General features: G+C 50.7%; 3 protein-coding genes across 9 annotated transcripts; all 3 read right to left on the bottom strand.

The window, feature by feature from the left end:
• Positions 1-60,982: 60,982 nt before the first annotated feature.
• Positions 60,983-81,759, bottom strand: TAS1R2 (taste 1 receptor member 2). Of its 2 annotated transcripts, XM_054487008.1 has the most exons (6): positions 81,578-81,759; positions 79,338-79,638; positions 76,222-76,995; positions 71,363-71,572; positions 63,760-63,883; positions 60,983-62,574 (listed from the first exon to the last, which is right to left on the bottom strand). In XM_054487008.1, exons 1-6 carry the CDS (start codon positions 81,757-81,759, stop codon positions 61,646-61,648), a joined length of 2,520 nt encoding a protein of 839 aa, XP_054342983.1. In that variant the 3' UTR covers positions 60,983-61,645. The 2 variants fall into 2 exon arrangements, with proteins under 2 accessions (XP_054342983.1, XP_054342974.1); XM_054486999.1 differs by lacking the exons at positions 79,338-79,638; positions 81,578-81,759 and adding an exon at positions 77,476-77,510.
• An 11,777-nt stretch (positions 81,760-93,536) lies between these two features.
• Positions 93,537-125,599, bottom strand: ALDH4A1 (aldehyde dehydrogenase 4 family member A1). 5 transcript variants are annotated; one of them, XM_054437995.2, is made up of 15 exons: positions 124,690-125,599; positions 112,135-112,228; positions 111,484-111,576; positions 108,586-108,633; positions 107,588-107,743; positions 105,402-105,551; positions 105,247-105,321; positions 103,825-104,012; positions 101,420-101,493; positions 99,539-99,735; positions 99,331-99,378; positions 98,414-98,566; positions 97,492-97,613; positions 96,563-96,681; positions 93,537-95,063 (listed from the first exon to the last, which is right to left on the bottom strand). In XM_054437995.2, the coding sequence occupies exons 1-15, from the start codon at positions 124,749-124,751 to the stop codon at positions 94,951-94,953; spliced, it is 1,692 nt and encodes a 563-aa protein (XP_054293970.1). In that variant the 5' UTR covers positions 124,752-125,599; the 3' UTR covers positions 93,537-94,950. The 5 variants fall into 5 exon arrangements, with proteins under 5 accessions (XP_054293970.1, XP_054293997.1, XP_054293981.1 ...); XM_054438022.2 differs by lacking the exon at positions 98,414-98,566 and having other exon boundaries at positions 124,690-125,027; XM_054438006.2 differs by lacking the exon at positions 108,586-108,633 and having other exon boundaries at positions 124,690-124,995.
• Positions 125,600-126,506: 907 nt separating this feature from the next.
• On the bottom strand, positions 126,507-178,261 carry IFFO2 (intermediate filament family orphan 2). Of its 2 annotated transcripts, XM_054503868.2 has the most exons (9): positions 177,253-178,261; positions 143,054-143,114; positions 141,672-141,767; positions 140,355-140,495; positions 138,895-139,034; positions 134,224-134,344; positions 133,650-133,742; positions 132,604-132,734; positions 126,507-130,919 (listed from the first exon to the last, which is right to left on the bottom strand). In XM_054503868.2, exons 1-9 carry the CDS (start codon positions 177,915-177,917, stop codon positions 130,814-130,816), a joined length of 1,554 nt encoding a protein of 517 aa, XP_054359843.1. In that variant the 5' UTR covers positions 177,918-178,261; the 3' UTR covers positions 126,507-130,813. The 2 variants fall into 2 exon arrangements, with proteins under 2 accessions (XP_054359843.1, XP_054359853.1); XM_054503878.2 differs by lacking the exon at positions 140,355-140,495 and having other exon boundaries at positions 177,253-178,249.
• Between the last annotated feature and the right edge of the window lie 106,028 nt (positions 178,262-284,289).

Below are 284,289 nucleotides of genomic sequence, written 5' to 3'. Positions count from 1 at the left end.
ATCCCCAGGTACTTAAATGCCTAGTTTTGATGTCTGGCTTCCCTCCTAGTTTGTGAGTTCCCTGAAAGCAGAGTTTAGGTCTTATTCATCTTCATGTCCTACATCTGGCTCTTAGTGAGTGTTTAATAAACATTCATGGAGTAAAAATTAGGAGTGAATTTTAAAAAATGAATTAGAGTAACAGGGACCGACAACTCAAAATCTTTAAGATACAGTGAGTAACATTTAGAGATGGCAGAAAATTACATACATACGATCCCATACAGTGACACTCCAAAAGCCGTATTTCTGCATGTGCATTTATATATTTTGTGCATGGAAGGATATCTGGAAGAGTAACCAGCAGTAATACCAGGGCTGGAGTTAGGCAGAGAGACTCATTTCAATGGTGGGTGAAGGGTTTGTCTCCCTGTCTTGTTTGAATTATTACCAAAAGAATGGAGAATTTGTTGTATATTAAAATCAAAGAAAAGAGTTCTCCTGTAAAGAGTTGATGTGGAAGCCTTCCCTCTCCCCGCTTCAGATCCATCCTACATCTGCAGGGGGCTTGGGAGGCCAACAGGTCCTCTGGGCCTGTCCTCCCTGCCCCTCCCCTGGTCCTCGCTCCCTCTTAGGCTGAGTGTGTGATGGACTGGTGAGCAGGACAGCACTGATGGGGTTGCTTTGGGAAGGGTGGTCAGGCCAAGGGGTGCCTCAGTCACCTGGGAAACAGCAAGGGAAGGAGAAGATCAGTGGGTGTGGATGGAAGGAAGAGAGAAAAGGATGGAGAGGCTTCTGAAAATCACTGAATAGGCATTTAGTGAGCATCTACTGTGTTCTGGGAACTTGCAAGGAACCCAACAGGCCTTATGTTTCAGATGGAGAAACTGAGGCCCAAACATGGGAAGCGGCTTGTCTAGAGGCAGGGCTGGGACTAGAACCCGGGTCTGTCTGCCCTGAGTTCTCCACTGAGAGAGTGGCTCCCAAGGCAGGCCAGGCCTTTCTTACAGACTCCAGGAGATGGGCTGCCGCACCTCTGGCTGCGTGGGCGCTAGCCCGCAACTCCGGAAGGCAGGAGGGAAGCACCTGCCCTTTGTCAGGCTCCTATTACATGCCAGCTCTCCCCAGAACCCTGAAAAGTAGGCACGATTATCTCCATTTTACAGATGAGAAAACTGAGGTTCCAAGTGATGAAGCGACTTGCCCAAGAGTGTTTGGTGAATACCTGCTATGTGTCAGTCCTGCTATGTGCCAAACTAGCCCCCACCTACTGGTCTTGGAGCGATGCCGGGATATCCTAGCTGGTTCGGCAGGTGAGGAAGACAAGGCTCAGAGAGGCTCAGATGAGATTGTGTCACCCAAGGTCACATAGCCAGCACACGTCGGCACTCTCACCCTCACCTAGAGAGAAGAGGACGCTTTCTGGAAAAGGTAGAGTTGGTTGGACAGGGGATACCTGGGTTTGGGTGTGTCTGTATATCCCTCCGCTGACCCTAGACAGTGGGACTCCTACCTCATTTCTGTCCTCCATGCCCCAGTCCTTGCAGCTGTGCCTGCCCCTTCTGGCCCCCTCAACTGTCACGGATTATGCCAGGGACCCTGAGGACAAGGGAACAAACATCTGGATCCTGTTACAGGGCCTAGCTGGAGGTATGGGGGCAGGGGTGCGAAGCCAGTGGAGCAGGGGCTCTAAATGAGATTCAGAATCTCAGCAGGGCCCTAGCATGGGCGGGTGAGGGGCCGAGGGGCCGCAGATCCGGGCTGGGCAGGAAGGCGGGATCAGAGCAGACCAGCAAACCCTTCCTGAGCCGCTGGGGCCAGCAGGAGGCGGGATTATGGAATTAGTTCAGGAGGCAGCTTTGGGCAGGGGCTGGCGATGGTGGCCCCTGGCAATGGCCCAGTCAGGTTGTGTCCACCTCCCAGGGGTCACTGGGCACTGGGAGTTCAGTGGGAATATGATTTGGTTTAGAGGCCAGCCCTTAAGGACAGATCACATCAAATTCAGCCTGAAATTCCAGGCCAGTCAAGGCAGCCCCTCTGTGTAACAAAGTCAACAGGGAGCCTGGGAAGAGCTGTGCAGGGAGCATGGATGGGGGTCCTCACCATGAGGGTGTCCAAGGGGCTTCACTGTTGCTACCCATTATGGCCCAATCTGTGTTGGCAGATTGGGAGGATCAAAAGAAGAAACCCTACGGTGGGCACCACTTTCAAAGCACTTACTGTGCTTGGAGAATATCTGGTGTTCAAGAAAATGCCACAGGGTGAGCATGGTGACTGTCCACTTGACAGATGAGAAAATAGAGGCTTAGAGAGGTTGGTGAAGAAACAACTCCCTGGGAGTAGGTGAAACTCAAGCTGGAACAAGAGAGAGAGAAGGTGGAGAAGGTATTCCAGGCAGAGGACACAGCAGAAGCAAAACCAAGGTGGCAGGACACCCATGCATTGGGTGGGTGCCTTCTGGGGAAACAGAAGGTTCTCTTGGGCAGGGTAAGAATTCAGATTGCACAGTGAGGAGGGAGGTTCAAGACTGTTTCTGAAGTGCTTTGAATGTCAAGGTAAGCGGTTTGGACTTTGTCTTGGAAGCAAGAGGGAGTCATCGAAAGTTCGTAAAGATGGCAGTGCCACGATTAGAGATGGGCTATCAGGAGAGTCATGAGGGCAACTCCCACCAAATGGGTTAAAGAGAGGAGACAGTGAACACAGAGAGGCAGGCGAGCAAGGACTCTGTTCACGGGGCCCTGAACGAATGGGCTACTGCACAAATACGTCATGAAGAGGAAGAAATCAAAGAATAATTCTGATTGAAATTATAGTGGTGTTAGGCCATTCTTGCGTCGCTCTAAAGAAACACCTGAGACTGAGCTGGGCACATGGAATCATGCCTGTAATTCTAGCACTTTGGGAGGCTGAGGCAGGAGAATCACTTGAGGCCAGGAGTTTGAGACCAGCCTGGCCAACACAGTGAAACCCCGCCTCTATCAAAAAAAAAAAAAAAAAAAATTAGCCAGGTGTGGTGGCACATGCATGGAGTCCCAGCTACTCAGGAGGTTGAGGCAGGAGAATTTCTTGAACCCAGGAAGCAGAGGTTGCAGTGAGCCGAGATTGTGCCACTGCACTCCAGCCTGGGTGACAGAATGAGACTCTGTCTCAAAAAAAGAGAAAAATCTGAGACTGGATAATTTATAAAGAAAAGAAGGTTAATTGGCTCATGGTTCTGTAGACGGTACAGAAAGCATGACGCTGGCATCTGCTCAGCTCCTGGGGAGGCCTCAGGAAGCTTTCACTCATAGCAGAAGGTGAAGCGGGAGCAGGCACGTCACCTGGTGAAAGCAGGAGCAAGGGATAGGAGGAGGCACCACACACTTTTAACAACCAGATCTCAGGAGAACTCACTAGTGCAAGGACAGCACCAAGGGGATGGTCCTAAGCCATTCATGAGAAATCCACCCCCATGATTCAATTGCCTCCTACCAGAACTCACCTCTGACACTGGGGGCTACATTTCAATGTGAGATTTGTTGGGGACACAGATCCAAACCATATCAATCGCTTAATGTTTACTGAGAGCTTCCAAGCTTACTGAGTTCCAACATCTACTGAGCCTCATTCTGAGTGGGTGCAGTATCTGCCTCGGAAGCGATGTTAGCATCCCCATTCAATAAACAAGGACGCTGAGATGCAGAGGGACCGCTTGCCAGAAGGCCACGGAGCTAAGAGGCAGCTGAGCTGGGGCGGGGATGGAGGCCTCCTTACTCTCCCAACAGTGCTGTTTCCCCGGACCACACTGTCTCCCCACAAGAGTGAGGTGCCAATAGCCAAAGTGGGGTGGCGAGGTCTAAGTCAAGGGCACTGGTACCTAAAGGGGCAGGGCTGGACACCAAGGCACTGACGCCCAGCTCCCCACATTCCTGAGCCTTCCAGGGCCAAGTCTGCCCTCCAGATGCTTGGACCTAAAGGCACTGGCCATGGGACAAGCCTTACATAAGGCCTATGTGAGACAAACCTCGGATCATGGGACAAGTGGTTACAGATGGCAGCAAGAGGACAGGGGATATTTACTCCCACTCTGTCCTTAATCTAGAAAGACTTCTTAGCCAGAGTGGAACCTCAGGGACAAGAAGTAGACATAGTGCTGTATCATGGTTAAGATCATAGATTTTGGAGTCAGATAGATCTAGGTTTGAATCCAGGCTCTTCCTTGTACCTGCTATGTGACCTTGGGCAAATTATTTAACCTCTCTGAGCCCAATTTCCTTACCTATAAAAAAAGAATGATGATGCCTTCCTCTCAGGATTTTTGTGAGCATTACATAAGGTAATAAATGTAAATCACTTAGCTTCAGGACTGGCACATAGTAGGTACTCAATAAATAATAGTCAGATTAGAGCCTGGGGACTCACCCCCATGACCATGTGACACCATGGGTGATCCCAGTTGGATCTAAGTTCCTTGGGGATCACTGAATTCCTGATAGCATGTGGTGGCGTTGGCACATCCCAAGGCAGGTGTGTGCCCATCCTAGGATGGGGCTGCAGGTATTCCAGGTACCTATATCTGGTCCCAGGCCAGTGCTTCGTGGGGGCTAGGGTGAGGATCAAAATAACCATAGTGGTGGTGGGGGTGGTGACAAGGAGGATGGCAGAGGTGATGAAGTCTTGTGGAGACCTAATCCGAGTCCTTCCCTCACCCCACCCCCACACTTTTAGTAAAAATTTCAACACTGACTGAGCCATTGTTTGCACTGTTTTCAAAGCTTTACATGCATCGGCACATCAATCTTCCCAGTATCCCTGTGAGGTGGCACTGTGCCATCCCCGTTTTTCAGATGAGGAAGCTGAGGCACAAGCAGGCAAAACGGCTTGCCCCAGATCCCACAGCTGTAAGTAGCAGATCCAAGATGCTAACTCAGGTCTGTCTGATTCTGGGGCCCAGACACCTGATCTCCCAGAGCTGCCTCCTCAGCCCAGTATTCAAAAGTTCATGCCAACACTGCTCAGATTTTAAGAGTGGAATTGGCCAAGCGCGGCGGCTTCTGCCTGTAATCCCAGCACTTTTGGAGGCTGAGGCAGGTGGATCACTTGAGGTCAGGAGTTCAAGACCAGCATGACCAATATGGCGAAACCCCGTCTCTACTAAAACTACAAAAATTAGCTGGGTGTGGTGGCATGCTACGTAGTCCCAGCTACTCAGGAGGCTAAGGCAGGAGAATCACTTGAACCTGGGAGGTGGATGTTGCAGTGAGCCAAGATCATGCCACTGCACTCCAGCCTGGGCAAAAGAGTGAGATTCCGTCAAAAAAAAAAAAATGCGGAATTGTAGAGAGTTTTGCAGTATTCTGTGGGTTTCCAGAAAGACAGGCTGGCAGGCTTCGAGGAGAGGGTACTCTTCTCCTGCCTGCCTGTTCGTGAAGCCCATCGGAAAGGCAGAAGGTCTGGTGTTTAAGAAACTGATTGCTGAAGCCAGACAGTTTGGGCTCAAATCTTCCCTTTGCTGTTGACCTCTGCATGTCCCTGGGAAAGTTGCCTAATTTCTCTGTGCCTCTAATTCCTCATCTGGGTAAATGGGGTTCATGATCATGCCTGGATCTCAGAGGTGTTCTGGAGGTTAAAGTTTTAGATGTTTTTTAATGCTTGTAATGTGCCTATAATGTTGCCCAGTAGACAGCAAGCATTCAATAGGGGTGTCCCAGGCTAGGTCTCAGCTATCAGGGCCATGTGGTTCTGGAAGGCAGAGGACACTTGGCTGAAATGGAGCCATCAGGGATTGCAGAGACCCAGGCCATCAGCAAGGGCATTGATGTCTCAAGATCTAAATTTTTCATTCCCACTCTACCTGCCAGGAAGCCCTGCTTGCCTGTTCCCTCTCCTCCACCCCTAGTCCAGGAGGCCACCAAGACCTGAGACTGCCTGAGAGTCCTAGAGAGCCCCAGATGCGAGATTGCGCGCTGATTTGGAGGCCCAAGATGTCAAGCTAGCCCCCAACTAATCTTTGTTCCTGAAGCCAGTGGAGCCCAGCTGCCCAGCCTTGGGGGGACCGCAACCATGACAGAAACTGATTAAGTTGCTCTGCAAGTGTTTGCTGAGTGCCTACTGTGTGCCAGGCACTGCCCTTGGCACTGCCCTTGGCACTGGACATCAGGCTGAAAACAAAGTCTCTGCTCACATAGAGCTCACATCCTAGCAGAGTCAGTGATGAGCAATTAAAAAAAAAATGAATGTGGCCAGGCGCTGTGGCTCACACCTGTAATCCCAGCACTTTGGGAGGCCGAGGCAGGTGGATCACAAGGTCAGGAGATCAAGACCATCCTGGCTAACACGGTGAAACATCATCTCTACTAAAAAAAAAAAAAAATACAAAAAATACAAAAAATTAGCCAGGTGTGGTGGCAGGCACCTGTAGTCCCAGCTACTCAGGAGGCTGAGGCAGGAGAATGGCATGAACCCGGGAGGTGGAGCTTGCAGTGATCCGAGAGTACGCCACTGTACTCCAGCCTGGGGAACAGAGCAAGACTCCGTCTCAAAATAATAATAATAATAATAATAATAAATAAATGAGTGTGAGATTTAATATAATAATTTGAGGAACTGATAAGTATAGTGAAGAGAAACAGAGTGGGTCGAAGGGGTGGAGAGGGAGGAGGGAATCTTGGGAAAAGAAGATTGTAGACATCTGGAAAAACTATTTAAAAAGAACTAACTTTTCTGGTCTTCCACTAAACATTTGCTCAGGAAAGTGAACAGATTCGTGATACATATAAAAACTGGATTCTTGGTAGGAAACTCTTTTGTAGAATCAAGAACCACTTGGTCAAATGCCCTTAAATGATAGCCAGTTATAGGCACGAGCTCAGTCTACCTTGTTAAACCTATGACAGAGCCTCTACCCTTCTAAGCCTCAGTTTCTTCAGCTGTAAAATGGGATCACAAGCCCCCACTGGTGGAGTGGTTAGCCAAGCTCAAGGAGATAGTCTGTGTAGAGCCTTCATACAGCCCCACCCACGCTGGGCAGTCACTGTTCACTAAGCAACATTGTTGAGCGCCTGCTGGATACACTGCAATCCAGAGTCTCAGGACTTCTTCCTTCCCCAGGTCTGCCATCCCCCCTCATGCCCAGGTCTCGGTGCTGCCTGGTGCTGGGCTGGCCCGGCATCCCCAGGCAGGAAAGGGCAGCGGCTTCTTTAAGGCAGGCCCCAGCTGTGCCGCCTGGATATTGGAGCATGGACGAGATTAGGTGGCGGAGGCGCTGGCCGGGCCAGATGCGCCTGAGCGCAGCCTCGTTATGTATTCATGAGCTGTGAGGAAAAGAAATAAAAGGATTCATTATCGTCCAAACTGTTACTAATGACATGTACCTGGAGCCCGAGCACCTCTGGAAATCTAATGCGACACACTCCGAGAGAAAATGTATTCCCAGGCTCGGCGCCGCGGCCGATGGAAAATGTCCCCTCCCCGCCCTTCCTCATTGCCATTCACTCAGGGCGACATTTACAATTCTTCTGCCATTATGTCCGACCAGGGCCTCTGAGCCTCTGTCACGACCTGCACATTAGCTGAAAATTGGAAATTCCACAGCGTCGCCGTGGCTGTGGCCGTGGCCGCGGTGGGCTGGGCCAGAGCAGGGCTCGGAAACAGAGAGGCACAAGGGACTGAGCAAGAGGGGCGCCCAGGGGCAAGGTGAAGAGACAAGGGGAGGAACAGGGCTGCTGGCCTTTAGGGGTCCTGCTGGCTTCGATCTGTCCCCAAGCTGGCCACCCACCATGCCAAGCCCAGCCTTGGGGTGCCCAGGGTGGCGACCCCAACCCCTTTTACCTCTTTACCTGTGTTCTCCCCCCACCCCTATCCTGCTCTGAAAGTCTTCTGCCTCCCACATAGCAATCCCAATCCTTTGCTCCCTTCAAAGACCCAGTAAAAATATTAACAACACAACAAGAGACATCCGTCTGAAGCTTATTTTGCAAGATGAACGTGTCTCAGGTGCATTATAAAAGCATTGTTTCAACTGATCACCACCACCCTGTGAGGTGAGTTCTATTCTGGTCCCCATTTTACAGAGGAGAAAAGCTCAGACTTGCAGAGTAAAGGGACTTGCCCACAGTCACGCAGGGAGAAAGGAACAGAGCTGCGATTTGCCCCCTGGCCGGAGTGATTCTGAGACTTGGGCCTTGTCCTAGCACCACATGGGAACTCCAGGCTCCAGGCTCAGCTCCTGCAAGAAGCCTTCCCAGGCAGGTCTCTGCCTATTGAAGTTAAATCCTTGGGATGGGAGCCTCTGGGCTCCCGTGTGACAAACTATGGGCCTCTGTTTAATACACCTTCCTGGGAAAGACACAGCTGCCCATCCAGACTGCTGTGCCCCAGAAGGCAGGTGCCCATCACCTGAGCCTTCTGTGTCTGCTTGCAATGTTTATCACTCAGTAAGTGCATAGCTAAGTCCTGTGGAGTATACGTCTGTCCCATGTGGCTTCAGAGACAGAGCTGGGATGGAATGGGGCAGCCAGGGAAAGCAGATTTGGGCCTTATCCAAGGAAAAGCTTTTAGTAGAAAGGACAAATAAAAAACAGTATTTCAAATAGAAAATGAATAGTGTATTAGCCATTTTCACGCTGCTATAAAGAAATGCCTGAGACTGGGTAATTTATAAAGAAAGAGGTTTAATTGATTCACAATTCAGCATGGCTGGGGAGGCCTCAGGAAACTTACAATCATGGTGGAAGGTGAAGAGGAAGCAAGACACCTTCTTCACAAGGCGGCAGGAAAAAGAAGAGCAAAGGAGGAACTTCCAAGCACTTATAAAACCATCAGATCTCACGAGCACTCACTCACCATCATGAGAACAGCATAGGAGAATCACCCCCATGATCCAATTGCCTCCCTCCTTTGACAGGTTAGGATTACAAGTTCCCCCTCTTGACATGTGGGGATTACAATTCGAGATGAGATTTGGGTGGGGACACAGGCCAAACCATATCAATTAGCTTTTCAGTGTAAATATATCTCAAATATCATTGATTATTTGAAATTCAAATTAACTGGGTGTCCTGTCTTTTGATTTGCTAAATCTGGTAGTCCAAGCTTAGAGATACCCCAAGCAACCCCACAATGGGCCTGGCTCACCTAGGAGATTTGGGGTCAGTGCCCCAGGCCACTAGATCCTGAACTCTTAGAAACATCAGCCAGAGATTCTATTCCCCAGACTTCCTTGCATCTAGGTGTGGTCACATGACTAAGTTCTGGTCAGCAGAATGTGAGTAAAAGTGATACCAGACCCTTCTGGTTAAAAGGAAAGGACAGGCATTTATCTTGCCCTTTCCCCCTTCCTGCTTGCTGGGTTGCAGAAGAAATGGCAGGAGCTGCAGCAGCTATCTTTGACCCAGAGGTAGAAGCCACATGTTGAGGATGACACAGTTGTCCCTAGTGGGCCTGGACCACTTACCTCTGGAGTGTTATTCAAGGTAAAACAAACAAATAAATAAACAAAAAAGAGCTAATTGTTTAAGCCACTGTATTGTTAGATTTATTTGTTCTAGTAGCTTAGACTGTACCCCTAACTAACACATTATCCCACCAAAATGTCAGCCCCCAGGAAGGTGAGGACTTAATCATTCAATGTGCTAACACCAACACGTGTCACCGAGTAGATCCTCAATAAATGCGTGTTGAACAAATAAATGAATGAATGGCCTAGATGACCTCTGAGAGTAAATAAACAGCTGACTAATTAATTAATTATAATAATTAGCAATTACTGAATGTTCACACTATTTTCTTATAACCATTGACTCCTTCGATCCTCACAACCCTATGATGTAGGAACCATTCACATCCCCACTTTATAAATGAGGACACTAAGGTGACTTGGTCTAGTTTAGAGAGCAGGTGAGTGATGGAGCCAGGGTGCAATCTGGCTCTGGGGCCCTCTCGCTTAACCTTCTCTCCTGCCTCTCTTTAGAAGAAAAGATGAGCCAGTGGGTGAATGAAAGGGCAACTCTATAACTTTGTTTATTCAACAAATCTTTTACTGAGTGTGACATGTACCTGGAGCCTGAGCAACTCTGGAAATCTAATCTAGGGCACTGTTCTAGAAGCTGGGAATTTAGCAATAAACAAGACAAACAAAAATCCATACCTACAGTGCTTATGTCCTAGTCAGGCAGACAAGCAATAAGATAAACAAGCCAACTGGATAGTGTTACTATAGAATTCCGTTTATACGAAGTTCGAGAACAAGCAAAACTAATCTATGGGGATAGAAATCAGGGCAGTGGTTGCCTTCAAAAGGAGGATTGGAGGAAGGGACGCAAGGGGCTCTCTGGGGTCGTGGAAATGTAGTTTATCTTGTTTGGAGAGTTGGTAACACAGAAGTAGTTTTATTTTGAGACAGAGTCTCGCTTTGTTGCCCAGGCTGGAGTGCAGTGGCACCATCTCAGCTCACTGCGACCTCCACCTCCCGGGTTCATGCCTCAGCCTCCCAAGTAGCTGGGATTACAGGTGTCGCTGCCACCACACCCAGCTAATTTTTGTGTTTTTTAGTAGAGATGAGGTTTCACGATGTTGGCCAGGCTGGTCTCAAACTCCTGACCTCAGATGATCCATCTGCCTTGGCCTCCCAAAGTGCTGGGATTACAGACATGAGCCACCATGCCCAGTCGGAGGTAGCTATTTACCAAAACTCATCAAACTTTATATGTAAGGCCTGTGCATCTTACTGTACATATATAAAGTAAACCTCAGTCAAGAATCAGTAAAATCAATATGTATAGAAAATAGACATAATGTCGGGTGGTTCTAAATACTAGGGAGAAAATAAGAAGAAAACCAAGGTAGGGTAGGGGGATTTTACATAGAGTGTCATGGAAGGGAAGGGAATGGAAGGGGAAGGGGAAGGGGAAGGAGGGAGGGAGGGAAAGAGGGAGGAAAAGAGGGAGGGAGGCAGGGAAGGAGGGAGGGAGGGAAAGGGGGAGGGAAAGAAAGAGGGAGGAAGAGAAAGAGGGAGGAAGAGAAGGGGGAGGGAGGGAGGGAGGGGCAAATGAGGGAGTAAAAGCCACGTCTTGTCCAGAAAGGAGCACTCCCTGTGAACAGGGATTCATACTCCCAGAGCTTCAAGCCCTGGGGAACCAGGCTCCTCCAGTGTGGGAGGGGCAGTGGTGGTGTCTATTTGAGAACAGCCTCTTGCATGGAGCCCTGCTAAGTAGTTTGAGGACAAATCCTAAATCCCGGGGTCTAGGAGATAGAAATCACAGGGCAGACAGACCAAGGTGACTACTCTGCTAATTAAAGAAAAGGAGATGTCCCTTAACTCACCCTGCACCCAACCCTAATGACTCTACCAGCACATTTCCCACCCACCCCAGCCTCCCTACCTCCACCAATAACTGGACATCCCAATAAACAGCAGTGGGAATTGGAAATCCATATGAAAAAAAAAAATCTAAACCCTTCCTCACGCCATACACAGAACATCATTCCAGATGGATTCACAGATCTAAATGTGGAAGGTAAAATAGTAAAATTTTACAGTAAAACAGAACATCTCTGTGACCTTGAAGCAGGCAGAAATGTCTTCAACAGCTCTAAAATGTGCTACCCATCAAAGAAAAAATTTTAATTAGGCTATGTTAAAATTAAGAGCTGCTATTCATCAAACAATATCATTAGGAAGGTGAAAATGCAACCTACAGAGAAAAATAAGATATTTGAATATATTTGACAAGGGATTCACATCCATTATATTTCTTTTTTTTTTTTTGAAATGGAGTCTCACACTGTTGTCCGGGCTGGAGTGCAGTGTTGCGATCTCGGCTCACTGCAAGCTCTGCCTCCCAGGTTCACGCCATTCTCCTGCCTCAGCCTCCCGAGTAGCTGGGACTACAGGTGCCCGCCAACATGCCCAGCTAAATTTTTTGTACTTTCAGTAGAGACAGGGGTCTCACTGTGTTAGCCAGGATGGTCTCGATCTACTGACCTCCTGATCTGCCCGCCTCAGCCTCCCAAAGTGCTGGGATTACAGGCGTGAGCCACCGCACCCAGCCCCATTATATATTTTTAAAAGTTTTTCTACTAATAAATGTGAAAAAAATAATCCCATAGAAATATGGTCAAGAGAATGGAACAGACACTTGACAAAAGAAAACACCCAAATGGCTAATTAACATGAAAAGATACTCAATGTCACTAATCATTAAGGAAATGCAAATTAAAACTACATATCAGAAAGAGGACACAGGAGAAGATACTAAGTACTGTTGAGGATGTGGTGGACCTCTTCATGTTCTGCTATTAGGGCGTGAACTGGCATGATTACTTTGGAAAACTGTTTTGCAGTGTCTGTAAAGGTGAACGTGTGCCTTCCCTATGGCTCACCAGTGCCACTCCTAAGTACATATTCAACAGGTGTGCTTATGCCTTTTGCAACAATGCTCGTGGCTATTTATGGAGCCCCAAACCAAAACTCCAGGCCCCTCTTGCTTAATGTTCTCTCCTGTCTCTCTTAGAAGAAATGATGAGCTAATGGGTGAATGAAAGGGCAACTCTATAACTTTATTTATTCAACAAATCTTTTACCGAGTATGACATGTACCTAAAGCCTGAGCACCTCTTGAAATCTATTCTAGGGCACTGTTCTAGAAGCTGGGAATTTAGCAACAAACAAGACAAACAAAAATCCATACCTACAGTGCTTATATCCTAGTCAGGCAGACAGGCAATAAACAAGATCAACAAGTCAAATGGATAGTGTTACTGTAGGACTCCATTTAGAACAAGCAAAACTAATCCATGGGGATAGAAATCAGGGCAGTGGTTGCCTTCAGAAGGAAGGGATATATTCAAATGTCCCTCAAGAATAGAACAAATCAAGAAACTGAGGCTTATTCATGCAATAGAATAGAATACTACAAGACACTGAGAATCAGTGAATGAAGATCAACTAGTCATACACAACAGCACGTAAAGTAGAAGAAGCCACGCACAAAACGGAATGTGTTGTGTGATTCCATGCATAGGAAAGCGGCTATTTTTGAGGGGTGGTGACTGGCAGGAGGGATCGGGGAGGTTTGGGAAACCAGTGATGTTCTATTTCTTGACCTGGATGCTGGCTTCCCAGGTGCACTTACCTGGGGAAAAATTTTCCAGCTGCATGCCTACAATTTGTGCTCTTTTCTGTGCTTAGGATGTACAGCAATACAAAATTTTAGAAAAAGACAACTTTAAAATAAAAATCTGTTGCTTACAGCAGGGGCTCAGCTCACCAGCTCTTGACATCCTGAAGTGACAACTACTTGTCCACCCTTAGTTGCTGAGCTTTTAATGAGAACTGCCTTTCTTTGTGGTTAGGTGTGTGTTTTTCTGAGAATGGCTTTTTCCTCTTTTCTGTGATTTGTGAGAGAAAGATAGAGAAAGGGAGAGACGGAGGGCTGTCAGAAATCTCCTGTAACATAGAGTCAAGACACTTTTGGCCAGAGAGGGATAAATAGGGTTCTCATTCCACATACTCCATGCTTTGGAAATCACAGATCTGATTAAATTTTCCACCCCAAAATTTATGTTGCTTATCCATCAGCATAAAGAGGTACTCAATAAATGAACAAATGCATACAAAAATCAGTGAATGGCTGGCCATGGTGGCTTACACCTGTAATCCCAGCACTGTGGGAGACTGAGGTGGGAGGATCACTTGAGCTCAGGAGTTCGAAACCAACCTGGGCAACATGGTGAAACCTTATCTCTACAAAAAATACAAAAATTAGCCTGGCATCATGGCGAGTGCCTGTAGTCCCAGCTACTTGGGAGGCTGAGGTGGGAGGATCACTTGAACTGAGGAGGAGAAGGTTGCGGTGAGCAGAGATCGCACCACTGCACTCCAGCCTGGGCAACAGAGAGAGATCCTGCCTCAAAAAAAAAAAAAAAAATCATTGAATGAATGAAACAAAGACTCTGTAGCACCTCTGATCCTGGTTACACACCTCTGGTGACGGGTAACTTATCCCCTCTAGGGGAAGCCTGACCTGCCACTGAGGAGCTCCAGTTGGCAAAGGCTGCCCTTAATGGAGCCCTTGTTCTCCTCTCCATCCTCCTCTTCCCATTTCTCCAAACTTCCTTCAGAATAAACCTCCCCCAAGGGACATGGGTCCCAGCTATCCACCCCCAAACACACACACACACACACACAGAGAGAGAGGGGTCCCCTGTTAGAACCAAGGAAGGACGGCAGATCCACTCATGTCTGTGAGTGGGGAAAGGAAGGAAAAGATAATGAATGCACATTGTGCATTCATTCATTCATTCACTTACTCGTTTATTCACTTATCAGGTAACCTCTTGGCTCCCATTCCTGGGCAGATCTTGAGCTAAGCATTAAGACCTGAAAGGAGGCCAGGTACAGTGGTTCACGCCTTTAACCCCAGCACTTGGAAGGCCGAGGTGGGAGTAAAACTTGAGGCCAGAAGTTCAAGACTAGCCTGGGGAAGATAAGTGAGACCCTGTCTCTATAAAACAAAAAAGAAATTAGCCCTGCATGGTTGTGCATGTACCTGTAGTCCCAGCTACTCAGGAGGCTGAGGCAGGAGGACCACTTGAGCCCAGGAGTTGGAGGTTACAGTGAACTATGGTCCTGCCACTGCACTCCAGTCTGGGCAACAGAGCCAGACCCTGTCTCAAAAAAAGGATAACCATGATGAATAAGAAATCACTTTTGCCCTCTAGGAGCTTCCAGTTCGGTGGGGGTCAGGCTGACAGGTAAGAATATCTGTGCAGTACCTGGGCTGCACTTGAATCCAGGTAGGTGGTTGATGGGGAGTGGCAGGACCTGGAGCTGATATTTCTCTCCCGGCATCCCCCCACCCCACGTCTAAAGAGGAAAGGGACTCGTAAACAAATGGTCACTGACCATCCGGATGCTTGCTGGGCTGGCGGCAATAATAGTGCTAATAATAATAGTAGCAGTTTTCCAAGCAACTAATCTTTATGACAACGCTATTATTATCTTCCAGTTTACAGATGAGGAAGCTGCGAGGTTAAGTCACATGGTTCAGGACACGCACTGCTAATGGGAAAGGAAATGAGATTCGAACCTGATTCGTCTGACCTAATGACCAAGGTGCCTCCTTGGAGAGGAGTATGAGGGCATTGAAGGAGGATACCCACTCTGATCTTGGAGGCTAGGGAAGGCTTCCTGGAGGCAGTGGCCCTTGATCTTATTCTTGAACGATGTTTAAAGACTGAATATACAAATGGACAATGGCCAGACCATATATGAAGATAGAACTTTAACCCACAACCCACAGCACCCTGCCCAAGAAACAAACTCCCTCATCTGCAAAAGAAAAAACAACCCAGGAAACCAGCCTGCTGGAAGTCACACATGCTATCTCTAGGGACAATCCAGAAAGCTAAACAATAACTTCTATAATGATAGACCCAAAATGGTCAGGCCCTGATTAATAACTGACAGCTTCCCTAATTTTTGTTCCTGCATCCAACTTACAACCAGACAGAGAAAGCCAAATGTGCACCCCTAAGCAATCACATGGGATGCCCCGCTTCTAGTTAGCCACCTCCAGCCTCCCCATGCCCATGGCCTCCCATCGGGCCACACCCGAGGCTTCTCCTCCTTCACTGCCCCACCGCTCCTCTCTTTGAATCTCTGCCAAAACACAAGTGATGGAGGCTGACTCCCTTGCTACAGCAAGCTCAGAATAAATAGCCTTTGCTTTTCCATTGGGTCGGTCTTCTTTATTTCCACAAGATGTAGGAGTTTGCCAGGTGGCACAGTAAGGGAAGGAAGAAGCCAGAGAGAACGGCATGTGCAAAGGCACAGAGGTGTGAATTAGCCAACCATGGGAAATGGAGAAAATAAGAGATAAGGCCAGTGAGCCAAGAAAACTCCTACTCATCCAACAACACCCAGTTTGAGAAGTCTCCTCTATGCATAGAGAATAATAAGTACCTCTGGGGTCTGCAGGGACCAAGTGAACTTGCTCAGCTGGTACCCACCCAAGACCCCCAGGAGAAGCTTACATCACCAGGTGAGGGTGGTTGGAGATGGGGAGCTCCATTGCCCAGATGCGGGGCCAAGGCCAGTGAGCCCTTCTTATGCTCCTGCCCTGTTTGGGCTGCCCAAGCCTCTGCCTGGCTGTGCACCCCACATCCTGGTGCCCCCTCCCCTCATGCGTCAGCCACGTCTTCTCCACCTTAGCTGCCCTCTGTGACTGTGCTAATAAGTATGGACTGGCAGTGTGTTCTGATTTAATCAAGGCTGGAGACAGGATTCCCCCCGCTGCCACCGCTTGTACTGCCCGGGGCCCAGGATGCTCAGATTAATTCACAGGACGTCACAGACACTGTTCTGCCATGCTTGTCATCTTCCCCAGCCAGGTGTGAGGTTTCCCAAAGCCCTGAACATGAAGCCTCAGCACCTGGGCTTAGAGGCTCCATGCTCCATCCCGTCCTCATATACCTCCCCACCTTAGGGGTACAGGCTGCAAATGAGACACTCCAGCCCAGAGGAGGGGCCTGGGGTGGAAGCCCCATTCAGATGTCTGAATCTGGAATGGGCCATGTGGCACAGGAAGAGAGAGGCTAGCCTGGGATGCAAAAGAAATGGGTTAGATTGTCAGCCCCAGTCTAGAGGACATTAAATCATCCTAAGCTCCCTATTTACCCCCGACCCTCACCCCAATTCCTTCCTCTTTTCATCTTCGACTTAACAAGTGTTGTCTGATCACAGCCTATGGGCCAAGGGCTGGGGATGCTACAGGGAATAAGATACAGTTCCTGGCTGTAGATAGTCAGTGTTCTCTGGGCCTCAGTTTCTCATCTGCAGAACGGGGCACCAGTCCTTCCCTGGATGGCTTCACGGAGCGACTGTGAGGATCCTGGAGGGTCGTTAATGTGGGCATAGTGGGAAAGCAGTTGGTGCAGAGAATAGATGACCCAACACAGAGTCAGGGTGTCTGAGTTCAAGTCCCGGTACAGCCACCGGCAAGCTGAGGGGCTGCAGGCAAATTACTGCTTCTCCCTGAGCCTGTCTTCTCGCTGCAAAGTGGGGAGAGCAGACATAACCTAAATAATATCTATTTGTCAAGCACTTACATGTGCCAGGCACTGTTCCAAGCTCTTTGGAAGATATGAGTTAATTTAAGCTCCACAACCTCCCATTTTGTAGATGAAAGAAACTGAAACACAAGAGGTCAAATAGCAGGCCCAAGGCCACACAGCCAGGCAGTCTGGCTCCAGTACCTGCTCTCCTAAGCCCCTTGCTACGGCGTCTCTCACCACCCATCCATGAGCACCTTGGCCCAATCAAGCATCTCTCCGCCTCCCCAGAGTTCACACAAAACAAACGCCTCTGTAATGCTCTCTCAGAGTCCACGGCAACCAGGTCTCATTTTATTTTTACCTTTCTTGGTATGTGTTTCTGTCTTTTGGTTTGGTTTTAAGAATCAGACAGGAAACTCTATCAGGGCAATTGCTATGCCTCCCCCATCCGGTAGCTCCCTCAAACAGGGGCTGATCTCCCTCATCATTCTGGGGGTTCCCCAGAGTGAGGATAGGAGGGGAGCTCTGGGTCTCATGGCAGTTTTTCCACCTGCCTGTTCTTAATCTCCCCAATTCCCATCAGAGGCCCAGCCCTTCCTGGAGCCATCTGGTCTACCTCCTCAGGGGCACCACCTGCAGGATGATTCTCTCCAGCCGCCTTGGAGAAATGAATATGGTAATACCCTTTCCTAAATTACTGTCATAGTTGGCTAAATGTGAGAAACCTAGAGCTGGGGGCATTGGCAGCTCAAGTGCTAAGAGTTAATTCAATTAGCCAGAGCACAGAAAGCTTGGGCCTGCTGTCCGCCTGCAGCACAGACCAGCAGGCTTCTGGGGGACTTTCCACACCTCTGAAATCTCAGCTCCCCTTCCACACCCCATGTGGCTTTCCCAGTCTTCCCTTATCCAAAACTAAGGCTTGGATTAGGACAAATACCTAATGCACGCAGGGCTTAAAACCTAGATGACGGGTTGATAGGTGAGCAAACCACCATGGCACGTGTATACCTATCTAACAAACCTGCACATTCTGCACATGTATGCCAGAACTTAAAGTAAAATAAATAAAATAAAATAAAACTAAGGCTTGGAAGCATGAATGAGTCCAACTCCAACAGGCCACCTGACATGAAAGGGCCCTGACCCAAGGCCCCTCAGCACATCGTGGCAGCCTCAGGCTTTGAACCCAGGACTTCTGGTTTGAAGTTCTGCTTTTGCATTTGCTGCTCCCCCTGCCTGGAATGCTCTCCCCCAGATTTTTGCCCAGCCCCCTCCTTCTCATCCTTCCCTATCCCATCGTCTCAAGCCCAGGCACACTCCCTCCAGGGCAGCACCCATCCCCCTCCCTGCCTCGCTTTCCAAGTGTGTTGTCTCCCGCGGAGAGGGCCCTGTCTACCTGATCCCCACCTCCCCCCATGTTTAGGCTGCCAGACCCATGAAGCCAGCGCCACGGCCGTCTGCCTCACATCAGTCTAGGTCACAGCTGTGTTGCCAGCACCTGGCATGTGGTTGTCTTCAGTAAATCTCTGTGGAATGAACAAATGGGGGTCCATGAAGACCCCACAGCCTGGAACTTGGGCCTCTTCTTCTGTGGCCATGGCAGGAGGGATGCCAGGGGGACCAGCACTGTGGACCACACCCTTCCCACAGCCCAGCTGTGGCTGCAGTGGCCTCTGATTAGGCCCCGATTCACAGAGAGGCCTTTTGGCCACCAGCTTCCATTAGTTGCATCAGATTTTAGCTGGGAAGCCTGGCTGTTGCCCAAGAAGGTGGTCTCCAGAGAGGCCTGGGCAGGAGTAAGCTTGGGAGAGACTCAGCATCTGGGGTCTCAGCAATGTGACAGTCCAAGCTCTGCGGGAAGGCTGGGGTGGGGTGAGGGATGGGTAGGGGAAGCTAGGGGCAGCGAAGAGTGTTCCCTGAGTGATGCCTCTGACATCCATCACGGGGTCAGGAGCTCACTCAGCCTCCCCCTTCTTCACCCTTACTCTGGATCTGCCACCACCATTCCGTGTGACCTCAGGCCAGTCACTTGCCTTCTCCAGGGCTCACTTCCATGACTGCAAAGGGAGGGGATCCAACATTTTGGGGGCTCCCCCAGCTTAGGGATTCCGAGGTTCCATCTAGCTATGATTCTCACATTCCCTGGATGCTCGGGGGTCTCCACGAACTCCCTGCTTCTTTTCCCCAATCACCCTGGCTCCCTGTGGCTGCAGTTATCTTTCTAGCACAAATCACCCCATGTCTGGTCCCTCTGTCTCTGCTGCCTCATCTCTTGCCACTTGCCACCAAATTCAGCAGTTTCTTTGAAAACCAAACATACACATACCACGCAACGCAGCAGTGGCGCTCCTGGGCATTTATCCCAGAGACAGGAAAGTGGATGTCCTCACAAAACCTGTGCACACAGATTCATAGCAGCTGTATTTGTTGGAATGGCCAAAAGTTGGAAACAACCAAAATGCCCTTCAGCAGGTACACGGTTAGGCACACCCTCGCTCATCCATCCCATGGAATAATACTCAGCAATGAAAAGGAATCAACTATTGATACATGCAGCACCTGGGTGAATCTCTAAAGAGTCATGCTGGGGCTGGGTGTAGTGGCTCTCTCCTATAATCTCAGCACTTTGGGAGGCCAAGGCCGGTAGATCCCTTGAGTTCAGGTGTTTGAAACCAGCCTGGGCAACATGGCAAAACCCCACCTCTACAAAAACAAAAACAAAAAAGGACCTACAAAAATTAGCCAGGCGTGGTGGCACGTGCCTGTAGTCCCAGCTACACTGGAGGCTGAGGTAGAAGGATTACTTAAGCCCAGGAGGGTGAGGCTGTAGTGAGCCAAGATCGCACCCCTGTACTCCAGCCTGGGTAACAGAGCAAGACCCTGTCTCGAAAAAAAGAAAAAAACAAAATCACGCTGGGTAAAAAAAAACAAAGCCAACTCAAAGTCACATGCTGTATGAGTTCAATTCCATAAAGCTATGATGAAATCATAGGTCAACAGATTAGAGACTGCCAGAGGTTAGGGATGGTTGCAGGAGGAAGGGGAGCGTGGTTATGAAGGGGTAGCACAGGGTTCTTTGTGTTCTATATCTTGGGTGTGGTGGTGGTTACACAAATCTACACATGTGATAAAATGGTAGGGAACCGGCTGGGCTCAGTGGCTCATGCCTGTAATCCCAGCACTTTGGGAGGCCAAGGAGGGCAGATCACTTGAGGTCAGGACATCGAGCCCAGCCTGGCCAACATGGCGAAACCCCGTCTCTACTAAAAATTCAAAAATTAGCCAGGCGTGGTGGCACATGCCTGTAGTCTGAGCTACTCGGGAGGCTGAGGGAGGAGAATCACCTGAACCTGGGAGGCAGAGGTTGCAATGGGCCGAGATCACCTCACTGCACTCCAGCCTGAGAAACGGAGCAAGACTCTGTCTCAAAAAAAAAAAAAAAAAAAAAAAGAAAGAAAGAAAAAAAAAAAAAGAAAAAAAGCAGGGAACTATACAATACATTGTCCCAATGTCAACTGCCTGGCTTTGATCTAAACTAGAGCTATGCAAGATGTCACTATTGGGGAAAACTGGGTGAAGAGTACATGGAACCCCTCTGTACTATCTTTGCAAATCCCCGCGAATCCATAGTGATTTCAAAATAAAGATGTTTTTTAAGCAGGATTCAAAAGTCTATACAGCGTGGTTCTAATGATGGGATGATGGTTGTGGGGAAGGTGGAGGCCGCTTTTCCATAATAACACCATGGTAGACTCACATGATCCATGAAAGGCTCTTTACAAGCATCAGCTCATCTTATTCAGACAATCCTCCCATGATGTTGAAAGGGATTCTTATTCCCATCTTACAAAAAAGGAAACTGAGTCTCAGGAAATTGGAGTCTCTGTCCTAGGGGCAGAAGGGAAATTTAAGCCCAAAGTGTCCTACTTTCAACCCCCCCACCTGCCCCTCGCCTCTGTTTTAGTCTCATTTGCCATTGGGTGGTGGTGTTTATTTTCTTCTTTCTACTTCTCTGTATTTCCTCTAACAAGCATGCCTTCCTGTAATAATCAGAAGAAAAAATAAGCAAACACTAGAAAGTGTTCCTTGGTGGATTGCCTGCTTCTTCTGGAGCCTGTGGCACCACAGTCTACAATTTCTGTCCCCTTGACACTCTCCCGGCTGCCCAGGACGGGAGCCGCCTCCAGGGCCTTCTGCCACACACACCCCCACTTGCCCACTGTAGACAGTGGGGTCTGCAGTCAAAGCCCCAGGGCTGCTCACACACACTAGGAGCCCTGGCACAAAACTCTTAACCTGGGAGCCTCAGATTCCTCATGTGCAGAATGGGAATTAGTAATACTTCCCGCTTGTCAAGGTTGTTGTGAAGATCCAATGTAATAAGATGGTAATATTCCACCGATATTTGCTGTGTGCCTACTATGCGAGAGCATTTGATCATTTGCAAAACTGAACGCTGCCTCAAATCCCTCCTGGACCACAGTGAGGTAGGAATTGCTAAGCAAACATCATGGCTGTTATTGTTGTTCTTGTCCCTGCCTAGCTGGCGGCAGCCTTGTACATCCAGACGGGCAGTGGTTCCTTGGGAACCTGGCAGAACCGGGTGGAATCGAGCCTCCCTGGGAATGGCAGCGCCAGAGGAGAGTGGAACATGCCACAGCCCACAAGACCCCGAAAGACCCCACTAGACCCCGCTTTGCCTGCTGGTTTTCCGCACCAAGAATCGATTTTCAAGGGTGTTTCCCAGAAGTGGTCTGGCCTCTCTGGTATCATCATTCACCCCACCCTGGCCGCCAGCCACTCCTCACCAAGCCCTCTCTGCCCTGACCACCTCTTGCAATGGGGGCCCCCATCACAAGTGAGAATGGGGAGCAGCTGGGACAGGAAGCCGCTTCCTGAAAATACCCTGACTTCACCCATGAGGGTCTGAATGCCAGCACCCCCTGCCCACCATGTCCTGGCCTTCACCCCCTGAGGCCCTTGGCAAGACTGGGCCAGGAATGCCACACTGGGGCCAGGGGAGCCTTTCCCAGGCTGGGGCTTAGAGAAGAAGGGTCTAGGCCAAGTGGTCAGAGCTGAGGGTGGGGTACTTCCTGCGTTCCAGGGGGAGACGAAGCCACTGCCAGCTTCCCATGCCCATCCCAGCTTGCAGATGTTCCAGAGAGTGTTCAGAGGAAGTGCAAGGATTAAGACAGGGAGTAGGGGACAGAACAGGAGAGGATCCACCCAGGGAAGGTGAGAGAAGAGCCCTGGAGAGGTCACAGGGATCAGTGGGAGGAGCCTGGGGCAGAGGACACACAGGCTGCCGCTGCTGCTGACCTGCTGCACGACCCTGGGACAGTCACGTCCCACCCTGGACCTCAGTCCATCTGCAATCCAAGGGGGCTAAATGAGACAGTTTGTTTCAAGAATTCACTGAGCACCTCCTGCTGTGGGCCCTGGGCTGGCCCCTGGGGGCAGAGAAGCAAAGGAGACAGGCCTCCTTCCTGCCCTGTGGAGCTGACTGTGGGTGGGAAGGCAGAGAACAAACTATTTTTTCAATAAGGAATGTGAGACGGGAAGTGAAAGGGTGCCAGAGGCAGACCGGGGTTCCAGGGGCTGGGAGGATGGGGCAGGGTCCTCCTGGGGGATCAGGAGGGTTTCCCTGAGGAAGCAAAGACCTGGATACATAGGAATCCACTGGATGTCCCAGACTCAGGGAACAGCATGGCTGGGACTGGGAAGCTGGTATATGCGGAGGACCAAAAGGCCCAGGGGAGCTGGGCCATCATCCCTGCCAGCTACGGTAAGGATTTTGATCTTCTAACAAGAAGCCATGGAAGGGAAGATGGAATAGAGGTGTTTCTGTGCCTGGGGCTGGGGCCTTCAGTCCCTCCCCTTCTCATTTGCAGAGGTGCCTCAGTGGAATCCCAAGGCCTCAAGGAACCCAGTTGGGAACCACTATGGCGGCCCATTTCTAAGGACCCTTCTGGGCTCCATGAGGATTCTAGGCCATCCCCAAGCTGCACTTGGGCCCATGCTAGCATCCCCCAGCCACACTTCGACCAAGCCCCACCCCAACCCGACCCAAGGGAGCAGCTCACCAGGGCCTCGTGCCCAAGAGGCTCCTCACTGACCAGCACCCCCCACCAAGTCTCAGGAAGTAAGGAGGGGGAGAAGTGAGGTCAGCTGGCCCCAAGTAAAGGCTGGTTTCTGCAGATGTATGGCCTTTCCTTCTTCCCTCCTCCTGCTCGGGTCCTTGTCATGTCCAGGTCAGGCGCCACTTCTTGAGGAAAGCTTCCCTGGACCCCTTAGGCAGAGTTGATCCCTCCCTCCCTTGGGCTCCACGCCACTGCAGCCACTGATGGTCTCACCAGTGTGTGAGCTCCCAGAGACAGGGGTGGCATGGCTGCATCTGTGCATTCATTCATTCGTTCATTCAACAGGTGCTGGGAATGCTGTGATGAACAAGGTAGGCCAGCTGCCTGTGCTCAAGGTGCTCACAGTCACCTGTGGCCTAAAATAGTGCCATATTTATCTTTGTACCTCAGGGGCCCTCTCAGGGCCTGGCACCAAGGGCCCCCAGTGAGTCTGCTGAATAAGTGGATCAGAGAACAAGGGTGGACAGAAAGAGAGTTGGGGGGAGGAGGAAGGGGGGAGGAAAAGCCCCCGTAGGGAAGGTTCTGTGGGCCTCACCTTCACCAGGTCTCACCCACATCCTAGGTTGCCCCCAACCTAGGGCAACTTCTCACCCAACTCAAGGACCTCACTTAGCAGCCTTACCAGACACCCTGCTCTACTCCCTAACCCCACTGAAATGTGGCCATATGCTTTCCAGTCCATGTTGGATTTTTCAAAAGGAAAACAAGGAACGGCAAAGAAAGCCAGATGCCAAAGAAAGCACACAGGCATGGCCACAGGTACAGATGCCTTCAGGCAAGTCTGGCTGGACGGCTGAAGGGACGTTGGCCATGGCACTGTTTCAGCATGGTTGGGTGGGTGCTACACCCAGAACACAACAGCATCCCTCAAACCACCACCACCACCAACATCAGTAACAATGTCAGCATCAATACCACCACCACCACCAAAACCAGTAATAACATTAGTACAAACACCACCACCACCACCACCACCACCACCACCACCACCACCAGTAACAATGTCAACACCAATACCACCACCACCACCAAAACCGGTAATAACATTCGTACAAACACCACCACCAGCAACAATGTTGGCACCGATACCAATACTACCACCATCAAAACTAGTAATAATGTTAGCACCAACATCACCAACACTGACACCACTTGTAACCATGTTAGTGCCACCTCCAACACCACCATCAGCATAACATTAATACCAACACCAACACCGCCAAAACCGATAATAATGTTAGCACCAACACCAACATTAACACTACCAGTAATCATGTTAGCACCACCACCACCAAAACCAAAACCAGTAATCACATTAGTACCAACACCACCACCAACACTAACACCACCAGTAATTATGTTAGCACCACCAACACCAACACCAACACCGAAACTACTAAGAACATTAGCACCAACGCCATCACCAACACAAATACCACCTGTAATCATGTTAACACCACCACCACCATCACCAAAACCGGTGATAATGTTAGCACCAACACCATCACCAACACTAACACCACCCGTAGTCACGTTAGCACCACCACCAACAGCACCATTAGCATAACATTAATAGCAACACCACCACCATCAACCCCATAACATTACCACCTCCAATAACAATAAAAAGAACACCCTCAACACGAACACCAATAACTTCAACATTACCAGTAGTGACAATACCCCCAACACCAATAACAACATAACACCTACATCACCAGTAAAACATTAACACTACTAACACCATCACCACCACCACTCCCAATAACAACAACCTCAACACCAACACCAGTAACTTCAACATGATCAATACCAACAACATGATCCCTCTCTAACAACACTACCGACAGCGACATTAACACCAACTCTGTCAGTGTCAACACCACCATCAACAACCCCAACACCAATAGCAAAACATGACCAATACCAACACTACTACCAACTACATCAACACCCCAGCACCATCACCAATACCATATCACTGCCATCAACAACAGCAGCAACAATTATTCCAACAACAGCCACTGCTACTACCGTAACCCACCAGTAACACCTTCTACATTAGTAGCAAACCCGGTAATACCATGAATATCAACAACACTAACCCCCTTCCCAACGCCCCACTGCCACCAGCACTCACTTCGTACCAGGAACTGTGCCATGTATTCTACACACACGATTTCAATGAAGGCTCATCCCAACCCCATTCAGTGTCTCTCTTATTATCTCCAGCTACATAGGAGAATACAGAGGCTCACAAAGTTAGCCACTGTGTATTAGGACAAGATTGCCGGACTCCTGACTCCCAGTCCAGTGCTCTTCCCACTGTATCTATGTCTATCTCCATTGCCTGGACATCCTCCTCCAGCCTGCTCCTCTTGCTCTGTGAAGTTGGGCTGAAATTTTCTCCATGGCACACACAAGCTGTGATGCCTTGGGTGAGTCTCTCCATATGTCAGGGTCTTTCTACCCCCTCCTGCAAAACAAGACGGTACATTATTCTATCCTGAGCGGCAGGCAGACCCTGAGATCGCACATATAAGTCTTCAGGCAGGGTACCCAGGGCACAGAAGGCATGGAGTAAGGGGCAGTTGTTACTGTTATCAGGGTTGGCAAGAAAAAAAAAAGAGTACTCTCATTCTGCCGACCGGGGCTGAAAGCCTGCATTCATTCATTCGATGTTGGTAGCAACAATCACAGCCATAACAGCTTGTGTTTATTGAGGACTCACTGTGTTGCCAGGCATGTCCAAAGTGCAGCACATGAGAAAACTGAGGTTCAAAAATGTTAATGAATTAACGAAGCCGGGAAGTGGCAGAGGTGGGATTTGAACCCAGGCAGCCAGGCTCTGCCTGTGCTCTTAATCATTTGTCTACACCTCCTCCAGCAATATAATTAGCCTCTACTGAGCACCTACTATGTGCTGGTGCTTCTCAGGTATTATCTCTAATCTTCACAACAATCTTGCAGAGCAGATAATACTGACCCTGAAATGAACTTGAACTTGGAGTCCGCCAGGCTCCAAAGTGGGGCTCTCGCTGTGTCACGGGGCCCCCACCTCCCTGTCTCCTGGGCCATGGCACTCTGGATACCCAGGGGAAACCCCGGCACCCTGGGGGCAATGACCTCAGGTCCCCTCCCAGGGCAGGTCTATGTTAAAGGCTATTCAGGCACACAGAGGGTGGCTGATTCCAGGCAGGGCCCTCCTGGCTCCCAGAGCTCTTTGGGATCCAAATGCCACCCCCCAACTATCACAGCCCCAGGGGAGTCCACGGGCCAGGCCGGTTGGTTTTTGGCATCCCCATGAGCAGCTGCCTGGGCAGAAGGGTTTTGTCTTTCCAGGCTGGATGGGAGAACCCTGACTCCCTCCCGAGTTCTTGTTCCCAGGGAAAGACCTTGGCAAGATCCCTGATCCTTCCCTTCCCTGGGACGGATGGCTTCCAGCTGCCTGCCGCCCCCAGCCTGGGAAAATTCCTCCGTGCTCTGCGGGTCCCTGGATCTCTGAAACCTGAGTGGCGCCTCCATGGCCCCACCCAGGACTCCCTTGGCCACCATTTTCCTGTAGAGCCAAGCGCTTTTGTATTCCCAGCAAGACTCCAATTACAGCAATAACAGGAATGGGCGACTTTAACCTGGGACGGGCTTAAAACAAAGACATTCTCCGTCACTGCTCCCCTATGTGTGCCAGGCCCTGTGCTAGGCACCTTACAAATGGCAAATGGGTGCTCCCACATGCCTGTGAGTTTGGCATTTTACAAATAGGGAAACTGAGGCTGGGGCAGGTCTCCATCACTGATTAATGACAGAGCTGTGTAGTAACTCGGGCTGGTCAGAGGTCCATCACACTTTGTCTGTCCAACTCCCTCATTACATAGGTGCGGAAACTGAGGCCCAGAGAAGGGAGTTACCTTCACAAGGGACACTGCCAGGAGTACCGGGCTGGGTGCAGCCCAAGAGGATTTGACTCTCAGGCTTCTTCTCAGTCTCCCCTCTGCCTTCCTTGGGAACGCATCCCTGACCTCCCCTATTGTTCTCTGCCTTGTTGTTCACCTCAATCCCTCCTCCGCTCTGAGAGCAGAGAGGTTTTTAGGTGTCCCGCTCCTGCTTGTGAACACACAGCCACCCGCGATCACTGTCAAAACTAGTCCACACGCATGCCCTGTCTCTAATCTAGCTCCCCGCACCAATCTCATACCCTATGAGTTTCCCAACATGCCCTGCCCTGCCGAGCCTCTGGGCTTTCACAGATGCTGTTCCTGCAGCCTAGCTTGCCCTTCCCCTCACTGCCCGTGCCACCTCTGCACTGTAACTGCCTGCTGACTCTGTCTTGCTTTTGAAGTTCAAGCCCTAGCAGGGCCAGGGCTGGCTCCCCTCCCCTCTGGGGGCCCCCAGGGCCTGCCACCTCTTCTGGAAGAGAAACCAGCATACTAGAGCAGTGGGAAAGCCCAGGCTTTTAGGGACCTCCACTCTTATCACAGCTCTGTCATCCTGACAATGTCAGCAATGCTCAAGGTCTGTGACTGTGACAGAGGTTCCCCAGTCCCCTCCCCACCTCTGTCATCCCCTCCACGAGGGACTGGAAGGATCCTCGGTGCTGAGCTTAGGGAGAGTGACAGCAACAGGTGTTGCCCCTGCCAGTGGGGCCTTTCCCACATGCAGCCGCCAGGTGGGAAGATGGATGGGCCTTCCCGGGCCAGGGCCAAGGAAGGGGGAGCTCATGTCTCCAGAGCTTCACATCCCTGGCTGGAAAGGGCCATAAAATGTTCCAGGGCCAGACACAGGATTTGGGCCATTCTTCAAGTCATGGGGGATCCATTGTTTTGTTTTCTTTTTAAGGAAGAAAAAAGAGAGCGAGAAGGAGGAGGAGGAAAGACCATCTGTAGTGCTACCCCCAACCCTATATCCAGAGGCATGGCCGGGAGACACCAGCAGCTCCCAGAACGGACCCTGGCTCCGTCTTTGACCTGCCCTGCCTCTAGCCAGGTCGGCTGACCTTGGGCCAGGGAGCTCTCTGGGCCTTAGTCACTCATCTGCCAGATGGATTGGACAATGCCCTCCCAGCTCTATTTTCTACAAACCAGGATTTATCAGGAGCAGAGGCAGGATTCCAGTGGAGTTTCTGAAAAGTCTCATCCAAAGCAGAGAAATCAGGCAGAGTGGAGAGAGGGTGAGAACCATTGAGAGGCTTCTCCCTGAGTCTGTGGACAACTTAGTCAGGCCCTTAACTAAATATTCAGGACTTTCCCTCTTGGGACTCGATTTTCCCTGCTGGGATATGAGTATGAAGGTTCCTTTGATTATGGAGAGGAGACTGAGTGCTTACGATGTGCCAGGCACACTGAAGCCCTGTGTTTAGCATAGCAGTGTCTATGCTGAGTAAAGGTGCTGACCTCCTTCCATACAGCGGGTGTGAAAGGGAGGCTAAGGCCTGCCCCAGGGTCATCCAGGAGTGAGCAGCAGGGATTTGCACCCAACATGCTCCCCTGCCTCATCTGGCTGCCCCTGGATGGCCTTCTCCGACCCAAAGAATGCAGAACCTAAGCAATGCTAAAGGCCCTGAGCCAAAGCCAGGAGCCCCCGGGGCAGCTCATGAGGAGGGACCCTTAACCTGGGCCCAGCTTCCAGGGCTGGCCTTCCCGTGGCCACTGTGATGTCCACACTCCAATGTGAAACCAGCAGCCGAGAGGCACAGACTCACCCCAGCCCCTCCCCAATCCCCTCCCCAGTCAGTTCTTGCCCTTCACCCCACTCTGTGCTCCAGGCCATCTCTCCAACCCCTGCCTGGCCTTTTGCTCATTGCTTCAGAATTCGAGTAATCTGGGAGCATGTCCACCAGTCCCATTAGACTGTTATAGCTCCTTGAGGTCAGGACCTATCTTACTGCTTCCTGGAGCCTCCAGAGTGCCCAGCAGAGGGCCCACCAATTACTCATTCATTCAGTAATTATTTATTCAGAACCTACTATGTGTCAGATGTAGGCCCTACTATGTGCCTGTGTGTAGGCCCTGGAATACAACAGGGAATAAGGAGCCACACTCTCCCTCAGGGAGCTTACCTTCTAGAGGGAGAGATGGGCAAAGATGAAGCCGTTCGGGACAGTGCTGAGAGAAAGAAGTGGAGGAAGGATGATAGGGTGGGTGGAGGAGAGGGGCAGGCTCTCTAAGGAGGTGACACTTTTGAATTTTTTTAGAGACAGGGTCTCACTCTCTTGCCCAAGCTCAAGTGCAGTGACACGATCGTAGCTCACTACAGCCTTGAGCTCCTGGGCTCAAGCGATACTCCAACCTCAGCCTCTCAAAGTGCTGGGATCACGGGCAACCACCACCTTGCCCAGCGAGGAGGTGATGTTTAAACTGAGACCTAAAGCATTAGCAGGAGCCAGCCTGGCTCACTGTTTCCTGGGAAATGAGAGAAATTTAGACCAACTTCTTCTACTTATGCATGGGGAAACTGAGACCCAAAGGGATCACACACAGCCATTTAGAAGCTTGACCCCTGTACCTGGACTTGGGTTATTTTCCTCCCCAGGAGCACAGGAGGAGGGAAGGGGAGGGTCTCAGCCTGAGGCACAGCCAGGGGAAGAGGCAGGGGGTAGGGGAAGTGACAGGACTTCTAGCGCTGGGGGAGGGGCTGCCTTCCACCTGCTGGACACAGAGCCCCTCCCCATCCTAGACCCAAGGTTCCCCAAGGCCTGCCTGCCCACCCCACTGACCAGGCTTCAGAAAATTGATTTCCTAACAGCCATCCATCAACCCGGCACCTCCAGCTGTTGGTGTGACACCCGCGTCCCCAGAGCCTAATCCACCCAAGGAAGCTGCTCCCGGAATGCCCTCCCTCACCCCTAAAATGACCTCTGTGATTCCAGGAACTGGTAACTGGAGACCGAAGACAGCACCTCCCCTGTGATTGCTCCTCCCCACCCCCACCCCCCATCACTCTGAAAGGGGTTTTCAACCGCTGCCCCCAGAGGCCCTCTGCAGCCTCACAATACTGGGTCTACTTGAATACCTCTCAGTGACAGGGTGCTTGGCCCCTCCTGGGGCAGCCCTGATGATAACTCAGGTTCCATTGATAGTGGAGCACCTGGGAGTAGTCAACACTGTAGTTAAGCCTCAAGATAATTAGGCAAGGCAATGTTATCCTTCTCATTTGAGAGATGACAACATTGAGGCTCCAAGGTCAAACGTTCTGCCCAAGGACTGGCTCACCCCAAAGGTGTAGGTGTCACCCCTGCCTCCCCAGTTCTCCTTCCTGGTAGTAAACAAGTTCCTTCACCCCATGGCTTCTCCCACCGGCCTTGGTTCCCCTGAAGACCACCTAGGATGTCCCTGGAAGGTCATAGCTGGGAGCAATGGCTTCAAGCCAACTCTGAGCTTCTATTCCTTGGCCCGAGTTCCCCCAGCTTCCACTCACAGGGGAGACTGGACATCCATCTGATCAACTTAGCCCTGACAGCAACCCAAGACCCTAGTATGGCCCACAGATCCCCTTCCAGTGGCAGGAGGGAGGAAAGGAGAAGGAAGGAGGGTGTTAGCCCTGGGATCAGCAGCTCCAGCCTAATTTGCAGCAATTTGCTGTATGATCTTGGGTAATGGAAACTCCTATCTGGGCCTCAGATTCCAAAACGGAAACAGGAATTAAGAGGCTCTATGGAGAAGCTCTTCCCGGAGGAAGGACTGTGGTGTGAAGATGGTGGAGCCCAAGGCCAGTTTCACCCACGTTGAAGACCCTGGGACAACCATGGTGAGATCAGCAAGGGAGGTGGAAGCCCAGAGAGGGGAAGCAACTTGCCTGAGGTCACATAGCCACAAAGTAGAGAGACCTTGAGCCAGAACACAGATTTCCAGGTGGGGCCAAAACCATCCTCTAATCCACAGGCCTTCCTGCAGTTCCCTGGGAGCAGTCAAGACCCCAGAAGGCCTTGTCACCTCCGTGTAAGTCCTTCTGTCACCCCTGAGGGACCTAGTTTGGTAGGGTTGGAGGACAGGAGCTGTGCCCACAGCTGGTAGGAACAGGACCACAAAGGGTTAAGGCTCTGCCCGGGTCTGCTTGATCCCCCTAAGCAGGCAGGACCCCAGGCAGAGTCGGGGCTTGGGTTTCATGCCACCCCCACCCTGGTCTGGCTATAAAATACAATCGTGTCTCGCTGCTGATTGATGGTCTGGGGGAAACCTTGGGGAGATGGGCTGGGGCGAGATCAGATTTTCAAGGGCTCAGCCACTGATATTCTATCTGGGGCCTTCCAGAAGCTGCCACCGGCCCATCTCCATGGGCCCTCCAAATCCTGGAGGAGGCAGGAGTACAGAGGCAGTCAGATCACCCTCCGAGGCCACGCCACAAGGCAGAGGTGCCTGGGCTTACCTCCAGCCCTGAGAGTGGCCTACAGAGTCCCCTCCAGAAATCTCAGGAGACTTGCCTGGGTGGCTGTTCATTCATTCATTCATCCACTCATTCATTTCCCAAATACCTACTAGATTACTTCAGGCAAAGGGGTTCCAGAGGTGAGCCTCGGCCAGAGATAGTCCAGAGACAGCTCCTGGCCTCATGAAGTTTTCCATCTATCAGGCCCAGAAAAGTGCGATTCTGAGACTTCAGGCCCACCCACGGCATCCAGGATTGAGGACCAGACCAAGAGTGAAGTACCAACTGGGGCTTGGGCTCTGTCTCCAGGCAGATCTGAGTTTGAATCCCAACTCTGCCACTTAGGAACTACGTGACCTTGGGCACGTTGCTTAACCTTTCCATGCCTCATCTGTAAAATGGGCAGGTAATAGCATCTACCACTTGGCATTCCGGTGTGGAACAAATGAGGCAATGAATCCAGAGTGCTTAACATCGAGCCTGGCATTGAGTAATTGAGTAATTATAGTTGCCCATTACGATTTTGGATTCTGGGAGACTGTCTGGCACTCTGTGTGAATGAATGAATGAATGAATGAATGAATAAAGCTGGTATGCCAGGCTGTATTTGGTGCTTCCTACAAAATATCTCATTTAACCCCCACCATGATGGGGAAACTGAGGAGGCATTCTCAGAAGCATTCCCTTCTGAAGAGTCCCAGGCCCTCAGTTTTGGCCTCGACTGGAGACTGACCGCTTTCATAATGGAGGTCCCCATCTTTGTTCTCCCAGTCAATCAAGAGTGTGCTGGGGACAGAGGTGGCACCAGTTTGTCTCTGAGACCTCTTCTTGCTCATTTGGCACCAAGCACACAGGAGGCATGAAGGAAAGGGAAGAAAAAAGAAGACAGGAGGGAAATCAGAAAAGGGGACAGGGGCAGGGGTCCCAGCCAACCCAAGGGCCTTGGCTCCAGGTGCCTGCGCTCCAGGCACAGCTCAGAGAGAAACCATGAAAACCATTTCAGGTTCCTCTTTCTGCCCCCGCAGCCATGGACACCCATACCCAGCAGGTGAGTTTAATGTGCAGGCTTGAGGGTCCAGCTACCTGGATTCCAGTCTCACCATCCTCTAACAATGACGTGAGCTTGGGTGAGTCATCTCCCCTCCCTGGGGCTCAGTTTTTCCCCTCTGTGAAATGGGAATAATAATAGTGAGATCCCGCAGACTTTTCCTTGCCTATTCATCCTGGCCCAGCCAGGTCATTTGAGCACAGCCTCCTCGAATGGTCTTTGCAGGAGGAGGAGCCCCGACCAAGCAGCTGGCCCTCAGCCCTGCCCCTCATCTCCCCCTCTTCTCAGTACCCCCAATCCCCAGGCCCCCAGGGTCCTTAATCCACCCCAGAGTGACATGGAGCAAGTGCTGTATCCCAGCGCCCGCCTGCTGCGAGGGGCGGAGGATCACACAGGCGGGGAGAAACCCTAGCTCCGCATGCAGCCTGGGGACCCAGCAGACTGTCAACAGCAGATTAGACCCCACACTGTTCCCAGGATCCAAGAAGGGTGAGGGGGGGGTCTCTCCTCTGAGTCCCTCCCAACTTTCTGCTGGAGGTGAGAGACCCAGGCCCCTGTCCCCAGAGCTTGGAAAGGCAGAACTGTTGTGAGAATTTATTCACTCATGTCACAGAGGCGCAGAGACGGAAAGGGGCTGGCCCAAGGTCACAGAGCAGGCTTGTCCAGAGCCAAGGCCAGATCTCTGGCTTCCTTGCTCCCAGACCTTCCTGCTTCCTGCATCCCAGTCTAACGCCAGTGATTTGCCCTGACTGTGATCTTGACCAGGTCAACAGAGCTTTTCTTCCTCATTAACTTGTCAGCTAACAATGCACTGCCTCGAATACCCTGGCCTGATCCATCTCCCCCTGCCGCAACCTCAGAAAGTCCCAAATCTCTTCAGCCCAGGTGTTCTGTAGACAAGGTTCCACACTGGCCAGCTCTGGGCCCACGGCCATTTCATTTGAAGAGTGAGGGTTCTTGCAGCATAGCTGTGGGAGATTTGCATTAAAATTCGCATTTCTAGCCTCTCTTAAAATAAATGTTCAGGCTGCAGAGTTCCCCATAGTCCCTGCCTGAGCAAAAACCCTGTGTCGCACATTATTCTGGGTATGTCACATATATCAAGTCCTTTAGTCCTTATAACAATGGGAATTCCTATTCCATCAACAAAGAAACCAGACTCAGAGTGAGCTGGCACACAAAGATCGTATTCACAGCCTGGAAATGGCAGAATTGGAACTCAAACCCAAGTCCAGTGACTCCAAAATCTCAGAGCTCCTACTGCTTCTCGTTCAAGGCAATGGGGTTACTGCCTCACAGCCTTGCAAATTGAAGTCTCAAATTCTCTCCAGTTCACATGATTTTCTAGTTGACCTCTCCTTTCCTCCACAAGCCTCGACAATTGGCATGGAGCTGAGCTTAGAGAAGCTTCCTCCCTGAGTCTCTCTCCTTCTGGACTGACTTCCTGGGAAATGTCCTAGGGTCCAGATTCGACCCCACACTTTCCCTTTTTTACCCACATTGTCACCATGATAGTGAGACAAACGCCAAAGGTCTGGCTTTGTGGGCCCACCATGGTCTAACCCAGCCCACCTTCCTCCTTCATCTTTCTCCCTTCTCCTCCTGTCATCCCATGTCCCCAGGAAAATTAAGCCACTCCCCGATCCCACAGCCACTTGCTCTTTCCTACCGCCCTCCCCAGCTCACACCAGACCCCCTGTCAGAAATTCTCTCCCCACTCCATTTCCCCTGGCCCTCAATTGTGTCCTCCCCCATCCCAATCACAGGTGACCTCCTGCTTTCTCTTAGGCATAGATTTTGGAGCCAGACAGATCTGGATTTGAATCCAGCTCTGCCATGTGCCAGATGGGTTACCCTTAGGCAATGCATTGTCCTTGCATTCCTCAACTTCCCCATCTGTAGAATGGGCTTTTTTGATAATTCATCTCATCCTGTCTCCAACTGCTATTAATTCAATGAGGATTCAATGGGATGATGTTTGCAAAGCACCTCCCACATAGTAGGTGCTGCCTGGCTTGCATTAGACCATTGTCAATGTCTCTTCTCTTATGCTGTGCATTTTAAGCACCCTAAAATCAGAATCTTATTTTTGTGCACTTTTTTCTTTGCCCTGGGCATAGTAGGCCACCTGGCACGTAGCAAGAAGTTCATGCTTTGAATATTGCAGGAAGAAACATGAGTCTCAGTGTTTCAGGGCCCAAAGTGTCCTTGGCTCACTGACAATAGCAGGGGTGGGGTCCTAGCCTGTGAGTGTCAGCCAGACAGGCAGGTGGCTAGAGAGGAAATGTCACCTTTGAACTCAAGGCGATCTTGGTCATGTAGTCAGTCAGTCAATCACTAGCTTATTGAGTACCTATGATGTGCTGATGTTGTACTAGGAACTGGGGTTACAGCACTAAACAGAACAGATGAAGTCTTCGCTCTCAGAATGTTTGTATTTTAGGTCAGGGAGACGGATCATAAACTAAAAAGCAAAGAAGCAAGTGAGATGATTTCAGATGTTGCTAAGCACTATGAAGACAGTCCAGCCCAGTGATGTAATTGGAGATCAATGTCAGCAAAGACCAGGCTGAATCGACAGGGAGACAGCCGTGCATAGATGTGGGGAAGAGCAATCCAAGCAGAAGAAAGAACACGTGCAAAGGCCCTGGGGTGGGAACAAGCTTGGTGGGTTCAAGAAAAAGGAAGGAGGGCATTTGTGTCTGACACAACAAGAGGGTGACAAGAATAATGACAAGAGTTGTGGGAGATGAGAACAGAGCAGAGGGAGACAGGGCTGCGTGGGGGCCTATGGGCTGACTGAAAAGCCTAAAGTTTCTTCTAAAATTGGTGGAAGCCACCAGGAGGTGAGTGACACGATCTGATTCCCACTAGCGGAAGCGTCCCTGGCTGCTTTGGGAAGAGTGATTTACCTGGGGTGGGGTGGGGTCAAGGATGGAGGCAGAAACCAGCAAAGAGGCTGTAGGTATCCGAGCAAGAAAAGATTGCAGCCAGGCCGGGCGCGGTGGCTCACGCCTGTAATCCCAGCACTTTGGGAGGCCGAGGTGGGAGGATCCCTTGAGCCCAGGAGTTCAAGACCAGCCTGGGCAATATGGTGAAACCCTGTCTCTACAAAAAATACAAAAATCTGCCAGTCACGGTGGCGCACGCCTGTGGTACGAGTTACTTAGGAAGCTGAGGTGGGAGGATTGCTTGACCCCAGGAGGTCAAGGCTGCAGTGAGCCGTGATAGCGCCACTGCACTCCAGTCTGGCTGATGGAAAGAGACTCTGTCTCAAAACAAACAAACAAACAAGATGGCAGCCAGTTTCAACATGGCGCCCATGGAGACAGAGCCAAGATTTGGGAGATGTGCAGGAGGATGGGAGGAATTAAGGATGACTCCTGTGTCGCCAGCAGGAGCCACTGGATCTGTGAAGAGTTCACAATTTCTAGCCTGCATTCAGTGTCTAGGAAGATTTGCTGCTATGATTATCTGCTGTGTGACTAAGCGAATCACCTCAGTCCTCTGAGGCTCAGTGTCCACGACTGTACAACGGATTCACAACATACACAGAGTGTGCAGTTAGGATCACACATGATCATGGACGTGAAGGGCTTGGTAATCTCTGAAATACTGTAAAATAGAAACTACCAAAGCTATTAACTGTGTATAAAATCAAAAAGCTGTGAGATGTTATTAGTACCCTCATTATTACTATTTCAAAGTTGGAGTTCCCGGCTGGTGAGTGGACATGTGGCACCCTGTGTAAGTAAGCTGGGCCAACGGAGTCTGTGTCCACTGTCCAGTTAAACTCCTTCCCTGAGAAGGAGGGGAGGATGAGGAGCACCCTGGGCAACAGAGGAGGTTCCAGCTTTGGGGTCAGGAGCTTTGGGCCTGTTCCTAACTCAGCCACTGATTCTTGGGTGACCTTGAGCCACTTGATGCTCATCCTTCTCTGGGCCTCAGTTTCCCCTTCTATAAAGCAAGAGGGTAGGGCTAGAGATCCCCAGTGGCTCTTCCAGCTGTGACCCTGTTAAAAGCCAGTTCCCTGGACGGGCGCGATGGCTCATGCCTGTAATCCCAGCACTTTGGGAGGCTGAGGCGGGCGGATCATCTGAGGTCGGGAGTTCGAGACCAGCCTGGTCAACATGGTGAAACCCCATCTCTACTAAAAATACAAAAATTAGCCAGGTGTGGTGGCAGGTGCCTGTAATCCCAGCTACTCAGGAGGCTGAGGCAGGAGGATCCCTTCAACCTGGGAGGTGGAAGTTGCAGTGAGCCGAGATCGATCACGCCATTGCACTCAAGCCTGGGTGACAGAGCAAAACTCCGTCTTTAAAAAAGAAAAGCTTGTTTTTCTCTTCCCACTCTGTCATGCTCAGAAGTTTAGTCTCCCAGCGCCTCCTAGGGAGGGCCAGCTGGCCACACCTGGGGATCGACTACCCAGAGCAGGCTCACCCACAGGCTCTTTCAGACCTTGCCTACTCCCCTCCCCAACCCCAAGTCGCCTCTGCTTGCCTTTCTCTTCCCACTTCCCCACCTCCTGACTCCAGCCCTGCCAGGGTTAATTGGCCCGCAGCTCCCACCCCTGCAGGAAAAGCAGAGAAGGGGGGCCCAGGCTCCCCCGACACCCGCCACAGCTGTCTCCCCACATCCAGGATAACCAGGTCCCAGGAGCACGGGAGGAAGCGGACAACATTCTTGAGGGCCTGATGTCAGGCTGGCTGCTTCCCACTCCCCTCCCCAACCCACCAGCCCCCCATCAGCCCTCCAGACCCCTCCCTCACTCCCCCCTGCCAAGGCAGCTCAGCGGGCACAGAGCCAGCCAGGCCTGGTCATGAATCCTGGCTAGAAAAGCTTCCTACCTTCCTTCTCAGTTTCTTCATCTGCAAAGTGGGGATAATTCCTACTTCAGGGGGGGACAGGATTCAACAAAGCTAATTTGCATATACAAAGTGCAGGGCACATAATAACAGCTAGGTTTTCCACGGCGCAGCTACGCCCTAGGGCCTACATACAAACTCACTTAATCCTAAACCGAGGCACAGAGAGGCTGAGTAGATTGCCTGAGGTCACACAGCACTCACTAAGTGGTAAAGCTAGGATTCAAATCCAGGCCTTTCTGGCTCCAAAGTCCACAGGCTTAATTACACTGTGTCCACTAGATAAGGGGTAGTTTCCTTTGTCCCTATTCCCCCTGTCCTCCACTGCTCCCCACCCCTGTGGTCAACCCAGTGAGGGGAGAGCCCCGGACAAGGTGGGGGTCACACCGTGGCTTTCATCTGTGTCCCTTGAGCTGCTGTTCTGCCTCCTCTCGCTGTGTGGCATCGGGCAAGATGCTGCCCTCTCTGGTCGTGACACACATCTGGGACACCAACATCAGAAGAGGAGGCACTGGCATGGAATGGGCTTTTTTAGGCTTTGATGCATGCAGATAACTAAGCTCCCAGAGCTGCTGGCCATGGGGGAAGGGAGGCTGGCGGCCAGAGATGCATCTGCAGATACATTTTAAACATGCAAATGAGAGGAAAGGAGGGATGTTCAGACATCCCTGTGCAATTCCTCAGAATTGGATCTCAACCCTGATGTCACACATGCCAGCCTGATTACCTCCGAGGATGCCTTCTGCAAGATCAGCACCTGCTTGCTAAAATGAGGATTCAAATGCACTCAGTGTGTCCATCTGTAAAATGGACGCTAAATCAAGAGGCTTGAAGCCATGGGGAAACCAGGGCCTACTTCTAGGGACAGAGACAGCCCAGGGTCATAGAGAAGGTCAGGAGTGGAGCTGGGACTAGAACCAGAGCTTGAGACTAAACACCAAGGTTCCTCTTCCTCTCCCGCCGGTCCCCCACCCCCAGCCCTGGCTCCCACCTCTCACTCTTCCCTCAGCTTGCAAGAAGCACCACCCCTGCACTTACCCCTTTCCTGCATCCTGGAACACTCAGCCTCGGAACCACCTCCCCCTGGTGCCTTCGCCCTACTCCTCCTCTGATGGAAAGCATCCACTTGACATCCAATCATGTGCCACTTTGTTTTATTCCTACCGCATGTGTGTGAATTTTCTATTTTATTCATGACTCCTGAAAATCAAGGGTCGTATTTATTTTTCCCCCAAATTTGCTGACACAAAACACATGCTGCTTGTTTAACCGACAATTGAATTAATCAGTCTTAAGCTTCTCTGTCACCATCACCATCATCAACATCATCAGCATCACTTCACCCTGTCAACTGCCCCTGCATCAGGAAAAGCACCCACAATTGCCATCTTCATCCCCTTCCTCCCAAATGTCACCATCATCATCCCCAGGAATAGTAGCAGCCCTGGGGCCATCACCACCAAGCTATCATCCTAATGATGTCATTCCGCACATGGTCACTCAAAACCTCACGTGGGCCAAGCACTGCACTAAGAGCTCTCCAGATGCACTAAGGCATCTGGGCCAAGCACTGCACTAAGAGCTCTCCAGATGCACTAAGGCATCTTCTCGTTTAATCACCTAGTCCCAGCCATGCCCCAATGGAGTAAGAACTCTTATTGTACCCGCTTTACAGATGGGGAGACTGAGACACTGAAGGTTTCTTGGATGCCTAAAGCGATAGGGGCAGGAGAGGAGCCCAGGTTTGCCTAATTCCAAAGTCCATTTTCTCAAACATGCTTTATACCATCACCCCAAAGCCACAGCAAAATTGCCATTGTTTCCACTGCCAAATAAGCAACCAACATCAGCATGAGTATTTTCATTACCGCCATCATCAACACAGTCACCACCACTGCCAAGAGCTGTCACCGTTAATCTCACCACCATCAGCTCCACCCACCCCACCAGCCACATGAGCATTCTTTACATTTTGCTCATCCAACAGCCCCCAAGCACCATCACGCATCAGAGACAGAAGAGAGACAGAGGAGCAGGCTTGGCCCCTGGCCTCGGACAGCCTATTTCCCCTCCCCTCATCACGACCATTCCTTCCTCTCCCAGCCTCACCACCCTCATTATACAAAGGAAGGCCTGGAGCAGACCCATTCTCTTCCTCATGATTGCGGGGAGGGACATTGTCATGGCCAAAAGATCAGGCCTTTGAGTGGCTGTACTCAGCAAACATTCATCCAATAATTCATTCAATTCATTAAGCATTTATTGGGCATCACTGTATGAGCCCAACGGCTACAGAAGTAAAGAAAACAGAGAGGGCCTACTCGAATGGAATGAGGAGGACAGATGTCAAATAAATCACTACAGGAGGGACGGGGTGCCAAAGAGATGAGTTGATTGTAAAAAGGCGTGAATTGGAACAACCTAGCCTAGTCTGGGAAATCCAGGAGGACTTCCTGGAGGAAGCACCAGCTAAGCTGAGATCCCAGTGCTAAGTGGAAGTGAGCTAGGCAAAGACGAGAATATGCTGGGGCTACTAGGAAGGCATTCTGGTGGCAGACACAGCATGTACAAAAGCCCTGAGCTGGGAAAGACTTCTGCTTTTAGAGCAACCAGAGGGAACCTAATGTGGCTGATGCCACGTGACACGGGAATGAGGAGGTGACCAGAAACTGAGGCAGCCCTGCCAGCCTTATAAGGAGTGCAGCGGGGATGGCGGTGGGGGGCAGGGGGCAGCTCTCGAGAGGATTTGGAAAAATAGCACCCAGCCCTGGAAGAGAGGGCATGGGCAACCCAGCGTGAGGCCCAGAGGAAGGAGCCCAGAGGGCTGATGGGGGCTGATGAAATGTTATGGACGGTGCTGAGCGATTATGCAGAGAGAATCGATTGCTCGGGCTGGTGCCTGCCTGGCACAGAGAAACAAGCACTGAAATGTCAGGCCTGTGATCTGAGAGTACCACCCCGCAGCCGCTGAGCTAGAGAGCCCCCACGGGGGCAGACCAAGATGGGGGTGTGCTAAAAGAAATCCCAATGCCCCCCAAATGGAATCGTTGTCGTGGCAGGGCTGAGGCAGCAGGGATAGGAATGGGGCATCTCGGAAGGTTCTGGTGAGGAGGGGCCGGGTGGACCTGCTTTTCTGGGTTCTTGTGCATGCAGATAGCTCAGCCCCCAGAGACGCAGGCAGGAAGGGAGGGAGGGAGAAAGGCTGGGCTCCGTGCTAGAGAGATGCATCTGCAGATACATTCTAAACGTGCAAATCAGAGAAGAGAAGGGGCACTGGGAGACTTCCAAATGCCAACTCCTTGGGGCACAGTGTAGGGTGGAGGGAGGGCTGGAGGGAAGGCAGGTGGAGGGGGAGCTGAGGGAGGTGGAGGGGGAGCTGAGGGAGATGGAGGAGGAGACCACGGGACCTCAGGTGAGCCTGACCCCCTCCTGGCCATACCCCTGCCCCCAAAGCCACCTCTCTGCAGAACAGACGGGTTCCTGCCTCCCAGCCGAAGAAGGCTGGGTAGGCTGGAGCAACTCCCCAACACAAGTATCCTGAGTGCCTACTATGTGTTATAGGCTTTCCCAGGTCTCAGGGAGTCTACAGGGAGAAAACTGCCGTTAAGAGACTTCAGCGACTTGTGCCAGGCCATATGGGTCACTTAGTGATCAACAAGATCACAACAGCCCTGGCGATGCGACAGGCACTGCACGGAGCCCTCGGGTGCTCCATCCCGTTTCATCCTCACTGCTACCATCAGGTGCTCTAAGAAGCATCATTACCCTCATTTTACAGATGGGGAAACTGAGGCTCTCAGAGAAGCAACTTGACTGAAGTCATCCTGCCAATAAGAGACCAGCTAGAATTCGAGCCCTGAGCTGGGATAGAGGGTCTATGCCTGGAGACCTCACTCCCAAGCTTCGCAGTGGTAAAATAAGTCACCCCAGGCATAAGAAAATAAGCCAGGGAAAGAGCCTGGTTTCGGGTGGGGCCAAGGGGAAGGGAGAAACCAGGGAGAGGGCTTGTTCAACAATACAGAGTTCAAATCACAGCTTCCCAGGCTCCCTGTGCCCTAAATGCGCTGACTCAGGGTGGCTTTTTTATAGAATCCCTGCCACATGCTGGTCCCCTTCTGCAGTCATTGGTCCCCACAGAGCATTCTCCACATTGCATCTGGTGATCTTTCAAGCACGAATCAGATCGGATCCTCTCCTGCTTAAATTCTCTGGGTGATGTCCTGTTGCCCTGAGAATGAAATCCTGAGAGGCCCTGCCCCATCCAGCTCCTGCCCCCTCCCCATCCCTCTGTCTGGAAGATGCTTTCCCCAGAGCCTGCTGCTGCAGCCCCTCCCCCACAGCCTCCCTCCCTGGCCACAAGCAGCCCCAGCCCCTGTCTGTCCAGTCCCCCCGGCCATTCTTCACAGCACTTACCTCACTTACTTCAGTCTTGGCACTTCCTAGGTTTCTCTATTGTGGGAGTTTGGGCTTCATGAGGGTGGAGAGCTGGCCTGTCCTGTTCCCCATGGCACCCCCCGGTGTCACATAGTAGATGCCCAATAAACATTTGTTTAATGGGGAAGGGGTAGTGCCCAACAAGGTCTCTTGCATGCTGTCAGGGCATAGCATGCCTGGGCCGAGCCCCCTTGCCTGGCAGATAGGGAAACTGAGGCTCTGAGGGGCTGACCCCACAGCTAAGGGCAGAGGCCAGTGCTCTGAGGAAGCACTTAGCTCCCAAGCCGGGATTTTCCACTGCCCCAGGAGTCACCGGCTCCCTTCCTTCCTCTCATCCTTACTCCTCTCCCCTGCCTCTCCCCACCCTCGCTCACCGGCACCATCCCTCCCTCCTGCCAGGCTGGCTTGAGGCAAAGGTGATTTGGTGACAGGGCCTGGGGCTGGACTTCGGTTCAAGACCCAGCTCCACCACCTCCTCGCTGACTGACCACAGGCAAGTTCCTCTGCCTCCCCCAGCCTCAGTTGCCTCCTCTGTACAGTGGGGACATCAAGGGGTGTTAGATGAGAGTGTGTGTGAGTGGAAAGGGCCCAGCATGTGCCTGGTGCCCAGGACACTCGCTTAACCCGTGATGAGAGTGGCAGTGCCATCTCCTCCCAGCTCATGAGGACTGGCGCGCCCCTCCCTGATCCAGGCCAGGGTCTCTGCGCACCAGGTCCACCTGCTTCAGCCCTCACCCTCCTAACAAAGAGGTTGGTTGGTCTTTCCAGCCTGTCTACTCACACCCTCCCTACTACTCAAACCATTCATCATTCCTTCTGCTTCCTGTCCCATCTGCCCAGCCAAGAGGTTGTGATTACCACACAAGCACACGCATGTACCAAACACACGTGTGCACGCAAGCACAGATGCCTGTATGTACAGTCACAGACGCACACATCTCCCCACACACAGCTGAGTAGTCGCCCAGAGGGACACGGCGTTGGGGTGCTTAACATGCACCCCCTCGCACACCTGCGTGCACGCACGGGTCTCCGTGGGCACTGAGTACACACGAACCACAGACACTAGCACCTGTGTGCCTGCGCTCACCCACACAAACCGCCCTGCTTTCGGCCCTTGCCTCTCTCCCACACCTGCAGCCTTGCAGACCCCGTGCCGTGGAGGTGACACAGAAACACACACTGGGTGAGTTAACAGTCGGGGCTGGCACTTGGCACCACACTCTGGATAGACGGGAACAGCCTGCATGCGCGCGCCTCTGTGTGTGTGTGTGTGGTGTGTGTGTGTGGGTGTGTGTGTGTGTGTGTCTACCCAAGCGTCCAGCCTTGGGCCTGGAAGAGACGGGACTTCAAGCCCTGCCCAGCACTTCCAAGCAGGGAGCCCCTGGCAGCGGCTCAGCCTCCCTTTACACAGGAATGGGGCCAACAGCACCATCTGCTGTCAGCTTCTGGAAGTGCCCTGCAGAGAGCGCACACCTGCCTCTCAGATCAGCTTTCCAGAAGGACCCGGGCTGTGGCCGCTATCCTGACAACAAGCTGGGCCACAGGGACATCCCCAGTCCCGTGAACTAGAATGAGGCTGGTCATCAGAACCACCGGGAAGATTTGTGCCCAAGTTAGGGACCACTCTCCTTGCGTGGATGGGGAAACAAGCCCAGAGGCAGGGAGTGACGGGGTCCATTGGTTGGCCCAGGGAAGAGGATCATAGCGATTTCATAAATAGAGTTCTTGTTCTCCAGCTCCTCATTTTGGTTCATATCTTGACTGTGTTCCATGTTTTGACAGGCAGGGCACTGATTTAGGGGAGCTGCCCAGGAGGCAGACAGGCTGGGGTGAAGTGGTGGGAGACGCAGGTCCCCTGCCCACACCAGGCCTTGCCCTGGACAGGAAGGCCCGCTGCAGGAATCCTGTTCTCAGCCACACCGAGGTACACGTACCTGACCCCCTGTGAGAAGGGCTGTGGATGGAGATAGGGAGGCCCAGGCAAGAAACAGCAAACAGAACCAGGGATGAGGAAGGCCAGGCCACAGGTGGATGGGGCGGTGCTGAGGTCCTGCTGTGCTGGACTGAATGCAGGTGTGAAGCAGCCTTAGCTTAGAGATGACCTGGTCCAGGTGGGGAAACTGAGGCCCCGGGAGGAGGGGTGATGGACCCAAGGTCACTGGAGCCAACAGCCTGGCTAAGAATTGATCCAGGTCTCCTGGTTCCCAATCCAGAGCTCTTGCCTCCCACGTGGCTGGCTCCTTCCTTCCTTTGGGTTAAGAATTACTCTTTCTAGGAAGGAGGGGCCCTTTTTTCACATCCCTGGCAAAAGTGGCTGAGATAAGCCCTTAAAGAGTCTGAGAAGCCCCCCTCTTAGATCAAGAGGATCTAGGGAGCCTGGAGGTAGAGGAGACCTGGGGACTCTACCAGTTTCCTAAGTTCAACCCTAGGCCAACCCCTATTCCTGCCTCCCTTTTGTTAATGCATAGATATCATGGACTGCTGGGGTTAAGAATTCACAATAATAGTAGTCATGATGCTATGGACTGAATGTTTATGTCCCCCCAAAATGCATCTGTTAAAATACTAATCCCTAATGTGATGGTATTGAGAGGCAGCGTCTTTGGGGATGATTAGGTCATAAGAAGGGAGCCCTCATAAATAGGATTAGTGCCCTTCTTTTTTTTTTTTTTTTTTTTTTGAGATGGAGTATCGCTCTGTCACCCAGGCTGGAGTGCAGTGGTACGATCTCGGCTCACTGCAAGCTCCATCTCCCAGGTTCACGCCATTCTCCTGCCTCAGCCTCCCGATTAGCTGGGACTACAGGCACCCACCACCATGCCCAGCTAAGTTTTTATATTTTTAGTAGAGACGGGGTTTCACCGTGTTAGGATGTTCTCCATCTCCTGACCTCGTGATCTGCTCACCTCGGCCTCCCAAAGTGCTGGGATTACAGGTGTGAGCCACTGTGCCCGTCTCTTTTTTTTTTTTTTTTTTTTTTTTTTTTTTTGAGACAGTGTTTTGCTCTTGTTGCCCAGGCTGGAGTGCAATGGTGCAATCTCAGCTCACCGCAGCCTCCACCTCCCAAGTTCAAGCAATTCTCCTGCCTCAGCCTCCCGAGTAGCTGGGATTACAGGCATGTGCTGCTACACCCTGCTAATTTTGTATTTTTAGTAGAGACAGGGTTTCTCCATGTTGGTCAGGCTGGTCTCAAACTTCCGGCCTCAGGTGATCTGCCTGCCTCGGCCTCCCAAAGTGCTGGGATTACAGGCGTGAGCCACCGAGCCCGGCTGGGATTCATGCCCTTCTAAAAGGGACCCCACAGCATTCTCTCACCCTCTTTCCACCATTTTAGGATATAACAAGTCAACAATCTGCAACCAGAGGAGGGCCCTCACCAGGACCCAACTATGCTGGCACCTTGAACTCAGACTTCCAGCCTCCAGAACTGTAAGAAATAAAGGTCTGTTGTTTATAACCCACTCAATTTATAATATTTTGTTATAGCATCTGGAGCTAAGACACATGATCATAGTAGCTACTGTGTGTTAAGTAGCCTGGAGACATCTCCCTGCAGGGATGGATTATTCTTATCTCATTTACAGCTAGGATAAGCCCAGGGAGGGGCAGTAGCTTACCCAACATCACAGCACCCAAGTGGCTGCAGCAGGATACACCCTGGGACACCAGCTTCAAGTCCAAGGCCCTCCCCACTGCTCCTCACCACTAAATACAGGGCAGGAAGAGCTTGTGTCCTTGAATTTGTTCAGCAGCATCAGTGCCCGACTGCAACAGGGGTACAAAAACACAGAAGTTCATTGAACAAGTATTTAGTGAGCACCTACTATATGCCAAGCTCTGTCCCAAGTGCTGAGGGTACAGCAGAGAATAAAACAGACAAAACTGCCCTCTATTGGCAGGGGCATAGGGGACAGATAAACACAATGAGTTAGCAAACACATATCCTGCCAGATGGTGACATGGGCTGCAGAGTAAAGTGGAGTATGGAGGGAGGATAGGGAGTAGGGGTGACAATATGCAGAGGGGGCCTCAGGAAGGTGTCACTGAGAAGGGAATGGCTGAGCAGAGGCCTGAAGGAGGTGGAGGAACCAGCCAAGTGAGTGTGCTTCTAGCAGAGGAAATGGCCTGTGCAAAGGCCCTGAGGCAGGCCCATGGTTCATGTGTCTGAGAAACAGCAAGGAGGCCAGTGCCGCTGGAACAGAGGGGAAAGTAGATGAGATCAAGGAGGTTACCGGGAGATCAGATAGGGCCTGTGACAAATCTGGCTTTTACCCAGATGAAATGGGAAGCCATTTTGAGAAGAGAGGTAGCAAAATCAGACTTGGGTTTTAAAGGGCACTTTGAAAGTCGTGTGGTTGTATTCATCCGTTTAATATTTTTGCATTGCAGATTAAGTTTTGTATTAGTTTGTTCTCACACAGCTATAAAGAAATGCCTAAGACTGGGTAATTTACAAAGAAAAGAGGTTTAATTGGCTTACATTTCTGCAGGCTGTACAGGAAGTATGGAGGCTTCTGCTCAGCTTCTGGGGAGGCCTCAGGAAACTTACAATCAGGGCGGAAGGTGAAGGGGAAACAGCCTTGTCTTACATGGCTGGAGCAGGAGCAAAAGAGAGACATGGGGGAGGTACTACATACTTTTAAACAATCAGATCTTGTGAGAACTCACTCACTATGCAGTACCAAGGGGAGATGTGGCTAAACCACTCATGAGAACTCCACCCCCATGACCCAACCATCTCCCACCAGGCCCCTCCTCTAACACTGGGGATTACAATTCGACATAAGATTTGGGTGGGGACACAGATCCAAACAATATCAGTGGTTAATAGACTTTACAGGGCCAAGGAAAGAAGCAGGGGGGCTACTGAGGAGCTGCCCAGCACCCAGGGGTGATGAGCTGGAGAGTCAGGATAAGGCTCTCAGGGCGGAAGAGGTGCAAAGTGGTCAGATCTGTGAAATGTTTTTGAAGGTAGACACACACACACACACACTCATACACACACACACACACACACGGGAGAAGCCTGTGAGCCACCCTTAGCTGTAATAGGACCCGACACACCTGACCATCCACACTCTTTCATGCAGTACCCACTGATCAGACTACGTAGGTCAGAGAACACATCAGATAAGATGATGGTGATGCCTGGCAAGGTTGCTCAGGGGGCCCGGTGTGGTTTGTCCACCTCACTCTTGCTCCACAGCAGTGCTTGTGCCACTGCGAGAAACAGCTTAAATCCTCAGCCCTTGTCCAGCCTCTTCATTATGCAAGTGGGGAAACTGAAACACCAAGAAGCAAAGGGACTTGTCGCTCAGGGAGTCAGAACAAAGGCACAGTCTCCTGACTCCCTGTCCAGTGCTCTCTCTCTCGTACCACAAGCCCAAACTTTCCCCTCAGAACTGGGCAACAAGGACACAGGGGCTCGGTCAGGCCTGCACAATCTTTTCTAGAAAAGGGGGTGATAGTGAGGGGCCTTGGCCTCCAGACTTCATCCCCACTTCACTCCATCCCACAGGCTGCTCTGCCCAGCCAGAATATGGGTGAATCCCCTAATGACCCAAATCTGACAAGGAGCACAGTCTGTATGTTGCCAGCATAAGAAAGTACAAAAGAAGAGGCCTTAGCCTTTGGCCCCTAACTGGAGGCTTAATGAAGGCATCCAGCAAGAAAGGGAAGGGTCAGCATTGGTATCTTTGTCAACATCACCACCACCACCATCACCATCACCATTACCAACATCACCACTACCACCATCATTATCGCCACCACCATCACCATCTCCAACATGATAACCATCACTATCACCACCCCAATACAAACAACACCATCATCACTACCAACACCAATACCAACCAACACCAATACCAACACCACCACCATCGCCATTACCAACATCACCACTACCACCATCATTATCACCACCACCATCACCAACACCACTGCTACCACTACCATCAACACTACCACCATCATTACCACACCACCATCACCATCACACCATCATCACCGTCACCAACATGATAACCACCACCACTATCACCACCTCAACACAAACAGCAGCAACACCCTCATCATCTATCAACACCAATACCAACACTCTACCACCAGCACCACCATCATCACCATCATTACCAATATCATCAGGATCTCTAACACCATCACCATCATCATCACCACCAACACCATCAATACCATCAACACCTCTTCACCCTCATCACCACCGTCACTGAGCCAGATCTAGTTTTGGTTGCACTGGGAAAAAAAGAGGACCCCCTGTAGCTAACACTGAAGCCAGAAAGTTTCCCAGAGAGACTGTGCATGGGCTGGGCATCTGCCCTGGGGAGAGCCTAATGGCTATCGGTCGTCAGGCACATGGAGCTGGAATGGCAGGAGATGGGGTTGAGTTAGGACTTGGGAGTAGAGGCAGCAGACAAGAGTCTATCCAGGGCAGCCACCAGGCTGGCTAGGAGAAGGAAGGACTAGGGAGTCTAAGGAGTGAGAAAGCAGCTGGCAGCTGTTCAGATTGAATGTCAAAGAGGGAAAGAGAACAGCCCTACAGGAGCCCGTTTATGAGGTGAAGAGAAGGCCAGGAGTGGGTGGAGTCCAGCAGGCAAGTAAGCATCGCCCAGTTAGTTGAACGAACATCACCATTACACCGCCACAGCATCCCACTCTCTAGCACAGCCATGGCCACCATCACCATGACAACCAGCCTCAACACCAATTTCCCCACAGCTATGGACTCTCTCACATCCCCCAATGACCACCACCACGACTGAAGCAGAGACTGCTGTTGCCCATCAGCAGGCACTGTCCCCTGCTGCCTTCAGAGCTCCCCAGGTTATCTGGGCATAGGGATGCTGTTGTAGGTTGGCTTCCCCTGCAAGCAGACCCTGAGATGGAGATCAGCAGGCAGATGGGCCAGGGGGTGCCCTTGGGGTCAACACACATGTGTAGGGGCAGGAAAAGAAATGGAATTGGGCAAAGGGAGATGCTGGCTTCATGCTGTCTCAGATAAGGTCTTGGCTGACCCTACAAGGAACTGTGAAGACCGGGTGGCCCTTCAGAACTCTGCAGGTTGTGACACTCCTGTGCCATCCAGTCACTGTGTGCAGGCTACCCCTAGGTAGGGAGCATAACCTCGGGTGGGGCAGCTCTCTCCAGCCAAGAGACATTTCTGGAGAAGGTTGAGGACTGTCAGCCAGCAGCCCTCCCAGCAGCTGGAAAAAGATGTCCTTCAGTCCCAAAGGGTATTGGAGTGGAGCATCACAGTGTTCACCCCCGATGTCCACTAAATACCACATTCCCATCTTCCCTTGTAGCAAGATGTGGCCAAGTGGCTGAATTCTGACCAATGACATATGAGAGCAAATTATGTCTGCCACTTCCAAGTCATGCCTGAAAAGAAATAGCCATGTACCCCTCTTCCCACTCTCTCTCCTACTAGTTGGGATGCAGATGTGATGACGGGAGCTGGAACAGCCACCTTGGATCCAGAGATGGATGCTAAGTGTAGAGGGTGGCAGTTACTTATCAGTTCTCAACTACACACCTGCCACCTCCAGACTGTTAAATAGCAGAGAAGTAACTTCTGCTGTGCTTACACATTGGGGGCATCTCTGTTTTATCCAACTCTCCTTTACCCCAGTTGGACAGCCATGACCTCCATCACGGGTTCCCAATCCCCAGTATCGGTCTGTGGCCTGTTAGAAACCGGGCTGTGTGGCAGCAGGTGAGCAGCAAGTGAGCCATTGAGGGAGGCTTCATTTGTATTTACAGCCACTCCCCATCACTCTCATTACCATCTGAGGTCTGCCTCCTTCAGATCAGCAGCAGCATTAGATTCTCATAGGAGGGCGAAACCTATTGAGAACTGTGCATGTGAGGGATGTAGGTTGTATGCTCACTATGAAAATCTAATGCCTGATGATCTGTCACTGTCTCCCATCACCCCCAGATGGGACTGTCTGGTTGCAGGAAAACAAGCTCAAGACTCCCACTGATTCTACATTATGGTGAGTTGTATAATTATTTCACTACATATTACAATGTAATAATAACAGAAATAAAGTGCACAATACATGTAATGCACTTGAATCATCCCAAAACTATCCCACCACTCTGGTCCATGGAAAAATTGTCTTCCATGAAACCAGTTCCTGGTGCCAAAAAGGCTGGGGACTGCAGACTTATATCACTATCCTGCCAACCATGTGACAACTTGTCCACTGTCACCAACACCAAGTGACCACTCCAGGTTCCAATCCTGGCTGTGCCACCTATATGCTCTATGATCTTGGACACAGCACTGTACATTTCTGGGCTTCAGTTTCCTCTTCAGAAAATATGTCACTTCATAATCATGTAATTTTTTATACCTTGGAAGGTTGTCATAAGGATTAAACACAAGATCTACATATGACAGGAAGGAAATGTGTTAACATACAAGCTTTGTCCTCTTTCACACCTTCCCAACCTGTTGTCTGAACTCAGAGCTGTCTCAATGGTGGCTGTTGTCATTGGTACTGCTGTTATATTCCATGTTGTCACAGCATTGTTACAAAGGCCACTGTGCTATCCCCACCTTAACCACTAGAAGAGCCACTTCCATTTTCACTTTAGAGTCAGAAAGACTTGAGTCCCAGTCTCAACTCCATCCATGACTGAATGAATGGCCCAGGACAACTTACTTAACTACCCTGCACTTCAGTTTTCTCCTCTATAAAATGGGGATAATAGCAATGCCCGAGTGGGTGGCTAGGAAGATTAAATGGGATGATGTGTGCGAAATGCTAAACACTGTACCTGTTTCATAGGAAACGCCCAATAAATGGCACCCATTGCCATTGCAGTGGTTGTTCTTTATCTTTGTAGAACACCTTCAGTTTGCCATCATAAGAGAGCCATGACATGGTCCTCCTTGGGTTTGCCATCATAAGAAAGCCATGACATGGTCCTCCGTGGGCTTTGAGATGTTTTCTGCAAGGTGGGAGGCACACCCACTCTCAGGGGCTTTGTGACTTGTGTTCAAAGGACCTGCTGGCACCACAACCAGGCAGCAACCCTGAGGGCTGGGAGGAAGGACTGAGAATGGCGCAGCCCAGAACCCAGAGTTCAGCAAACCTGTCCCCTCCCTGGGAGCCTGTGTGTCCAGGTCACTAGGAGAGGAGCTACAGACACACAAGTCCACTTGAGGAACCCCCAGAAAGGCAGGTCTTGAGGCGACTCCTGAATGTCTGCTCGGGCATGTGGGCTCATGGTTCAGAGCACAGTCGAAGAGTGAGCCTCTGTTGATGGCTCAGTCCTGGGCCAGGGGTCTGGGGTAAGCAATCCAGGCAGCCCCCCTCACAGGTACTGGGAAAGCCTCCTTGGCAAAATTCTCCTTCCAAGCTGGTGTCTGAAACCCACTGTTGCTGATGTGTCAAGCGTGGTGTTCAGGTTTCCTCCTGAGGACTCCTAACTCACCTTTTGTGAATTATTCTGTGCAGTCCTTTTCCTTACAGCAGCGGGGATCAGACAAGCTTGGGGAGGGCCCTGAGTTCCTGGGAAACCAGATCCTGAAGGGGGAAAGAGAACAAACAAGTGTGGGAACATTAATGACAACATTTGAGAAACTCATCATTGTGCCACAATCCAAATCAAACTCTTGACTAAACATTGGAATAATAACCCTCCCCGTCTCCGGGCCCATGTGTTCATCAGAACCCTCCACACATCGGGGGGCCCTCCCTGGGAGAGGACTTAACTCCCTCACCCATCAACACCGGGCTCAAGATCAAGTAACTTGCTTTGGCCAATGAAATGTGAGCATGAGTACATGTGCCACCCCCTGTAGTAGCTTTAAAAGTCACGGTGAGCTTTTGTTGTGACTCTGTTTCCTCTGCTGTGACTGTAGCACTTTTCTAACAGGGCTGCTCCTTCAGCCCAGACCCAGGAAAGAAGACACAAGGCAGAGAGCCACAGCCAGCCCATAGCGGCCATTTAACACAAGAGAGAAATCCATCTTTGTTCCTGTAAACCAGTGAGATTCAGGGGATGTTTGTCACAACAGCACAACCCATCAAACACTGACTAATACAACAGCTAGCATCTATCCAGCATGTGCTTGGGCCAGGCACAGTTCTGAGGACTTGACATGTATTATCTCACTTAATCCTCACGACAACCCAAGTATTAACCCTGTTTTACAGATAAGGTTAGTAACAGATGAATTGCTTAACTGACAGGTTAAGTATTCTGTCCTAGCCTGGGCAATGTGGCAAAACCCCATCTCTATAAAAAAAAAATGCAAAAATTAGTCAGTCATGGTGTCGTGCACCTATAGTCCCAGCTACTTGGGAGGCTGAGGTGGGAGGATCGCTTGAGCTAGAAGGTTGAGACTGCAATGAGCCATGATCATACCACTGCACTTCAGCTTGCTTAACAGAACAAGACCCTGTCTCAAAAAAAAAAATTCTGTCCAAGACAGTAAGTAGCAAATCAGGGATCTAAACCAAATCTATCCACCTTGAGTGAGGCAGGATTATTTTCCCCCATTTCACAGATGGGAAAGCTGAGGCTCTAAGAGACGAAGTCACTTGCCCAAAGCCACGTAGCATCAGTTCTTTCATGTGGTGTGACCCGCAGCACGTCGTATGGGAAGTAAGAACTGAGGTCTTTCCACTTTGAGTTTAATACTTCTCCACCGCCGTTTCTCTTTGCCTTGGCTGGACCTGAGGGCTCCTGGCTGTCCCCAGCCACAGCTGGTGTCAGGAAGCCACCCTCCGAGGGCTCTTCACTCCTCCTCAATGTTCCGAGGGCTCTTCACTCCTCCTCAATGTTCAAGCTTAAGTTTCAGTAGCCCCCGCGCCCATCCTCAGCGGCGCAGGGGGAAGAAGGCAGGGCTGCATCTGCCCAGGTGCTTCAAAGCTTCTTGACACTTGTGAATATCCTCCCGCTGCTGTGCACGAGGGTCTGGTTCACATTAGCACCCCAGGCCCCGCGGTGGTAGGATGTAGGGCTTGGGCTCCATCCAAAAAGTGTCAGACTCCACTGGGGCTGCTCTAACTACTTATCTAACATGGAACATCAAATGGTTTGATCTGCCAATTAGGCTCACCCAGAGCTGCTAACTGGAAGCAGATGGGCCTGTCCATTATTGTATGGAAAACTCGCATTTCCCACTTCCCTGTAGAAGGGGAAGGCAGTGGCCTGGCCTCCTCCTCTCGCCCACCCCACACACCCCACAGATGGCAGTGGGTCTGAGGGTCCCCTAGGGAAGCCCAGGGTGGGAAAGTTGAAGCCCAGGAAAAATGGGCCTTATCTCCTGTCCCTGAGGATGAGTAAGAGTGGTTGCTTCTGGTTATGGAGTGGGCCTGGATGGGCATCTGCACAGGTGGTCCTAAATTCTCAGTGTCTACAAGCTTCTGCCAGGTTTCTCCATCCAGTGTTCATGGGCCTGCCCGGGGAGACGGATATGGTTTGGATCTGTGTCCCCGCCCAAATCTCACGTCGAATTGTAATCCTCAGTGTTGGAAGTGGGGCCTGGTGGGAAGTGACTGGATCATGGGGGTGGATTTCTCATGAATGATTTAGTGCCATCCCCTTGGTGCTGTCCTCGAGATAGTGAGTGAGTTCTCACGAGATCTGGTCATTTAAAAGTGTGTGGCACCTGTCCACTCTCTCTCTCTTGTCCCTCTCCCACCCTATGAGACACCTCGCTACCCCTTTGCCTTCTGCCATGATTGGAAGCTTTCTGAGGGCTCCCCAGAAGCAGAAGCTGCCATGCTTCCTGTTCAGCCTGCAGAACTGTGAACCAATTAAACCTCTTTCCTTTATAAATTACCCAGTCTCAGGTATTTCTTTGTAGCCATGCAAGAATAAACTCACAGAGACCTTTATAAACCAGACCAGCACTGGCCACTAGGCTGGGTCCTAGGCCTGCCCCGAGGCAGGAGCATGGTGGGAATGACTTCAGGGTGTCCCTTCTCACTCTTGGGTGGCACAAACACAGCCATCCAACAGCCTTTTCGGCTAACTGCTGCCCAAACCAGGACCTGCCCACCCCATCTCACTCCCACGGCCAGCCAGTCACCAAGACCACCAATGTGGCCCCAGCACCACAGCCACCACTGGCCAGTGCGAGGCCACCATCCTCACTCACCTGGGCCCAGTGGCAGACTCCAAGGGGTCTCTGTGCCTCCTCCCTCAGACCCCTTGAGCCCATTCCCCACATTGCCATCTCCTCTCTCCAAAATCCCTTCAAGATTCTACCCTAGGAGAAAGTCCAAATTCCTTAGAATCAGCGCAGCTAACAGGCGGGGAGCACCTGTGCACATGCCAGGTATCCCTGCTTCAAGCTTCCCAGCAGCCCTGGGAGGGTGGTGCTGGCATCATACCCCATCGCACAGAAGGGAAGGGCAGCACAGATGGGTGAGGGCCCCCAACCAGAGCTGTACAGCCCAACAGTCTCTCTCTCTCTCCCTACCCCACTTCCTCCCTTCTTCTCTTCTTTCCTCTCAGTTTCTCCCTTCCTCCCTGATACAGTTTTGCTGTGTCCCCACCCAAATCTCATCTTGAATTATAGCCCCCATAATCCCCAAGTGCCATGGGAAGGACCCGGTGAGAGGTAAGTGAATCACAGGGGCAGGTTTTCCCCATGCTGTTCTCAAGATAGTGAATAAGTCTCAAAAGATCTGATGGTTTTATAAAGGGCAGTTCCCCTGCACAGGCTCTCTTGCCTGCCACTATGTAAGACGTGCCTTTGCTCCTCCTTCACCTTCCACCATGATTGTGAGGCTTCCCCTCCTTTATGGAACTGTGAGTCTATTAAACCTCTTTTCTTTATAAATTACCCAGTCTCAGGTATGTCCTTATAGCAGCATGAAAACAGACTAATGCACTCTCTTTCCCTTTTCTCTCTCTTCTTTGTCCTCCTTCCCTTCTTCTCTCTCATCTCTCTCCTCCTCTCTCCTCTCTCTCTCCCCCTCTCCTTCCCTCTCTTTTTTTCCTCTGTTCTCTCCCTTTTCCCTTCTATACCCCTCTCTCCCTTTTCTGCCTCCCCCTCCAACTCCCTCCCTCTCTCCTCTCTGTCTCCCCACTCTCTTTCCCTCTATTTGCCCCTGCCTGCCTCTCCCTGTCTCCCTGTCTTCCCCTCCCCCAGCTCACCCACTTTCTCTCCAGCTCCAGCTCCACTAGCCCCCACTCTTTTTCTGACCTTCCCAGTCTCCCTGCCCTGGGTCCTTGCCCAGCCTGCTCCTCTGTCTGGTGCACCCCTGGTAACACCTCCCTTGCTTGGCTCACAGTGATTCGTTCTTCAGGTCTCTACTTGACGCCTGAATGCTCAGGGAGCCTTCCTCCACCTCCCAAGGCAAGAAGCCCTTTTCTGGGTGTCTCTGTGGCACCATGAGCCACCCCATCACAGAGGATCGCATGGTGTTGTGAGCATCTGCCTGGTGTCCTGAGTCCTCCACTAGAATGTGAGCTGCTTGGGAACGGGGACTATGCTCCTGGGTGTGTACCCTCGGTGCCACACAGGGCCTGACCCTTAGTAGTGCTCAATAGCCATGTGCTAAGTGAATGAATAAGTGAATGAGTGAGTAAATGAATGAATGAGTGAATGAGGTGTTGGCCATCAACACCCTCTCCTTGCTCACAGACTCACTCGGTCCATTACCTTCCCTATTTCCTGGCCTGCTGCAAGTTCTCTTGGCTTCCGACCTCATGATCCATTAAAGTTCTGTTTCACTCATTCATTCACTCATTCTTTCTTTCTTTGTTTCAAACAGCACCTACTGAGCATCATTCTGTGCCAAGTGCTTTTCTAGGTTCTTCAGACACATCTGCAAACAAAATGGACAAAATTTGCTGCCTTCATGGAGTTTACAGTATATTGGGAGAGATAAAGACAAAGAAGTGAACCATATAATGAGTTAGACAGTGGTAAGTATTAAGGAAAAGAGTTAAGAAGGAAGAGAAATAAATGAGGGAGCGAGCCACGTGCCTAAATGGAGAAGAGCATTTCAGGAAGAGAGAACAGCCAGTGCAAAAGCCCTGGGGCAGAAATCATGGCATGTTCAGGGGACGGTGAGGAGGCCAGTGTGGCTGCAGAGGGGTGTAGGAGGCAAGAGGAGGCTGCAGAAAGGTCACAGAGGTAGAGCGGAGCCTGTGGGTCTGACACACACATCAGGACTTTGGATCTTCTGTCCAGTGAGCTGGGGAGCTCTGGAAGGTATGGAGTAAAGAAGGAACATGAACCAATTCAGAGTTTTAAAGGACCACTCCTGACTTGGAGGGCAAGGATAGAGGCAGAGAGGGCAATTAGGAGGCTGTTGCTGGAATCTGGGCTTACCTATGTTTGGGGTATATTTTGAAGGTAGAGCAGATAGTTTTGCTGACAATGTTAACGGAAAAACCAAACTCTGTCAAATATCTTAAAGAGGTGTATTCTGAGCCAATATGAATGACCACAGTCTGGGGACACACAGTCACAAGGAGTCCTGAGAAAGTGTGCCCAAGGCGGTCGGATTACAGTTTGGTTTTATACATTTCAGGGATGCCGGGGTTACAAGCAAAGAGATAAATCAATCCATGGAAGGGATACATTGATTTGGTCCAAAAAGACAATATCTTGAAGTGGGGGCTTACAAGTCATAGATGGATTCAGAGATTCTGTAATCCACAACTGGTGAAAGGAAGAAAACTTTGTCTAAAAAGTTTGAGTTAGCAAAAAGGAATGTTTAAGTTAAGATAAGGATGCTGTAGGCCAGGCGCGATGGTTCACACCTGCAATCCTGGCATTTTGGGAGGCCAAGGTGAGCAGATCACTTGAGGTCAAGAGTTCAAAACCAGCCTGGCCAACATGGTGAAACCCTGTCTCTACAAAAAACGCAAAAATTTAGCCATGCGTGGTGGTGGGTGCCTGTAGTCCCAGTTACTCCAGAGGCTGAGGCAGGATAATTGTTTGAACCTGGGAGGCGGAGGTTGCAGTGAGCTGAGATCATGCCACTGCACTCCAGCCTGGGTGACAGAGCAAGACTCCATCCCAAAAAATAAAAAAATAAGGATGCTGTATCAGAGTCAGTCACACTATGGCCTGTTTAGCAAGATCAATGGCCTGCAGATTGACTTAACCCTTCCTTGCCATGGCTTTCAGCCTTGCTTATAACTTGGTATCTTATTGCCACCAAGAGCCTATTATGTCTGTGTTATGATCTCGATTTTACCATGAATGCTGGTTAGTTGTGCCTAAACCCCAAAATGGAAGGGATGTAACGAGGCATATCTGACTTCCCGTCTCCTAATGACCTAGAACTCTGTTTTTAAGGTTTCTCTGGTCCCCTTGGCCAAGAGGAGGTCCTTACCATAAGGAGTGGAATGGGAGAAAAACAGAGTCAAAGATGACTCAGGTTTCTGGTCTGAGTGATGGAGATGCCACCTGTGAGACCCAACCACACCTTCCTCCTTACCTATGAGGCTCAGCTCCAGCCTCTGCCTTCCCCTTGTCACCCTTTCCTTCCCCCTCTGCAGCCCCAGCCACTGGAGGAAATTCCGGCCCATTTCACCTGGCCTGGAGCCAGGCCGCCCGATTGCAGCCAACTCCCCACAAAGGACACTCCCACCAGGTCAGTGCCAGCCCTGCAAATGGCTCCAGGGATTGCCTTGCCCAGCCAACAAGTGCTCAAGGCTTCAAGCAGCAATGGGCTGTAGGTGACCACAACAGGTGAGAAAAGAGCTGCACAGAGAACACAGCTGACCCTCTCTTGCAGGAAGTCCCAGACCAGAAAGACAGCAGCCAGGTCCCAAGCGTTAGGACCAACAGGTATGAAGCTCAAGAGGCTATGGGAGCAGAGAATCCCCTCTGCCCCGAGGCAGGAAAGGCTTCCCGTGGGAGGAGGCATTTGACCTGGGCCCTGAAGGATAAATACAAGCTTCCCATAGGACGATCAAGAAGGAACACCTTGAGCAAAGGTGTGAAATCAGGAACCATGTTTGGGGACAGCCAGGGGTCCAGTGGGGCCACTGGGAGATGAGGCTGGGAAGATGAGCAAGATTCAGATTTTGTGAGGCTTTCCACACACAAAGGAGGTCAGGCATGACTGTCCAGGAAGTCCTCACTTAATGCTGTCGTGGATAGGTTTTTGGAAACTGCGACTTTAAGCAAAAGAACGTAAAGCAGGTCCTCAAATAACGTTGTTTCATTATAATATATTATAATACGGATGAGAACAAAATATTGGTTTCATTATATGCCTTGTCTTTTTATCTAAAGTCACAGTTTCCAAGAATGTACCAACAGCGTTAATAAGGACTTACTGCCCAGGCACTGGGGAGCCTCAGAAGGTTCCTGAGGCAGGAGGGCTCCTGACTGTGTCAGGTTTAGGTGACATGACTCAGGCGGCCAGAGACTGTGGATTTGGGGAGGATGACAGGGACCAAAGAGAGGAAAGCTCGAAAAGTGGTCAAAGAGAGAGGCTTGCGAATCAGAGCGTCCAAAGGAAAGGACCAGGATGGTGGCCAAAATCAGGTCCTAAGAGCACCGAGGACCTTCAGACCAAAGAAGAGATGACGTGAGGAGAACACAATTGCTGTAACCCCTCCCAAATCCCCCCTTGAGCCCAAATCCTAGCTCGCTCACTTAAGAGCTGGGTGACCCTGGGCAAGTTAATCAGCGTCTCTGAGCTTCAGTTTCCTTTACAGTAGTACAGGGATGCTTTGGGTTGCAGAGGACAGAAAATCCAACTCAAGTTAACTTAAGCAATAAGGGATATTAACCGACTCATGAAATGGAGGGTTTCAGAGGCAGGGCTGCCGTCAGGTGAGATCCAATAGTTCACAAAGAGTTTTAAAGGCTGAGTTTTTCCATCCTTCCTCTTTGCCTTCTGTAAGGTTCAGCTTTCCCCTGAGGCTGACTCGCCTTGTGATCCCACAAGAACTGCCCCCAGCTCTTCGGTCTAGGGCCTTGCAAGTTCCTATACAAAGAAGCTTGGTTCTGCAAAAGTTCTGAGAGTCTCTCTGATTGGACCAACCAAGGTCATGTGCCCAACTCTGAGCCAATCACTGCAGACTGGGAAGAACAGTGCTGATTGGCTTGGCCTAGGTCACTTGCTGCACCCCTTGGAGCCAGGAGATGGCCTCATCTTCCCTGGAACCATATAGGGGCTGCTGGGTAGGGCGGAGGGAAGGGGTGTGGGAGGCACCAGCCTGTGTCCAACAACGTCACTGGTACCCATGGGGCACGGTCATTGTGGGGACTGGAGATGATGTGTGAAAAGTACCTGGCACACAGCAGGTGCTCCTTGAAAGGCAATTCTTTTTGTTGTTGTATGTAAAAGGCATCACGAGAAAAAGGAATTCGATTTTGTGGGGAAGGGAAAGACAAGATCTTGTTCTGTCGCCCAGGCTTCAATGCAGTGGCACAATCACTGTTCACTGTAGCCTTGAACTCCTGCACTCAATAGATCCTCCTGCCTCAGCTTCTTGAGTAGCTGGGACTACAGGCATGCACCACCATGCCCAGCTAATTTTTACTTTTGTAGAGATGGGGTCTTGCTACATTGCCCAGGTTGATCTCAAACTCCTGGCCTCAAGCAATCTTCCCACATTGGCCTCCCAAAGTGCTGAGATTACAGGTGTGAGCTACCACGCTTAGGCTAGGAATTAGATTTAATTCATGGTCCCAAAGGATAAAACTAGTGTCCATAAACTGAAATCCCAGCGAGTAGGGTTTTGATTCAATCTAAGAAGAATTTTTTGACAACTACAGTTGTCCTCGGTGAGGCTCCCATCACTGGAGGGGAACTATAAAGGCTTAAGATCCCAGCCTCAGGGCTGCTTTAGGAGGTGTGGAGCAGAGGCCCTCTGAGGTCAGTGGGATTCCAGGATTCTCTTCTCGCATGGTGGTCCGCGAGGCAGAACCAAGAAATTAGGTGATTATCTCTTTAAAAAAAAAATTAAACCAAGGCATCAGAAGCATACAAGAAAAGAGAATTAATAGCTTAAAACTCCCTGAGCCTCTGACAATCTGGTCCCCAGGGCAAGGGGGACGGGACACAGCCGCACCCAGGGACAGATCATTCACAGTGGCTCCCTGAAGCCTCAGGGCTGGGGTGGGCCTCGGCCCTGGCTCTGGGCTCCTCTGGGAAGTAACTGGAGGGGACAGAAAAAGGACATTCTGGAAAGACCGTGACAGTCTATTCTTGGGGTCTGCACCCAGCAGTCTCCAGCCCACTAGGCCAGGCCAGCGCTGGGGACTGTGGGAAGAGGACCCAGCCACAGAGGAGGCTGGTCACAGTGGCCAGACGGGGCCGGGATGGCATCCCAGGTGACCCAGGAGAGGGGTAAACCAGCATCTGCACAGGATGCTGACAGTAGCCACCCAGAGAAGACAAGGTCCAGACACCCAGGGCCGGGCCCCCCACATCTGGCCCTAGCTGTCCTTCAAAGCTGGGTTCTCACAGTCCGGCCACTCTCAGCCACACGATCCTCCTGGAACTGCCTGGGCTTCCTTCCATCCCGCCTTTCCTCCTGCTGTCCCCACCTGCCCCTCCCCCACACACCCAAACTTCCTGCCTTCCAAACTTCTCTGTCCTTCAAGGCTCTCTCCAAATGCCAGCTTCTCTCAAAGGCTTTCCTGGTCACTGCACCCACCAGTCACCTGCCTAAAATCTGAAGCCCCTGCCATAGCATAGTTCCTTGTCCGGGGAGACGGAGCCTTCCCCCTGTGCACTGTGGTGGGGACAGCTTCCCAGGCAGGGCTGCCTGGATGTTACTCTGTAGAGGACAGTGGCTCCAGGAATGGGCTCTGGGGAGGGGAAGGAGGTGCTCAGACAAGCTGTATGACTCTGAGTAAGCTCCATAAACTCTTTGAGTTCTTCTTCCCCCTGCCTTCCCCCCACCATCTGTAAAATAAGGAACATAATTGCACCCAACCAATAGAGTTTTGTGAGGAATACATGGTAAAGTAGTAAAGTTCTTAGCCAGGGACTTGGCAATAAATGTTAGCTGTTGTCCCCATCAAAGTCAACACAACGGCCCAAAGTCACACAGTTTGGAAGTGGCACTACTGGGATTGAGACTGAGGTCTCTCTGATTCCACATGTTCTGTCTCAGGGGACGTCAAAAAACAGGAAGGAAGTGCATTCATTTCACCCAAGTGAGGTTTATTCACAAGCATTTGGGAAGCACGCTATGCCTGGCGATGCTTTAGAGATAACCCAGGGACCTGGACCCGAGCGCTTCGGGAATAAGGAAAGGAAATGGACACGTGAGACAGCTACCAAATGGAGCCATGACTGCACTATCTGAGCTCACGTGCTGAACGGCAGGCCCCACCCGCCCACACCAACCCTGGCCCAGACCAGCCCAGCCCACCCAGCCCAGTGAACCCAAGGCCTCCCTTGGCCTTGAACATGAGTGATGGGAATGAGCTGCAACCCGCAGGTGCCCACTGCGACTGCCAGATGACAGCTGTAGGCTGCTAAATCAGACTTTGTCCTTGGAGACCAATAGGTCACCTTGGGTGGTTTTTTTTCTAGAAGATGACAGTGCCTGGCATGTAAAATAGGTCAAGGGAAAGCAATGAAGTGTGGATGTCTTAAAACACCCATCACTAAGTGGGTAAAAATGGCCCAGATGCAAAGGACCTCCAAGGAATGCTAAATTATTAACCAGAGCAAGGTGGGAGTAATTGGGGATGGCTTCCCTGCTTCCATCTGGAGTTGAACCAGCCAGGGAAGACCCCTGGCTTCCGCCTCCCAACTCCGTGGCCCTCCCTCCCTCCCAGATGCCACCGGGTGGCACTAGTCCCTCGTCATGGTGTAGCCCTGGATCACGCTGTTGAAGTAGGCAGGCGTGTTGCGCTCCGGGTAGAAGAGGATCATGTAGCACTTGGGGCCGAAGTAGCCCAGACTGATGGCCAGGAGGTTGAGCACAGTGACCAAGAGGTCCACAATGGTGACCAGCACCCCACTGTAGGCAGACATGAAGGTGCAGAGGGAGATGGATGAGGTGAAATAGAAGGTCATGCTAAGGGTGATGAACTTGGCCTCGTTGTAGTTGGTGGGCAGCTCCTTGCCCATGTAGGCGAAGCTGAAACCCACCACTGAGAGCAGCAGGTCCAGGCTGGTGTTGAACAGCAGGCTGTTGCGGTAGTTGGGGTTACAGGAGACAATCATGATCTTGGGGTCATCGGGGTCAGTACGGGTGGTGGGACTGAGGCCCGTGGCCAGCATGCCGATTACCACAATGACCATTTTGAGTACCGTGATAAACGCCATAGAGACATAGGGCCCCTGGTAGCGGACCCAGTAGCTGTAGGCGCGTGGGAAGCGGCTGGCCATCTTGAAGGCACAGATGATCTGAAAAGAGCGCACAGCAATACAGGAGATGCAGATGGTGAAGCAGAGGGGGAAGAGGGCCTGGCGGCAGAGGCAGGTGGAGACCTTGGGCGGCCCCACGTACACCGGGACCACCATGTATGCCACCAGCAGCAGCGTCAGCATCAGGAAGCACATGGGGCCCCCAGCCGAGCGAACCATGGGCGTCTGGAAGTGCCTCCAGAATATCACCAGGATGGCCAGGGTGCTGAGGAAGCCCAGGGCGGCCAGCAGGGCCACAGCGATGGTGGGTGCCTCATGCCATTCCAGGAAGGCCAGCTGCCGCTTGAAGCAGGAGGTCTCACTCTGGTAGGACCACTCGTTACTTGGGCAGGCCTGGCATTCATATTCATCTGCAAAAGCCACAGTGACTCCCATTAGCCAAGCCCATCTTCCAAGCACCTGCATCCTCCCAGCCCTGCACAGGGCCAGGCCCCAGGGATGGAGAGAGAGCACCAAGGGCAACCCTTGCATTCACAGCCAATACTCCTCAAGTCTCATGTGCATTGGCTCATCAAATCCTCACAGCAACTGCATTTCACAGATGAAGAAACCAAGGCTCAGCCAGGTTAAGTAATTTGCCCAAAGCCAGTAAGTTAGAGAGGCAGAATTCAAACCCGGTTCTCCTTGACCCAGAGCCTACCAACTGTAGTTCCTCCCTCCCAAGACCTCACCCTCTGGTGTGAGAGGCATTCAACCACTTACTCAAAGAATGCATTCAATACACATGTTTTTGAGCACCATCCATTGTGGTAGGGACCTGGGGTGGAAGGCCACAGAGAGATGGATAAAACCCAGCCCTCACCTCCCCGCTATTGACTGACTGTGGGAGGAAGGCCAATGGAATAATTCCACAAACTTGTTCACCACCTCCTCTATGTCCTGTGGTCTGCTAGGCACATATTAAATACTTGTATTGGTAAATGTCATCATCCATTTAATTTACATGAAGTCATGAAAAACAATTGAGCTCCAACTCTGAGCTGTGCTAAACACTAATGTGGACAGAGATGACGTTGCCTGCATGTTCCTAGATTTTATGTTCTATAGGGAGAAATGATCATTCTTCTCATCAAGGAAGTCATTCAACAAGCACCCAGTGAGCAACTGTGCTGTGCTTTGAGCTACGCTAGGCACTTGGGAGGCTAGAGGGATAAATGAGATGGTGTCTTCCCTGTCTGCCAGAAACTTTCCTCCTATTGCAAATACCATTCATTCATTCATTCATCCAGTGGGTGTTCCCCAGACTGACTCCCTGGGCCCTGGGCTATGTGTGTGTGGAGTGGGATCAGCTGCAGTCCGGCTTGGGAAAGTGTTGTCCCTTCCCTTCTCCCTCCCTCTCTGAAGCAGCCTGTACAGAGTATTTTGCTCTACACTAGGTATTGGGAAGATACAAGAGGAATCAGATCTGGTCCCTGGCCTTTGGACACTCACACCCCCTGGGGGGGACTCCAGAGACCCTGCCAAGGAGGACAAGCCCTAGAGACTCCAGGGTCGGGGCAGGGGCAGGGCAGGAGTGCTAGGCCTGCGAATCATACCTTCAGTGTGGTTGAGGAAGGTGCCGGGAAGGCAGTCAATGCACTCGAAGCAGCAGACATGGATGCCTACAGGCTTCTTCTTTTGCCCCGACTGGCACCTCTTGGAACACATGGACACAGGGATCTGGAGGGAGGAGTGCAAAAGACCCTGAGTCCTCTTTTCCCACATTCTAGGGGCCTTCTCCCCTCTCCAACCAGCAGGATGTTCAGGGGAGGAAGCCTGGGAGCCCCCTAGGTTTTGGGGTGGAAACTGTAGAAAAGAAAAAAAAAAACCCTCGTGCTTCTAGCAGGGGATAAGGAAAGGAACCACTTTGAAATATGCTCAGAGCATTCTGTTCTCCTTAACAAATGCCTTTCCTCAAGGGAAACTATTTTACCAGAACCCAACTGATGTGAATTTTACCAGAGCTTAACTGACATGGGAAAAGAGAAATTACCAACTCCAGCCCTCTCTAGCCTTCTTGTCTTACCTAAGGAGGTGGGGTGAGAAGCACTTATGAAGGTCACAGTTCTGGGGCACAGGCTTACTGAAAGATTGAGACCTAATCACAGGATTACAGAACACTTCCCCTCTTTCTCACCACCACGTCAATCAAGGGATACAACCGAAATAACTGCAAGGCTGAGACTGCATTTAAGAAGGAATATCTAGGGAAACCCAAAGATAAAATGGGAGACAAAAAAGGACACTGGAGAAAATTTTGGCCTCTGACACCATTGCTATTTATTTATAGCAAATAGTAAGCATAGTTTTAATAAACTTGAAAGGACTGAAATAATAACAAGTATGTTCTCCAACAACAATGTAATGAAATAGAAATCAATAACAGAAGGAAATTTGGGGAGTTCATAGATATGTGGAAATTAAACAACATACCCTTAAATAACAATAGGTCAAAGTAGTATTCACAAGGGAAATTAGAAAATACTTTGAGATTAATGAAAATAAAAACACAACATAACCCCACAAAAAGACAAATGCTGTGTGATTCTACTTATATGAGGTGTCTAAGGTAGTCAAACTCATAGAAACAGAAAGTAGAAGGATGGTTGCCAGAGGCTGGAGGAAGGGAGAAATGTGGAGATGTTCAATGGGAATAGAGTTAGAAATTTGCAAAATAAAAAAGTTCTAGAGGTCTGTTGCACAAAAATGCGAATATACTTAACATTACTGAAATGCATGCTTAAAAATAAACAAATTGGTAAATGTTATATGTCTTTTATCGCAAAAATAAAAAATTTTAATGTACCAGAATTAATGGGGTACAGTGAAAACAATACTTAAGAGGGAAATGTATTATTATAAACACCTGTATTTAAAAAGAAGAAAGATGTTACATCATTAACACTCACTATCTTATCATCAAATCACTAACATTCACTATCTTATCACAGAGTTTACTCTTTCACTCTCAATCTCAGTGTGGTCCGCATGGAAGTTGCTCATCTTGACATTCTGCAGAATATCACGCTGGCCTATGATATTCATGATACTGTGGTAATTGGACCCGGTTAGTAGAAAGTAGCAAGCACTTTTATATCCAAGTAAGATCTATGAATGCCAAAGGATTGGAGATAAACCTCACAAAGATTCAAAACTTGGGGTTGGGGATGCTGTTACATTGGTGATGTTTTTAGAAGGCCAATGGTACAGAGAATGCCAGGACATCCATTCTAAGATAATAGACAAGTCATCCACCCTACACCTGCTACCATGAAAGTATGGAACTTTATAAACCTCTTTAGATTTGGGGGACAACATAAATTGCTCCTGGATATACTGCTGCAACCCATTTATCAGGTGATTCAGAAGGCTTTCAGTTTCAAGGCAGAGGGTAACAGGTGCAGAAAATGACTCTGAGGAAGGCCCTGGCTTCTGTATAAGCAATCCTGCCACTGGGGCCACATGATCGAGGAGTTCTGATGATGTCTGAGTTATCTATGCTTATAAGAATTGGCAAGCCCAAAGAGAAAGATGCAACAATGCCATGCCTTCTACAACAACATGCTACTCACTACTTGAAAGTCAACTTTGGGAGTCCTGCTGGGCCATCATGGAAATTGAGTACCTGACCCCAGGACATCAAGTGACTATCAGATTCACAGAGTCTTATAGAGAGGCAGGAATAAAAACAAGTCTTCATATAAGGGAAATGGTATCCAAGAAGTGCCAGTGGGTCCAAGTAAATTTCTTAAATCCATTATTGTGACTCCTGTATCTATTTCTGTTGTAACAAATGCCTCTCCCTCAAGTCATACCTAAGACCTCATGGAGAGATTCTTTATGGCAAGTAAATAGAGGAGAACATTCAGGAATGATTCACAAGTAGGTTGGTTTGATATATCAATGTGAGCTGACAGTGGACTGCTGCCATACTAAGCTTTTTTCAGGGATACAAAGCTTTTTTCAGGGTGAATCCTGAAGGACAGTAATGATGGGAGATACTGCTTGTTTGTAGAGATGCAAGCAGGACACTTGGTTGTTTGCTTTGTGTGGATGGAGAGATGTCCTGAAGGATGGATATTCCTGAGATCCTGGACGTATGGAATGGCTTGGCTGGTTGTTCAGGAGCCCAGAAGGAGCGAGAGTGGAAGAATGGAGACAAGGTTTCTTGGGGAAAGGTATATGCATGGATCCATGAGAGTGAGCACAAAGCATGAAGATCTCTGTGTCTCATGTTAATGCAAACCAGAGAGCAAACACAGAGTAATGGAAACCAGATTGAAAGGTTGACTTGTCCCAGCCAGGCACTGTGGCTCATGCTTGTAATCTCAGCATTTTGGGAGGCCAAGGTCGGCAGATCAATTGAGGTCAGGAGTTCCAGACCAACCTGGCCAACATGGCGAAACCCTGTCTTTACTAAAAACACAAAAATTAGTCAGGTGTGGTGGTGCTCTTCTGTAATGCCAGCTACTTGGGAAGCTGAGGCAGGAGAATCACTTGATCCCTGGGGGCAGAGGTTGCAATGAGCCAAGATTGTGCCACTGCACTCCAGCCTGGGCGACATAGTGAGACTGTCTCAGAAAAAAAAAAAAGAAGAAGAAGAAGAAGACTGACTTGTCCAGTGGAGGTCAGCTGGCTTTTGTCCTCAGCCACCCCAAGGCCTGCATAGAGTGGCCATGATGTCAGGGATGGAGGCTACAGGTATGAACCAAACAGCTTGAGCTTCCTCTCATCATGGCTGACCTAGCTACTACCATTGCAGAACACCTAACATTCCAGCATCCGAGACCCATGCTGAGCCCTTGACTTGGCACAATTCTTCAAAAAGACCAGCCAACCAACTGCTGAAAGATCTATTACATCAGATCCTTTCCTCTCTGGAAGAAGCAGTGTTTCAACCTCATAAGAATTTTCCTTCCCTGATTTCAGTGCAGCATCACCATCTGAGGGCTTACAGAGTAAATATTTACTAATGCAGGACAACATATCACCTCAGATCAGGAGTCAACTTCATGGTAAAAGGGTGTGACATGGGCATGTGACCACAGGCTCCACTGATCCTTACATATACCACAATACCCAGAAGTATCCTATCTAACCAGGTGATGAGATGGCATACTAAAAGCTCAGCTAAGGTACCATCTTCAGGACCCCCTGCAAGGTGGGGACACTGCCCTTTAAGATGAAGTTTTGAATGAATAGCTTGTGTATAGTGTTGTGGCCTCAACATCTAGAATATGTGTATCCAGCAACCAGAAGGATTGGCTACATGCACCATTATTCTCAGGGACCCATTGCAGCATTGGTTCTTCTCCTCTCTACAATCTTACACTCTGCTGGAATAGAGATTCTGGTCCCCAAAGGGGGAATACTTCCACCAGCAGACACTATAGAGCTCTACGATTACCATGTGGTCATTTTGGGGTCCTCATACCAGTAAATGAGAAGGCCAAGAAAGGAAGAGGTAACTGACCTGGATTCGTGGGTGGAGCTGAGGTGGTTGCTACACAAGTGGAGTAGGAAGGAGTAGGTCTGGCACCCAAGGACTTACCAGGCAACCCTGGGTGCTTCAATCCCAGTGCACCTGCTGGTGGGGATCTGCAGCAGGCACAGCCCAGAAACGCAAGGCAACTAAGGGCCCAGACACCTTGGGGAAGAAGATCTGGATGAGCCCCCAGGCCAGTGACTGAGAGCAGCTAAATGCTGGCTGAGAGTGAAGAAATCCAGAATGGTAAGCGGAAGAGAGAGATGAATATCAGTGGCAACCTTGGGTAGTGGCTAAGTCTGCCAAACTCCCTTTCTGTTAGAGACTGAGCTGGCCGCTGCTCTGAAAAGTCTGTGACTCCTCAGGCTCAAGGAAAACCACTGAGTGTAACAAGAAAAGGACCTCTTTGTGGCCTGCCTCATATTTTCTCTACCCACTGTTTATTCCAGCCATTGCTGCAGTCACCAGTTTCAAGCAAGTGCCACCTGTCAGCACCTGGCCTCGGCTACACAGCTGTGTCTTGTGTTCTGCCCTAAGGCTGCAGTATGAAATGCTCATGGGAGGCCTCTGAAGCTAACACCCCACAGAGCAACCCCTGACCACCAGGCTATGGGAGCTAGTGGATTACTGCCACCCTCCTCCCTCCTCTGGGAGACAGTGCTCTTCGGGAGGTCCCAGTAAGATTGATCTCCAGTTGCTCAGAGTAGTGTGTGGCTTCAGGTTGTTCTCTTGGACCAACTTTCCCTGTTCCTTGTGGAACTCTCCCCAGTCTCCCACTCCTGTTCCCGTCCATGTATCATGTCCTGGAATAAATCTTCTGCACATAAACCCTTGTCTCAGGCTGTGCTTTCTGGGAGACACCCAAGCTAAGACAGTGTTATGGGCTGAACTATATCCTGCTTGAAGTCCTAGTACCCAGGACCCCATAATGTGACCTTATTCAGAAATAGGGTCATTGCAGTTAACATAGTCATATAATTAGTTAAGATGAAGTCATCCTGGAGGAGGGTGGGTCCTTAATCTCATATGAGTGATATTCTCATAAAAGGGATGAATTTGGAGACAGACACATGGAGAACACCACATGAAAGTGAAAGCAGAGATGGGGTGGTGATGTGGGTGTCCCCACCCAAATCTCATGTCCAGTTGTAGTCCCCAACGTTGGAGGTGAGTCTTGGTGGGAGGTGATTGGGAGGTGATTGGATCATGGGGATAGAGTTCTCAAGAATGGTTTAGTACTATCCTCTTGGCACTCTCCTACTGATTGTGAGTGAGTTCTTGTGAGATCTGGTCATTTAAATGTGTGTGATATCTCTTCCTTCACTCTCTCTTGCTGCTCCAGCCATGTGACAAGGTGGCTCCCCCTTTGCCTCCCACCGTGACTGTAAGCTTCCTAAGGCCTCCCCACAAGCTGAGCAGATGCCAGCATCATGCTTCCTGTACAGCCTGCAGAACAGTATGCTCATTCAACCTCTTTTCTCTATAAATTACCCAGTCTCTGGCATTTCTTTGTAACAATTCAAGAGTGGACTAATATCAGTGGTGCATCTGCAGTCAAGGAATACCAAAGAGTGCCAGCAAACCACCAGGAGCTGGGGGAGAGGCCTGGAACAGATTCTACCTCACAGCTCTCAGAAGGAGCCAACCCTGCTGACACCTTGATCTTGTACTTCCAGCCTCCAGAACTGTGAGACAATAAATTTCATCTGTTTAAGCTCCCTACCCACCCCAGTCTGTGATACTTTGTTATGGCAGCTCCAGGAAACTTACACAGACACCACCCTAATTTACTCCACAAAAATCCCCAAGGCACTCAGAAACTCACAGCATCAGGTGCCTCTGCAACTGGGGATAGAGTGCTGTCAGGGATTGGGGGGAAGAGGGTGCAGGCTATCAGCAAAGGAGAATGATGAAGGCTCTTCCAGAAGCTTTTAGATCTCTAGATCCCCTCCCCAACTCTACAAGGCAGGTCTCTATCCCTTTCTACTCCAGCAGAATCCTGATGGTCTACTCTCTAAAGGGGGTAAAATAATGGATCTTTAGATTGACAGATGTCAGACTCAGTTGAAGGCATAGCTACCATACTAAAACAAGAGTATCCAATGACAGGCTGTATTAGTCCACTTTCAAGCTGCTGATAAAGACATACCCAAGACTGGACGATTTACAAAAGAAAGAGGTTTAATGGACTTACAGTTCCACATGGCTGGAGAGGCCTCACAATCATGGCAGAAGGCAAGGAGAAGCAAGTCATGTCTTACACGGATGGCAGCAAGCAGAGAGCGCTTGTGCAGGGAAACTCCCATTTTTAAAACCTTCAGATCTTGTGAGACTTATCCACTATCAGGAGAACAGCACAGGAAAGACCCACCCTCATGATTCAATTATCTCCCACCGGGTCCCTCTCCCAATATGTGAGGATTATGGGAGCTACAAGATGAGATTTGGGTGGGGACACAGAGCCAAGCCATATCACAGGCTTTAGCCTGAATGCTGTGTATAGAGAACCTCCACCACAGACTAGCTGTATGCTGTATATAGAGAACCTCCACCATGGACTAGCTGTGTGGCCTCGGACAGGTCACACAACCTCTCGGTGCCTTCAGTTTCCTAACCTATAAAATGGAGAGAATGGTAGCATTTATCCCCTAGGGTTGATATGAGAATTGAAGTCCTTAGCACCAGGCCTGGCACACACGTGTTCAGTGAGTGTTTATTTTGCAGAGGTCTCTGAACCCCTCTTCCTGGGGAGCTGGAAAGCCCTGAACATGCATAGTTCCCAATCAATGGGGGAAGGACAGGACCCCAGACTGTATACCCACGAATAGAGATCCTACCAGCTATTGATAAAGCAGAGGTCACTAATCCCCAGGACACAGACCAGTACCAGTCTGTGGCCTGTTAGGAACCTGGCCACACAGCAGGAGGTGAGCAGCAGGTGACAGAGAGCAGAGTTTCATCTGTATTTACAACTGCTCCCCATCACTTGATTACCACCTGAGCTCCACCTCCTGTCAGATCAACATCCGCATTAGATTCTCATAGGAGCACAAACCCTATTGTGAACTGTGCATACAAGGGATCTAGGTTGCACACTCCTTATGAGAATCTAATGCCTGATGATCTGTCACTGTCTCCCATCACCCCCAGATGGGATCATCTAGTTGCAGGAAAACAAGCTCAGGGTTTCCATTAATATTACATTAGGGTGAGTTGTACAATTATTTCATTATATATTACAATTATATATTACAATAATAATAGAGATAAAGCGCACAGCATAATGCATTTGAATCATCCAGAAACTATCCTCCTCCCAGTCTGTGGAAAAATTGTCTTCCACGAAACCAGTCCTTGGTGCCAAAAAGGTTGGGGACCACTGCCCCAAGGTTGATGTGAGAATTGAAATGCTTAGCACCAGGTCAGGCACACACATGTTCAGTGAACGTTTTACCTTGCAGAGGCTCCTGAGCCCCTCTTCCTGGGAAACCAGAAAGCCCTGAACAGGCATAGTTCCCAATCAATGGGGAACTACCCACCCACAAATAGACATCCCCCCAGAGATTGATAAAGAATCTCCAGTCTCTGTCAATAATGAAAAGGGCCCTAGCCACTCCAGCATGAGCCCCAGTCCCCGCCCCAGGCCTGCCCACCCACCAGGCCCCCTGGCTGACCGTGTTGTTGATGGTGTGCCAGGAGATGTCTTGGATGTTCTTCAGCTGTCGCTGCAGGGGGTGGTAGGAGGCAATGCTCTGGAAGGGATTCTGGCTCCGGTCCCATTGCCACTGGACAATCTCCAAGTGCAGAGCCACGTCCCCTTGCGGGTCGAAGAAGATTTGGTGGTCCAGGAGAGTGAAGTTGACCTTCCAGATCTCCTCAAGCAGCTGGCGGGGTCAGAGGGAAGGGAAGTGGAGGTAGCATCAGAATCCAAGCCAGAATTTTCCTGGACCTGGGAAAGATTCTACCATTCCATTAGCCTTGATTTTCAACTCTGTAATATGGAGGCAATAAATCTCCAAAAAGGTGGCAATTTAGGAGTCAGTGGCTGAGAGCTCTGCTTTGGAACCAGACACATCTGGGTTCAGGCCTCAGCTCTGCCTCTTGCTGTGAGGCCTTGGGCCTGTTTCTTAACCTCTCTGAACCCGTTTCCTCTTCTGCAAAGTGGGAGCAATAAAAACTCTATCTTCTGGGCTTGGAAGCAAAAAATAAATTCATCTATGTTAGGGACTTAGAGCAGAGCCTGAGACAGGAAACACTCCTACCAAGGTGCTGATAGAATTCCTTTTCCCTGGAAGTCACCTCAGTCATCCCTCTTGAACCCAATACATGAGATGAGGTACAGAGTCCACTGTCTCTGTCACCTGCAAAGGTCAATTGGGGTCTCCCCTGATCCCTGGGTCCTTCCTGACTCCCCAGACCTTAGGGTCAGCTCTCATTCCAGTCTCTCCCCACCTCCCAACCCCCTATCACTCTCAGTAGGCAGCAGCTGGGACAAACTAGAGCACACTTTGAACTGGGCATCCTCCAACCTAAAGTCCAGTGCCAGTTCTGTCCGCAATTTGCTGCGTGACTCTGAGAAAGTTTCTGAACCTTGCTGGGCTAACCCTGAAAGGACTTCCAGCTCAAATATCCCGTGGACCTGGCTCGTAGATTTTCCCTCCATAAATGGTAGTGTCCATTGGGCTATACCTTTAGGGCTCACCTGGCCTCAGGGACTGACACACACAGACAGGTAGCCAAGGGAGTCGGGCCCTGGCCTTCTCCCTTCCCTGCCTAGTGGGTGAGGTCCTGACTCAGAAAGACTCTTTGGAATGTGCACAGGTTGCTAAGCCCAAGGGCAATGGTCCTTTGAGCCAAGAAAGAGGCTCCAACCAGGTGGTTGGCCTGAGGATGAGGATCAGGATGGCGGAGGCCCCCGGGAGTCAGGTTCTGGGTGCCCATGTTGCACCTCTGCAATGACCTGCCCAAGCAGGGTTGAGCACTTGGGACTCGAGGGATCCAAGATATCACCCCCAAGGGGTCAGAAAGCACTGGCCTTGTAATTGTCCTGAGTGGGTGGGAGCCTAGACTATTATTGGCAGGGGCTTGGGCACCTTGGGGTTCCCTCATCAGGTTGAACCCCGTTTCCCCTTCCCCATTTAGCCCCACCCCTACCCCAGCATAAGCTGTACATTTAAGGCAGACTCAAGTCCACCTCTCCAGCCCCACAGTCTCTCCTGAGGCCAGCACTTGGTGTCAGAGAAGAGGAAGAGGAGTACATTCAGCCTCTTCGCTGCCCCAGGTAATTTGCATCATGATTGCACATCCCCTCAATAACTCAGCAGGGCACATATGATTCCTTCCATTTAACAGATGAGAAAATCAAGGCTCAGAGATATTAAATTTGCCTAGGTTTGCATAGCTAGTAGTGGCAGCACTGGGATTCCATTCCAGGTCTGATTGCTAAGCTCTGCCCAGCTCACTGCCACCTGCCTCACAATGTACTAACAGGTGGGCCATATCCGAGATGCCGGAGGGGTGGAGAGAGGTGGAGAGAGGTGGAGAGAGGTGTGTAGGGAAGAGCCAGACCAGTGCCAAGGGCCTCATTTGTGAAATAAAAGGATTGGACCAGAACCTGAGAAGACCTCGCAACCCTGACCCTCCTGATTCAATGACTGGCTGAACATTTTTTTTTTTAAGATGGAGTCTCACTCTGTCGCCCAGGCTGGAGTGCAGAGGTGCGATCTCAGCTCACTACAACCTCCGTCTCCTGGGTTCAAGCAATTCTCCTGGCTCAGCCTCCCGAGCAGCTGGGATTACAGGTGCCCTCCACTATGCCCAGCTAATTTTTTGTTTTTTTAGTAGAGATGGGGTTTCACCATGTTGGCCAGGCTGGTCTCGAACTCCTGACCTCATGATTCATCTGCCTTGGCCTTCCAAAGTGCTGGGATTACAGGTGTGAGCCACCGCACCCGGCCAACCTGCTGAACATTTTTGCTGGGATGGCCACAAATTTGCCAGCCTGGATTTACCCGACCTCCCACTGATCTGACCCCACCACCACCATCACTATGGGCAGCACATCCACCCAGTGTCATCTCCAACTCTTCTCATCGCCCCTGAGGCCTCTCTCTCTGCTTCACCTCTCATGGGGTGCCCATCCCCACTACCCCAGCACTATTTCATCACCATCCCTTACCACCACCCCTGGCCACTCCCTAGCTGGGTGCCTGTCACCTCTTTGAACCTCAGTTTGACCTGTGTATGGGAGAGAAACCGTGTAGTAACAGTATCTGCTCAACAGTGTCTGTCTGGGGGTGACTGAGAATTCATGTAAAGAGGTGAACACAGTGTCTGGCACATAAGTGCCCATTCATTCATTCATCCAATATTCAATGAGAATCAACGCCAAGCCAGACCAGTGCCAGCAACTTGGGATACAGCATTGGAAAGGATTGACAGGGTCCCTGCTCTCACTAGCCTCTGTTTGGGAGGTGTGGGGAATAGCCAATAAACAAACAAAGGATATCAACACAATCACAACTTGGGATATGTGTTATGACAAAAATAAACAGAGTGTCATGGTGTGACCCGGCAAGGAGGGTGGGAGGTAGTAAGGACACCACATACCATTTTGTAGGTTGTGCCCTGCATGAGTGGGTCCACTTAGGACAACTGGGAGGGACAACTGGAGTCCAGCCCATTCACGCCGGAAAGCCATGTCCCTGCCACAGGTCTGCATCCTTCCAAAGCCAAAGAGCATCTTGGTCTAACCTGACTGCACAAAAGGGCATCATTTTCTAATTCTCACAAGGATGCTGTTTATGCCAGCAGAGACCCTGGGTGAAGCCTGCATAGGGTGGGCTGGACTCCCTGCCGCTTGACTGCATCATCCCCAGCCCTAAATTGGCTTTTTGGGCTGTCTCAAGAACGTCATCTCAGTGCTTGGAACGCTCTATGAACTCCTGCTGCCTCTAGACAAAGCCCCCTCTCCTTCAGGGCACTAGATGCCCTCCAGTATCACCTGCAGTTCCCATCACCTCTCAGTCTTCGCCACTCAAGCCCAGTCACGTGGCCAGGCCACCACTCTCCCACTCTCCTCCTGGAAGGTCCAGTGCCTGTTCACTCCCTACTTCAGACCTGCCTTCCCTGACCCTCTCCCACCATGGTGATGCCCCTGCTCCGTGCACAGCTGCAGTTCTGACTTCTTGCTGCACTTGGCACACAGATCTTACTAACCGTCCTCATCTCCTCCTAGGTTGAGGGTCCCCCAGGCCTGGCACATAGTAGGTGCTCAACAAAAGGGATGGGACATCCTGGTTGCTATGATTGGTGCCCTTTGGTCTCTGCTGCTGGGAGAAGGAAAAAGTCAACTGTCTTTCATCACAGCTCCTGCCAGTTGCAGCTGGGAGGATGCCTGGAAGGTGAAGTGGGAAAACCACAGCAGAATGGGCCAGACCTGGGTTCAAAAGCACGGTCCACCACTTACCACTGAGCAATCACGGGCTAGTCGCATTGACTTCCTGCCCCTCAGTTTTTCTACCTGTAGACTATCCTCCAGGAGGGTCATGAGTTAGATGTGATGTATACTAGGCATTCAGTGCCTAGTAGGCACTCAAAGAGGAGTAAAGCACCCATGATAATTATTAATGTAACAGGACATACAGCAATACGCAGTATTTTTACTAACTGGCACCAGAATTCCTTTTAAAGAATAACTGAAATCTTTTAAAAGAAAAGTGTTTAAGGTTGCAAGGTTAGGATCTGAGATTATGGGATAGAGAGGTACGATTAAATAGAATGAGAGAGAGAATTTCTTCAGAGCAAACTAATTTGTTCTGTTAAGGAAGTGAACAGTTCTTTGAGGATGGGAGAGGGATCTAGCAAGTGGGCGAAAGGGGAGAACGAAGAGGGGAGATGGACAGCGTTTAGGGAAGTGGCTAAACAGCAGAGTGGAATGCTGGCCCCAAACTGAAAAAGCCAAGGAACCGTTTAAGAACAGAGATCTCCAATAGCAAAGTAAAAAGTGCGCATCTCTAATGTAAACCCCCCCATTCCTCTGATCCTCAGTAAAACCTTCTATATCCCAGAAAGCTTCGTGGTGGGAGGTCTCTGTGTGTGCCTGTGGATGTGGATGTGTGTGTTAAGCCAGAAGAACAGATTTAAAGTCTATGTCTGAACCAGGGTGATAGAGAACTAGGGTAATGAAGACCCATAAAAGCAATGCAAGGCCTTTAGAGGGTCCCCGGGAAAACACAAGCCCTTCCCAGGCTCTCAACCCTGGAGAGACTGGGGGAGAGGGGGCGCTGTGGTTCCCACTGCCTGTGGGATTTCCTTCTGGTGAATTCCACCTGAATCTCCCAAGAACAGACTACTATCTTGAACGGTGAGTGTTCAATTAATTTAAAAAGCAATTTTGTTTTGGCACCAGGATGGACTAGTGCTATGTGTCTGGAAGAATGGCATACTCGTGCCCTTTCACACCCATTTGCCCAGAACCCCAAGGGAGGAGGATGGAGGTGCCCGGCAGCCTCTATGGCAGCCACCCCCTCACCTGCCAGGGGTAGACCACCCTCTTGGTGCAGGTGCTGTGGTCACAGCCGAGGAGGCTGTGCAGGGCGTGGGCCACGGCGTAGACCGCAGAGTACACGCTGTAGACGACACGCTCCCCAGAGAGCCTGAGAATGGTGTTGAAAGACAAGGTGGCGTTCAGGCAGTTGTCACACTCCTGGTTGCAGGTAGACCTCTGGCTGGTCTTGCCGAGGGGTGGCAGCCCAGCCTGTGGGTCCCGCTCGCGGAACTCACTGAAGCCCGGGATGGGCACGCTCTGGATGGTGATGCCCAGGAAGGTGCCCGTGTGGCGCAGCTCCGTGAGGTTGTGCAGGACCGGATCGATGGCCCAGGACTCGGAGGCGATCCACACGGCGCCCGTGAAGTTCTGGCGCAGCACCTCATTGAAGAAGTCGTACAGGGTCAGGTCGGGCGAGAACACGACCACGACGCGCGCCGTGCTCTGCTGCAGCTTGTCCACAATGGTTACCAGGCGCTGGCGCTCCTCTGACGTCATGTTCTGGTTGGGCTGCAGTGTGGGCAGCGTCTCCTGGAAGGCGATGCAGATGTCGCGCCGGGCCAGGCGCTCGCCAAGCAGCTGGCCATTGTCGCGGCCATAGGTGTCGCTGCTCACCAGCACAATGATCCAGTTCCAGCGGAAGTGCAGCATCAGCTGCACCATGGCCTCGATGTGGTGGTCGGCGCTGGGTGTGGTGCGCAGCAAAGCTGGGAAGCGCACCTTGTCTCTCAGCTCATCGCTGATGGCGCTGTAGGTGATCTGCAAGGGGAAGGGCCGTGGCATGAGTGAGTGCCCCACTGGGTGCTCCGCCCCCACCCCAGGGCTCTATCCACCATCATCATTTGGGAAGCACCTAGTGCAAACCACCCCAGGGGTAGGTGGTTTACACCATCGTCAATCATCATGGTCCCCAGGTAGCCGCATGCAATAAGAACCTACTGTGTGCCAGGCCCTAGGCCAGGTGCCTTATCTCAGCCTCATCATGATTATTGAGCACCTACTGTGTACCACGCCCTGGGCCAAGCCACATACACCATCATCCTCATGGTCATCAGCACGTGGGCTTTTATTGAGAACCACAGCCTGGGCTAGGTGAATGACATAGCCATCATCCCCATCATCTAGAAACTCTTACTGAGCACAGCGCTTTCCTCCTCCCCCTCATCACCATCAGGCTCATCAACTAGCCACATTTCTTCCCTCCACCTCCAGGGCTCCATGGTTTTCTTCCCAACTCACTGGGAGTTCCATCTCCTTTCCTGCTTCCTTCTCTTCTCTATGACCTCTTAATCTTGGAGGACCCTGGGCTCAGGCCTCAGTCCCTGCCTTTTCTCCAGCTGCTCTCCCCCTCCTTGGTGGTTCCATCCAGCCTCACGGCTTTATATCCCATTTCCATGCCAACAACTCCCAGTGGATAGCCCTGGCCTGGACTTCTCTCCTGAACTTCAGATGCATACCACAACTGCCTGCCTGACATCTCAAACTTCACAAATCGAAACCAAACCCTTGTTCTCCTCTGAGCCTGTTCCATGCACGCCCTCCCCCATCTTGGTTGATGATGAATCCATCATTCCAGTGACTCAGGCCAAAAACTCTGGAGTCATCCTTGACTCTTCTTTCACACACAGGTCACACTGGATCCATCAGCAAATCCTCTTGGCTCTACCTTTAAAATGTATCCGTCCAGTGCCTACCAGCTCCCCGCTCCCTCCTGTCCAGCCACCATCATCCCCAGCCTGCACTGCAACATTACCCACCCACCTTTCCCCTATAGTACGCTTAACATGGCAGCCTGGTGACCCTGCTCACACACATCAGGTCACTTTACTCCTCTTCTCAGAACTCCTCAACAGCTCCTAATGTCACCCAGGAAAAGCCAGTCCTTGAATGGCCCCTAAGGGCTCCATCATTTATCTGCACAGCTCTCGCCTGTCTGATTTTATCTCCTTCCCCTCTCCCTCTTGCTCCAGTTCTGCTCATCTAGTTCCGCAAACATACCAGGCACCTCCTGGCCTTGGCACTTGCTAACCCCTCTTCCTGGAATGTTTTTCTCCTCCTAGGTCCCTCATGGCTCCCTCACTCCTTCACCTCCCTCAAGTCTTTGCCCAATTGTCAGTGAGACCCACCTGACCACCCTGTTGAAAACTGCAATCTCCCTCTACCAACTCCTCCTTTCCACTGACATACCAGAGCCCCCCTACCCTGCCCACATTTTTATTTTATTCCTTGCACTTCTCACCTCTAACATCCTGCATCACCTATTGTTTACACTTATTTTCTGTCTCTCTCCACTAGAAGAGAAACTCTATGAGGGTGACGATTTCTATGTTGTTGTCAGCTGTATCCCAGCACCTACAACAGTACCTGGCACATAGTAGGTGCTCAATAAATATCTGTTACATGAATGAAAGAATGAATTCAGTCCTCAGCTAGATGCTTCATGTAAAAGTACTAACATTAAACAGTAACAATCACAGTATTTGTGACTACCTACTGTGTGCCAAGTCTTTTGCTAGCTGATCTTTAATGAATACATAGCCTGTACCAGTACTGCACTTTGCACTTTCAATCATGATTATGATAATAGTTATAATAATAGTAGTAATACAAATCACCCTTTTGTGAGGACCTACTATGAGGCAGACCTTGTGCTAGGCAGCTGTACAAAATAATACTAAGCACTTCAAGTTTTTATTCCTGTGCAAGATGCTTTATAAAACAACATTATTTACTACCTACTGTGTGCCAGAAATTTACACAGGTTGAACACTAATCTTCAGACAGTCCTGGGATGGAACGCTTATCATCCCACTTTACAGGTGAGGAAACTGAGGCCTAGAAGAGTTCAGAGATTTGCCAAAGGCTTCACTGTGGCCAAGACTCGGTGCCAAGTTGCACAACCAGATCTGCCCACTTCCAAAGCCTGAGCCCTTACTCCATAAGCTGGGCTGCCTTCTCAAGATTTGGGCTGATGTCCTGACCCTGCTTCTGGTCCTATCATCACCTCCCATGATTGATGGAGGAAGTGGCTTCTGAGGCCTCTAGACAGCCATTCCTCTGCCCCCCTCCCCAGGTCCTTCTCCAGGGCCCAGGGGCCTCACCTGTGGAAGGAGAAAGAGGGAGAGGAAGTTGGCCACAGTCATGACAGACTCGGAGTTGTCAGGGCCAATGACAGCCACCACACGGGAAACGTAGTCACTGTAGTCCTCTTGGATGGGAAGGAGGTTGTCCTCGTGTGCCAGGAAGTAGAGCACCGGCTGGACATTGTTGGAGACGTAGCACACATCCACCATCTCATAGCCCAGCAGCACACCAGGCAGCAGGCTGCTGTCATTGTTGATCTCCTCCACCGCGAAGCGCATAGCCTGCATGAGGTTGTAGCCTATCACCTTCACTTCATACCTGGAGGGGTCACAGCATCATGAGGTGGAAGCAGATCCAGAATGAGGAAGGAAGGGATAAGAGAACCAACCCACTCCTCCTTCCTGCCACAGGAAAGCCAAGGCATTGACTGAGAAGAGCCACTCCAGAAGACTCAGGCATTTTCACCATGTCATTGTCACCATACCACATCTCTAGGGTCACCATTGCCCATATGGCCACCACTGATACTGTTATCCATGTGGCCATCATCACTACTATCCTTATAACCTCCATCACCACTCTACTGATGTCCACCAATGTGACCATCATTGTCCACTAAAACTTCAATCATCACCATCACCACTATCACCATCATCACCCACTATCCATATTACCAATATCACCACCAGGGCTATCACTGTCACCACAACCTTGTGACCGTCATCACCACCATCATCACCGTCACCACCATCATTATCAGCACCACCATTATCACCGTCATCATCACCACCATCACCACCACGATTTCCGCCATCACCACCACCAACATCATCATCACTACCATCACCAACACCATCAGTAACACCCTCACCACCATCACCATCATCAGCACCATCATAACAGCATCACCATCATCATCACCACCCCCATCACCAATGCCATCACTAACACCATCAGCACCATCATCAGCATCGCTACGATCACCACCATCACCAACACCATCACTAACACCATCACCAGCATCACTACCATCGCCATCATCACCAACACCATCACCACCATCAGCACCATCTTCAGCATCACTATCATCACCACCAACACCATCATCACTACCATCACCATCATCACCAACACTATCATTAAAACCATCACCATTATCACTACCAACACCAACATTACCAACACTATTACCACCACCGCTGCCATCATCATCGCTACCATCACCATCATCACCAACACTATCATTAAAACCATCACCATTATCAATGCAACCATCACCATTATCACTACCAACACCAACATTACCAACACTATTACCACCACCGCTGCCATCATCATCACTACCATCACCATCATCACCACCATTACCACTATCATCATCATCATCACCATCATACTTTTTATCATTGTCATCATCACCAGTATTGCTGTTATCAACATTATCAGCATCACCAACATTACTTTCATCACAACTATCACCATCATTATACTCCCCACCATGATCACAAGCATTAGAAAACCCAGCATTATGCCTGGTGCCATCACCTTCACCATTCTCAAGCCAGCATATAATCTTCTCCAATGTCATAAATGATGCATTTCTTATAGTCAACCCTTAATCATCTTTTGCACTGTCCTACCTTTCTCCTTGTCTCCCACAATACCTTCACCCTCTCTGCAAGAGGTCACTCTTTTTTAGTCCCAGGCTGGCTCCATGTCCTTCATGCTTGCATGCAGATGCACATAGCCCCCACAATCTCCAAGTGATGCTGCCATCCCAAAGGGCTCAGGGAGGTGGTGGGGGAAGAGGAACTTCCCTCTAGGCCCAAAAGCACCCCTACCCACCACAGAACCTGCTACAGAAAAATCACATTCTGCCTCCCAAAGGTTTTCAGAATGGGCTTTGACGTGGACCCACTGGGAGTCCCCCAGTTGCCAAAGTGGGTTGGAGCAGTCTTGATGGCTTCTAAGAGCCCTCTAGGCTCAAACATTCTGTAACTCTATTTTAAAAAAATGGCACTGAGATGACCCAAGTCTCAGTGTTTCAGAGCACAGTCGCCAAAGATTTTGGTAACCCGTATTATATGGGGCCTCCCTGAGGGCTAGGGGCGTGGATCCAGAATAAGTGGGTTGGCAATGAATGGGGAGGAGTGCTCTAAGCCCTTGGTCCTGGCCTGGCTCCCAAGGACCCACAGGCCCAGGCCTGGCCTCCCACCCCATCCCCACTGACACTTCCAGCCCCACACTGGAGACTCACTCCTTGCACATGGGCACCTGCAGGAAGTTAAGGTGAACAATGCCCTTCATGTTGGCATGGAGGGAGAAGAGACCACCCAGGAGGTAATCCCCAGGCAGGTAGAAGTCCGAGTTCTCAGCCGGCTCAGCCAGGACCCATAGGAGGAAGAACAGGGAGCAGATGGTCGTTGCCCTGGGCCCCATGGCTGGGAAGTGATGGTCTCAGGAGGTAGTCCTGCCTCACTGGAGAATTGGCGGCTTGACACTAGGGTATTTGCACAGACATTTACATAGCGATGGTCCTGCCACTGACTGTGGGGCACCTGGAGCAGGTGGAGAGGTTTGGGGTCCCAGGGAGAGGAAAGGATGCTGGAATTATGATGATTCTTTCTTAGAGCATAGAGGGGCTAGGTGGTCTAGGGGAACCCTATTTGGAAGGAGAGAGAGCATCCTGATAACTTGGCCATGCCCTGGCCTTCTGCCACTTGTCCAAAGACAAGTCTTATCTTCCTGACATTTCAAATATTTCAGGAGTAAAGGACATAAGTGCTATCAGGAAACAGAGTACTGTGGCCAAAACAGCCCAAGCTCTAGAGCCCAGCTAAGTCAGGCCAAGCATGTAGTGATGTATAGGTGTGGAGAAAGTGGTAGCCATTGTCAATAAGAACCAGGCATCATGCTGGTGTTTGCAGTTCATCATCTCATATAATGGTTGCAGTAACCAGCACTATTACTAACCCCATTTCAAAGATGAAGAAATGGAGGTACTGAGAAATTGAGAAATCCAGCCCAGGCTGCATGACTAGCAGAGCTGAGATTCAAACCACATGGTCTGACTCCGGGGCTGGGTCCTTCATCGCTACATCACATTACATCACAAAATTACTGCTTTTGATTAAAACAAAACAAAACAAAAAACAGCAGTGGCGAAGAGGATGGGGGAAGGAGTGAGGGAGGGGTGGTCTCACTCCCTCTGAAGGCTGCCATCAGTCAGCCTAGCAACACTCACTCTGGGTCCCCGACCCCTTGGACCCCTCACCAAAGGGCAGGGTTGTTGGCAAAACAGAAAGTTGAAAATTCCTAAATTCAAAGGTGAATACGCCCAAGGAGTCAGAGGTGGGGAGGTGGCTCCAGTGAATTAGGGACCCATTTGAATCAGAGACCCTTGTCCAATTAGTGCTGTTTTGTTCCTTTCCAGCCCTACCAACATGTGGCCGAGCCTTAGGGAACCTGCCACACACCAAGTGGTTGGAATGGGTCTGTCATAGGCACATACCCGGCTGCTGCGCTCCAGGGTTCTGATGGGCAGAGACTTCAAGGTACAAAAAGGTGATCAAAAACCCTGTGCTCGGCTGGGCATGGTGGCTTACGCCTGTAATCCCAGCACTTTGGGAGGCTGAGACAGGAAGATCATCTGAGCTCAAGAGTTTGAGACCACCCTGGGCAACGTTGTGAAACCCAGTCTCTACTAAAAATACAAAAAATTAGCTGGGTGTGGTGGCACACACCTGTAATCCCAGCTACTCGAGAGCCTGAGGCACGAGAATCGAGAATCGTTTGAGCCTAGGAGGCAGAGGTTGCAGTAAGCTGAGATCGTGCCACTGCACTCCAGCTTGGGCTACAGAGTGAGACTCCATCTACAGAGTGAGACTCCATCTCAAAAAAAAAAACAAATAAAAACATGCTGTCTCCTGCCCCACCCCAGCCAAGCCCTGCTCCTCCTTCAGGGCCCAGTCTGAGCTTCTCCTCCTCCTAGGAACCACTCCTGCCCCCAGTTCAAGGGAACCTCCCCCGCTCTGAGCAGCAACAAGCCTCCTGTCTGCATCGTCGCTGGGCACTGGCTACCAGCCTTACATGGTTAACCGGATCCTGCTGCGTGTGTCCACTCTACTTGAGGAACCTTGAAACCACATAACTAGGACCCACCTGGATTTGACATCAGCTGTTTGCTGGATGAGCACGAGCAGGTTACTTAATCTCTCTGAGGCTCTGTTTCTTCCCCACTGAAACAAGGATAACAATTTCAGCCTCATGGACCTGGTGTGGGAATTAAGTTAAATAAAACTGGGGGGTGTGGAGCAGGCTTGGAGAAAGGTGAGTTTGCCAAACTGCGAGGTTGTTTTTTTTTACAACGAAATCAACTGCCGCAGGGGGCACCGTGGGCTCCGTGACCAGCTGAAAGTGCCCCTTTGTGTCCCAAAGCCTCTCGAAGTTACCCTGAAGGATGTTGGATGTCTTTAGCCACTGCAGAGCCAAAGTGGCACCCCCTCCCCTGCCTCTGACTTCTCCTGGGACAGGGTCATCCCGTGGGCCTGTAAGCCAAAAAGGGGAGGCCTCCTGGTGCTGCAGGAAGAGGCAGAACTGGCTATGTGATCTGGGCTTGTCCCTGCCCCTCTCTGGGCCTGTGTAAACCAGTGGATGGGAGGTGGGGACTCATAAAATAAAAGGAAGTGCCCTGTAAGGGGTGTTTGGAGGTGCGGGTTCTGGGCCTGACTCTCCTCTCTCTGGGTCTCAGTTTCCTCATCTCTACAGTGGGGAGCCCCTCTTTGCACTGCCCGTGTCTGCCTCCATGTCAGCTGGCCCAAAACCCCAGCGCTGACCCGCCACCACTGCCCCATGGGTTCTCTCCATGCCCTCCCACTTTCCATGCCACACCCCCGCAGACCCTCATCACCCCCTTTCTGCACCCCTCCATCTGCCCCACACTGACTGTTTAAAACCCCAAACCACAGCTGTCAGCTAATCACTCCTCTGCTCTAATACCCCCCGGGGCTCCCCGTCACCAGCTGGATCAAGTCTGAGCTCCTTGTCCTGGCATTTGAGGCCTCCCCAGCCCGGCCCCAGCTCACTCATCCTCCCTTTCCTGGCCTTTCCAGCCTGGTCTCTCCTGCAGCACATGCCACAAACCACAACCACACTGGCCTCCTTGGGTCTGGGTCCCTGGAGGATCTCCTGGGATAGCATTCTAGGGGCCTCCAAGACCATAGATGCCTGCCCTGCCAAATACCTAGGGGTTTGTGAGTGAGTTGTAACAACAAATAGCGCCTTTCCTGGAGTGTGATTTATTGTTTCTGCTTTTTAGAGACAGGGTCTCACTCTGTCACTGAGGCTGGAATGCAGTGGCATGATCAAAACTCACTGCAGCCTTGACCTTCCGGGCTCAGGTGATCCTCCCACCTCAGCCTCTTGAGTAGCTAGGACTACAGGCACGTGCCACCACACCCAGCTAAGTTTTTAAAATTTTTTGTAGAGATGGGGTCTCTTTATGTTGCTCAGAATGGTCATGAACTCTTGGCCTCAAGCCGTCCTCCCTCCTCTGCCTGCTAAAGTGCTGGGATGACAGGTGTAAATCACCACGCCTGGTGTGCATTAAATCCACCCAGAGTCTATTAACTGCCAGGCATTGTGCCAAGCATTTTATATACATTATCATTTAATTCTTACAACTCCCCTTCAAAGTAGCCATTTTTACTACCATTTTGAAGATGAGGAAACTGAGGCTCAAAGAGGCTAAGCAACTTTCCAGAAGTCACAAAGCTACTAGGTGGTGAAGCCAGAATGTAAATCCAGGCTGCCCAAGCTCTTAGCCCCTGTGCTAAGTGTGTTCTGCCTACAGAGGCTGTCACTGCACCTCCTGCCATGGGGGTTCCAGGATGGCCCTGCCCTCCCTCAACTCAGGTCCCACCCCAGGTGTTGGGGAAGGATTCGTTCCTGGTACAGCCACAAGAAGGCACATATGACTACACATGTCAGTTCTGAATTGGGGAATAAAGAGGCCAGGAGGCACTGGGATGTTCTGGAGACTTCTAGAAAAGCCACATTGTTTGGCAAAGCTTAGGGATGGGGGTATGCCAGAGAGAGAGAGCATCTAAGTTAACTGGGAACCCCAGGATGTAGCCCTGATCCCAGGGCACCCCCTCTCCTGCCGCTGATCACTCCTGGGGCAGGGCCATCCTGTGGGCCTTTAAATCAACAGGGGGAGGCCTCCTGGTGCTGTAGGAAGAGGCAGAATTGGCTGTGTGATCAGGGCCTGTCCCTGTCCCAGTGGATGGGAGGTGGGGACTCATAAAACAAAAGGAAGCACCCTGCGTGAGGTGTTGGGACATGTGGGCTCTGGGCCTGACTCTCCCTTCTCTGGGTCTCAGTTTCCTCATCTATAGAGTGGGGAGGCCCTCTTTGCCCTCTTTGCACTGTCTTCATCTGCCTCCATGTCAGTCGGTCCAAAGCCCCAGTCTCAGGGTTTGGGACCGGGAGGGTGGTAGAGAACAAGAATGGTTAAGCAAGCTGTTAATCCAGTGGGCCCCGGCTGAGCCCACTGTGTGGCAGGGTTTACCATCCGGAGACAGAAACCAGGGCCCGGGTGAGGGCAGTGTACACTGGAAGACACTGGGGAACCAGGCCCATCCGCAGTGTGATGTATTGTGTCAGAGCAGAGAGAGCCTACAGAGACCCACAAAGCCACCCAGTATACAGATAGAGAAACTGAGGCCTGGAGAGGGGCAGTCACCCAAGTCCAGAAAGGCACATTGACTTTCAGGACCAAGTTCTTTCTGGACCAAGTCCAGAAAGGCAGATTTCTTTCAGGAACAAGGGGCCAAGGCTGGGATTTGAGCCCTCTGCTCTAATAAAGTCAATCAAAAGTACATCAAGGACAGTGTGTGATGCCACCTGGACAGAGTAAAGAGGAAGGAAGGCACCAACCAGCCAAGAGCTCCTTGGGGGAGGCAGGGTCTGTGCCGTGAAACATGGGACAATGATGGTGATAGTGAGCACGAGCAATCTACGTTGTTAACGTGATTTGAGTGCTCACTCTCCGCCAGGTGCTGCGCTGAGCCCTTGTCATGCTCCGCCATTCTGTTTTATTCTATTTCTTTTTTTTTTTTTTTTTTTTTGAGATGGAGTCGTGCTCTGTCACCCAGGCTGGAGTGCAGTGGTGCGATCTCAGCTCACTGCAACATCCACCTCCCAGGTTCAAGCGATTTTCATGCCTCAACCTCCTGAGTAGCTGGGATTACAGGCATGTGCCACCACGTCTGGCTGATTTTTGTATTTTTAGGAGAGATGGGGTTTCACCATATTGGTCAGGCTGGTCTCAAACTCCTGACCTCAGGTGATCCACACGCCTTCGCCTCCCAAAGTGCTGGGAATATAGGCGTGAGCCACTGCGCCTGGCCTATTCTACCTTTTAAGGTGCTACTATCTCCTCATTTTGCAGAAGAGGAGATTGAGGTTCAGCGAGGACCAGTAACTTATTCAAAAGCACATAGCAAGTATGTGAATTGGAACAACCCAGCACCGTAATGGGGGCTAATGGGAGTGGTAGAGACGCAGGGGCTCCAACGAGGAAGAAATAATGGGGGTCCCATTGACAGGGAGAGCTTTTTAGAGTGGGCTGCCAGTATGGATAGATGATCTCTCTGAAGACTGAAATCTGAAGGCAAACTGGACGGAGAGTCAAAATCCTGGTCCAGCTCTGCCCCAACTTGCGATGCTGCCCTTGAACAAGTCACTTCCATTCTCTGGGCCTCATCCTACCGTCTGTAAAATGGACTCAGTGCTTCTTAATGGTTTTGAAGTGATCATCCTTTTGAGATTCTGACGAAAGCCCTGCACACCAACACACCCCCAACAAATGCAGCCGCGCACCCACATCCAGGGCATTGCCAGCCCTTGAGGCTCATCTGAGAACTCTGGGCTGAGATGATCTGCAAGGTCCCCTCAAGCCCTGACGTCATCTAGAAGGGGCAAGCGGATGCCATCCAGAGCACTGGCTTCCCTGAGGACAGATGCCTGGGAATGCCTGGGAATGTCACTGGGATTCTCATTCAGTGCCGCACACACAGCACATGCCCCCGCGTGGCTGGACACAGCCATCACCCTCACCTTCTGGTCCAGGGCCTGCGGTCCCCATGCTCATACCTGTATGGCTGCCAAGGTGACCAACAGCCATGACAAACTTATGCAAAGTCCATGGGGGAAGGAGAGAGGGGTGAGCCATGGAAACAGCCAGCCAGGAGCTGCCCATTTGCCTTGGCATCTGCTTCCCCTGAGGTGCACGGAAAGGAAATGGGCATGTCGGCTGGAAGGGACTGCCCTGAACATCCTTCCTCCCCCTGCCCTGTGGTTGGATGGGGGCTGGGGCACAGGGGGAGCCCCCAAGAGGATCCTGACCCTAGGGACTGGGGGATACATCAGCTGCTGCCCCTGCCCCACCCTCTGATCTGTCTCTGTCTCTCTACTTGCATATCTCTCCATTCATCCCTGTCTCCTGCTTCCCCACCCACCATTCTCTCTCCCTCTTTCTCACCAGCACTCCATACTCCAGGACAAAACTGGGCCGCTAGAAACCCACCTCCAGTCTGGCTTATGATGGGGAGGGGGTGGGCATGCAGGGCCACCCCAAGAAAGTTCTGGGAAATGGGCAGTCCCTAAGCCAACCCACTTGGTTCAGAAGCACCTTGGAAGAGGGTTGCTGGGAAGGCCTCAAAGCCAGTTCTCAGAGGGCCCAGCCTCATCGGCACTCCTCACCCAACCCCTCTGAGACAAGAAGTCCAAGGAGTGGAGTGGTGTGGGCTCCTAAAGCTGGGAAGCCAGGGATCGGCTAAGACCTGAGGAAGGGACTCTGCTGTGGTTGGGATACTCTTTCGCACCCAGGAATCCACTCAAGCCTCCTCACCAAACTTTGCTGAGTGACGGTAAGCAGGTTGCCTCTCAAGCAGAAAAAGAGCTGGAGGTCTCAAATGACCACAAGCTCAATAAGAGCCAAAAGGGTAATAGTGACTAAAGCCTAAAGGAAAGGAAGCAGCTTTTCTGGAGCCTCTGCGGTGCTTTCAAACATCACCGCATCTGCTCTCCAGAATTCTGTGAAAGATTTTGTATCGCCATTGTACAGATGAAGAAACCAGAGCTTAAGAGGTTAAGTGGCTTGTCCAAAGTCCCTGGGAATTTACTTTTTTTTTTTTTTAAGAGAAAGGATCTTGCTGTCTTGCTCTGTTGCCCAAGCTGTAGCGCAGTGGCGTGATCATGGCTCACTGTAGCTTCAACCTTCTGGGCTCAAGAGATGTCTTGCCTCAGCCTCTCAAGTAGCTGGGAGCACAGTCACATGCCAGCATTCCTGGCTAATTTTTAAACTTTTCTTTTTCTTTTTTTTTTTTTTTTGGTAGAAGTCGGGTCTCACTACATTGCCCAGGCTGGTCTGAAATTCGTGCCCTCAAGTGATCTCCCTCCTCGGCCTCCCAAAGCACTGGGATTACAGGCAAGAACCACCACGCCCGACCTGAATCCACTTTCATTGCACTCCAGAGCTCTTAATCTTTCCACTGTATTCGTGTAAGCCAAGTGAAATTTAAGGTTATAGCCAAAGGAGCAGATTGTCCAGAACAAGAGAGGTGATCATCCTGCCGTTTGATGTGGTGATCAGACCTCACGTGGGTGCATGACCTTAACAGTACTGGCTCATGTTGACTGACCTGTTCCTGGCCACCAGGCCCGGCACTAAATCTGTTTTCACGTTTCAGATCATTCAATCCTCCTAACAATTGTAAGGGATGAGTACTATCAACATTATGTCCCCATTTGACAGCAGAGTAGACTGAGGCCCAGAGAGGGGATGTGATTCAGCCAAGGTCACACAGCCTGGATCCCAGTTCAGGATGATTCCAGACTCTACTCTCTGGCATCACGAAAGCAGGTCACTAGGTAGACAAAATCCAGAAACTACATCGCACAGAGAGTAGCTGAAGGAATAAAAGATGTTCAGCCTGGGAAGGAAGAGGCTCAGGGAGATCTTAACGGAAAATAAAGGGCTGGGATGAGGACGAGGGAGTGGTTCTGTTCTGTGGGGCTCCTGAGGCCCCAGCCTGGCCCAAGGGACAGGGGACAACGAGCAGGCTTTGACTCCTTGAAGCTTCCCCACCTGTAAAATGGCCTTAGGCACCCTCAAATGGTGATTAAATGAGATAAATATATCAAGCACCTGTTTAGTAAATGATCACCAATAAATGATGCACTCCAGTGCCGATGGCTTTGTGCCTGGCATGGTACTGGCAAGGGACCCTCAATTTTTTTTTAATTTTTATTTTTGAGACGGAGTCTCACTCTGTCACCCAGGCTGGAGTGCAATGTCACAATCTCAGATCACTGCAACCTCTGTCTCCCTGGTTCAAGCGATTCTCCTGCCTCAGCCTCCTGTGTAACTGGGATTACAGGTGCTCACCACCACATCCGGTTAATTTTTGTATTTTTAGTAGACACGGAGTTTCACCGTGTTGGCCAGGCTGGTCTCAAACTCTCGACTTCAAGTGATCCTCCTGCCTCAGCTTCCCAAAGTGCTGCAGTTACAGGCGTGAGCCAGCATGCCCGGCTGGGACCCTCAATTTTAGCCCTAGTAAAAGGCTGGGGTCTATGACTTTCTATGGCTCTTGACTAAGACTCTAATCTGACTCACTGGGGTTCCAGTTCTGGCTCTGCCACTTACTGTGTGGCCTCTTCCGGGCATTTCCCTCGCTAAGCCTCACTCTCCCTCCAGCGATGTCTGCCCCGATGCACATCCTGGAGCAGCTGCCCAACAGAACGTCACCTCCCTCCAACCTCTGTGGACCAGATGCTTGGGGGATGAGGGCAACTGCCTGGGGACATAGGGCTGAGGGAAAGCATGGCAGAGGCATGGAACAGTCTTCTGCTCTACCTTGGGTGCCTGAGGGGCATGTGGTACCTGCTCCATCATCCAAGGGGGTTGGCAGCCCCCCGGACACAGAAGGACAAGGCTGGCTGGTTGTGTTCAGAGCCAGGACAGCAGCAGTGCCTCCTCCCATCCATGCACAGAACACCCAGAAGGATGGATTCCTGTGAGGGACGAGGACAAGAAGTTGCTGGTATGTTCATCAGAAACAAGTTCTTCTCTTGCCCCTGTCCCTTACTAAGCAGGTCTCTCTTCACCTTTTTAAGCCTCAGTCCTCATCTGTGAAATGGGGCTAAAATACCGCCTTGGCCGGTGTGGTCCAAGAGAATTCGTAGGAACAATTGGCCTATTGATGGGTGCTCATTTAAATCTGGCTTCTCCTCTTTCCTGGGAACACACATATCTAGGATGAAGAAGTGTTGAGGTTGAAAATTAAAAGTTCACATTGATTGGGCACCTCACCCTGGCAGGCCATGGGATGCAGCATTTTGTTTTTAAATATTTCATTTGGTTCTCAGCTCCTGGAGGAGTCTGAAGCTGGGAGGTCAAGGCACAGGAACAAGGGGTTAAGGCTGGGATCTGAGCCCAGCGCCTGTCCAGCTCCAGGGCACCGTGCAGTGGTGGTGATGGCCAGGGGCTTGGGAGTCAGAGGTGTGGAACTAAAACCCAGTTTGTTCATTTCCTACTGGCATGTTAGTTACTTAACCCATTGGTGTCAGTTTCCTCCTTTGTAAAACGGGAGTAACAGCACCTACTTTATGAGACTGCCGTGAGGATCCGAGGCCATGATGCCCGAAGCATTTAGCCCAATGCCTGGCACACAGCCTGCGTTCAAACAATGGTGGCTCTTGTTATTTACTAATCTGGCCCCTAAACAGAACACCCAGGAAATAAGACAATGAATGGGGTGGGGATGAACCAGTGAAAATGAAGACTCTCTGGAGAGGGTGGGTCTGCCTCCTGCCACTTCCCCTGACCCCCCCGCCCCCACCCCAAGGAGCTCTGGGTCAGCCTGGTGGCCTGCAGCCAGCACAGGTGGCCCCTCATTTCCTTAGAGGGCATGCTCCACTGGCGGCCCGTGGGACAGTGGTGGCAGGGACATCCGGCCTCAGTCAAATGGTTCACGCTCCAAGCCCTGGCCCTGGCCACAGCAGGGAAATGAAGGGGCTCCTTGGGCCACCGCAAACATAGGGACTTATTGTGGTGACCATGCAAAGAGGCCTCAGGTCCCCGAGCAGGCACTGGGCCCTCAAGAGCCACCAGCCCCAAGTCTAGGGGACGAGGGAGAGGAGAGAGAACAGGGTAAGCAACAGCTTTGAGTCACCCCTAGTCCAAAAGGAGGCACAGGTTGCAGGTTGAGGAAGGTTGGATAAAATAACAGTAGGAGAGGAGGAGCTTGGAAGTCAGGAGCCCAGTGGAGCAGGTGGCGAGGAGCATGGGCCGTGGGCAGCCACAGACCCGGGTGCAAGCCCCAGCCTTCCTCCTAACCAGCTGCATGAGCTTGAGCTAGTTATCCCACCTCTGACCTCTGTGGGTCCTGCCACAGTTACCTGGTAAGGTCACTGCCAAGCCTCTAAGCGACCAGGTAGGTAAAGCATTTAGTAATTAGCCAACTCTGTCTCAGTGCGATCTTGAGCAAGTCACACCAATGGTTCAAACACATTCACAGCCTGCTGGTCCCACGACTATAAATGCAGTTGCCACCCTTCCCTTTTGTGCTCCAGCCTAGGGCACTCTGGGTATTGCCTATTGTCCCTGGAGGTGTCAGTATGGTTTACAAAACAGCCCCTTTTACATCATGGGCAGGTGGCGACAGGCCAGGTCACACGTTTCCACCCCTCCACAAGTCACCTGGCCTGCATGGGCTAGGGCCCACAGACCCGGGCTCAAGCTAACTGGCCACAGTGGCTCCTCTCAGTCATTGTTTGGCCAGCTGAGCGTGTCTTTCCAAGACAGCAGTCATATGTGCCTTCTTGTGGCTGTACCAGGAACGAATCCTTCCCCAACAGACCAGGGTTTACATCTCAGCAATACCATGCCCTCAGGAAGTCCCCTGACCTCTGTACCTAAATTTCCTTCTCTCCAAAATGGGAGGGTGGCAGAATTTCCTCCCAAAGGCTGTTGTAAGGAAACATACAGGGCCTTCAGCACACATATTCATCAGGGTCCTCCAGAGACACAGAACAGGAGCAAGAGAGAGGTTTTAAGAATTGGCTCATGCGATTATGGAGGCTTACTAAGTCCAAAATCTGCATGGCAACCCAGCAGGCTGGAGGCCCAGGGAAGAGCTGCAGTGATTCAGTGCAAGGGTAATCTGCTGGCAGAATTCCTTCCTGCGTGGAGAGCTCATTCTTCACTTTATTAAGACCTTCAGTTGATTAGACCACGCCCACCCACAGGATGAACGGTCACCTGCCTTGCTTTTTACTTTTAAAACTCCACTGATTTAAATGTTAATCTCATCCAAATACACCTTCACAGAAACACCCAGAATGTTTGACCGAATACCTGGGCACCATGCCCAGCCAAATTGACACATAAAATTAACCGTCACACCACAGGATAGTGGTTCTTACAACGAAAATGGGTAACGGGTAACTTTTTATTTTCTTTTCTTTTTTTTCTTTTTTTTTTTTTTTTTTTTTTGAGGCAGAGTCTCATTTTGTCACCCAGGCTGGAGTATAGTGGCGTGATCTCAGCTCACTGCAACCTCTACTTTCCAGGTTCAAGCGATTCTCCTGCCTCAGCCTCCCCAAGTAGCTGGGATTACAGGTGCACGCCACCATGCCTGGTTAATTTTTTTATTTTTAGTAGAGATGGGGTTTCACCATGTTGGCCAGCTGGTCTCAAACTCCAGGCCTCAAGTGATCCACCCGCCTCAGCCTCCCAAAGTGCTGGGATTACAGGCGTGAGCCACCGCACCCGGCCTTACGGGTAATATTTTTGAATCATCACGTGTCTGGCACTATTCTAAGCATGTGTATGTGTTAACTCATTCAATTCTCATGATGCCCCATGGCGGGGAGAGGGGGCGGTTACCCCATCTTATGGATGAAGAGATGGAAGGTCAGAGAGGTTGCATAACTTTGTGCCAATCATCTGGCTGGGAGGCAGTGAGCCAGGATGTGAACCCAGCCCCACCACTTTCAACAGACAATTTCAAACATCAGCACCTACTGTTCCTTCTGTCACACTGAGAGCACTGTGCCCACGACCAGGTGACACATTGGCAATGCCACCAGACTTAAACGATGTTGGCTGCCCCCACCATCCCCTCCAGAAAGACCATCCACCACTTTGATTAAGTAACAGGCATTTTATTGGGTGGCATCTGAGCAAATCCCATTGCCACCTCACAGTGTAGAACCAGTAGAACCAAGAATACTCCAGCCCGTGCCCCCCGCAGCCACCTGCCTTGGCCCCTCATGGGAAATGACACAGATCCTGGAAGGACGCAGAACCCACACCCAGCCCAGGTGGCACCAGCACCCACCCCCATCCATGGGCCAGTGGCACTTGGGGAACGGCCACACCAGCTCCAGGGGGGGTCCCATGCAGGCATCCTGGAGGAAGACCCAACACTTTCACAGTCCCCAAAGAACCATCCTTGAAAGTCATGCTTTACGGATCCCTGACCACTCAGAATCCAAGCAGGAGGCATCTGTGGGAGGAATCGTGGTCACAGACTGGCTGCGTCAAAAAAAGAATGGGCCGGTGAGGGACTGGTCCGCACAGAGCCACTCCCACGCAGAGGAGGATTCTACAGGCAACATCCTCGGCCCACGCTGACGAACCCAAGGCCAGGCCTCTGGGGGCTGGGAGAAGGGAGGGGCAATGTCTGCCTTGGCCTGTGTCACCATGGTACAGTGGTGGCTGAGCTCCTGCAGGGAAATCCCACACCCTGAGACTGGCTCTAGGAGTGGAGGTCTCTACAGGTAGGGCCTGAGGATCCGAGGGAAGGCTGACATAGGACGAAGGCCCATCCAAGGTTTTCCAGAATCACGGCCTAAACCGGCAGGACCATCCCATCCCACACCTTGGCAGGTGGCCTCCAGTGGCCCCCCAACCCCGCCATGTGGTGCAGACCAGGAATCACACAGGCCTCGGCCAAACACAGGCACCTGGAGTAAGGCATGCCGGCATCTAAGGTGTGTGGCTGGGGACAGGGGCCTACTGGCCCAGGTGGGTCTGGGCAAAGATACAGTGAGGAAGGTAGACAGCCCAGACCAGAGAGGGCAAGGCCAGCTGGTACCCCCTGTGCCCCACAGGTCAGTCTGAGTTACACTTTACCCTGGACACCTGGAGGGGCAGGGATCAAGGCCAGGAGCCTCTGTGAGTGGTGAGGTTTGCCAAGGGGCCCAGAATGGCCTCCTTTTCCCCAAAGGATCCCAAGAGCTGCTCCATCTCCTTTCCCCAGGTCCCTGAGCCACTGGGCCCAGTGGAGGGGAGAGGGAGAACCTGCCGGGCACCAGGGTCATACCTCCTACATGGCCGATGGGATAAGGGGTAGTGGCCGTGTTCCTCCCCAGCACGATCTCAAACCAGAGCCTGAGGCATGGGAGAGGCCAGAATACAGTGGTAAGAAGGGAGTCAAGCCCGGATCATAGAAAGGCAGCTGTGCATGAAGAAGGGGTGGAGGGGCTGGAGTGGGGTCTGGGCAGTGAGGTCGGCCACCTGGACGGACAGACAGCTGGACGGTGGAGCCCGAGAGGGGCTCACTGCATGTACGCATAGCTCCAGTCCCTCAGGGGCTTATGTGTTTCCTTGATGACCTGGGGCGACGTCCAGCGCAGGATGTAGTGTGGGCCCCCTGGCTTGTCATTGGTTCCTGCGGAAAAGACACTTCTGTTTTTCTCCGAAAAGACACAACAGCCAGGGCAGAAGGGGAAGGGAGGAGATGATGGAATCAACGGGCCAGCAGTGTGAGCGGCCAGCAGCAGGCCTGCTGCCAAGCTTGGGGCATGCAGAAGAGCCAGAGGGATGGACAGGAGACCCTGCCTCCAGTCTCCAGTCTGTGAGGAGCCTCCATTGTTCTCTCCACGTCGCACCCAGCCTTGCATCCTTGCTGGGATGCGAGGATGTCTAAGAGGCAAGGTGCGGCGTGGAGAGAGCACTGGACTGAGAGGCAGGGACTTGGTATGGTCCTGGGGTGCCGTAAGAAATACATATCTAGCCTTCATCCCTGGTTCCTAGCCAGAACTCCTAAAGCTCTTGGAATTTCCTGAGTGATGGGGGTGAGAGGAGCGTCTTCCGTTATTCATAACAAGCTCCTTCTAATCACACGAGTTTATGCTAATGAGGGCTCTTGCAGGATGGCACTGATTGGCAAAGGAACCAACCCTGTGATTAGAGGCTTGGAACCTTCAGCTCCAGGGAGGGCAGTGGGGCTGGAGGTTGAGTCGACCCCAATGGCCAATGATTGAATCAATCGTGCCTGTGTAATGAAGCCTCCATAAAAACCTAAAAGGACAGGGTCAGGAGAGCTTCCAGATTGGTGAACACATCCACATGCCAAGGGGGTGGCACAGCCCAAACTCCAGGGGGACAGAGGTGCCCATGCTGGGGATCCTTCCAGTCTTTGCCCTATGTGTCTGTGCATCTGGCTGTTCATCTGTATCCTTTAAAATACCCTCTGCAATACATGGGTAATAGTAAGCTCGCTTCCCCTGGGTTCCATGAGCCGTTCTAACAACATATCAAAACTCAAGAAGACATCGTGGGAACTTCTGATGTGTCGCAAAGTCAGACGAGGCGTGGGTAACCTGGGGTCCTAGTACTTGTGATTGGCATCTGAAGTTGGGGGGTCAGTCTTACGCGACTGAGTTGTTAACCTGTGGGGTCTGCACTAACCCCAGGCAGTTAGCATCAAGGTGTAGACACCCAGCCAGCATCCATCAGGAACTGGAGAACTGGTCAGTGTGGGAAACCCCAGCATGCCTGGGTTCAGCCCTGGCTCTGCCACTCAGGAGCAGTCACCTTCGGCAAGCCGTTGCTCCTTCTGAGCCTCAGTTTCCCATTGTGAAGTAGAGGTTGTTGGACTTAAGGGACACTGGCTGTGGTGCAGAAAGTGTGGTTGCTGGAGCCAAAATTACAATCCCACCAGGGCCATGTGGCCTTGAGCCTCAGTTTCCTCCTCTGTAAAATGGGAAGAATAGTCTCTTTGCTCACGAGTTTGCGGAAAGGACCCTGAGCTAGTGCGCTTGCTTGGCCCACAATAAGCGCTTAGTAAATGGTATCCTTCCTACTACTCTGAAGCCCCTCAAGATGTAACATCTAGGGTCTCCCACCAGGAACTCAGCTCCCCTGTGGGAAGGGGGACCCACTCACCAGAGGCTCGGGCCCCCCCGAAGGGCTGCTGGCCCACCACCGAACCAGTGGACTTGTCGTTGATGTAGAAGTTGCCGGCAGCATTCCTCAGCACCTTTGTGGCCTCCAGCACGACGTCCCTACAAAGCAGAGCAGTGGTGACAGAGCAACCAGCTCATCTCCCCTCCAGCCCCAGCTCCAGCCTCAACACCCCTGCTCCAGCTCACGCTAGCTTTCTAGGTTCAGCACGAGGCTGAGTCAGCGATAAGGGATGTTGGCCAGCTGTTGGCTGTGGGCCTTCGGTCAGGTTACCCAGTCTCTGAGCCCAGCTTCCTCCTCTGGGGAGGGGCTTGGCATGCTTCGTCGCAGGGCTACTGCGAAGTTGAAGGGAGTGGCCTGTCCTGGTCCAGTGTTCCTGTCCCTCAGGAGCAGGGGAAACTCCAGCTCCCAGGCCCACACCCTTCCTCCCTCTCCAAGCTCACCTCCACTCTCTCATAGAGGCAGACATGGGGGCAACCAGTGCCATGGAGGAAAGAAGAGGCGAAGCCTCAAGTTTAGCCTCATGTGACCCAGGTTCGAATTCCGCCTCTGTAGCCCCTGGCCTGCCCTGCTTTGTAGCATGGGACAATCACCTCACTCAGTGGGGCAACATCAGATCCTGCAGAGCCAGTCGAAGACACCAATTCCTGGCCCTGCCCCTAGAGGTTCAGATTCACTGGTCCCCAGTGGTGCCCTGGCACCGGCACCACCAGTACTGGCAACAAAGAGCCTGCTGCTGTGGGCCCATGTGGGGAGCCTGGGCTGCCTGTCTGGGCTGAGGGGAGGGGACAGAGAGAAGGTAGGGGCAGCATTATTACTGGGAACCACGTCCAGGAGGTGGGGATGGGGTGAGAGCCGACACGGACAGGACACCCGGAGCACAGCACCAGGGCTGCGACCTGGCCACTCACTTATCCTGGGAGAACACTGCCCCCGTGAGGCCATAGCTGGTGGTGCTGTCAACCAGCTGCAGCGTCTCCTTGTACTTGTCGTCCGGGTAGACGTACACAGTCAGTACAGGCCCGAAGATCTCCTAGGAGAGAGACCCCGGCGTCAGACCCTCCACGGGACCAGGGCCCTGAGCCCTCCCAGTGCCCCTGCTCTGGCTCACTCTCTCCCTAGTCCCTGGGCCTCAGTCTACACTTCAGTGTCTGCAAGAAGGGTCAGGTGCCGCCTCCTCCTGGGTTCCCTCCAGGACAGCAACGTGCCCAGCTCCCTGTCTTGTCCATCCCACCGCAAGCCAGCAAAAGATGCAAACATTTTCTGGCTCTCCCTGCCAAATCCACACCTGGAGAACAAAGGGTCCAGGTCCCAGAGGCTTCCAGCAGCAGCTGGCATGAGAGTTGCCCAGAGATACCATTCCCTCCAGAAGGGTTCATGGTTCCCTCTGCCACCAAGGGGCTGGGGGGAAGATCTTCTCAGGCACACTCCAGCCCTGCACTACCAACTTGGGCAAGTGCCTTGCCCTCAGTTTCTCATCTGTAAAATGGGAACAGTAAAACCCACCCCATCTCAGCCAAGTGCTCAGCCACAGCTGGCCCCACAGTAAAAGTCTATCAGTGTCAGCCATTATGATTGCTGTGATGGCCGTGGTTGCTGTGGGCAGTGGAAATGCTCGGACCCCAGTCAGGGTCAAGGACACAGTCCCGGATTTGGAGTTAGGCAGCCTGAGCTCAAAACCTGGCTCTACTCCCGGTAGGAGGCATTCCCTTTTAGGGTCTCCCTTTAGGGCCTCATCTGTGAAATGGGAGAACGTCTCCAGGAGAACTCTGTGTGTGCTGTGCTCCGGTGGGACTGTCCTCCTCTGGACCCCAGGCTGCCCACCCCAGTCACCTCCTTCATGATGGGCTCCTGCGGGTCCTTGCTCTCCACGATGCAGGGCTCCACAAAGTAGCCCACGGAGTCATCACACTTGCCCCCGGCCAGGATGGTGAGGCTGGGCGAGGAGCGCGCGTGCTCCAGCCACTTCTTGATACGGGCAAAGGACTGGGGTGGGCAGGCAGGAGGGAGGTCTAAGAAGCTGGGAAGGCATCCCTGCGGCAGCCCCCACAACACATTCACCCCGAAACACCTGCACCTGAAGGGCCCAACTCCTGAAACAGGGGCAGGGGCAGGGGATGCCAAGGGCAAAAGCCAGGGTCTGGCTGAACCGCAGCAGAGACAAGGACAGACACGCACACTGTGTGTGTGTGTGTGTGTGTGTGTGCACGCGCGTGTCTGTACACACACAAGTGTACGTGTGTTAGTACTACAGGTGCACTCACATATAAACATAGACACGCGTCAATGAATGCATATATAGGCATATGCATGGTCACACGTCTCTAAGTATGTAGGGATCTGCATGACTTCTCCAGGTACACGCGTGTGGGTGGACTTATTGACATATGCATGTGTGTGCTTATGTGCAAATGGATATATATGTGTTTATATGTAAAGACCTACATGTGCAGCCACACGGAGCCCTATATGAACACATTCACAAACACACATGTACATGCACTCATGCAAATGCTATTAGGAGCTCGCTGAGCCTGGTTCCAGGGTGGCCGCGAGATGAGCTCTTGTCTGGCTACGGCTGATTCTGCCCTTTCTGAAGCTGGAGGTGTATGTGTGGCTGCTGAGCTGCCTTGATCAAAGCAGTGGGGCTGGGTCATGCCCTGGGTCAGGGTACCCCGTATCTCTTCCTCCCTCTCCCACTCACTCCAGGGCTTGCCCCCACCCAGGAACGTCCACTTCCCACCCCGTACCTTGGCATCAATCACTGCAGAGAAGAAGGTCCCAAAATCCTCTGCAGGCTGGAGGCAAGGGAGGCGCCAGAAGATATGAGTCACTGCAGGCCGAGACAAAGGGAGATCCCTCCCCGCACACCCCAGCCCCGGCTGCAGAGGAGCCTCCCGGGGACCCAATCCCATCAGCCCCCCGCTGGGCTGCGGCGGGGGTGACGGTGCCACTCACGTCGCCCACTTTGATCCGACTGTGCTCCTCCAGCAGCCGCCCTTTGATCTGCGGCCACAGCGAGTGTGGCACGTAGAGACGCGAGCAGGCGGAACACTTCTGGCCGCCGTACTCGAAGGCTGAGCGGAGGGTCCCGCTCACCACGCTCTCCACGTCGGCCGAGCGGTGCACGAAGTGGAAGTTCTTTCCGCCGCACTCTACAGGGGCCGGGGGTGGGGAAATGACCAGAGGAGCCGGCTCCCCGAGCTGCCCAGGGGCCCAAAGCACCACCTACGCCATCCACGGCCCGGGACAAACACGAGCACGGAGCAGCCCAGAGCGGGAGGAAGCTCAGAGTGAGCGCTGGCCAACATCCCAGAGACCCACGGGCCAGGCCCATTCTCCCACTCCACAGATAAGGAAACTGAGGCCCAGGGAGGGGTGAAGGGCATCAGAGGTGATCAGGTCCAACAGCCCCATTACACCGATGGGAAAACTGAAACTACCCAACACAACAGCAGAGGACAGATGAGAACCCAAGGCCCCCGAGAGCCAGCCATTCCCAGAAGTGGGCACAGCTTTTTGTGAGGTTGTCCTGAGCCCTCGTCCACGAGGGACATTGGAGCTCACCGTATGTCGGCTGCCAGGGCTGGGCCCCTCCTGCCCACCCGTGCTGGAAACCACTCCCCCGTTTCCCCAGTGGGAGGGAGCTTTAGGCAGGTCACTTCACTCTCCCGGCCTCAGTTTCCTCCCCCTGTGGGAAGCAGCAGCTAACAGCAGCTGAAAGCACTTAACAGCTGCCCAACTCTGGACGAAGTACCCTGCGCTTTGTCCGACCGCAGCCTCACAACAACCTCCCGTTACTATCCCTAATTTCAAGCCAAGAAAACTGAGGCACAGAGGGATGAAGTCACCTGCTCGAGGTTGGAAATTGGTAACCAGCGGCCTCTCTCCCTCAGGGAGGCAGGGAAGGAGGCTCTGAGAGCAGAAAGCCACACAGCTGACCCTGAGGAGTGCTCACCTTCCCTGACACCCCCATCCGAACTCCCACCAGTCCAGGAACAGGGTCCAGACTCCCCGGTGGGCCCCACTTCACGCCAGAGAAACATGCTGAACCACCGGTCCCAGCTCTGCTGGTCATGTGCTGGCTGCAGCTCTCCCTCCCTCTAGGTCTCAGCACATTCCCAAAATGTGCTCCACAAAACACTTGGTCCATGGGGGTCTTTGCAGAAACGGGGTTCCGTGGCCCAATGAGTGTGGGAAACACTGCATGGCAGACCTTGCCCTTGAAGATGTGCCATGTGTATTAGAGCATTCAAGGCTCTGAGAAGTTCTGCACAGGAGGAGTCCATTTTGCTTTAACACCACACATGCCAAATTTCCTTGACCATGAAACTGTTTCTTTGTGGGAAAACTTTAATATGCCAACAAGGTCCAGCCCTGCCTACCTCTCAGCCCGTCTTCTCCTACCAGCCCTCCTCCCTCCCTACTCACGGGCCTTGCTTTGTTTCTTCAACTACAAGTTCATTCCCACTTCAGGTCTCTGCGTTTGCACTTGCCTCTGCTTAGAGCTGCACTGCCCGACACAGCAGCCACCAGCCAAGAGTGGCTACTAAGATTTAACTTAATTAAAATGAAAGAAAACTAGATACGCAGTTCCTCAATCACACAGGCCACCCTTCAAGGGCTCCATGGCCATGTCTGGCTGGTGGCTGCGTATTGGAGAGTGAAGGTACCGGACGCATCCCTCATCACAAAAAGTTCTATTGGGCAGTGCTGGTGCCTGAAATGGTTCGTCCACCTGACTCGTGGCTGGATCCCCTCTACCTCCCTCCTCTTTCATAACAGCCAGGGGAGGGGTCCCTGGGTCCACAGGGGAGGAGGAGGTGAGGGAGGCCTTACCTCCAGCCAGGCGTGGGAAGGTGCGGAACCGGTCCAGGTTCTGGGCCACCTGCTTCCACAGGTGTTTGAAGGTGCTGGAACCATAGGAGAAAGGGCGGGGTTCAGGGAGCCAGGCCAGAGGAAGGGGACGCAAAAGCCCAGGGAGGAGCATTGCAGGGGGCAGCCCAGCAGGAGTGGGAGCCAAGTCCGGGATGGCAGCTGGGAACAGGCTGCGTTCCAAGACTATGGGGAGCAGGCAACGGGGGCTAGGCAGCAAGATGGTACAGAGGAGGTCTACGTTCTGCAGCCAGGAGGACACTCAGGGCTGTGTGATCCTGGGTTCATTACTTAACCTCTCTGAGCCTCGAATTCTGCACCTCATCTGGGAAACAGGGAGAACAATCCTGACCTGGCAGGGTTGTTTTGTGATGAGCTCAAGTGTGAGGCATGTGCTTAAGACATGCTGGGCACACCGCAGGTACCTGGCAGGGAACAGACCCCGCTGTGGTCTGCCAAGGATCCCTGCCAAGCCCAGCGCACAGGCTTGAGAGGCCAAACCGAGGAGAGTCCTGGGAGAGGGAGCTCAGGCTCTGCCCGAAGCTGCCACCCTGGAGGGCCTCGTCTCCTCCCCAGGCTCCAAGTGTGACCAACCTCAGCACCACAAAACAATAAAAATGCTAATCACCCGGGAGCCAGCGACACAGTAGCTAATACTAATTTATGGCCTTCCCACCTTTAAGCCCGCTGCTCATCAGAGCGTGGAGAATGGGGGCCAGGCCCGCTCCACCTGCTGATAGGCGGGGAGCCCAGGGGCCCGTGGCTGGCGGAGCAGGCCTTTTGGAAAACGGCCCTTCTCAGCAGTTCTAACACTGCCACCACCCACTCCCACCCCCAGCAAAGCTGCGGGGAAGGGGGTGGCAGAGCCTGGGGCCTGGAATAGGAGGTAAGAAGGACCCCGAGCTGCAGACCCGGGCCTCTGGCTGCCTCCAGGCATCGCCACCCAGATAACACCCGAAGTGACCAACATGAGATTCATCTTCCCCCGAGCCTGCTCACCCTCCCACATGCCCATCTTAAACATTCTCGCTGACTACCCCCCTCATCCCCACACCCACCCCAACCCCAACTCCAGGACAGGAAACGGCCACTGTGCCTCCCTGCATCCTTCTCACCTGAACCTGCCCCTTCTCCACATCCCCCGCCTCTGCCCGGGTTCAAGCTCCCACCACCCCTCCTTGGAGGTCGACAGTTCCTGGCCAGTCTCCTGCATCAGGTCACAGAGTTCACTGAGAATGAGGGTGCAAACACAGGGGCCCAGAAGAGCCAGCAGGGAAAGAAAACCGGGTGGATCAGGTATGCGGGGAGCCAGAGCGCACCCACCCACCTCCAGCCAGTGGTACCACCAGGAAATGAAAGATCAGAGCATCCAAGTCCAGGGGACCAAGACAGGCCAATATTTGGATTTATCTATGAAACTGTCCCAATTATACAAAGTTGGGCCATCACCGTTAGCAGTCAAAGAAAGTGGAGCCTCTTGCCAGATCCAATTTGGGGGCCATTATTTGCAAACTCTGGCTGACACAGAACTCTGACTCAGCCACTCTCCCTGCTTGAAACCTTCCGTGGCTCCCATCACCTTCAGGATAAAGGCCAGACACCTTTGCAGACTCCCAAGTATCTTATGGTCACCGAACCACTCCCCGCCGCCACCTCCAGCCTGAGAGCCGGGACCTTGTCCCTGGTGTGTGCTCACCACTGAGCCTTAGTGTGAGCTCCAAATTTCCTGCTCAGCCAGTGAGTGCGTGGACGGTCGAGATGAGGTAGTGGCCTGCCTCCCCTACCTCAACTCAAACCATGTCCTGCCCTCACTCTCTTGCCCTATCGCCCCCAAACTCCACACTCCAGCCACACAGGATCCTGCCATGCCCCAGAGCACATGTTTTTGGCTTGACAACATCGTATGTGCTATTCCCTCTCCCAGCATATATATTCTTCTCCTGCCTCTTCCCCTCTGCCTGGCCAACTCCTCTGCTTAGATGTCACCTCCTCCAAGAAGCCTTCCTGACTCCTCCAATTCATTCTGTGCTCCCCTGTGCCCTTTCCAGTAGCAGAGGTAGCACTGAAATCAATATCACCCACAGCTGTAGGGTGCACTTTCAGCCTGCGAAGCTCTTTCCTGTTCATTAACATGTTTAATCCTTGCAATGACTCTGCAAATTAAGGATAATCACTCCCTGTACAGGTGAAGAAATGGAAGCTCAGAGAGGTGAAGTGGCTCACTCATAGCCACACAGCAAGTAAGGGAGTAGGGTCAGTGCACGACCCCTGGGGGTTCATAGCCCCATCCCCAGGCAGACAGCAGGTGAGCAGGGTTGCCTGTGAACGTCCCCTAGCCACCCCAGCCTACACCATCCCCAGAGACTTACGGCACACTGCCTGTGAAGTTGATGCCACAGAGGTGCTCTGAGCTGGTGACAGTGTCCCCAAATAGGGGCCCATCAGCTGGCACAAACTGGATGATGTTGGGGGGCAGGCCAGCCTCCCGAAGGATGCGGTAGACAGCATAGCTGGCCAGCATGGCAGTGTCACTGGGCTTCCATAGGACCACGTTGCCCTGCCCGGGAGGTGTTTCAGTGATGCATGAGGATGGTGCCACCAGCCCCCAACCCCCACCCCATGCCACGCTACAGCATGGTCGTCCCTCACCTGGAACCACCAGACTCTGTGCCAACCAGGACATCCCCTACCCGACCCCACTCCTCCAAGGCGTCTGGCCCTATCTCCAAAAAAAGTCCCTGCCAAGGAGGCCCAGCACGGGCTGATCTGCCCCACGCTTTGGCCAAGGCTCCCTTTCCCCAGAAGCCTGCACCGATCGGTCCTGCCATCACCTGGGCAGGTCTGTTCTTAGTGCTAGAGTCACTGAGTGCTCACCGGGCGCGGCGGGGCAAGTACACACAGGCTCTCTCAGCACATGTCCTGGGTCAGGCATGTGCAGCAGCCAGGCACGTGGCTGCCTGGCTATGCACCATGTTTGTCTGTGCGCAGGTGCATGAGGATGTCCCCATCCATGTCCCTAGTACACACCCCGGCATCAGCATCCAGCGCCCCTGTCTGGGGCTCGGGGTTCCCGATGACTACGTGGACCTCTCCCACCCAGGCTGTCTGGGAGCTGGACTGCGTCTCCCCCATAGGCCTGGGACTTCATCCAGTAACAGCCACCCTCACTCCGATAATGGCAGAGGAGTGACTTGAATACCATCAACCCTGAGAGAGACTACATCCAAATCTTTCTCTGCTCCATCATTTATTTACTAGTCACTCAGTCTTGCCAAGTAAGTCACCGCTGTGTGTCTCAGTTTTGTCATCTGGCAAAGAGGCAGAGTCACAACTCCCTCTCGGAGCTGCTGAGAGGATAAAATGAGATCATCTCCATGCCGTGCTTGACAGCAGCAGGCACATGGTGAGCACTGAAGGTCAGCGGTAATGATCATCAACAGAGCCGCCAACACTCAGCCAGCTCCGGGCCAGCCCTGCCTGCTGCTGGATGTGTCTCATTTGAGCCTCACAACCCAGTCATGGAGGCTTTCCTATTATTTCCACTTTGCAGGTGAGGAAACTGTGCCTCAGAGAAGTTCAGGGATTGCCAGGGTCTCCCAGGCAGAGAGGGACGACGCTGGGATTCAAACTGGGTCTCTGGTCCCAAAGCCTACCTACAGCCCTAAGCTGCCTCCACCTTCTCTGCCTCTCCCCATGACTAGGCTGAGACCCAAGGGGCTCAGGGTGGCCTCTGTCTGTTGGGACCAGGAGGACAACCAGCTGCCGATGTCCCACCTGTGCCCACATCTCACCATCAGGGCCGGTGCCCCCGCCAGGTTGCCGCCGATTGCAGTGAAGTTAAAGGGCGAGATGGCCGCCACGAAGCCCTGGGGAAGGAGGCAGCGGTGAGGTCAGGCCCACAGCGTTGGACTGCCCCGCCTGCTCACCCACTGCCTCCTGCAGGTACCTCCAGACCCCGATACACCGTGCTGTTGGTGCTCGGGGGCATGCTGATGGGCTGCTGCCCCTCCAGCTCCACCGCATACTTGGCATTGAACCGGAAGAAGTCGATGAGTTCCGCTGCAGCGTCAATCTCCGCTTGGATCACGGTCTTACCCTGCAAGGCAGAGGGCCGGGGGTCAGGAGCAGCCAACAGCCTCCCGTCCATCCTTTTCTCACATATGACGCTGTGCCCAAAGCGAGCACTGAGCCGGGCCCCAGGAGGGACCAGGAAACATTTGGAGGGCTGACCAGGTCCCATCCTAGGGGCTAAGGGGGAAAGGATTCTCAAGCCCCTGAGCCAGCACCTCCTACAGCCAGCCCTCTGGGCTGGATGGGATCAGAAGAATTTACTGATCTTCTGCAGCAGGCCAGGTACTTCCCATGCACTGTCTTCATTTCATAGCAACTCTGAATGGTGGTGCATGGCAAAGGATCTATGGTCAAGCCTCAGACTAAATTCAGGATCAGAGCCTTCCAGACAGAAGGGTAGATTAGCATGAGCTGGAGACTGGCCACTGGAAAACCAGGACAGAGACTCGGTGTGTGGGAGGTGGATGGCTCCTTCCCCAGGAATGATGTTCGGCCTTGCTGGTTAGTTTGGGCCAAAAACCAAGAGGTGAGTGACTATGATTCCCTTAAACCATCCATTCTTACTACAGCAAATGTGAGCTGCAGGGAAAAGAACTGTGGACAGCCAAGAACGGGGCTTTTCCAGATTGACGTGGCCCCCCTCTTGGCACCCAAGGTCACTGGCAGGTGCACGACCTATTAGAGACACACAGCCCAAGAAGCTGAGCTAAGATGTGTACCTTGCTTCCTAGAAGTTCCTGAGTCTTAGGACAAATACAGAGAACCTAAACTGATCCTAGAGTGTCTTCCCAGCAATGTGCGGCTCACCGGGAATACGCAGAGCCGACGCCAACCCCAGAGGGCTGCTGAGCCAAAGAAGGCATTTAGCAGGATGAGGGGCTGTCATACCAGCTCCGTGCAGCAGAGGGGGCGCTCACCATGGGGACCGGGAAGCAGGCTGTGGCAAATGCCTGATCCAAAAAGCAGCCTGGGTTCTGGCTCCTGCAATTTACCCTTCAGGAACCCAGGTTAGTTGGCAGCGTAGGGCTCAGGTCCTGGAGGTGGTGAAATAACCCTTTCTCCCTCGACTCCTGTCTCCCACACACTCTGCCTGCTAGAGCCACTCCTCACTCAACTTGCATTTAGCAGGGTGAGGAGCTGTCATGCCAGCTCTGTGCAGAGAAAACCATTGATGAGGGGCTTGCTATGCCTCCTGAAAGGTATCATGCAAAGCCCAGAAAAAGACCGAGAATGTCAAGACATGTTTACTATGTCCAAAAAGCTTGTAAAGGGGCAGTACCTAGGAACTCAATATACTCCAGTGCAATCTGAGCTGTAACTGATGCAGGAACAACATGCTCTGGGGAAACAGAGGCAGGAATAGTCCTTTCAGCTGGAGAAGGCTCAGGAAGCCTCACGGAGGGGGTGACATCTGGGCTGGACCAGGAGGTAAGAGTTCACTGAGCACGGAAGAGACAGCAAGCATTCCAGGCAGGAGGACACGTGTACAGAGGCAGAGAGGATGCCTGCCATGACCAGGGAGTCCTGCTAAATGCCAAATGGCTACACTATGGGTGGGACAGCTTGGCAGGGAAGGGCAGAGCAGTGGGTAAGCCGGACAGAGGTGGGCAGAAGGGCGCTGGGTATGGGGCTCAGGTCTTGGGACTTGCCTCTCAGTGGTGGAGAGGTCTAGGTGGGTCATAAGCCAGGAGTAACATCCTGGAGGTGTTGGAAAGACCACTCTGAGGGCAGCAAGGGGCTGACCAAGCTAGGAGGCAGGGAGACAGTGCAGGCCACCACCAGTCCAGGCAAAGCATGACAAAAGCCTAGGAGCCAGGACAGAGGGATGGAGGAGAGGGGACATTTCCAAGGCAGGACACACGGGCTCTGCACAGTCTGTCTCGCCTAGTAATTTGTGATCATCCATCCCAGCTCCTAGGCCTTGCCCCTTGAGGACATCTCTGGGTCCCCAAAAGGGCTTGGGACCCAGAAGCGCTTCAGCTGATGTCTGCTGCCATGGGTGGGGCATGCCTGACTCCCACCCCACCCCGCCCCACCCACCCGGGCCCACCAGCACCTCACCTGTCCCACCATGGTCTTGGCGAGGATCTCAGCCCTGCGCGGCCCACTCAGCATGTCTGCCGCCTTCAGGAAGATCTGGGCCCGATCTGCAATAGGCTTCAGGTCCCACTCTTTCCGGGCAGCCAGGGCAGCCTCAATGGCTTTGTTGAGCAGGCTCTAAAGGGAGAGGGAGAGGTTGGGGACTGCCGCCTGCAGCGGGAAAGGCCCTGGGGAGTAAGCGAGGGAGGAGAGACCTGGAAGGCCACTCTCTTCCATCCAGGGACAATGCCTGTCTCCCTGGGCCCTCAGCCCCCTGCCACCACAGCTGCCAACAACAGTGTCCCATCAGAGCCTGTAGTGGCTGCCAGTCTGAAGCCTGAAGGGCCCGGCCAGGTTGGTCAGCTCTCCGAGGCCTTGGCACTGAGTCCCGCAGCTGTTAAACTGGCTCCACTTTCTCTCATGCTCTAATTAAAACCTTACCTTATTCTTGGGACCTGGTGCCCCTTAACCCACCATGCAGAAACTTGAGGTCAACTGGAGCCTGAGACACGGCTCTGCTGCTGGCCTCCCAGACCCCAACTGCCCTCATCGGCACACAGTGCCAGCTCCTGGACCCCCAGCCACCCCAGCCCCTCCTGCTGGCCCTTTCCAGTGCCAATTCTTGGCCTGGCTTTCCATCGATGGTGTCTCCAATTGCCCTGACTCAGCCTTCCAGAATCCACCTCCTCCCCAGTCCAAGGTCTGCCCCACCACAATGGGCATGTCTGGGAATGTCTCAGCCCTGGCTGAGGCAGGTTGTATTTGGCTCAAGTTAACCTTTGCATGCCTGGCCCAGTCAAAGACATCACCCAGGGACTCCCTCAGTGCCAGCCACCCCCTGCCACCTACCCACCATGGCCAAAGAAGGACACAGCAACTGATGCCCCCTGCCCCCTGCCCCCGCCATATCAGCAGCTGGCAGGGCAGGGCAGTGGCAGCAACCCTAACCCCTGGGTCACCAGGCGCAGAGGCTCACTCACCTTGTCTGCATAACAGAACTTGGCCACCTTATGTCCATGGTTAAAAGGCTGAAAGGAGAGAAGAGTGAGGTCCCTGCCCGGGAGGGAGGTGCCAGGATAAGGACGGAGAGGGCCGGGCTCAGAGTCAGTTTTCCAGGAAAGTCCTGGACACGCCTGCTCTCCCCCGCTGCTCCCATGAAGCCCTCCCCAGTGCCCAGGCCACAGGTTGCTCCCTGTTAAGGGTGCTGGTGTACCCGCTATACCATGAGTAAGACATGGCTCCTTCTCCAGAAGGCTCAGGGTCCAGGAGAAAGGCATAGACCACAGGGTCTTTCCAGGAAAGCACGGACCTTTGTCGTCTGAGAGACATGGGTTGGAATCCTGGCTCTGCCACCTACTAGCTGTGGGGCCCCAGGTAAGCTCACTTCCTCCCCTAAGTCTCCTCATCTAGGAAATGGGGACTGCCCTCCCTGTCTCTTAGCATGGACAGGAGAAGCAAAGGGGATCATGGATGAAAATTCTTTGGTCCAGCATGAGGCTGCCACCATGGGCAACAAAACCAGGTGAGGCCCAAAAGAATGCACCGGTGTTGTGACATGCTTGGGACTTCCGCCCTGCCCGGAAATCATTATGGACAGAGCAATTGTTTCCTAAGCCCCAGATTTACTAATCTAAATAGGAAGATCCTCAACAAACATTTATAAACACAACCTGGTGTTGGTCCAAACCACACCATTTTGTAAGCTCCCCGCTATTTTGCAGACCTTGGTCCAAGTGAAACATTTCACAGGAGCTCAGGCCACGAGAAACATCCGACTCAGCCGCCTGACTGCAAGGCGGACAAAGGCCCACCTAAAGAAACTTCCCTATCGGCCGCGCACGGTGGTTCACACCTGTGGTCCCAGCACTTTGGGAGGCCGAGGCGGGCGGATCACGAGGGCAGGAGATCGAGACCATCCTGGCTAACATGGTGAAACCCCATCTCTACTAAAAATACAAAAAATTAGCTGGGCGTGGTGGTGGTCGCCTGTAATCCCAGCTACTCGGGAGGCTGAGGCAGGAGAATGGCATGAACCTCGGAGGCAGAGCTTGCAGTGAGCAGAGATCGCACCACTGCACTCCGGCCTGGGCGACAGAGCGAGACTCCGTCTAAAAAAAAAAAAAAAAAATTCCCTATCGTATCTTGCTGGGTAAAGGTACAAAGAACACCACGATGACATCCCACCGGAAAGGACCAAACCACCTGATCATAACAACATCTTATCAATATCCTGCCAGGCAGCAAGCCATACTGCCCAGACGCGTCTCACCCATACCGATGAGTACCCCAGCCTGTAAGCAGCGGTGGGCCCTGGCATTAAGCTGGTCCCCCACTTCCTCAGGTTTCTGCAATATACTGGTGTTGCTGTTTCAGCCGCCCTGTCTCTGTGTGTGTATGTCTTTAACCCCTGTCTTCCCTTCAAACCCTAGCATTCACCGGCAGTGGTGAATGCTAGCATGACCAACGAAGCAGGGAGAAATTTCACTTCTTTCCTTCCTAGGGCTGGCAAGATAGTTTATATCGTAATAGCTGACACTTTTGCTACCTATCCGTCTTCTGGTGGGTTATTGGAGCTTTCCTGTCTAAAACAGTAGCCACGAGCCACAATTCACGTGCTCGACAACCACACATGGTGGCCCATGGCCGCTGGAACGGACAATGCAGATCTGGAACGTTTCTGTCATCACTGCAGGAAATTCTATTGGCCAGCGCTGGTCTAGGCTTGAGTAGAAAGTGACCATTCTCCTTCATGTTAAAGCCCGGCACAGTCACTCTGTATTCGGACCATAGCTGAGATTGGCCTGTGATGCTTAGGGGCAGAGAAGGTGGCTGCGACCTGGGCCCCAGTGGACTGCAGAGCCCTGTCAGCGCTATGTCCCAGCAAACATACATCCTGCCCCCACACACCCCAGTACCCCAAATGTCTGGTGCCACAGTGATCAGCACATGGCCAGAACCTCCAGCCAGGTCGGCGTGGCAATGTGGGAAATGAAAATCAGCAGTAGCCACCCAGGGGCTTATCAGAATGCCGGAGCCTCGCTGCCTGGAAAAATCCCAGCTGCCATGCAGCCTCAGACGCCTGGGGAGCTACAGGTGAGGGCAAGCTCTAGGCAGTTACAGAGACAACCAGGGAGCTGGGTGGCGGGTGCTGCTGTCAGCTGGCACCTGCACACACACCCAGTGACAGACAGAGTGACCTGGCCAATGCCTGCAGACCCCAGGCCACGCTTAGACAGCTCCAGGTAGTCCTGACCCAGCAACTAGAGCTCCAGGACACCTCTGTGGTCAACTCCTGCCCCAGGCTGTCCTGGGAACCTTCAGAGTGGGGGACCTGGGTCCTCCCCCTCAGTCACCCCTCCCCCTGCACACATCTGCCCAGGGTTTCAGCCAGACAGAGCCAGAATGTGCTTGCCCCATTTGCAAAAGGGCCGACCTTTTACTCTCCCTCAAATCACAGACCTATGAGTTTCCTGGCCCACGTAAAGTACATGCCAGTTTCTGGATGGATAAACTCCAAGCATGGGGGCTTCTTAGGCCAATGCCATCTGAGGCGCTCGGGGCCTGGGGCCCAGCTCTTTGTCATTAGCTCCCAAACCCCCTTGGCAAGAAATCTATGAGGAATAACAGAAGATGCTGTGTGGACCCCTCACGGCCTTTCTTGCCCAGACACAGGATGCCGCTATGGGCTGGATGCAGTGTGGGTGCCATCCTTTGCTTTGGGAAGTTTTACTGGTCCACAGAATTCAAAATCTGGGGTGGGGAGGGGCACTATAAAGGCCTTGAAGTCAGAGCCCACACATTATAAGCTTACGAGCTGTCAGAGAAAGAGGTCACATATTCAGGGGAGGGGCTGAGCCCTGCCCACCCGCTGGACATACCGACACTTGGTACCGCACGTCCGACGTCCACACCTCCTCATCCCCCACCACGCATGGGATGGCTTCCGTCTGGCCCTTCAGGTCCTTCAAGGCCTGGGGAGAGGGACAAGAGTGGGTATGGTCACTGCCTTCCTCGCTTCCTCCCATCTAAAACCCTGACGCAGAGTCCACAGACGGAGGTGCCCAGGCTGACACAGAAATGAGAAGGGGGTCAGGCCGGGTCAGTGGCCATCAGAGAATGTGTGCTTCCCTCGGGGGCAGCCGGACTCTGCTCCAGCCATTGTCACCCTGCAGGAAGGTGAGGTCTACCCATGACACAGAGATAAAAAAACTGCACCTGAAACTTATATGAAATCTCATGATCTTTAAAATGCTGGCAGTTAACTGGAAAACATGTTTAAGTATAAAACAACTGGGCTTATGACATCTGACCTGGCCTGAGAAATCCCAAAGTAGCTCCAGGCTGCCACCCTGGTCCTCCCAGCTGTTCCCACACTTCAGACCCACAGTCCTCCTAGGCTTCCTCCCAAGGCTGGGAGCAAGGACAGAAGCGGGTGATGGCTGCAGGCATGGAGTGCTATCTCAGGGCTGCTGGGGACGGCCTCTGCTCCATGCCCTGCACCTCTCAGGTGCCCCCCATCCTCCCATTACCTTTTGCAGGGCATCTCGCTCAGGGCTGCCCTGCGTGAAGGCTAAGACGGGCTCGTTGGCCACCTTCAGGGAGGAGGTGTGCTTCCACCGCAGCCTGGGACACAAGGGCAGGGGACAGAGACAGAGAGGTCAGCAGCGGCCCCACCACCAGCCCCCAGCCCCTCTACCTCTGACAGGGGGTCCTAGGTGGGCACCCAGAGCCTGAAATCCAATGCAACTAGAAAGTGGGGGGTCAAAAACCCACCTTGGGCTGGGCACAGTGGCTCACGCCTGTAATCCCAGCACTTTGGGAGACCAAGGGGGGCAAATCACTTGAGGTCAGGAGTTCGAGACCAACACGGTGAAATCCCGTCTCTACTAAAAATATTTTAAACACTAGCCAGGTGCGGTGGTGTGTGTGTCTGTAGTCCCAGCTACTCGGGAGGCTGAGGCAAGAGAATCGCTTGAACCCAGGAGGCAGAGGTTGCAGTGAGCTGAGATCATGCCACTGCACTCCAGCCTGGGTGAGAGAGCGAAAAACTCCATCTCAAAACAACAACAAAAACCCACCTTGGGGGTCCACAACCCAAGGTTCAAGTCCCAGTCCCACGGTTATGTGTCCTTGAGCCTGTGAGTTGCCTCCTGTGAGCGTGGTTCTACATCTATCAAGTAAGAATAATCACACCGAACTCACGTGGTTGTTTGAAGTTTAAACTCATAGATGCAAAACCATGTTTAAGTATTTTGCACATGCAAAGCGTTACTCTCCCTTTCTTCTCCCACAAGGCAGGCTTTATCCCAAAAAGACCCAAGCTCCTTCTCGCTCTAAGCTGAAAGGGCAGCACATTCCAGAACACAGTCTCCTCAGAATGTGAACCAGCTGAGGTCCCCTTGGCACAAAGGGCTGAGAGCCTCGGGTGGACAGGAATGTCCAAGATGTGGAGCAGGAACTTGGAGGGCTGCCCTGAGCTCAGCTCACAGCCCCGGGAGGGCTGGCCCTGGGGGTGAGGTGCCCGATTCCAGGGCACTGAGTCTCAAGAACGCCTTGCTCAAATCCTCTGACCTCTTTCCACCACCCCCTACCACATCTGAGGATCACAAGGTGGGAGGTCAAGTGGCTCAAAGCTAGGACGCTGGGGTCAGTCATTCCATAGCTGGAGCCTCAGCTCTGCCACCTCCCAGCTGTGGGGCTTCCCTTTCAGGCCTGTTTCCCCCACTGTAAATGAGAAGAACCATCATGACAAAGTCAGCTAATGCCCAAAGGGCACTTGAAATTGACAAACTTCCCATCTACCGTGGCATAGGATGGGCCTCACCAGCCACCTCTCTACAGAAATAAGGGCATTTCGGTCCTAAAAGGAAAATGACTAGTTCAAGATCAAGAGTAGGCGAAACTTGCACTTGAGTCCAGAAGGCCCAGATATCACCTCTGTCTGGTGTCAATGGCCCCAGACAACCCAGAACAGCTGGAGGTGCACAGGTGGGGTTCACTGGTCGGCACAATGAGGGAAAACACACAGCATAGGGAACCACAGGGCATCTCAGTAAGATGCTGTTAGGAAACCCATGGGGTTTGGCAGGGTGACTTGGGGAGGGTTTAAGGAAGCCAGGGTTAGCTCTGGATCGGCTGCCGTCAGAAAGTGGGGGTGAGGCTGACTGGGAAAAAGGAACATTTACCAAGATGTGCAGAGCTTTGTGGGTGGCACAGAGACCTTGTTTCTGTCCGTGCTTAGACAAAAATCATGAAGATGAGGCCAGGCGTGGTGGCTCACACCTGTAATCACAGGACTTTGGGAGGCCAAGGTGGGCGGATCACTTGAGGTCAGGAGTTTGAGACCAGCCTGGCCAATATGGTAAAACCCCGTCTCTACTAAAAATACAAAAATTAGCTGGGCGTAGTGGCCCACTCCTGTACTCCCAGCTACTCGGGAGGCTGAGGCAGAAGAATCGCATGAACCCAGGAGGCAGAGGTTGCAGTGAGCTGAGATCACGCCACTGCACTCCAGCCTGGATGACAGAGCAAGATTCCATCTCAAGGAAAAAAAAAAATCAGGAAGAGGGCTTATTGTGTCTCATCTGATCAAGGTCTCAGAGGGACGTGGCCTGAGGCTAGTGTTCTGTGAGATTGTTTTTGCCCTATGGGAGACAGACTGGCCCGGCTATGAGTGTCGGGGGCCAGAAGGAGTCTGGGGCTCAAAAACCCAGCCTGGGAGGCCTGAAGGAAGGACACAAAACCAAAGGAGTGTGGCCAGGCCCTGTGTTCATTCCGCAAGGTTGACTGAGGACCTGCCGGGTCTCTGGTGCCGTCTCAGACCTTGGAGATAAAGCAGTGACAGAGACAGCGAGGCCTCTGGCTGCACACAGGTGACCTTCAGTGTGAGGCCTGGTCAGGAAATAAGCAAGGTAACCGCAGATAGTGAGCATGGCAAACAAGGGGGACAACAGGGCTGCTTCAGCCAGGGTGGTCAGGGAAGGCCTCTCTGAGGAGGTGACCCTGAGAGGGACTTAAAGGAGGCTTGAGAGGAGCTGGGAAGAGCATCCCAGGTAGAAGGAGGCAGAGGGAGGGGCTGAGACAGGCCTGTATGGTAGAGGGAGAGGGAGAGGCAGGGGCAGGGCACCCAAGATCCTGGCAGGTAAAGTGAGCACATAGGACCTTCTCTCCACTCCCCTTCCCTCCCCACCAACCTCCACCCTGAGCTGGTAGCTCTGCACTCCCCACCCCGACTCTGCCTCCCACTAGCGGTGTGACCTTGGGCAAGTCACATGTCTTGAAGCCAGTTTTCCTGTGTAAAACACTGACACCCCCTCATGGGGTTACTATGGAGATTTGATAACGATAAATACATTAAAATCTGCACGGCCCTCTCTCGTCTACCATCATGGAAAGAATGGAGAGGCAGCCATGAGTCTCCACAGTCCCTCAGAAAGGGGCAAGGCAGTGTCAATCCCCTGGGACCATCTGGAAGCTTCTGACAGGGACCTCAGCTAAGCTCCTGACCATGTATTCCAGCCGTGCTCCAGGCCTCAACAGCACCACACCCACCAAAGATGGTGAGCCAGATATCACCATCAACTCTTTCACCCGAGAAGCGGGACTCTAAATAACTGAGTCTGTCCCAGCCCCTCTTTGGAGCCCAGGTCCCAGTGGACGGGAAAAGCACAGGCCCCAGAAGTGGACAAATCTGGAGGCAAAGCTCACACCTGCTCCATGACCTCAGTGCATTCTTAGAAAGTCTGCGAGCCTCAGTTTCCTCACCTGGAAAATGGGGACAATACTACCGAAAAGAGAAAAATAGCTCAGAGCAGTGTGAGCTATGTGAAGTATGCAAAAGGTATCAGGCCCAGGGAGACACGAATACGGGACCTGAGTCATGCCCTTTGCATCCACACCCGGTGGCAATTATTTCAAGGCATTTTGTTTCTGACTAGCTGCCTCATCCATTAACTTCATGATCCCGGAAAGTGTCACATAAAGAACAATGCACAGCCAATCAGTAGCTTTTTTTTTTTGAGTCGGAGTCTTACTCTGTCACCTAGGCTGGAGTGCAGTGGTGCGATCTCAGCTCACTGCAACCTCCACCTCCCGGGTTCAAGCAATTCTCCTGCCTCAGCCTCCCAAGTAGCTGGGATTACAGGTGCCCGCCACCACACCCAGCTCATTTTTTGTATTTTTAGTAGAGATGGGGTTTCACCATGTTGGCCAGGCTGGTCTCGAGCTCCTGACCTCAAGTGATCCACCCGCCTTGGCCTCCCAAAGTGCTGGGATTACAGGCGTGAGCCACCGTGCCCGGCCAGTAGCTTATATTATTTTAATATAAATTTTTGGTAAATGACTTAGAAACTGCCTCTTTCCTCTGCACCTTAAAATCCCACTTGTTACTGCAGCTAATCGGAGTGTATATTCGAGGTAACTTGAATCTGTGCTCCCCAGTGGCCATGCTCAAGTTCTGAGCTTGAATAAACTACTTAATCCTACTTTCTGAATCTCACTATTTAAGGTTGACACGATGCACCTTGCAGGGTCATCAGGAGGATTACAAGTGTTGGCCTTTCCTCACCCCTCCTGCTCTTGCTTTCCAAAGAAAATTGTAAAGGTCTCAGAATGCTATTTCACTAGATTAGGCTTTCAGAGACAAATGGGCTCCCAGATGCCCCCAAAAATCACAGCCTCGGGGGCTGGCCCAGGTACTCAGCAACTACTGGAGGAATACACAGCACCATATTCCCTCCCCAGGTTAAAACGTAGTAGGCCGGTTGCAGTGGCTCACGCCTGTAATCCCAGCACTTTGGGAGGCCAAGGTGGGCGGATTGCTTGAGGTCAGGAGTTCGAGACCAGCTTGGCCAACATGGCGAAACACCATCCTACTAAAAATACAAAAAAATTAGCCAGACATGGTGGCACGCGCCTATACGCTCAGCTACTCAGGAGGCTGAGGCAGGAGAATCGCTTGAACCTAGGAGGTAGAGGTAGCAGTGAGCCCAGATCGTGCCACTGTACTCCACCTGGGCAACAGAGCAAGACTCCATCTCAAAATATGTAAATAAATGTAGTAGCGGCCAGTTCTCCTTTCTCCGTTCCCTCCCAGGAAATGTCAGAGTCAGAGATCCTGCAGGCCTCCCTCCTCCTTCCACAGGGCAGAGGCCCAGATGCCCACTGTGACCTCAGGATCACATGCCCCCATGGCTTTCTCTGTGCCTGGAAGTCTCCAAGCACTGGCCCAGCTGTCCGTCCATCATTCTGAGCGTGGCCTGGAGAACAGACACTAGTTCAAAGTTCAGCCTGAGTCAACTGCAGCTAAAAATAACCTAGGGACTCCCACCCATCAGTGCTTTCTTTTTTCTTTCTTTTTTTTTTTTTTTTGGTTCATGAACAATTTTGGGCTAACAGGAGTATCCATCCACTGGCTGCTCGGGTGAAGGCAGAGATGAATCAGTCACAGGACTTGGGGCCTCTCTGAGGATCCATGAAGACCTTCTTGGCAGGATGGCATTCCTCATCCATTCACGCATTTATGCCGTCAGTACACATTTATTCCACATGGCAATGATGCAGAGATAAATCGGATCAGGTCAATAACAGCTCACTCAATTATTCAGCACGCGTTTTCCAAGCACCCAGGAAGTGCCTGGCTCTGGGAGGCGGATATGGATCCAACCCAACCTTTCTCAGAGCAGCCCTCAGTCCTCCCACCTAGGGAAGGCGGCACAAGGCAGAGTCTGAATCTGACTCAGGTTTCCCTGAAAATCTGCAGTGCCCTTTCTGCTCATGCCCTGGGCCGGAGACCTCAAGTTGGTCCCCCTCACCCTCTACAAGTGGGATCCAATCCAGGAAGGCCATGCACCGTTTCACCTCCTGCACCGGAAGATGTCAGGGCTACAAATGCTGGGATCTGATCTACGAAGGCCATGCACCGTTTCACCTCCTGCGGCGGGAGATGTCAGGGCTGCAAGTACTGAGATATGATCTACAAAGGACACACACTATTTCACCTTCTGCACCAGGAGATGTCAGGGTTGCAAGTACTGGGATCTCATCTACAAAGGCCATGCACCGTTTCACCTTCTGCATCAGGAGATGTCAGGGTTGCAAGTACTGGGATCTGATCTACAAAGGCCATGCACCGTTTCACCTTCTGCACCGGGAGATGTCAGGGTTGCAAGTACTGGGATCTGATCTACAAAGGCCATGCACCGTTTCACCTTCTGCACCGGGAGATGTCAGGGTTGCAAGTACTGGGATCTGATCTACAAAGGCCATGCACCGTTTCACCTTCTGCACCAGGAGATGTCAGGGTTGCAAGGAGCTGCGGGCCAGCCAACGCAGCTTCAGAAATCTATAGAGGGAAAAACTGAAAAGACACAGAGGGCCCAGACTCCACCTTGTCCAAGACACCTGGTCCGAGGTACTATTCACTTTCACCTGGACTCATGCTATGCCAGTCCTGCTCCAGTCTCCAAGTCATTCAGGTCCACACCGCAACCAAAGTTAACATGAAAATCTGATCATCAGAGAGGTGGCACAGTGGGGAGCTCAGTGAGAAACTACTCAGTGGCTTCTCATTTCTTCTAAAATAAAGACATCAGAACCCTTACCAAGGCCTCCAAACGTATTCCCCATCGCCCTGCCCCATTTGCTGCAATCCAGCCACCCCGGTCTCTTCTGGGGTCCTCTCTGCTTGAGATGCCCTCCACTGGTCCAACCTCACACAGCCGGAATGGGGCTCCTATCGGATCTCTCATAGCTCTATACTTTTCTGGAAGCACTAGTGAAAACCCTATTATAGAGCTCTGACTGACCATCTGTGTGCCCGCCAGGCCACAGGCTCCACACAGCCAGCCCGTACCCATTCCATTCACCACCAGGCACCCCAAGCCTAACACACTGACCGGCCACAGTAAGCACCTGAGAAATGCAATCAATGCATGAGTGTCAGAGCTGACACCAGGCCCCCAGGACTGGACTCCAAGGCCAGTGCTCTTCTGCTATCACCTGGGGCTGGACACTGGCCCCTTGGGTTCCCCAGTGGCTAGGGTGAGGGGGGGCCAAGGACAAGGAGAGGAGAAATAGAAAGGAAATTATCTTTGCTTCATGCAGCCTCCTGGCTTTTCCAGCCATTATCTGGAGCCTGATAAGGCTAATCCTCCCTATCACTGAGATAAAGGCAACACCAGGTGAGCAGAGAAGTGCAGGGCCCAGGGCGGGGCCTGGAGGGAAAGAAAGGCCCAGCCAGGCAAAGTGGCTCACACCTGTAATCCCAACACTTTGGGAGGCTGAGGAGGGTGAATCACTTGAGGTCAGGAGTTTGAGACCAGCCTGGCCAACATGGTGAAACCCCGTCTCTACTAAAAATACAAAAATTAGCTGGGCTTGGTGGCGCATGCCTGTAATCCCGTCTACTTGGGAGGCTGAGGAAGAAGAATTGCTTGAACCCGGGAAGCAGAGGTTGGAGTGAGCCAAAATCGTGCCACTGCACTCCAGCCTGGGCAATAGAGCGAGACGCTGTCTCAAAAAAGAAGAAAGACCCAACGCCAGGGATGAGCTGCTTCAGCCACTGCCCAGCAAACATCAGGCAACATTTGTCAAGCACTTGCCACCACATGCCAAGCACTAACCTAAGTGAGACAAGATCATCTCACTGAATCCACCACACAAGTGTATGAGGAACGCATGACAGGTTGAGCATCTCTGATCCAAAAATCCAAAATCCGAAATGCTCCAAAATCTGAAACTTTTTGAGTGTCAACACGACGCTCAAAGGAAATGCTCATTGGAGCATTTTGGACTTTGGAACTTGGGAGTAGGGATGCTCAACTGGTTCAGCAAATTCTCCAAAATCCAAGCAAGTCCAATATACAAAACACTTCCGGCCAGGCGCAGTGGCTCATGCCTGTAATCCCAGCGCTTTGGGAGGCTGAAGAGGGCGGATCACTTGAGGTCAGGAGTTCTAGACCGGCCTGGCCAACATGGCAAAACTCCATCTGTACTAAAAGTACAAAAATTAGCTGGACGTGGTGGCGTGTGCCTGTAGTCCCAGCTACTTAGGAGGCTGAGGTAGGAGGATGGCTTGAGCCCAGGAGGTGAAGGTTGCAGTGAGCCAAGATCTTGCCACTATACTCCAGCCTGGGAGGTAGAGCAAGACTCCATCTCAAAAAAACAAAAACCCAAAAAACGAAACACTCTGTTCTCAAGCATTTCAGATGAGGGATACTCGACCGTAGAATGATCTGTTTACGGATGAGGTTCAGAGTTACTCACTCCTGGCTCAGGGTCACAGCTCATGAGTGACAGAGCAGGATTTGACCCCAGGAGTTCCTTACTCAGGAGACTTACAGTATGGCTGAAGCACCTGGAACATCTCAGAGGCCCATGGTCAGGTGGGGCTGATGGGACACGTTCATCCTCCTCACCATACAGCTAGAACCTCATTTCCACCTGAGGAAAGAGGCCGCCCCAAGGTGGGCAGTGACTTGCCCAAGGTCACTCAGCTGTCCACTGGCACAGAAGCTCAGCCCAGGGACTCTTCACTCCATGCCATGACCTCTGCCAGGCAAGGGAAGGTTTGGGGATTAAGGAGGCTGTAAGAAGGGGAGAAGTCTCTTCCACCCCCTGAGGCGAGCAGGGTCAAAACCCTAACAGAGGGTTGGACATGGTGGTTCACGCCTATAATCCGAGCACTTTGGGAGGCTGAGGCAGGAGGATCACTTCAGCCCAGCAGGTGGAGACCATCCTGGCCAACATGGTGAAACCCCGTCTCTACGAAAAAAAATACAAAAATTAGCTGGGTATGGTGATGTGTGCCTGTAGTTCCAGCTACTTGGGAGACTGAGGTGGGAGGATGACTGAGCCCAGGAGGTTGAGGCTGCAGTGAGCTGAGATCGTGACACTGTACTCCAGCCTGGACAACAGAGTGAGACTCTGTCTCCAACACAAGCAAACAAACAAACAAAAAAACCAACAATAATAACAGAAGGGGTTTGGCATCTGGGGTACTTAATTGGAATAAACGGAAGAGACCGAGAACATCTGAGGTCCATACCTCCCCTCCCGCCACCATCCTTCACTGCTGGGCCCCTGCTGTCTTGATATTCCTGATCGAAGATGATCACTCCAGGAAGCCCATTGGTGGGAGAGGGGGATCATCATAACCACAGCAGCACTTACTAAGCATTTCAGGTGCTGGGCACTCCAAAGTGCTTTTCATGTATGAGACCATTTAACCCGCAGGACAATCCTATGAGGTGACTACTACTGTCATCTTTATTTTCCATATGAGAACATAAGGGAGCCCAGAGAGGGTGAGTAACCTGCCCGGGGCCACAGAGCTGCCAAGAGTTGGAGCCAGGATCCAAGCCATGCTGTGTTCTGGACCATCTCAATAGCAACCGTTCAACACCCACTGTGTGCCGGGCCAGATGCCGGGCACAGGAGGCAGGCTGCTCCCATGGGTGCCACTGCCAAACACTGCCTCAATGGCGCTTTCACTACTTTAGAAGTGTGATGATAATCACAGGTTTTAATTATTCTTTCACTCAAATACTCACAGAGCACACATTTGGTACCAGCATCCAGGAAACCACTGGTCACATCACCGCTAATCCTTGCAGCCACCTGCTACGTGGCTGTTAATACAATCATCCCCATTTTGCAGAAGAGGATACTGAACGGACAGAAGCTGCCTTGCCAAGGCCACAAAGCACTGGATGGACTCACCGAGGTGGCCAGCAGGACATTCCAGGCCAAAGGCACTGCCCCAGCCACTGGCTGGAGGAGTTCAAGAGCAGAGAATGTCTAAGGAATGGTGGGAAATGCCAGCCCCCGACCCAGGGCAAGCTGTGCCCATCCAAGGGCCAGGCAGACTGGGAAAAGCATTGTATGCTTTTGATATTTTGAAAATTAAACCATCAGGTAGCCTGAGAAGAGTCCAAAATTACCCAAGATCACTGCAGGGGACACGGCAGTAGCCAATTCTGGCCCACAAGCCCCCTGATGTCAGATGGGCTGAGCAGGAGTCATGTCTGGGCTTGGCACAAGAAGTAAGGAACAGAAGTGAACTCTTATAAGCCTACTACATGCCTGGGCTGACTATTAATCTGTATCCCGCCTGTTTCCAACAAGAACTGAGGACACTGATGGTAAAGCTGATTGAGAAAAAAACAGGAAGTCAGGGTTAAAGGAGAAAAGAGACAGTCAGTTGGGAGGCCTGGTGTTCACCAGCTCAAGGCCTCGGACAAGTTTTCCTTAATTTCCATGGGCCTCAGTTGTTTAATCTGTGAAATGGGGGTGGTAACCCCTACATCATAGGTTGCTGAGAGGCTGAGTAAAATAATCCACATGAAAAGTAAATGGCAGTCATTGTCACCAGCCGCCATCCCTGGGCCCACCTATAAAGGCCACACGTTTATGGTGATTGTCCTGAGGCTGGCCGTGATAAATATCGATTGACAAGGAAGCGCTCACATGATAAGTTCATTCATTCCCTAAATGTTTGCCAAGGGCTTACCAGGTGCCAGACACAGTTCCAGGGCCTGGGAACACACTGTAAGGCAGACAAGTGTATAAAGGGAAAAAACAAGCTACAGTAAAGTATGGGCAGATGAGCTTGTTTCTATGAGGTTTTTTTTAAAGCATATATATTCATGGAAAGTTAAAGGACATGAATCAAAATGTTAACAGTGGGTACCTCTGTGTGGTACAATTCCAGGTGATTTTTCTATTTTTTTTGCCTTATCTGTACTTTTCACAATGGACATGTATTAAACTAAAAGAAAACATGTATCAAGGGTATTTTTTAAAACTAGCAGAGATTCCTGGCACTCAAGGCAAAAAAGAAAACACTAAGAAACATCTCCTATACCCGTTCCTCAAAAGCAGCGGTTTTTTTCAGGACTAGAGTTTTACACGTACGACACTGAGGGATGTCACTGAAAATGCCCCATGACTGTTTCTCCATAAATGCAGACACGGCACGTCACAGGTGTGCCCTAAATGTTCGCTGAGTAAATGAACAAGTGATCAAATACCAAAGCTGTTCCTCTAGAGCAGTGGCTATCAACCAGAGGTGATTTTTGTCCCCCAGGTAACATCTGGCAATGTCTGGGAACTTATATTTCCTGTCAGGGCCAGGGTTTTTTTTTTGTAATTGTCAGGGCCGGGGGTGCCCCTGACATGCAGTGGGTAAAGGCCAGGGACGCTGCTAAACATTCTACAGTGCACAGGACAGACTCCACAGCAACCAAAATGTAGCCCCAAATGCGAATAGTGGTGAGGTTGAGAAATCCTGTCTAGGGCATGCGGCCAGCTGCTGTATCAAAGGGGTAACCTGAGCTCAGGGAACCGGCTGCAAAATGCTCTTTCTCTTTGCCCTCTCAATTCAGGAGGCCTCATAATTCAGAGCATAAATCTGGATTTAGACCAACTGTAATTTCAGTCATATATCTCTGAATGGCAGATCATTTCCCATGATAATACAGGAATGCGACAGTACTTACCGGCTCAGTGTTAAGCCCGTGGTGCTTGATTGCTTGATAATTATTGTTATCATGGGCTTATCTTTTAGAATATGGATTGCTTTCTACTAGATAGTGGAGGTTTTTCCTATGCATTTCTCCCCTATTAAGCCGAAAACTCCTCAAAGGCCCCACCCCACGTAAATTCCCTGGGTACTCCTCACCTCCAGGGTGTTTGGTAGAGCACCAGCTCACAGCAGGCACGCAGTAAACACAGGACTCTATAAGCCCCATCTTCCTGAGTCTCAGAGTGCAGGGAAGGCCTGCAAACGGGATCACACAGGGAGTATGGCAAGTGTGGCCCCAGTATCAGCCTAGAAGAAGAACCCCTCTGTCCCATGTCCTCTTCCTGCGCCCTTTCCTATCCCCTCTCCACCCACAGAGGACACACAGCAGTGTTGAAACTCACTTGTGCTCAGAGCACCACCATGCCATCCCTTGGGGGAAGGGAGAGGGCCACTGATTAACTCAGAAAGGGCACAGCTCATCAGGAAAGACACAGCCACTAACAGCCCCAGAGGTCAAGCAAACAAAACTCAAATGGGAGTGGGGGCTGATCCACAGGTGGGCAGCCCCACCAGACTAGGAACCCCTCTGGGGCAGGGTCTGTGTCCCACCTACCTCTCCAAACCTAGCTCCGAGCTGGAGGGGCTCTGAGAATATTTGTCATTGAGTGGGCAAGGGTCCAGGCACCTGGCTCCACAATGTCAGGTTTGCAAATCGGGATTTGAAGGGCAGCTCCACCCCTGAACTGCTCCTGGGTTTCTTCATTATTTGGAATAATACCTGCCTCACAGGAGTGAGAAGTTTAAATAGAGGTGATAATGATGATGATCGTGGCAATAATAATAACCGGGCGCTGCCTTTGTGCTGGGGACTGTTCAGTGCACTCCCCACGTATTAACTCATTTAATCCTCATGATAAGACACCTGCCAAGTGCCTGGCCAGCATTTGGTTCATTATAAGCACTCCATAAATATGATTATTCCACCTACAAGAAGAAAGGAATCCTCTTTTCTGTCCAACATTTAACTTGAAAAAAAAAAAAAAGCGGGCGGCGGGGTGCGTGGGGAGCGGAAAAGAGAGAGGTAGAAATCTTGGTAGAAGGAGAGGAGGACTCGGGGAATCCGGGGCGGGATGGGGGCACTGAACGTGAGACGAGGGTGGGGAAGTGAGATGTGTGGTGTGCTAAAAATAGAAGTGCCCCTCAGGGGAAGCCAGCAAATTGCGAAGATCCAGTATTAGGAGTGAGGTGAGTGACTACAGAGGCTAATTTCCGAGCGTGGGAACCGGCAGGGCCACCGAGGCACCCTACTCGGTCGCAGGATTCGGGAAGAGGGGTCCCCTCGCTAAAGGAAGGTGACTACCTGAGGGAGGAGGCTAAGGGATCTCAGTGGGAGAAAGGCCCGGGTGGGGGTCGGAGGGGAGCCCCTAAGGAACCCGGCGTTGACCGAGGCAGCTTGGGGGTCCGGCAGGGAGGGAGTGCGGCGCAGGGGACGCCCAGTGACTCCCAGGCTCCCGGGCCCCAGGCGCGCTCTCGGGCCGCCCCGGGCCCCGTGCTCACTCACCCGGCCCCGGTCCAGGGGCGGGACAGCAGGGCGCGGCGGAGCGCGGGCGCCGGCAGCAGCATCTCGGGCTCGCAGCGGGGCTGTTCGCTGGATCGTCCGCCCGGGCGCGGCTAGAATGCACAACCCCGTCCAGAGCGCACCACCTCGATCCGCGGGGGGAAACGGATTACCCCGGCTGTCCTCCGAGCTCGGGATCAGCCAAAGTCCCACTATATCTAGCTTCGGCTAATAAAAAATGTCTCTAGTTCCACAACGGGGGCATTACATAACACAGGGCAAGGGAACCCGAAAGCGAAGTCCTGAAATGCATGCGTTTTCCCCTCCTCTCTTTATGGTATGACCCGGGGAGAGGGCGTGAACCCTGTCGACCAGTCAGAGTGACACACCAAAGATTCTGAACCAATCAGCGGGGCGGTCCTGTTGCAGCCTTCCAAAGCGGAGCAGAGAGGGGCTGAATAGAGCCAATGAGATAACCGGAATGGAACACGTGCCGAAGCGGGGCAGAAGGACTCGCTGCGCCCGGCCCTCTGGGGTGCGCCCCGGGTGCGGTGGTCGTCCGACTGACTTCTTTCAGGCCGCCAGTGGCTTGTGCAAGACTGGAAACCTGTCCGCTACCAGACTCCTCGACCCCGCAGGGCCACAGCGCGGCCAGCCCCCTGCTTCCTCCAGGGGGCTGCGGCCCCTGGAATGAGCCTGCCTTCCAGCTTCTTGGCCAGGACCCGGCCGCCCTCCACCTACCCTCCAGGCGCGGGGCCGGCCAGCTTCTTAGCTTCCTTGCAGATTACGATCAATGCAAGATAAAACCTGAGCTGGCCAAAGCTTAGCTTTTCATTTAAAGCCTTTGGCCGCAAAACTAGTTGTTCCTGAGCCTTTTACCCCCAAGTAAAAATTTCAGCTTTCTTTGCAAAATGTTGTGTGCTTGGTAAACACTAGAATGGTATTTAAAACTTGGATTCTGAAGGCTTCTCTGATGACGAGGTCTCAGGGACCCAATCTATTCCTTAAGTAATGTTACGTTTCCTTACTCTATGTTCTAATTTGTTTATATTTCTTCCAGCAGCATGAACCGGGCACCTGCTTAGGAGTCAGTTCCGATGCTGATTCTGGTTCCTCGGCAGGGCACTAGGCAGACTACATATCCTTTCCGGGCCTCAGTTTCCTCATCCGTAAAACGGAGGTAATAGTACCCAACTCAAAAAGCCCCCGTGATCTTAAGCCACTTATTTTTCTCCAGATTACACCATTTAAGATACTTTGGGAGAATTTAAACATTTAAATGAAGAGTAGGAGAGGGAAATTACCTAAGTGCCAAGTATTAGGAATGGCAAAAAGCAAATTGGAATTGGTGGCGGCTATTTGTCTTCATCTTTGGAGAAAACCCTAGACAGGTGAGCTCAGTTCACATTTGGGCAATGTTGCCCTGAACGTGCCCATTTACAAGAAAAACTAGAACGTTGGTTAGTGTCAAATCCAGAGCCTGGGAAGGTGACCTCCTGTGGGTACGTTGGAGAGCCTGGAGAAATGGGGGCTTTGTGGTTAAAAGGACATCAGTTCCAAACCAGGCCAAGCCAGTTACTGAGCCTGTGATGTCTCGTGTCCTCTCTTCCCCGTCAGTAAAATGTGTGTAATGATTCCTGCTTTGTCATCTTCCAGAGCTTTTACTGTGAGCTACAAATGTAACAGGTGATATGAAATCCCCTATTTTATGGCTAATTAGCTAATGAGTTTGAGTGTTTCTGTGGCCTTCCGTCCTCTTACCCCTCCCCCAACACTAGATTCATCTTCTATTTAAAAACAAAAACAAAAAAAAAGCACCATCAGTTCTAAGACATTTCACTTTATTTAAAAGAAGCCAATATACAGGATATAAAGGGCATGATATTTACAACAGTACAGTAAACAGGTTGGTTTCCGGTAGGATCAGTAGTCTTTCCGTGAGTATAAATCCCCCCCTTCCCTGTGATGCTAGACCCAGCTGGCAGACAACAGCAACGGTGAGGCAGGATGGAATCATGGGGTATAAACTCTCCCTGGATGGGGCTAAAAATCAGGTAGATGCAAAAACGTCCACAAGGGGTCTTGCAGGGAAGGGCTTTGCCTCGTTTCTTTGAGGGCTTGGGAGGGAGGGGTCTTGGTGAGGGATTTGCCCAGAACTAACACACAGCCCACCCTGAGCCTGGAAATCATCCATTCATAGAAAATTCCCTTCCAGAGAGAATCTGGCTTTACCTGCACCCACCCATTCCCCTCCAGACTCCCCACTCCAGGAGAGAGCTCTTCTAGAGCCAGAGCTTGGTGTCTCAAGGGGGAAGACCCCTGTCCTAGGAAACCCCCAGCACCCTGATCCCTCCCCCCCAGGCCCTGGGGGGCACACGGCAAGGACTGCAGCCCAGGCTTGGCCTGGAGTAGACACAGCCAGGGCTGGGCTATGAGCATCTTACGCCATTTCCACTCCTGCTCCAGCTGCCTGACCACCTGAGACCCACGAAGGCCCAGGCTTTAAGGAAGTCGTGTGCTCCCACTGTTACCCAATGCTCTGCTGCCTCCCAACCCTCTCCCAACGCAACTGGGTTGGAAATGGATCTCGGCAGACCAGAGTCAGAGTAACTAATTAATCAGAGCCTACCCCCAGAGCCCAGCTTGTTCCCTCCCTAATGTACCTTGTCCCTTCCCCCACCCACCACATTTCTGAATTTCCTGCAGCCCACCCGCCCCCCTCAGATCCTCGCCCCAAGACCCCAAGGAGCTGAGGGGTCAGAGGAGAGGAGAATGGGGTGAAGTGGGACCTACACGCTGCTGAAGCGGCTCATGGGTGTGGATGACGAAAAGTGAGGACAGAAGACGAGGCCAGGGGACAGGAATGGGTTCCATTCAATCCAGCAACAACACGCACCATGTCTCGTCCACAGGAAAATGCTGGGCTACCACAACTACCTACCCTAGATTAAAAAACCCTTCCTTTCATAAAAATAGATGAGAGTCTCTTGCTTTATAAATAGATTACATTTAGCTTAAGTTACATCTTATATTCTCCCCCACCCCACCCCCTCTCCTCCCATTCCAAGCGTAAGTGGTTTAATTCTCCCTAGGTCATCTGAGCTCTACCCACAGAGTTAGTCCATGATGGATTTGGCCCTTCAGGGACCTCAAGACATTTTCTCAAGACAAGAAAGAAAAATGTGTTCATTTGCCAATAATTTTTTTCTCTGTTTGGAGTCTCAGAGGAGTGAGAGAGAGAGAGAGAGAGTGTGTGTGTGTGTGTGTGTGTGTGTATTTCACAACCAACCAGGGAGCCAAAAGGATGCTAGTCTTCCTATCCCTCCCCAATCCTCTGTTTGTATAAAACCCCCAAAAATAGGAGACAGAGGGCAGCGCAGGAGAGCCCATCTGAGAACAATTCTAAAATACCAGTGTCAATATGACACTGGGCTTAGAAATAGAAAGTCAAAATTAAGTATTTACAGCTTTACAAAGGATGGACCAATTCGTCCCAGCTAGGACTGGTGCTGCCCCAGCGAGCGTTGGGGTCTTTCTTGGCAAGCTGTGGGCTCATGGTGAAGGGACAAGCAGGGCCCACTGACATTAACTGAAAAAAGCATGTGGTGGAGAGGCAAGCAGGCAGGCAGGCCGAACCCAGGAACCAGCCCAGGAGGCAGGCCCATCACACTCTGGCTTTCTCTCTCCCACACACCTGCCCCAAGTCCTCACTCCCAAGAGGAGAGCAGACATTAAAAGCCAGCTGGAAGGGACTCTCAGGCCAGGATCTCTTTCTGGCTCCTGCAGTTTTCAAACTCCCTAGAGTACCCTAGTCCTCAAAGACAAATCACCTATGTATACAAGGAGGGAAGTAAAAATAATACCGCCGGACACCCATCACCACAGTAACCTTAGTTACTCCAATGCTAACACTGCTGCCTTACAGTCTTAAGTCTAAAGATATATCTGTCACCCTCCCACCACCTTGGGGAACAACCCAGGGCTGGCTTCCACGCTGCCCACGAAACTCCCACACCACATTGTCCAAAGCCTCCCTCAGCCCTGGACGGAGGAGACCCACGAGGGTGGATGTTTTCCTGCCCTCGAGGAAACGGAAAATCTTTTTAGCAGCTGAGGTCCAAGCCCAACTGGCTCTGATAACCTTTGGTTAAAATAAAAATTCAACAACAATAACAACAAGAATCAGGTATGTTTGAACCCTGTAACCTTTAGAACAAGGGTCAGTGAGGAGAGAGAAGGGCCATCTCTCTTCCAAAACCATCGTCCCTCCAAGTACCTGCCAAAGGGAACTGTTTGGCTAACAAGAGATGCTGACTATGGAAGCGTCACATCCAGACTGCCGCAGGGGACCCGTGGGAGGTGCCCGCAGCAAAAGAAAACAAAGGAAAAAACTCATGACGAAGGCCACCAAATCGTGATAAATTACATCACACGTAGTCAGTCACTAACACATTCTCACACTCTCTCTCTACATATATCTATTATGTACAGTATTTTTAAGACTGTAACACAGGTGGGGGAAACAGAAAAGAGAGAAGAGCCTTAAAGGCCATGGACCCCTGGGGACCACAATCCCAGTGAAACCCAGAGCCCCCTCCTTCTGCCTCCAGGCAAGGCAGAGGGACCCAAGTTCTAGTCCTTGGGCACATTTTGCTACCTTGACCACTAGAGGGAGTTCCTGGGACAACAAAAAATTAAAATTGGCAACAGACCCACTGCAGTAGGTATGAAAAGAGGGTTAAAAAATAATAATAAAGCAAAGCCTGCTCAGCTGGCTCCAAGCTGAGATTTGGAAGCGGGAGGGTTGCCACACAGTGCCCTTCAACGCAGGCCCACTCAAGCCATTCAAGTCTTGGGGGATGCTGGCTCAGATCAATACCCCGACTGGCCAGTCGAGAGAATTGCTGAGAGAGGCTTGCGTGTGTCCAGGAGCAGAAAGAGGATGGCCCTCACTCCAGCTCCTGCACTGCCAGCAGCCCACCCGGCCTCTCTCCTGCCAGCAGCCAGAAGCAGGCAACTGCCGGACAGTCCTAACCCAAGGCGGGTAGAAAGGAGCAGAGACCAGGCCTGGCTCCTTCAGACTTTCTCACAGAGAAATTACAGATCTCTAAGCCTCTATTGTTGGCTGGCGAGGGAGGGAAGAACATCAAGTTACCAGGGCAATAAAGGATCCCTCCGCCCCCGCCCTGAACCCAGAGGTCCGGAAGGCAGCAAGCGGTCAGGCAGGCCAGTGCCTTGCGGGAACCCCGGCCTCATGACCAACCTTGGCCAAACCCACACTACCCAATCAGTGCTGCAACACAGATCACCCTAACCCCGGCCTCCCTCCCAGCTCCAGGGGGAAGCCAGGAGCCCAGGAGATGTCCTGCCTTCCACAATGATATAAGGCAATCTGCTTTTGTTGTTTGTTTTGTTTTTTGCATAGTAGTTTAAACACAGTGAGCCTCCGCCTTCCCCTCACAGTGCCTTGTCCCTTCAACTTTGCCACTCGATCCCCCAAAAAATTAAGATGTGTCTTCCTTCCCTTCCTTCCACTTTTCTCTCCTTCAGGGAGCGAGAAAACTGGGGTGGTCCCTACCCAGGCCTAGAAAGCTCACAGAGGCAAGCGGCTCCTTCCTGGGGGTTGGCAGAGCACCCCAAGCCCCAGGCCAGTCTGGGCTGGCTCAGGAGGAAGGGAGGGCATAGCCCATGGCCAATCAGAGGAGCAGGTGGGACGGACGGCAGAAACCACATTACACCTCGGCCAGTTGGCCCGGCCCTCAGCTTAGAGTTCTGTATAAAAACACCTGCTAGGAATAATTCTTTGGAGCTCAAAGTGGCTCAGCTTAAGGGAGAAGGCACAGTTAACACTGCAAAGTCCGCACAGAAGTCTGCATTTGTAATGTGGAGAACAATAGAAATTGACAGCACCATTCCTTGGGTGGGTGGGGGATGGAGACGGGGCACCCGTTGGTGGTGTGGAAGGAAGGAAGGAAGCAGCAGTCCCTCGGGGCCTCCAGAGAAGGGAGGGCAGAGAAAGTCTGTGTGGTGCGGCTTCGAACCCCACTCCGAGGGGCCTTCCTGGCCCCGTGAGGAGAGGTGGCAGGGCCCCATTACCAAGACCACCAGGCTCGCAGGGCCTCAGTCATCAGCTGACCATGGGCTCCACATCCGCCTCCCGCTCGAACTCATCCTGGATCTCATCTGTACTTCCTGAGTCGCTGCTGGCCACGGAGCTGGGGGACGGTGAATTCCTGAGAAGCACAAGAGAGTGGGGAAATTCAGAGAGCAGCCCTGGGCCTCTGAAGGGTCAAGGAGTGGGAAGGCTGAGCTGCCACTTCTATAAGATCTACTCTCAGAGGGGCCTGGTCCTGAGCTCCTGCCTCACTCAGCTATCCTTAAGATCCTTTAAACTCATGAGGTAACCCCCTGCACCAGCCCCTACTTGGTCTGGCTGTGTTGGCTTCTCTAGGAAGAAAGCCCCTTGGGAGCTGGACCATGGATCAAGTTTGGCTGTTACCCTCCAAGCACCTAACCCAGGTCTGGGCACATAGTAGGTGCTGAGTAAACCCTGAATGACTCAGAGCTCAAAAGGAGGCCATGCAGGATATGGTTAACATCACTGGGCTGCAGTTCTGATTCTATCTCAGATGAGCTGGGGTGGGGGTGGGGGAGCTTGGGCAAACCGTTTAACCTGCCTAAGCGCCTGCTCTTCTGTCTGAATAATGGAGATAACCACAGTGGGTTCTGGGGGTTCGAGGAGTTAAAGGTCTGAAAGGCAAGGCCACAGCCCTGCACACAGATCTGCCCCCCACAGAGCTGTCCCTCCCTCTCGTACGGTAATGCAGCAAAACAATGACAACGTATTTGTGCTGTGTGGCAGGCATTCTCCGCATATTAGCTCATTCTCAGCACGGCTGTCCTCCGACAAGGCTGTGTCCTTGAAGGCAGGGGCTCTGCTTTATGTGCCATGCCTGACACATGTCAGTCTCCTGGGGACAGGCCCTGGGTTGGAAGAGGATGCTATGGTTTGGCTATGTTCCCACCCAAATCGCATCTGGAATTGTAGTTCCCATAATCCCCACGTGTCATGAGAGGGACCAGTTAGAGATAATTGAATCGTGGGGGCAGTTTCCCCCATCCTGTTCTCATGATAGTGAGTTACTTCTCACGAGATCTGATGGTTTTATAAGGGGGGGTTCCCCTTTGCTAGGCACTCATTCTCTCCCCTGCCGCCCTGTGAAGAGGTGCCTTCTGCCATGACTATAAGTTTCCTGAGGCCTCCCCAGCCATGTGGAACGGTGAGTCAACGAAACCTCTTTCCTTTATAAATTACCCAGTCTCAGGCATTTTTTTTTTTTTGAGATGGGGTCTTGCTATGTTGCCCAAGCTAGCCGTGAACTCCTGGGCTCAAGCAATCCTCCCACCTCAGCCTCCCAAAGTGCTGGGATTACAGGTGTGAGCCACCACGCCCAGCCTCAGGCAGTTCTTTATAGCACCATGAGAACAGACTAACAGATGGGAAAGGAAGGGAAATCACTTCCTGTGAGCAAATGGGAGCATGCCCTGTCTGCCTCTGCTCCCCATTTCAGCAGAAAATGAGGCTTAAGCTCCTTGAGGGCAGGGGCTATACTTACTGGCCCCATCGTCTTGCACAGAGCAGGCCTTTGACAAGTATCTATTGAATCAACAAGGGGCAGGGTGGTGGTGGGACTTGCATGAGGTTAGATATGTAAGGCATCTGGCACATAGATGTGCTAATAGTCGCTGGATGGATGGATGGATGGATGGATGGATGGATGGATGGATGGACGGACGGACGGACAGACAGACGGACAGAGAGACAGGTTGGGAGCATGAAACATGGCTGAGTTGCAGCCTTGGGAATTCCCCTCCAAGGCCGCCATAGCTGAATCCCCTGGGAGGACGGGAGGATACCTGTCTGCAGAGCCTTTGATGAGCCGGCGGCAGGTCTCCATCTGCACATCCAGGCCTCGCTTCATGCTGCACATCTCCATGTATTCATGCAGGTGTCGGTTCATGTCACTTTTGGCTGTGGCCAGCTCGAGCTAGGAGGAACCAATGAGGAATAAGGGTGAGGGCAAGTCATCCTCATGGCAGAAGCCTCAACAACCTCTCCTCCTGGATTCCTCAGGGATGGTGCCATCAAGGCCACCACTGGACACCATGCCATCAGGACCCTGCCTCTGGACATCAACCTCCCTCACCCTCTGCTCTGTGCACATGGGTCCACGTCCCCTAGAACTCCTTCTGGCCAAAGGGGAATGGTTGCTTAGCAACCCCAGCAGCAGCCTGGCTCTGATGCACCCCACCCGGTTCTGAGAACTCAGCATCTCTGGGTTCCCTTATCCAGACCTGATTACAAAAATCCTGAAGGCTTTTTCATGTTTCTGACTCTTGTCCTCTATCAAGTGATACTTCCTCTAGGGAAGGAGCTGGGCTTCCCTTTCTCCTGCATAATAGCAATGACTGTCATTTATAGAAGTGATCACGTGCACAGCCTCTGGAGCCAGAGAGAATTATACTTCAATGCTGCTTCCTGGCCGCAAGGCCTTGGGCAAGTCACTTGGTCTCTTCCAACCTCTTCTCCTCCTCTGTAAAAGGGGTGCACGGTGCCTACTGCATAGGGTAGAGGTAAGGATACTGGGCGTACTCAGCACCTTGCGTCACTCACTATCACTCGAATGTCAGCTCTGTGATTATTATGGGATCATCATCTCAGCTACATATATTCTTTTTAATTCTCTGAGGCAGGCAAAGATCACCACCCCCATCTGACAGATTAGGAAACTGAGGCCCTAAGAAAGATGTTACCCGCCCCTGAGGCCTCCTGACTCCCGATCCTGCACCTGCCCCACTCTACCAGCCCCTGCCCATGACACATGGGCATTTGATCGCCAGGTTCTCAACCATGTGGACCTCAGGAGAGCCTCACGAGTGGGCTCCATGTCCCGAGCCCTTACCTCGATCTGACCTATCGTTTCCTGGTACTCCTTGTCTCTTGTCTTGAAGAAGGATTCGGTCTCGTGGATCAAGTTGCCCAAGTTTTCATCTTGCTGGGGAAATAGAACAAAGGGGACAGTTTATTTATTTATTTATTTATTTATTTATTTATTTATTTATTTATTTTTGAGACGGAGTCTCACTCTGTCACCCAGGCTAGAGTACAGAGGTACGATCTCGGCTCACTACAACCTCTGCCTCCTGAATTCAAGCGATTCTCCTGCCTCAGCCTCCCGAGTAGCTGGGATTACAGGTGCCCACCACCAGGCCTGGCTAATTTTTATATTTTTAGTAGAGATGGGATTTTGCCATATTGGTGAGGCTAGTCTCGAACTCCCGACCTCAGGTGATCCGCCCACCTCGGCCTCCCAAAGTGCTTGGATTACAGGCGTAAGCCACCGCACCCGGCCCAAAGGGGACAGTTTAGCTGGGTGGTGGGGGCTGTAGGAAAATAACAGGGATGAGGGACCATTGAAAGGAGGTGCCCCCTAGGCCCCTAGTCCTGGCCTTTGGGAAGCCAGGCGCTCGGCTTACCTCGCCCTGCAGGTCGATGGTCGGATTGCAGTTGGTGAAATCCTCCCAGAGCAGCAGCGTGTCTTCATTCTCTTCCCACGTCAGGCTGTCACAGTCGTCGTCAAAGTCAAAGGTCTCCCGCCTGTGGGGGTGACACTAGAGGGCATGACTGAACAGAAGGCAGGCTCCAGGGACCCATACAGGGGACAGAAAGGGGCAACTGCCCAGCGGGTACACAGCTTCAAGGCTGTCCTCAGGAAAGACAGGGGTAGTAAGCCAAAGGGGACATTCGCCTTATCCAAAAGGAGTTTAACTCTTTTAAAATGCAGAATGTATTTATGTATTGTTTGTACAATTAAAAATGTGTATTTTTTTGAATGTCAGGCTTTAATTAATTGGGACTAAAGATATTTTCCTCCAAGTCCAATCTTGCAATTTTCCTCATTCATTTAACAGCTATTTCTTGAGCCCCTAGTTTGAGTGAGATGCTCAATATAATATCATCTTCTCTGCAATTTGGAAAGGTTGGTATTATACCTATTTTACAGATGAAGAAATGGTGGCTCAGAAAGGATAACTCAACTGTCTGAAGCCACACAGCTAGCATGTAGCAGAAACAGGCTAGAATGCCAAATGTTTCTGTTTCCTACAGCTTTTTCCTCCCCATCAAGACACTCCCCAAGCACCCATTAGGTGCTGGGCACTGGACCAGCCACTAAGCATGCAGCAAAATGCAACGCCCTCAAAACAATTCCACCCTCAAAACAATCCTATGAGGTAAGCATAACTATCATTCCCATTTTGCAGGTGAGGAAACAGAGGGTCAGAGGGATTCAGTGGCCTTCTAGACCAATACATGCTGGAAATGAGATTTGAATTCAAAGCCTGGGAGATGTCAAGACCTCCCTATTGGCTAGAACTAGAAGTAGGTTGACCAACCAGGCAGGTTTGCCTGGGACTAAGGGGTTCCCAAGATGCTCCCAAAGTGCTTACCCCAAAGTGCTTACTCCCAAAGTGGTTACCCCAACTGGAGGAGACCTAAAGATCAGCTCATCCAACATACCCTTCTTTCCGAGGGGAAGGCTGAGTCTGTAGGAGTGAAATCACTTGACCCAGTGTATCGGTAGCACAGGACAGTGTGGACCCTGTCTCCAGACTGCCATCCCAGGGCTGTCCCCATTGCCTGCCCTCCCTCAACTCCTTCCTGGATCCTCCAGAGCAATGAGTGTTCCCAATGGACTGGGTTGGGGACTGGCCAGGTCCCAAGAAGGCTGTCTGGTGAAAAGCTGTCTCAAGCGCCCCCTGGAGTCAGGCCGGGCCTGCTCCCCTCCAAAAGCCATTCCCACAGGAGCCCATAGGTGGCTCCCCGAGTCCAGGGTCCTGAGCTGGTGGGGGCGGGTGCTGGAGAGGGCCATGTGGCCGGGAGCCACCAGGGTCCAGCGGTCACTGCATCACACACTAGATTCCTGACTTCACTTCCTTCCCAGCGTCTGGGATCTGAAGGAAACCCTAGCCGAGGGACACGAAGCTGGAAAGGACAGAAAGACCGGCAAGAGAAGGGACTCGGAAGAGGCCTCCACTTCACAAATCTGCAGAGTGGGGCTGAGGAGGAGCCTTGGCCCCAGCGGGGGAGAGCCACATGTTCCCCCTCTTCTCCTTGGTCTGAAGCCCAAACGACCGACTTGGATCAAAACAAAACACAACTGTAACACGGCTGCATTATTCAAACACTTCATCAGATCTGGCCAGGGGCAGCCTGGCTAGGGTCCTGCCCACAGCTGGTGGAGATGTCCATGTGAAAGGCCCAGGGCCCCCTGCCTGGGGTGGGGTCAGGGCGGCCCACACAGAACTGCAGAATGGGGGTGGGGGGTGATCAAAGTGATCAGAGGTTTCGTTGTTTGTTTTAACTTAGGTAACTTTACAATCAGCTAAATCTAATTCTATACTGAACCCAATTTAGCTCTATCAACACTGAGGTGCCCACTCCTGCAGCCAGTCTCACCTGACTTGGATCTGAATGCTCTTTCTACATACTGGAGCCTTTGCCCATGGGGCCCCCTGGCTTCCACTCTGATCTGTCTCCTTTTGTAGCTCACCCCATTCCTGGTCAGCTTAACAATGCCCTGGGGACTTTATAAAAGCAGGGGCAACAATTTCTTCAGATAAGTCCTTTAATTTAACCACATGGACCCAGCCTGGGATCTCCGGGGCATACAGTCCTGTCTTAGGCTCAGAAATGCCCAGGGCAATGTTCAGAAAACCTAGACCCAACCACTGGTTCTTTCCAAAGCCCCTATTGGCCGGGTGCAGTGGCTCATGCCTGTAATTCCAGGACTTTGGGAGGCCGAGGTGGGCAGATCACTTGAGGCCAGGAGTTTGAGACTAGCCTGGGCAACATGGTAAAACCCAGTCCCTACTACAAAAATACAAAAAAAAAAATTAGCTGGGTGTGGTTGTGCATGCCTGTAGTCTCAGCTACTTCGGAGACTGAGGCAGGAGAATTGCTTGAACCCGGGAGGTGGAAGCTGCAGTGAGCTGAGATCGCACCACCACACTCCAGCCTGGGCAACAGAGCAAGGTTCCATCTCAAAAAAAAAAAGCCCTTCTTGGCAGGCAGCAAAAGATGAGACTATGAGATGGGGGGGGGGGGGTGGTAACCAAAAGAGGAATCAAGAATCTAGGGGTCTCCTTATCACCCTTAAATAGCAATCCCCCAAAATACAGCTCCCATCTCAGTTCTGTTTCAAGGGAATGGCAGGTCCAGGAAGTATCAGGCAAAAGAGTTCCTGTCCCCACCCAGTTCCAACCCTGCCCCGGCCTCCTGTCTACCTTAAAAGTCAGCCTAGAATAGGGACAGAAGAGAGAATTCTCTTCCAAGCATGGCATGGGGGACAAAGCACTGGACCAAGAGTTGGGGGCCTGGCTCTGTGTGCCCCTCTGAGCCCATTCTCTCATCTGTACAATGAAGGGGCTGGGCAGAGTGAGCTCTGGACTATGGAATTCTGAGCCAGCCTCAGAGCTCTGCAGGGAGGTTAGGAGAGCCTGTGCCCCAGGCTTTTCAAACAAATGATGTCAAAGGCATCTGCTAGAAGGAGCATGCCCTCTCTGGGGGGGTTCTGGGAGGTGGCAGAGCCTCCCAGAGCTCTGATTGGTAGCATTTGCCGATTTCCTGCAATGGCAAATTTTAAGGTACTAATACGACATCACTCTGCCTGGAGTGGGTATAGCAGCTTCTAAGAGCTGGCACCAGCAGGCTCACCCACCACTGACCATACCCAGCCCAGACCCTGCCACCACCCCAAGCGGCATTTCCTACTGAAAGCGCACTAGCGTGGGAGGTGGCCTGGCTCTGAATCCCAGCTCAGCCACATACTAGCTGAGTGGTGTTGCCCAAGTCCCTTCTCTCAGAGTCTGTTTCCCTGTCTACAAAAGGGGAGTGATACCCCATCTCCTAGGTTGGGCATCTGGAGTGAGCAAAGTGACATTTGTGAAGCCCCCTCCAAGTGAATATCAGGAGCCATTTCTGCAAGCCGTGCAGTCAACACAGCCAGCCCACCAAGGGCAAACGAGTGCAGGTGGGTCTGGCTAAGGTCTGCTCAAGAATGGCCCACAGGCTAGGTGCGGTAGCTCACGCCAGTAATCCCAGCACTTTGGGAGGCTGAGGTAGGCAGAGCACTGGAGGTCAGGAGTTCGAGACCAGCCTGGCCAACATGGTAAATCCCTGCCTCTACTAAGAATGCAAAAATTAGCCAGGCATCATGGTGCATGCCTGGGATTCCAGCTACTTGGGAGGCTGAGGCAGGAGAAACACTGGAACCCAGGAGGCAGAGGCTGCAGTGAGCCGAGATCTGGCCACTATACTCCAGTCTGGGTGACAGAGTGAGACTCTGTCTCAAAAAAAAAAAAAAGAAAAAAATAGCCTACAAATAAGATCACTTCTGCCATTGCCCCTTCTGGGTTCATGACATCCTCAGACACAGACATGTCTACACATGACCAGAGAGGGGACAGCCCAGCCCCTGTATCTCATGGGCAAGAACACCCCTTCTCCCACCGCTTTTTTGGAGGAAGCTTTCAAAGGAAAGGCAGGAGAATGGCAGACAGGGAACATAAAGGATGCTGGCGAATGGAAGAGTATGTGCCTGTCCAGATTCAGCAGCTGCCATCCAGCCCTGTCAACTGTGCCCCAGGCTCAGCAATGCCTGACCTCCTCGAGCTTCCAAGAGAGGCTGAACATATGAAATTTCCCAAATTACAAATGTTGAAAATGAATCTTGGCTGGGTACAGTGGTTCACGCCTGTAATCCCAGCACTTTGGGAGGCCAAGGCAAGAGCATCGCTTGAGCTCAGGAATTTGAGACCAGCCTGGGCAACACAGTAAGACCCTGTCTCTACAAAAAAATTTAAAAATTAGCTGGGCATGGTGGTACATGCCTGTGCTTCCAACTACTTGGGAGGCTGAGATGAAAGGATCCCTAAACCCAAGAGGTTGAGGCTGCAGTGAGCTGTGACCGTGCCGCTGCACTCCAGCCTCCAGCCTGGGTGACAAAGTGAGACCCTGTCTCAAAAAAAAGGAAATGAATCCAAATTCTTCCAGTGCTGCGAGCTACTCTCAGCCCAAGCCTCCCATTCACCGCCCCTGCCCAAGCAATCCGGGGAAACGGAGAGTGTGCGGGCCACGGGGATACTCACAGCTGGTTAAACATGCGCTTCATCTCATCAGTGATGTTCATGGAGCCGACCTCATCGTCTGAGAACCGGTTCACCTCCCCGTCCTGTTCGGAGATGTCATCATCGGAAGCCACCTTACGCTCTTTCTTTTTGGGGACCACCTGAACCGGAAAGGAAGCAATCAAGGTAACTGGGGGGGCTCGGCTAGGATGGAGGGTAGGGGTGAACTGGGAAGGGAGCCGGCATCTCACAGGATGATGAGCGTGACTGGGGCTGGCCAGTGCCAGGAAAGGTGCAGGTCCTCTAAGAAGCAGGCTGCGTTAGCAGGAAGCGCGAGGTGGGAGACATGCAGGGGGACACAGACGGCCTGGACTCTTCCCTGCCCTGGGCGGCCTGGTGGGTGCGCCGGCTCAGCTCGCCCTTTTACCACAGAAGCAGCCCCACAGTTTGGGGAGAGGAGCAGGCCAGACCAGGACACAGAGTCGCCTGGGATATCTCAGAGCCAGCCAGAGAGACGGAGAACCCCTGACAAAGGCCACACGGCCCCATGCTGCCCAGAGCCCTCCTGCTCACATGCAAAGGCAAAGGACAGACGGCCCAAGGTTCACCGAAAGCTTCCACTCCAAGCAGACAAGCCACGAGCAAACGAAGGCTGCATTGGCCTCCCCTGCTTCCCGGCAGAGGGACAGCAAGAAGGCATGGAGGTGGAGACAGGGCCCCAGGGAGGCCCGGATCTGGCCCAGCGACGTCAAAGTCACACACACAGAGCGACAACACACCGTATTGCCCTGGGCTCAAGCAAAAGCCAAACCACAACCCGAAACTCAAGAAGCAGCCTTCGGAGAATGACATGTGCCTCATTCGGCTGGACTGGCCCCCCAAGCCCTCTCCGGAAGACAGCCTCACTGGCGCTAACCTGATCGCCGTCTCTCGGGGGCACCCACACTTGCACGTTAGGTCGGGGGGGTATCGAGAGCCTCTTTGGGGGGGAATGAAAAATAGTCAAAGGCCAACAGCTCCTCTTCTGAACTCTGAGGCCCCTCTACCAGAGCTCAGGCCAGCTCCCCCAGTTCTCCCCATAACCTGGCCAGGGTTCCCCAACCGTGGGGATGATGCCCAGTTCTGGCACCCAAAGGAAGGGGCAGGAAGCGGGGCAGTGGGTACAGTGTGGGCTGGTGAACCAAGCCCTGGAGGGGCAGGAGACTGATTTCTGCCACTTCCTTCCTTGAGCATAGCACATCACCCTCTGGGCCTCGGTCTCCCCAGCCATAGGATGAAGCAGTCAGACGAGCCTATGAGTCCACGGGTGCCTGATTCTACGTTTTCCTGGGGAGGCCACAGGGTCGGGTAGTGCTACCTCTCGGGGAAGGGGAGGGAGTGAGTGGGATGTGGAGGGAAACGGGTTGGCCGGGCAGGGGTGGAGGCCAGGGCTGCTCTGGGAGAGTGGGGGGTTGGCTGGTGAGCAGGGCAGCCCTAGTCACCTGGAAGATCTTGGACACGTCTTCCGAGTTCCGCTGCTGTGCGACATCGCACAGCTTGGCCGTGATATCGATTCGGCGGCAGATGTCCATGTCCACCTTCATGGCCTTTTCTTGGATCTTTGTGTCCAGGTCTGTCATGGGCTGCAGGGAGGACAGCAGGGTTTACATGAGCGAGGGATGGAGCAAGCTTGGGGGGCTGGGCAGAGAGGTGGGGAGACCCCTAGGTGTCAGCAGGGGTGGTGCGGGGAGGCCTCCAGAGTCCGAGGGTGCCTTGGGCTTTTCCGTGGAGTGGAGGGCTGCGGCGGCGCTGCTCAGGGTGGGATGGGGTTGGGGCCTTGGGAGTCAGGGGCCAGTGTGACGCCGTGTGTGCTGCTCTCCCTAAGGGCTGGAAGGCATCCTCTCAGCAGACACAGGGTCCGTGTTCACTTTGTTAGAGCGAAGAAAAAAGACAACTCCCGCTGGAGAAAGACAGCCCTTCTTTTCCCACCTGCACACCCCACCTGTCCCCCACACAGGCAGCTCTCTCTCCTGGATGCCTCCCACACCCAGCAGTGGGAGTTATTGAGGACCACAGGGTTGATCCCCTTGGACACAAGTGAGAGGGAGCCCAGTGGCCTCCAACTAAGGTCCTGGGAGGCTTCTACCAACCACACCCAGCTTCACGCCCCTCCACACCAGGAGCCACGCCAGGCTCAGTCACCCATGTTCTGGCCCCTTCTGCCTTCTGGTGGGGTCTCCCCCTGTACTGCCCACTGTTTGAAGGGGGAGGAGACCTGGGTCCCCAGCAGCAAGGAGCCCTTTGCTGCCAACAGCTCCCCCCATCCACGGATACTCAGAGGGGCCCCAGATTGTCAAAAAGACACACACAATGGCCTTTCCTGACCTCATGGAGCAACCCTGCCGAAGGCCACTGGGCCTGCGAGTCTCTCAGGCCCGCACAGACCAGACAGCACCCGGCCCAACCTGCCAGACGCCCCGCTGCGCCCAGACACCGAGGCCTGCCCTCATCAAGGCGAGCTGGGAAGGAATGGGAGCAAACACACACAGACCATCAGGGGAGCCCAGGGGAGGGCAGGATGGGTTAAGCGGCAGATTAATGCATCTCTACTCAGACCGAGGGAAGCAGAAGTGGGGAGGGGGCGGGAGGAGGGTGCCTGGTCTCCGATGCATCCAATGCATCCGTCATCCTCATGGTCAAACACAGCCAGCCAGGATTCTAACTAGAAGCCGAGCTCCGGAGCCTCGGAGGGAATGAAGCATTTTGCATGATGGGTGTGGGGGAGGTCATGACACCCAGGGGCGGCGGGCGGCACTTACGTCACTCATAAGCCCCTTAAACACCACCAGCTCGGCCTTGAGCCGCTCGATCTTCTCATTCATCTCCTCCTGGATGGCATCAGCCTCCTGTGCCGCCTGTGGGGACGGAGATGGGGAGGCTTCAGAGGGGCCGGGACCTCTGGGGATAGGAGGGTCTAGACACCTGAGTCCAGAGCCCTAGGCACCCGATGTCCACCCCAGCTGGGCACCTGCAGCCAGGGAAGGGGCACCAAGGACCTCATCCCAGCCTGGCTTCCCACTGAACACTGTTGACTGCTAGAACACTTTTCAAAGGATTATCTATTATATGGGAAAATCCATGGACGGTATTAAAAGAGCAGGTTAATTAACAAGCAATCCTATTACATTAAAAATATGAGATTAATCCATGTGAAACTGCCAGTATTGGGCCATCTCTGCTTTCAAAAATGACAATGTCATGTGTGTGGACCTAACATGTGTCTGAAGAGCGTGGGTGTGTGTCCGCACAGACAAGATCGGAAGGTCACACGCCAGTTTTTCAATTGTGGAAGGGGGAACTGGAAATAATTTTTATTTTTGGGCTTTTCTATAGTTCCCACATATTTGACGATGAACCCATTAAATTTATAAAGAAAAAAGCACTTTCGTTATAAAAGAAAGGGAGATATTCAACCTTTTCCTTCTACGCATTGACAATTATCTTAATCTGTCTCTAACTTTCTTAGACGATAAATGCTTTCAGTATCAGAACGCAATTTCTGGACATTTTTGGAAGAACTTTTCATGCCTTCTCATGGGGTTGCTACTCTTGTTCCCATTTGTCAGAGAGGAAAATAGAGGCTGAGAAGATGAAGTTTGCTGCCCAGGTTACACCGCAGTTGGGGGAGTTGCAGAGCCCAGAATGCAGAGATTCCAGCTAGAGCAGCAAGAGGAATGTTCCCAAATGCCCACCACGGAGAGCCTGCTCAGGCTGGGAGCCCACCTGCGACATGCCCACCTGCCCTCTCTAAGGCCTTCAGCCCCAACCGAGGGCACCCTTCTTGCTTGGAGGCTTACAAACCACATAGTCCAAGCCTCAGGTGGGGAGACAGTGACTGGTGAGAAGGGTCGCTGGTCCCAGGTCATACAGCAGCTAGGACTTGCACCCCAGGACCTGGACCCAGGCTTCTCAACCCCTGCATCAGAGCTCTTGTGCAACACTGTGCTGGTCCATTCCTAGCTTCCAAGCAGAGGAAGTGGAAGGGATCTCTTGGCTCCATAAAGGAGAGACTGAGGCGGTAGGAGGTAACAGAGTAGGGGCTGTGCAAGAATTTCCTGGCTTTGCCACATGAAGACTGTGCCCCTTGGCCACATGGCTCTCTGGCGTGCCTCTCCTGGTCGGGATATCTGAGGGCTCTTACCTCCTGCAGCGTATCCACCATGGTCTGAAGGTTCATGCGCTTGGCGAGCTCCTCCTCCCATCTGCAAAAGCCAAGAGGAACAGGTGGTCAGAAGGTGAGTTCCCTGTGCCAGTCCAGCCCTCAGACACAACCCCAACACCCACCCAGGGCCTATCGTGAGCTGGGCAAGGAAGGCGCATTGGGGCATCCATCCCTGCCTGCCCTCTGGGAGCTCCCAGCCTAAGGGAGGTGGTGTGAGAGGACAGCCAGGCAGACGTATAACCAGAGTACCAGGTGGCAGTGACAAGTGCCACGTTAAGGTATGAGCCCAGCACTTCGTGAAGACAGAAGTGAGAGGGACCACCACCCTGCCTGCATGCAAACTGTAAAGTGCTGTGCAAGCACTGCTGCTCCTGTTGTTGCTGCAAGATGCAGTAGCAAAGCCAGTCCTTAGGAGCCAGGCTGCAGCCAGCTCCCCTCTCAGGCTGTTCTTTGCACTCACAAGAAACAAACTTTTATTGTGCTAAGCATTGCGATGCCCTACAGCCTACCCAAACCAACACAGATCTCTCCTGCGTAGGTGTTATCATTCCATTTTACAGATGTGGAAACCGAGGCTCGGAGAGGTTAAGTAAACGTCTTGCCCAAAGACACACAGCGAGTCAGCGGGTGGGGCTGTTTTATTACATTAAAACAAAACTCAATAAATACAGTTCCCACTGATTTAGCGTTTACTATGTTCCAAGACCTGTTGTTCCAAGGGCTTCCACACCACTACTTTGACATGCGTACTGCCCGAAGCTGAATAGGAAAAGCAGGAGGGGAGAAGGCAAAGGAGGGTTCAGTGGACCCCTGCCCTTAACTACAGGAAGGGGTGGGAGCAGTTCCCCGGGACTGGATGATAATACCAATTCCAGAACCACCTTCACTGAGACTTACTTTGTACCAGGCACTGTTCTACATGAAGTTAATTCAATCCTCGTAACGACCTATGGCGTAGGCACCGTCATTATCCCCAGGTGCAGAAAGCAAGGCCCGGAGGCACAAGCTGAACCCAAGGCCAGGGTGAGATAGTGTGGAGCTAGGACTGAAACCCAGGTAGGGACGCTCCAGACTGGTTGCTCAGAATCCCCTTGCGGAGCTCCTCATAGACCCAGAAACTGTCAAAGCCTGAAGGCCCTAACCCAGCTCCTCCAACAGAGTTCCTCCCTCCCTGGAGGAAGCTGGGGGCAGGTTCTTTCCCTCCTGGGATGTCTGTCCATCCTGGAACAGACAGAGGAGCTTCTCTCCTTCCTCACCCCACTGCTACCCTCCCTACACGGCCTGGGAGCAGGGCAGTCTGGAACCCTTTTAGGATGCTGTCGGGGCCAGCTAAAAATAGGCCAGAGGGGAGGGAGGGGCGGAGAGCCGGTTACGTCACCGGCTTTTGGAAACAAGCGAAAACGGATACTGTTTGCACACACAGAGGAAAATTCCTTCTCTCTGCCACAGGAGACAGCCCCGGCCAGGGCTCCTGGAGGACACACACTCTCTCCCTCTCCCCCTTTTCTCCGGCCTTTCCCAGCCCCAGCATTAGCTGCTAGGCTGAGATCTGCGTGGGCTCCAGGGTCTGGACCTGGAGGGCAAGGGGCTGGGATTCCTGCCTGGGCTGGAGGGCACAGAGGAAGCTAAGAGGGGGCAGGGAGGGAACCTAAGGGCCTAATCCAGCCAGGACCATCTCACTGAACCTCCCCTCATTGTACAGATGGGGAAACTGAGGCCGAGTGGTCAAGCCATTTGCCCAGATCACCCAGTATATCAGGAGCGAGGCTAGGAGTCCGGTCTCAGGCCACCTCTCACCGAGAAGAACAGGCCCCACGTTGGGGACAGGAATCACAATGGGGGGAAAGTTCCCAGGCCACCCCACCCCTGCCCAGGAGCACAGGGCGTCTGGGGCTTCCCTCGGGGGTAAAGGCTGGAGCACAGGTCCTGAGCTGAATCATCTCTCCTGGCCACACTGCTCAGAGGGAGAATGGCGACTCAATTCCAAAGCCACTGAGCAGGGCAGGTGCAAGGGCGAGCCCCAGCATGGCTCTGGTTGCAGCCTGGCGTCTAGAGCCAGCCTGCTAACACATCTTGCAGCAAGAGCAGGAGTAACAAAGAAGGGCACAAAAAATAAAGAATGGCATGGCTCCTCCCTTGGACGCAGGTACCCAGGGGCACCTCCCTGACACTCCCCATTCCCCAGAGGGGCCCTTGGGAATGAGGCCCAGCACCCCTCACTTCTCCTTTGAGCAACCATCTCATGAGGAAGGCGAGGCAGGGGCCAACAGACCCCTTGTACAGATGGAGAAAACGAGGACCGGAGAGGGAATGAGACTTGCCCCAAATCCACCCAAGGTGACAGCAGGAGCCCAGATCTTTGGCTTTCCAGACACAATAACAGCAACAGCACCAGCAACCATTAACTGGGGGGTACGGTCTGGGCCCCACACACCCGGGTCACTGCCTTGGACACACACATCACTGGCTTGAATGTGAATTATTAACCCTCTTGGGGAAAGAATTTCTAACTAAGCCCATCTTGCAGATGAGGGAGCTGAGGTTCAAAGAGGTAAAGTAACTTGTCTAAGGTCACAGAGCTAGCAAGCAGAGAGCTGGGACTCAAAGCTAGTCCAGTCTCTAAAGCAGTGTGTCTCAGCGTAGAATGTGCATACCAATCACCTGGGCATCTTATGAACGTGCAGATGCCGGTTCAGCAGGCGAGGGCTGGGGCAGACAGCTCCCCAGTGATGCTGGGCTACAGATGGCACTGAGTGGCCAGGCTCTGAAGACCACACAACCCAGCCCCTCCACCTCACCTCCCCCTTCCTACCCCAAGTTCTGCACCCTCCCAACCCCACATCTCAATCGTGTTTCCTGAGCTGCACATACCACACCCCCAGGATGAGCTTGCACAAATGATTTCATGGGCTTTTTATTTCCAAAGCCAGACGGGGGAGGCAGCCGGCTGGCCTGCTCCCAGGAGGTTGAGGACAGACCCCGCATGTGGACAGCAGCTGGCTTGACTGAAGAGCCTGTCGCCCGCCCTGACATCCCTCCCGGCGGTGGTGGAGAAAACCTGGCTCAGCCAGCTCCAGTGTTGACAATGCAGAAAAGCTCTGTCCTTGGACCGTTCTGAGGACTGGCATGAAGGGCCAGGTGGGCGATGTGTTTCTTACGGCACTCCAGACACCTGTATTCCCTGCCCACCCACCCAGAGCCAGGGAGCACTCAGCTTAACTGAGAACTGGTCAACTAAGTTGCTGGCACAGAGATTTCAACACCTGCTTCCCAAGCACAACCCTCCCTCTTCCCTGGGTCTGCCCACAAGAGTAAGGTTTCAGTGGGGAGGGTGTTTCAGGCAGAGGGACCAACAGAAACAAAGAGGGCAGCAGGAAGGGACAGACCAGGAGCTGTCTGCCACCAAGAGGTGGGTGCACCTACTTTGGATCAGCGGTTGCGGACATCATTTCCTTTCAGCCTGCACCATCCCCGCTCCCAGCCCCAGCCCACAGCTGAGCAAACAACTTGCCTAAAGACTGCCTAGGAAGTGGCAGCACCTGGATTCGAACCCAGGTCTGGCAGAATCCTACGCCCAGGCCCTTTAAGGCTGAAAGGGGAAGGAAGGCTGGAGTGAACATAAAGAGATCACTTTTGGGGCACAAAGGCCATTTTCCTCGAGTCTCCCTCAGCAGTCCAGGAGCTGTTCTGTTGGCTGGGGAGGGGTCCTTTCTGGTCTTTTGAAGACTCCAGGATATTGACAGGCCTACCACTGGTGGAAAATGAGGTGACAAACACATCCCAGTGCTCTCTGCAGGGCAGGGCCTTTCCATGGATCCCCTCCATCATACTGCACATGCACTGGGCTGGAAAGCTACCCTGTCCCCACTTTACAGGTGGGAAAATGAAGACCCATGGCCTATGGACAACTCCAGCCACGGCCGACATGGCTTGAATCACTGAGAGCTGCGCCTGCCCACCCTGACCCAACAGCTCATAAAACTTCCAAATCCTTCTCTCTTCTAGCGCTGGATGAGAGAAGGGACATTTATTGATTACCTTCTCAGTGGTATCCACCACGTTAGGCACTCATACCTCCCTCTATAAAATCCCACAGAGCCCTCCCCTGGGGATCGTTGCAGATGAGGCTCAGAGGTCAGGTAACTCATTTCCCCTCTTCCTCTCTCCTCCTCAGCCTCCTGAAACCCTAGCCATTCTCCCAGGCTTGTCTCAGATGTCATCTCTTCCCCAAGCCTCACATCCACTTCCATTGTTTGCCCCACAGCTTAAAGCAGCGGAGGCCCCAGGATCTCCTCTTCCCCAGTGGCATGGTCGTGGGATCCCACGGCACACAGCTCTCGCCCAGAGTAACCAGTCCCATGATGCCAGGGCCAGTGATGGCTCCACTGTGTGGTCACCACCACTTCCACCTTCCCCACCGCCACCGGGGGCTGGCACTCGTCTCGGGAGGTCTCAGGCACAGAGATGGGGCAAGGAGGAAGCAAGAGGCAAGCTCCTTGGTCTAGGTGGGAAAACAGGCACAGGAGCTGGGTCTCAAGTAGGGGTCCAGTCCTTCTGCAGGCCCAGAGAGCTGGTTATGATGATCATTCCTGTGCTTGCTGCTGTATTCCCTGCACCTAAAACTGGCTGGGCACTTGCTAAGGAGTCAGATATTTATCGAATGGATTGGTTGGTTGGATGGATGGATGGAGGATGGAGGATGATTGAATGAATCCAAAGCTGCACTTACTCCTCAGTGCCCTGATGGCCCTCGCCTCCAGCCAGAGCTCCTTGCCCCCAGAGCATCCTTAGCCTGAACCATCCCAGCCCAGGGGCTCACAGGAGGCAAATTCCCAGCATAGCCCCTGCACTCAGCTTCATCCATTCGGCTCCAGAGCCTCTCCTGGGAGAGGCCAGGCCAGGCCAGGGGGAGGGATGGCCAGGACAGGAAGCAGGCAGGAGAAGGAGAAACCTTCCCTTTCCCACTTCCCACAGCCCTAGGCCAGGGAGGGGAGGCAGGGATGTCAGGACAAAGAGTGCAGGGAGAGGAAATGACTCCACAAAGGCACACAGCAGCTGAGATCGGGGGCCTCGGCCACCATCTTAGCAGAACAAGCACTCTCTAAGGCTGGTGGCCAGGAGAGGGAGGTGGCAGCACCACCCCAGCCAGATGTGGTCTCTCCGCATTCCTGAGGAGCCACCACTGGAATCACGTGAGGGACGAGAAGTCTCTGCTGGCCTCTGGGGAAAGGGGGTGGGCAGATTCTATGCCAGTCCCCACCCCCACCCCACTCAGGGCCAGTGCCTCCCCCTCTCCCGTCAGCTCAAGATGACACACAGACCGGCAGGAAAGGGACCGACAATCCTGCCCTACAGAGGGGCGGAAACCCAAGCTGAAGTCACCAGCAAAGGGGCTGACTCACAGATTTTTCACTTCCTGTGCAGTCAGAGAAAGAGGCTCGAGGCTCCTGCTCAGGAGGAAAGTAGGTGCAGGCCCAGCAAAACAATGAAGCCTCCAGGGACGAACCTGGGGCTCCTGGAATGAGCATCCCAAGACGCCAGGGCAGCAAGAGACGGGTTCAAATCCTGCCCCATCACTTCCCAGTTACGTGATCTTAAGCAAGTCAGTTACCCTCTCTGGGCCTCAATTGTCCCCTGTGTGAGTCAGGAAACCAGCCACCCCCTTTTGAAGGTGGCTGTGAGAACTACAGGAAGGGGACGGTGTGGGTGAAAGCACCCCAGCACCCAGCAGACCATGGGTGTTCAGCAGCTCCATGTGAACTGCACAGCGCGTGGCTGCCTCCCACCTCCAGAGTTGGGAGGGAGGTGTGGAAACGGCCCACACCTTGCAGGAAGGCGAGCGGCCGGCACGCCTAGGCCGACTCACTCAGGTGAGGGGAAACGAGCTCAGGTGAGGCTGGGCTGGAGCCCTCAGTGGAAGACTTCATTCTGGGCCAAGCGTGGGCCTGGCCTCTGGCAGAGCGCAGGTGGGGGCAGAGAGCAGCTTCCTTCCCGGGAGATGGAGGGCTGGCACCTTCTCAGCTCCACCCTGGCCTCAGGGAGCTCACCCCACTGCAGCAGGGCTGGGTGCAGGTGGCCAGGGAGCTATGCTGGAGCCCGGCGGCTCAGACCACAGATTTGGCCCAGCCAATGCCCCTCAGCTCTGCACTGCCCTAGCTTCTGTGTTTGCCCACCTGCAGATGCACAGAGGCACCCTCACAGCAGAGCCAGGGCCAAGCCTGGGGGCCCCAACCAGCTGTTCTTCTCTAAAATAATATCTGAGCTGGAGGAAGAGACTGCAGGCACAGTGGTTGACCAGGGGAGCCCTTTCTGCAAATGCAGTTTCACAGAAGCTGATGGATTGGGAAGAATACAGCAGGCTCCCCATTGGGGTCAGGGCTGCGTGCCCCCAACAGCACCCACTTGCTTCTTCTGATCCCTTCTAGAGAACCTGAAAACCACAACCGAGTCAACTTCCTCCTTGCACACCATCCCCCTCGAATACCACAGACAATTCATATTTAAGGCAGAAAGAAAATCCGATAAGGGAGTGGGAGTGTATTCCCAGGGCTGGGAATACAATGTGGAAATCCCGCCACCACTGCTAACACAGGGCTCACCTCCCGGGCAGCTCAGCACTGATGCACGTGTGGATGCACTGCCTCCTGACTTCCTCTCCCACGTGGCGCGCTCCCCGAAAATGGACAGCCAATAAGCTCAAGCCCCTGCACATGGAAGAGGCCCCCTCCTGCCTGCCCCAAGCCCCACCCCCTGGGGACACCTGGCACCACCTCTTGTGGCCTCCCCGCTCCCATCTCCATGGAGCCCCTGATCCCCGGGAAAGGCTGCCTCGCAGACGTGCCCATCAGAGCCCGGCTGCCCAGCTGTACTCTGCTGCTCTCGGAAGGAAAGACAAATTAAATGCCAACTGATTGTCTCCACAGAGGAGGTATTAATTTAATGTGAACACTTAACCAGGGCAGCCGATTCCATTACAGGCGGGCAGTAATGGCCCGGACAGGACGGAGCACAGGCTGCACACTGGGGATGGGGGCCAGGTTTGAGAAGCCACTGATCAAGTGTGCCCCAGCACACTGCCACCCACACAGACATACAGAGCTGCTTTCAACCAGAAACTGCAGCCTCCTCCAGGGATCCCAGCAGGCCAGGTCTGCGCAAGGCTGCTCAGGGGAGAGGCAGAGGGGTCTGACATCCATAGGGAAGTTCCCTGTGGAAGAGAGGGTACTGGGCTAGGAAGCAGGAGGTCCTGGTTCACGTGCTGGCTGCGTTGCTAATTCGCTGCATGACCCTGAGCAAGTCCCTTCTCTGCCCCGGGCCTCAGTCTCCCCATCTGTAATAGGATCTCCCAAAATCCCTCGGGACATGATATTTGCAGTGTTATTTGCACACCCTGGATAGGGCCCTTCCTTGGAGTGCAGAAGTGGTGACAGCCTCAGGGATACCAACTCCATCCAGAGTTATCCTGGGTGCCATCAGGGCTCTGACAGCCTGCACTCAACAGCAGACACCCGCTGGGTGCCCTCTCCCAGAAGAAGAAGCAGCGTGGTGTGGGAGCATGCATTCATTCGTTCGCCCCTCACTCATTCATTCCATAAACAGTTCCTGAGGGCTTGCCACGAGCCCCGCAGGCCTTAGAGAGTCAAAGGTTGTAGGCAGTTCTGCAGAAGGAAGGACAGGTGAGCTGAGAAAGTCATCTGCCTCTGTGTGATCCCCTGAGGGCCTGCCTACCTCAAGCTAGGAGCCTCAGTCTCCACCTCTGTAAAACGGGGATAGCAATCCCACCTTGTAGGGCTCATGGACGGATCAGGAAAGCAGGCTCAAGTGAGGCACACAGGTGCCCTTGAAGGATGATGCCCATGCTCTTCACCGGTGTCACCCTGGCTCTACCCACCTGGGGGAGGGAGGGGCAAATGGGGGGGTGAGAATCCGGGCCCCCTCAGCAAGGACACTTCTCCAACCTGTCCTGGCCCTCTGGGGACCCAGGAGCAACTGAGAGAGGCAGCACTGAAATCGAGTTGCTAAGGAGTTTTCCCAGCAAGGAGGTGAAAGTGAGTCCCGTCGCCAGGCAGGGGGGATGAGCTGTGTGGGGTCATCACATTCCCCCCACCTGACATTCCCCCCACTTGTTTCCTGGTGACCAAGGGGCCCTTTGCAGGGCAGCTAGCTGGTCTCTGGGCTCTCTGTGGTGAGCCAACAGGACTTGAGAGGTGAGTGGGAAAGAACGGCAAGCCCCTAACTGGGCTCCGGCCCCCCAGCCGCACACCCCTTCAGGCAACAAGGCAGCAGCCTTGTACAGGAAGTCCTGAAGCTAGTCCTGCCTCTGCCCCAGCTGGCTCCGTGATCTTGGGCAAGTCCCTTCCCCTCCTCTGGCACCACTTTCCCGTCAGTAATGCAATGATGTCAAACTGGATGAATTCTAAGGGCCCACCCAGCCAAGCCAGAAAACAACTTCCATGATCCCTGGACAAGCATCCTACACTGACCACAAAGCCGCCTGACAAACCACAAATGCTCAAAAGCCAGCTGAGACGTCTGTCCTTGCGTTCCAACCAGTGTGTGTAGTGAAGAGGGGAGCAGGGACTCTGGAGCCAGAGGGTCCTGGGATCAAATCCCAGCTATCCATCTTGCAGTTCTGTGACTTTGAGCAAGCTATGACCCTCTCTGGGCCTTGGTAATACCTCCCAGCTCCGAGGGGTGTTGCCCACATTCCATGGAATAGCATACGAAAAGTGCCCAGAACAGTGACTAGCCTACCATGAGCATGCCACTGGTGTCGTTCTCATCCTCACGACCTCCCAATGACAGCTGCTCAGAGAGGTGGGGAGAGGCTGGGAGAATGCTCTTGGACCACATCGTAAGTGAGGGGTCAGACTTGAACCCAGGGCCATCTGACCCCAGAGCTACTGTCTGCATAGCAGTCATGTTGCTGATGGTCATGATAATGAGCTAGATGCCGCCTTCACCTGGCTGGGTGGCTGGCACTACAAGGGGACAGGGTGGCAGAAGGAAAGAAGCCAGGTGCTAATGCCACAGAACCCCCCTGTCAGCAAGACCCACTGAAAACCCTGCTTTCGCCGTCCACACCCCACAGATGTACCCCAGGAACTAATGGGCATGCCCAGCCCTTTGAGGTCTGTCCTAACAAGGGCCACTGTGGCAGCAGGTGGGTCCAGGGCAGGAGAGCCCAGCTGTTCTCATGGCACCTTCCAACACACACAAGGCATTTAAGGGTATTCACCCAGGCCAGCTGCTGGCTTTTTGGGGCAACATGGGGCCCAGGGAACCCCCGGGTCACCTGCCCCAATGCCAATCTGAGGTTTCAGTTGTTTTCTGAGCCACCTGTCCAATTCCCCACTGTCTATATTTGCCCAGGTTCCCAACATGACTCCCACTTGGTATTGCTTATTGAAAACAACTTTGGAGAGGCTGAACATGGTGGGTCACGGCTGTAATCCCAGCACTTTGGGAGGCTGAGGCAGGAGTTCAACATTTGAAGCCAGGAGTTCAACACCAGCCTGAACAACATAGTGAGATCCCATCCCTACAAAAAATTTTAAAAATTAGCCAGGCATGGTGGCACGCACCTGTAGTCCTAGCTACTTGGGAGGCTGAGGTTGGAGGATCCCTCGAGCCTAGTAGCTCAAGGTTGCAGTGAGCTAGGATTGGTCCACTGCACTCCATCTTTTGAGACAGTGAGACCCTGTCTCAAAAACAAACAAAAAACACCTTTGGAGAAACTGCAGCTCTGTGGACACTCATAATCCCAAGCAGCATGCTTGGCAGTGCCCTCCTCCCACTGCTTCTGTCTAGAAACTACACCCACGTGGGCACTCCCCCCACCCCTAAAAAACCAGGCCACTCCAAGGAGGAAATTGTCTCAACCAGCATCTCACAGTGAGGAAAAGTCTGCATCGCAAATTGCAGGCCACCATGAAGTTTCTGGAGTACCACTGCCACCCTCTTCCAGGCTTGGGTACCCCTTCATCACCTCCCCCAGGGAGCTTTTCATGACTTTCCCAGAATAAGTCACTATGCCCATTGTGATGTTCCCAGTCCTGAACCCACTCCTTCAGCACTGGCATCCAGGGGCTGTGAATTTTCACTTCCCTGTCTCTCTCATCAGACTCCACTCTTCTACGAGAAGGGAAGAATTTGCATTTATTGTAAAATGCTGATTAGGTGCTAATCATTCAACTCCCACCATCTCTAATTCTCACGACAGTTCTGTGAGCCGGATGTTATCATTCCCACTCTACACACTCAGGTGAAATGACCTGTTCAAGGTCAAATCCAGGTCCATATGGCTCCCAAGCCTGGGCAGCCTCTCTATGGTCTGATGGTGTCTCGTCGGCTCCATAAGCCCCACTCCCTGCCCACACCCCCAGCTCATCACGTAGAAAATGCCCCTGGGTTACGATGCTAGGGTCAGATGCACAGATGTGTACACATGGGGTCACAGTCACTGACCCGGAAAAAAAGCCACTTTGCCCATGCACTTATTTCTCAGCGCCAGAGAACCCAGGGTGCAGGAAGGCCTCGGCACACCACCACCTCCACTGCCAAGGCAACGAGCTGGGGCCGGCACGTGGTGAGCAAGAAAGGCACCAAGCTCTGGAGCTGGATGGAACAAGGCTCAAATCCCAGTGGTACCAACCACACGCTCCTGGGCAAGTGATTTCCAATCCCTAAGCCTCCCCATTTGGTCATCATAAAGATCCCCCCTGCCTCTGGAGGCTGCTACAGTTTGTGAAAAGGAGGGTATACACAGGCTCTGAATAAACGGAGGCTCTCATCCCTTCTCTGCTTTCCCTGTCACTGGCTCCAGGGTCTGAGAGAGCAGCACCCTTGTTGCTCTGGTCTGTAAAATGGTCTGTTTCTTTCTGGCTCCACTGCGTTATGGAAATCATGGGGTTGCGGGGAGGCTGCAGCTTGTCATCCGGTCCCCAGGCACTGACTGCAGAGATCCCACCCCTGACCCCCCAAGACTGAGATGCCAGGAGGGGCAGAGGATCTGCACTTCTGAGCTGTGTGCCTTTGAGCCAAGCACTTGACCACCTGTGCTCCAGGTCCCCTAGCTTTGAGCAGGGGCTAACGGAAGAACCTGCCTTGCCAGGTTGTTGTAGTAAATGAGTCAACACACGTTTCACACTTAGCACAGTGCCCAGCTCCCAGTAAATGCTCAATAGATGGAAGCTATGATTAGTCATGGAACACGGCCTTTCTGCTGTCCTCCCTGCCATGGAAAATGGGTAACTCTGCTTGAGGGCAGTTCCTCTGGGTAGACTGGCCAAGGCCCCGGGGATGAGGCAGGGTACCTGGGTGCCAAACCAGCCCCCTCTGCTATCAATGCTCGGCAACACACGGACTGTCAAGACACACAGGAGGATGTCCCATCTCCCTTGTGTCCAATTCGGTACCATATCCCAGTGCCTGGCACAAGACCTGGCATGAGGAGAGCCTTCATGAGCAAGCGTTGGGTGTTTCTGGAGACACCCAGGCCCAGCAGCCCAGAATATCTCCCACAGCCCAACTCAGGCTGGCTGCCGGCTTACATTTCATCTTCTTCCCCCAGGACAGAATCAACAAACATTTCCCAAGTGCTCACCCAGGAGCCAAGTGCTGGGGACACAGAAGTGGATTAAGAGTATTCTCTTCCCGCTGAGAGAAGGGAGGCGAGTTCCGGAGCTCTCGCCGGGGCAGGACCTCTGTCTCCTCCAGCCTCAGATCCTCAATCCCTTCAACCCAAGAAGCGTGGGAAGTTCTGGGCACTGGCTGCCTTGTGCCAGGCAAGCAGGGATGGAAGGGAATGCTTGCCCTGGGCCAGGGGGCATCTTCCTCTGTCCATGAGTGAAGGGGCCCCATCCAAGTTGTCACTGCTCATTTGTACCCAGGGGCAGGAGGAAGGAAACCAAGCATCCACCATCACACTGAAAACATCGGTTCCCTTCAGCGGGGAAGTGGGTGGCTGGGGATTATGGGGTAGAACGGTCACTCTGTCCCCTCTGTATCTTTTCTTAATACACATAACAGGCCAGGCACGGTGGCTCATGCCTGTAATCCCAGCACTTTCGGAGGAGGCCGAGGCAGGTGGATCACTTGAGCCCAGGAGTTCCAGACCAGCCTGGGCAATGTGGCGAAACCCCATCTCTGCAAAAAATTTAGCCAGGTAGCCAGGTGTGGTGGCACCGCTTACAGTCCCAGATATGCAGGAGGCTGAGGTGGGAGGAGTGCTTGAGCCCAGGACCTCAAGGCTGCAGTGAGCCAAGATCGCGCCACTGCACCTCAGCCTGGGTGACAGAGCAAGACCCTATCTCAAAAGTAAATAAATAAATAAATAAACCACATAACATAGAATTTACCATCTTAAACATTTTTAAAGTGGGATTAAGTGCATTCACACTGCTGTGCAACCATCACCTCCAACCATCGCCAGAACTCTTTCATCTCACAAAACTGCAACTGTACCTGTTAAGCAGTAGTGCCCCATACCCCTCTCCCCACAGCCCCTGGCAACCACCCTTCTCCTTTCTGTCTCTGTGGATTCAACTTCTGGGTACTTTGTATAAATAGAATCAGATAGTATTTGTCCTTCTTTCTGTTAATAGCTTATTTCTCTTCTTTCTTTTTCCTTTTTTTTTTTTTTGAAACAGCGTCTCACTCTGTTGCCCAGGCTGGAGTGCAGTGGCACAATCACAACTCACTGCACCTCCACCTCCTAGGCTCAAACGATCCCCCTGCCTCAGCCTCTGGAGTAGCTGGGACTATAGGCATGAGCCACCATGCCCAGTTAATTTTTAAAAATTATTTTTTGTAGAGACGGGTTTTCACCATGCTGTCCAGCAGGTCTCGAACTCCTGGGCTCGAGCGATTCTCTCACCTTGGCCTCCCAAAGTATTGAGATGACAGGCGTGAGCCACCGCGCCCGGCCTGGCTGATTTCATTTAGCATAATATCCTCAAGGTTCATCCATGTTGTAGTGTGTGTCAGAATTTCCCCTCCTTCTGCATCTTTTTAATTTTGAATGATGTCATGTATACGTGCTCAAAACATCAAAACCACATAAATTTTTAAAAGACAAAAATACCTGCTCGTTTTCCCCTTGCTTTAAATTGCATGAGTGTTTACAATGATTACACAAGAAATAGAAAAGAAAAAAACAGGTAAGCCAGATAAAACCAATGTAAAACCCACCCAAATGAATCCCCCTCCCTGAGAGAATTACGGTTAACATCGGCTCTATATCCTTCCCAACTTTTTCTTATGAGATTTTCTCTTCTTATGAGATTGGTTTTTAACGACAATGGGATGTGACCATGTGCGGTTTTCAAATGCGTTTTTTCCACCTAACAATATACGGCAGCATCCTCCTGAGCAGGTGACACAGCAGGTGGCTGCAGGGCCACCGGTTTGATGGGTCCTCCACTGTCAGCGCAGAGTCCTTGCAATCTAAACAAGACTGTGAACACCTTTGTACTCTCACGTTTGCATACGTGTCCAGGTATCCCTCTGGGATACCCAGATTGGGTTTCTGGATCAAGTGTGCAGATGTAGAAAAGGCTTTTGTGCCCCTCCAAAGAGCCATGTGTGACAAGCTGGAGAGAACGCTCTCCGGCATTCTCTACCACAGGCTCCCAGTTGCCCAGGGAGCTAAGGAAAAGCAGGGTCCTGGGCCCTTACTCCAGCTCCTGCAGCAACAATGTTTTGTGCCTTAGTTTCCTCATTAGTCAAAATATTGCCTCCGTTGGGTGCAGGAAGATCCCGCTATAAATACTGTCCTTCCTCACCAGCGGCCCTCTACCTTCCCCAAGGAGCAAGGTTTGGGAGATCAGGCTCATCTGAGAAATGGGCCAGACACTTCTCCAAAAGGGTAGACAGAAGTCTCACCTGGTGGGTGATAAGCCCTGGAGAACAAGGCCACGTGCTAGGGTAGAGTAAGGCTGAATAGCATCCCCCCAACACCTCCAGCCCCCCTGTGCCAAGCTCCATCACACCTCCAAGGCATGGGCTGCATTCTCTGCCCAACAGGTTCTACACCCATTCCCCTTTGTCATTTTCCTCTCTCTCTCCCTTACCTAATGTGACTTCAGGACCCAGCTTATAACCCCCTCCAGGAGGCCGACCCGACTCCTTGGTCAGGGTCAAGTGCCACTATTCTGCACTGCAAAGGTTCTGGGCCACTTGGTACTGAGGTTACTGATACCCTGCTGGTCTCCTCTACTTAACTCATCTTTCTTTTCTCTCTCTCCTTCTGTCTTTTTTTTTTTTTTTTTTTTTTGAGATAAGATCTCGCTGTGTGCCCAGGCTAGAGCACAGGGGTGCAACAACAGCTCTCTCGACCTCCTAGGCTCAAGGGATCCTCCTGCCTTAGCCTCCCAAGTAGCTGGGATTACAGGTGCATGCCACCACACCTGGCTAATTTTTCTATTTTTTTGTAGAGACGAGGTCTCACTATGTTGCCCAGATTGGTCTCAAAAACTCCTGGGCTGAAGTGATCCTCTCGCCTCAGACTCCCAAAGTGCTGGCATTACAGGTGTGAGCCACTGCACCCGGCCCTCATCTCTTTCAAGATCAGGCCCATCTATGGGTCACAACTGCAACTCCAGTGCCCAGCACAGAGCCTGGCACACAGGAGGCCCCATAAATACTCACTGGATTAAAAAGGCCCAGTAAGTGTCATCTCCAGGGCCTTCTCTAGGAGATCCAATCTAGGCCAATGCAGCCCTGTCGCCTTAGATATGGCCTCCCTGTCAGCCCCTCCCTGCCAGCCTCAGTTTCCTCAAACAACCTCCACAGTCCAGGCCAACTCTGCTACTCTCTTCTCCGCACCTTGAAGCCTGGGCCTACATTGCATGGGGCAGATGATGGGAAAGTTGGTATCCACGGCTCTCCATCCCTGGGACATTGTCTTTCTGCCTAGGCCTGGCCAAGCCCCCATGGACTCTCCACCCCATCCCCATCCCCAGTGTCTGCCAGCTCTTGCTTAAGTGGAAGCCAGCAGGGGGTCTGGGCAGCAGGTCTTTGGGCACTCAGGTCAAGAGGCAGGAGGCCCAGGGGGTCTGTGTCCAGGAGAGTGTGGGGGCACCCCGGCCCAGGGTTATGTTTACAGCTTTGAGAAAAACAGCAACTCCCAAGGCTATTTTGGAAACCTAATATGTACTTTGGGTCTCTCCACTGTTTATTCCAAGTGACTGTGCTGCCCTGGAGGTAAATGTAGGGCACCTCAGGGTAAGTATCTCCCACATACTTACCCGCAGCCGCCCTGGAGCCAGCTGCCTGGGAGCCCAGATTTTCCTTATCATGAGCAGCCTGACAAAATGAGGGGCTGGCAGCCAGGCAGAGCCCACCAGGCGAGAGTCAGCACACCTGGGTTGAAAGCAAGGCTCTGCGGCCTTAAGCCAAGTCACTTTCCTAGGGCTCAGTCTCCTCACCTGTAAAATGGGTGTGAATGACCCCACCTGGATTAAATGAGGATGGGCAAACACAAACTGGCTGCAGGTGGGGCAAAAAAAAAAAAGCACAGAACACAGGATTCTAGGACATCAGACGGGGACGTCCAGGTCATTCATAAATGAGAAGTCTAAAGTTCAGAGGTGGGAGGTGATATGTCCAAGGTCCCACACAGGCAGCAGCTGGCTCAGTGCAACTCCAGAGACTAGGAGCTGCCTGCCAGCCACTGGTAAGGAGAGGAGAACATTCCAGAGCAATCTCCAGGAGGGAAGAGGGAAGAGTGACAAGGACCCAGCTAACAAAAGACATGTGGGGCTTGTGCAACCAAGGATGGGTGACAGGGCAACGGCCACCTGTCTGTGCAGCGCCGTCATTGTCCTCACTGGCTGGGAAGGGGCAGGTTCCAGCGCAGCTGAGATAGGTAATTAGACTGCAAACACGCGCACCAAAAGAATTAGTGACTAAATACAGCTCAAGGGGACGGACTCATTACTTAATCCCAGGCTCCTGTCATCATGGCGGGCCCTGGCATTCCACCTGATGTGAACCAGTGGGGAGTGTGGAGGCTGGGCACCAGGCAACCCCACAACACACAAACAAGAGTGTTCCTCCCACATACCCATTGGGCTGGAGAGAGAAGTCAGTCCCCTTAAGATGAGAGGGGGAATGAAATGGAGCCAAGCCTCCCAGGGACCCTTCCATGACTGCAAAGCCCCTCGGAGGGCATCTTTATTGGAGTTTGTCATCTCCTCACCCTCATTCTGCTGATGGGGAAACTGAGGCTCACCAAGGTGCAGTGACTCATCCAGGGTCACATAATCATAACAGCATTATGGAGGCTCCCATTGGCCTGGCCCAGCTGCCACTGGAGAGCAGAGCCTTGGGGCTCTCAGATGGATGGAGGGTCCTCTGAGGGGAATCCCTCAGGCGCTGTCCAGATGCTGCCAGGTACCCCACACAGGGGAGGCAGAGGGTCACTAGCCCCAGCTATGCAAAAGAACTTGCACCAGCACAGCCTCTCTTCTCAACTCCAACCCAGCAGGGGCTCTCTTCCCCCTGAGATTTGGGCCTCCAGCCACAGGATTCCCAGCCCGGACTCAGCAAAAAGCCAAAAAGGAGATGGTCCAGGCCAGCGCGGCGAGAAGAAGCCAGCCTGGGGCAAAGTGGGAGGCCACTTGCAGCCATCCCCTGTCCCTTATCCCAAAACACTTTGATGTCAGGCAGAGCTGGGATGGGTGTCCAACTCAGCCGCTCCCCAGCTGGTGATCTGCTAAAGCGACTTTACCTCTCTGAGCCTCAGTGTCCTCATCTGTAAAATGGGAATAACAATAGTACCCTACACCTCCCTGGATGGTGAAGACCCCATAAGATCATAAACATCGGTGCCTAACATCATTTTGCTCCTCCTAGTGAGCAAGCCCCACCTCTAGCTGCTGGGAAGGCTGGGAGGGAGGCTACTGGGAGGGCTGCTACAGCGTCCAGGGCCCCGGGCTTGGCTGAGCTGCACCATGCTTCCCCTTAGTGGCTCTGTCTCTGGGTTCCCTCTCCCATGCTGGGACTGGGGAACTGTCCGGTATCCAGAGTGACCAAGTGCCCAGCACACCGTAGGCCCTCAACCGCTATTGACTGGATGAATGAGCTTGTGAGCTGGAGCCACTGGGCATAACCACCAGCAGGCCTTGGGGGAAGCCCAGCTCTGCCTGTGCTGACTTACTGTGTGGCCTTGAGCCCATCCCTGCACCTCTCTAGACCTTCTGCACAAGGAAGCTCTGACCACACCAGGGACTGAGACTCCCCCACCTCACACCTAGGGAGACCCTGCAGGGAGGGTGGCCAGAGGACAGCCTGCCCAGTGGGGAGCCCCCTCCCAACTGGCCTGGCCCCCCAGGGACAGACAGCAGGGGCCACGCCCACCCCTGCAGGCCCTCAAAGGCAGTAGGCAGTCTCCTCCTGGTGATTTTGCCTTGGGACAGATGGGACACAGTGTGGTATCTGTCAGGCCAGATGGCCTGGTTGGCCCCAGGGGCCGGGACACCAGCTGGGAGTCCAGCCCTGGCAGGCAACACTGCTTAACCCCTTCTTGCCCCAGCCACAGGAGCTAGTGTCCCCCTGGCAACTTAATTACTGGTGTACACTCAGGCCTCCTGTCCTCTCCCCTTGGAGGTGAGGGGCCTCCCTGGCGCCTCTAGGGCCAAAAGGGAGTCTGGGAGGCTGTGGGAGAGAGGAAGCCACACAGTGGGTGGGAGCGGAGGAGATGCCACTGCTTGGCCCTGAGGGCAGCCCAGGACCGCCAGGAATCTGCCAACCCAGGGAACCAGCAGGCAGGAGCACTGATTCCAGGCCAGGGAGCCCTCTGGGGCCACATGGGGCTGGCTGTTCTGCTTCCAGGACATCTGTCTGCGGCAGGGACCACCAGGCCAAGAGGCCACCGGCCACCTTTATCAAGCCCCCTGCCCAAACCATAGAAACACCATTGCCACACGAAGGAGGACACCCGACTCGGACAGGCTGGCTGAATTGCTGTGGACATGTTGCTCAACCTCTCTGGGCCTCAGTTTCCCCATCAGGAAAGATGGGACCAGAGTGATCCCTGGGATTCAGGCCACTTCTGGCTCAGAGGGCTCCCTGACTCCTAGAAAAGGAATGTGCCTCCCTCCCAGAAACTTGTGGGATACTACAGGGACCAGCCAGATCTTTTCCGCATGAAGATTGTGTCTCAACTTGTATCTGAGTCAAGGCACAGTCTCTCAGGAAATAGAGAAAAGGGAGATTGTAGGTGGGAAGAGGGTACACAGCAAGGTAACGGTGCTGCCTTGAGAACAACCAAGCAATTGATGTCCAACCACTCTTCCTCTGTGAAAGGCTAAACAAAGGGGGAAATGCAGCAGTAGGGATCATGGTTAGACACCAGGAAGCACTTCCCAATGGAAAAGGCCACAAGGACACTGGACAGCCCGTCTCAGAAAGGGCTCTGGAATGTGCTTCCTAGGCAGTAAGATCTTCAGGCAGGATTTGCAATGGTCCTAGCCCCAAGATGAGGAAGAAACAGATGACCTCTGGAGACCCCTGGAGGAAAAGAAGCCAGTGTCCAGTAGGGTAAAGTAAACAGGGCCTTGGAGTCTCTCCCCTCAGGGGCTCAGCCAACCTGCTGTTCCAGACGCGGGAGGGTGTCATCTCAGGGCAGAGCATGGCGAAGCCTGGCCCCAGTCTGGGGCCTGCATGCTGGTTCAGTAGACACCTCTGGAAGTCTCTCAGAACAGAGGCTGCCAGCAACTCCTGAAAACCCAAGAACACATCAAAACAGCAGAAGAGGGAAGAGCTAGGTAAGGGGGCTGCCGGCCAGGAGTGAGAACTGTCTGTTGACACAGCAGAGAAGCAGAAACATGGGGCTGGGACCTACAGACCTGACTCTGAGCCCTAGCTCCACCACTCGCCCCGTGCAACTTTGGGCAAGTCACTGCCCCTCTCTGACAAAAGGGAGAGAAAATGTCTAACCAATCTCTAAGGACTCTTCCAGCCCTGATTTAACAGTCATTTGGCAAGTTCCCCAGATTCCGCAAGCTCCCAGTTCATGCAGCATCATCCCCAAAGCCCAAGCGTAGGGCCTGAGCACCGTGGCCCAGAAAAGGATGGATGGATGGATAGACTGATGGACAAATGGATGGATGGATGGATGGATGGATGAATGGATGGATGGATGGATGGACAGACGGACAGACAGATGGATGGAAGAATGAATGATCAAGTAGGGTAATCCTGGGAAAGAAGAGCAGAAGGTCCTAGGTGTCCCCTGGGATGATTCCTTACACCTGCCCACAAGGCCTCCCTGGAATCACTTGCCAGTGATACAGACCCTCCAGTATCCAAATCCCTTCTTTAACTTGTACGTACATGTGCAAATACCTACACATGCAGATACAAATACACAACACAGGCTCAAAGCAGTGACCCAACTCTGAATCCTGAGAAGAGAAAGCTCCAGGTTCCCCACAAAAGCCATGAGGTTTATCTGCTCCAGTCTGATTCTAGGGTATCTTGGCTTTTAGAATTCCCTTTCCAAAGCTGGGTGCAACACGAGACTCTAGTGGTGGAACCCAGTGGTGATCTTGGAAGCCAAAGAGACCTGAGGTCACATGCCCACTCTGCCACTCTCTAGCTTTGACAAGGAACAAGTCATTTTACCTGGCACGACTCAGTTTTCTCATCTGTACAATGGACATACCCACAGCCACCTTGCTGGAGTGGTGCAATGTTCCAGAGAACACATGTGTGCGGCTTCAAACACTGCAGTGGGCATACAGGGTGCTCTCGGGAAGTGAGCAAGATGGCGATAGAATTATGAGATCTTGGCTCCCTTCTTGGAGGGGCTGAGCGCAAGCCAAGCTTCCCAAGGCTTCTCTGTTTGGGCCCTGCAATCCCTTCCACCTCGTTTCCCACCTTGGGGGGTGATGTGCTTGGACTTAAACCGGGCAGAAGCTACAAAGCAGCCTTTGTCTCACAGATGAAACCCTAAACCAGCTGCCCTGACGTCAACTCTGGAAAAACAATGCCAAGCCAGCCTTCAACGTCACTCTTCTGCCAAGGTCTGGGATTGGGCCCTTCACCCACAAGGCCTCGCAAGGCAGTCTATGAAAACACAGAAACCATCTACCCATCGCCTACGGGGGCCCAGAAGGAGGAACAGCTGCCTTGCTGCTGCTGGGCACAGGGCAGGGCTTGAACCCCTGTCTTCCAACTCCCGTATCTCAGCCTGCCAGAATGAGCTCGCACGTGTGGCAGAGAGTACTTTGGGTAACAGTCTGCAAGAGGCAGGTTCGAATCCTGATCCTGGCCCTACCTCATACTGAGACCTCAGACCAGCGATGTGACCCCCTGAGGCTGCTTCCAAATCCACACAATGGGGAGGCTGAGACAGTCCATGATCCCCAGGGAGGCGGGAACAGGGAAAGACTCCCCCATTCATGCCCACATTCCATCAGGCCCTCCTAGGAGCCACAGGCTCCAGGCGACAGCCTGCACTGGACACAGCCTTGAATGCCAGGTCTTGCCTTCCCAGTCACCCTGTGCTGACAGTCTGCTCAAGAAGAGAGGGGACATGACCTCCTCCTGGCTGCCCAGGAGGCTCTACTGGGGAGAGGAAGTGCTCAGAACACAAAAGGCCAGTCTTCAGCCAAAGGGGGAGGGAGCAGGCAGTTCTCACTGTGCCGCGTTTTCTTTTTGTATGAGATGGGATGGGATGATGAGACCCACAGGGTGTTGATGAGCCTGACCCAGGAAAGGCTACCCTGTCTCCTTATCTCCGGGGTAAGCCCTGGAGCTGGAAGGCTTGAGAACTTTGCCTAGAATGTTGGAGTTGGGTGAACCATAGAGGCTGATCCTTCATTCCCCCACAAAGACTATGTTTCCAGAGCTCCTTGTCTGGGGACGTAGCCTGACGAATAGTACTTTGGGATTTGTTCATGTTTTTATATGTACAAATTGGGGCCTGGGGGCTGGTGGGAGCCAGGCCAGGGCAGGAGGAAGGGAGCGGTAACAGCCAGCAGCACACGTAGCACTCTGCAGGCAACATCAAATCCTTGCAACCTCATCAGCTAAGATTGTCATCCCCATTTTACAGATGAGAGAACTGAGGCTCAGAGCAGTAACACAACTCCAAGCAGTGTCACCTCAGAGCCAGAGCTCCCACCCAAGAGAAGGCCCAAATCACGGGCCAACAGGAAACATGAAGCAAAAGCAAATGAAGCAATTTCTTTTTAATTCCCCACAATTGAATTATGCCTTAGGGCTCAGAAAAAGAATAACCTGCAAGTTGGAGGGTCCCTCAACTTGGCATCAGGTTAATTCTGGCTCTGCCAGCAGTAGCTTGCTGAGTTCAGGCCATCAGTCTCCAAGTCAGATAAGTCCTGATGTTTTATATTATTTCTTTTTTTTTTTTTTTTGAGATGGAGTCTCATTCTGTCACCCAGGTTGGAGTGCAGTGGCAAGATCTTGGCTCACTGCAACCTCCACCTTGTGGATTCAAGCCATTCTCCTGCCTCTGCCTCCCAAGTAGCTGAGATTACAGGCTTGTGCCACCACATCTGGCAAATTTAAGTCCTGATGTTTTAAATGCTAATATTTTATTTAAAGGTAAGGGTGAAACCAACTGCAATGTAATATTAAGACTCAGCCAGCCATGGTGGCTCACATCTGTAATCCCAGCACTTTGGGAGGCCAAGACAGGAGGATCACTTGAGGCCAGGAGTTCCAGACCAGCCCCAGCAACATAGCAAGACCCCTATCTCAACAAAAATTATTATTATTTTTTAAATGAGCTGGGTGTAGTGGTGTGTGCCTGAAGTCCTACCTCCTCGGGAGGCTGAGGCAGGAGGATTGCTTGTGCCCAAGGAGTTGAAGGATGCAGCGAGCGGTGACTGTTCAACAGCACTCCAGCCAGGGCAACAGAGCAAGATCCTGTCTTAAAAAAAAAATGTCTTTCCATATAAAAACATGTGCAAATCCCAAAGTACTATTTGTCAGGCCACATCCCCAGACAAGGAGCTCTGGAAACATGGTCTTTGTGGGGAATGAAAGATCAGCCTCTACGGTTCACCCAACTCCAACATTCTAGGCAAAGTTCTCAAGACTTCCAGCTCCAGGGCTTACCCCAGGGATAAGGAGACAGGGCAGCCTTTCCTGAGTCAGGCTCACCAACACCCTGTGGGTACCATCATCCCATCCCATCCCATACAAAAGGAAAACTAGGCACAGAGAAATGGTGCAGCCAAGCACAGGGCTGGCAGATTGGGAAGGCAGGTCAGTGTCAGCATCCCAAGACCACAAAACCAGGCCAGAGGCTGGAGAAGTGCCTTTTGAAACATGGAGACAAACCCCACGGGCAACCTCAGATGTCTCTTTTGTAGGCGGAGGGAGCTTCATCCACAGCGCCAGGGACCCAGATGTCTGGTCAAGGAGCAGGGCCCTGTCTCTGCGGACCCCACTGTACAGGCTCCGAGTCATGCCTTTGGCAGTGGCTTCTCTGCTCCAAGTGCTCTGTCCTCTGGGAGTTTTCCAAACCCCTCCTGAAAGTGCCAGCAGCCCCCAGAGGGAGCCCTGAGCTCAAGGGTTTAAGGAGAGTCCTGTGGAGGGGACAGGGTGAAAATACCTGGGTTCCGGCCCCTGCTCTGTTGCGTGACCTCAAGGTAGCTGCTCTCCTTCGCTGGGCCTCAGTTTTCTCATCTATAAAATGGTCATGAATATGCAAATAGGGGTGAGAGAGAAATAGAAACCACTAAAGAATGGCTGAAGGTCGCTTTGAAAGACAGGAGGCATACCTAACTTGGTTGGGATGTCAGGGAATGATTTTGCCTGGAAGCAGGAGGATGGATGAGATGAGCTTGAAGGGTACCTCAAGTCCTCTGGGGCATCCAGGGGATGAAAGGAAGTCACAAGTGTGAGGGAGAAGGGACAGCCAGGGCGATCAGGGGCTGGGGCGGGGAGAGGTAAGGGGAGCAGCCAAGCCTCCCCCCAGCGCCCAATTCCTGACCTGTGTCTAATCCTAGGCCCTGGACCGTAATGGGGGCTGGGGAGGCTGAGGGTCCCCAGTGGCCATGAGCTCCAAACCAGCAGCTTCTCTCTCACTAGGCAGCCTCCCTTACCCCCCACCATGATGTCAAGACCCTACCCCCAGCCCCGTAGTACAAGGGGTCTGCAGTGGCCAGAGGCAGGGCAATGACCTTCAGGGCTCCAAATCCAGAGGCTCCAGACCTGTGCTCACATGCATGTATACACACACACACACACGTACATACATGCATACTCATGGGCTCACAAGGCCCCAGCAGCAAGAGCCACTCACCAGGGCCCAGCATCTGGCTGAGGGATGGGGGACAAGATGCCCCTCAGAGCTGTGCCCCAAGCAGGACGGGAGTGAGACAGCCAGCCATAAAGAGTAGAGATCAAAACAAGAAAAAAAGGAAAGAGGGAGAGGAAAGGAGAGCAAGACAGAAAATGAGAGCCAAGAAGAGCATGAGGAGGGAGGAGAGGACAAGACAGGGAAGAAGCAAGCACAGGACAGGCCAAGTTCTGGCAGTGCCAGGCTCAAGCCCGGGCACCAGGAGCAGCTCCACACTGTGTTCTGCACAGCAGCTCAACTCCAGGCCCTTGTACAAGCTGTCCTCTCTATCTGGAACACCCTCTCTCCTTCTCTTCCACTCTTACTGAACCTTCCAAATACAACCTAGGTGATGTCACCTCCAGGAAGCCTTTCTTGATTGGCCCTATACTGGCTTGGGTACCTTCTAGAATCCCTGGGTTTTGGGCACCCCAGGGTCTCACCAGTGTTCCACCCAGACCTCCAAGACTCTCTGGTCCTGACTTTGCAACAAGCTTTCCCTAAAGCTTCCACTACCACCCCCCAAGATGGCCTTCTGCCTATTGCCACAGTGGGCCAGGAGCAAAATGGGGGTGCCAACGGGCCCTGGGAAGATAGGCTGACCCTATACAGAGAGGAGCCTGTCTGCCAGGGAATTTCACAAGGTCTACTTAGACCAGTAGCTCTTCCCCTCCTCCAAGACAGCAAACAGGCGGCAGCGAGCCAAGAACCGTCTTAAATAACTCAAGTAATAAAGATGGCCAATTAAGAGGGCGGAAGGCGCTGTCTCCACTGCAGGGGCCTCTCTCCATCGAGCAGCAGATGAGCAGGGTCTGTGTGAACACACATCCCAGAGTCGGAGCACGCAGGCCAGAGGGCGCTGAGCAAGCATCTCAGAGACAGCTCAGAGACAGGCCCCACCCCCAGCACGGCCACGTGGAGGGGCTCCTGCCAGGGCCAAGGCCCAAATGCCATTCGATTCCTGCCCAGCTCCTCTCCCCAGAACCCCCAGCCTTATTTAGTGATTTTTGCCACGGCAGCCAGAATTGGAGCACCATCATCGCACTTGCCATCCACACAACATGACCATTCCCATTTCCAGATGAGAAACGGAGGCTCAGAGAGGCAAAGTGACTCTCCCAAGGTCTCAGAGCTGACAGGCAGCAGAAATATACCCTGCAGGTTCCTCTCTTCCCAGCTTTTGGGTTCCACACAAACGTTCTGCTCTAAGCTGTCTAACAAAGCAGGTTTCTGTCCAACCTCCCATCCCAGGATCCAGGGGAGGTGTGAACGTAAAGGCAAGAGAGGACAAGGCATTGCATGGAGCTTCAAGGAGCTTCAGCCTGCATGGGAAGTTGGAAAAGAAACCACAGTGTGGGTAGAGCTCAGGGCTCCCAAGGATTTAGTCCCCACAGGCACTCCACTTGCCAGTTTACAAAGTGCTCCACAGTTATCATTTTAGACAGTCCTCCAAACAGCCTCATGAGGTCAGATTTATTACTCCCATTTCATAGAAGTGAAAACTGAGGCTCAAGCAGGAAAGCTGCTTGCAATGGGCATGGCCCTTTCCGGTACTACACAGGTTTAAGGTTGGAACTGGAGCCTGACTTCCTGGGGTCAGATCTGGGCTTGCCACTTTCTTTTTTTTTTTTTGAGACGGAGTCTCACTCTGTTGCCCAGGCTGGAGTGCAGTGGCGAGATCTCGGTTCACTGCAACCTCCGCCCTCCAAGTTCAAGCCATTCTCCTGCCTCAGCTTCCTGAGTAGCTGGGATTACAGGTGCCTGCCACCATGCCCGGCTAATTTTTTTGTATTTTTTTGTAGAGGCGGGGTTTCACCATCTTGGCCAGGCTGGTCTTGAACTCCTGACCTCATGATCCACACGCCTCGGCCTCCTAAAGTGCTGGGATTACAGGCATGAGCTACCGCACCAGGCCTGGGCTTGCCACTTTCAAGGTGTCTTGGCCCAGTTCCCCCCCTGCCTCTCTGGCTCAGTTTTAGCATCTCTAAAATGGGCTAATGATAGCACCCAAATCACAGGGTTATTAGAGCTTCCATGAGTTAAATGTTTGCAAACCGCTTTGAATGAAGCCTGGCAAAGAGTAAATGTTGTATAAATATTTAATGAAATTCATTAACTAATACATGTTTATGGTGCTCCTACTATCCACAAGCACTGTTGGAGAGGTACTGGGCACATGCTGTTGTCACGTGATGCTGCCACATGGCATGACGCATTTGTCTATGTCCCCAGATTCTGAGTTCTCGAGGGCAGGGGCCTGGCCCACGGTGGGTACTCAGCCACTGTTCTGAAACCACCACCACTTTGGCTCCTCAGACACCCATACCCAGCAGTCTCATCTTCCCCAACAAGAGGCACCAAATGATTGTAATAACTTCCCCGTTCCCTGGCAAAGTTCACAGCTCTGACTGAAAGCAAAAGCTAGGGAGACTCCAGCCCAGGGCGGAGGCGAGCTCCCAAACAGCCACCAGAATGCCCGAGGCCCTCTGCTGCTGGTGATCCATGGATGAGAACCTCGGGCTGGCTGCTGCCCTGAGGACACTCAGGGGCCGGGCAAGATAAATGGAGCATTAATTGAGAGTCTGAGATCCACAGCCTGCCCCAGCTTTGCTAGGCAACATTTCACAGAAGTGAAAACTGAGGCTCACAGCAGGAAAGCGGCTTGCAACGGGCATGGCCCTTTCTGGGTACAGCACAGGATAAAGGTTGGATCTGGAGCCTGACTTCCAAGTTACTTCTCCTCTCTGAGCCTCAGTTTCCATCCTGCAGTGCCACCACCGGGTTTAAATGAGACCGCATGGAAATCACCAGACGGGTCATAATATGTGTTCCCTGTTCCCCAACTCCTCCCTTGCCAGCCCTGCCAGCCCCCATTGAGACCTTCTCCAAAGAGCAGGGGCCTGGACAGGCCTGCTACAGTGGCCTGGGAGCCTCATCTGCCTGCTACTGCCAGTGATTCATTTGCTTCTCAAGAAATAATTACTGTAAAGTGACAGCAGGGAGTCTTCCCAGTGCAGCAGCCGCCTCCTATTCTGCCATCCGCCGTGGCAATATTGTGACAGGTGCTGGGGAGACCCCGTGCCTCCTGCCTGCCTCCTCACCCTGAGCCAGCCTTCGGCAACCTCCAGGGGCATGGGACAAGGCCACCTCCTGGGAGGAGCACTGACCTTGGGATCCAGAGACCCAGACGGACTCGTGGCGAGATCTGGGACAGATGTCTTCACCTCTCTGAACCTCTCATTTGTAAAATGAGCATAATCACTTCCCACCGTTTGGGACTGCTCTCGTAATTATCACATATTTAAAGAAGTCATCACTGCACCTAGCACAAAGTAGGTGCTCAATAAACAGGAGCATTAAGCCATATTGATTTATTTTCAAACCCTTTTGCAAAATGTTTTCCTACTGCACTGTTTTAATTGACTTTTACCTCAACCCTGGGAAGCAGAACTCTTAAGAAACCACATCCCCATTTTACAGAGCAACAAACTGAGGTGCAAGAGATTAAATGGCATACACAGAATTGTGCTACATTACGGAGAGAATGTAGTCTTCACAGGGTTGCTGGGCAAGCCCACCTTCCCACTGTCCCCATTCCCAGGTGGGCATAGTGAAGCTCAGACCACATCACAGGCAAACTCAGACCAGGACCTGGGCTCCACGGACCCTCCAGAGAACCAGGCATTGCCATTTGCCAGGTTTACTGTTGGGTGACAACTACCCTCTCTTGTACCAGGTCTAGAATGAGAAACCACATCCTGCCCAGGAAGCCAAGCGGCCGGTGCCCAGTGTGGGTGGGAGGACACTCCCCTCATGGGCAGGCGGCGGAAACGTCACAAACCTTCAGCAGTCTCCCATCTGGCCTGGAATTTTCTAAGCACCTCACAGTCTGGCAATGCTCAAAGGGCTGTGCAACCCACAGATGCTGCCAGCAAAGGGCACGGGACACCCTCTCCCAGTTTCCAGCTTGGTTCTCCACCTCTGCCCACCCCACAGGGCCAGCACAGCTCCGCCTCTGTGGGGCACCCACTCTCTGCCCTGTGAAATCATTCCGAACTTGACTGTTTACACGCCCTGTGCTGTAGCTAGGCGAGCCCATCTACTTCTTCCACAACCTCTGGACACAGAGCTTAGCATCCCTGTTTTACAGATGAGAAAACTGAGGCTCGAGAGGCAGTGACTAGCCCAAGCTCACTCCGCTTTTAACTCCTGCCCTGGGGCCCCAGCACCCCGCACTGCCAGGCTTGGGGGTTCATTCAAACTTTGAACTTTGGCCCAGGCCTTCTGATTCCAAATGCAGGCCCTCCCCTCCACAAACAGCCGAATCCCTGGACGTGGTCTGTGTTGTCCATCTTCTGTCCCATCCTCCTGGAGGCCTACTAGCTCACGGCAGCCAGACACAGAGGCCTCCCTGCTGCATGAGTATTTACTCAGCATGGACCTTGGCCAGGTCCCGGCTGGGATCTGCCAGTGGGAGACGAAGCCAGAGCTGGAACCGGCCCCCACAGAGCTTCCAGTCGATGCGGGGGCAGACACATGCCAGGTAGTTACAACTCCGGGTGTGGGGGGCTGTGAGGTGGGAGGTGGCGGGTGCTTAGGACTGCCTGACAGCAGAAAGTCAGGAAAAAGCAACACATCCCTAATCCTAAGCACAGGGACATGGCAGGGCTGCCTCCTTCCCGTCCCGGGCCTTCAGCCATCCGCGACATAGGAAATAAATGGAATGCCAGCCAGCCTTCACCTCTCAATGCGATCAAAAGCCAGGACTGCAAATGCAAAGCCCACAGCCTCCGGTGTCACTGACACATGGCACAGTTTAAATCAATTCTCCTGGAAGGCAACGCATCTCGTTGCAGCAAAGGGCGTGTTCAAATTCCGGGTCTACCCTTCTGTGTCCTTCAAACACGGTCATGTGTGGGGACGTGGGCCACAGGACTGAATGGAGAGCCTGGTGAGTGCATCTGCATGCGTATGTGAGTGTGTGTGTGTGCATGTACATGTGTGTGAGTGTGAGTGTGCATACACGTGGGGGGAAGGGGGATCCAGGGGCCCCGCATCCGGTCTCGTTTGCCAAGGCAAAGCCCCGCCTCGCATTCCTCTGAGAAGGAATCTTCAGCGTCAGCTGTCTCCCTGCTTCCTTTTTTTTTCTGGGACCTCATTCCCCTCCCTCTAGCTTGAGGCTCTGAGAATCGCTCCCAAATTTGTCCCCAGTGAGAATGCCAACCCAGCCAAGGGATTCTGTAATATAGTTCTCAAGGGACCCGAGGCGCTAGATGGAGGGGTTTGTGTGTTTCTCTTAAAGGAAGTTGAGAGAAAGGGCTGGGGGATGGCGAGAGATTTCCGGAGGCACAAATCAACTGCTAAGAGTAGGTCAAACAGCCTTCTTAGATGCCGGACAAAGAAGCAGCCGTTTTCCCTCCACCCCCAACACCATCTCTGGCGCCTCCATGGGACAGAGAGAGCAGCGACGTGCCCTGAAATGGACTTGTTAGGCAGTCAGGGCCATGCTGAGAAATCCTTGTAAATTAAAGGAACAGACCTTGCCAGGGGAAGGGGGCTGGGCTGAGGTGGAGGTAGGTATGCCCAAAATCTGCCAAGCCCCAGGTACCTTAACACCAGACCTCATTTGTTCCTTCTCAATCCCTGGAAGAGCAACAAGATGATCCCTCTTTTACAGAGGACGAAGCGGGGAGCCCCACAGGCAGCTCAGAGAGGCCAAGCCACTAGCCCATGTTCACACAGACAGTGGCAGAGCCAGGATGCGAAACCCTTTTCCACCATCGAAGGCTGCCTCACTGGAAAATCAGAAATAAAGAATCCATATTGGTGCCAGCTTCAGATATAACGAAAGTGTCAATGGGAGTGGCAGGGAACAAAGCCCTCAGCTTTCTATTCCAGGGCAGCCTTCAGGCTTCGGGACATTCAGGAGCCAGCACCCACCTGCTTGAGGGCCCCCCTGGGGTGTGACAGGAACGGGCAGGGGACACTCCAGCTGACCCACCCACCATCCCTTTTTGGAGTCCTCCATTCCAGCCGACAGCCCAGCCCCTTCCGGCTCACAGTCAGAAATAGCTGTGACAAAAGTCCCTCCCATCCCAGAAAGTGGCTTTTTAAAAAAATGTTTAAAACAGACACACAAAAAGGTGGAAAGAACATAACAAAGCCTTGACTGTGGGCAGATGATGCGGGCATCATGTCGAGGCGGGGAGGCCAGCTCTGCACGGCAGATGGAAGGTCAGCCCAGCTCAGCACTGAGGGCCAGCCCCCCTCTGGGCCTTGGTTTCCCCACCTTTAAAATGAAAGTACTCAGCTGAATCAGCGGTTTCTTTCTCTTTAAAACAGCAGAACCCTTTTTAAAATGGAATATTTTTTGGACAATCTGGGAGTCAGAGAGGCATGGAGCTATGGTGGGCAACATGGCTCAAATCTCAGGTACTCAGCCTCCCACTGTCCCCCAAGTCTCCCAAGGCGCCCTGCTGTGGACTCCAGGGCTCTAAAAAGCCCACCTGAAAGCCACCAGGCTGAATGATCACAGTGGTCTCTCCAGGCTCCCAAACCACCCTCCAATCACCCCAGGCACCAGGAAAAAAAGAAACCTAGCCTCCAGGCTGACTTCAACTGGGGGGCGCATACACTCAGACACTCGCACGGGGGGAGCCAGGCCAGCCAGCTGCAAATCACACTAGGCCTGAGGGGGCCAGGATGGCTGGACGGGCTTCTGGACAGGGACACCAGGCCCCCAAAAGAGTCACCCTGTTTGATGGGCAGCTAGGCCAGCACTACCAGCGCCGGGCAACTTCCTCTACCAGCCCAGGGCAACTTTCCCTACCAGCCCATGGCAACTTCGTGGCAGCTGCCAGGCTGGAGGGACCTTTTTCTTGACAACCTTAAAGCTTTCCTGCATCCTTCCTTGGAGCCAATGAAGACAGGGGAAATGGTTGAACCGGTTAAGCCTGGGGATGGGATGGCCAGCACTGCCTATGCCTGGAGCCTGGACCCTAGTTATCTGGGGCAGAGGCAGGAGAGGGAAGGGGAAGCCCAGAACAGAGAAAGACTTCAGCAAACACAGTGTGGTCTCCAGAGGCAGAAAGATCAGCCACGACACGGGCCTCTTGGAGTCACTGACCTAAAGTAGAGCGCGAGCTGAGAGAGATCACCTACAGGAACTCCTGCGTGTAAAGGTGGAGGAGCTGAGGCCCAGAGAGGGCAGAAGTTGGCAAGAGGTCACACAGCACCTATTGGCAGAGCTGGACCTAAAGTCCAGGTCTCCTGGATGCCAACTCAGGGAACTCTCCACTGTTGAGTTCAGATAAACTCAGTGGGAATCTCCAGGGAAAAGCCCCCAGCTTGCAAAGTCAGAACAGGATATTTTAGTGGCCCTGGGTGGTGACAGAGTAGAGATGTTTGTTTTGGTTTCCAAATCAACGCTTGACAACCTTGTCCTCATTGCGGCTTCAGCGACCACATTTCCCACGTGGTAAAGACCTGGTTGGGCCAAGGGAAAACCAAAGCAGTGGTGACTGGGGCCAGGACCCAGGCACCCCAGGCCAGGGGCTCTGGTTTGGGTTGGTGTTTCCAAAGCACAGTTTGTGGACCACTGATGGCACATGAGATGATGCTCAGTGGTATACAGTTGACATTTTAAATTTAAAATACATTGAATAGCTGGGTGGATTCATAAACACAATATGGTCTACACTACAGAGGAATATTTTTAGCTATAAAAAGGAACAGCCTATGAATACATGCTACAACATGGATGAACTTCAAAAAAAATTCTCTAAGTGAAAAAAGCCAAACACAAAAGACTGAAGAGTGTGTGATTCTATTTCTATGAAATGTCCGGAAAAGGCCAATTTCTAGAAACAGAGCAGGTCAGTGATTACCTGGGCTGGGCTTGGAATTGGAATTTTCTGTAAATGGACATGAAGGATCTTTTGGGGGGCTGATGCAATGCTCTAAAACGGGATTGTGGTAATGACTGCACAACTCTGTGAATTTACTCATCTTTGACTTGTACGTTTAAAATGGGCAGTTTTTGTGATATGCAAGTTGTACCTCAATGAAGTTGTTAAAATATTTTATGTAAGTAATAGCACAGGCGGTAGTACATGAACGTGGCCAGAAATCATGGAGGTGGAACTCAACAAGCCTCCGGCTTGAAGATCGCTGAGCCTCGCAGCCCAAGTTGTCCTTTGGGGAAGCAAGTGGGGGTCTCTGGAACTGCAGCTTCCTCCAGGTGGACCAGGGGAAACCCTGGAACCTTTCCCTTCTGGGTTAGGCTCCTTCTGGGCATCATTGCTTGGAGTTCTGTGATAGACATCCTGGGATGATTTAAAGCCCTTCATGGACACAACAGTCCAGGCAGACACCTGGGTCTCATCCCTTAGACGGTGACTTCTCTTATGGCCAGGGGATCAGAAGTGGGCTGGGAGCTCAAACTCAGATTTATATATTGCCAAGGCTGGGAAGACCCTTTGAGATCATCTAGCCCAGTGGTTTTTCAACTTTTTAAAAAATGTTTATCAAATGTCTACCCTCCTCCCCAAAGAAAATTCTTAGGAGATACCCAAAACTTACTACTAACAAGTTAGCATGTTAGTAGAACCCAATGAGTTAATATTAAGAACTTAAAGGTGGGTGAGCACATTTTTATCACTGTATTAACGTCTTAATGTTCTTTTAAATGATCATTTTTATTAGATATTCAAGGAACCCCTAAAGCATCTCTAAGAAAGCCTGGGGTTTCAAGGACCGCAATTCTAGCCCCCCTACCTCACTTCACAGATGGGGAAACTGAGGCCCCGGGAAAGGAGTATCCCTGCTTTGGAAAAATTCAACATGAGTCTTGAGTCAACTTCAAAAAATAAATGGAAGAAGAGGTGTGCACGCATCCCAGAAGGGCGGGAAGAGAGACGCCTGCACTCCACCTGTCTCAGCAGCACCGTCTCATTCCAGGCCAGTGCCAGAAGCTGACATCACACCCCACGCCCTGGGTGCAACTTGAATAGATCATTGCTCAATGCCAACCCATCTCCCTCCAAGACTGGGCACGGTTTTTCCATCACTTTAGTAGCCAGGTCCAAAAAGCACACACAATAAAACAAACACAACACAAGCCTGAGGCATGACGACACAATCAACAGTGGCAGACAGGAGAGCCCGGCCCATCCCTCCCCAGTTTCACCATTGAGAGCAAGTGCCTGCTTCCCTAGCCTGCCCTAATGACGTTGACCATGAGGGGTGGCAAGGTGGCCTCCCTGTGGCAAGGCACCACGCGGGCCATTCTCAACTCCTCCAGAGAAACAGGTAACTCAGGAGAGAAGCCCGTCTCCCAGTGGAGTGTAAGACCTACCCCCAGGAAGCTAGGCGCCGCATGAGAGAGCTTGAGGACTCTCAGCATTTCTACTCCCTGCTAGCTTCACAAAGTGCCTATCATCTTTAATAACATCAACCTGATTACTTTATACCTCCCAAAGAGCATCACCATCCTGCTCTCTCCTCGAGCAACTGTGGGCAGATTTTATTATTCCCATTTCTCTGATGAGCAAACAGGCTTTCAAGTGATTTGATAATCTCACCAGCAGGTATAAGGCTGGCATTTGAATCCTACCCAGTTGCTAGACTGTCCAATGGGAGAATAAGGAAGGAGACCTATGCCCAGCTCCCTGGACAGACCTTTAGAGATGGAAGGAAGGGTCCTTCTCAGTACATCCTCCAAGCCCTGGAGTTCAGAGCCAATAGCTCCAAATGGAAGGCTGCCTGTGCCTGGAACAGCGACTGCCAGGGCCAGAGGGCCCCTTCCCCAGCCAGGCCTGAGATGCCAAAGACAGACCCTTCTCCTCTTATGGGAAGAGGAGGAGGATAGGAGACCCCTCTCCTCTTATCGGAAAGCCAAGCAGACAGTATTGTCGGCCAGACTGCAGACAGGAAGCAATGACAGTTTCCCAGCTGGGGAATCTGGGCTGGGCAGGAATGCACTGGCCAGTCTTGCAGAGTCTGGACCCCAGTTCTAGCCAGAGATGGTGGTCTCAGTCCATTCAATGTCCAGTCTCCAGCCCAACATTATCTTCTCCTGGGGGCTTTTAAGGCTGAGTTTGTTAGGGCTCAATAAACCATGAGACTCAGGGAGTGGGGAGAAGAGGGATGAAAGGAGGCATTTTATAAAAGCTTGTGAGCAGCCTGCTGTAGTTGTGGTTATCCAACCCAGCAAGCTGGACCTTACTGAGCTGGAGCAAGACGGCAGACACTGGCCCCAGGGGGTAGGGGCAGATCCATCCATTTTCAAAAACGTGATCTCATTTAATTCAAGAAATAAAAAGGCAGTGGGTTGGTTAGAGTTTTTCTTTTCATATGTTGAGGGAGGGGAGCCTGTTTCCTACTTCCTTGGTAAAAATACTTATGCTAGGAGACAGACTAGCCAGGAGTGGTTAAAATCTCTGGTTGAAATCCTGGTTTCACCACTTACTCGCCAAGCCACTTAGGCAAATCATTTAGCATTTCTGCACCTCGGTTTCCTCATCTGCAAGATGAGGATAAGACTGCCTTACACAATACGCTGTATTGTGCTGAGAATTAAATGAGATCGCATAAAACACAGATAGTTATTATGTCACCTAGAAAACAATGTGCCTAACCAGTGACAGCATCGAGGTGGCCCCCATGGTAGCCAGCGCCCGCCCCCATCCTGGGATCTAGATAACTGGGCCTTCCTGGCGTAAGACGCTCTGCAAACACAGCTTCCAGCCCACCTGCCAGTACCAGCTGCCCGCCCGGCCCCCGTCCCGCACACGCATTCCGCGGCAGCCTGGACCTGGGCGCCCCCTCCCAGGGCGGGGGGGGAGGGGCGGCCACTCACCTCCGCTTGTACTCGTCGCGCTCGCGCTTCACCTTGGCCAGCACGTTGTAGAGCGCGCGGATCTCCGGCGTGATGGTGTCGATCTGCACGCCCACGCCGTCGGGGTGCACCCACGACACGCCGGGGCCCTGCACGGTCTCCACGCCGCCGCCGCCCGTGCGCCGCACCTGCGTGTAGCTCCAGATGGTCCCGGGCAGGCGGCCGTAGTGCTGCGGGTGCGAGCTGCCGCCGGGGGGCAGGCCGCCCAGGGCCACGGCATTGGCGTTGGCGCCGGCCGCCGCGCCGCTGCTGAGCCCGTGCCCGCCGCCGGGCGCCGGGGGCCACAGCAGCTCGGGCCCGGTCTGCACGGCCTGCTCGCGGGAGAAGGTCTTGTAGCGCAGCCGCCGCTCGCGCTCGCTCTGCTGCTGCTCCAGCTGCTTCTCCAGCAGCCGGTTGCGCCGCTCCAGCTCGTGCACCTTAGCCAGGAAGCAGCGGAAGCGCACGTTGAGCCCCTTCAAGAGGTGGATGTTGGAGCCCAGGTCGTCCCGCAGCGCCGCCGTCACCGGCGACGGACCCGGCCCGGCCCCGCCGCCGCCGCCGCCCCCGCCAGGGCAGCCCCCGCCGCCGCCGCCCGGCGGGCAGCCGAAGGCCAAGGCCATCTCCCCGAACAGCAGCGAGTTCACCATGCGCCGGCTGCGCGGCTCAGGGCCCCGGGCCCGCGGCTCCAGGTGCGGCTCCAGCTCCGGGCAGGGCTCCCGGCGCGGCCGGGCCAGGGTGGGCGCGGGCTCCAGCGCGGCCGGCCGGGCGGTTCCAGATGCGCGCCAGATGCGGCCTCCGCAGCGACGGCGGGACGGATGGCCCCGGATGCGGGCGCCGAGGCGAGAGAGGGCACTCGGCCGCTCCTCGGGACGCGGTGGAGGCCGCGGTATCTGCGCGGGGCCAGAAGGGTCGCGGGTCGCACCGCCCGGGCTGTCAGAGACGCTGTGGAGGGGCCGCGGCAGCCGCACGCAGAGGACTCTCGGCCGGCACTGCCCCCTCTGCGGCGGGCCCCGCCCACTGCAGACACTGGCCCCGCCCCCGCCGCGGCCCCGCCCACCCCTCCTCCCTCTGCGGCGTTCCCGGAGCCCGAGGCTCCGCCCCACGAGGCCCGCAGCGCCGGGCCCCACCCACAGACCCTCGGCTCCGCCCACCTCCGGGTTCTCCCGCTTTCTCTGCAGCATAGACTCCGCCCAGCTCCCCGGCGGGGCCACGCCCTCTCCTGCGTCTGGTGCTGCCTCCCCGCCGGGTGCCGATTCTCTGCTGGGGGACCCGGACCGCAGAGCTGCACCAGGGACCGTGTTAGCTGGAACTGCCGCAGAGCCAGCCGGGCCTCTTAAAGGGGCCAGCAGCCTCGGCAACGCTCGCTTTCCACTTTTTAGGGCGCTCCTCTCCCACGTCGCCTGCCGAGAGGGCTCCGTTTCTCTGTCCTCTCCGCCCGCAATGCTCCTGGCCCCAAATTCGTTCGGATGTGGGCGACCGCGGCTGGAAGGGCTGGGGGACCACAGTATCCGAAGGTGCATCGGCACCCCACCCCCACTCTAGCCTGGGGAGGCCCAGATCGACCTTCCGGGGATAAGGCGGCGCCTAGGCCGGCACGTGCCCCACGCTGCGGACCCGGGGGTGGGCTCCTCGGATGCTAGCTGCGGGCCTTGTCCTCTCGAGATCGGCCCGGGCACAGCCAAGCCCGCTGGTTCCCCCGCCCACTGAGGAGCCGAGAAGCACGGGGGTTGGGGAGGCCGAGCAAGACCCTCCCGGGATGACACCCACAAACTCGACCTGGGCCTCGCCTCTGCTGAGCTGCTAAGCACCTCCCCACCCACACCCACACGCCGAGATGAAGCTGACCCCGAGAGCTGGGGATTCATTTCACAGACATGGGGCTTAGCGGGCCGCCTGGGGCAGACCGAGGCAACCCGAGGACCCATTCATTCATTCATTCATTCATTCAAATGTTTTCACACCTACCACGTTAAAGGCCAAGCTCTCCAGTCTCTGGTGTCTCCTGAACCACGTTGCAAACATTAGTATATGTCAGGCGCCATACTTATTTATTATCCCCATTTTACAGAGAAAGTCACTGAGACGTTAAGTAGCCACAATGGTCCAAAGTGCATGCTCTAACCGGCCTTCCACAATGCTGGCCTCGGGCCTCGTGTCCATTTCCGCATTTGGTCCTCACCGCAAACCTCAGAGGGGAGGTGACCCCCACCTTGAACCCCCACCTTTGAACGCCTGTGGCTTACATTGTATGCACTTAACCAGATATGTGGCATGTTTCAGATTCTTCCGACTGCATTTTTTAATAGCAATTTAATTTTTGTCTTGTTATTAACTTTTGTGTTTGTTTTGTCTCTTTGTATGGAAGCTTGAGGACAGGCACACTGTCTTACATGGACAATGCCTTGGTGTTCTTGGTGACAAAGGAGACACGGGCTTGCCCTGGAGTGATGTGGCTGTGATGTTAGTCTGCTGTGTTTTTTATTTAACCACAAAAGCAAACCTTCCCCATAGTTCCTTCCCTCAACCGCAGTTCCTTGCTTCCTGCCAACACGGACTCACCTTAAACACCCAGCTCTGAAACTCACTCATCTAGAAACCTTTCTCTGCTTAACCCAACCCAATCTGGACACTGCCCTTTACTCTCCGTTCTCTCGTCTCTTGATGATGTTCTTGTTTATCTAACCTAAGGAATCAAAACTCCTTTGCCTTGAAGCAGAGGTTCATGGACCCCCAAGAGGACTGACGATAGAATTCTGGGGGGTCCATGACACAGAGGTGGACAAAAGTTATATCTTTATCCTCACTAATCTCTAAATGCTTTGTTGTCTGTTTGTTTGTTTGTTTGAAACAGAGTTTCACTCTTGTTGCCCAGGCTAGAGTGCAATGGTGCGATCTTGGCTCATCACAACCTCCACCTCCCGGGTTCAAGCGGTTATCCTGCCTCAGCCTCCCAAGCAGCTGGGATTACAGGCATGCGCCACCACACCCGGCTAATTTTTTGTATTTTTAGTAGAGATGGGGGTTTCTCCATGTTGGTCAGGCTGGTCTTGAACCCCCAACCTCAGGTGATCCACCCACCTCGACCTCCCGAAGTTCTGGGATTACAGACGTGAGCCACCGTGCCCAGCCAATGGTTTTTAACATATCCTTTGATTATGAATGTAGGCAGCAAGTAGATGTCCCTGTGATTTTGTCACTAGTAGAAATCACAGGTATTTACATAACACACTACAGTTACTGTAAACATCTCAAGATATCATCTAAGCTACCAGAACTGTGAAATTAAAGTCATATTAGACCCACCACTAAATCTTATCTAATGTATTAGTAAAGGAGAACACATGTTACTATATGACAAATTGTTAATACTTTGATATCTATTTTTAGTAAAATGACTTTTCATTGTAATCCTAATGCCTTTTTAAAAAAATTATTCTGAGAAGGGGTCCACAGGCTCCACTCAATGCCTGAGTGGTACCATGGAAGAGAAAGGGTTAAGAAGTCACACCTGGGGAGTGGCTCGCTGCAACCTCTTCCAGGAAGGATCCGTCCTGCCAACAAAGTTGCCCTGGAATTGGGGTGTGAAGCCCTCCTTGAGGGTGGGGGCAGCCCTGCCCTGGGCCCTGGAGATATTCAGACTTTCCATGATGACTTGTGGAGCACCTGCTTCGGCACAGATCCTGCATTAAATGCAGAGGAAGGAGCTAAAGGGGTTCCAGGGGAGCTGATGGAGACAACCAAAAAAGACCATCCTGAGGCATGGGAGGGGATGCAGAGGGGGGAAAAGGAGATGGCCAAGCAGAGCCCAGAAGATCTGAAGGAATTGAGGGAAGTGGTAGCTGGACCTGGGAGGGTTTTCAGCTGAACCCTAGAAACACGATATATACAAACAAAATGGCTAGAAAATAGTTTCGTGGCCACATAGGAATAAAGGCGGGTGCTGCGTGTCTTGCTCTTTGTGGGTAAAATGTGAGGTGAGGTTAACCTAACAGTCCTCCAGCTAGGGTGACCAACCATCCCAATTTATCAGGAACTGAGGTTTCTCTTGATGCTAAAACCTGGAAAGTAAATCAGAACGAGCAAATCAGAACGAATGTGTCACCCTACTTCCAGCCCATATCAATCTGGAGGCGTCTGAGGCCAGAAGTCCTATAGCTCAGGATACAGCCAGCCCAGTACTCTTGTTTTAGGGACCAGAAAACTGAGGACCACAGAGAGGTAAGGACTGACCCAGGTCACCCGAATAATTGGTATCAAAGCCTGGTCTAGAATTCTGGTCCCATTCCCTTTCCAATGGTAGGTCCTCCCTGGCCCAGACAATGAATTCAGTGGTCTCCTCCCCTTAACCCCAGACGCTGGCAGGCTGGCTCCCCCATTCAAGATCCAAAGGGGGCTAAAGGTGGGTCCTCAAGGCAGCGGGAGGGTTCCAACAGACAAAGGAACATCCCTGAGGGGCACGCCAGCCTCCTCTCACTAAACAAGGATAATTAGGTTTTTGTTTTTTGGCAGGGTACCTCTCCTTGACCCTCAAAGTCACAGCGGTGTGTCTAACCTGTCCAGACTCTTTCTGGAGGCAAGAGGGGGGAGTGGAAAAAGGTGGGCTTTTAAGACAAGTGATTGGCTAAGGTTTGTATCTAAGTCACTTTACCTCTCTGAGGCTCTATTTCCTCATCAGGGAAATGGGCATAACTGCTCTCAATGAACAGTTGCTGAGTGAATGAATAAAAGAATTAAGAAATGAATGAGAAAATGACTTTTATTCTTCCTGCCCCACTCCCCAGCCATTTCACCTGCTAACAACTCCTCATCCTTCAGGTCCCAGCCTCAAGCACGGAACCTTCTCTTCTCAGAAGCTTCTCTTCTCGGAACCTTCTCAAGTACCTGCCAGGTCTGGGTGGAGGGTGCTTCCTCCAGGCTCTTCCAGCACTGCCCACCCTGTGGCAGCCCCAAGTATACTCTCTTGTCATTGCTGGATTTCTCATCTGCATCTCCACCCCTTCTAGCCCAGCCTTCTAACACTTGCTAACCCATATTCTCTATTAGAGCAGAAACACTTGATCAGATTCACCCTGGAACCCATATCCTGGCATGGTACCTGGCACATAATAGGTGCTCAACGAAGATGAGTTCAGGTGAACAAATGAATGAGCTGTTAGTTACTGGAGAAATTCCTGTAAAGTGGATCATGGCTGCTTAGGAAATGTTATATTTGCAGAATGTAATTGCATTTCTTTATTTTACTTTACTGAGGAATATTTTACATATTATATAATTCACCCATGTCAATGGTTTTTAATAAATTTACCAATTTGTACAAACAACACTATAAACCAGTTTTAGAATATTTCATCATCCCCACTCCTACCCCCTGCCCCAGACAACTGCTAATCTGGGATCTGTCTCTATGGAGTTGCCTTTTCTACATATATCAGATAAATGACATTCTACAATATGTGATCTCTTGTGTCTGGCCACTTTCATTGAGCACAATGTCTTTGAGGTTCATCCATGTGGTAGCATGTATCAGTAGTTTGTTCCTCTTTATTAATGATCTCTTTTTAAATTTCAATAGTTTTAATTTTTCCTTTTCTGTACTCAGTTCTTCATCTGGAAATAAGACTATAGGACTATCTGACCTGGGGCCAGGTGCAGTGGCTCACACCTGTAATCCCAACACTTTGGGAGCCGAAGCGAGTGGATCACTTGAGACCAGGAGTTTGAGACCAGCCTGGCCAAAGGCTTAACACCGTCTCTACTAAAAATGCAAAAAAATTAGCCAGGTATGGTGGCATGTGCCTGTAGTCTCAGCTGCTCAGGAGGCTGAGGCACAAGAATCACTTGAACCCCCAGAGGCCAAGATTGCACCACTACACTCCAGTCCAGCCTGGGTGAGAGTGAGACCTGGTCTAAAAAATAAAAAATAATAATAAAAAAAAAAAGAATACCTGACCTAGTGCAGTGGCTCACACCTATAATCCCAGGACTTTGGGAGGCCGAAGTAGGAGGATTGCTTGAACCCAGGAGTTCGAGTCCAGACTAGGCAACGTAGTGAGACCCCATCTCTACAAAAAAAACTTCTAAAAAAATTAGCTGAGCATGGTGGCACATGCCCATGGGGTCCTAGCTACTTGGGAGGCTGAGGTGGGAGGATCATGTAAGCCTGGGAGGTAGAGTCTGCAATGAGCTATAATCTCGCCACCGCACTCCAGCCTGGGTGACAGAGTGAGACTGTCTCCAGAAAAAAAAAAAGGTGGTTGTAAGGGTTAAGTGAGTTCATACATGGAAAGTCAGTATGTTCAATAAATGCTCAATCAATGCCAGCAATGCTCAATAAATGTTAACTATTATCATTGTCATTTTTTAACTTTTTTGCTTAAGCAAATATGGAAAGCCCATAAAATGTATAAAGAGGCAGGAAAAAAACAAACATCTCCGACAGTCTCACACCCAGTGGCCCTCTGGCACCAAAGTTCAGTCCTGCTGCCAGGGAGAATAAACTGCTCCCCACTCCCCGCATCCCCCGTCCCCACCCCTAGGCTGCAGTTTCCAGAACATTCCTATCAAATCTCTTCATGGTGGAATTAAAGAGAACAGTAAAACATGATGGTACAGAGGATAGGGAGTGGCTGTGAGTCCACATGATGCTGCACGTGAGAATTCAGCAGCACAGGCAAATTCCTGAGATGTCCCATCTCTCCTCCCAAAAAACAATGATAACAGCTAAGAAAAAAAACAGCTTGGCAAAAACAGTGACTCTTACTGGTTTTGGCAGTGGCAGCTCATTGCCGGGCCTCAGCCTTCACAGGCACCTCAGGGCTTATGAGCGGCTTAAGCTGCTTGTTGGCTCAACAATTGTTCTGGGTGGGTTTGCCTTCCTTGAAAAGGGCGTGGCTTTTGCCAAAGTCAGGGCATTGGAGTGTCCCCCTGGCTGCCCCGACAGCACTGATCTTGGTCAGCAGCCCTAGGGGAGCCCTGGTTGCCTTTGGCACCTTCTCCAGGCCTCCCAGTAGAGGCAGCTTAGGCGGCCTCATCTGTTCTGGCCATGTGGTAGTGTGGTTAGGTGCAGGGGACGAGGGCCAGGCTCCATCAATTATTAACAGAGTGATTTTGAGCAAGTCACTCAAACGCTCTGTGCCTCAGTTTCCCCTCTGTAAAATGGGAAGGTAGACATCCATAGGTCTGCTGGGAGGATCAAAAAAGAAGTCCACAGGTATGACACATTTGGAGCAATGCCTGGCACGTATTAGGCACCGGCTATTATAACCCAATGCTCCTTGAATCCCTGGTATGTGCCAGGCACTGTTTGAGGTGGTTTAAGTACCATGTGACAGATGATCAATGCTGGGGTTTGCAGAGGCCTTATCAGGGTCACACTCAGTCACTCTAGGGGGAGCCATGGGCCTGGCATGGGGCCCTTGCCTTCAGACCTTATTCCCTCATTCCCATATGATGGGCACCTGTTGAACACCTCCTGCAGCCAACTCTCTCACTAAAACTCTATATGTTAAGAAGACCTTCTTACTGATGGGGAAACTGAGGCTCATAGGGGAGAAAGGGCTTCTCCAAGAACACACAGTTCATGGCATAGCTGAGCTTTGAATCCAGCTTTGAATTCCAAGGCCAGCCCCTCTCCTGCTCTGACTGTAGCTCCTCCCGCAACAACTCAAAAGTAGAACATTAAACATGGACTGGAGGAGCATGTTTTGAAATGACTTCTGTCAACCTAGTTCACTGTGTCAGTGGAAACCTCCAAATGAGTGGAAGGGGGCATAGAGAAGAGAAGGACAGGAGCACCATCGGCGACCCTAGAGCCAGGCAGAGAAGCAACACCACACACTCATGCCCCTGGGTCTTTGCACCTTCTGGCTTCTCCTCCAAGACACCATCCCCCTCCTCACTGGCTGGCCCTTGCTTATTGGCCAGATCTTAGCTTTGGGAGCCCTTCTCCTTCTCTTTCATTGTCTTGTTTTGACTTTGCATAGAGGTGCGTATATAGGTAGAGTGCACAAATACTAATCGTAGAGCTCTACGAATTCCTACATATGCACCCCCGATGAACTCACCAGGTCATTTCCCACACACCAGAAGGTCCCCTCGTACTCCCTCTCAGTTGATACCTCCCAAAGGTAACCAGGTGCTGACTTTTCTTTCCCCAGATTCCTTTCTAGGCTTCATTAAATGGAATCATACGGTCTAGTTTTGGCTTCTTTTGTTCAACCCTACATGTATGAGATTCATCCATTTAGATGTGTGTTGTGTTTTGCTTCATCCATTTAGTTGTGTGTTGTGTTTTTCTCTTTTTCTTTGCTACATAGAGTTAGATGGCATGAGCATCACCATTTATTTATCCATTCTACTGCCGATTTGGGCTGTTTCTTAGTTTGGGGCTACTAGGAGTCAAGCTGGAACCTTCTCATATACGTCTTTTGGTGAACACAGTACTTGTTCTTCTTGGGACTCGCCCCAGGGGCAGGATTGCTGTGTCACAGGGGATGCACATGTTTAACATTGGCAAATACTGCCAAACAGATTTTCAAGTAGCCATGCAATTTTACCTCCTCATCGGCAATGCATGAGGGTTCTGATTGCTCCACCTCCCAGCTAACATTTAATAAGTCAGTCCCTTTTATGTTAGACTTTCTGGTGAGGGTGAGGGCAGCACTTTCTCCTAGAAGCCACCCCACACCCCCTAACCCAGGGTAGGGGCCTCCTGTTCTTCTCCATTGTAAGCATTCATTTCTCTGTAGCATTTCCACCAGTTCACTGTCTTCCCCATCTCAGGAAGGGAGGACTCCTTGAGGGAGGGAAGGACACTATCTGCCCAACTCACAGCTCCTTCCAGAGGGAGAAGCCAGACCCTGTGGCCCCAGCCCCAAGCATCCGCCTTCTGACTCTTCTCCCTACAGCCAGAAGTCCTGCCCTGAGGACACAGTACCCCTGTCTTTGATGTGCCCTAATTAATTAATTAAATTTTTTTTTAGTCAGTCTCACTCACTCTGTCGCCCAGGCTGGAGTGCAGTGGCACAATCTTGGCTCACTGCAACCTCCGCCTCCCTGGTTCAAACAATTCTCATGCCTCCCAAGTAGCTGGGACTACAGGTGTGCACCACCCTGCCCAGCTAAATTTTGTATTTTTAGTAGAGACGGGGTTTTGCCATGTTGGCCAGGCTGGTCTCGTACTTCTGACCTCATGTGATCCACACACCTCGGCCTCCCAAAGTGCTGGGATTACAGGCATGAGCCACAGTGCCCAGCACCTAATTAATTTAAAGCCCAATGCTTAACAAGAAGCTTCTTCCAGAGGCCTCTCCCAGCCTCAGTTTCCCCATCTATAAAATAGGAAGGGCACCTCTGCCCCTTAGGGTTTTGGTGAGGGTGAGGATGAAATGCTGCCCAAGTCCTTGGAAGGATACCTGGCAGAGGGCAAGTGCTGCATCAGGGTGGCTCTCTGAGGCCACTCCAGAGCCTGCAGCCCTCTCTCAGCAGAGACGGCCTCTCCTGCCTCATTTTTATCATCATGGGAAAGCACTGTAAAGTGCCCAACAGTATGAATCGATGCATCTATCTCTGTCCAAAGAGATGGCTCCCTGACCTCAGGAACCAACACCCCTGAGCACCTTCTCATTGCTCCACACACCATCTCTCGTTCATCCTCACCTCACCCTGCTCGGATCAGTTCTAACGGCAGTGGTTTATGGAGCACCTAGACATCAAATCGAGTGCCAGGCATCAGATCGAGGCTTCACATGCATCATTTCATTCCATCCTAACCTCATCAATTTCAGGAAGGCCCATCATTCCCATCTTACACATGGAGACACTGAGGCTTGGAGAGGAGAAGCTCGCTGGCCAAGGGAAGATTCCAGAGCCTGGACATCATAGGTCCAAAATAGTAAGCCAGGTCCTGCCTAAAGACTGCAATGTCCACAACAGCCTCAGGGCAACAGACAACTCCACAGCTGAGTTCAGAACCAGGATAAGTGTGTTGCTGCCAGGGAGACCCTGGGAGTTCCAGAAACCCCAGGGCAAAGGAGGACAAGGGCATCCTTGCCCTGGGGGTCCCTCCTGTCTTCTCCACTGGCTTGCTGAAGGCGAGCCCGGTAAATCCCCACTTACCTCACCTCTGACTGCTGGTTTACAAATGACTCTCTCACGTGTCAGGGAAAACCATCTGAGGGAAGCAGGGCAGGTCCCCTGAAGCTTCATCATCTTATTTCTGCTGAAACAGAAGTCGCAGCAATGGAGACACCTCCTGGGAGGTGACTGAAAGGAAAGGGTGAGTCAAAAGGCCTTCGTCCCGGAGGACTGCGCCGTCCAACGCTATGAAAAGGAGGAATGCGGCTGAGCTCATCCCAGCCCCATGACAGGAATGTCTCCCTAATTGTCCTTAACACAACTTCAAAATTACTTGCCAGCCAGAAGTCACTGTGTCAGCCTGGTGACATCCCTGATGGCTGATTTGTAACTGCAGAGGCCTCCGCCGGTGGGAGGCTTCCTTGGTCTACACCTGCCCAGCACTTTCCAGCCCTACCCAGAACAGATTATGGGAATCACTGAGTGCCATCAACAGGAGATTGACTAAATAAGTCATGGCACATCCATACCGTACAATACTCAGGGCCATCCAGCAGGATAAAACACATCTGTATTTATTGGTGTAGAAAGAGTTCCTCCACTTATCGTTAAAGTAAGAAGGCACGCTGTAAAACACAGAACGACCATTTTTAAAAGTGTGTGTGTTTTATATCTGTGCGTTGTCTAAATTTGTATACATGGAAAAATATCAGTAAGGTCATCCCAGAAGATCAGCAGATGTTTTTTTTACTTTTTGAAATGCCCTATGTGTTTTTTGAACAAATGAAAATGACAATACTTGGAAGGCTCTGTGATGGACACAATGGCAGGCAGCTTACCAGCTTTATCACAGGTAATCCTCACATCAAGATGATGGAAGGAGGTAAAATTCTTTCCCTATTTTACAATGAGCGCTGATTACTTTTATTAGGAGAAAAAAATGGAAAAGCTATTCGCACTTTTTTAAAAAAACACATTGGTTGGACATGACTGCATCAAATGTACTAGGCCAAGTGGGAAATCTTAAGATATTTGGGAGTGGCCCTTGACTTCCAGAAGTTTCCAGCCCCAGGTGTCTAAATAACAAGAATACCTGTTCACATTTGGTAAGTGGACCAAGGGAGAAACTGGAGATGTGTTATGAGAACACAGAAAAAGACATGGCTTTAAGGGCAATGAAACAAATATTTATTGGGCAGCTACTATGTGCCTACTGCTCTGAGCACTTTATCTCATTTTGGGCTCACAATAGCCTTCGAGGTTAATGTAACTTCCACCCTTGTACCCTTGAGGAAATGTAAGCTCCTGGCTTTTTCCAGAGCTATGAAATTAGTAGTAGTGGAGACTGGATTCAAACTTCTGTCTCCAAATCTGATGCCATCTCTCCTGCCCTCACCATTCCCAAAATCCCTGGGGATATATTGAGGACAAAGCAGCTTTCGAGGCCAACCTTGCTTCATAGGTCATGTTTCAACAGCAGGAGAGGAAAAAGAAGGCAATTCGCTCTCCAAGCCTCAGTTTTCCCACCTTTAAATTGGGGGTACTCATACCTACTTCACAGGGCTGGTGTGAGGATTAAAGGAGAAATCCAAGGTATTGCAGGGCGGATGCAGTAGAGATAATCCTGAGCTTAAAGCACCTGGATAATATGCCTGGCCCAGGGGGAGTGTTTGGTGACATAGAAGCTGTATGGGTTCTGGAATCAGGCCGCATGGGTTCTGAGAACCTGGGGAGGCTTCCTGGAGCAGGTAGCCTTGAACTGAGTCTTGCAGGTGATGGAGCTAGGATACCCCTTGGGGACCCTACACTTTGTAGCAACCCCTCTGCTTCGGCCAGATGCAGCAAAGAATCATTTATGGAACTTCTACCCAGTGCTTAAGACATACAATCCTAACTGTGACCCTGTGAGGTGGCTGTCACTGTGCTCATGTTTTAGATAGGGAACTTGAAGCTCAAAAGACTAAGTAACATGTCTAGGGTGGTGGCATGAAGGTTGACGCTAGGTGCATCTGACCACCAAACCTCTGCCACTCATACAGTAAAAACCCAGTCCCCAAAGGTTAGAGCTGGTCCCACTCCCCACATGACCCCATCCGACTTCACAGCCTGGGCTGAATCCAATTTTCTGCCTTACTTGCTGTGTTACCTTAGAAAATGTACCCCAATTCTCTGGTCCTTGGTTTCCTTATCTGAAAAATAGACAAATGGACCAAGAGAGTCCTTAAGTAAGAGTGCTTACTTAGAAGAATTTCTTTTTGTTTTTTTTTTTGTTTTTTTTTTTTTTTTTTTGAGACAGAGTCTCGCTCTGTTGCCCAGGCTGGAGTGCAGTGGCGCAATCTCGGCTCACTGCAAGCTCCGCCTCCCGAGTTCAAGCCATTCTCCTGCCTCAGCCTCCCGAGTAGCTGGGACTACAGGCGCCCACCACCATGCCTAGCTAATTTTTGTATTTTTTTTTTTTAATAGAGACGGGGTTTCACCATGTTAGCCAGGATGGCCTCAATCTCCTGACCTTGTGGAGAGGCCACCTCGGCCTCCCAAAGTGCTGGGATTACAGGCATGAGCCACCGTGCCCGGCCAACTTAAAAGAATTTCTGTGAAGATTAAACAAGATGCTATATCTGACATGCTCGCACAGCCCCTGGAATAGTATAAATACCCAACAGTTGATGGCTACTTTGTTATTTGACATGGTATGGCTCTGTGTCCCCACCTAAATCTCATGTCAAATTGTAATCCCCACGTGTTGCAGGAGGGACCTGGTGGGAGGTGATTGGATCACGGGGGCAGATTTCCCCCTTGCTGTTCTCGCTGTTCTTGTGAGTTCTCATGAGATCTGGTTGTTTAAAAATGTGTAGCACTCCCCGCTTTGCTCTCTCTCTCCTGCCGCCATGTGGAGGTGTGCTTGCTTCCCCTTCAAACTTCCGCCTTGATATAAGTTTCCTGAGGCCTCCCCAACCATACCTCCTGTACAGCCTGTGGAGCTGTGAGTCAATTTTACCTCTTTTCTTTATAAATTACCTGGTATCAGGTAGTTCTTTATAACAGTGTGAGAATGGACTAATACATTATCATTACTATTATTATGACAATGACTGTTTCAATTATTATTAAGGCAAATAATATCTATTAAGCAGGCATCACAATTTCAAATGCCTACAGAGGCTGAACAAATCTATGAATAGGGCAGTGAGCAATAACAGGGCATGGTGGGGTCTCTGGCAAATTGGAGTGTGCATGCCTTTGCTTAAAGGCGCTCTGTGATATAATTAAAAAATAAATATTTAATCTTTTTGTCTGGTTTCTAGTTCTCAGCAGGGCTTCTGAGTTTCTCAGAATTTACTGTACTTTGCTTGCTAGTGAGGGGACTCCCAGAGAGCTTCAGGATGAGAGCTAGTCACCAAAAAGACCAAGCCATAATTAGAGGATTGAAACTTTCAGCACCACCACTCATCTCTGGGAAGAGGAGAGGGGCTGGAGATGGAATTCAGTCACCCATGGCCAAAGATTTTAATCAATCATGCCTAAATAATGGAACCTCCATAAAAACCCCTAAACAATGGGGTTCAGAGAGCTTCTGAGTTGGTAAACACATAGAGGTGCTGGGTGGGAGGGAGGGGGCCCAGAGAGGACACAGAAGCTCTGCGCCCCTCCGCCAATACTTTCCATCTGGCTGTTCCGGAGTTGTACCCTTTGTGACAAGCCAGCAAACATAAGTGAAGTGTTTTCCTAAATTCTGCGAGTCGTGCAAGTGAGATATTGAGCCTGAGGCGGGGTCATGAGAACTCTCGATTTATAGCCAATTGGTCAGAAGTCTGGGTGACCTCCTGGGACCAGTGTCTGAAGTCAGGCAGTTTTGTGGGACTGAGCCCTTCACTTATGCAGTCTGCACTCATTCCAAGTAGTTACTGTCGGAATTGAATTGAATTATTGGACACTCAGTTGGTGTCGGAGAATTGCAGAATAGGTGTGAAAAAAACAACAACACAGTTTAGTGTCAGCTTAAAAAGACAGCAAGGCAGCACATGGCCAAACTAAAAATAATAATAATATTTTAAAGTACAGGCTGGGTGCAGTGGCTCATACTTGTAATCCCAGTGCTTCCAGAAGCCAAGGTGGGATGATAGCTTGAATCCAGCAGTTGACCAGCCTGGGCAACATGGCAAGACCCTGTCCCTACAAAAAATTTAAAAATTAGCCAGGCATGGTGGTGCACACCCATAGTTCTAGCTACTCAGGAGGCTGAGGCAGGAGGATCTCTTGAATCCGAGAGGTGAAGGCTGCAGTGAGCTATGATCATGCCACTGCACTCCAGCCTGGGCAATAGAGCAAGACCCTGTCTCAAAAAAAAAAAAAAAAAAAAAAAAGTACGGCACAGTTTCAAGGGACTGAAGCAGGACCGGGGTGAATCCTGAGGGGCCAGCCATGCTTGGTTGGTGGTTACCCCAATGTCTGCTAGATGACAGTTCACTGAGCCAGTTATTAAAGTATTGTACTTGTTTCTGTCTGTGTTATTACTTTACCATATGTAATAAATCCCAAAAGCTGTTTATAAGTATTTAACTATACAAGTCAAATAAAAAACATCTAAGAACTAGATCTGGCCCCCAGGCAGTGAGTTTACTACCTCTGAGTTAGGTACTTCCTCCCAGAATGAGAGCACCTAGCATGCTGCAATCACCTGGGTACCAGGAGTTAAGAATCTCATCGAGTAACAGCTGGCAGAATTGGAACAGGACCAGAAGAGCTCATCTGGTCCATGCACATATGCTATTATCATTCCCATTTCTCAGATGAGGCCACTGAGGCCCAGAACATCAGAAGGCATCATGTCACTTGGGACCTTAAAATTCCCAACAACCTGACTCTTTTGTCCCGTCTTCTTCACAAGCCTCATGAATCCCCCCAGCAAGCTGGTGTCTAGAAAAGGCAGGCAGGGTTGCGAGGCTATCTCAGTCGGCTTTTATGTTCTTGATTCCCCCTTGTTGCAATTTCAATTATTATTTTAGTGATGCTTTTCAAAAATACTCCAAAGCCTTCAGGCATTAATGGCTCATCAACCTGGATTCATCACAATTGTGATTACTATCTTCTTAAGAATAATAATTCTCTGCATTGGCCATCAACTTGTCAGCAGGCAAGCTCAAAACACTTAGCAGAGGTTGACTCATGCCCCAGAGGCTGATCAGAGACAGAAATTGTCTCCCCAGATATTCAGCAATCTTGATTAGAACTCAGGGCACCATGCGGCCACCAGCGGTCTCCAGTAATAGAGATCTCTAGGCACTGGATGACATCACATCAATGCTGCCTCCCACCATGGATCCCAAGATGATTTGAGGCTGTACAAGGCAAAGCATTGAATAAACATTGACTTATATTAAGAGATAACATCTCATTCATTCCTTTCCCATTTTTTCTTGCAGATTTCAACAAGGAGAAAGTCTCAGTCTTGTTCTCATCTGTCCTTGACACCTCTCTATTCCTCTTCAACAAAGAAAGAACAGGCCCCAGGCTCAGACGAGAGGCCTGTTGAGAATTTAATAATGTAAATTTGCATTAATCATTTTTTTTTTTGGTCGGAGTCTCACTCTGTTGCCCAGGCTGGAGTGCGATGGTGCGATCTTGGCTCACTGAAACCTCTGCCTCCCAGGTTCAAGCGATTCTCCTGCCTCAGCCTCCTGAGTAGCTAGGATTACAGGCGCGCTAATTTTTGTATTTTTAGTAGAGATGGGGTTTCACTGTGTTGGCCAGGCTGGTCTCAAACTCCCAACCTCAGGTGATCCGCCTGCCTCAGCCTCCCAGAGTGCTGGGATTATAGGCGTGAGCCACTGCACCCTGCCTATCATAGTTACATGGCCATCTTGTATCTATGTTAAGTGACGTTGGTATGATAAAAATTTCCTTTTCAAAGGAATTATTTAAGTAAGTAAAAGGTGAATCTAAAAAATATATAATAGTTTAGGTCACAAGTCTGCAAACTATGAGTCAAGGGTCAAATCTGGCCAACTGCCTGTTTATGCACCGTTCACAAACTAAGAATGGATTTTATGGCCGGAGATGGTGGCTCACGTCTGTAATCCCAGCACTTTGGGAGGCCAAGGCAGGCAGATCACGAGGTCAAGAGATCAAGATCATCCTGGTCAACACGGTGAAACCCCATCTCTACTAAAAATACAAAAATTAGCTGGGCGTGGTGGCGGTCACCTGTAGTCCCAGCTAGTTGGGAGGCTGAGTCAGGAGAATTGCTTGAACCCAGGAGGCAGAGGTTGCAGTGAGCCGAGATCGCACCACTGCACTCCAGCCTGGTGATGGAGCAAGACTCCGCCTCAAAAAAAAAAATGGATTTTACATTTTTTAATGGCTGGAACAAAGATCAAAGGAAGAATACTATTTTGTGGGAGTCAGGCATGGTGACTCACACCTGTAATCCCAGCACTTTGGAAGGCTGAGGCAGGAGGATAGCTTGAGGCCTGGGGTTCAAGACCAGCCTAAGCAACGTAGCAAGATGCCATTGCTACAATTTAAAAATTAGTTGGGCATGGTGGAGTACATCTGTGGTCCCAGTTACCCGGGAGGCTGAGGTGGGAGGATTGCTTGAGCCCAGGAGGTTGAGGTTACAATGAGTTATGAGCACACCACACGCTTCGGCTTGGGTGACACAGCAAGACCCTGTCTCTAAAAATAACATTTTGTGGTAGTGACAAATATATGAAGTTCAAATTTCGGGGTCCATAAATAAAGTTAATTGGCATGCATCCAGGTTCATTCGTTTACATCTTGTGTAAGGCTCCTTTTCTGCTACAATGGCACAGTTGAGTAGTTGCAACAGACAATGGGCTGCAAAATCTAAAATATTTATTATTTAATCCTTTATGGAAAGAGTTTGCCACCTCCTGGTGGAGGTGGTTGGCTGATATGGCAAAGATCTTGGTGATATGGCAAAGATCCAGTGAACTCCTCACTGAAACTCTGGGAGATTGTCATCATTTATTTCCACCCAGTTTATAGGTGAGGAGGAAACTAAGGCTCAGTGAGGTTCAGTGGCTTACCCAAGGTGACACAGCTAGTCAGCAGCAAGCAGGGATTTGAACTCAAGTTAGATTTGAAAGGGGCAGGAGGATACACAGGGCTAAAAATAACATATGCTTTACTGAGCTTTCTTTCCACAACTCACACCCCCTCCGTTCTGCATGTCCCCCAAACACTTCCCACTATCTCTCTTTTTTATTTTTATTTTTTATTTTTATTTTTTAAGAGATGATGTCTCTCTATGTTGTCCAGGCTGGATTTGAAGTCCTAGTCTCAAGAGATGCTCCCGCCTCATCCTCTCGAGTAGCTGGGACTGCAGCCCTTCCCCTTCTGCCCTCACTCTATGGGAGGAAGCTGTGGATTCATCATCGTTTCCTAATAATTTGGCTCGTCTCCGCAAGCTCAGGACAGGCCCCTGGGGAGGGAACTGTGTCTTATACAAAGTTCACACACTTTAGCAGGACAGGAGAGGTCCTCTGTGGCTTGAGCCTGGTCTCCAGCCTCACCTCACCTCTCCCTTGCTTATGTTTGATGCTCCAGCGATCCTGAATTGTAACTCCCAAACCCGTCCCCAAGTAATATCACTACCAGTCACAACTTCCCAAGCCTAATGTGCTAGCTCAGGATTCTACCTTTACGCAGGCTGTTCCTCCTGCTGAAAACCCTCCCTGCCTCTTTTGTACCTAACTCCTATTCATCTTTCAAAGCCTCAATCAGGCATCAGTATGGAAACCACTGTGTTCTCCAATTTCACTCGCAACAGAGAAGATCTGTCCCCCGTGCTGCCTCCGTGCCTCCTGTTATTGATAAGACCAAAGAACGGGCAGCTTAGACTGCAAGTTCTGGAGCCAAACAGCCTGGGTTCCAATCTGGCTTCTCCTAGTTCTAACTGTGTGTTCTTAGACAAGTGACTGAGCCTCTCTTTGCCTCAGCTGCTTCATCTGTAAAATGGGTGCAGTGACAGTAGATTGCGCCTGGGATCAGTGTTAGGACTGAATAACACCCGTGAAACCCCTGCACATAGTAAGTGCTCAATAAATTTTTGCTGTTATACTGCACTGTATTTGCAGTTGTCAGTTTCTTCCCCCTCCCACACACCCTGCAGTTGATCGATCGGGGGTTCTGTGGGACTGGAGACTGGCTCTTACCTGAGGGGACAATTCCCCAGTGCCTAATGCAGTGTCAGATCTGGGATAGATACTCAGTAAAGGTGAGTTCCCTCCCATCTTTTTCCTCCTTACCTCCACCCTACCCCTGCTCACAGCTGAATCAAGCAAACTGAGTGCAAGCAAACTTGGACTAGTCTGCCCAAGTACAAGTCTGCTTTCTCGCAGGGATCCCAGGGCCATGCCAGGAGCTGCCCCTGCGGTGTCCCTTCCAGACCCTTGAAAATCAGAGCGCAGGCCGGACACCATGGCTCACGTCTGTAATCCCAGCACTTTGGGAGGTCGAGGCAGGTGGATCACTTGAGGTCAGAAGTTTGAGACCAGCCTGGCCAATATGGTGAAAACTCGTCATACTAAAAATACAAAAAAAGAAGAAAAAAATAGCCAGGCATGGTAGTGAGTGCCTGTAATCCCAGCTGCTCAGAAGGCTCAGGCAGGAGAATCACTTGAACCCGGAAGGCAGAGGTAGTGGTGAGCCAAGATCATGCCACTGCACTCCAGCCAGGACGTCAGAGCGCGACTCCATCTCAAAAAATAAAAAAATAAAAAATAAAAAGAAAGGAAAGAAAGAAAGAGAGAGAAAGAGAGAGAGAGGGGAAGGAAGGGAAGGAAATCAGAGAAGAGTACCCCATGAACACTGGTTTATGAGCCAGGAAACAGACTAAGAGGCTTGCTTTGTTCCTGAGTCAGTGGGACCTCAAAGGAGGCCACAGCAGCGTCCTTGTTCCCAGTCCAGCCCCAGCCTCTCTCCTGTGAGTGGGCTTCCCCGCTAAACATAAATCTGTTAAAAAAAAAAAAAAAAAAAAAAAACCCAGCCAAAGACATGACTGAATGGTATCCTTGCAGCTGGGCTGGGGGCCAAGGTAGCAGGAGGCAGAGCAAGGCCGAGCCTCCCTAGTGAAACCAGAGTCCCCATCCGTCTAAATGGAAAGGAGGTGGGTCAGCTGCAAAACAGGGCTGAAAGGCCAGGTATAACACCGTAGCAAAGAGCTCGGGCCCTGGGTTCAAATGTGAACCTCACAACTTAATAGCTGTATAACCCTGGGCAAGACACTTCACCTCTCTGAGGCTCAGTAAAATGGGAATAGTAGCATCCTGTCTCATAGAGTGGCCATGAGGATGAACAAGCACTGGAAAGTGCTTTGCACACAGAGCCAGGCACAAAGTACTGTCATCCGCCCTTCCCTGCAGCTTCACCTTCGGCAGTTTTAGTTACCCCTGGTCAACAGTGGCCTGAACACAGGTGAATATGTACAGCACAATAAGAGTTGTTGAGGGAAAGAGAAAGATCACATTTACGTAACTTTTATCACAGGATATGGTTATAATTGTTTTCTTTTATTTTTACTGTTGTTAATATCTTACTGTGCCTAATTTATAAATTAAACTTTATCATAGGTGTGTATGTATAGAAAAAAACGCAGTATATATAGGGTTTAGTACTATCTGCAGTTTCAGGCATCCAGATAAGCCCTCTCAGATAAGCGGGACAACTGTAAATCTTTACTTCACCCAGCTCTTTTATTTATTTATGTATTTATTGGGAAAAGATCTCTCTCTGTCTCTCAGGCTGGAGTGCAGTGGTGTGATCACGGCTCACTACAGCCTCAACCTCCTGGACTCAAGCTATCCTCCCACCTCAGCCCCCCCAGAAGCTGAGACTATAGGCTCACGCTACCACACCAGGCTAATTTTTGTATTTTTTGTAGAGATAGAGTTTTGCCATGTTGCCCAGGCTGGTCTCAAACTCCCGGGATCAAGCAATCTGCCTGCCTCAGCCTCCCAAAGTGCTAGGATTACAGGCATAAGCCAACGCACCTGGCCAACCCAGCCCTTATCCTCAGTGTAGGCACTTCCACTGACTCACAGGAATCCCTGGGACCCCGTCTTTCCTTCTCTAGGCCTCAGCTCCTTCAGCGTAATTCATTCCTTATATTCACCTCCTCAGGGTGGAGAATAGGCTTGTGGGGCACACTGGGAGCAAGATGTGGATGGGCCAGCAGGGGTCATGAGACTCATCTGGCCCCCAATAGGACCATAATCACAACTAGTGCTTGGGAGCACTGCCTAAGCCAGGGTGCCCCCAAAAGCTGATCTGATACAAGGCTTCATGTACCTGAATATGTCGCTTACTGGGGTCAGAAGTTTGAGGTCAGAAGTTTGAGACCAGCCTGGCCAATATTGTGAAACCCCCCAATATGGTGAAATTGGGGAGGTGATCCCAGAAAACCTCTGTAGGGGGTGAGGAAGTGAGACAGAAAAAGGAAGGCAGCCAGCCACCTCCTTTGGGTGGCTACTAGTGTTCATTCCTTCCCAATGGGGGGATCCTGGGAGCCACTGCAGAACATGAGCCGAGGGATCTGGGGTCTTCGTACACCAACTCCCATTTGCCACTTAACAGAGGGCTGCTAGCTACATATGTGATGGAGGAGTGTTAATTCCCCATCACTTTATACCTGCGGAGGCAGCATGAGAAAGTCCCAGGCAAAAAGTGGAAGGGGCCGGCAGCTGGAAATGGGGTGTGTGCTGTGGCCAATGAGGGTGAGGGACAGTGGAGTCACCCACTGCACCTGCTACAAGCTCCCACTGTGTTCCAGGCACTCGGGCACCATCCACATGATTTCTCACTTAATCCCCCCAACAACCTTGAAAGACGGGCATCACTATCTCCTCTCTTTTTATTTATTTTATTTATTATTTATTTATTTATTTATCTTATTTTTTTTCTCTCCTCTCCTTTTAAAGCAGCTTTATTGGCCGGGCACGGTGGCTCACACTTGTAATCCCAGCACTGCGAGGCTAAGGCAGGCGTATCACCTGAGATCAGGAGTTGGAGACCAGCCTGGCCAACATGGTGAAACCTCGTCTCTACTAAAAATATAAAAATTAACAAGGGGTGGTGGCTCATGCCTGTAATTCCAGTTACTCAGGAGACTGAGGCAGGAGAATCACTTGAATCTGGGAGGTGGAGGTTGCAGTGAACCAAGATCACGCCATTGCACTCCAGCCTGGGAGACAGAGCAAGACTCTGTCTCAAAAATAAAAAATAAAAAATAGAGAGCCACGGTGGCTCAAGCCAGTTGTCCTGGTGCATAAAGAGGTGAGGCTACGTGTTTGCGGCCAACATAGGCAACATTAAAAAAAAAAAAAAAAAAAACTCTTATTCATTCAAAAAAAAAAAAACGGCTTTAAAGACCACAAAATTCACCCATTTTAAGTGGACAATTCAACTTGTTTTAGTCTGTTTTCAGAGTTGGGCCACCATCGCCACAACCTAATGTTAGAACATTGCCCATTTGCAGTCATTCCCCATTTTCCCACCATGGACACCTCCCACCAGTCCTGGGCACTCATTAATTTCCAATTTCACTTATTTCACTATTTCCTGTCTCCATACATCTATCTATTCTGGACATTTTATATACATGGAGTCATACTGTGTTAGTCTGTTTTTGCTATGCCATAGAGGAATATCTGCAACTGTGTAATTTATCAAGAAAGGAGGTTTAATTGGCTCATGGTTCTTCAGGCTGTACAGGAAGCACAGTACCGGCATCTGCTTCTGGTGAGGGTCTCAAGAAGCTTCCATCACGGCAGAGGCAAAGGGGGAGGATGTGAGTCACATGGTAAGAGCAGGAGTGAGAGAGGGTGTAACTGGGCCGGGGGGTGGTTAATGTCACTCTTAAACAACCAGATCTCGTGTGAACTCACTGAGTGAGAACTTACTCATCACCAAGGGGATGGCACTAAGCCATTCATGAGGGATCCACCCTGCACAATCCAAACACCCCCCACCGGGCCCCACCTCCCAACATTGGGGATTACAATCCAACATGAGATTTGGAGGGGACAAACATCCAAACCATATCACATATAATATGGGTCTTTTGTGTCTGGCTTCTTTCACCTAGCTTTTGAGGTTCGTCCATGTTGTAAATGTTTCAACACTTCATTCTTTTTTATTGCCAAGTAATATTCCATCATATGGATGCACCACATTCTGTCTATCCCTTCATCCGTTGATGGAAATTTGAATTGTTCCCACTCTCTGGTTATTGTGAATAGCCAACATGCTATGGACATTCACATACGAGTATTTGTGTGGACATCTGTTTTCACTTTCCTTGAGCAGACTTAGGAGTGGAATTGCCTGATCATATGGTAACTCTGTTTACCATTTTGTGAAAACACTTTTTCAAAGCCACTGCACCATTTGACATTCCCACCACAATGGATGAAGCCTCCAATTCTTGACCACCTTTTCAACACTTGTTATTATCTGTCTTTCTAGTGTAGCCGTCCTGGTGGGTGTGAAGTAGTATCTCACTGTGGTTTTGATTTGCATTTCCCTAAGGATGCAAAGCACTAAGCATGTGGAGCAGCTTCCCGTGTGAAAATCTTCTTTGGAAATGACTATTCAAATCCTTTGTCCATTTTGTAATTGGGTGATGTGTCATTTTTACCATCTTCCTTTTACGCAGAGCAGCTTGTGGGGACCAAGCAGCCTGACCCCTGGGCACTGCCCTACCCCAAGCTGTCTTCAGATCCCCATTTGACCTGATTGCCTGAGGGCAGAGTTAAACGCTGGATGAGAGTCGAACTTTTGATTCTTTGGAAACGGGCTGGGAGATTCCACATCACTCCTGTTTTCAGAGGCCTGTGATTACCAGAGAAGTCACAGAGAAAAGTGCTTTGCTTCAGCCTGCTCCCCTCACCCAGATAAGCCTGCCCCTCTTCCAGAACAAGGGACCAGGTCACAGCCCAGGCCCATCCTGCCAGGTGCTCTGAGTTTGCAGACGTGTGTTGTGAACCACGTGGCTCCTTCAGCCTCCTACCCCCATCCCTCCCTGCCCTCCACTTGGGAGCATGGCCTGCTTTCTCCTGACCTCAGGCCTTGGCTCTACTTCCTAGCTACTATTCTCGGCTTTTCTCCACAGTGCAATGATTGCACTAATGGCCCTGTGGGTAACACCCCTGCTGGGCTGACCCAGCTCTCCTCTAGAAGTCATCAGTCAGTCCTCTCAATGGACATTGTCTTAGCACCTGCTTGGTGCAGGATGCCGGGGACATGGAGAGAACAGGACAGTCTGTGCCCCTGACAAACCCCCAGCCTGGTGGAGGAGGCAGAACCATCAATGATTGATGGCAATGAAGTTTTATGGGAGGAATATTAGGCATGAAAAGTCTGTTGGAAAATTGTGGGGTGAGGGGTAGGAGGCAGAAGTGAAGCCAGTTTCATGGACAGCCTCACTGTTGGAGAGTCGGGTTGGGAAAGGGTGTTCCAGGCAGAGGGAACAGCAAGACCATGGCAGAGAGGTGCAAAATATGTTTAGGGAAATGCAGGTTGCTCTGAGTTGTTGGGTCGTAAAAGGAAGGAGTGGGGACCTAGTAGGGCTGGGGTCATAGAGGATCTTGAATGCCATGCAAAGGAGTTTGGAACAGTCAGAGTGAATAAGGGATTTAAGCAGGGAAGGGGCTGTTCAAATCTGTAGTCTGGAAAAATACTATGTGGATCAGTTTCTATTTATTTATTTATTTATTTTATTTGTTTATTTTGAGATGGAGTCTCACTCTGTCACCCAAGCTGGAGTGCAGTGGCATGATCTCAGCTCACAGCTGAGATTACAGGTGCCTGCCACTATGCCTGGCTGATTTTTGTGTTTTTAGTAGAGACAGGGTTTCACCATGTTGGCCAGGCTGATCTCAAACTCCTGACCTCGAGTGATCCACCCGCCTCGGCCTCCCAAAGTGCTGGGATTACAGGTGTGAGCCACCAAGCCCAGCACAGTTTCTCTTTAAATGCAGCCCTCTGCTGCTCCCTGGGGTCTCTCGTGCTGCCATGTAATTCCACTACATTTCCCAATCCGTTCACACTCCCACTCTCTTAAATGACCGTTTCACACCCTCCCTCTCCCATAGCTCTGACACCTCCTCCCCATCCCCCTTCTCAGCTAATGACCTTCCTTGCTACTTATGAAGAAGAGAAGCAACCAGAAGAGACAGCCCACACCCATCCATCACCTCATTCCCAACCTATGTGCCTCTGTGCTCTGTGGTTCCTTCTGTTGCTACGAGTGAACTCTCCCACTCTTGCCTGAGACCAATTCCTCCCCTTGTGTATTGGACCTCTTCATCTAGGAAGGACATCCATCAGCTGGCCCCTGTCTGCTGGGTCATTCTCCTCGCCATACAAATCTCTACCTTACTGATATGGTTTTGCCTTGTCCCCTCCAAATCTCATCTTGAATTGTAGTTCCCATAATCCCCATGTGTCTTGGGAGGGACCCAGTGGGAGATAATTAAATCACAGGGGCAGTTACCTCCATGCTGTTCTCATGATAGTGAGTGAATTCTCGAGAGATCTGATGGTTTTATAAAGAGCTTTCCCCACTTCACTCTACATTTCTCTTTCCTGCCACCATGTGAAGAAGGACATGTTTGGTTCCCCTTCTACCACAATTGTAAGTTTCCTGAGGCCTCCCCAGCCCTGCAGAACTGTGAGCCAATTAAACTTCTTTTCTTTATAAGTTACCTAGTCTCAGGTATTTCTTCATAGCAGCATGAGAACAGACTAATACTCTTACCTTAAGGTAATTTCTCAATCCTCACTTTTTTTTTTTTTTTGACCCTACATGTCCCTCCAGGTACTGGCTCATTTCTCTGATCATTTTCACAGTAAAGTTTTACAAAAGAGTTGTGAATTTTTCTCCAGTCACATTCAAATTAAAGAATTGAATCAGTTAAAAGAGAATGAAACTGAACATGAAACAAGAGACTGTAAAATGTTCATGAAGATTTGAAAAAGAACCCAATAAAATTTTTAGAAATAAAAAATATATTAATTGAAATTTAAAAATCTGTGGCTAGATTAAAAAGCAGATGATATAGGGTTGAAAAGATAATGGAGAAAATGGAAGATAGATTGGAAGAAAATGTCCAGAATGCAGCACAGAGACAAAATTATAAACTATGAAAAAGAGATTAAAGACATAGAGGACAGAGTGGGAAGATGTAACATGTATCTCATTGAAGTTTCAGAAGGAAATGAGTGTGGTAGGATTAAAAATTCAGAAAGTTTCAGAGAAAATGAGTGTGGTAGGATTAAAAATCCCCTCCCTCCAGATATCCATGTCCTAATCACTGCAACCTGTGAATGTTACCTTATGCAGCAAAACAGGGAAGGGGATCTTTGCAGAGGTGATTAAGTTAAGGGTCATAAGATGGGGAAATTAGCTTGGGTCATCTGGGTAGACCTTAAAGGCAATCATATGAGTCCTTGTAAGAGAGAGATGGAGACTCAACAACACACAGAAGAGAGGTCTGTATGAAGACAGAACAGGGAGAGATTTGAAAATGCTGCCCCTGAAGATTGAAATGGAGCTGCCATCAACTAAGAAATGTTGACAGTCATCAGAAGCAGGAAGAGTCAAGGAATAAATTTGCCCCTAGAGCCTCCAAAGAAAGCATGGCCCTGTCAACATCTTAATTTCAACCCAATAACTTTGATCTAGTACTTCTGGCCTTCAGAACAATGAAAGAATACATTTCTGTTTTAAGCCACCAAGTTTGTGGAAATTTGTTACAGCAACTACAGGAAACTAACACAATGGGAGAGAAGCAATATTCAAAAGGATGATAGCTAAAAAACATTCAGAATTGATGAAAGACATGAATTGTCAGATTCAAGAAGTGCAGGAAATAAAGAGCAAGATGACAGTTTAAAGCCACATCTAAATATCATGAACCTGCAGGAACATGTGGTCAAAAATGAAACATAGGCCAGGCATGATGGCTCATGCCTGTAATACCAGCAACTTTGTAGGCTGAGGCAGGAGGATTGCTTGAACCCAGGAGTTAAAGACCAGCCTGGGCAATATAGGGAGACCCCATCTCTACAGAAAATTTTAAAAATTAGCCAGGCATGGTGATGCATGCCTGAGGTTCCAGCTACTTGGGAGGCTGAGGCAGGAGGATTGCTTGAACATGGGAGGTTGAGGCTGCAGTGAGCCATGATCACATGACTGCACTCCAGCCTTGGTGACAGAGTGAGACAGGAAAGAAAGAAAGAAAGAGAAAGAAAGAAAGAAAGAAAGAAAGAAAGAAAGAAAGAAAGAAGGGAGGGAGGGAGGGAGGGAGGGAGGAAGGAAGGAAGGAGAGAGAGGAAGGAAGGAAGGAAAGAAGGAAGGAAAAGAAAGAGAGAGAGAAAGAAAGAAAGAGAGAGAAAGAAAGAAAGAAAAAGAAAGAAAGAAAGAAAAAGAAAGAAAGAAAGAAAGAAAGGGAAGGAAGGAAGGAAAGGAGGGAGGGAGGAAGGGAGGAAGGAAGGAAGGAAGGAAAGAAGGAAGGAAGGAAGGAAGAAAGAAAGAAAGGAAGGGAGAAAGAAAGTCAGAAAGACAAACAACAGATTACCAACCAAGTAACAGGGACTAGTGGGCAGCTAACTTTTCAACAGTAACAACTGTAGCCAGAAGACAGTGTAACAATATTTTGAAAGGGCTAATAGAAAATAACAGTCTAGAATGATGTACCCAGCAAAACTATCTCTCAAGAACAAGGAAAAAATATTCAAACAAAGCAATGTTGAGTGTGTTGGCCACCAGCAAACCTTCATCAAAGGAGTTTATTAGATACACCTCAGGAGGAAGGAAAATGATCCCAATGTCAGGTCTAAAATGCAAGATAAAACAATAAGAGGAAAAAAGAAGCAAACAGATAGGTAAATATTAGTAAATATTAACTATAAAAATAGTATCTGTACAAATTAATTTATTATTCAATGCAGCTCCAAATTAAACCCCAACAAGGTGTTCATGGCATATGACAATCTTTCTATAATTTAGAAGCAAAAGGTCAAAAAGAGCCAAGACGTTCCTGAAGAAGAATAACAAGGAGTAGAGCTTGGTCTACCAGGTCTCAACAGAACATAAAGTGATAATTAAGACTTGCTTTAAAGCACTTGTGATCAAGATAGTGTGGAATTGGCCCAGGGATAGGCACATAGACAGTGAATGAGACTAGAGAGTCCAGAAGCAGAGTCCAGAAGCAGACTCAAGAATAAATGAAAATGTGATCTGTAGATGAAATGGTTTTGCAAAATAATGTAAAATATGAACTATTCAATAAACATAGCTTATGTAGTTACTTATCCATATGGAAAAAAACTGAAATTGTATCCTTCTCTATACAAAATCAATTCCAGATGGATAAAAGTCTTAAATGCATAAGGCACAACTTTTAGAAGAAAATAAAGGAAAACTACTTCTTCTGTGACCTCAGGGGAAGGAGGAATTTCTTTTAAAGGACACAAAAAGCACAAATAATAAAGGAAAGTATCAACAAACTCTACTACATTAAAAATAAGAACTTCGGCTAGGTGTGGTGGCTCATGCCTGTAATCTCAGCACTTTGGGAGGCTGAGGCGGGTGGATCACAAGGTCAGAAGATTAAAACCAGCCTGGCTAACACGGTGAAACCTGTCTCTACTAAAAACACAAAAAATTAGGCGGGCATGATGGCATGCACCTGTAGTCCCAGCTACTCGGGAAGCTGAAGCAGGAGAATTGCTTGAACCTGAGAGGCAGAGGTTGCAGTGAGCCGAGATCGCGCCACTGCACTCCAGCCTGGCGACAGAGTGAGACTCCAACCCCCCACCCCTCCCCCCAAAAAAAACCTTCTGTTCACACACACAAAAACACCATCTAGAAAATGAAAAGACAAGTCACAGGTTGGGAAATGATACTTAGAATGCATATAATTTACCTAAGATTAGGATCAGAATATATAAAATGCTCCTGAAGAATCAATACAAGAAAAGCAACACAAAAGAAAAAGGACTGAAAACATAGCCAGACCTTGTGGAGACAAGGAAACAAGTATTGCCAATAAACATGAAAAGATGCCCAAGCTCATTAGAAATTACAGAAATGCAAGTTTAAAGCCTCTATTTTGTGCCAATTTACACCCACCAAGTTGGCAAAAATGTTAAAGTCTGGCAACCTCAAGTGTTGTAAGGGCTGTGGGACAATGCAAGCTCTTATGTATTGCTTGGGGGAGTGTAAATTCATATAAACATTTTGCAAAGCAACATGGTATTGTCCGGTCAAGTTCAAATGCACATAGCTTCCTATCCAGAATTTCTATTTCTGTGTACTTCACCTACAGACTCTTACACACGTGTATCAAGAGATATAACAGATATTGATGAGAGCAATCCTATGTCCATCAAGAGGAGAATGGATCCATAATCTGTGGTTTATTAATACAGTACTGGGCCAGGCACAGTGGCTCATGCCTGTAATCCCAGCACTTTGGGAGGATGAGGCAGGAGGACTGTTTGAGGCCAGGAGTTTGAGACCAGCCTGAGCAACATAGCAAGACCTCATCTTCACAAAATATTTCAAAAATTAGCCGGGCATGGTGGCACATACCTGTAGTCCTAGCTATTCAGGAGGCTGAGGCAGAAAGATTCCTTGAAGGCAGGAGTTCCAGGCTGCAGTGAGCTATGATCATACCACTGCACTCCAGCCTGGCTGACAGAGCAAGACCCTGTCTCTACACGAACAAACAAACAAAAATGCAATAAACTACGTTATGGCAGCCAAAATGAATGAATCACAGCTATACTCAACAACGTGAATGAATAATGTGTAGCAGAAACACACACGCTATAAGAAAACACATATGGTACAAATTCTCCAAATGAAAAAAATGCGTATGTTACATATGAGACTATTTCTCTAAAGTTCAAAGGCATGCAAAACTAGACAATATATTGTTCAGGAACGCAACCATCTGTGAGAAATCAGTAAAGAAAAGGGCAAAGAAATAATAAACATAAAAATCAAGGAAATCATTACCTCTGGATGAGAGGGAGAGGAGAGCTTGAGGAAGTCATGGGGAAAGATTTCACAAACTTGTAATGTCAGCTCTCTGAAGCTGAATCGCAGGTACATGGATTTATTATTATTATTATTTATATGTCATATATATGATATGTTTTATCTGGATGGATGTTCTTAATTTTATCAAGGAAGTGATTGTGGGATAACAGAGCCAATAATGATGTCATTATTTCATTGTGTGTGTTAATATACTTAGTATTTGCAGAAAAATCAGGGACTAGTAGGGAGAAGCGATTGAGGGTCTCAGGGGTGATAGTTGCTTCTGATGCATGTTTGGGTCACATGGATGGTTGTTGTTATTAATACGCTGTGTGCACTGGACTGAAGAAGCAGAGTGAAGAAAGTTAGATGCAGACTTTGTATAAAGGAGGAGAATTGAGGACTTGCTGGAGGAGCTGCCCCTTGACCCACCCTTGGAGCCATGTGCAGATTCCATAGCTCGAGGGCAAGGCTGCTTCAGCCCCAAGGCAACGCCAAAGTGTTTGCTGGTCACCTTTTTGGTTCATAGAACCTTTCTATCGTGAGGCTTTTTCATTGTCTCTTAAAAATGCCCAGGCGATGGCTCACGCCTGTAATCCCAGCACTTTGGGAGGCCAAGGCAGGCGATCAGGTGGGTGGTTGCCTTTAGCTCAGGAGCTCAAAACCAGCCTGGGTAACATGGCAAAACCTCACCTCTACAAAAAAAAAAAAAAAAAAAATACAAAAAATTAGCTGGGCATGGTGGTGCACGCCCATGTTCCCAGCTACTCAGGAGGCTGAGGTGGGAGGATCACCTGAGCCCTGGAAGTCAAGGCTGCAGTGAGCGTGATTGCGCCACTACACTCCAGCCTGGGTGACAAAGTGAGACGCTGTCAAAAAACAAACAAACAAACAAAAATGCCTGGCATCTTGTGGATATCTGTGGAAACTCCTGCCTGAGCTCTTGGAGGCAAAGTCTTTGGAGATCCACCCAGGGTCCCTGGCACTCACAGCAGAGGTCAAGGTTAATCTTGATCCTTGATGCTGCTTCCACAGTTTGTCTTGTTGTCATTGAAACCTCAAATCCAGTTCTGGAAGGGACCTCAAAAGGTCCCCTGAGCAGCTCTGCCTCTGGAGACCAACTCAGACAGATCTTCATCTCTTCCCTCTCTGAATGTTTCCTGTGGGGGAGAGGCAATTGATTCCCTTAGGAATATTTTCTCCATCTACATGAGAAGTTCCTCTTGAAAAGCTTGAGGCAAAGGGATTTATTGGGAACATACTGCCTTGTTCAGACTTCAGTGAGCTCCCCATTTATGGAAGGCATCTGGACAATGTCTATCAAAAGCTTTAAAGTGGCTTTAGCCTGGCACACTTTCCTAATAAAACTATCCTAAATGAGCAACTGGACAGCTGTATCGAGATGCATTTCCAAGGTGGTATATAATAAAGGAAATTTTTAAATGAGCTGTGTGTCAACATGAACGGATTTAAATATATAATGTAAATCCAAGCAGCATGATGCAATGCATTCATTAAGAAAAAAAAAAAACCTGGCTTGGGAGAATATTTAATGGCATGGAAAGATATCTTCAATATAGCATAAAGCGTTAAAAAAAGCAGATTGTAAAATAGTATATTCAGTAGAGTCATATGTTTACTTTTTAAGCATAGAAAATTATAGAAAAGATTTGGAAAGATGTAATAAGATTTTTTTTTAGACAGGGTCTCTCTGTCATCCAGGCTGGAATGCAGTAGTGCCATTACTGCTCACTGCAGCCTTGACCTCCCAGGCTTAAGTGATGCTCCTTACTCAGTCTCTAGAGTAGCTGGGACTATAGACGCATGCCACCACACCTGGCTAATTTTTTTGTTTTGTTTTGTTTTGTTTTTTTGAGACAGAGTCTCGTACGTCGCCCAGGCTGGACTGCAGTGGCGCAATCTTGGCTCACTGCAACCTCCGCCTCCCAGGCCCAGGCAATTCTCGTGCCTCAGCCTCCCAAGTAGCTGGGATTATAGGCGTGCACCATCACGCCTGGTTAATTGTCATATTTTTAGTAGAGACAGGGGTTTCACCATGTTGCCCAGGCTGGTCTCGAACTCCTGACCTCCAGTGATATGCCTGCCTCAGCCTCCCAAAGTGCTGGGATTACAGGCGTGAGTCACAGTGCCAGCCTAATTTTTGTATTTTAACAGAAACAGGGGTTCGCCATATTACACAGGCTGGTCTCAAATTCCTGAGCTCAAGCGATTCACCTGCCTCGGCCTCCCAAAGCGCTGGGATTACAGGCATAAGCCACCGCACCCAGTCAGTAAGATCTTAACATGATTATCTTCGGGTGTAGTGTTGTGTTTTTTTCCCCTTCATTTAGCAAGGCTGCATTTTCAAAGGATCAGCAATGAATATATATTAGGTCTAATTTTAACTTTTTCATTGCACAAGTAATGCATGAAGGCAGACTCATGGTGAAATATTCAAACAAAACACAGAAGGTCAGTTTCACCTTTAACCACCCACTGCCCACCCCAGTACCTGTCCCTCCTCATGTGTGACCCCTGTCCCAAGTTTAATGTCATTCCTCTCAGTCCTTCTTCTGTGCATCTCACTCACTGTCCCCTGCTCACTCCAGGCCAAGCACCCTGGCCCCTCTTCCTATTCCGCATAGATCCCTCAGCCCCTTCTTGCCTCGGGTCCTTGCCCAGGTTATTCCCAGGTTAAAGACCCTCCTCTTCCCAGGTTGGCTCCTGCTCCTCTTTCAAATCTTGGCTTAAATGCCACACTATCTAAAATGAGTCTTTCCTTTCTTGTCCTAATTTTCCATCCTCTGCCTTCATAGCACTTATCAGACAAGAAACGCAGAAGTTAATCTGTGTGGTTGTTTCAGGCGTTTCAGGTCCATCTTCCCACCAAGCTGGGAGCCCATGAGGCCAGGGCCTTGTCCATCATGTTCTTCTCTGTGTCTTCAGTACCAAACACTGTGCCTGGCACATACTAGATGCTCTGTGAGGACTGACGAATGAATGAAAGAAGGAGGGAAAGAAGGAAGGAAGGAAGGAAGGAAGGAAGGAAGGAAAGAGGTATCCTCCAGAAAGAGGGAGAAGAGGCAGCCTGGAAACCAGAGAAAAGATACAGAAGTAAGACAGTGTGGAGAGGGTTAAGGAAGTCCTTTACCATGGAAGGAGAGCTCAGGAGAAACCCCACCAGGAAGGAGTCCTAGGAGGTGGTGGTGGCCCAGAAATTGCTAAGAAGATGAACATCTATTTTCATCCCCAAACCTTGACCCCAAATCTCAATAAGAAACCTGTGCTGCTCAAGTGAGTGATGCCTTGAGAAGCAGATAAAGGAAAAATCGAGCTGCTTGTGAGTACATGTCGGGTGGAGAGAAGAGAACAATTGCAGGGCAACCCGGAGAAACACAAGCCCCTGGGAATCCCTGGGAATCTGGGCCAGGTGGGGACACCACGGGTCTTCATGATAGGGACTCATGGAAGGGAAGGGCGACCCCACAAGTCTAGAGGAATTTGGTGACACCATTTTTCTACCAGATTCATCACCTAAAACTTCAGAGGAAAAGAATATTAGAAAAAAATCAGAAATAAGCCAGGTACAGTGGCTCATGCTTGTAATCCCAACACTGGGAGGCCAAGGCGGTGGATCACTCGAGGTCAGAAGTTCGAGACCAGCCTGACCAACATAGTGAAACCCCATCTCTACTAAAAATACAAAAGATTAGCCAGGCATCATGGTGCATGCCTGTAATCCCAGTTACTTGGGAGGCTGAGGCAGGAGAATCACTTGAACTCAGGAGGTAGAGGTTGCAGTGAGCCGAGATTGCTCCACTGCCCTCCAGCCTGGGCAAAAGAGTGAGACTCTGTCTCAAAAAAAAGAAAGAAATAAAGAAAGAAAAGAAAGAAAGGAAGGAAGGAAGGAAAGAAAGAAAGAGAAAGAAAGAAAGAGAGAGAGAAAGAAAGAAAGAAAGAAAGAAAGAAAGAAAGAAAGAAAGAAAGAAAGAAAAGAAAGAAAGAAAGAAAGAAAGAAAGAAAGAAAGAAAGAAAAAGAAAGAAAGAAAGAAAGAAAAAGAAAGAAAGAGAAGGAAGGAAGGAACAGAAAGAAAAAAATCAGAAATAACACAAAAAAGGAGGTGGCTCATTCGTCTTTGTGTGGTGTGGGGGCAGGGTGTGCATGGAACAAGCCTGGGCTTTGGACTCAGGTAAGTTTTGGGTTCGAATCCCAGATCCTCCTTCTCATCTTCACTTCCTCATATGGAGAGTAGGCATGATAGCCATTATCGACATTGGATGTTGACAGATGACATGAGATAATAAACCTCTAAAGCACTAGCTGGCATGCCTTTGGCCTCCCTCACAGTGGGTGGAGAGAAGGGAAGACACAGGCCAGTGCAAACAGTGGGGGACCTTGTGCGTCTGCGTGTGTGCAGGGCCAGCTTCCCCAATGTGTGTCCTGTGCAGCCGCCCGGGGCCCATTAGAAGGCCCCTGTGCTTGGCTAAATGATCTACTGTTGCGGCCTTAAAATTCTTAACTTTTGATCAAGGGACTTTGCATTTTCATTTTGTCCTCGGCTCTGCAAATTAAATTTTATAACTGGCGATGCACACGTGTGTGTGGGTGCATGCAAGTGTGTGCATGTGTGAAGGAGGGGGAGAGGGATGCTGCAATGGGTGCTCCATGAAGGGATGTTACTGACAGCAACCGCACCCCAGCAAGTACCCACCCCACAGTCCTGAGCCAACCCCACACACCAATAAGCTGAGGCTTTGCCTGACAATAGCCCCTCTCAGTTCCAATCAACAAAAACAAATCCTTCTAGCCTTTGGGCTGTTACCCAAACACCCCACACCCACAGGCCGAGGCCCAGCAGCTCCACATGTGGGCTCCCCACGGATTTTCCCAAGGTCCCTTCCAGCTGGTTCTGCCAGCCCAGGAGGCTGCTTGCTAGGGTTTTCATACACTAGGCACGCAATCTGCTCACTTCCACAGCACTTCTGCACGGCTCTGTATCAGACCCCATGCCACCCTCTGCACACCCTAAGTGAGGGGCTGACCACTCTGCCCTCCCTGGACCAGAGGTGAGGGGCCTGAGGACCAGAGCTGGGCTGTCTTCATCTCCGTATCTTTAAGGCCAGGTGCAGTACTGGAAACACAGTAGGTGCTCAATAGATGCTTGCTAAAGTCGTTTATGCACTCTTTCCACACATATGTATATCATCCAGTGGTGGAGACTGGTCACAAACAAGATTCACATAAAATAAAGAAATGCTAAGAAGTTTACTGTCTGAGCAGGAATATGTTAGGCTGTGCCTTCTGACTCCACTGCTGAAACTGCTGCTTCTTGGGTCGCTGCTTGCTGTCCTGATGAAAATAGGGCAGGCAGTGAAGTGGAGCGGAAGAGTTCTGATGGAGTCAGGGGACCTGGGTCCTGGTCCCACACAGCTCAGTGACCTTGGGCAGGCCACGCCCTCCTTGGACCTCGGTTGCCCATGGGTCAGGTGAACGTGTTGGAGGCAGGGCTGCACTATCCAATCCAGTAGCTGCTCACTTCAAATGTGGCTGGTGACCCTCAGGAACTGAATTGGAAACTTCATTTATTTTTAATTAATTTAAATTTAAAACCAGATACAAGCTTCAGACAGAAGAATTTCTTTTTTTTTTTCAAGACAGAATCTTGGTCTGTTACCCAGGCTGGAGTGCGGTGGTGCGAACTCAGCTCACTGCAACCTCCGCCTCCCAAGTTCAAACAATTCTTCTGCCTCAGCCTCTCAAGTAGCTGGAACTACAGGCACGTGCCATCAAGCCCAGCTAATTTTTGTATTTTTAGTAGAGACAGGGTTTCACCATGTTGGCCAGGCTGGTCTCAATCTCCTGACCTCAAGTGATCCACACCCCCTTGGTCTCCCAAAGTGCTGGGATTATAAGCGTGAGCCACTGCACCCGGCCAAATTTTTAAGTGCATTTGGAATAACTTGCATACGTGAACCTATCATTCTCAATTGTAAATGTAATAAAATCTGAACACAGATAAAGTATGTCGCAGCCTGGCAACATAGGAAGACACTGTCTCTACAAAAAATAAAAAATAAATTAGCCAGGGGTGGTGGGGTGCACCTGTAGTCCCAGCTACTAGGGAGGTTAAAGTGAAAGGATGGTTTGAGTCCGGGAGGTCAAGGCTGCGGTGAGTTGTGATCATGTCACTGCACTCCAGCCTGGGCAAAAGAGCAAGGCCCTGTCTCAAAAAAAAAAAGAAGTATTTTCTGAGAAAAATGTAGCATTGGGACTAAGATATGCTATAAGCGTAACAGATTTTGAAGACTTAATTGAAAAAAAAGGTAATATTTTATATTGATTACATATTGAAATTATAATCTTTTAGATAGACTGGGTTACATAAAATTTATTATTAAGATTAATTTCACTTGTTTCTCTTCTTCATTTCTAGTGTAGGTACTAGAAAATTGAAAATTACCTATGTGCGGCCGGGTGCGGTAGCTCACGCCTGTAATCCCAGCACTTTGGGAGGCCGAGGCAGGTGGATCACGAGGTCAGGAATTCAAGACCAGCCTGGCCTGGCCAAGATGGTGAAGCCCTGTCTCTACCAAAAATAAAAATATTAGCCAGGCACGGTGGCAGGCGCCTGTAATCCCAGCTGCTAGGGAGGCTGAGGCAGGAGAATCGCTTGAACCTGGGAGGCAGAGGTTGCAGTGAGTGGAGATCATGCCACTGCACTCTGGCCTGGCGACAGAGTGAGACTCCGTCTAAAAAAAAAAAAAAGGAAAGAAAAAAAAGAAACTTACCTATGTGCTTCATATTCTACTTCCATTGAACATCACTAGATTAAGGAATCTATTAAGGTACTTCCTTTTTATTTTTGTTATTCTGATATTCTACAAATCTACCAGGAATCGTTAACTTCTGTGGGTTTGCCTATCTGCCATCATACCCTTCTTCATCCCTTTCTTATGTTGGCACCTTGATTTTCCAAAGGAAATTTGCCTCTGTAAAATCTTCACCCCAGCTATAGGGAACGGCAGATGGCCCAGGCCTGGCCAATCAGAGCAGAGCACTCTCCTTTGACCACCATGATTGGTTCAGGAATGACACGTGACCAGCAGGCAGAGCCAATGAGACTTCATTTGATTGAAAGTTTGGAAATGAGTTTGGCTTATCCCCTGGAGTTGCTAAGGAAGAGATGGAGCCCCAGACGTAGAGGGGGCCATGCCACCATGAGTGAGCAGCCTGCCTGAGAAGGAAACCACTGCAGAGAAGAGGAAAACCAAGAGTGAAGAGAGTCATGACCGGCCCCACTTTCTCTTTGGCATTTTCACGTGGCCCTCCCACACCACCCTGCCCCTACCTCCCAAAACCTGGCAAACTCTTCATCTTTCTAGCCTCAGCTGCACTTGTCAAGGTCACCAGTGACCTCTATGTTGCCAGACCCAGGGGTCACTTCTCTGTCTAGCTCCTGCATAACCTCTTGACAACATTCAACATAATTGGCCATTCCCACTCTCTTGAAAGCCTTCCCCTTCTCCTGACTTTCATGAAGAGCCTTATGCTCATCCTCCTACCTCATTGGCCACTTCTCAGTATCTTCTTTCATTTATTTGTTCTTTCATGTGTTCTTTCTGCAAGTATTTACTAAGAGCCTTCTATGTGCCAAGCCTTATGCTGTGTAGTAGGCAGTCAACAGAGCAGAACTCCTGCCCTCAGAGAGTGACATTCTGGAGCAAGTCTTCTTTATTGATTCTCCACTTCTGCTCAGCCTCGAAATATTGTCATGTACCGAGGCTCCACTGAGAACCCCAGGCCTTTTCCATCTTATCCTATCTCGTGGCTTTAAATTCCATCCACATATCGATGACTCCCAAATGTCTATCCGTAGCCCTGGCTGGGGCCCTGAACTCCAGACTCATAGATCCAACTGGCTACTTGATTTAACTACTGGATTATCAACAGGCTGTCTCAGCTTAATGTATTCAAAACATAACTATTGATTCCTCTGTTGCCAGCCTCAACCTGTTTCTCCACTTGTCATCCTCCATGCCAGTCAATGGTACCACATCCACCCAGTTGCTCAGGCCAAAAACCAAGAGTCATCCTGATTCTTATCTGTTCTCCTCACCCACTTCCCATCCGTCAGCAAGTGCTGACAGCTCTGCCTCCAAAATGGACCCTGGAACTGTCACTTTTCCCTATTTCCGCTCCTATCACCCTAGTCCAAGCCACCATCATCGCTCCCTGGGCCACTATCATGACCTCCAAACTGGTTTCCCCTCTTCCATTCATGCCCATCCGTCCCTTCAATTCTTCATATCATAGCCAGAGTGATCTTTTAACCATGTAAATCAGGTGTCACTCCTCCCCTTAAAACCTTCCAGTAAAGAGCATGGACTCTTTACATGTATAAAAGACAATGGATTCGTAATTCGAATATATAAACAACTCCCACAAATCAATTAGAAAAAGACAACCTTTTAGAAGACTAGGCAAGGGATATACAATGAGAATTCACAAGAGAAGAAATTCCAAGAGCCAATAAATATAAGATTATATGTTTAACCACGCTAGTAATCAGGGAAATACAAATGAAAACGAGTTACCATTTTATATCCAAAACATTGTCAAACATTTTAAAGGCTGACTCTACCAATTGTTGGCAAGGATATAAAGAAATGGGATCTTTTGGATGCTGCCAGTGGGAATACAAATTAGTGTGACAACTTTGAAGAGCTGAGTGACAACTTCTCATAATGTTGAACATCTGCACACTCTGCAACCTATTAATTTTCCATTTCAGAATCAGTTGTAATGGTAAAAAACAAAGTATGACCTCAGCATCTATCAATATGAGAATGGATGAATAAAATACGATGTGTGTGTGCCATACAATTCTATATAGTAGGTAAAAAGAAATTAACTAATTTAAAGTTATACCTATAAAACACTGTCAGATGAAAAGAGGTGGGCCGTCAAAAGACAGGAGGTGCACACTGCTTCCATATGTGCAAATTTAAAATTCTAAACTTAAAAAAGAAAAATAGCCAAGTGCGGTGGCTCACGCCTGTAATCCCAACACTTTGGGAGGCTGAAGTGGGTGGATCACTTGAAATCAGGAGTTCAAGACCAGCCTGGCTAACAGGGTGAAACCCTGTCTCTACTAAAAATACAAAAATTAGCTGGGTGTAGTGGTGCACACCTGTCCCAGCTACTCAGGAGGCTAAAGTAGGAGAATCACTTGAACCCAGGAGGTGGAGGTTGCAGTGAGCTGAGATCACACAACTGTACTCCAGCCTGGGTGACAGAACGAGACTCTGTCTCAAAAGAAAAAAAAAAAGAGGGAAAATGGCTTCTTTTTATGCTTGGGGTAAACTCCTAACTTCCTGCCCTGGGCACAAGGTCTTTGCCTATCTCTCTAACTCCATCTTATCCCATCCCCTAAGCTCTGGCCACACTGGCCTTCTTTCAAACATCCTTTAGTATAGCATTTTCATGCTCATCATCGGGCCTTTCGTTGAACCTTACTGCCTCTGCCTGGCACTTAACCTTGATCTTCCCCTAAGCCTCTTCGTCACCTCCGGACATTCTCGTGTTTGTCCATCTATTTGCTTGTTCATTTCCTTGTCTACCCCCAGTAGAGAGTAAACACCAGAAAAATGGGAACGCTGCCTTTCCCTTTCAGTGGTGTATCCTCAAGGGATGGCATTTAGTAGGCACTCAATAATTGCTTGTTGAATGAATAGATGTGACTTCCTTCAAGAAGTCTTTCCCGAGTTCATAGGCTAAGAAACGTTCCCCAAATCTGCACTCCTACAGCCTCCTGGCTTGGCTCTCTCAGCAATTTTCCCACTGTGATTCAGGAACTCTTTTTCTGAGAAGGAGTCTTGCTCTGTCATCCAGGCTGGAGTGCAGTGGCACGATCTCGGCTCACTGCAACCTCCGCTTCCCTGATTCAAGCAATTCTATCACCTCAGCCTCTTGATTTGCTGGGATTACAGGCATACACCACCATACCTGGCTAATTGTTGTATTTTTAGTGGAGATGGGGTTTCACCATGTTGGTCAGGCTGGTCTCGAACTCCTAATCTCAGGTGATCCACCTGCCTCGGTCTCCCAAAGTGCTGGGATTACAGGTGTGAGCCACCGCACCTGGCCTAATTCAGGAACCCTTAATCTGGGGTTCTCAAATAGATGTCTGGGGAGCCCATAAACATTCTAAACTCATAGGCAGGATTTCACTTGCCTGTGCTTATTACCTCTTCTGGGGCCAAGGTTCTCAGTTTCCATCATTTTCTTAAAGGCATCTGTGACACAAACACAAGAAAATCGTTTTTGTAACACTATCCTCTTTCCATTTGGGTTATAACTGGACCAGGTTCTCCAGACTGTAGGCTGCTCCAGAGCTGGAAGCTGCTGCATCCACCACTGTTTCCCAAAATGCTGGTGGAGGGCTTGCCGTGTGGTAGGTGAATCTCAGTGAAATCTTGAATGAATGACGAATGAATGAGTGAATGAATGCATGCAAGCTTTTGATGCCTGGAAACCAGGCCTATATTCACTCTCAGACCCCTTGGGTGCCTGAGATATCAGACATTGGAACAGACAGGGAACAGAAAGCTGGCCTCAGAGCAAGGAAGGCTAAGCACTCGGCTCCCCGAGAGACCAGCAGGGCCCTGGAGGGTGCTCCCCTCTTGCTCATCCTGAGCCCAAGGCTACAGGTCGGGATCCGTTACTGCTGCACCCCTCAGGGAGTGCCTACCTCCTCCTCCTCCTCCCTCCACCTCGCCCAGGAAGGAAGGCTGCAGCCTCCTCAAAGATGGCTTTGGTAGCAGGGGTGTTGCCCCCGAGATCAGTGCAATCACCAAGCTCAGACAGCCCCATGGAAACCTCACAACAAGGCACCCAAACAGAGACCAAACCCATCCCAGGAAACTCAAGGGGCGAGGAGAGGTATCTACTCCACCAGTGACTTAGGAATCTAGAAATTCCGGTGGGGCCAACTGAGCAAGGGGTGCGGGACACCCAGCTTCATTCCATAGAAAGAAATCCCAGGCTCCAAGATGAGTCCCCGTTTTCCATTTGGCCAGAGTCTTTGTCCAAGGCCGCAGAATCCCACCCACATTCTTTATGGGGCAGGGGCAGGGGGTGAGGGGCTCTTCCACCCAGAGTAGTGCTTCCCCAACCTTTTTGTTCACTCTCAAAATGTATAGATTTATGTATCTATAAGTTATAGAAAAATTCCATTTTTAAATATGTATGCACAAAAAACAAAGCTCATCTTGCATACCCTCGGCGGCACACACCTCCCTGAGAAGTTTATGAAGGAAGTCTAAGCTCCTTCGTGGCTGGGCCCGCAGGTATCACGAGGAATATTTAATACCACTGGCCACCATTGATTGAGGTCTACCATGTGCCAGGGTTTGTGCTACATGATCTACATTTTTAACAATTGAATCCTCACAATACCTATGAGCCCCATTTGACAGAAGAGGAAACTGAGGCAGGGCAGGCCAAGTGACTTACCAAAGGCCCCTTGGCCAATAAGAGGCAGAGCTGAGATTCAAACACAGCTCATCTGATTCCTGTGACCTTAACCTCCACTTTAGAGGCATCATTTATAGAGTCCAAACTCAGACACGGGGCTGCCCCTGATTGAGATTCAGTCCTCACAGAAAGCCCGGCAGGGGATCACCATTGCTTTTCGCATCTTACAGAGGAGCAGAGACTCAGAAAGGCTAAGTAATCTGCCCTAGGTCTCACAGAGAGGTAAGTAATGGCAGAGACCCACTCCTATCTGATTCCAACATTATCCTATGAGGACTGTTTTCCCAGGCAGGACTGAAGCCTGGGTCAGTTTGGCCACTCTCACCCACTACCCCCATCTCTGAGTCCAGAGTACAGTAAGTTCTTCTCTAGGTTGAATTTCTCAGACACAAACAAGCACCTAAAACAGTGACTGGCAAATAGTCAGAGTTTGATGAATGAATGAATGAATTAATAAATGAATGAGTAAATGAATGAACGAGTGAACTACAGAACATAGAGATGAATGGATGAATGAATTTCCTCTGATCACATTCTCTCCTCTCAGAAAGAAAGAGTCTGTGATCCCCGCCATGAGAGGCAGATCTGGGTGCCTACCAACCACTTCCACAATATCTGGAGACCACTTAAGAGGTGTGGTCTAGGATGTGGGCTCACCACGTGTGTTTCTGGAGAACAAGCCCTGTTGTTTCCGCAACAATAACCCACCCTTGGTCCACGGAGCCTGTTTTCACTCATGTTTTCACGGGCTTCTCCCCACGGCTATGGTGAAGTAGGCACTACCCTCCCATTTTACAGGTTAAAAAGCCTGCAACATAGAGAGGGGAAGTGAATTGTCCAAGGTCACAGAGGAAATGGGTCTGAGCAGAGTCAGGGGCTCACCTGTTCTTCTCACTTTCTCCTCCAACCTACTTCTGTGTATTGGGGATCTGACCTTAAGTCACCATGGTTCAGGGATGGAATTGTTAGGGGTTTGTCCCAAATCCACAGGTCAGGAAACAGCATGCTACTCCTCATTTAGAGGGAAATAAAATGGAAACAAACACACGGCAAGAGATCCCAGCTAGGCAGCACAGCCAGGTCCAGAGACCTCCAGAGAGCCACAGGGTGCGTCCCAGGCAGAGTCAGGCTAGGAACCAGGAAGAATCAGGGGCATCACCCAAGGATGGCAAAACAGGCACAACCCAGTAAGAAGTAGCCCCAAGAACCTGGGCAAGCAGAATCAGCAATGGGCTCTTCCTCTGCCCTCCTGCTCACCCCTTCTGGCGGGGCACAGTATCACTAAAGAAGCCACATGCCGGATGATGGGCTGGGAGGGCAGAACCTTTCCCTAGAATAGGCATGGTGCTGCGGTGCCTGGCCCTGCTGCCAGCCCAACCCAGCCCGGCCCGGCCCGCACCAGACAACCAAGCACAATGGCTCTCTCAGGCAGGCAGACAATTCAACCCTTTCAGGCCAAGGGCAGCCGGGCTGGCATTCCCTGCACCTCTGTTTCTCTCTGGCTCCTGTAAGTGAATCACTCAGAATTAATGACCCTGGGAACAGTGAATGAGGAGCAGGTTTGAGTTCTTCTTGAGTAGACAGAAGACTGGATCCTAGGAATACCCATTCCGTGGCCATTGATGAAGACCAGAGCAGTGGATGCTCCAGGGTCACGGAGGCACACTGCAGAGTGCACAGAATCATTACTGACTGTTGTCCTCAGAACCATAGAGCATGAGGGCCGCAGCCACATGGATTGTTTGAGCCACAGATTGTTCTAATCACAGAGCCACAGAAATCCAGTGTCTCAGAACCATCAATTACTAGCATCCTAGAATCAGTAGCTCAAGGAACCACAGGCTTCCAGGACCATCAATCATCAGTTCCCAGAACCCAGCTCTTTAGGGTGGGAAAAGAGCCTTAGAGACCATCCTGTCCGAGGCCTCATTCTGCAGTTAGGGAAACCAAGTCAGCTGATCAAGGTCACTAAGCTAGGACTAGTGGCCAGGACTTGCTACTCCCTGTCCTCACTCCATTCTAAAGAAGGGGGCAGGAGTGGCAGCAGCCTCAGCTCCTGGACACTCGGCCCCTCGGAGGTTGGTCTGGTCCCCCCATAGAGGATTATCTGACACTGTCAGGGCACTTGTGGTCAAGCCCTTCCACTGCATCAAAACCAGAGGCTTTGTGGATTCTAATGTGAGGATGACGTGTTTTGCAAGTCTGGACAGGTCTGGATTCTTTTAACCAATCCTCCACTTCCTCGCCTAATAAGGGAGAATCGCGCACCCTTGTGATTTTACCTGGGGCTCTGCCTACTGGTGATTACACAGGAGAGCGAGCCAGTCCTCCTGGGTTTCAGCTTGAGATACCCATTGCCTCATCAGGGTCACTTCAGTTCACTGCTAAGCCACAGAAGGAAATCCAGCCTCACTTTCTAAAGGCCTATCACATGCTAGGTTCAAGAAAGTTACTAATACTAAGAAGAGAGAGACCCCATCCCCACCTTTGAGCCCCTTATAGTCCACTGAGACAGTCAGATACGTATGTGATTATATTAATATGTCAAAGCAGAATGTGACACAGAAGAGGCAGAAATTAAGAAAAGCTTCATGAGAGAGGGGCAGCATTTAAATGGAGCCATTCAATGGCTTTTCTACATATCAGTTCCTGACTTCTGCTTCTGGCTGTGATGGAGTAACAAGGACTGGACTTACCTTCCCACCCTAAGCAAATAAAAAACTGAACAAAACCAGCCAGGCGCGGTGGCTCATGCCTGTAATCCCAACACTCTGAGAGGCTGAGGTGGGCAGATCACCTGAGGTCAGGAGTTGGAGACCAGCCTGGCTAATATGGTGAAACCCCGTTTCTACTAAAAATACAAAAAAAAAATTGGGGGGGCATGGTGGCACACGCCTGTAATCCCAGCTACTTGGAGGCTGAGGTATGAGAATCATTTGAACCAGAGAGGTGGAGGTTGCAGTGAGCTGAGATTGTGCCACTGCACTCCAGCCTGGGTGACAAGAGTAAAACTCTGTCTCAAGAAGAAAAAAAACAAAACAAAACAAACAAAAAAAACAGTCCATGAAATAACTTTTTTCAATCATTGAAAAACAGGAATGACTTAATGTGACTCCTAAGAGAAGATAAACAAATGAAAGGAGCCCTATGTTTGCCTTGGTTTTCTTCCTGGAGTTATATTCCAGATCATGGCTTGGGGCGAGGCATACCAAGCAGAATATAGTACTCTTGCAGAACTGAGGATTTGGAGATTGGAATTCAGGGATTCAGCCAGAAGTTGCATGGTACAGTTCCAGAAAGGAAAACACTATGCAGAAAATAAACTCCAGAAATCTGCATGGGATGTTTTTGAGTTGTTTCTGAGTCCTAGGTCACACATACATGGGATCAAATCCTATGAGACTGGGCAAAGAACAGCTGGAAAGTTGCAAGCTGAACAATTTCCAGAGTTGGCACAGACCAGGAGACATTGCAGTCATTTAGAGTGGTAAGAACTCATTGAAAACCCAGTCAAGCCTGGGCATGGTAGCTCACACCTATAATCCTAGCACTTTGGGAGGCCAAGGATCAAGGATCACTTGAGCCCAGGAGCTTGAGACCAGCCTGGGCAACATAGTAAGACCCTGTCTGTATTAAAAAAAGAAGAAGAAGGAGAAGAAAGAGAAGAAGGAGGAGAAGAAGGGGAAGAAGAAGGAGGAGGAGAAGAAGGAGAAGAGGAAGAAGAAGAAGGAGGAGAAGGAGAAGGAGAAGAAGGAGAAGAAGAAGAAGATGAAGAAGAAGGAGGAGGAGGAGGAGGAGGAGGAGGAGGAGAAAAGCGGAGGGGGAGGGGAGGGGAGGAAAGCAGAGGGGGAGGGGAGTGGGAGGAGAAAGAGGAGATGGAGGAGATGGAGGAGATGGAGGAGAAGGAGAAGAAAAAACCTATTCGGCGGAGACTCCATAGAGGTCAGGCCTTAGCCGCAAGCTGAGCTATCCCTAGCATGAAGGCCAGTTCAGACCAGCCATACCAAAGCTTAAAAACAGGCTTCAAAGGGATCACGCTGACTTGCAAGTAACTTAGGTGCCTGTTAGAACAAAGCCCAGCATTCTTTTAAAGGAAGACAACAGAATTGAGACTCTCAACATTGTAACATTCACAAAATCTAGCATCCAGTCAAAACTTACTATATAAACCAAGAAGCAGAAAAATGTGACCCATGGTCAGAAGAAAAATGAGTCAATAGAAGTGTACCCAGAAATAACAGAAATGATGGAACTAGTACACAAATATGTCAAAATAGTTATCACAAGTATGTTGAAGTATTTCTGGGAAAAGATCATCATAATGAGAAGAAAAATTGAAAATATAAAAAATAATTAAGTGGAATTTCTAGAGGGGAAAAAATATGTCTAAAATGAAAAATTCACTAAATGGGATTCCCAGGAAATCAGACACTGCAGAAGAAAAGCTCATTGGCCCTGTAGTGATAGCAACAGAATTTATCTAAAGTGAGGCACAGAGAGAATAAAGAAGCCTGGAGGGAAAAATGAGCAGAGCTTAGTGACCTGAAATAAGACATTAAATGGTCTAACATATATGTAATTGAAGTTCAAGAAGGAGAGAGGAAGAGAAAGTAACAGGAAATATATTTGAAGAAATAATGGCTGGAAATTTTTCTAAATTTGATAAAAACAATAAACTCACAGATCCCAGAAGCTCAACAAACCCCAATCAGAATAAACATAAAACTCCACACCAAAGTATATCATAATCAAATTGCTAAAACCAGTGATAACAGGAAAATCTTTTTTTTTTTTTTTTTTGAGATGCAGTCTCACTCTGTCGCCCAGGCTGGAGTGCAATGGTGCAATCTTGGCTCACTGCAAGCTCTGCCTCCTGGGTTCATGCCATTCTCCTGCCTCAGCCTCCCGAGTAGCTGGGACTACAGGCACCTGCCACCACGCCTGGCTAATTTTTTGTATTTTTAGTAGAGACAGGGTTTCACCGTGTTAGCCAGGATGGTCTCAATCTCCTGACCTTGTGATCCACCCGCCTCAGCCTCCCAAAGTGCTGGGATTACAGGCATGAGCCACCACACACAGCTAGAAAATCTTAAGAGCACACAGGAAAAAAAGACATGTTACATACAGAGAAATTATGACAAAAGTTCAAAGATTTCTCATCAAAAATTATGCAAGCCAGAAGACAATGGAACCTCTGTAAAGTATTGAAAAAAAAAAACTGTCAACCTAGCATTCTACATCCAGCAAAAATACCCTTTAAACAAAACAAAAAAAAAAAAAAAAAGAGAGAGAGAAATAAAAACTCTTTCAGGCAAACAAAAGCTGAGAGAATTTGTCACCAGCAGACCTGCACTACAGGAAATGGTAAAGGAAATTTTTCAAGTGAAAGATAAATGATACTGGGTGGAAACGTGAATCAACACAAAGGGCTAAAGAGTGCCAGAGATGGGAAACATGTCAGTAGATGTAAAAGGTTTTCCCCTCATTTTTCAACTTCTTAAAAATATACCTATTTAAAGCAAAAATAATATCAGTGTATGGGGGTTTATAAGGTACATAAAAGCAAAATATATTACAACAATATCACACAAAATAGAATGGGGAATGGAAGTATTTCTAAGTTTCTTACAACATCTGTTATAGTTTATTTTTGTTGTGTCAATTAAGCTTAGCTACATTTCTTAGAATTCCTTTCTCTGTATAGTTTTGAATGAGCATACATCACTAGAGACATTTGCACAACATTTGCAAGGTAGAGCAAAGCAGTAGCTGCTTACATTTTGTTTTTGTTTTTGTTTTTTTTAATCTCAGAAAGCTGGGGCAGGGACACCAGGTGCTGTTGCAGCTCACATATACTGTCACTTAACTGCTGGGTCACCTCATTGTCATGAGGCAGCAGCTGGGCCCACAGCTCTCCCAGTTCCTGCTGGGTCATCCTTCAGTATCCCTGACTCCAGACCCAAGTGTGAGTTTAGCTTCATGATGAAAAGCCTCACCCTCTCTTATAGGCTATGTTATCATTGAAGTTGGCCTCATGGAAGAGGTGAGAGACCACACTCAAGTTCTAGTTTGTTGCAGCTCTTTTCCTATTCTTTCCCAATTTAAACACATCTCCCCTTCCTAGTTGCCTCCTCTGCACTGTCAGTATAGCAGCACCAGACACACAAAAAATAGCCTTTTATAGACTGTTAGCCAACTCCATATCATTGTATAAGGACAAATTCTTATAATAAATCTCTCTCAGCAGTTCTGTTTCTCTGATTGAGCCTTGACTAACAAATATGTAAAATGGCATAATATTTTTTGAACATTATAAGTTAAAGAGCATGTTATTATTATTATCATTATTATTATTATTATTTTAGAGTCAGGATCTCCCTCCTTCACCCAGGCAGGAGTGCAGTGGCATGATCATGGCTCACTGCAGCCTCAACCTCCTCTGCTCAAGTGATCCTCCTGTCTCAGCCTCCTGAGTTGCTGGGACTACAGGCATGAGCCACGCACCTGGATCCTAAAGATGCATATCATTAACCCTAAAGCAACCACCAAAACAAACAAACAAACAAACAAAAAACAGTGAAACAGTGAAAATAAAATGGAATCTTTTTTAAAAATAATTAATAAAAAGGAGCCAGGCAAATGGAAATTAAGGAACAAAGAAGATATGGGATAAACAGAAGGCAAATAGAAAGATGGATTATTTAAACCCAATCATATCAATAATTACATTAAAAGCAAATTATCTAAATAGTTACATTTAAAGGTGGAGATTGTCACATCAGAGTTTAAAAAAAAACAAGACCTAGTATACGCTGTCTACAAGAAACCCACTTTAAATATAAAGACACAGACGAGTTAAATGTAAAAAGATGAGAAAGTATATACTAGGAAAACACTAATTTTAAGAAAGCTGGAGTGGCTATAATAACACCAAATATAGTAGACTTAAAAACAAGTGTTATTATCAGAGATTAAGAAGGACATTTATTAATGAAAAAGGGATCAATTAATCAAGAGGATATAAACCTTCTAAATATGTATGCACCTAATAACAGAGCTTCAAAATACTTGAAGCAAAAACTGACACACCTGAAAAGACTCCATACTTAGAGTCTGAAATGTCAACATTTCTGTCATTGATAGAACAGGTAGACAGAAAGTCACCAAGGATCCAGAAGACTTGAACACTGTCAACCAACTTGAATTAAGTGACATTTATAGAACACTCCACCCAACAACAGAATACACATTATTTTCAAGGGCACACAAAGCATTCACCAAGATACGCCAAAGGCTGGGCTGTAAACAAGTCTCAATATATTTCAAAGGATTGAAGTCACCACACTGATTCTGGAGGAGAAAAAAAAAGAGATAAGAGAATGCACAAGTTCTTTCAACTCAAAGATAGAAAAGAGAAATTTTCTATATGATGCAAATGAGTCATCTTTGCTGCGGAAGAGTGATAGCAATGGATTACTCTAGTGTGCCTTAAGACCTAACTTCTTTCAAACCAGGCCATGAATCAGACAGGACTTCCAGGCCAGAGGAGTATGTCAATGGAGGACTTTCAAAGAGAAAGTGCTGATAATAGTGGCGTTAAAGAAACCGGCCAGTATATAGCCAGTTCCCTGAGTTCCTGTGATAAATCCCACTCCTATACCTCCTCTTGGGTGTCCCCTGGGCACCTCAGTGTGTCCGAAACGAAGCATGTCCCCACCCTCCCAGAGCCTCCGCCTTTATATAACCTCCTTCTCAAAACAGTTGTTTATCCTGAATGATCCATCTGAGTTAATGACACCACCCAGAAACTTACAGGTATCCTCAACTCTGCCTCTCCTTCAGTCTCCACTTGGTTAGTCAGTCACTGAGCCCTGTGAAGTCTCTCTCTCACTGATCTCTCCAACCCATCTTCTCTTCCCTCCTCACCACCACTGCCAAGTCCAAGCCCCTTCTCATTTCTCATCATCTTCTCCAGCCTCCTCATCCCTCCCCCGCAGCTGGTCCTGCCTCCCCACCATGCTCGGCCCCGCTGGCCAGTGGACTCTCAACTTTGTTTTTCAGGTCTTAAAAGTCACACAACAGTACATATATCATGTCAAAAAATGTGTAATACAAGCAAGCAAAACTCAAAATACATAAATAAATAGAAGTAAAAGCAAATTTTAACTTAAATCAAAAGCCCATCACCATCCAGCAATAATCAATGTTAACATTTTGGATCACCAGCCTTCCGACCCTTTCCTAAATGTTCATTTATGTTTTTCTTTTTTCTTTTTTTTTTCCAAGACAGAGTTTTGCTCTTGTCTCCCTGGCTGGAGTGCCGTGGAGCGATCTCGACTCACTGCAACCTCCACCTCCCAGGTTTAAGCGATTCTCCTGCCTCAGCCTCCAGAGTAGCCACCACGCCCAGCTAATTTTTGTATTTTTAAAGAGAGGCGGTTTCACCATGTTGGCCAGGCTGGTCTCGAACTCCTAACCTTGTGATCCACTCTCCTCAGCCTCCCAAAGTGCTGGGATTACAGGCGTGAGCCACCGCACCCGGCCACATTTATGTTTTTCACCAAATGGGATTGTTCTAGACATACAACTAGGGTGACCCAGTTTACCTGGGACTGTCCTGGCTTTTGCACTGAAGCTCCTGTGTTCCAGGAAACCACTCAGTCCTGGGCAAACCGGGATGGTTGGTCTCCCTACAACTTGTCTGTTTAATAGATTAGCACCTTTTGATGTTAATAATAGACAGCTATGTCTTCATTTAATGACTATAGGAATACCAGTGATTATAAATATCTAAGTGGTCTTTTAAAGGTAAAAAACCTGCTCTCTTCCATTTCCATCCCTTCAGGCACCCCATGGTATTAAGTAGTAAGCTCCAAAGTGGGGTGGAGGGGAATCCAGGGGACGCGTATGAAAAGCCACTGGCTTAGGGAGAAAGAGTAGCAGAAGTTCTATTTATATGTATTCCTTTTTGTCTCATCATAGCTCACTGTAGCCTTAAACTCCTGGGCTCAAGCAATCCTTCTGCCTCAATCTCCCGAGTTGCTAGGACTACAGGTGCATGCAACTATGCCTGGCTAATTTTATTTATTTTTTTTTTTTGTAGAGATGGGATCTCCCTATGTTGCCCAGGCTGGTCTTGAACTCCTGGCCTCAAGTGATCCTCCCACCTTTGCCTCCCAAAGCATTGGGATTACAGATGTTAGCCACCGTGCCCAACCTACATGTATTTTTTTATCTCATGTTTTTCATTTTTCTATTTTTATGTGTCTTATAGTGTACATGATACAAGTGTACAGGAGTGCATGTATATAACTTAGTTATAAATAAATCTCCGTATAATGGAGGGTTTATTTCCAGCATTCTTCTAAAGCTTGGAAACACTAGCCCAGCTGATAAAATATTTCCTCTTTAGCAGTCCTGGAATGTCCAGCATAGTCAAGGCTTTGCTTCTCCCTCCAGTTTCATCTGCCACCTCCCTCACTGATACGGTTTGGCTGTGTCCCCACCCAAATCTCATCTTGAATTGTGGCTCCCATAATTCCCATGTGTTGTGGGAGGGACCTGGTGGGAGATAATTGAATCACGCAGGTGGTTTCCCTCATAGTGTTCTCGTGATAGTGAATAAGTCTCACGAGATCTGATGATTTTATAAGGAGAAATCCCATTGGCTTGGTTTTCATTTTGTCTTGTCTGCTGCCATGTAAGACATGCCTTTTGCCTTCTGCCATGATTGTGAGGCCTCCCCAGCCGCATAGAACTGTGAATCCATTAAACCTCTTTTTCTTTATAAATTACCCAGTCTCGGGTATGTCTTTATCAGCAGCATGAAAACGGAGTAATACACCCATCCCCCAGCAAGCCACACCAAACCATATCTGTTCCCTGAATATCCGTATTCTCCCCTCCAAGCCATTCCCCTCCAAGAGGTTCCCATCACCCTACCCCATTCACCTCCTGGCTAACCTCTGCAATTCCTCCATTAGAGCTCACAGGCTAACCCAGGTCAGATACCACCTCTGCCAGGAAGTCTTTCTGGAACACTCCTCCTCTCAAGCCCATCCCATCCAGGTTAGGTGCCCTGCCTCTGCGTTTCCATAGCACCCTGTGCTTACCTGCACCACAATGCTGACCACATGACTTAGTAATTATCTATTTAACCGTTTGTGATTTCCCCTGATTCCCGGGTGGCCACCCAGCCCAGTGCCTGTCACATAGCCATCTCCTAGTAAATGGTGAAAGAATGAACAAACAATAATTGCAAACATGTATATAGCACTTTCCAAATGCCAGACACTGATTACAGATCAGGAAACAGAGGCACAGAGAAGTCAAGGTACTCGTCAGGGTCACAGAACTAAAGTAGTAGAGCTGGGCTTTAAACCCAGGCAAACTGGCTTCAGAGTCCATGCTATCCATCGTTATGCTACGATGTCACTCAGCAGAAGAATGAATGAATAAATGAATGAACAAATAAAGAGAGGAATGAAGGAAGGAACAAATGAATGAGCAAAGGAATAATTTAAGTAAAGGAATGCCCGGGGGCCTGGCCCCAGGCTGCTTTGCAGACATCAACCAATTGCGCTGTCTTTAAGTTGCCTTTGTCATTGTCCATCTGATGCCATTTTTCATATTTTAGTTGCTGCCTGTGGAGGCACCAGAAGTTTGTCCCTCCTCCCCCTTCACCCCTGTACCCGCATCAACCAGATCTCCCTCCCTTCCTAACTCCCCCATTGCAGCTCACAGGGTAATGAGCATCAGTACTGCAGAATCACTGCATGTTAGAGCTGGAAGGTACACTTAGCACTATCCAGTCCAATCTTCCATTTTGTAGATGGAAAAACGGAGGCCCAGAGAGGCAAAGCAATTTCTCCAAGGTCACACAGCAAGTTAGTGGCAGAGTCAAGAGTGGGCCCAGTCTCCTGATTTTCTGTCTGTCTCCTTTTACTAAGCTGTCTGTTTATTGCTTGAACTTTGTCAATCGAAAGCCATTTGGGGCAAAGTACAACAGATGGGTTTAGTGAGTTCTCAAATGCACTGCTGAGAAAAGTTCCTGGGAATAGAGAGGTGAGAAATGCAAGGTCAAGGCCCTGCAATTTCCTCCAGACAGGGAAATAAATAACCAAAACCATCACTGAGGACTCACCATGTGCTAGATGCTTCCCTGCATTATCCCATTTCGTCCTCTGACAGATAGTAACTATCCTGGTTTTAGATATGAGCAAACTGAGGTTCAGAGAGGTAAACAGAGCAACCAATGCATCCCCAGTTTCTTGGCACTGTCCCAGTTCTAAAACTGGAAGTCCCATGTCTCAGGAACCCCTTTAGTCCCAGGCAAACCAGGACAGTGGGTCACCCCCGAGGTAAGCAGCCCACCCAGAGGATTGGATCCCAGAGATCCAAGCTCAGACCTGCTGTGGATTTCCATGCCCTTTCTCCTACACCACGCTGCACCCTCTGGGAAAATACATAAACTCTCAAGGGAAAAATAAACAGATAAGCAGGTGGGGTCAGGAGCGGGGAGTGGGAAGTGGGCCAGAGGAGGGTGGGCACCAAGAGGCAGCTCTGAAGTCAGGTCAGCCCTGGGTCACAGCAGCCCAGCCATCTGGGAGGTAGAACGCTACTGGGTGTCGGGCCAGGAGAGGACAAACAAGGTTCTTATTCTTCTCTCTTTATCCGGAGGAGTCTGTTTGCGGCAATAACCCTGTTATCTCAGCCAGGTCTCTGGTCTCTTGCCAGGCTGTGACAAGGGGTTTAGGGGCTGATGCTCTGACCAAACCAGTCTCCCTGGGACCCTGGCATGCTCTCCCTTCTTGTCTGACAACCTGATTGGGGTCGAGGAGGCATGGTGAGCACCACAGGGCAGGGGACCCCTGCCCCACCTGTGGAGGCCACAGGGAGATGAGGACCCCACACTTGGACAGTGGATTTCCCTGTCGTCACGAGGGGATTTGAGAGTAGCTGACCTCCTGCTGGGAGCCAGAGTCCTGACTGCTGTGGTCTCTTTCAACCTTCTCCTCCCTAAAGCACTCAGACAGGCATCCTCACCTCTACCTTACAGAAGCGGAGGTGATGTCCCTTAGAGAAGTCACATAGCATGTCGATGACACAGGGCAGCCAGGGCACAGCAGTGACTCCAACTCTCCCCACCTCCCAAGCCTCTGCACAAGGCTGTAAAACAATGGTGGAGACACAGACTCTGTCCTGGCTGCGTGTCTGTGTGACTTGCTTACCACACCATACCTGCCCAGACACCTCTCCCGCCCGGACACCTCTCCCGCCCTCCTCCACAGGGTGATTTGTCCTCATCCTGGGACCTCAAACATGGCCTCCCCTGACCCTCAGGCTGGGGTGAGTGCCCTGTCTTAGAACTCAGGGTGGCCTGTGCTGCGGCAACCACAGTTTGTGGGGATTGGGGTGTAAAAGGCACCTGCCTGACCCCTTCTGCACTAAGACCCCGAGAGGACAGGAACTGACTCCCTATCCCAGCACTGATATATTAGGTTGGTGCAAAAGTAATTGCATTAATTGCATTAACAGTCATGGCAAAAATGAAAATATTAAGTAGTTGTTGCCATTACTATTTTTTTTTTTTTTGAGATGGAGTCTCACTCTATTGCCCAGGCTGGAGTGCAATGGTGCGATCTCAGCTCACTGCAACCTCTGCCTCCCGGGTTCAAGCGATTCTCCTGCCTCAGCCTCCTGAGTAGCTGGGATTACAGATGCACAGCACCACGCCTGGCTAATTTTTGTATTTTAGTAGAGATAGGGTTTCACCATGTTGGCCAGGCTGGTCTTGAACTCCTGACGTCATGATCAACCCACCTCAGCCTCCCAAAGTGCTGGGATTACAGGCGTGAGCCCCTGCACCCAGCCAGCCATTACTTTTCATTGTAATTCATGCAATTACTTTTGCATTAAAAGTAATGGCAAAAGATACTTAATATTTATTTGTTGCACAAATAAATAAGTAGATTAATTAATTCATTGCCAAATACTCTTGAGCTCCAATTCAGTCAGGTGGCGTCCTGAAGGCAATGGCCCACCTAAAAGTCTCCCAGCTGCTGCCTTGTTCCACCCCCTCCCCCAACCCTCTCACTGGCCTTCATCTGTCACCACTTGACTCAAAGTGTGGTCCCCAGATCCATAGCACCAGCATCACCAAGAGCTTGTTGGAAATGCAACAACTTGGTTCCCCCCAGACCCCGGGGCCCTTGGCTAAGAGCCTGAAAACTGTTAGAAATCATGATATACTATCTTAGGTGAGCCTTGCTACAAGACCTAAAGCGTGCTGGCATTATTCACATCGCTACAGATGAAGCTGGGGTTCAGGGAGGGGAAATAGCTTCTCAAGATTAAACAGCCGGGAAATGGTAGAGGTGGGATTCAAACTTGGGCTTGTCTCTCTTCAAAGCGGATGGAAATTGACGCTGCTATCCATGTGCTGAAAGGAGGAGAGAAACCTGCATTTACTGAACACCCACAATGTGCCAAGTCCTGTACGACTCTGTCTCATTTCATCTTCCCCACTCCCTTATGAAGTAGGGGATCTCACATTCTCATTTTACAGATGAGATTCCGAGGCTCAGGAAGGGGAGGTGACTTGCCCAAGGTCCACAGCTGGGAAACAGCTGAAATGGGGCGCAAAGCTGGAAGTCTGCTCCCCACCCTGGGGAATGGACACCAGGTGACGACAGATAGTGCCCTCGTGCGGCAGCAGGCACTGGCTGTCAGGGGACTGCGGGGTCACTGCTCAGCTCACACCTGTCCTTTCTCTCCTCTGAGAGAGGTTGTGACCTTGGGCCACATCCATGCTTTCTTTTTCTTCCTAACCCTCAGCCCTCAGCTTAGTCATTATCCAGTCCTGATGGAGCACAAACGCATGCTGCTGGTGACGACTGGCTACCAAGGTGGGATGTCACCCTCCCAGCTATTCCCATCACTTGTCCTGGCAGGCACCAAGAATTCCTGAGGTCACCACCAGGCCCCTTCCTGCATTCCTAGCGTTCTTGTCACAAGGCTCTCCTTTCTGACCCCACATGTGAACCTCCGCTGCAGGCTGGGCTCACAGGCAAATGCATCACACCATGGTGACCAGGGCAGGAGAGTGGGATCAGTGATGCCCTGCCTGTTCTGGATGTGAGACCTTGGCAGATTCCTTTGCCTGTCTGAGCCTCAGCTTCTCCATCTCTGAGAGGGGCGGGTAATAATCAGACCTCCCAAGGTGTTTGTGAGGAGCATTCAGGGTGCATGGAAGTGGCTGGGCCTTCTATATCTCTCACTGCCAGCAATCAAGACATGGCCCAGGACTGTCTGATAGGTCAGCCAGCAGGAGTGGGCAGCACACGAGTGTATGAGCAGCTCGCAGGGACAGGGGTCGCTTGGAAGGAAAGGAGGGAAATGGGATTGGGCCTGGTGTGTGCCACATGAAGAGGTGGCTCTTGGGAGACCCAGGCAGGGGCTGGGCCGTGCTGCCCAGGGAGGAATATTTGCTCCAAATCTGCAGAGAGCACAGCTCGATGGCCCCAGGGAGGGAGGGGAGCTTCAGTAAACAGTCTCTTGGCATGAATCTCCACATTTCCACAGAGGACACCGGCCACAGTGGCCAGACCTGCTTAGTGACCTGAAGGGCAAACAGCATAGAAGAGGAGACGGGTGGCCAAAAGAAAGGAGGAGCGGGCAGGGGCCAGCGATGGTTGTGGCTGGGGCTTGTGAGCACTCAGGACACACTCAACTCTCAGACCTAACCAGGTAAGGTTTTACAGAAGCCAGACATGTAGGAGAGCACCTGGCAACCAGATCCACTGAAATTGGGTGGGTGCTATTAATGCAACCCATTTATAAGCACACACTGGGGATGGCTGGAGAGATGGGCACTGCATAGAGGAGGCACACACCAGGAGGAGATGGCAAGGGCTCCGGACACGCAGCTGCCAGAGCTGCGTCCAGCCGAGGCTGTGCACCCTGCAGCCTGTGTTCAACCACTTACCCTTGTCCAGACCTAGATACAGGGCAAAAAGGCACGCCTAGGGGAGCCCCAGTAAAGTCCTTATAAAGTGAAGACTTCTTGGTGAGTCAGCCCGAGCCAGGCCGGCCCAGCTCATTCATTGCGAAGGTATTTTCTTTTCAGTGCTTTTCTGCAAAGCCTTTCACTGCCGCGGAGGTGAAGTCATCGGCTGGTAAACGCTCTGCCTTGCGGTAAATTTCCTCTGAACTTTCTGCTTCTGTTTAACTCGCCAAACCTCAAGGGGAGCTGGCAGTCAGAGTCGTGCAAAGGTCACTGGGCTGAGTTGGAGGCCTGGGTTTAAATCCCAGCCCAGCCCCTTTCTAGTTTCGGGATCTTGATGGATGTAAGTCACATCTTTGGGCTTTAGTTTCTTTGTTTCTAAAATGAAGTCACTACTATCAAAAGTATCCTAAAGAAATACAATGCTACGCACTCATGTAATCAACAAACATTTACTGAGTTCTTAGTGAGTGTCAAGTACCATGCCAGACAATGGAAATTATGGTAAGGAAACACACATACACACATGTACACACATATGCACATGTGCACATACATACACACACACACATACACATATACAAGCATGTATATGTGACGTGTATACATACATTAGCACAGGCACACACACGGTTTCCTGATTCTTGCCCTCAGATGTTTCACATTCTGGTGGGAAAGACAGACGTGAATCAAATGATCCCATCAGTGAATATTAAAATACAGCTGTGATTAGTGCGGTGCTCTCTGGTGCTCTAAGAGCTTGCAATGGGGGCTTGAGCCAGTCTGAGGTGAGCAGGGGTGGGACAGGGAAGACTTCCCAGAGCACAAACGGAGTGGGAGATGGGAAAGACGACCAGCCATCGCCCAGGCAGAGAGAAGGGGCAAGCAGAGCCCCTGCAGAACCGTGGCCTGTCCCAGGCCAGGAAGGTCAGCTTACCAGGGGCAGAGCAGTGAGGGGCCAGGAGGACTGCGGACATAGGAAAGATGGGAAGATGACTGAGCTGGAAGCCCTGAGGGCAGCTTCCTGCTCCGATATCCCAGACCAGCAGCTCCCAGTGCGATCAAGTGGCTTTGCAGCAAACGTTATGAAACATCAATGGATTAAACTTAATTTGGGGCTAGATGAGACACTATCATATACCTACACAAAGAGCAGTGGGTACCGGAAAACTGATCACTGAAAATATTCTACCAATCAGTTTTATTTTTCTGTTATTTGAAAAACACTATGATGGTTGGGTTTGAGTAACAGTAAACTTCAGCCCAACACACAGAACAACAGTTTCCCATGGGAGGCCTCCCTGAGCCCAGCTAAACTCAGCACTTGCCTTTCCAGGAAACGGCATCCATGAGGCTACCAGGTGGTAGCCTGGGAGGGGCAGTGGAATTCCTGGGTGACTGCTGAAGAGCAAATCACACACTGGCAATGGTGCCTGCCCTTTTGTTCCAGAAGCAGAAAATTCAGGTCTGCGATCCAGACAATATTTGTCTTACAAATATGCTAAATAATGACTTTTTTTTTTTTTTTTTTTGAGACAGAGTTTTGCTCTCGTTGCCCAGACTTTTGTTGCCAATGGCGCAATCTCGGCTCACTACAACCTCCGCCTCCCAGGTTCAAGCAATTCTCCTGCCTCGGCCTCCTAGTAGCTGGGATTACAGGCATCTGCCACCACGCCTGGCTACTTTTTTTGTATTTTTAGTAGAAACATGGTTTCACTATGTTGGCCAGGCTTGTCTTGAACTCCTCTCCTCAGGTGATCCACCTGCCTTGGCCTCCCAAAGTGCTGGGATTACAGGCGTGAGCCACCGCGCCCAGCCAATTATGACCTCTTATTGGGTGGTCCCTGACTAGTAGCCATCTGTCATCCTGACCCAATAGTGAGCACCAAGAAAACTGAGGCTGTCTGTGTCACCACTGTATCCCCAGCCTGGTTGGTGTTTGGCACAGAGGGCCACTCCAAAAATACATAAGGAAAGAAAAACAAGAAAAGGGAGGGGATGGTGCTTGTCATATGGAACTCTGGGAGTATCATGTTACCGCTTAAACTGCTACATCAACTTTTACGAATATTAGATATTGAACTACCTAAAGTTTGTATTGCTTTCTTTAAGATCACAGTAGGTTTAGGGATGAGTGATTTAGATAACTCAGGTCTCTCTCTATAAAAAGTTGATCTACAGGCCAGGCATGGTGGTTCATGCCTGTAATCCCAGCACTTTGGGAGGCTGAGGCAGGCGGATCACAAGGTCAAGAGATCAAGACCATCCTGGCCAACATGGTGAAACCCCGTCTCTACCAAAAATACAAAAATTAGCTGGGTGTGGTGGCACGCGCCTGTAATCCCAGCTACTCCAGAGGCTGAGGCAGAACCTGGGAGACGGAGGTTGCAGTGAGCCGAGATGGCACCACTGCCCTCCAGCCTGGCGACAGAGCAAGATTCTGTCTCAAAAAAAAAATAACAAAAAGTTGATCTACAAGGGTGGAGATGAAGACATTTCTCCTTCCTCGATATATTTTTCTTGTGACAACCATCATCATCCAAGATCATTCCTTCTGGGAACAAAGGGATGGAAGAAGGAAGGAAAAGGAAAAGCAAAAAGCAATTCCTCAAGCATCTCTGGCACCCGCTCTGTGCCCAGTCCTGTGCTAAGCCCGGGTTATCCAGGGAATGGCAAGTGGTGCATTCTAGGTACCAGATAATAATTAAACACAACAGACATGGGTTCCCATACCAGAGCTCCATCCGCAACGTAAACAGGAAAAGATTCCAAGCCATGCACATGGTTCACAAATGACCCTTGGACACGGGCAAGGACAGGTAGCTGACCTCTAGAGACAGATGACCTGCCTTCCAATCCCGGCTCTGTTGCTTTCTTGTTTGGGCAAGTTCCCGCTCTGCTCAGAGCCTGGGTTTTCTTGGCTATAAAATGAGACCACCAAGTGTTGACAGGGCTGTGTGAGCAATGAGTGGGATGAGCTGTATAAAGAACTCAGCCCCAAATACTGGGGGCAACTGGGAGGGTTTTTCAGGTGGGATTGACATAAGTCCCTAGAATCAGGGCGGGACTGAACAGGCGAGGCACAGGGCAGGGGAGGGCGGCTGCACACCCACAGTGAGGGCTCTCTGTGCACAAGTAAGTCTGGTTTGTCGTTGATGATGGTAGCGGAGGTGACTACGCCCTTTGAAAAGTGATTTATTTAAATGAGGGCTGACCACAGACTTAGCCACTTCATGCTCTGTTACCACCTGCCCCGGTTTATTCAAACTTCAGCCAAGCTTTGGGTTCAATAAAAGTCACCAGGAAATAACTGCCTCGCACTTCATAGGAAACCCATTAAAAAAATTCATGCACCATTAAGGACCGGTGAGAGGAAGCCAAACTCAGGCCTTCACTGAACTGCAACTACTGGCCCAAGATTGCCCTGTGAGCAGGGACTCAAAGGGTAGACAGATGCGGGAGACTTCGGGTCTCTATATTAATTTGTTCGCAGCAAGACGGAGGGAAGAGCACAGATGGACAGGTAACAGACAGAGGGCTGCGGCTCAGACCCCTGCCATTTTTGCCTGGTGTTTAGAATGAATGAAATATACCAAAAGGAGCACAGATATCACCATCTGGAAGCTTTAACCAGCAACCTTTCTGTTCCACGATGAAAATAAATTTGACCACAGCTGTCAAGAGACTTTTTAAAGTTCATGCCCTTTGGCCCAGTCCTCTTCCCTATTTTAAGCCTTCTTCCTAAGAAGTCATTTGTAGGCTGGGCTCGGTAACTCACACCTGTAATCCCAGCACTTTGAGAGGCAGAGGTGGAAGGATCGCTTGCGCCCAGGAGTTTGAGACCCATCTTGGGCAACATGGCGAAACCCCATCTTTACAAAAATACCAACATATTAGATTGAGGCTGTAGTGAGCTGTGATTGCGCCACTGCGCTCCAGCCTGAGTGACAGAGGGAGACCCTGTCTCAAACAAACAAAAGAAGTCACTAGTGGTTCTAGCAAATAGTTTAGATATCAAGAACCTTCAGAGGAGAGTTATTTATTAGTAATAATTGGAAGAAATTAAATCTCCGACAATAGAATGGACAACAATAGAATTTGTTCAAAATTCAGCATAGAGATACCTATGGGAGGCCAAGGCAGGCAGATCACTTGAGGTCAGGAGTTCGAAACCAGCCTGGCCAACATGGCAAAACCCTGTCTCTACTAAAAATACAAAAGTTAGGAGGTTTTCTAATAATGATATGGTGAAATGTTGGTGATAAAAATACTCAGTAGGGGCAAATACACAACATTATATATTTAAAATATGTCTCCAAATTTGTGTTTTCTTTTTTCTTTTTTTTGAGATAGAGTCTCGCTCTGTCACCCAGGCTAGAGTGCAATGGCGTGATCCCGGCTCACTGCAACCTCTGACTCCCAGGCTCAAGTGATCCTCCCACCTCAGCCTCCGGAGTAGCCAGAACTACAGGCATGCACCACTATGCCCAGCTGATTTTTTATTTTCTTGTAGCGACAGGGTTTCACTATGTTGCCCAGACTGGTCTCAAATTCCTGAGCTCAATTGATCCGCCCACTTCAGCCTCCCAAAGTGCCTGGATTACAGGCATGAGCCACTAAGCTTAGCCCAAATTTGTGTTTTCAACAAAATGTGTGCAAGGAGCTTATTTCATTCAGCCTTGTGTTGTAATTAGCTGATTGCCTGTGCCCTCCTGCCTCCCAGCTATAAACTGTTAAAGGACCACAAGAGTAACTTGTCACTGTATTAAAAGAAAGAATGGAGTGTTGGGAAGGGGGAAGTGGATTATCGGAGAATCTGAGTCCTTTATTTAAAAAAATAGTAATAGCATATATTAGTATTTAGTAAATGCCAAGTTCTGAACTGAGTTCTTCACACAATTGTCGCTTAATCCTTACAACTCTACTATGTTAAGATGATGCAGTTAATTAGGGCAGTGTTCTCAAAATGTGGTCCCCGGAACCAGCAGCATCAGCATCACCTAGGAATTTGCTGGAAATGCAACTTCTAAGGTTCTACCCAGACCTACTGAATCAGAAACCCTGGGAGTCAGGAGCCAGCAATCTATGCTTGACCCAGCTCTCCAGGTGCTCCTGATGCAAACTCAAGTTTGAGAAGCCTGGACTAGGGGTGACAGGCAGCTCAGGGTTATTGAGGGCAGCCTTGAACTTGAGGATTAAAAGTTCTGTCCTGGGCCGGGCACGGTGGCTCACGCCTGTAATCCCAGCACTTTGGGAGGCCGAGGCAGGTGGATCACGAGGTCAGGAAATCGAGATCACCCTGGCTAACATGGTGAGACCCCGTCTCTACTAAAAATACAAAACATTAGCCGGGCGTGGAGGCACGTGCCTATAATCCTAGCTACTCGGGAGGCTGAGGCAGGAGAATCACTTGAACCTGGGAGGCGGAGGTTGCAGTGAGCGGAGATGGTGCCACTGCACTCCAGCCTGGCGACAGAGCAAGACTCCATCTCAGAAAAAGAAAAAAAAAAAAAAGTTCTGTTCTAGCCCAATCAACGTAAGACCACCTGTAGCCTGACAAAATCAGATTTATCGGCCCATTGCAATGAAGGATAACACACACCAGAGGAACCAAACAAAGGACAGGACGGTACCATTATGGAATTTTGGAGCAGCATGGAATTCAGGTAAAATGTAAATGAAACAATGTTTTGATTGGCTCAAAGCAAAGCAGAACTGTGTGTTAAAAAATCAACATCAAGTCTGGACCACAAATTAGACCCAGAGCTCTATTTCCTTGGAAACTACAAAATTAAGCTAGATTCGGAATGGTGGATCCAGAAAGGGCTATCTGAAGCTCTGCACCTGGGCTGGAAATCAGGGCTTCCCCTCTGTCAACGTGACTGAGACCCTCAGGGCAAGAGCCTGGTGTTTCATTCATACATTTCATCCCTCTCCAAAATTCCTACCGACAGCATTTCAAACAGCAAAGTTTCCGGTAGTCTGATTTTAGAGAACAAGGCTTCTTCTCATTGAGTAAAAAAGCAGTTGTCACTCAAAGATCCGAACTGCTATGACCTTGTACAACTGCAGCATGTCCTTGGGAGAAATACGTTTCCTGGTAACTTTGCAGCCAGCTTTATCAATGTCTGTCATTCCAGACTGACCAATAGCTGGCCAGGTTTATATTTTCTCAATCCAAGCTAATTTTTTTACTTTCTCGGCTAGAAGGTATTAAATGAGTTAACATTCATAAATTACTTAGAACAGTGTGACAAATAATTAACATAAATTATAATTCATATTACATAAACATGAATTAATATAAGTAAATATAATACATAATATAATGTTATAATTAGTACAAATATTAATTAACTCATTAAAGTAATAAGGATTGTGGTTACATAAAAAGAAGAAGAGGCCGGGCGGTGGCTCATGCCTGTAATCCCAGCACTTTGGGAGGCCGAGGTGAGCAGATCGCTTGAGCTCAGGAGTTTGAGACCAGCCTGATCAATATGGTGAAACCCTATCTCTACAAAAAAATACGAAATCAGCCAGTCTACTCTGGAGGCTGAGGTGGGAGGATCACATGATCCTGGGGAGGTTGAAGCTGCAGGAACAAGTGACCGTGCCACTGTGCTCCAGCCTGGGCAACAAAGTGAGGCCCTGTCTAAAAAAAAAAAAAAAAAGATAGATCCTGGGTTCTAGTTGAGAAGGAGAGGGAGAAGTATTTGCTGAGTGCCTATTTTGTGCTGGGCTCCAAGTTACCTCATTTACTGTATAAGCCAAGAACTGTTACCGTTACTCATGAAGAGAGGTTTAAGGTCGTTGCCTAAACTCATCTCGCTGATTAGGAGCAGAGCCAGGATTCGAACCCAGCCACAGCTAGGTGCATGGCTATCCGTAAACCACCCACCCTTTGGGAGCTTTTGTCTTTTATTCGTAAAATAGAGGAAATACAACAAAATATTAGGTTGGCGCAAAAGTAATCGTAGTTTTTGCCATTTAAAAAAAATGGCAAACTTTTGCACTGACTTAATAGTTTTAAAGTTCTTTCTCATGCCAGTTTTCTCTCATAATGAAAGCTCAGTGATGAATTTCCTCCCCACCAAAGACAATATATGAAAAGATAATGGGACAGGGATAGTCATTATACATTCTTTATAATATCAAAAGTGGAGCCAGGCATGGTGGTTCATGCCTGTAATCCCAGAGATTTGGGAGCCCAAGGCAGGTGGATCACCTGAGGTCAGGAGTTCGAGACCAGCCTGGGCAACACGGTAAAACCCCATCTCTACCAAAAACAAAAAGAAACAAAAAAATTATCTGGGTATGGTGGCGTGTGCCTGTAGTCCCAGCTACTTGGGAGGCTGTGGCAGGAGAATCTCTTGAACCTGGGAGGCAGAGGTTGCAGTGAGCCAAGATTGTGCCACTGCACTCTAGCCTGAGCAACAGAGCAAGAACTCCATCTCAAAAAAAAAAAAAAAAAAAAAAAAAAAGTGGGAGCTAACCTAAATGCCAAACAATAAGGTCTGATTAAATAAATTAGAATATACCCATACAATTGAAGATTATTCAGCCATTACAAATGATGTTGTTAAAGTATATTATGATCATAAATATATGTATGACATAGTGTTCATATATTCCTAACATTTTGCAGAAAAGATAGTTTAAAATAATGCATATCATCTACAGGTTCAATCCAACCCCGATCTAAATCCCAACAACATTTTTTACAGAAATAGAAAAATCCATCCTAGAAGTCATATGGAATCTTAAGGGACTCTGAATAACGAAAACAAATCTTGAAAAGGCACAAAGTTGGAGATAATACATTTCTTGATTTCAAAACTTACTACAAAAATACAGTAATCAAAACAGTGTGGTACTGGCATAAAGACAGACATCTAGACCAATGAAATAGAATAGAGAGTCCAGAAATAAACCCCTGCATAAATAGTCAAATGATTTTCTTAAAAAAAAAACACACACACATTTTTAAGGTCAGGGGTACATGTGCAGCTTTGCTACACAGGTAAACATGTGTCATGGGGGTTGGTTGTGCATATTATTTCATCACCCAGGTATCAAGCCTAGTACCCATTAGTTATTTTTCCAGATCCTCTCCTTCTTCCCATCCTCCACCCTCTGATAAGCCCCAGTGTGTGTTGTTCCCCTCTATGTGTCCATGTGTTCTCATCATTTAGCTCCCACTTATAAGTAAGAATATGGGGTATTTGGTTTTCTGTTCCTGCATTAGTTTGCTGAGGATATGGCCTCCAGCTCCATCCATGTCCCTGCAAAGGACATGAGCTCATTCTTTTTTATGGCTGCATAGTATTCCACAGTGTATATGTACCACCAGTCTATCACTGATGGTCATTGAGGTTGATTCCATGTCTTTGCTATTGTGAATAGTGCTGCAATGAACATATGCGTGCATGTGACTTTATAATAGAACAATTTCTATTCCTTTGGGTATATACCCAGTAATAAAAGTGCTGAGTCGAATGGTATTTTGGTCTTTGAAGAATCACCACACTGTCTTCCAATTAGTTGAACTAATTTATACTCTCACCAACAGTGTATAAGAGTTTCTTTTTCTCCACAACCTTGCCAGCATCTGTTATTTTATTTTATTTTATTTTTACTTTTTAATAATAGCTATTCTGACTGGTGTGAGATGGTATCTCACTGTGGTTTTGATTTACATTTCTGTAATAATCAGTGATGTTGAGCTTTTTTTCATATGATTGTTGGCCACATGTATGTCTTCTTTTGAGAAGTGTCTATTCATGTCCTTTGCCCACTTTTTTAAGGGGATTGTGTGGCTTTTTCTTGTAAATTTGTTTAAGTTCCTTATAGGTGCCGGATTGGTTTTCAGCAAGGGTACCAAGACCATTCAATAGGGAAAGGAGACTTTTCAATAAATGATATTGGTAAAACTGGATATCTATACGCAAAAAAAAAAAAAAAAAAAAAGAAGTTGGACCCTTACCTTACCTTATATACAAAAAATTAACTAAAAATAGATCAAAGACCTAAACGTGAGAGCTAGAACTTTAAGATTCTTAGAAGAAAACATGGGCAGAAAGCTTTGTGATGCTGGATTTGGCAATGGTTTCTTGGATTTGACACAAAAAGCACAAAAGAAAAAACAGATAAGTTGGATTTCATTAAAATAAAAAACTCTTGTGCATCAAAGGGCACTGTGTACAGACTGAAAAGACAATACATGGAATGGGAGAAGGAAGATATTTGTAAATCATCCATGTGATAAGGGATTAATATCTAGAATATAAATAACTCCCACATCTCAACAACAAAAATTCAAATGATCTGATTAAGAAATGGGCAAAACTGGCCGGGTGCGGTGGCTCACACTTGTAATCCCAGCACTTTGGAAGGCCAAGGCAGGCAGATCAGGAGGTCAGGAGTTCGAGACCAGCCTGGACAACACAGTGAAACCCCAGCTCTACTAAAAATACAAAAATTAGCTGGGCCTGGTGGCAGGTGCTTGTAATCCCAGCTACTCAGGAGGCTGAGGCAGGAGAATCGCTTGAACCCAGGAGGCAGAGGTTGCAGTTAGCCGAGATCGTGCCACTGCACTCTAGCCTGGGTGACAGAGCGAGACTCCGAAAAAAAAGAAAGGAAGGAAGGAAGGAAGGAAGGAAGGAAGGAAGGAAGGAAGGAAGGGAGGAAGGAAGGAAAGAAAGAAAGAAAAGTGGCGAACCTGCACATTCTGCACGTGTCCCAGAACTTAACGTAAAATAAAAATAAAAATAAATGGGCAAAAGGGCTGAGCGCAGTGGCTCACACCTGAAATCCTAACACTTTGGGAGGACAAGACTCACTTGAGGTCAGGAGTTCGAGGCCAGCCAGGGCAACAAGGCAAAACTCCTTCTCTACAAAAAATTACCTGGGTGTGGTGGCACACACCTGTAGTCCCAGCTCCTTAGGAGGCTGAGGTGGGAGGATCACTTGAGCCCAAAAGGTTGAAGCTGCAGTGAGCCAAGATCATGCCACTGCACTCTAGCCTGGGTGACAGAGAGAGATCCTATCTCAAAACAAAACAAAAATAAAATAAAAAGACAAATACTGCATGATTCCACTTACATGAAATGTCCAGAGTAGCCAGATTCATAGAGTCAGAAGATAGAATGGTGGTTGCCAGGAGCTAGGGTGAGGGAGAATGTGGACTTAGTGCTTTGTGTTTGGAGGGCAGGGCCGTTTATTAGTTTATTTTTATTTTTGTAGTGATGAGGTCTCACTATGTTACCCAGGCTGGTCTCGAACTCCTGGGCTCAAGCAATCCTGCTTTGGCCTCCCAAAGTGGGATTACAGGCATGAGTCACTGCACCTGGCTGGGCTTAGTGTTTAATGGGTACAGGAGCTCAGGAGTTTCAGCTGGGGAAGATGAAAAAGTGCTTGAGATGGTGGTGATGGTTGCACAACAACGTGAATGTACTTAATGCCTCAGAACTGTGCACTTAAAATGGCATAAATGGTCAATTTATGTTTGTTATGTATATTTTACCTCAATTTTTTTTTTTTTTCCAGACAGAGTCTTACTCTGTCGTCCAGGCTAGAGTGCAGTGGCGCGATCTCAGCTCACTGCAATCTCCGCCTCCCCGGTTCAAGTGATTCTCCTGCCTCAGCCTCCCTAGTAGCTGGGATTCCAGGCATGTGCCACCATGCCCAGCTAATTTTTGTATTTTTAGTAGAGACAGGGTTTCACCATGTTGGCCAGGCTGGTCTTGAACTCCTGACCTCGTGATCCACCCACCTCAGCCTCCCAAAGTGCCAGGATTACAGGCGTGAGCCACCGTGCCCGGCCACCTCAATTTTTTTTTTTAGTGTGTATTAAATGGTCTCATTTTTGTCTTTTATAAATGCCTATGTTTAAAAATATATGAAAGAATATATTTATAATGCCAATAGTAATTATCTCTAGGCAATCGATTATGAGTGATTTGAGGAAGTTACCTTATTTTCTAAAAGTTTACAGTGAATTTGTTTTAGTTATATAATAAAATACAATCCTGAAAAAATACAAACAGCAAGATTTCCCGTAATGTCAGCATTAAACCATTCTCTTCCACATAAAACAACTATAAACTGGACAAAATTATTTTGAAAATAACTATTTCAAGGCACTGGAAAATGACCAAAGGCAGATACCAACTTAACAAGTCTACACTCTCAGGAAAAATGGCTGCTAAGAATAGGAACCGAATTTTTGACCTTCACACCTGGGGGTGTTCCTATTCTTCCAGTAAGGGTAATAAAAACCTGCAGCTTTACTGGGCACCGGTGAACATGGTTCAAAGGTGGCATATTCCACAGGGAGATGTTGAAGGTGATAGAGCCATAGAAGGGCTGAGACCATAAACTCTTTACACGTCTTCAGGTGACTGTTAAACTAAGCATAAACGCGGGAGGGCCCAGGGAAAATGAAAAGCCTGGGACACTTGGAAACTTCCTCCCTCTCCTTAGCATGCCTGAAACTAGAACCTTTGCACGAACTCCTCAATCCCTGCAGAGTTCAGGTAGCAGAGAGTTGAGTCCCAAAAGGAGAGAAAAGAGAGAAGTGGGTGGAAAAGGATTGGAAGCACAATGGCCAGTTTCTTTCCAAATTTGGTGAGAATCATTGACTAACAGATCCAGGAAGCTAAACAAGAAGGCGAAACACAACAAGAATCACACATAGATACATCATGGTCAAACTGCTGAAAGACACAGTCCTGACAGCAGCAACAGAACAGCCACACATCACATACAGAAGGTAATGATACGATGAGCCGCTGAGACCAGCCTGGCCAACACGGCGAAACCCCATCTCTACTAAACATACAAAAATTAGCCAGGCATGATGGCGCACACCTGTAACCCCAGCTACTGGGAAGCCAGGGCAAGAGAATCGCTTGAACCCGGGAGGCGGAGGTTGCAGTGAGCCAACATTGTGCCACTGCACTCCAGCCTGGGCGACAGAGCAAAACTCCATCTCAAAAAAAAAGAAAGAAAAAAAAAAGATGAGCAGCTGAGTTCTCAACAGAGACAATACAGGCCAGAGGACATTGGGATGACATGGGATGAAGTATTCAAAGTACTGGAAGAAAAAAAAAATCTTGTCAACAAAAAAATTCTCTATATAGTAAAACTATCTTTCAAAATAAGGGTAAAATAAAGACAATTACAGAAAAATTACAATGTGTTGGTGGGACCAGGTGTGGTGGCTCACGCCTGTCATCCCAGCACTTTGGGAGGCTGAGGCGGGTGGATCAGTTGAGGTCAGGAGTTTGAGACCAGCCTGGCCAACATGGTGAAACCCCGTCTCTACTGAAAATACAAAAACAAAAATTAGCTGGGCATGGTGGCATGTGCCTGTAATCCCAGCCACTTGTGAGGCTGAGGCAGGACAATCATTTGAACCTGGGAGGTGGAGGTTGCAATGAGTTGAGACCACGCCACTGCACTTTGGCCTGGGTGACAGAGTGAGGTAAAATATACATCTAAAAAAAGTATGTTGATGACACATTTCATTGCAGTAAAACTCAAAAGACTAAAAGAAAATTGAATAAAAACTATAAACTAAAGAAAAATCATAGCTGAGGGTCATCCAGCTCCACAGGTAGGAATGAAAGTGGTAAATATGTGATCTGTTTTTTTCTTTTGTTTTCTTAATTTCTTTAAAAGATATATGACTATTTAAAGCAAAAATTACAACAGTGTACCATTGGGTTTATAGTGTAAATAGATGTCATATGTATGACAACAATAGCATAAAGGAGAGTGAGGGAATATGCTGACACACAGTTGGTGGGAGTTCGTCATTATTAATCATATAAAGTAGATTTTGATAAGATAAAGATGCATATTACAATGCCTAGAATGATCACTAAAAATCCACAAAAATATCAAAGAAGAGAATTTAAATGACGTACTTAAAATATTTGTTCAACACAAAAGAAAGTAGTTTAGAAGGAACAGAGGAACAACAAGGAGATAAGACAAGTAGAAAACAAATAGCAAAATTGTGGACCAATTCTAATCATGTCAATAATTACAATAAATGTGAATATGAACTAAACCTCCTACCAAAAGGCAGAGATATTTTGGATTGAATTAGAAAGCAAGACCCAACTATATTCTATCTACAAGTAAGTAAAAGGATGGAAAAGGATATACCATGCAAATAGAGGCACAAGAGAGTTGGGCTGGCCATCTTAACAACAAACAAAATAGACTTAGAGACAAGGAGTATTACTGTAGACAAAAGAACATTTCATAATAATGAAAGGGTCAATATGGCATCAGGATATAGCAATTATAAATCTATATACCTATGATAACAATGCCACCAAATACATGACAATTTCAATATTCCTTTCTTAGTAATTAATAGAAAAAGTAGTCAGAAAATCAGAAAGGGTATAAAACACTTAAATAACACTATCAAGAAACTTGACCTAATTGGCATGTATTAAAACTCCACGTAACAAAAGCAGAATGTAATTATTTTAAAGTGTATATCACAAAAAGGAATATGGGAAATCCCCCAAACATGAAAATTAAACAATATGCTTTTAAATAACTCATTGTCAAAAGAAGACATCACAACGGAAACTAGAAAAATATGTTGCCCTAAAAATACAACGTATCAAATTTTGCAGGATTTAGTTAAAGCAGACTATAGAGGGAAATTTATACCTTTAAATGCTTATACTAGAAAAGAAGAAAGCATAAAAATAATTATATAAGCTTTCAACTTAGGAAGCTGGAAAAAGGAAAGCAAATTAAACTTGAAATAAGTTAAAGAAAGGAATAAAGAGAAGCACAGAAATTAATAAGGTAGAAAACAAATAATTTTTAAAAACATAATGAAACTAAAAGCTCATTCTTTGTAAAGATTTATAAAATTGATAAACCTTTAACTAAACTGATCCAAAAAAATAAGTGGGGGAAGAAGTCACAAATTACCAATATCAGGAATAAAATGGTGACATCACTATGAATCCTACAGACATTAAAAGAATGACTTCCACTTACAACCAAAATGAAATCGCAGGAGCCAGATTTACTCTCCTACTGAAAACAACTGAAGTTGCAGACAAAATATATGAAATAAAAGTTCTCAAGACATTGACTAGTAGGCAACAAAGATCCCTGATCCCTGAAAGATAGGGAACAGGCTGGGCATGGTGGCTCACACTTGTAATCTCAGCACTTTGGGAGGCCAAGGCAGGCGGATTGCCTGAGGTCAGGAGTTCAAGACCAGCTTGGCCAACATGGTGAAACCTCGTCTCTTCAAAAATACAAAAATTAGCCGGGCATGATGGTGGGTGCCTGTAATCCCAGCTACTTGGGAGGCTGAGATGGGAGAATTGCTTCAACCCGGGAGGCAGAGGTTGCAGTGAGCCGAGATCAAGCCATTGCACTCCAGTCTGGGCAACAGAACGAGACTCCATCTCAAAAAAAAAAAAAAAAAAAAGGGAACAGATGAAGTGAGCCCTTACTGCAGCTCATTGCCTTGAATGAGTTTCCTGGCTGCAGCACAGGGAAGGGAGACCCAGGTGGAGTTCAGCAGACTCCCCGAGTTGAGAATATAGAGCTGAAAGTCTGGGAAGACTAAGTTGGCCAGAGTTGCAGGACAGAGTACCGAAGAGAGCTGCCCAGAGAAGGAATCTCAGCATTCTGCAGAGGGTCCCCATCAAATATGCATTTGATAATTGATTGGTATATGAGTGCTGGAAAACTACCTAAGACCATGGAAAGAACCATCATAATGGACTAGAGGAAATAGTAACTCGAGATCACACAGGCTGGGAATAGTGCCTGTTTCCATTGGCCAGACTGAAAAGCCTCAGAATTCATCGGACATTGTGTAAAGTATTCAGAAGGGTCTCGATTTGGTAGTAATGCTGCTCTGGTCTCATTTTACAAACCTTAAGGGCAAGACCCAAAAGGATGAAGCTGCTTCCAAGTAGCTTAACTGTATCCCAGAAAAAATGAACAAGCTCAAGAATACTTATAGGAATACAAAGTACTTAGCATCCAACGAGGTAAAATTTACAAGTCAAAAATTATTAGGGATGGGGCACATGTTGTCAGGACCTCCTGAGGCTGTGTCACAGAAAAAAAAAAATCAAGTATACACATATATATTTTGAGACAGAGTCTCACCCTTGCCCAGGCTGGAGTACAGTGGTACAATCTCGGCTCACTGCAACCTCCACTTCCTGGGTTCAAGCAATTCTCCTGTCTCATTCTCTCGAGTAGCTGTGATTACAGGTGCCCGCTACCACACCCAGCTAATTTTTTGTATTTTTAGTAGAGATGGGGTTTCACCGTGTTGCCCAGACTGGTCTCGAACTCATGACCTCAGGTCATCTGCGCCTCAGCCTCCCAGAGTGCTGGGATTACAGGCCCAAAAATAAATTTTAAAAATTACTAGGCATGCATAATGAAAGAAAATACCACTCATGATGAACAGAAAAATCATTCCATTGAAATGGACCCAGAATTGACATAGATGTTAGAATTGCAGATAATGACATGAAAACATATAGCTGTATACCTTATGTTTAAAAACTAGAGGAAAGATTGAAATGTTAAGTGGGGATTTTTTTTTTTTTTTTTTTTTTTTTGAAGGAGTTTCACTCTTGTTGCCCAGGCTGGAGTGCAATGATGCAATCTTGGCTCACCGCAACCTCTGCCTCCCGGGTTGAAGCGATTCTCCCGCCTCAGTCTCCTGAGTAGCTGGGATTACAGGTATGCGCCACTACACCCGGCTAATTTTTGTATTTTTAATATAGACAGGGTTTCTCCACGTTGGTCAGGCTGATCTCAAACTCCCGACCTCAGGTGATCCACCCGTCTCGGCCTCCCAAAATGCTGGGATTACAGATGTGAGCCATCACGCCCAGCCTAAGTGGGGAATTTTAAGAGATGAAAACTATAACGGAATATACAATGGGACAGGAAACTTTTGGGGTGGTGAATTTGTTATTATGATGTGATGATAGCTTCACATGTTTGTATGTCAAAACATATAAAATTGTGCCCTTTGAATATGTGTAGTTTATTGTCTGCTAATTGTGCCTCTTTAAAGCTATTATAAAATAATATAAATTTTAAAAAGGACGAGAATATTGTAAAAAACTTTATACCAACAAATTTGAAAACATAAAGAAAATGGGCAAACATACAGAAAATAAAAATTATCAAAACTGACTCAAGAAGACATAGAAGATCTAAATATACCTGTATCGAGTAAACAAATTAAATTAGCAATTAAAACTTTTCCACAAAGAAAAGGCCAGGCCCAGATGGTTTCACTGGTGAATCCTATCAAATATTTAAGAAAGAAATGCTACCAGTTCTATGGAAACTCAGAAAATACAACGGGAAGAAGCAATTCCAAATTCATTTTCTGAAGCTAGTATTACCCTGATACCAAAACCAGACAAAGAAATCACAAGAAAGAAAACTATACCTCAATATTCCTCATGAGCATAGATACAAAAATCTTTAACAAAGAGCAAATCAAACCCAGCAATATTTACAGAGGATAATACCTCATGGCCAAGTAGGATTTATACCAGTAATGCAAGGTTGGTGTAACATCCAGAAATCAATTCCTGTTCTACACCATATGATCAGATAAAGGAAAAAAATTATAAAGCCATCTCAATAGATGCAGGAAAAGCATTCAACAAAATTCAACTCCCATTCATGACAAAAACTCTCAGCAAACTAGGAATAGAAGGGAACTTCCTTAACCTGATAAAGAACATCTATGGACTGGGTGCAGTGGCTCATGCCTGTAATCCCAACACTTTGGGAGGCCAAGGTGGGTGGATCACTTGAGGTTAGGAGTTCGAGACCAGCCTCGCCAACATAGTGAAACCCTGTATCTATTAAATACAAAAAAAAAAAAAATTAGCTGGCCGTGATGGCGGGCACCTGTAATCCCAGCTACTCAGGAGGCTGAGGCAGGAGAATTATTTGAACCCGGGAGACCGAGGTTGCAGTGAGCTGAGATCACGCCATTGCACTGCAGCCTGGGTGACAAAGCGAGACTTTCTCAAAAAAAAAAAAAAAAAAAAAAAAACGACAACAACAACAAAAAACACCTATTAAAAACCTACAGCTAACATCATATTTAATGGTGAAAGACTAAATGCTTCCTACCTAAAATCAGAAACAAGATAAGGATGTCTGCTCTCACCATGGCTACTCCACACTGTGCCATTTGAATGGCTGAGATAAACAAAGCAAAACACACCTGACTCTACCCAGTAAAGCAGGAAAAAAAAATGGGGGACAAGGAAGTTGCTGCGGAGGAAGGACTGTGAGAACAAGGATGGATACTCTGACCTATATTCACGTCTGGTTTGACATCTGTGTGCTACAAACCACCAACCTTTCTGGCCGAGATTGGCAGAGAAGATGGGCTTCCATGGAGACGGAGCCCTGCCCAACAGGGCAGAGGGGCATGTGACCCAGTCATTGCAGAGCACTGTGACAGGCTCCACAAGGGCTCCCAGCTCTGTAGGCACACTGAGGAGGGGGCCATCAACCCCTTCCGGGAAAGGGGAGGCTTCCCAGGAAACGAAGTGCTGGAGGATGGAGACTCCTGGGAGCCCAGACGGTAGAGACTTGAAGCTGTTAGCTTCACTTCCTGCCATTCCCCCTCTCCTCTTCCCACCCACTAGAGTGCCAGGTGGCTGTGATTTCTTTTTTAATTAAAGTGAACCCAATTCAATCTTGCCTAGAGAGTTTCCTGATACCTCTTGGAATAGAGTCTTACTGGGGTGTTGCAAAAACTGGGTTGGGCATCTGTATTCTAAACTCTGAGGGCAACTGTGGGGACCACCCTCCCGGATACGAGTTTGGTCTCAGTGGGGTTGGGGGCAGGGCTAGGTGGCAAGGACAGTGTTCCAGGTGCATAGAGGGACCTGTGCCCACCCGATGCTGTCTTCATAGAAGAAAACAAAAGCCCCTGCACAAAGGCCCTGCCATGGTGCCCGGCGTGTTGAACTGTCCAGAGACCCTGTGTGACCAGGGCAGCGTTAGCAGTGACCTCAGGGAGCCATAGAAGTCTGGGAGGTAAACGTCTGTGTCCGAGGGCAGGGCAAAGTCTTGGGGTGGTTATTCAGCTCCGTGAGTGCATCTAATTGTCTCAGGGGCGTAGCTTTGTCCCAGCAACATCGGCAACTCCTGGCCGGCAGAATTTGGCTTCACATAGTTTCCTTATGCGCCTAAAAAGGAGGGAACGAACGTCTACTGCAAGCCTGCTGAGTGCTTATGGGTCTTATGTATGCATTCAGTCTTTGTGTATACATAGGGACATTATCCCCGTTTGAAGATAAGGAAACCGAGGCCCAGAGAGGTGAAATGACTTGTCCGAGGTCACACAGAGGCAGATCTGGGATTCCAACCATAGTTTGTTTCGCCAAAGCCCCAGCTTGGAAATCCTGGGCCAGTGAGGGCACTGCTGGGACTAGCCTGCTCATCTGGCTCATTCCCCGAAACCTGGCACCCCAGAGAGGGGGCAGCAGGCAGGCATCCTGAGGTCAGTGCCTCCCTGCCTGCTTGGCTGTGTGCCTCAGGTGTCCTGGGTGCTAGGAATGTCATGGTAATCTCATGCGTGAGTAAGGCTCGAAAGATGTACTGAAAGTTAGATGCAGTGATTAAGAAGACGGAAGGGGTGTCCCCCAGCTTCCCACCCCTGCCCCACCATCGTTTCCCAATTCCCTCTACTGGTTTGACAGAGGGAACCAGTCCAGTTGACAGGAGGGAGGTGCTGGCCTCAGGCATGGCTGCAGGAAGCAGGCTGGGCAGGAGCAGGGCATGATTGCAACAGCACCCTGCCGCCAGCCGCCTGCTGCCTGCCTTGCTCCATCCTGCCCGGCGGCCGTGTGAGGCTGCCTGTGTGTCTGTCATTGCTACTGGGACCCCTAGGGGCTACCCACCCCTGGGATTGGCCTTGGATCCTGCTGGTCCTCTACTAGCCCAACATTCTGCTCCGGTTGGGTGGATGTTCAACTCTGAAAGTCCTCAAACAAGCCCCTATGTGGTCACAAAGTACCCCCTGGTCACTCAGGTCTGGAGGACTCCAAGCACTGTTTGCTGGGGGCCAGGCTCAGGGGCCTGGTGTTTTGAATCGCCTTTCTGAGGGCCTGTCCTGGCTCCCAAGTGACTGTGGGAGATCCTGAGCTATGCCCTTGGAGCACTCTTCACCAACTCCAGGCACAGCCAGTGTCCCCACCCTGGTGGCCTCTCCCCCTTGAACAGGTGCACTGTGGCCCTGAGCACGATGTGTGATGATGACTTGTTCCTGATTTGTCTCCCATCAGTTTGTAAGCCTCTGGCACATAGAAGGTGCTCAGGAAAAATCTGGAGACAGAAGGGAAGGAAGGAGGGAGGGAGGGAGGGAGGGAGGAGAGAAGAAGCGAGGGAGAAAAGGTGGGAGGCTGGAGTTGGGGAGAGAGGAAGGAAGGAAAGTGGGAAAGAAGGGAGAAAGGGAGGGAAGGAAGGGTGAGTCTAGCACAGTGCTCAACACATAGAGGTGTTGTTGAATAGAAATAAATGATTCTGGGCTCACATCTGTAATCCCAGTACTTTGGGAGGCCAGGAAGAGTGGACCACGTGAGGTCAGGAGTTCGAGACCAGCCTAGCCAACATGGTGAAACCGTGTCTCTACCAAAAATTAGCTGGGCATGGTGGCATGCACCTGTAATCCCAGCTACTGGGAAGGCTGAGGTGGGAGAATCACTTGAACCAGGAGGCAGAGGTTGCAGTGAACCCAGATCGCACCGTTGCACTCCAGCCTGAGTGACGGAACAAGACCTGTCTAAAAAAAAGGGAGAGATGGGGGAAAGGAAGGAAGGAAGGGGGGTGGGCAGGGGATGGGAGGGGAGGGGAGGGGGAGAAAGAGAGAGAGAAAGAAAGCAAGAAAGAAGGAAGGAAGGAAAGAAGAAAGAAAGAATGAAAGAAAGAAAGAGAGAGAGAAAGAGAAAGAGAGAGAGAGAAAGAGAAAGAGAGAGAGGAAAGGAGGGAGAGAAAGAAAGCAAGAAAGAAGGAAAGAAAGAAGAAAGGAAAGAAGAAAGAAAGGAAAGAAAGAAAGAAAGAAAGAAAGAGAAAGAAAGAAAGAAAGAGAGAAAGAAAGAAAGAAAGAAAGAAAGAAAGAAAGAAAGAAAGAAAGAAAAAGAGAAAGAAAGGAAGGAAGGAAGGAAGAGAGGGAGGGAGGGAGGAAGGAAGGAAAGAAGGAAGGAAGGAAGGAAAGAAAGAAAGAAAGGATTCTGATGCGTCTGCTTTCTAAATTTATTACTTTCTGAAAAGGAAACATTTTGTTGTTTTTATGATAGCGCTAGCACATGTCAATGTTAATGTTTTTCTAGATCAAAGATTGGCAAATTATTTTTGTATGCAGAGCCTAAATAATTTAGGTTTTGTGGGTGACATGCTCGCTATAGCATATTCTTTTGTGTTTGTTTGTTTGTTTGTTTTTACAATCATTTCAAAAGGTAAAAGCCATCCTTAGCTCATGGGCTGTATGAAAACAGGCCACCAGCTGCATTTGGCCCATGGGTCATAGTTTGCAACCCCTATTCTAGATAATCCTGAAAGGTATAAATCAGAAAGCAAAGATCACCTGTAAAGCCCTCATCCAGAAAGAACCCCTGACACCATGTTGATGGGTTTCTCTCTGGACTCTCTCTGGGCATTTTGGTGATGAATATTTTACTGAAATAGGGTCAAACCCTAGATTCTGTTTAGCAACTGTCTTCTTTCAATTCAACAATATGATGTGGACCTAGCGCTACGCTCCTGAATATGTACTTAGGACTTCGTTCTTATGGATGGGTAGAGCCGCATTGCATGAGCCTAACCATTTCTTAGGCATATCTTGAGAGTGGAAGAGTTATGGCTTCTAAGTTCTTGCTCAACTTATTCAAAGAGACCAAAACGATGAATGAATGACGGAGTTTAGTGACCTGGATACACAGCAGCCCTCCTACGGCAGACACACAGAAATGCCTCTTTGGTTTTTTTTTTTGAGACAGTCTCGTTCTGTCACCCAGGTTGAAATGCAGTGGCACGAGCTTGGCTCACTGTAACCTCCTCCTCCCAGGTTCAAGAGATTCTCATGTCTCAGCCTCCCAATTAACTGAGACCAGAGGCATGTGCCACCATACCCGGCTAATTTTTGTATTTTTAGTAGCTATGGGGTTTCACCATGTTGGCCAGGCTGGTCTCGAACTCCTGGCCTCAGGTGATCTGCCCACCTCAGCCTCCCAAAGTTCTGCGATTACAGGCATGAGCCACCGCGCCCAGCGTGAAATGCCTCTCTCTGATGACTTTATTATGCATTTATTTTCACCCACCGCTTTCCAGCAAGGGCAGGAAGTCTCAGGTGGCGCTGACAGAGCAGAGAAGAGAGACGCAGACCCATGTGAGCTTTCACCCCCAGGCTGGGCCGGAGAGTGATGTCGTTGGACTGAACAGGAGCCCAGTCGATCGGGGCCTGGTAGAGGTGACAAAGCTGCCAGACCCCAGCCCCGGAGCCCTTTGATGGGCTCCCAGTCACACAGAGGTTTCTCCAGCATGAGTGCGGCCACTATTTAGAGACTCTGGGAGTCGGGGTCCTTCACTTTCCAGGTGGGGGTAGCAAGCCCCAGCAGACAAGGTCTCAGAGGACAGGAGATGGGAGTCTTTTCAATACACCCTAAGGCACCAGGGTGGCGGGGGCTTCGTGCATAGTGATAATACACGATGGAATGTGTCAGCCATGTGCAGGCCAACGCGACTTCATTTAAGTCTCCCCCTGCCCAATGAGAACAGCCCCTCCTTACAGGTGAGGAACTTAAAGCACAGAGCAGTCAAGTAACCTGCCCAAGGTCACATTGTGGGAAGCGGGAAACCCCGGAGCTGACACCTCCACCCGGCTCGGACACTAGCGCTCTCTCGAACAGTGGGACGGGGCCTGTATTCCCCCGTGCAAACCAAAAGCACCCATGTTGGGGATGCTGCCATGCAGTGAGAGAGCCACGTGAGCCCCCCACCCTCTAGAAGCAGGAGAGCGTGGGGAGTCGCCCGGCCTCTGTGAGCTGCGCCTTCATCCGTGCAATGGGGGCATTGCGCTTCTCTCCTCCTCCAGGAGGGGTGCTGGGAGACACACCCCAGAGCACGGACACGCATGCACTTTGGGTCGTGTGATGTGAGGGGTGACAGCTGGGCAAGCTGACCGATGGGGGACATCGCAGAGAAGTGGCACTCAGGTCAGAAGCGAGATAAAAGCACTGTCAGCTGAGAAGGCACCTGCCCTCCTCTCCAGCCAGGGACCTCTCCACCAGGCCCCAATCAACTGGGCTCCTGTTGAGTCCATCGGCATCGCTCTCCAGCCTGGGGGTGAAAGCACACGCAGGTCTGTCTCTCTTCTCTGCTCCATCAGCACCACCTGAGCTCCAGGTCCTAAACCCTCCCCTCTGCCCTTGCCCTGCCCTGGTCCAGAACCTCTCCCGTCTCCCCTGGACTATTTCAACAGCTTCCCGCTGGGCTTCCTGCCACCTGTCACCACCCTCCGTCCACCCTCCCCACCCAGCCGCCAGCATCACTGACCTAAAAACTGAATCTGGTCATTTCACTCTCTGGCTCCAAATCCTTCTGTGACCCCAGTGTCCTGGTCTGAGCTACATGGCATGGCACAGAGCCCTCCGCTGCCCGGCCATGCCTCCCCGCTCAATCATCTCTCCCTGCTCTTGCTCCCAACACGTACCTCTGAGCCTTAGCACATGCCGTTCCCTCTGATCAATCCGCCCCCTCTCCTTTCCCGGTGACTTCCAGTACATCCTTCAAGATTCTTCCAAGCATCGCCTTCCCAGAAGGCCTCCCCCCGACTCCTGGGTAGTCAGGTACCTCCTCAGTGCACCACATGCTTTGCACAAATAGTCCAGGGCTTGGAACTCTCTGCGCATACACTTCCCCTTGCCCATCAGGGTCTGGGAAGACCCTCATCCCCGTATCCCCAGGACCCACACCAGGATCTGGCCCAGCATCAGCTTCAGTCTGCAGCAGCTGAGTTAAGGACCAGATAAAAGCCAGCACCAGAGGTGCCTGGTGCCCAGCCCCACTCACCGACCCCTTGTGCAGGGTCCCAGCCCATGTGCCAGCCTGGGTGGAGCCGGGGTGCCAGTGAGAACCCAGTAGGACAAGCAAGAAGATGCTTGTCTGAGGACTGAGCCAAGGATGACTTCACCGCCAAGTCAGCCTCCCAAACATGCAGGGCGGGGGGTGGGGGCTGCCCTCCTAGGAGGGGCGGTGCCTGGGACAGTTTTAACAGGCAAGGAGCGTGCTTGGGGGCCAAAAAGCGAGGCGGGTGAGTCAGGGCAGGGGAGACGCCTTGCCCTTAAAAGGAGAACAGCCTCCTTCTCACCTGTCCCTCCTGAGCACATCACACTCATAAAAAGAAAAAAGAAAAGCAATCGGAGGGAACGGGCCCAAATCCTGCAGCTGGCACTTTTTCTCGGAGGTGATTAGTGCTCATTCGGAAAGAATGGATGACACCTTCCCTGGCATGAGCCAAAACACAAAGGCCTCAGGTGTCCCCCAGGTGGAGGACCCAGGACCTCCCGACCCGGGAGGCTGGGACGGGAGGACCCAGCCCACTCCTTCTGTCCCCATCCCCACCAGTCATGCCCCAAACACGTCTGCCCTGGAGGGGGCTGTGTGAGGCTCCACACCTCCCAGGAGGATCTGGATCCAGGTGCTGCCTCTTCCCGAGCCCGCAGAGCTCCAGGCTCTGCGGGGACTTCTGGAGGTCACAGCAGAACCATGAGGTGGGTCCTAGGGATAAGATGCCACAGGCGAAGAGACAGAGGCCCAAGGAAGAGAGGGGTGCTCAGGCTACACCATTAGTGAGTGGCAGCGCCAGGAGACAAGGGACTCGCAACACAGCCCCCTTGGCGTCGTCCTCCTGGAGAAAGGGACGCCATCAGTTGTCACTCCCGGCAGTGGCTGCCCCCTGGAGCCCCATAGCAGGACCTGAGTGAGGGTGTCGAGAGCAGAGCTGCCAGCCCTCAGGTGACAGCTGGGTTATGACCTGGGTCGCCAGGGTTGTACCCTCCCAAAGTCACACTGGGGACCCCCAATCCACTGAGGCAGGGCAGAGACCTGCAAGCCATCAGGTCCAGAGGGTCCACCCTGCCTCCTGCCAGGGGGTTCCGTGGGGACAGGAGGTTCCTGCAGGGCAGGGTCACTTGCCCCAGGAGGGAGCCGAGCACAGAACTGGTGTCTGTCCATGTCCACCAAGCTGAACTGAACTGAAGGAGGCTGCTCAGCGGGGCCATGGTTAGAGGCTGAATTGTGTTCCCTGCCCTCCCCCAAAAACAAAAAAAACGTTGAAGTTCTAACCCCAGAACCTCAGAATGTGGGCTTCTCTGGAAACAGTCTTTATAGAGGGCATCAGGTTAAAATGAGGTTATGGTAGTGGCTCCTAATCCAGTATGACCAGAGTGGCCCCTAATCCAGTATAACCAGTGTCATTTTAAAAGGGGAATCTTGGGCACAGAGACAGACATGCTCAGAGCAAAGAGGACATGATGAAGGCAAAGATGGGGTTATGCTTCGACAACCCTGGGAACGTCAAAGAGTGGAGACAGGGGCCTGTGCCGGGGCCTCCCTCCGAGCCCGCCGCAGGAGCCAAGCCTGCTCTTGGTCTCAGATCTCTGGCCTCCAGAACAGTGAGACAATTTCCTGTTCATTTCAGCCACCCAGTGTATGGTACTGTGTTATAGCAGCCCTAGCAAGCTCCCAGCTGGCTTCCTGGATGTGCGACACCTGCAGTTACACAGGGCTCGGAAGGACCCACCCTTGGTTTAATGCTCTGCATTCCCCATCCTGAATTTGTTAACTTTTGAACGAGGGATGCATGTTTTCATTTTGCATAGAGCCCCACTAAGGGTGTAGCTGGTCCTGTTTTCAGACCTCCCTGGCAAGCCCCTGCCAGGGGCCCAGATACCTCCCCAGAGCCAGGGCACAGCTCAGCACTAGGTTTTGAATTCGGTGAGACCCAGCCCCAGCAAGGTCAGAATCCCAGGGGATGGCTCCAATTTGGCCTCCTGCCACCTCAGTTCCCCAAAGACCTGTTCAAGAATGGGAGGTCCTCATCATGGCCCTTAAATCAGGAGAAGTCCCTAGATGTGGCCACACACCCCCTGCCCTCCCTAAAGCCCCTCAATCTTTTCTCGACTTTGTGCTAACTCAGGTCACAGCAGCCAGCATGTCTAGACTCCTGCCTGGCGCTCGGCATCACAGCCTCACGATTCTGCACAGGACACTCAGCCTTCTGGGAACTCGCTGTAGGGGGTAAGAAGTAGGTCCTATTTATTTCTTCTTTAAAAACCAAACAAACCCTCCCAGCAGGCGGGTCACCTCATTGGGCGGGAGTTGTGTTGGCAGCTCTGGAGAGAGCCGATGCATTGTGTCCCTGACACCCAGGGCAACAGGAGCTGGGTCCACTCCCTTCACCCGGTGGTCAAAGAGAGCCTGAGCACGGAGGAGGAGGGTCTGGAAAGGGGAAGAAGGGCCTGATTCTCTGGGCGGCCGGCTCCTGCCAAAAGCAATATCGTGGATCATCATATTAACTCCCTACAACAAAGCCAGGGAGAGATGGAGAGATAAAATAAAGCCAGGATAATTGAGGCCCACAGATCATTCCAAATCCGACTTTAGCACTGAGTTTCACGGTGCAGCAACCTTGTACTCATTCATGTCGGCTAGCGAGAGCTCCTCTTCTCATCTTGCCCCGACCCGGTGAGCTAGTACAGTGGCTAAGGGAGGATGCAAGGGGCCGAATGGAGGGAGGAGAGGGAGAGGATGACCCTGGTGGTGGTGGTAACCCACAAAAAAACCAGCCACCTGCCCTAAGTAGGGTGGAGTTGGCTGTACCTCTCTCGGCCAATTACAGTGTCCCCCAGCCCAGCCTATCTGTTCCCTCCCTTTGCCCAGCCAACTCCTCCTGGCACCCTTGAAGACTCCACCAGGCCTTGCCTCTTCTGGGATGCCCATCCTGATAGCAACATCACCCACCCCAGGCTGTCTCTTGCTCCGTTCCTTTACAATGTGTTCATGACGCCTGTAATCCCAGCACTTTGGGAGGCCAAGGTGGGAGGATCCCTTGAGCCTGGGAGTTTAAGACCAGCCTGGGCAACATAGCGAGACTCAAGTCTCTACTTAAAAAAAAAAAAAAAAAAAAATTTATATTAGCCAGTCATGGTGGTGCGCACCTATAGTCCCAGCTACTTAGGAGGCTGAGGCAGGAGGATTGCCTGACCCTAGGAGGTCGAGGCTGCGGTGAGCCGCCATTATCACGCCACTGTACTCCAGCCTGGGTGACAGAGTGAGACCCTGTCTTTAAAAAAAAGAAGTGTTAAACATTTTACCTGGATGATCAGTCCAGCCGTCTTTCTGGAGCCTTTTGATTGAACATTTTGCCTCTGTGCTTTATATGGAACATAGTGCAGAGGAGGAGGTGTGTGCTGGACCTTTCTGGGAGGGGAACTCTCTAAGGAGGCAAGAGAGGAGACTCAAAAACCAGTGAGGATGGCCTGGCAAGAGATGGTGTGTTACACTAGGGGGTCACTGCATATCTGGTGAGTGTGGTCAGATGTTAGGTATATGGATGAACAAACAAATGGATGGATTGCCAAAATAGAGAAAGATCTTGGGGCCCAGTGGAGACACAAGCTCAAACCCATTTTGGTGATGGTGGTGGTGAGAGAACTGCAAGCGCAGAGGGCAGGCAGGTAACTTTTGCTTCTTCCAACCCAGGATCTCAGCAACCTGAAACGGATGTGGCTCCCTTGGAGGCAAAGTGAGATAGTGGCATTTATTGGGTAACCCCTGTGGCTCTTTTGAGCCTATTCTTGGCATGGACCCCATGCCAGGAGGGGAAGGAACAGATACTCCCCAAGTTACCTCTAGCCCTTCATTCAAAGAGCTCAGTCCAACCAGGAAACAAGGCAGCCATGGGCAGCTTGCTGGCAGTGCCTGGAATTAGTTCCCGTGAATCTCAAGCAATCAAACAAAATCAAGGGCATAGGCAGAGGCCTGTGGGGACCACCAGGGGAGACTTTGCCAGGAGCATCAAAGTATTCAGGTTTGCTTCATTATCAAGGTCATGCTTGGGAATTTTGCAAACAACAGGGAGGTAGTAACTTACCACTTCCCACCCTGCTTCCCAAGACAATGGCTGTTTTATTCACGTGCTTTCCTTCTGGCTTGTTCTAGGTATGGTTTTCTGTACAGGCGAAAGGAGAGGCAAGGGGCCTCCAGTGAAGGAGGCTGCCCCACCACCCTATTCTTGGGCCCCACACAATTCAATCTTAGAGGTGCACGGCATCTCTGACGGCAGGGTTGTGACCCTTGCCGCGTGGGTCTCAGGACTCCACCTGCTCTCTGGGTACATTTTTACAAGGCTGATGCAAGAGTCCACACCTGCACAGGTGTGTGCAATCCTCATGGGACTCTCAGGGTCTCTGAGAAGGGGGTCAAGAGGGCTTCGAGGTTGTCCAGGGCAAATGAGCAAACAGTGCTGCCTCCATGAGGGTTTGCATGCAACTCCCGCCCCCCACCTCCCCATTCATTTATTCATTTACTTAGATGTCCATCAGCACACCCTCTGGGGATCCAGGGAAAAGTACAACAGAGTCCCTGCCCATTAGGAGTCCTTGTTTTAGAGGAGACAAACAACCAAAGAAACAATTACAGCTGGGCTTGCGAAAGGCACCATGGAGCTGCTGACTCCCACAGTAGCCTGGGGGGTTTCCCAGGGAACAGGGACCCAGCCTCCCTGTCCCCCACCCAGACACTGAGGGTGGGGACCCTGGAAGGCATGAGACCAAGGGCTCCCTAAGGACATGCAGTAATTGTCTCTTCAGTCTGCCCTGGAAATAATGGCGAGAGGGATTGTGCAAAAGGCTCCCCAAGGCTGGGAAGATTGGCTTTCCAAGTGGGTTCCTTGAGAGCTGGGACCATGTCTCCTTCTCATTAGACAAATCGCTGAACAAAAATGACGGGTGCAAAAACACTTTGCAAACTGGAAAGCTTTGGATGAAGTTGGGAGCTTGGAAGCAGAGATGGTCATCACTAGACTGGGAGCCTCCTGAAGGCAAGGGCTGTGCCCCCTCCATCTGACTGGAGGCCCCTGTTTTAATTCTGTAGTCCCAGAAGCTTCTGCATCTAGGGCATGCTTAGTGAACCCTCTTCCTCCACTTACATGGATGCTCCAGAATTAAGGCTAAGCTGATGCACCTGAACCCTTTCTGTCTCTTACAAAGAAAATCCTAGCTGTACTCTGACATCTAAGATCATATTTTTAAACCATTTATCAAACCCCTTACTATATATATCACATAGTGTATGAGGGTAACTTTGACCTAAATTTATACTAGTTTGTAAATGACTATACAAGAAGATCTTTAACATTTTTTTAACTGACAAATAAAAATTGTGTATATTTATGGTATAGTTTTGATATATGTGTATACTATGAAATGGCTAAATCTAGCTAACTACTATACGCATTACCCTACATATTTATTTTTTGTATATGATGAGAACATTTAAAATCTGCTCTCTTAGCAGTTTTCAAGGACACAATATATTGTCGTTTACTATAGTCACCACGTTGTACTATAACAAGATCTTATCATCTTGGAGTTAGAAGGAAGCCGGGTGCTCTGGTTCTCAAACTTGTCTGCACAGGGATCACTTGGAGAGCTTTGAAAAGCACCAGGCTGCACTTCAGACCAATTAGATCGGAATCCATGAGAGTGGGATCTAGACATCTGTACTCTTTAAATTCCCCAGATCACAGTGGCTCATGTCTGTAATCCCAACACTTCGGGAGGCCGAGGGTGGGAGGCTTCAGTTCAGGAGTTCAAGACCAGCCTGGGCAATATGGCAAAACCCCATCTCTACAAAAAAATACAAAAATTAGCTGGGCATGGTGGTGTGTGCCTGTAATCCCAGCTACTCAGGAGACTGAGTTGGGAGAATTGTTCAAGCCCAGGAGGTTGAGGCTACAATGAGCCAAGATTGCACCACTGCACTCCAGCCTGGGCAACAGAGCAAGACTCTGTCTCTAAATAAGTAAATAAATCCCCCGGGTGACTCTGGTATGTAATCAAGCTTCAGCAGTGTTCTAGAGTGACTTCCTACCCAATACAGGAATCACGATCATTGATTCATTCAATAGATATATATAAAGCACCCACTCAGTGCCTGAAACCAGGGCTGTCTCAGAATCTGTTTGTTGGTTTCTAGCCTTTTCTTGGATACTTGAAGTGATGGGGAACTCACTGCCACATGAGGCAGAACTTTGCCCAAGATCTGGTTTCCAGTGGTGTGTAGAGAGGGGAGATGAGTTGAGAATGGGCAACTGAGATGCATTGGGTCCTACTATGTGCCAGCAATGGTGTGGGAAATTTCACAGGAACTGCTTCTCTGAAACTTCACACACTTCTATCCAGTGAGGTAGAAGATACAATCACAGTATTGCAGATGAGGAAACTGAGGCTCAGAGAGGATAAGGGGCTCATCCAAGACCACTCAGCTTGTGTGTGGCAGAGCAAGTCCACATCCCAGGGTGTCACTTTGGTGGGGAGTTGGGGCTGGTTGGGGGAGAGGGAACACAGGTCAGGCAGGGGATCCCATCCGGGGATCATGCCCAGATGTCCAGAAAGACTGCACTGCATTAGGCTGTAGTGCGGTGATGCAGTCACAGCTCACTACAGCCTTGACCTCCTGGACTCAAGTGATCCTCCCACCTCAGCCTCCTGAGTAGCTGAGAGCACAGGTGTGCACCACCACACCTGGCTATTTTTTTAATATATTTTTGTAGGGACAGGGTCTCACTATGTTACTCAGACTGGTCTCGAACTCCTGGCCTCAAACAATCCTCCTGCCTCAGCCTCCCAAATTGCCCTATTAAGAAGTTAATATGGAGGTTGACTTACTAACCTCCACATTCTGGACACATGCTTCCCCCTCCTGGCCCTCAGGCCTGGGAGAGATTCTAACAAACTCAATTGCCCCAGAGAATTGGAGACCTGAGTCACCTCTCCAAAAAGTGGCACTTACACACAAAAGGACCAAGCTGGGCAGAGTAACGCTCAGCCTGAGGACTGACTGATGGTGACAGTGAGGTCCTGTGGGCAGGGAAGACCCATCCTGTGCATTCTGAAATCCTAGCCCAGTGGTGACATCCCACCCTCCCACACGCCCTGGATGGGTCATCTGTGTGGCAGTAACAGCAGCTGCCATTTTTTGCACACCTACTGTGCACCAGGCGCTTTCCCTCCATGACCCCAGCCCTCACAGCAACCCTGCAAAGCCAGATTATGGTGCTATTTTTCCAGACAGAAACAAAACAGAGAAAAATCTGTCTTCTGATCATGGGTTCCTGTCCACTAAGACCAGTGTTTTTCAAGCTGCAGGTTGTGACCCATGAGCGGGGTGTGGAGTCAATGTAGTGGGCCCTGAGCAATGTTTTTTAATGAAATCAAATGGGGTAGGAAAGAGAGGAGAAAATAACGCATAAAAGAGAAGACTTGTTTCATGAAACTTTTGTTTCAGTTGTATGTGTGTGTGCATGTGCATACGTGTGTGTGTGTGTGTGTGTGTGTGTGTGTGCGTGCGGGGTCCCAATGCAGAATATATATTTATTTTATTTATTTATTTTTTTGAGACAGAGTCTCACTCTATTGCTCAGGCTGGAGTGCAGTGGCACAATCTTGGCTCACTGCAACATCCACCTCCCGGGTTCACGCGATTCTCCTGCCTCAGCCTCCTGAGTAGCTGGGACTACAGGTGCACGGCACCACACTCGGCTAATTTTTGTACTTTTAGTAGAGACGGGGTTTCACCATGTTGACCAGGCTTGTCTCGAACTCCTGACCTCAGGTGATCCGCCCGCCTCGGCCTCCCAAAGTGCTGGGATTACAGGCGTGAGCCACTGCACCCGGCTGGTATATTTCTTACTGAGAGATGTGAGCCAAATGTTCAGAAGCCAACACCCTACGCTGTTGTCCATATGATGCTAATGTGAAGTGGCTCCCTTTCTTCCTGGGAAGGGATGGGGTGACAGTGTGCTTTGAGCACTCAGAAGGGAGGGCTCAGGAGGCCACAGGGTGAGATCACCCCATTTAACAACTCCTCTGGGATGCGTAGAGTGAGAGAGGGTTCTAGAACCCAGCACTAGAGCTAAGAGCTCCTCCTACCTAGCAGGTTCAGGGTAGTCTTTATGTAACCTCCGTGCCCAGCTGGTTCTTGAGGAGATTTAGGAACCAGCCAAAGGTGTAGGCAGCCTCCAGGCAGCATGAGGAATACAGGGTAGGACTCTGGAGGCCCGGTTCACCCAACAAAAACCCTGGAACCAAAGTAAACCACACCTATGAGCCTCATTTTCCTCATCTGTGAGATGGAACGATGGCCTAGCTCAGCGCTCCCCAGTAGAAACATAATGCGAACCATAAATACTCTAGCAGCCACATAAACTTGTAAAATTAAACAGGTCTCATTAATTTAAATAATATGTTATTTAACCCATCCATCCAAAATTTTATCAATTCAACATGTAGTCAATATAAAAATCTATGAATGAGACTTTACATTGTTTTTTGCATATGAAGTCCAGTGTTATTTCATACCCATAGCACATCTCAACTTGAGCTAGTTACAGACCCAGGGCTCAATAGCATCTGTGGTTAGTGACTACCAGATTGGGCAGTGCTGATGTAGATAATATCTAGGGTCTCCTCTAAAATGCTGTGGCTGGATTCCAAAGGCCAGGCTCGATTGCCCACACATTTGTTTCCTGCTAAACCCTGAAGCCCTGGCTGGTCCCAGCTGTAGAAAACCATTCAGGTGACACGTTTGGGGAGTTACTTCAAGTGACAATAAAAATGGATCCTTGATTCTGAATTGCTCAGACCTGGCTTACTGAGCTGTGTGCTCTAGGGAAGTCATCTTCTCAAGCCTTAGTTGTTCTATCTGTAAATTGGGAATAATAATAGCTAGCATTATAAAGCACCTACTATGTGCCGGGCATTGTTCTACGTCTTTTATGTGTATTAGCTCCTCATTCAGCATCTATCATTCCTCCTAATTTGTAGGAAGGAGCATTGAGGCACAGCGAGGTTAAATAACTTGCCCAAGGTCACACAGCAAGTATGTGGTAGAGCTCGGATCCAAACCCAACTGCCTAGCTCCAGAGTCCCTGTGCTGAACCCCAGGTCCACACTGCCAGCCTGGGGTGGCCCTAATGACTGAGTTTAAGGCTGCCCTGCAAGTGCATGGCAAGGCGTCCGGCCTATGGCAGGCAGGGAAGAAATTGTTGTTGCTGCTGCCCTCAAATGGGGCAAGCAAGGGTGTGGGAAGAGCCCGCTGGGTGACTTCCAAACACCTGGGACACAGCACGGTTATAGCGGGGAGGGGACAGCCCCTGCTGAGCCTTCCTTGTCCTGCCCCCAGCCAGAAGCCAAGAGGGGAATTTGGCTGAGAAGGCATCTTCCTCATAGCTCAAATGCAGAGGCCTCTGGAGGCGGGTGATTCAGGGTCTGAAGTGCCTGGGGCTCCTGGCTCTGCGGCAGTGGGGTAGGCTGACAGGGATGGCCTCAATGAGAAAGGTGGGTGGGCCAGGAGCCAGGTGGGGTGCCTCATCTGGGTCCCACCACCAGCATCTTAGAGGGTGGAGGATGAAAGCAACTTGGGGGAGGGGCTCACCTGGGGGCCATCGCAGTAGCCAGGCCTTGGCAGGAGGAGGAGCTTGGCCACCACTAACTCAAAATCAGACTCAAACTGGCCTCAACAATAAAGAAGGTTTTTTAGCCGAAAAGTCCAGAAGTGATTCTGCCTTTAGGCGAGACTGGACACAGCTGGTCTAAATATCACCAAGGGCCAGGTGCGATGGCTCACACCTGTAATCCCAGCTACTCAGGAAGCTGAGACTGGATGGGAGGGGGCGGAGGGGGGATCGCTTGAGCCCAGGAATTCAACACCAGCCTAGGCAACAGAGCAAGATCCGTCTCAACAAAAAATTTAAAAATTAGCCAGGCACTGCGGCTCATGCCTGTACTCCCAGCTACTCAGGAAGCTGAGATGGGAGGATCACTGGAGCCCAGGAGTTCAAGGTTACGGTGAGCCGTGATCACACCACTGCACTCCAGCCCGGGTGACAAAGCAAGACCCTTTCTGAAAAAAATAAATGAATAAAATTTAAAAATAAAATAAAAATCACCCCAATCCACCCTTTTCCCCCATTTTTCCCCTACCTGCTACAGAGTTGGCTCCACTTCCGGCTGCAGAGTTCTGACCCCAGGCGGCTCCCAGGGCTATGAGCCTCCCTGTCCCCTCCAGCAGGAGAGAGAAGCTCTCACCTCTGCGTCGCCAGCCCGAGTCCTGAGACTCACTCCGACAGGGGCTGGCTTTGTTCACACGTCCAGTCCTGTGGCCAGAGGCATGGCATACACTGACTGGCTGTTTGGATCACACACTGTACCTGGTTCCCCACCGCCTTCTTGGGAAGGGGAGATGGGAAAGAGCAGATCGGGGCTCTGGGCAGGCAGTGAACAGATGTCTGCCCATCGGCCTCTGGTTCCATGTCTGTCTGGCTGTGTGACCTGGGCAGTCTCCTCTCAAGCCTCGGTGGACTAGAGAAAATGTTTCTGACCTTTATTTTCGGTAAAGAACCCTGATGGTAAAGCTCCAATGAGGGGGGAGGGATAGCATTTGGAGATATACCTAATGTTAAATGATGGGTTACTGGGTGCAGCACACCAACATGGCACATGTATACATATGTAACTAACCTGCACGTTGTGCACATGTACCCTAAAACTTAAAGTATAATTAAAAAAAGAAAAAAGAAAGAAATCAAATCCAAGTGGAGACGCCGTGGTTGACGTGGGGATGAGGGTCCTGATCCCTGCTCCCTGCAGGGGACCCCAAGGGCCTCTGCTGCTCCCTCTGTCCCCAAAAGACATGGATCACCAGAGTCAACATGAAGTCCAGCACAGTTGCCAGCACCCGATCTCGGCTGGTTAAACCAACCAGGCAACATCCAAGGAAACGCGACACCGAGGTGGCAGCCCGACGGGCTTGGCATCAAGGAGAGAAGGGGATCCATAAACTCCACTCCCACCATCACCGCCACCCCTCAGCACCCTCAGCCTCCTCAGAAAGCCCCTGCCCCTGACCACAACCTCACACCTGAAGTGGTGTGGGTGAGGGTGGTGAGGAAGTGGTGCCAGTCGGGGCGGCACACTCGAAGCTGTCACCGCTGTGGGTGAATGGGCCAGAAACCAGGCTGGGGAAGACAGGGTAATAGCCATGAACAGAGCTGCCTTTGACTTCAGAGGACAATGCCCCTCCAGTGTCCCCTGAGGCTGGCCCTTGCTGTTGAGTCACTGTCTGCTCCCTCAGAGCAGTTTGGGCCAATGCTGAGTTATTTCAAAATAATAATAGACTAGCGATGCAGTCATACAATAGAGAATAGAGAGGCACGCAGGGTTGCGGCTCTGTTATATGAACTGACACTTACTGAGCCTCTGCTCTGTGTAAAGGCTGTACATGTACTGACTCATCTCACCCTCACGACAGTGATGTCAGGTGGGACGTGAGTTATCCCTGACCTGCATGAGGCTCAGAGAGGCAACAGCACCTGCCCGAGCCACTTAGCTAGAACTGGTATGTGAACCCGGGTCTGTGCAACTCAAAGCCTGTAGTTGACACACTGCAGCCATTAATTTTGCAGAAGAGCACACCATTTGGTCACCATCATCAAATCTTCCAAGGGTGGAATGGAAGAGAATTCAATGAGAATTCAGAGGACAGAACAATGTCTAACACGGGGTGTGTCTGGGAAGCAGATTTCAACTGGACCCAGGAAAGAACTTCGTGGCACTCCGAGGGCCGGGGCAGCCTGGTGGTGTGGAATGAGCCATCTGTTACTGGAAGCGCCCAGGCAGGGGCTGAAGGTCGTTTGGAACAATGTGGCAGGAATTTCCGCACTGCTGAGGGTTGGACAAACAGCCTAAGAGCTTCCGTTTGGCTCTGAGGTGCTGGGATTTCAAGTTGATTGATGTAACGGGCCCCCTGCCTGCAATCTCAGCCCCTCCAATCCACTCTCCATGCTGCAGACTGTAAGCTTTCCAAAACACCCCTCCAGCGTGCTGTCCCTGCAGAAGTCCTCGGGCGGCTCACCACCTGTTCCAGTTACGACTGCTGGCTAACAACCCCTTCTGAAACTTAGTGACTTAAAACAACCACCTGATGCTCAGTCTGTGGGTCAGGAATTCAGACAGGCACTTCAGGATGGCTGGACTCTGCTCCATGATGTCCTAGGAAGACTAGATGGGTAGGAGCTGGGGTTAACTGGAAGAGTCCTCTTCCCATCTGGCTGTTGATGATGGCATAGTCGGGACCACAGCAGGGCTGTTGGTTGGACACCTAGATCCAGTCTCACTGTGGCCTCTCTGCATGGATGGATTAGCTTGGGATTCCTCACTGCATAGTGGCGGGGTCCAAAGAGTGACTATCCCAAGACAGCAAGACAGAAAGGTATTTGTGTGAGCTAAGCTTGGAAGTCACAGAGCGTCACACACAAAGCTCCACCATACACACAAAATATCCATTATACACAAAGCTCCACCCAGGTTCAAGGGAAGGGGACACAGACCCCAGTGCTGGATGGGCGGAGTGTCAAGGCCATATTGCAAGAGCAAATGGGACAGTAGCCAGGGTTGCAGCCACATTTGGGAAATATAATCTACCACACATCACTCTTCAAAAGGGGTCCAAACCATCGCTCGACACAGCTGATGAGGCCCTGTTCACATCTCCAGCCTCCCTGGGTTTTGCACATGCTGTTCCTTCTGACCAGAAAATTGTCCGCACATCCCATCTCCACCCGCTTCACCTGGCCCACCTCTACTCACCCTTCAGGGCTCAACAGAGATATCGCCTCCTCGCCCAGGAAGCCCGCCCTGACCCTGCCCACATCCGGCTGAGTGGGAGTCCCTCTGATCCATGACCACATTTGTCTCTCAGGATACGGTGGCTTCTCTACTTATCGGTCTCCAACAGACTGCAAGCCCCAAGGGCGTGGATAGTGTCTACCCCATCTACTGTGATATCCCTGGCACCTGGCCAAATGCCAGTCCTTTTCTGGGTCCTGCTGGCAGCCTCCTCCCACAGGAAGTCTTCCTGGATTGCACCTGAAAGCATTAGGTGTCTCTCCTGTGCTCCCACGGTGCCCCCACTGTACCCCGAGCAGGTGTTTGGGAATGCCTGGGGGAAGGGAAAAGCTCTTTTCCTCGTTCCCAAGACGGAGCTTGTTACTGCAATGAAAGAAGCAACAAATTACCAGCCAGACTTGGAGGCTAATGATGGAAACCAAGGCATTGTCCTGGGGTCTGCTAATTGCTTGCCTCTGCAGTGAGGCCCGCTCAGCCTGCAGTATGTCACCGCTAACTTCCGCCCACAGCGCCAGTCCCAGCCTGGAAGTGGGCCAGACACAGAGTTTACTGGGGCAGGAGGGGTGTCCCTGGAGCAGTGGGTCCCAAAAGGGTGACTGCAGCTGCCTCTCCTGGAGACCTATTACACATACAGATTCCCAGGCCCTGCCCCGGAACCACTAAATCTATATCTGAGGGGCTGAGTCTCCAGGGATAGGCATTCTTGACAAGCCCCCAAGGGGATTGTGAAGCCCAGCCTAGGCCTAGGGTTTCTGATCCCATCCCCACCCCAAAGCCAGACAGAGACCTTCCACACCTAGCCCAGCTCACCCCGACAATGTGGCAAGATTCAGAAAATGAACCTGTTTAGGGGAGAAGGGTGGAGATGACAGAAGCCTCACCCAGGAACAGCATCAGGTCTCATGAGCTGAGAGACCCAGGTCAAGTTAGTGCACCTTTCTAAACATAGGTGGATTTCCCAGGAAGCTGAGAGACCTTGAACTTCACAGTCTCTGCAAGGCCCTGGGAGGGGCCTCAGCAATGGGTTCACTTGCTTGGAGATTTGTGTACAATTTGCGAAAGTAAGATATCTTAGGCCAAGCGCATGGCAGCTCACGCCTGTAGTCCCAGCACTTTGGGGGGCTGAGTCAAGGAGTTTGAGACCAACATGGCGAAATCCCACCTTTACTAAAAATACAAAAATTAGCCAAGTGTGGTGACACATGCCTGTAATCCCAGCTACTCGGGAGGCTGAGGCAGGAGGATTGCTTGAGGCCAGGAGGCAGAGGTTGCAGTAAGCCGAGATTGTGTCACTGCACTGCAGCCTGTGTGACAGAGCGAGACCTTATCTCAAAAACAAAAAAGAAAGAAAGAAAGAAAAGGAAGGAAGGAAGGAGAAAAGAAAGAAAATGAAAGTAAGATTATCTTTTTATTCTTTTTCTTAAAGAGCACCCCACCACCACCAAATTGTATAAGCCTCAAACTCCCTTAAAAATGAGGGGAGGCCGGGCGCAGTGGCTCACACCTATAATTCCAGCACTTTGAGCAGCGGGAGGATCATGAGGTCAGGAGTTGGAGACCAGCCTGGCCAACATGGTGAAACCCCATCTCTACTAAAAACACAAAAATTAGCTGGACTTGGTGGCACGTGCCTGTAATCCCAGCTACTTGGGAGGCTGAGGCAGGCGAATCGTTTGAACCTGGGAGGCAGAGGTTGCAGTGAGCTGAGATCACGCCACTGCACTCCAGCCTGGGCAATAAGAGCAAAACTCTGTCTCAAAAAAAAAAAAAAAAAAAAATGAGAATAGGCCAGGTGCAGTGGCTCACATCTGTAATCCCAGTGCTTCGGGAGACCGAGACCGGAGGATTGCTTGAACCCGGAAGGCGGAGGTTGCAGTGAATCATGATTGTACCACTGTACTCAGCCACGTTTAGGAAATATAATCTGCCACACATCACTCTTCAAAAGGGGTCCTTCAAAAGGGCTTCACAGTCCCTTTGGGGACTTGTCAAGAATGCCTATCCCTGGACACTCAGCCCCTCAGATATAGACTTAGTGGTTCTGGGGAAGGGCCTGGGAATCTGTATTTGTAATAGGTCTCCAGGAGAGGCAATTGCAGTCACCCTTTTGGGACCCACTGCTCCAGGGACACCCCTCCTGCCCCAGGGCAGGAGACGGGGCAACAGAGCGAAATCCTGTCTCTAAAAAAATTTTTATTTTTTAAGAAGAATTTTAAGGACCTCGCGTGGTTATTGTGAGAATAACCGAGCAAAATGTAAACAAAGCTGGCAGCACAGTGCCTAAAACCCCACCACGAAGAAAGCACCCTGGGCAAGGGGCTTGATCTCCCTGCACCGCTGTTTTCTCATCCATAAAATGCAGGTGCAACCATAGCTACCTCCTCACATGGTATGAGCATGAAATGAGCTAATACAGGTGACGCACCCTGCTCAGGGCTTGGCACAGGGCAAATGCCCTCCAAGTACTGACTACTGCAACTGTCACTGGCAAGGGGACATGGCTCCCATCAACGAATAATTGTGGACAAGTGCAGGAGCCAACGCATGACTCATAGAACGCACGGCTTCTTCTGAGGCAGCCCAGCCTTCGAAGATTGCGTGGCGATGGGACACATGCTTTTGAAACTGTGCTTCCTGGAAACACTGGAAAGAGATAAGACCCTCTTTCGCCAAGCCAATTTAAGAACAGCCCTGACAAGAAGCAGGGGAATGGATCCAGTGAACCAGATTTGTTGCAAATCTGGGACAGGAGTAACAAGAATGGACTTGACCTTGGGCAGTGATTTCTGAGAAGGAGCCTGTTCTGAGGAAGGGGGTGGACGCCCAGATTAGAGGATGCTGGAAGGTTAGAGCAGGAGGAGAGCTGGGATGGGAACAGCGTGACATCCAGTCCAACCTTCACTTCCTGTGCTACAAGCAATTATGAATTAAAACAAAGCTGGAGGTGAGACCCTGGAAGGTGATAGGTGACCAGAGTCACCAATGCACATGACACGTCTATGGAGGACTTCCTGGAGGACGTTACTTTAGAGCAGGGAGAGAAGTTACAGATCAGCAGAAAGAGACAGCAAATCCAGCAGACGCAGGAAGCTCTGCAGTCATGCACTTAATTATGGACATTAGATGAACACATACTGTGTCAGAACTAGCCTAAGCGCTGCCCTCAGACACTCTCATTTTTGGAATTCTTTGGTTGTTACTTGTTTTTGTGCTAATAATTTCTCCTTTTTTGAGGCAGTATCTCACTCTGTTGCCCAGGCTAGAGTGCAGTGGTGTGATCTTGGCTCACTGCAGCCTCTACCTCCCGAGCTCAAGCAATCCTCCCACCTCAGCCTCCCAAGTAACTAGGATTACGGGCACACACCACCACGCCCAGCTAGTTTTTGTCTTTTTATTTTTTGTAGAGACAAGTCTCACTATGTTTCCCAAGCTGGTGTTGAACTCCTGGACTCAGGTGATCCTCCCACCTCGGCCTTCCAAAATGCTGGGATTACAGGTGTGTGCCATTGTGCCCAGAGCCTATACTAATAGTTTTTTAAGCTTAGAAACAGTAGCAAACTTATAGAAAATTTGCATGTATAATACTAAGAATTGTTTTTGGTTTGTTTGTTTGTTTTTGAGATGGGGTCGTGCACTGTTGCCAGCGCTAGAGTGCAATGGTGCAATCTCGGCTCACTGCAACCTCCGCCTCCCCGGTTCAAGCGAATCTCCTGCCTCAGCCTCCCGAGTAGCTGGGATTACAGGCGCCCGCCACCACACCCAGCTAATTTTTTGTATTTTTAGTAGAGATGGGGTTTCACTATGTTGGTCAGGCTGGTCTCGAACTCCTGACCTTGTGATCCGCCTGCCTCGGCCTCCCAAAGTGCTGGGATCACAGACATGAGCCACCGCGACCGGCCAGAATTGTTTTTCTGCAACCATTGAACTGTAAATTGCCGACCTATTTTCTACCAACAAAAGCTTTTCCCTACACAACCGCAGTAAAACCATCAAATCAGGGAGCTAGCACTGATCCATTCCTACCTTCCACTCCACAGACCTGGCGCTGGTTTTGCCAACTATCTCAACAATACCTTGGTAGCAAAAGGACCCGGTTCAGTCTCCTGCATTTCATGAAATTGTCAGGTCTCCTTCGGTCTGGAACAGTTACTCAGTACTTCCTTCACGGCCTTGACATTTTGAAGATTACAGATCACTTATTTCATCAAATTGGGGTTTGGCTGGTGTTTCCTCGTGGTTAGATTCAGGTCATGCGTTTGTGGCAGGACTATCCTAAGTGGCAGTTATGGGGCGCTTTGGATCAGTTTCAATAAAGATGATGTTAAATTTGATCACTTAATGTGGTGTCTGCCAAGTTTCTCCACTGCAAAGTTATTCCTTCTCTCTTTGTAATTAATAAGTATTTTGTGAGAAGATACTTTGAGACTATGTCAATATCCCATTTCTCATCAACTTTCAATTTATTCACTTATTTATTTGTTGCAATACGGACCCGTGTTTTCTTAGGGAATTCAACAGGTTATCATCCATAACTATCACTGGTTTTTTTGTTTTGCTTTTTGTTTTTTTGAGACGGAGTCTCGTTCTGTCGCCAGGCTGGAGTGCAGTGGCACGATCTTGGCTCACTGCAACCTCCACCTCCCAGGTTCAAGTGATTCTCCTGCCTCAACCTCCCGAGTAGCTAGGACTACAGACACATGCCACCACGCCCAGCTAATTTTTTTTTTTTTTTTTTTTGCATTTTTAGTAGAGATGGGGTTTCACCATGTTGGCCAGGATGGTCTCGATCTGTTGACCTCGTGATCTATGCACCTCAGCCTCCCAAAGTATTGGGATTACAGGCGTGAGCCACTGCGCCCGGCCCATTGTTTATTTTAATGCTCAGATCGACCCAGATTTGGCCAGTGGTTGCCCTTTCAAGTAGCTCCAGGGGCATTTTGACTTATCTCCACCATTCTTTGACCATGTCCTGAATTTCTGGCACAAAAAGATATTCCAGACTCATTCTGCGCCTTCCCTGCCCCAGCCCTAGAATCAGCCATGGCTCCAACGAAGTCTGATTCTTTAGTGGGGAACGGTATACAAAGGCCAACATCTGGGTGCCAGGTGTGCTCACTGCTACTGGGGAGTTGCTGCTCCCAGTCCCTCTCAGTAGACAAGGCCATGGGGACCCCTAACCCCCACATCATTCAAGGGTCAACTGTACATATAGACTGTACATATGTCCACACACACTCACATATGTGTATATGTATAGTAGATATCTAATAGACACATTTGCATGTGTATATGTTTGTATTTATTGCTCTTTTATATTGAAAACCCTGGCCAGGTGCAGTGGCTCACGCCTGTAATCCCAGCACTTTGGGTGGCCAAGGTGAGTGGATCGCACGAGGTCAGGAGCTCGAGACCAGCCTGGCCAACATGGTGAAACCCCGTCTCTACTAAAAATACAAAAATTAGCCAGGCGTGGTGGTGTGTGCCTGTAGTTCCAGCTACTCAGGAGGCTGAGGCAGGGGAATCGCTTGAACCCAGGAGGCAGAGGTTGCAGTGAGCCGAGATTGCGCCATTGCACTCCAGCCTGGGTGACAGAGTGAGATTCCATCTCAAACAAAAAAAAGAAAAAAAAGAAAGAAAGAAAAAGAAAACCCTGAGTTCACACTGATATCTCAAATTCCAGTCCAACAGCACGGGGCTCCTTTGCGTTTTCTCCCTCTCCATATGTGTAACTCCGGCTCTGATGTGACATTCCAGCAGCTCTGATGTGACATTCCAGTGGCTCTGATGTGACATTCCAGTGGCTCTGATGTGACATTCCAGCTTCCTTTATGCTTCACGTATTTACCAATTCCCTCAATAGCCCCCTCTCCATACACACACACACGTGCAGGGACACCCTCAACTCGGGCTCGGCCCTCCACGCCAGACCTCCTCCCGACCGGGTCACCTTCCATTCGTTGCCAGAACTCAGGCATCCTCTGTGGGCCACTCCCCCACCTATATGGACACCTTTCTCACCCCTCCATGGGTGACCTTCTCCCAAGCTCAGGCCCTGAGCCCCCGACCAGCCACTGTCCCCCCTCAGACATGATCCTCGCCAGAGCTAGCAAATGGCAAAGCCAAGATGCAAACCCAGGTGTGTCTACTCCACACCCTGAGCTTCTTTTTTTTTTTTTTTAAATGGAGTCTCACTCTGTTGCCCATGCTGGAGTGCAGTGGTGTAATCTCAGCTCACTGCAACCTTCACAGTTTAAGCGATTCTCCTGCCTCAGCCTCCTGAGTACCTGGGATTATAGGCACGCATCATCATGCCCAGCTAATTTTTTGTATTTTTAGTAGAGATGGGTTTCGCTGTGTTGGTCAGGCTAGTCTCGAACTCCTGACCTCAAATGATCCGCCCGCCTTGGCCTCCCAAAGTGCTGAGATTACGGGTATGAGCCACTGAGCCCGGCTGCCCTAAGCTCTTGATCACTATGTTCTCTAAAACTGAGAACGAGCCCATTTTGTCTGCCAAGTGATTTTTTCCCAGCCGGAGCCCCAAGGGAATCAAGGGAGTTCTCAGCCTCAGCCTGGACTGATTCCCCTTGGGGGTGAAGGAAGGCACCCCTGCCTCTAGACCTTCCGCAGGGCTGCAGACCAGCCCCCAGCTCCTGCAGGCTCCTGGCCTTAGCAGGGCCCTCGTGCCTCCCTGATGGGGAACTCAGGAATTGGGAGGGATCCACCCGCCTATGGCAGGTGATAAAAACAGCTTGTCACGTTCACAGCGCTCTACAGTTTGCAAAGCCCTTGGTAGAGGTGCTGGGTCCTCACAACAGCCCTCCCAGGGCCAGATGAGTAAACACACTTTACCGTCAGTGAAACAGAGGCTCAGAGTGGGGAAGAGACTTCATCCAAGTCCACGTCGTACAGCCCCTGGGAGTCAGAGCTGAAAGCTCATCCAAGACAGACCAAGCCAGGCTCCACCCTTCGCACACCCCATCTACCACCCCTCGCCCTCTGCTTCCCTCTTTGGGGGACAGCTTAGCTCAGAAAGGCTCCCATCTCCCCTGAACCTCTCCTAAGGACGCCCAGGTGTGTGGCTCTGGACCATGTGGGACTAGGTGGTTCCTTCCCTGCCCTTCAGCGCTCACAGTCTGAAGCAGACATCCTTGGGGGGCAGTTTGGTGCCCACACCCTCTCCTCCTAGAAGCCCAGCCACCCTCCCCTTTAACTGGGACCAGCAAACTAGGGGGTGAGTCTGTGTTGTGGGGGGTTAACTCATTTGTTTCACTGTCCCAGCGTCCCATTAGCACCCAGGTCAGACATCCCCTCTCAGACAGGTGGGCTCAGCCCATCCGAGTCTCACCAGAGACACCCAGCCCCAGCACAGGACAAGACCCCCAAGGTCAGCAGGAGCTGGTGCCAGGGCCCGCCTGAGGGTAAGGGCGGCTCCCCAAGCCCAGCATTTGCAGCTCTTCTCAGGCCTCATGGCAGGCGGGGCTGGCCGGGAAGGAAGGCAGGCACCCTCATTAGCCCCACACGTGTACCACGTGGACCGGGCCCCTGAGCCACACAGCACTGCCTCGTGGGAGCCCCAGGGAAGCTGGGCTCCGCAGCTGGAGCAACTCCACTGGTCCAGGGGAGAGGCACCTGCAGTGAGTCAGCCGAGCTGAGCTCAGCACAGAACTCATTACCCGGCCCCGCCAGGGACGCCACTCCCTGCAGTGGGAGCAGCCTTTGTGTCCCCCAGATTCCACAGAAGGGGAACTGAGTCTTGGCTCTGCCAGGTATGTGGTGCCTCCCAAGGCAGCAGACCAGTGCCCATGAGGAGGGACTGCTGTGTGTTTCCGAAGCCTCTGCCCACCCCAGAAAACTATAGGGTCCCCCACCCTCCCCAGTGCATTCTTGAGGTTCGCAGCCCCTCTCCCCCGGGACAGAGGACAAATCATGGGCAGCTGAGGGGCGACTGGGGACAGGACCTTGGCTTTGAGAGCCCTCTGTGGTCATGGTAAAGGAGGGGCAATGCACAAAGCACCTTCTGCTGGAGGGTGGGTACACGTGAGCCAAGGGGCACGGAAACACCTGGAAGTGTGAGGGGCTTGTGGAGAGGTCCCTGGGGCACTGGCCAGCTCGACCCCTGCTCACCATGCTCCCCTTGTTACTCCCCATGTCGGGGCCTTAGTTTCCCCACCTGCAAAAGGAATCTGTTGTTTCTGATCAGTGGTTTCCATGCTGTTCTCCAGGGAGCCTGGGAATTCTGCAAAGGCACCTCTGTGGCCCCTCTTGGGGGAGCGAGTGAGACAGTGTCCCCAGGGCTGGACCTTGAGCAGCTCCGGGGGTGAGGTTTGGGAGGGGCTTCCGTTTAAGGAAATAACAGGATGTGAAAATTGAGAGGAGCCCAGGAGCCCCTCAGCGCTGCCGTTCCCTCCTCCCTTCCACTAACCTCTTTCAACACCCAGACAGCACAGACCTGCTGTCCACAGGGTACTAGTCGGGCACTGGGGCATCTTCAGACATGACAGTCATGTGGTCCCCACCCAGGATCATTGGGAAGGTATCATGAACAGGCAGGGATAAGCCCAGGACCAGGAGATGGGGCTGGGGACAGAAATGAGTTGATAGCTGCCTCAGTTTCCCTAAAGTGCATGTCCTCGAAAGGTCAAAGATATAATGAACTGTAAGGCTGCCGAGAGAAAAATCCTGAAGGTTATATCTACTTAAATACCAGGGCTACAAGGAGAAGTTTTTTGTTCTATCCTTGGGGATCTCAGGTCACCAGGATCTGATACTTAAAGGATAATTACTCCTCAAAAAGCCACAATTAGAACTACCATAAGATCCAGCAATCCCACTGCTGGGTATATATCCAAAGGATATGAAATCGACATATCAAAGAGACAGCTGCACCCCATGTTCATGAGCACTGTTCACACAGCCGAGAGACGGCATCAATCTGTGTCCACAGATGAAAGAACGGATAAAGAAAATGTGGGCCATATTCACAACAGGAGACTATTCAGCCTCAAAAAAAGAAGGAAATCCTGTCATTAGCCACAGCATGGCTGAACCTGAAGGACATTATGTTAAGCAAAATAAGCCAGACACAGAGAGACAAATACCACATGATCTCACTTATATGTAGAATCTACAAAAGTCGCACTCACAGAAGCAGTGAGCAGAATGGTAGTTGTCATGGGCTGGGGAGATGTTGGTCAAAGGACACAAAATTTCAGTTAGACAAGAGGAACCGGGTCAAAAGATCTCACGTATCGCATGGTGACTCTGGTGAATAGCAATGTATTGTATTCTTGAAAATTACTAAAAGACACTCCGGAGGCTGAGGCAGGAGGATTGCTTGCACCCAGGAGTTTGAGGCCAGCCTGGGCAACAAAGTGAGACCTCATTTCTACAAAAAAATCAAAAAAGTTAGCCGTGCATGGTGGCACATGCCTGCGGTCCCAGCTACTCAGGAGGCTGAGGCAGGAGGATCACTTGAGCCTATAGTGAGCTGTGATGGTGCCACTGCCCTCCAGCCTGGGCAACAGAGCAAGACCCTCTCCCCCGCCATCCAAACAAAAGAAAAAAGAAAAGAAAGAACATTTCTAAGAGATTAGAGTTTAAGTGTTTTCAACCAGAAAAAAAAATAAGCCTGTGAGATAATGCATAATTAGCTTGATTTAACCATTCCACAATGTATATCAAAATATCAGGCTGCACACCATCGATATGTATGATTTTTAATGGTAAATTAAAAAGAGAGAAAGAGGCTGGGCATGGTGGTGCATGTATACACTCTGGAAGGCTGAGGCAGGAAGATTAGCTGAATCCAGGAGTTCGAGACCAGCCTAGGCAACATAGGAACCCCATCTCTACAAAAAATTTAAAAATTAGCCAGGTGTGGTGGCACATGCCTGTAGTTGCAGCTACTTGGAAGGCTGTGGTGGGAGGATCTCTTGAGCCCAGGAGGTTGATGCTGCAGTGAGCCTTGATCATGCCACTGCACTCCAGCCTACGGGCAACAGAACAAGACCCTGTCTCAAAAAGAGAGAGAGGCCGGGCGCAGCGGCTCATGCCTGTAATCCCAGCACTTTGGGAGGCCAAGGCGGGTGGATCACCTGAGGTCAGGAGTTTGAGACCAGCTGGCTAACATGAGGAAACCCCGTCTCTACTAAAAATACAAAAATTAGCTGGGCATGGTGGTACGTGCCTGTAATCCCAGCTACTAGGGGGTCTGAGGCAGAAGAATCGCTTGAACCCGGGAGGCAGAGGTTGCAGTGAGCCAAGATTATGCCACTGCACTCCAGCCTGGGTGACAGAGCGATACACTGTCTCAAAAAAAAAAAAAAAAAAGAGAGAGAGAGAGAGAAAGAGATCGTTATACTCAAGCTGGAGAGGGTTGTGACCAAGCAATGACCAGGGGGAGGCCAGCTGTCAAGCTGTCAACACGTGAGCAAGTAGATAAGCACGGTCATTTCGGAGACTGATGAGTGCTACAAAGACAATGAAACAAGGCCCTAGGATAGAGAGGGAAGGGGCGATATTGGACGGATGCCTGGGAAAGGCCCCTTGGGTGACATGTCACCTCGCCCAGCAGACATGAACAGAGACCTGGGTGACCCAAAGGAGTCTATGACCATGCGAGGCAGAGGGACAGCCTGAGCAGAGGCCCTGGGGTGGTGCAGGCTTGGCTGTTGGAGGAACAGAAAGGCCAGGGTGGGTGGCGCTGCTTCCTCACAGGCCAGTGGTCTCATTGCCTTTTGGGGGCACCAGCCCAGCCCTCTGACCCCACCCTGCCACTTAGGAACACGAACACAGTGAATTCTCTGCTTCTCCTGTCTCCTGAAACTCAGCCGTCTTTGACTCTAAACTTCGGATCCAGCGTCACAAGACGAGAATTCCTGCCTCATGGAGACCAGGCCATGGGAAGGACCACGGCCCACCCCAGGGCAGGCTGGGAAAATTCCCAAGAGACAGGGACCTCAGGCTGCGGGGCTGCCTCCCTGTGCCCCCACCCCCGCCTGCCTGGGCTCAGGTGTCCAGACATGTGCCAGTCTCTACCTGGGGCGGGGTGCCTGGCAAACAGAGCTTACCCAAGAGGAGATGATGCCATGGCCTCCTGGCCCAGAGACCAGCTCTGCCGAGATGATGGGGCAGCGTGTCACGGCAGCGGGGCAGGGGGCCAGGCTGCTCCTGCTCAGAGAAAGGCAGGGGCTTTGTCAGGGGCTCACGGCTGGGACCTTAGCTATCCCACCCTCCCCAGGCCTGTCTGGAGACCTGAGGGAAGGGGGAGGGGGAAGAGAAAGAGGCCGGAAAGGGGGAGGGGGAGGGGAAGGGGCGGGGCAGTAGCACCTCTTTAAGCAGGTTTTATGATGGTTGGCAGCTCCACCCGGTTGGCAGGGGTTTTGGATTGAGATGTCTTGGTGGAGACAGTCGGGCAGGTGGAGGGTACCCACCCTGGAGGTGGCACAGCGGGCGGCTCAGCCCAGCAGGCTTCACACCTGCCCACTGCCTTGGAAAGAGGTGGCTGGGTGTGTCTGGCAGCCCCTTGATGAACACCAAGGTGTCAGGTACCTGCCCCTGCCTTTGGGCCACGCTTCCCTCCACAGGGGCAAATCCAACAGCCCCTCTCACGCTTGTGACACCCCAGTGACTCCATGCTGCTCAGCCTCACACCTTTCCCTCGCCATCCTGCCTGAAACGTCCTTCCCAAGCCGGCCCTAACACCCACCTCTGCCTGTCTGAGCCCTGTCCACCTCCTGCTAGGTGTTTGGGACTCAGCCCCAGAAGCCTCCACTGTCCCTCCCTCTCTCCTGCGTTGGCTCTGTCCTGTCCCCTCCCTCCTCCAGCACAAGCGACAGCTCCTGTCTGCTCCTCGCTGGGCTGACTGTGCTGTGTCCTCCAGGGCAGACCCCACGGGGGACATGTCTAATTCATGTCCGCATCCCCATGCCTGGCACAGAGAAGATGCTCAGGAGATATCAGATGAACAAAGAAATGAGGGATCCAAGAAGCCACCAGTCCATCTGATACCCACCCCTCAACCAGGTGATCAAACTTGGCATCACCCAGCGTGGGCAGCCTGGAGGGACATGTGCCAAACAAACCACACAGCATCGTCCAGGCTGGCCAACATTTTAACACGACCCCAGCCAAGCAGTAGGACCTGACTTCCAGTTTACAGAAAACCCACAGGTAGAGGAACCGGCTCATTGCTATGGGGAAAAGCCGGGGGGAAAAGCAGGGGGAGCTCTTTTTGAGTAAAAGAGAAGGAAAAGACAACTAAATGCTGTGTGTGAAGGAAAAAGGAAATCAGTGTTTCTCTGGAAACCACTCACTGTGCCCTGCCCTGCAAGGTCCCTTTATGACCCCAACCCGTTTGCTCATCTATAAAATGGGGGAATAGGCTGCACCATGAAGCCACAGAAGAGCAGGCAGAACAGGTGGGAAGCTAGAGGGCTCCGGAAGGAGGAAGCTGGAGCCCAGGGTTCAAGGGGAGGTGGGAGGAGGAAGCGGGTGGGGCTTCATGGTGGGAGGAGGGAGTGTGGAGGGGAGTGTGGTTGAGCCAGGCTGGAGGACAGGGACAGGGCTCTGGGATGAGTCTGAGCCAGGCCTTGAAGGAGAGGCGAGTGTAGGTGGCAGGTGCCATGCAGGGTTTCCACTTCCACCCCTAGCGGCTGACAGGGAAAGACTCTGACATTGACCAACAAGGAAAGACTCTGACATTGACCAGAGTCACGGCAGCAGCTCCCAAACCCACTCTGAAGCTGGGTACTGGGGGTTCATGGCTGGACACCCAGGAGAACCATGGGAGCCAGGGCTGCACCCCAAAGCAGGACCCCTGCACCTCCCATCTCACAGCAGCTTGCAACTCCCAAGGAGGAGCTTTGCTGGGCTGCGGGGCACTCGCCTCACCTGTCACAGTGCACCTCAGTGATCTGTGTGTATATATTGAGCAGATCGCTATGGTTTGGGGTTTGGGAAAGTTTTAACATCAGGGTCCCGTCTCCTCCATCACACTGGGGGCTCCTCTATCAGGATGGGGGCACTGAAGACGGGCTCCTGCTTTCTCATTCCTCACAAGATCCAGGCGAGCTCGTTCAGGGGAGAGTGACATCTGACTAGTGTGGTCACATTTCTGTGTCACTGACATTTGTCAAAGCCTTTGGCTCCATGGGTGGCCTTCAACACTAAGCCCAGAACTGACCCAGGCTCCAGACAAACTCAGCTGACTCAGGACTGGGACCACCATGCCCCCACCCCAACTCCACCATAGTTCCTGGACCACCATATCCCCCACCCCTACTACACCATAGATCCCAGGACCACCATCCCACCACCCTCACTCCAACAAGGAAAGACTCTGACATTGACCAGAGTCACGGCAGCAGCTCCCAAACCCACTCTGAAGCTGGGTACTGGGGGTTCATGGCTGGACCACCATGCCCCCACCCCAACTCCACCATAGTTCCTGGACCACCATCCCACCACCCTCACTCCACCATAGATCCCAGGACCACCAAATCCCCAAACCCCCACTCCACCACAGATCCCAGGACCACCATTCCCCCACCCTCCACTCCACCACAGATCCCAGGACCACCATATCCCCCACCCCCCACTCCACCACAGATCCCAGGACCACCATATCCCCACCCCCCACTCCACCACAGATCCCAGGACCACCATATCCCCACCCCCCACTCCACCACAGATCCCAGGACCACCATATCCCCACCCCCCACTCCACCACAGATCCCAGGACCACCATATCCCCACCCCCAACTCCACCACAGATCCCAGGACCACCAGTCCCCCACCCCCTACTCCACCACAGATCCCAGGACCACCATATCCCCACCCCCCACTCCACCACAGATCCCAGGACCACCATATCCCCACCCCCCACTCCACCACAGATCCCAGGACCACCATTCCCCCACCCCCCACTCCACCACAGATCCCTGGACCACCATTCCCCCACCCCCCACTCCACCACAGATCCCAGGACCACCATATCCCCCACCCCCCACTCCACCACAGATCCCAGAACCACCATATCCCCACCCTCCAACTCTACCACAGATCCCAGGACCACCATATCCCCACCCCCCACTCCACCACAGATCCCAGGACCACCATATCCCCACCCCCCACTCCACCACAGATCCCAGGACCACCATATCCCCACCCCCCACTCCACCACAGATCCCAGGACCACCATATCCCCACCCCCAACTCCACCACAGATCCCAGGACCACCATTCCCCCACCCCCCACTCCACCACAGATCCCAGGACCACCATATCCCCACCCCCCACTCCACCACAGATCCCAGGACCACCATTCCCCCACCCCCCACTCCACCACAGATCCCAGGACCACCATATCCCCACCCCCCACTCCACCACAGATCCCAGGACCACCATTCCCCCACCCCCCACTCCACCACAGATCCCAGGACCACCATATCCCCACCCCCCACTCCACCACAGATCCCAGGACCACCATTCCCCCACCCCCCACTCCACCACAGATCCCAGGACCACCATATCCCCACCCCCCACTCCACCACAGGTCCCAGGACCACCATTCCCCCACCCCCCACTCCACCACGGATCCCAGGACCACCATATCCCCACCCCCCACTCCACCATGGATCCCTTGACCACCATGTCCCCTACCCCCCTCTACCACAGATCCCTGGACCACCATATCCCCCACCCCCCTCTCTACGACAGATCCCTGGACCACCATCTCCACCCCCAACTCCATCACAGATCCCAGGACCACCATGCCCCCCACCCCCCAGTACACCACAGATCCCTGGACCACCATATCCCCACCCTCTACTCCAACACAGATTCCTGGGTAGCAGGCACCATGCCCTAGCCTTTGGGTGGGTTGTTGGCTGAAGGAGAGCCACTTGCTCCTGTCTCTGGTAGCAGGGACTTGTCCATCCTGGGCAGCCCCCCTCCAAGACAAAGTCGTACCTGTACAGCCTCACTGCTGAGCTGGGCAGGACAGGTGGCTCAGCACCTTTGGGGGATGCTAGGGGCAGGAAAGAGGCTGGGGATCTCTGGGCCAGAACAGGGCAGGGGGTCAGGCTCAGAGGGAGGGCTTCTGGGCTCTTACCTTGTTGTGGAATGAACCATTCAAAAAAGGGGCCCAAGACTTCAGGCTCTGCAATGAGATAAATCTCTGACATCAGATAAATATCTGAATTGGATTTATCTGATAATGCTGCTCTACTACTCCCCAGCTTGTGACCTCAGGGAAAATACTTACTGTCTCTGAGTCTAAGCTTCCTCATCCGTAAAGTGGGAATGAT

This window comes from Pongo pygmaeus, chromosome 1 (assembly GCF_028885625.2).
Source record: "Pongo pygmaeus isolate AG05252 chromosome 1, NHGRI_mPonPyg2-v2.0_pri, whole genome shotgun sequence".
NCBI classification, from domain to species: Eukaryota; Metazoa; Chordata; class Mammalia; order Primates; family Hominidae; genus Pongo; species Pongo pygmaeus.
This window is presented reverse-complemented; position numbering and strand designations above follow the sequence as displayed.

Coding starts and splice junctions, on each gene's coding strand:
- TAS1R2 (XM_054487008.1), bottom strand. CDS start 81,759: ATGGGGCCCAGGGCAACGACCATCTGCTCCCTGTTCTTCCTCCTATGG. Junction 79,639..81,577: donor CAGGTGCCCATGTGCAAGGA/GTGAGTCTCCAG, acceptor TGACCCCTCCAG/GTATGAAGTGAAGGTGATAG. Junction 76,996..79,337: donor CCCTCTTTCTCCTTCCACAG/GTGAGGCCCCTG, acceptor TTCCCCTTGCAG/ATCACCTACAGCGCCATCAG.
- IFFO2 (XM_054503868.2), bottom strand. CDS start 177,917: ATGGTGAACTCGCTGCTGTTCGGGGAGATGGCCTTGGCCTTCGGCTGC. Junction 141,768..143,053: donor TGGTGGATACGCTGCAGGAG/GTAAGAGCCCTC, acceptor CCGTCCCCACAG/GCGGCACAGGAGGCTGATGC. Junction 139,035..140,354: donor ACGTGTCCAAGATCTTCCAG/GTGACTAGGGCT, acceptor TTTCCGGTTCAG/GTGGTCCCCAAAAAGAAAGA.
- ALDH4A1 (XM_054437995.2), bottom strand. CDS start 124,751: ATGCTGCTGCCGGCGCCCGCGCTCCGCCGCGCCCTGCTGTCCCGCCCC. Junction 111,577..112,134: donor AGCGAGATGCCCTGCAAAAG/GTAATGGGAGGA, acceptor CCCTCTCCCCAG/GCCTTGAAGGACCTGAAGGG. Junction 105,322..105,401: donor CGGTGTATCGGGGTCTGGAG/GTACCTGCAGGA, acceptor CTCCTTCCCCAG/GGCTTCGTGGCGGCCATCTC.